We start from the raw sequence: 275383 nt of genomic DNA, 5'->3' as shown, positions 1-275383 counted from the left end.
GGCTGCCTGTTGCCTGGCCCAGACCCCGGCTGGCTCATGGCGCCGTTCACATCTCACCGCTGCTTGCCGCCCAGTGTAGCCCTGGGCCGGCTTAGGGCGCCCTTTGCGCTGCGGCCTACTGCCTAGCCCAGCCCAGCTCAGGGCGCCATTCACGCCGCAGGGCCGCCTACTGCCAAGCACAGCCTCCTGGCTCCAGGAGACTACAACTTCCAGGAGGCAAAGTGGGCCAGGAACGGAATCCCCATTCATAACATTGCCCCATGGGCAATAAGGGTTCGAGTTACGATGGCCCGACTTACAACTGTTCTCCAGGAACCAATCAGGTCGTAAGTGCGGGGTTCAACTGTACTTAACTTCCTTACTCAGAAACAGGCAGAATAGAGAGCTTGAACCTGAGTCTTTTATATCCCTGATGAGTGATTACACCAGCAGAATACAAGTCATTTTGCTCTCTTAATCTCTCCTGCTGAAGCTGTTCCACTCTGTATAACTAATTAGTTGTTGGACAAGAAACATTTTATAGACCAGCTGTCGGGCCACTGACCCAAGATATAGGAGCCTCAATCAAGTTCCTACTCCGGTACAATATTTAATTTATACAAAGTAGAATAGCTCCAATAGGAAAGAAACTAGGATAGTCAAGAACCTGACTGATGGAGGACTCACATGGGTTCTGAGAGTCCCAAATTCAAATCAATGGATTGAATCAGCTAGGCTCTCGAATCCAGGGCTTCGCCATCCTAGTCATAGCCCTTACCAGCTAGCTATTTGGGGCTGGGGTAATAGTTCTTTTAGCCAGAAATGTTATCCTGGACTTGAGAAGCAATTTTCTAAAAGACTATGCCAAAACTATATATAACTCAGTGGTGTCCAACCAGTAGATCAGGATCTACGAGTAGAACTTGGAGCCTCTGACAGGTGATCTTGACTGGTTTGGCCAAGAAGCTGTCAAGGGCTGGCACGTCCGCTGCCCCTTCCTCCACTGCTGTGCATCTCCTGCCCTTTGCCTTCAAGCTGTTCCCCTCTCCCACTCTGTATTCTATAGCCACAGAACAGAGGAGGGGGGCACAATGGAGTTTGGGATGGCGGGAGTTACTGGCTGCTTTTGGTAGTGGTGCAGGGCCAGGGCAGGGGTGAGCCTGCCACAGCCACACTATACCACCCCACAGGAGCCATCTGTGGTAAGTAATATCCAGCTGGAGCCTGAACCCCTGTCCCAGTCATAAACCCCCTCCTGTACTCCAAGCCCCTGCCTTAGTTCTGAGCCCACCAGAACCTAGATTTCCTTACCAAGCCTTACCCTGAACCACCTATGGCACCCCAACCCGTGCCCCAGGCTCAGCTCAGAGCCCTACCCACACTCCAAATCCTTAGCCCAAAACCAAAGCCTATGCCCCAACTCTCTGCCCCGTCTGATGAAAGGGAGGAAGGAAGGATGGAGTGAGCAGGGGCAGGGCTTTGGATAAGGGGCACGTAGGAGGTGGGGCAAAGGTATTTGGGTTTGAGGTAGATCCTAGATTGCACTTAAATTCAAAAAGCGATCTCACACTTTAAAAGGTTGGAGACCACTGCTGTAACTCATATGCAACAGCTATTCTGCTCAATTTTTAAAATCAAAGTGCAGAATTAAACCAGATTTGCAAATACTGCTACTTTTAAAAATGATACTTTAAGCGTGACATTCATATATTCACAGAAATATCTCCACTGATTTCAATGGCTTAGAAACTGAAATCCCTTATATTAAACTCCTGTCAGGAATCTTATTAGAACACTGCCAAGAGCATGAGAGGGCTACCCACACTAGCCTTTCACAGAGCAGACCACGGATGAAGGCTCTTTATTTTTCTGACTTGCTCTCCCATCACCTGCAACACTAGAAATTTCTGTTGAAGAGAACATAACTGGTGTAACTAGGGAGAACTGCAGGTATGTGATAAAATGATGGGTGGCGAGGAATTAGCTGAGCTCATGCCTGGATAATGCCTTACTCTAGCCAGTACTGACATTACCTTGGTAATTCAGAAGCCAAACTAGCACAAAATCTCCTAATGGCACTGAATCCCACAACATAATTAGGACTAGTCTATGAGCCCTAATTATGAACTGATTGACACGAGTATGAATTTCAATCAACATAAATCAGTACAAGGAATTAACACCAATATAAAGCTGATGTGAAATCATTAAGCTTACTATCTCAACTATCTGAGCATAGCCAAATTAGGTCAGTAATTAATTTCTGGTCATTCTCTAAATGAAAACCTATAAATATGTAAATGAACTATATATTTCTAATCATTTTTGTGTCCAAAGAGAAAGTGACAGCTTGATGTAAAACTACTTGAAAAGAAAAAAATACTTATATGGGTTCCTCTCACTCTTAATTTTATTTGGCAAAGTAGCAATTCAGAGAGTTTACACCACATTTATTCAAGCTCTTCAAATCCTATGCATTACAACTTCTCTTCTCCAAGAAGCCCTTAGACAAGAATCATTGCTTCAATCCCCACAGAGGAATCTCAACTTTCAGACTCTTAATATTATGCTTATATTTATATGAAAGTAATGTTGAAAGCATCAACCCTTCCTGTCCAACAGGCATATTACTCCAACAGCCTTAGTCCAAGAAATTTTGTAGCTCCTGCCATGTGCATGTCATACACAGAAAATTTCAGATCATATCTACCACATCATCCAACATAGGCTACCTTGTTACATTTCATCTGGAGAGAAGAATTTGGATACATTTCAGATCTTACTCTTCATTTAACAGATTAAATTAGTAAGAGACAAAGTTGAGAACTTAATTAAGAATGACAGTGACCAAAATGTTAAATATTAGGGTTAAGCTCGTGTTATGTTGAGCTATTTTATCCTTCTGCATGTATCATTTCAAATATCACTTTAACACTAAGAATAGAATCACAGTTGATTGTCAACTAGCACAAATTTGGCATTTAATGCAAAACAATTTTTTTCATTGTAGTTGCTACAACAAGTACCCAGTAATTAACTGACTTCCTTAATTTGACATTAGTCTGCTTACGGAATGATTGTTGAGTATGTGCTTCCAAACATCAATTCAATTATCAAGGGGAGGTGATATTAACCTCCTAAGTTTTTAAATAAATGATACAACAAATATATTTTACCAAGGAATAGAATGGGACTGACGTTTGCATGAAGGTAATTTACTTGTTCTTTCGTATTTCAGAAGCCTTTCAACAATACCCTTCATACGTTTAATGATTAATTCCATCACAGAAAAAAGTCTGTTTTAACACAAGCAGGCTGAATACTTTTCAAAAAGAAACAATGGCCCCTTTGAACCAAATCACACAGGTTCTTATTCATCTCACTCTGCTTTTTTGTAATAAAGGCAAAAGAGCTCAATATATATTTTATCACTCAGGCGCTAGTGATCAGGAGTTGCAGGAAGAACACATGCACCCTAAAGCAATCCAAGAGCTATATAGTTTTTAAACTTACTTTGGATTTTCCTGATGTTATTAACTGCAGTAAACAGAAGATAAAACCTGGGCCTCAAGAATGTTAATAAAAGTCTTTCAATTACTCTAAAATGGATATTTGTAGTGTAGTGTACACACTACATATTTATTTGGCCATTGTTTTGGGATTTATCAGCTTTCTCGTCTATAAAAATTTAAGTTAATCTAAAATTTTAACCCAACATTTTTCCATCACTGCCTGTATTCGGAAGTAGTTTATAAAACCATAAAGATTTTGTGTAAAGCAACTAATTTTTAAACTAAATGGATGTTACTTTTATTGGAGTACAGTGTTCTGCATTCCAAGCAGTTATACTTGACATACTTATTCTGATATTCCATACAAGAAGCACACAAAAACTTTTTTGCTTTTAACTTTATTTGGCAAAGCAGCACTGCATAAACTGTTCAGTGATTAGGACATAGCTTACACAGTATGTGTTATGTTAAATTATATAATCAGCAGTGAGCTACAAAATAACACAGCTACAAGTTTCTTATCAGATGGAAAAAAAACTATGTCAGTTATGTCCAACCTGAACAACAGAGTTTATAACAAGAGCTGTCACCTCTGATGTCTTGAAGTTTAAGTTCACAAATGCCCACTTAAGGTAATAAAGCAGCTGATTGTATCTACTACATGCTAGTCTGTGACACCGTGTCAAAAGCTTTAAAAAGGAACTTCATCTCATTTTCTTAGTAACATCTAGCAGACATCTGAACATAGAGAACCTGCCATTGTGCATGTAGTGTTATAAGGTGCACAGAAGCAATTTTACCAAGAAACAATGGAGCTGAAATAAAGTGTTCAAAAAGTACCCGCTATCAAAATTAAAGAGTTCACAAACAGTAGGTCTTTGCATTTTTGCAGAAATTCATTTCTTTAACCAGATGAAAGTAAAAAAAAAGGCATGTTAAAAAGAAACAGCCCAAATTTAAACTTTCCATCATTTCTTTACCAGATTTGCCACAAGCCTCTAAGAAAGTAAAATAAAGACACCACGCTTTTCCATGCTGATAACAGTAAAACAAAATCCAAAACAAGCTGCAATGCTGTTGGTTTTCAAAAAGCTATTAGAACTGGAGATGGGCAGTCCACTGTAACACTATGTTTGGATCAAGATGATGTAGCTTTTACAATTCATCCCTGCAGAAAGAAAATAAATGTAGTTATATTCTTCTCCCCAAGGAGTTTGCTCTTGCAATTTAGCTATTAAAATCAATGAATATGCAGCAGTGCTCAAATACAGCAGCAAAACTTCAGAAATCTCAAGCATTTATGCCACAAGGAAAATCAACAGCCATCCAACAGTACCTCATACTACTACGGATGTATTGTGCAATATGGATCCTTTTTCCTTCACTTTAAAGTATATCATTTGCTTGCATGATAAGTCAATAAAATTATCAACAGCTTAAAAAAAATACATGACTACCTTTTGTCTGAAGAAGTGACTGTCTTACACTCTGGGTCATTTACTGGAGAGAGACTTGTTTGAAACTATGGTCCAATTATTCTCGGTACCTGCACAAAAGGCTGCAAAATGTGAAACCTGAGTTCAAAGTTAAACTTTAGTTGTAGTGTCTGGTCAGTGCTGGGCACATCTCACGCTGATGAAAAAAATTGGAAAAAATATGGCACTATCTATATGTTTTGTCTACTTATTTCACAAAGCAACAATCAATTCCTGAAGAAACTACTTAGGCCACGGCTACAAATAATGAATGCCTCCATCTTCTGAGTGAGAAATTAAAAGCAGGGAGGAATAAAGATTCAGACTAAAATAAAAGTAACAAAACAGTTTCTCTCATCATGTTTTGACCAATAGGATGACCCCAAAATACCAAGGTTTCAATTATTAATTTTGGTTTAAAAACAGTGAAATACAGAACTCATTCCAACCATGAAATGAAGATCACTAGATCCCAAATATTCTTTTTTTTTTTTTAATTAAGAAGCACTTATTTCAATTCAGAATTTTCCTACTAGTCAAAGCTGATAGAACTGTCCATAACTATACTGTCCATAACTATCATCACAAGGAAGTTTTATTACTATAACAAAATAGTAGGTTTGCCTTTACCTTCAGAGAATAAAATACTTGCCCAGTTTATTTTAGTGTACTCTACCTCAATAATATTAGAAAAGGCACAAGACAAGAATACAACAGTATTTCAATCTATTAACGCAAGCCAGCCCACAAAACATATAGCTACATGCATATAAGTAAAAAAGTGTTCAGATCCCAAAGAGGATGCATTCTGATTCATAGCATGGAACAACAGCATATGCAACTTCTTAAAGTCAGCTGATGAAAGGCTTTACCTTAGCAAGACTAGAGTTTAAAGTTTGAGTTTTCTTCTGAAGTTGATACTAATTCCTAAAGCAGTCAGACATCTGCAACCCTTACAGTAACTGGCTGTTTAATTTTGGATCTGAGAAGTAAATTTTAAGGGCAAGGAGAGGGATTTAGTGGTGCAATTATAGGCAGTTTTGAACATATGGCTAAACTATTTACAGCTTTTAGTGCCACAGCTTGTAGTATTCTCCCCATCAAAAAAGTTTGACTATTTCACCCTAGATATTGCATTTTTCGTAGTTGCAGGTTACTGTTTTCCGCCCCGCTACCCCTTTGCATTTGTGTTCTCAATGATGGTTACAGCACCTTCCAATTCAATATCTTCAGCAAGTTTCATTAAGATGTAATTACCTGCCCCTTCTTGATTGATAAATACTAGACCGAACACATATACTTGCAACATCCTAGTAGAAGCATACAAAACCTGAAACATTGCCTTTTTCACTGTCCTTTGTAAGCTCATTAACTAGTGTTCTGACAGTGTTCATATGCAAGCCAATTGGAATTGGCACAAGTGGAGTGTTTTATAAAAATCAGTTTTCATCTACTAGAACAGTCAAAATGTAGTACGTGTATGTTTCTTAATCCACGGATTTTTATTAAACTGAAAAATCTATACATTTTCTGGGGAGATTGCCCTTCCTCTCTATTGAGTGAAAAACCTAGTCTTAGTAGTGTAAGGAGCTTAAAGGAAATCCCACACACACCTCATTGAATTTGAATGGAAACTGGGCACCTAAATTCCTTAAGGTCATCTGAAGTACAGTAGACTTCCGATAATCCGGAACCTATGGGACCTAGGTGGTGCTGGATTATCAGATATGCCAGAGTATCAGGAGGTACTGTAAGCTGGTTATGTATATACAGTATATACTGTATATAAAGTGTCAACCCTTTTTATTGTACATACTGTATACAGTATACTGTAATGTTTTAGTTTAACCCTTTTTACTCTTTTCGCTCAGTTCAGCTGCTGCCGCTGTTACCTTGTGACTCATTCTTTGCCGAAGCTCACTCACTAGGCTCTTGCCATTTTGATGCCAGACTATCAGACGTGCCGGATTATTGGATGCTGGACTATTGGAGTTTTACTGTACTGACAATCAACTTATTTCTCTAACCAGAGACAGATGTAAAATTATTAACCTTTTCTGAAAAGGTAATTAAACATATTACACAACTGGGGTGAAATCCTGAGTCCCCCAAAGTCACTTTTGCTGTCACTCAGCAAGAAATTAAACTCATGGGTTTCTCCTTTATGGGTTACTTCATTTTGAATCTCAGAAGGGTAGCCGTTTTATTCTATATGTGCAAGAACGAGGAGTCCTGTAGCAACTTAGAGACTAGGTGCCACAGGACTCCTCATTGTGAATTTTGAATAGGATTTCTTAAAAATCTCAGTTAATGCAAAAACAAGAAATATATTAAATAAAACACAAAGTCAAATCTGCTATATAAACATTTAGTGCTTATGACTTATTATCCCCTTCTAAATCTGCTCTTCATATTAATGTAACTATTACTAATAACTGAAGTCTTCTGAAGATAAAACAAAAGGGAGATCCTAATTTAAATAGATGGTAATTTAAAATTACAATCAGCCAAATTTTAAATTCCAACACTGGGAGCTGTCAAAAAAGGAAGCTTCCAAATTACAGGACAAAAGCAGGAAATCCATCAGTACAGTGCAAACAGAGCACTGGGTACTTGCTATGACAAGGAATTAATGTTAAATTAGCTTTAGAAGCTATTTGCTAGATAGTAACTCATTAAACTCACTCTACAGTGCTTTACTGTAAGTGGCAACTATGGAATAATCAGTCAAAAATTGAAGTAGGCTTCAATAAATAAACTGTATTCAGATTAAACTAATTGCTTTATTATTATTGACATTTCTATAAAGTAAATGCTAGATGTCAAAGCACTCAGTACATGCTATAGATAACTGATAGTAACGAGAAAAAATATTTATCGAACAATTAATGTCAAAACTTGCAACCTATTTGGAAAGCTCAGTGTGCACGTGTGTACTTCAGTTAATGAAGCTAATGTGTTCACAAATATATTCACAAATATTTCTACTCAGGAGGCAAAAGGGGACTTTTAGCTTATTCATTTGCATACTAATGCCTGGTATGATCCCCCACCCCCACCCCAAGTGACAGTTGTGTTGTATCTTTTCTGGATTAGGGAGCCAATAAAATTAATTCCACTACTCCTAAAAGTGACTTATTTAGAACTGATGGACACTTGCAGCTTGCTGTATCAGAAAATACAATATGCCCAAATGACATGACAAACTTTAGCAAGGCATGAATAAGACAGGATCTTTTGAACATTTATAAAACCACCATCTGTCTTATGTTTGGGAAAGAAAGGGCATATAGTCTCTTCACTATTATTTTTAGGGCCAGGAAGTTAAGTATAATTTAGAAGACTAGCTATACCAACTCAATAAGGATCCTGAATGACTTTCCTTAATCATCAAGTCTTCAATAAATGTACTGTAATTGATACATTTTCTTTTTCCCCCATTACCTATTACAAGTAGATCTACTTGATAAAAACATAGCAGCTCTATGAAGATCAGTGCAAACTCATATTTCATCTCAAGTATCCTTTTATATTTTATCTTTGCTATCTGTGTAAATATAGCAAAAACAGCTACATTAGATGAGATGTTTAAATTCAGGAACTACTGCGTTCAAAACAATGGAGATAACACTTCAGCACCAAAACAAAACCTCAAGAAGCCATGAGTTCAAATGAAAAAGCACAACCCATGCAATATTTTATCTGCCTTTAACTTTACTCAAAAAAATTGGCAGAACCTCCTCATAATGATGTAACTATACAGAGAAGGTCACTTTCAATGGTATGGAAGAGCAGAAAGCAGTGACAGTAGCAAAGGCAGCCCATCTGCTTAAAATCCACACCTTTCACCTTGTATGCGTGTATGTGTGGAAGAAGAAAGTGGAACAGAAAAATCACTTCCACCTGGACCATTGCTTCTCTTTATCTGTTAAAGGCACGTATATCACTCCCATCAGAGGCTTCATTTTGACACTGCCATCTTCTAGTTTATCATATTGTTCCAGCATCTGGTTTCCACCTGCTGGGCCGACTGGTAATATCAATCTTCCACCAGGTTTTAATTGGTCTATGAGCTAGAATGCAACATACAAAAATAATTAGAATATATATGTATGAAGTCCACTTCGGAGAATTTGAACTTCATTCACTGCACAAAAGTAAACAGTTCTACAATATTTTATCATTGCTAAAACTGCATAAAAATACTATTTCAACTGTTATAAGATATTGGCCTGTTACAAAGCCAAAATCTATTTTTCTAATTTAAGTGTATTTGACCTGTTGGTACAGCCACTGGTATTTAGAGAATTTATTATAAGTGTCTGAAATGTAATAACTCATGATCATTTATCTAAGCTGTAAATAGAATAGTCACTTGTTAGCAGTGATATAAAAAATAGTTTAAAAACATAACTATGTAACTGCTAAAAATCCTAATGGTTACAGTTACACGCGATGCGGGCTCTTAAGTATAAAGTTTAAAATAGAGCCCTCAGGGAAGCTGCATAAGGGGGCCGGGCAGGCCTGCCTTGGACAGGGGCTGCTCCAATTGGCCAGTCAGAGCAGCCCCTGCCTGCAATGGACTCTGTAGGACTGAAGCAGCCCCCTTGCCTGGGGTGGGCAAGGAGCTTCTCCAGCCTCCTATCGGTTAACAGGAACCACTAAGCCTCATCTGTTAAGGCTTACTGGTTAACCAGTTAACCATTTTCATCCCAAATAGTTACATAATAATGGCCATACTGTGTTAGATCATAGGTCCATCTAATCCAGCCCAGTATCCTGTCTTCTCACAGTGGCCAATGCCAGGTGCCCCAGCAGGAACGAACAGAACACGTAATCATCAAGTGATCCCTCCCTTATCACTCACTCCCAGCCTCTGACAGAGGCTAAGGACACCATTCCTACCCATCCTCACTAAGAAGCATTGATGGACCGATCATGAATGTATCTAGTTCTTTTTTGAACCCTGTTGGAAGTCCTGGTCTTTACATCCTCTGGCAAGGAGTTCCACAGGTTGACTGTGCATTGTGTGAAGAAATACTTTCTTTTGTTTGTTTTAAACCTACTACCTCTATTTAATTTGCTGACTCCCTAGTTTGTATGTTATGGGAACAAGCAAATAAGTTTTCCTTATTCACTTTCCCCAAACCAGTCATGATTTAGTAGCTATGTTTTTGTAATTCTGGTTTCTCCATAAGAGCAGAAATTTTACCTGAACATGGTTACAATTGACTTTAGTGTAGACATGGTCTTAGTCTGCTACAGATTACCATTAGAGAGCTTACTGCACTGCAGCACAGCTGTACCAAAGCAGCTGTGCAACTGTAAGATCTCCCATATAGCAATTTTATGCTAATGGGTCAGTGCTCTCTCATTAATATAAATTAAATCACCCCCAACAAGGAGCAATAGCTATGTGGTGGGACAGCATCTCCCACCAACATAGTGCTTTTCCACACTGGTATGTCTGTCAGTTGTAACTTCTGTTACTCTGGTTTTTTTCCACATCCCAAGCTCAATTTCTGTCGAGTCAGAACAAGGTACAGTCTAAGACTATGCACGTACTACAAAAGTTGATATAATTTAGGTCACTCAGGGATGTGATTAAGCTTCCCCCTTATGATATGCAAGTTATGCCAACCTAAGCACTGGTACGGATAGCACTATGTCATCAGGAAAGACCCTTCTGCCAACACAACTACTGCTGCTCACAGGCACTGCATCAATATCACTGAAGGTCTATAATCTAGCAACAGCCTACCAATATAGGGCTGCTGATCTCCTTGAACATCGTGATCATTTGATCTTGACTTGAAAAGCTATTTAGGGACCAAAATCTTTAAATAAAACATTATGTTAGAGAAGGATAGTCTCACTATTTAACTACAGGCAGTCCCCGAATTACGCGGATCCGACTTATGTCGGACCCGCAGTTACGAACGGGGTTTTTCTCGCCCTGGAGGATGGGAGCGGCGGGACGCCCAGGTGCGCCGCAGTCCCACCGCCCGCGTCCTCTGGGGCGAGAAAAGCTGCTCTGCGTCTCCCTGGTCTGCTGACCCCCGCCCCCCCAGCAGACCAGGGAGACGCTGAGCAAAGCCGCGGAGCACGCGGGCAGAGGGACAGCCCAGACGCGGCGCGGCTGTCCCGCTGCCGGCGTCCTCCGAGGCTTTGCTCCCCGTCTCCCTGGTCTGCTGGAGAGGAGCAAAGCCTCAGAGGACGCCGGCAGCGGGACAGCCGCGGTGCGTCTGGGCTGTCCCGCTGCCCGCGTGCTCCGTGGCTTTACTCAGCGTCTCCCTGGTCTACTGGAGACCAGGGAGATGCGGAGCAAAGCCGCGGAGGACCCGGGCGGCGGGACCGCGGTGCGTCTCGGTCCGCCGCCCGCGTCTCCCTGGTCCACTGGGGGGGGGGGAGGACGCAGCTAGTGTGCCCCCCCTCCCCCAGCAGACCAGGCTTTTCTCCCGACGCCTGTGGTAGAGTAGCTGGGGCGCTGCCGGTTGGTCCCGCAGCGCCGCTCTGGGCACTACTGGACCAACCCGGCAGCACCCCAGCTGCTCTGCCTCGGGCTTCCTGTAGTCAGCCGCTGGTCAGTTTCAGCAGCGGCTGAATCTGGACGCCAGTTCCGACTTACATACAGATTCAACTTAAGAACAAACCTACAGTCCCTATCTTGTATGTAACCCGGGGACTGCCTGTACTTGGCAAGTCTTGCCTTTTCCCATAAAAAGCCACCTCTTTCAATGCTGAGGGAATGTGTTATGGTCACTAATGAAACATCTAACCAAAGATACAATTTATCTGATGGTAGGTAAGAAAGGGAATTGCCTGGAGTAGGAATAACTTTTCCTAGGTTTTCAGTCTCTTTTATGAGGAAAACAGGTTTCTAGCAGAAACGGCAATAGGGATCAAGTGTCTAAGTTACATTGTGACATTATGGAAAGAAAAGGTTTTTTACAAAGTTGAAAGGAAGCATTTTACTAACCTGTTAAGACTATGTATTTTTTGTTATAGTTTCACTGTTGAGTAAGGTTAAAAAAAATTAAGATTTTTACCTGCCAACACCTATTGCTTTCCATTGCAAAAGTAACTGGTGACAGCTAATCACCCCACAACATCCTAAAATGCAGTCACAGTTCCACAACATCATTTACTGAAGTTTACAGGGATTTTCAATTATAATTTACCATGCCACTACCTTTCTGAAGGTCACATTAGATCAGTGTTTAACTGTGCCACATCTCACCACTCTCTTGGAGGAAAGGGAGAAAAAGAAGTTTCCCTTTCAGAACCCTAATTCCCACCATTTATACTTGCTTAAGTCTGTGCATTGTCCACCATCATTTCTTGCAAGAACTAATGAGACTTGTTTTTAAGATAATAAATTTTACTCAGTCACTCTCTTTTACCAACAATGGCAAAAGCACATTACTCTGCATAACACTTCCAATCCTTTCCAACCCAAGAAGCAAGGAATGAGGAAAGTATTTATACTTTATTTACTAACAGTTGATAAAAAACAAGGGATTCTATTAGTTTATTTAGCCAAAGAGTTCCAAACAAAAACAACAACAACAAAACAATATGTGTAAACCATTGTTAAATATTCTTATTTAGGGAAAAAGTGTAACATCAGGCAACAATTTCATACGGACTGGAAGTCTAATGAAAGGTTGTTTTTTTTTAAAAGAGTCTGTGCCTATGGATATCCCAACTGTATACAGTAAAACCTGTGTTATCCAGCACGCTTGAGGGTTAGGGCGTTCCAGTTATCTGAGGGTACCATCAATCTAGGAAAAACCAATGGACAGTAATAGTAAAACTCAGGTTTTTAATATTGGTAGTTTTGTAGTGTGAGGCAATTGGTCTCACATTTCTATATTGAGTTAAAGATGATTAATGCTTCTTAAATAAAAATTGTTAAGCCAATCATGGTAAACCACACCAGGCCTGTGCACCTGAAGATGTGACAGTGTTGTGGCGGAGGGAAATGCCAGTTAAAGTTTTCTGTTTTACAGAAAGCCGGATAACAAAGATTTCATTGTAAAACTGCCAGCATTTTAATTACGAAGCTAACTAATCAATGACACACTCAAAAACATAAAAAGGCTTACTGCTTGGGGCACAACTGGTGCTGCAGCTCCTACATGAATAGCATCATAGGGAGCTTCTTCTGGATAGCCCATTCTTCCATCTCCCACTGCAAGAAAGAAAAACCTTTTAACTCTTACTAGGGATGTGCAACAGCTGGTTAACATTTTTCAACTTATACTAAGCTTCAAATAAGCGGCTAACTTCCATTTTAACTGAACTGTGATAAGAATATGTGACAAGTCACTTTAATATGAAGCATTTAACTGTAGTTACACATGTAGTAAGCAGGGATGTAAAATTCTGTTTAATCAGTTAACCGGTTACACGTTATGTTTAGTCAGTTAACTGTTTAAAATGGGGTAAGCTGGGTAGGAGCAGTTCCTCCCCTCACCCTGTCATAGGCAGAGGCCTGCCAATGGACTAGAGCAGACCTTCCCTGCTGCGCTGGAGCTGGCCTCTTCTGGCTAGGATGGAGTTCCTTGCCCACACTCACCTGTGGCAGTTCCCATTTACAGCAGGAGCCCCTCCAGCTGGGCAGGGGGATGCTCCAGCCACCGCTGGTTAACCATAACCAGTTAACCATTCACATCCCTAATAGTAACTTCAATCAATGAAGAAAATATACATAACAGTAACTGAAGAACTGTTTTTAAACACCTGAAACCATGAGAGGTTAATTTTAAGAAAGTAATCCATTTGCTCAAGGAAGTTAACTGGTTGTGATACAATACAAAATAAGCAGCATTCAGGCTACAGAGAATATGATACAAGTTTTTTATTTTCTACTATTTTTGTGTACCATCATTTTATTAATCATGTTTCTCCTTCTATTCAAAAGGAATGACATTTTCCTTAGGAACAACTAATGTTTCAAATATGGATATTTGGATTTGCAACTGGTATTTTAAATACAGTTTTTTATTTAAGCAGCAAAATAGAACATCTATAAATGTTACTTCCCCAAAAAAATTTAGAAACATTTGGACTTTTGCAGTCAACATCTACAAGTATTCAATATGAGTACAGAAATTAACCAGGATTTGCCTGACTCCCTAATTCAATGGGAAACACAAGTTCCTGTCTGTGCTCAGTCTCTGGGCTGGAGCACCTGAAAACTCTGCAGAAGAAATGTGCTCGGTTTGCTTGGAGGAAAAGAAAATGACCCTCATGTCACTTAGCAACTTCTATCAGGCAATCTAGACCTCTGATAATGCGAAGCCTCCTAGAAGAATATTAAAGGTTTTTGAAGGATGAAACATGCCTTTCAACTACAAACATTTTACAGAAAAAAATATTACCCTCACACCAACCTCCACTTCACCCAGGCTCCTACTTGAATATTCAATTTAGGTTAGCTATTTGGGGTCTTGTCTATACTAAAGACTTCAACTGCTATAAGTAACTACATCATCTCTACACTAGCTGTTCCGTTTTAGGTACATGAAAGTAGAAATTCTGCCTTGTTTCTACACTAAAACTATATGCAGTTGTGATGCTCCCTGGGTGCCTATCCTGTGATTCACAGCACAGACCTTAAGAGATTTCAAAAAGGCCTTCTGAAAGTCCTGTGGAAATTGTGGTGAGTCAAGGTCAAATTCAAAATGTGAGAATCTTAAAAGTCCCCTGGCAATACTGGCATCATTTCTAAGTCTTTCTGTAGCCAAGTTAAACACTTAGCTCTTGTTCCTTGCTCAGCAAGAAGCATTTCTTTTGGAGCTTTTGATGAGCATTCATGAGGTACCTAAGGTAGTTGTGAAGAAGAGTGCAAGATAGTCCACAAGTCCTAACTATCCAGTTTTCTGAGCTCATGACAATGTAACCAAATGTCATCTTTTCTACTGTATCCATGACCTTCTCAGGGTCCTGACTCCCACCCAAAGAGATTCCAAAATTCGAGTGTTTGATACACTATTTCCTGACCTGGCACTTTTTTTAGTTCATCCAGTTCACAGAATCACTGTTTCCCCATATCCCTAACAATCTAACTGTCAAGACTTGCTGTACTTGTTCTATCTGTAACAAAATGGACTAATGGACTAGCTAGTTGGCAAAAGCCAAAATAGTGGGGCCAGATTATCATGCAATGGGCACATTTTCTACCGTGAGTTATTACTGTCGTCTTGGGGTTCATTATAGGCCATCAGTACTTTTACTGTCTCATGGCACTATCCATCACAGCCAGCCATTTGATCACTAATTATGCACTTACATATGACAGTTCCGATGGCCTTATATTTTAAGAGATGGCCCCTAGATCCTGCCAATGGCTTTGGCATACCTAGCAGCACATTAGTAGGATAGTTGCCTTACGATATATTCTGGTGACAGAACAAAAGTGCAGAAACAAAAGATACTGGATGCTGTGAAAACACACAGCTGAGCTGCACCAGGTAGTATACTGCTATACTCAGTTGTAAGAGTTTCAGGGACCACGACACCTGTGCAATGGAGTGCAGAAAACAGACCAGATAAGCCGCCTACACAGCAACTAATGCACTGTATGATAGTAATGGGAAAACTATTTGCACTCTGAAGGCTATTACAAAAATGATATCTGTGCACTCTGGCATTGACCAGATTAAGATGGTGAAGGTTAACACCACAACGAACCTTGGTCAAAGAATATCTAAATGAAGTGGTAGTGCACCATGGGAAGTACTTGTACATGGAAGCAACGTGTATTCATAGGCACGCGGTCACAGGGCAACCATATTGTGATGAGCACATAATTTCTCTAGTTTAGAAAAGATCTGGAATATCCACACTTTTTGGAGAAGAGAAACAAAAGTCAGAATTTTTGGAGAGCACCTCAACCATTGGAACCAAGTATAAGACGGAATAGTTTGCTAGCAAAATTTTATAATTATTATTATTATTTTCACAGAAGCACCTAGTGATCCAGCACCAAACCACTTAAAATACACCAACAAATTGCATTTTAGTTTAGTAATTATTATGACGGAGCATTCTTCCCTCACCAACACTGATTTAATTATACTGCCTTGGTTTCCATTTATACTACCAAAATATAGACACTGGTAGTACATTTTAAGAACTAGGTAAGCTGATTAATTCAATTAGTGCACTTTACTATTTTAGTAATTTTCACTTTTGCAACTTCATGCCAGTAAGACTTTCAACTATTAATGTACACGCACAGAGTGCCGATACTATAAAGCTCTAATTTTGTAACCAAGTTCATTCTCACAAATATAAGAAAGCTGTCAATGCAGGTCTGATTTTAAAAAGCATTAACATTTTAATTAATTCTTGTTCAGTTATGTTTTACTACATACACTATTATGTCAGAGAAGTGCATTCAGTCTTTTTTTAAAATGCTAGAAAATAAAGGTCATAAAAAGGGAAGGGAGAGATTTTCAAAGGCCTAAAGGGTGAATCAGATCTTCAGCTGTTGTTGGGTACCTAATTCTTTGTATCTTTGAAAATCCTCCTCAAAGAAACGAAACCAATTAGGTTTCCAAATTGAGGTCATTTGCAGTCAGCTTTTAATATCAAAGTCGTTGATACTCACCAATTAGTTTCACTCTTCCTGAAGACAGCAATGTAGGATCATCCTTTTTGACATTATTTATCGAGTCATCTACTAACTCTTTGATATGATCAATTCCTACAACTTGTCCTTGGGGACCGACCTGGAAAAAAATTACATAGTTGAATAGTTTGCTAGATTTTTTTTTTTTAAATGTCACTATTTCCATTTTCTAAGCTAGTTTGTTTCAAATAAGTTTACTAAGCTAGTAAAGCAATATATTACCCCAGCGGTTCCCAAGAGCTGGTCTGTGGACCGGCAGCAGGCTGTTAACCCCCTGCCTGACAGGCTGCAGCACACTGCCACGCCACGCCCCCAGCTGCTAATGAGACCCGTCCACTGGGTTCCCCGTAAGCTGCTGCCTTCACACGCACAAAAAATTCTCTGACTGCCCTCTTCCCCATTCTGCAGCAGTGTGAGTGGCACAGCAGGCAGCCAAGGCTGCAGTGAGGCTGTGCCTACTGTCCCTACTGAGTTAGCCTCACCATCACCCAGGTTCCAGCTTTGGCAGCTGCTACACAGCCCAGCTGGATGGCCACGTGACCGGCAGCGGAGCCGCTATGCAGCCCAGCTGGCGGGGCCACATGATGGGTAGTTGAGGCGCTCAGCCAGGGCCAAGTACCATGTGGAGGGCAGCTGTCCCAGAGAGCCTATTCTCCTTCCCCCTGCGCTGGCACTGTCAGGCAGTTCCCTCCTCCCTCCCCACTCATTGGGAACCTCCCCCTGGCCTTCAGATGCTCCCTGCCAGCATGCACATGAAGGAACCTGCCGCCGCCCAGCTGAGCTGAGCCCTGGGAGTTTAATCCTTCTTGGGGGCTTCTCATGCATAGAAAGCCAGGGAAATCAGGGTTCCAGGAATCCAAAAAGCAAGTCACTTCCTTGATTTTGACATGCACTATACATTTACTTTTCTTATCCCAACATGTGCATTTTATATATTTGAAGAGCTCCTTATTATATTGGCATTACAATTCAAGAATTCATCATCTTTATTCCTCTGATAAAGTCCACGACAACCCCAGCCCTGTTAGCCAAGGATCCACAAAGCTGTCACTCATTTATGCATGCCACAGTTTCATTTTTTCCCTGGCTGAATGCTGCTGACATGAGGGTTAAAAGCCTACTGCCCCATCCTGCGCTGTCATTAATGTTTTATGAAAAGAAAGCATTGTCCATATTTTTAGTGATGTTTTGTAATTCTTGAATACTACTTTGGGGGGGAAGAATAATACTTTTAAAAAACTGTTACAAGATATATATTGTTAGTGTACAGATGCAAGGTAGAACAACACAACTCCTTAAAATGAGTTACCACAATAAATATGCAAATAAATTACCATGGTGAATCTGAAAAAGTTTCAGTGCCTGTCTGCCAAATATTTTTCAATGAGTTTGCCAGTCCACAGTATGAAACAGTTTGGGAACCATTGTATTATCCCAATCCTAATACAGCTAATAAGGATGTTAAATATCAAGTAATTGACTAGTCAACAAGCACTTCCACATTCCGGCTTTGAAATGAACACGAGCCTCCACTGACATTTCAAAGGAGGAATGAGGAACTCCACGCGCAGCCCAGGGCCAGCTGGAAGTCCCACTGGCTCTGGGCTGCACGCGGTGTGCCAGCTTTGAAATGTACACGAGTCCCCAGTGGGGGCTCTTGTGCATTTCAAAGTAGAAGCTGACCACAGGCTCCATGCTGCACTGCCGCTTTGAAATACCATATGGAGCCTGGGATCAGCTCCATGCATTGATTGCCAGGTTTGGGAGGTATCAGGTTGCACACATGCAGAATAATGAGTGCACTATTATAATGTTGAAATTCAGCACTGGAGGAACATGCTTGAGAGGGTGATCTCAATTACCCTCTTATTATTCTTTGCATGGAAGACTTTTCAGGATTTAATAGATAAGTTAATGGAACAATGATAATTTCCTCAGTTCAGTAGAGCTCCTTGGGAAATACAATGTCATGTGTGATCACCTACGTTGAGTAATTTGTAAAAAAGCTATGGCCCATTATTGCAGTGATAATTCAAAATGAACTGATTGACCTTATGCAAGGAAGGTACTTGGTAAAATATTGATGTGACTTAGCAAAGCCAAGTACTACTCCGTAATAATGGAGTGCACTCCGGACATTAATTACAAGGAGGAAAAGTCATTTACAGTAAGATTTGCTGGCAATGAGAATGCCTGTATCCAAGTAAACAAATACTGTTTCCAATTTATGCATCCAATTTTCAGGATTAACTATCGGGTGGAAGATCTTCATGGACAATGTACAATGTTACAAATCTGACTAAAGCCACTAGGTCAGGGGTGGCCAACCCATTAAATGAAACAGCAGTGGAAAAAAATGCGAAGAGCCAAAGGTCCATCTACCCCAGTAGCCCGTCTGCCGACAGTGGCCAGCGCCAGGTGCCCCAGAGGGGGTGGACCAAAGACAATGATCAAGCGATTTGTCTCATGCCATCCATCTCCAGCCTCTGACAGAGGCCAGGGACACCATTCCTACCCCCTGGCTAATAGCCTTTTATGGACTTAACCTCCATGAATGTATCTAGCTTCTCTTTAAACTCTGTTAGAGTTCTAGCCTTCACAGCCTCCTCTAGCAGGGAGTTCCACAGGTTGACTATGCACTGTGTGAAGAACTTTAGTTTATTAGTTTTAAACCTGCTACCCATTAATTTCATTTGGTGTCAATCTAGTCCTTATATTATGGGAACTAATGAATAACTTTTCTTTATTCACTCTCTCTACACCACTCATGATTTTATATATCTCTATCAGATCCCCCCTTAGTCTCCTCTTTTCCAAACTGAAAAGTCCCAGTCGCTTTAGCCTCTCCTCATATGGGTCCTGTTCCAAACCCCTGATCATTTTAGTTGCCCTTTTCTGAACCCTTTCCAAGGCCAAAATATCTTTTTTGGGGTTAGGAGACCACATCTGTACACAGTATTCAAGATGTGAGCATACCATAGTTTTATACAGGGGCAGTAAGATATTCTGTCTCTTATTTTCTATCCCTTTCTTAATAATTCCTAACATTCTATTTGCCTTTTTGACCACTGCAGCACACTGTGTGGAAGTTTTCAGAGAACTATCCACGATAACTCCAAGATCTCTTTCCCGATTTGTCATAGCCAAATTAGCCCCCATCATATTATATGTATAGTTGGGGTTATTTTTTCCAACATGCATTACACTTATCCACATTAAACTTCATTTGCCATTTTGTTGCCCAGTCACTCAGTTTTGTGAGATCTTTTTGAAGTTCTTCACTGTCTGCTTCTGTCTTGACTACCTTGAACAGTTTAGTATCATCCACAAACTTTACTACCTCACTGTTTGCCCCTTTCTCTAGATCATTTATGAATAAGTTGAATAGGACTGGTCCTAGGACTGACCTTTAGGGGACATCACTAGTTACCCCTCTCCATTCTGAAAATTTACCATTTATTTCTACCCTTTGTTTCCTGTCTTTTAACCAGTTCTCAATCCATGAAAGGACCTTTCCTCTTATCCCATGACAATGTAATTTACACAAGAGCCTTTGGTGAGGGACTTTGTCAAAGGCTTTCTGAAAATCTAAGTATACTAGGGTATGTCTACACTACAAAGTTAGTTCGAACTAAGTTTCATAGGCGCTACACTAGCGCTGTTAGTTCGAATTAAATTCGAACTAACGGAGCGCTTAGTTCGAACTAGGTAATCCTCATTCCACGAGGATTAAGCCTAGTTCGAACTTACTAGTTCGAATTAAGGGCTGTGTAGACCCTTAATTCGAACTAGTGGGAAGCTAGCCCTCCCCAGGTTTCCCTGGTGGCCACTCTGGCCAACACCAGGGAAACTCTATTGCCCGCCTCCCAGCCCCGGATCCCTTAAAGGGGCACGGGCTGGCTACGGTGCCCGTGCCAGGTGCAAGCCTGCCAGCACCCAGCCAGCAGACCCTGCACCTGGCACGGATCGAGCCACCCACCCGATGCCCCCCAGCCCTCCCCCTGTTCCCGGGACCAGGCTGGCAGCTCCCGGGAGCTTGCCCGGGACCTCAAGAGACGGGCACCCGCCTGGGCTAGTGCGGACATCGTGGACCTCGTCCCCATCTCCGCACTAGGCACAGGAAAGTGGCCGTCTAGGGCAGGAGAGCTTCCAGCCTGGACACCCAGGAGCAGGAGTGCATGAAAATCAGAGTGGTCCAGTGAGACCCCTGAGCCCTGAGCTTAGAATGGCCGTACTGGGTCAGACCAAAGGTCCATCTAGCCCAGTAGCCTGTCTGCCGACAGCGGCCAACCCTAGGGACCCTGGAGGGGATGGACCGAAGACAATGACCAAGCCATTTGTCTCGTGCCATCCCTCTCCAGCCTTCCACAAACCTTGGGCAGGGACACCACTCCTACCCCCTGGCTAACAGCACTCCATGGACCCAACCTCCATGACTTGATCTCACTTCCCTTTAAACTCTGTTCTAGTTCTAGCCTTCACAGCCTCCTGCAGCAAGGAGTTCCACAGGTTGACTCTTTGCTTTGTGAAGAACAACTTTCTCTTACTAGTTTGAAGCCTGCTACCCATTCCTTTTCTTTGGTGTCCTCTAGTCCTTCTTTATGGGAACTAATGAAGAACTTTTCTGTATGCACCCTCTCCACCCAACTCCTGCTTTTAGAGACCTCTATCCTGTCACCCCTCTGTCTCCTCTTTTCTAAGCTGAAAAGTCCCAGTCTCTTTAGCCTCTCTTCATATGGGACCTGTTCCCAACCCCATATCATTTTAGTTGCCCTCCCCTCTCCCACCTCCTTTTCCCCCAGTTTTGTTCAATAAAGACAGATTCCATTTTTGAACACAATTGTCCTTTATTTTGTACATCAAGAAAAGGGGCTAGGGAAGGGTAAGTGGAAGGAGGTGAGGGAGGAATGGGGCACGAGCCCCCGATGGGGAGGACTGGGCTGGCTCTGCGGGCTTTTGGGGTGGAAGCTCTCCTGCAGCCGCCCCCCGATTGCTCCCTCTCCCCAGATGGCAGCCTGCGGCAAGTGCAGTCGGGCTGATGGTCGAGTGCTGTGATGTGCCCAGTGTGGGTACTCTGGGCACTCCAAGCCAGGACTGCTTTGCAAGCGGGGCACCCCTGAGAACTGTCTGTCCGGGGTGGGGGTCGGGACCCTTTAAGCACAGCCCTCGGCTAGCCTGAGACAGCATCTCCACGCTCTAAGTCCTCCTCTGATGCCCTGCTGGCACTGCTTCCGGCCATCCTTAAGCCTGGTTCAGGGTCCACTTAATGTGGACATGCTAGTTCGAATTAGCAAAACGCTAATTCGAACTAGTTTTTTAGTCTGGATCCGTTAGTTCGAATTAGCTTAGTTCGAATTAACTAATTCGAACTAAGTTAGTTCGAATTAACGTTGTAGTGTAGACGTACCCCTATATCCACTGGTTCCCCCTTGTCCACGTGTTTGTTAACCCCTTTAAAGAACTCTAATAGATTAGTAAGATATGATTTCCCTTTACAGAAACCATGTTGACTTTTGTCCAACAAATTACGTTCTTCTACGTGCCTCAAAATTTTATTCTTCACTATTGTTTCGACTCATTTTCCCGGTACTGACGTTAGACTTAACAGTCTGTAATTGCCGGGACCACCTCTAGAGCCCTTTTAAAATATTGGTGTCACATTAGCTATCCTCCAGTCAGTAGGTACAAAAGCCGATTTAAGGGATAGATTACAAAACACAGTTAACAGTTCTGCAGTTTCCCATTTGAGTTCTTTTAGAACCCTTGGGTGAATGCCATCCGGTCCTGGTGATTTGTTCACGTTAAGTTTTTCTATTTGTTCCAAAACCTCCTCTAATGACACTTCAATCCAGGACAGTTCCTCAGATTCATTTCCCACAAAGGACAGTGCAGGTTTGGGAATCTCCCCAACATCCTCAGCCATGAAGACTGATGCAAAGAAATCATTTAGCTTCTCCGCAATGGCTTTATCATCCTTGATTGCTCCTTTTGTATCTCGATTGTCTAGGGGACCCACAGGCTTTTTAGCAGGCTTCCTGCTTCTAACGTACTTAAACATTTTGCTATTGTTTTTTGAGTTTTTGGCTAGCTGTTCCTCAAAATCTTTTTTTGCTTTTTTTATTATAGTTTTACACTTAATTTGACAGTGTTTATGTTCCTTTCTATTTATCTCACTGGGATTAGACTTCCATTTCTTGAAAGATGCCCTTTTGTCCCTCACTGCTTCTTTTACATGGTGGTTAAGCCACGGTGACTCTCTTTTAGATCTCTTACTATGTTTTTTAATTTGGGGTATACATTTAAGTTGGGGTATACATCTAATTTGGGGTGTACATTTAACTTTTCTAAAGAAAAGTTAGATAAATAAAGCACCATACTTTTTTGTATGACCTTTGTAAGCTCCCAGCAGACAGGGAAACACTCTTGAACAACTGGATGGACCATCACTGGACACTGACACCTGGGGAATATTTGCCCATCAAAGATAAAGACCTCTATATCAAATTGGACAACACCACCCATACCATTTTGCCACACAGGAAACACTCTCCACTCGAAGATCCCCCAATTCATTCATGATGCAGACCTGAAGGACACTTTTCCTAATGTGTGGATAGCTTTAAAGATTCTGCTCACGCTTCCAGCCATAGTGACCAGTGAGTGCAGCTTTTCGAAGTTCTAGATCATTAAAAACATCATTTATACAAACTGTGCAAAGATATGGGCTACAGCTGCAATAAAAGTAAGGTATCTAACATTTTAACAGCTGGAGGGAGGGTGTCGAAAACACTCCTTACCTCGGGTAGCATTTGCTCTAGGTCTGACCCTACCCAGCAGGATCCAAATGTAGAGGGGATCTAGGTGTGTGGTGAGAGCATTCTGCATTGGGCAATCTGTATACAAACAGCTCAGCAGAGATTCCAGGTGCACATAGTTGGGGCTCAGTGGGGATGGCGGGGGATGGAGCTTAACAGGGAGGTCTGGGTGGCTCGGTGGAGGGATTCAGGTGCAGCTGAGAGGGGCTCAGTGGGGGCTGTACGTAGGGGATTTGTGGTGGGCCTATTGTATGGGGATGGAGGAAGTACGGGTATAAGGGGAACGATCTTAGCATAGGGTCTAGGGAGGGAGTCTGGATGAATGGGGGTTTGGCAGAAGGAGGGGACAGCTCCCCTTAGGATCCCCTATGGCTGAGAAGCACTGGGAGAAGGGAGAGCAAAACTGGAGGAAGTTTCTGGGAGTGAGTCTGATTTGACCCTGACCGCTCTATGCAGGGGAGGTACACTCAGACCTAACCTGGACTAACTGTTGAGACTAAGGATGTTAAGTATCAACCAACTGACTAATCGAATAGTCAATGCATTTTGCATCAACTATTCGCCTCTGCCTTTGAAGTGTAGCAACAGCCTTAGGGGTCAGCTGGGGACTCCCTGCTGACCCTGGGCTCCGTGAGGCACTGTCACTTTGAAATGCCACGTGCAGCCTGGGGACACCCCAGCTGGCCCAGGGCTGCACGCAGAATTTCAAAGTGGCAGCACCATGTGGAGTCCAGGGTCTGGCCCCAAGCTTCAAGCAGCGCTGTCACTTTGAAGTACCCTCTCCTTCCCCCCCCACCACGCTGCCTCTATGTGACAGAGGCAGCAAGGAGAGGAGGAAGCAACTAATCGGCTAGTCCTTCACATCCCTAGTTGAGACTGGTGCAGGGTAGGGACCATTGGCCAGCATGGGGCTGGAGATATTTAGGTGTGGAAGGATGGGGCTTGGGAAGAAGGGTCTGAGTGGTATGGGATTCCAGATGCAGTGAGAGAGACTCAGTGGTGGGGTAAGGTAGAAAAGATGGGCAGTTTTGTGGGCAGCAGTGTGAAGCTTGGCAGCAGTCCAGATGCATAGGGGTTTGATGGATGGGACATCCGCAACACAATTCCCTCCCCAGTGATTTACATCTCCACCAGCTGCTCTGGACACCCAAACAATGCACCTATGCTTCTGAGGAGGGGCATGGAATGCTCTTATGGTTTCTCTTTGCTTCCCACTCAGAAAGTCTGTACATGCACAGTGGCCAGAATTCCCCCAGGAGTAATAAATCCTCATGCTTCAGAATGAGGAAACTGCTGACTGAGGTTACGAAGAAACTTCTCTTTAACTTTTTCCCGAGTTGTCCATTATGAGATTTACTGCACCTTTTTCTGAAATATTTGGTGTTAGCCATTATCAGAACAGAATATTAATCTAGATGTTCAGCTGTCTGACATGGTAGGTAAATTTCAATAGTTCTTAGAAAAACTAATCCAGTTTACTATAAGATAAGGATGCTAGAAATTTAGAGATTATACATTCATGTTGCTATTTTTTCTTTTAAATTTAACCAGAAAAACATTGAAAAGTTTCTTCTCGTTCAAGTGGTAAAACAGGTTGCTCACCATTCGTGAAAAACAAGCTGTAAGAATACCACTTCCAGATCCTACATCAAGGGCTTTGGCTCCTTCATGTAACTGTTCGTATAGTAGTTCTAGAGCATATGCATGCTGGGGAAAAAAAGAGAAAGAGCACATACAGTTTTAAAACTTCATTTTAACCAGTACATAGTCACCTTTTCAGAGATTTCAGGTAATACAGGAAAAAAATCAATGTTACTACAGGAAACCAACAGAGTTCTTCTGTACCACAGCAAGATAATTATTTTCATGCTTTTCCATGCAACTTTAACACGTTGTTCTCAACTATTTCCTCTAATAGCCATTTCAGTATCTTTAGGTCTGTCGCACATGGTCATTTTTAAAATGAAGTAATTGGTAAAGAATCTACACTGCATCCAAGATCCTTTGAAACACTCCATGAAAGATGTAGCCAATTGAGAATTCTGCAACATCCAAAGGAGTAGTGCTGGCACAGGATATGGTTTAAGTACTATGTTCCAGCTATCCTCAGCTTGCAGTCTCTTGGAAACTATTTGACAATTGGAATACAAAAAAGCATCCCATAGGTTGCTCTAACCTATATAGCACCAACACAAAGCTAGCATGAGGAAGCCACGAAGAGCTCCCTGATGGCTGCCTCCCAACTAACGCCCCACCTTGTATCAACCAAGGCCTCATATGGCAAAGAATCTGGGACCAAACAAAAAAAAAAAAAAATCAATCATCTTTGGAAAATTCATCATGAACATTACCCTACAATTTGGTTTTAAGTTCATAATTAAAAGGTTCATATAATGACCCATTTATGAGCTGAGTTTTCTGCTGCATCCACAGCTCAGGTACAGCAGAGAAGGAGCTTGCAGGAAGCCAAATGCTGCTCCCCGAATTTGTTCAGATTAGCTCTAATTAAATCTGTAGGGTGCAGCTTTATATATATATATATGGCATAATGTTCCTAATGTTAACAGCAGCAAACTGGAGAAAGTGGAGCCTTGTTCTGCCACCCTTCTTCCCCTTTATACTAAGTAGCTCAGCCCAGTGGAAGAAGGCAGAAGCACAGCAGGCGGAGAAGACAGCATAGCCAGCTTGTCCTGTATTATACTAACCCGAGTCTCACACAGGGCAATTCTCCAATCAGTTTCAGTTCACTTTGTACCTGAACTGAGCGGCCACTAGACTCTGGGGCACATGAAGTTCCATTAAGCCATATTTTTAAGTTGGCCACATGCAATTCAATCAAATACAAGAAAAAAAATCTGAAATCTACCAATTTTTTAAAATTAAGCCAAAAAGTAATCACAACCTGAAAAGCTCCAGAAGAGACTATGATTCTACTGAAGCAATCATTAACACGACCAAGATGTCCTGCATTTAGGTACTTATACTACAATTGGTATAGAATAGGCCTTCAATATCGTAAGAATTTTATTCAAGATTACATCATCATGGAGTGTAAAAACCTTATTGCTGAAGTATTATCATCACAATTACAAAACAACAGATATTTAGAATTTCAGATTTCTCCAGATACCGATAATTTTTATATTTATAGTAGCATGTTCTCAGTTTAAATTATGGTCTGAATGCATCAGAAAAATGGTGGAATAGTCCCCATGCATAAGTTTCTTTCAAAATTAATCAGTTTTTTTTCACAGGCCAATTTTCTGTTTGGGGCACTAAGGGCAAGCTCTGCTGCTTCCTCCATGTTTGTAAAAAGCCTTCTTAAAGAATAACTACAGTGGTTTTTGCCCTCATGCAGAAGGTTTTTGGGAGACTACAGATTTACCCCCTGAGAGTTGAGATTCCATGTACAGGACAGGAGGATCCGCTGTTTCTTAGTCCTTTCCCTTCTCTACTCCATTATAGAAATACTGATAGTGAACAAATACTCCTCCTCATTCCCCGCCTAAATTTCTGGACGATAATATGTAACACAACTCTGAATTTAGTCTTAGCAATTGCTGCATCTCACCTAGACTATCAGACTCCCAGGAAAATTATGCAACTAGTTTTAGAGGTTGGTTAAATAGCAAAGTTAGTTTTCTTCAATGAAAAAAACAGTCTAAATAGTAAACTGATGACCCAAAACAAAAGCAGCATTTATTTAAAAGGTAGAACAAAAAATGGGAAATTAAGGAACATGGTGGGGGGGGGGGGGAATCAAGTGCTCTGTTATTCTATACCTGTAAGTAGCTTCATGATTCTGTTGACTTTGTATCAGGAATCAACAGCAATACAGCTTAGAGTACAGGTTGCTAAAACCTACACTCCTTTCCCAAAGGGCTGAAGTTCCTTACTTACTTAGAACAGAAATCCAGGATTTAGGTGTGTGGACTAGACATGTAAGAATTTAACCATTTAACCAATAAGCATCAGCTTATCAGTTTCCATTGCAGTTAAACTCTTGTGCCCTGCAGTCACATGCCAGCTCGCAGCTGCTAGTCCCACTCTTGGGGTTGAGCTCTGGGACTAAGCATGAGCTGGAACTGAGCTGGGCTGCCTGCCCGCCTGGCTCCTAAAACTCTTTAAATGCAGAGCTGCAGTGGAGGTAGGAGCCACACTGCTGGCCAGCCTGGTAAAAAATTTACTGGCAGGGAAGGAGGAAATGCATATAGCCCATAGCATTAACCTATAAGCTTTGCTTATCGGTTAATTGATTAATCAACTACACTATTACATTCCTAGCTCCCAGCCCAGTTCCCACAGAACCGGCTCACGCTGTGGGCTCTGATACTGCAGATTTCGCAGCATGGGGCAGCAGCTGGCTCCCTAGGAGCAGGACTGACAGACAGTGCACAGCAAGAGCCAGCTGATAAGTCGGCTCCTAGCTCTGCTCCTGGGCAGCTGGCTGCATTGCGGGCTCTGCAGTATAAGCCTTCCACTGAAGAGCTCAGAGGGGGTACCCCTGCAGTATCCTTCCCTCTCTAGACCCACCCAGCCAAAAACGGTTAACCATGTAACCACTAGGATTTTTAGCAGTTACACGATTACTTTTTAAAAGTCCTTTTTGCGTCCCTAGTGTGGACAAAGAAAGAATGTACCAGAGTACTACCATCCTTGATGGATATAACTTGATTTTCTACTATTGATTGCCCTAATAGAATCATTCTTCTTAGAGCAAATCTAACTCTTCGTTGGGAAATAGCCTATTTAAGGTTGCAAAACTTTCACATTAATGAATTTTCCTTTTTCTATCACCTTTGAGAAGAGCCTTCATTTTTTAGAACAAAATCCGAACAATCTATTGACTTAGACAAGAACAAAGTATTTTAATCACAACTTAATATTACAACACTGGAAATGGCTGAAGCTTATAATTGCAACTCAAATATTTGAGTAGCAACTTTGGTAAGTTTGGAAAAAAGTTAGTTTAATAAATTTTATCAATGAATGTGTAACTGATAAAAAACCTGTATACAAAGCACATTATATTGGGTTTTTTCACCCAACACAGGTCTTCAGTTTCACTAACCTAAAAGGAATAGGCTACATAAACTATTTATGCATATTTTTCTTTCTAACTTGCTTATGTGATGGACTAGAGTAATAATATGCACTCAGTGAATTTACACTGATCACTAAGGGCAATTACTGATACAGGTTGGACCTCCCTGGTCCAGGATCCTCAGGACCTGACTGATCCCCAAATGAGGGATTTTTCTGGACCAGGGGAGGTCAACTCCAGCCACTCTGCTGATGGACTCTAGGGTCCATCAGCAGACCCCACCAGGTGGCCCCCTTATCAGCTCCACTGCTGGCTGATTTGGCTCCACTCCTCTCCCAGGGCTTCACTGCCCCACAGCTGTTGGGGCTTCACATCTCTGGGGCCTCCAGATCTCCACTCCTGAGAGGAGGGGGAAAGTGTTCTGGGGCCACTGGAGAGCTGCTGTTCCAGGGCTGACAGGGCCACTGGAGCTCCCCCACCCTGGGGCGTCCAGGACTTCACTGCTCTGGGGCTGCCAGAACTCAGTGACTCCTGGGCTGCGGGGGATCCACTGACCCAGGGTTGCCAAGTCCGTCAGTATTCCACTGCCCCGGGCCTGCTGGGATTGAGGGCCGCTGGAGCACCGCTGCTCACAAGTTGCTTGAGTTCTGCAGTTCCAGGGCTGCCGGGGTTCTACAATCCCGGGGCTGCCATAGCTCTGCTGCCCTTTGCTGCTACTCTGTGGGCAGCCCTGAGACACAGGGCTTCTGGCTCTACCTGTCTCTGGGCTTCCTGGTCCAACATCATCTGTGGTCCTATTGGAATATTGCCAGAGAGTGTCCCAGACCACAGAGGTTCAACCTGTACTGATTTACTGTAATGCAGGCTAGCTTAATGTTCCACTAAGAATTCAGAAATACCTGATACACATCTTAAATAACGGTAATCAATATAGTTATAGTAGATTCTTATTCTGAACTCTACTTACTGTTCTATTTAAAGAATCTTGTATACCCTCTGTGCGTGTGACATGTGTAATCAGTGGTAAGTTTAGTAGTGTGAGAAACACATATCTACATTAAGATTCTATAACAACTACTATTGTTGTCATTTCTCTGAAAGCCATGTTAACTTGTTTAAGATATAAAAAGCCAATCTTTCAAAATGGATAGTTTAATTTAGTCCCTATCCTTTTGAATTCTAAAAAATAATTTTATGACAAGACAAATTCAAAATGATTTGGACAAACTGGAGAAATGGTCTAAGGTAAATAGCATGAAGTTTAATAAGGACAAATACAAAGTACTCTACTTAGGAAGGAACTATCAGTTTCATACATACAGAATTGGTCTTGACTATCTAGGAAGGAATACTGCAGAAAGGGATCTAGGGGTCATAGTGAAACTGTTACAAAAAAACCAAACATGATTCTGGGATGCATTAACAGGAGTGTTGTGAGCAAGACACAAGTCGTCATTCTTCCACTCTACTCTGTGCTGATTAGGCCTCAATTGGAGTACTGTGTCCAGTTCTGGGCACCACATTTCAAGAAAGATTTGGAGAAGGGCCAGAGAAGAGCAACAAGAATCATTAAAGGTCTAGAGAACATGAGGTAGGAGAGAAGACTTAAAGAACTGGGCTTGTTTAGTTTAGAAAAGAGAAGACTGAGAGGCAACATGATAGAAGTTTTCAAGAACCTAAGAGTGCTACAAGGAGCAGGGAGAAAAATTGTTCTCCTTAGTCTGAGGATAAGACAACAAGCAATGGGCTTAAACTGCAGCAAGGGAAGTTTAGGTTGGACATTAGGGAAAACCTCCTGTCAGGATAGTTAAACACTGAAATAAATTGCTTAGGGAGGTTGTGGAATCTCCATCTCTGGAGATATTTAAGAGCAGGTTAGATAAACTTCTATCAGGGATAGTCTTGGTCCTTGGTCCTGCCATGAGAGCAGGGGATTGGAATGATGACCTCTCAAGGTCCCTTTCAGTTCTAGTGTTCTATGAAATAGAGCATAAGCTATAAAAATGTTGCCCTTCTTTCCCACAAACTCTGATTCTCAAAATACTAAAAGGGCAAAATATGACCAATTAATTCTTAATTTCAAATACATGAAAACACTGATATGGAAATAGTTTAGTATCTGTGATATTTCAGTGCACTGAAATATCTCCCAATGTTCACTTATTAAGCCTCATCCATGAACTGTCTGGGTCTCATTTAGCAGAGAGCTCATCTCTCAATATAATTTCATTCTTAATATTGAATTTCAAAAAGGGGAACTACACATAAATGAGGAAGCTAGTTAAACAGAAATTAAAAGGTTCAGTGGCAAAAGTAAAATCTCTGCAATTTGCATAGAAACTATTAAAAAAGACCATAATAGAGGCCCAACTTAAATGAATACCCCAAATTAAAAAACACAGTAAGAGAATCAAAAAAGTGCCACCGTGGCTTGGCTTAACCAGGTAAAAGAAGTAGTGACAGATAAAAAGATACATCGGAAGTTATTCAAATCCTAGTAAGGAAAATAGAAAGGATCGTAAACTTTGTCAAATTAAGTGTAAATATATCATTAGAAAAGCCAAAAAGGAGTTTGAAGAACAAAAACTCAAGAAGTAATGACAAAATGTTTTTTCAGTAGATCAGAAGCAAGAAGCCGGCTAAACAACCAATGGAGCCCTTGGATGATAGAGATGCGAAAGGAGAACTCAAAGATGATAAAGTCATAGTGGAGAAGCTAAATGAATTCTTTGCTTCAGTCTTCACGGCTGAGGATATTGGGGAGATTCCCAAACCTGAGCCATTCTTTTTAGATGACAAATCTGAGGAACTGTGCCAGACTGAGGTGTCATTAGAGGAGGTTGTGGAACAAACTGATAAACTGAACAGTAACAAGTCACCAGTACCAGATGGCATTCATCCAAGAGTTCTGAAAGAACTCAAATGGGAAATTGCAGAACTTTTAACTGTGGTTTGTAACCTATCCTTTAAATCAGCTTCCTTATCTAATTATTGGAAGATAGCTAACATGACACCAATATTTAAAACGAGCTCTCCAGGTGATCCTGGAAATTACAGACTGATAAATCTAACGTCAGTACCAGGCAAATTAGTTGAAACTACAGGCAGTCCCCGAGTTACGCGGATCCGACTTATGCCATAGTTACCATCGGGGTTTTTCTCGCCCCGGAGGACGGGAGCGGCGGGACGCCCAGATGCACCGCGGTCCCGCCACCCGCGTCCTCCGGGGCGAGAAGTAAAACCCCCCCAGCAGACCAGGAAGACGTGGAGCAAAGCCGCGGAGCACGTGGGCAGCGGGATAGCCCAAACGCGCCGCGGCTGTCCCGCTGCCGGCGTCCTCCAAGGCTTTGCTCCCCGTCTCCCTGGTCTGCTGGTCTCCAGCAGACCAGGCAGATGGGGAGCAAAGCCGCGGAGGACCCGGGCGGCGGGACCGCGGTGCGTCTCTGTCCGCCGCCCGCGTCTCCCTGGTCTGCTGGGGGGGGGGGGGGGGGAGCCGCAGCTAGTGCGCCCCCCCCCGCCCCTCCAGCAGACCAGGCTTTTCTCCGGACGCCTGTGGTAGGGCAACTGGGGCGCTGGCGGTTGGTCCCGCAGCGCCACTCTGGGCGCTACTGGACCAACCTGGCAGCACCCCAGCTGCTCTGCCCCAGGCGTCCTGATTCAGCCGCTGCTGGTCAGTTTCAGCAGCGGCTTAATCAGGACCCCTGGGGCAGAGCAGCTTGGGTGCTGCTCTGCCCCAGGCGTCCCCAAGTCAGTCGCTGCTGAAACTGACCAGCGCTGACTACAGGAAGCCCGAGGCAGAGTTGCTCTGCCCCGGGCTTCCTGGAATCAGCTGCTGATCAGTTTCAGCAGCGGCTGAATCTGGACGCCAGTTCCGACTTACATACAGATTCAACTTAAGAACAAACCTACAGTCCCTATCTTGTACGTAACCCGGGGACTGCCTTTATAGTAAAGAATAAAATTGTCTGACACATGGATGAATATAATTTGTTAGGGGAAGTCAACATGGTTTCTGTAAAGAGAAATCGTGCCTTACTAATCTGCTAGAATTCTTTGGGGGAGGGGGGTCAAACAAACATGTGGACAAGGGGGATCCAGTGGATATAGTATACTTAAAATTTCCAGAAAGCCTTTGACAAGGTCCCTCACCAAAGGTTCTTAAGTAAAGTAAGTTGTCATAGGATAAGAGGGAAGGTCCTTTCATGCATTGATAACTGGTTAACAGAGAGGAAACAAAAGGTAGGAATAAATGGTAAGTTTTCCAAGTGCAGAGAAATAACTAGCAGGGTCCCCCAAGGGTCTGTCTTGGAACCCATACTATTCAACTAATTTATAAATGATCTAGAGAAAGGGGTAAACAGTGAGGTGGCAAAATTTTCAGACACTAAGATAGTTAAGACCAAAGCAGACTGCGAAGAGCTTCAAAAAGATCTCACCAAACTAAGTGACTGGGCAACAAAACAGCAAATGAAATTTAATGTTGATAAATGTAAAGTAATACACATAGAAAAAAAATAACCCCAACTATATATACACAGACAATATGATGGGGACTAATTTAGTTACAACTACTCAGGAGGAGAGATCTTGGAGTCATTGTGCATAGTTCTCTGAGAACATGCACTCAGTGTGCAGTGGCAGTCAAAAAAGCAAATAGTATGTTAAGAGTCATTAAAAAAGGGATAGAGAGTAAAATAGAAAATATCATATTGCCTCTATATAAAACTATGGTATGCCCACATCTTGATTACTTTGTATAGATGTGGTCGCCTCAACTGAAAAAAGGTATATTGGCATTGGAAAAGGTTCAGAAAAGGGCAACAAAAATTATTAGGAGTTTGGAACAGGTCCCGTATGAAGACAGATTAAAAAGACTCGGACTTTTCATCTTAGAAAAGAGGAAACTAAGGGGGGATATGATAGAGGTCTAGAAAATCATGACTGGTATGATAAAAGTGAATAAGGAAAATGTATTTACTTATTCCCACAACATAAGAACTAGGGGGGTCACCAAATTAAATTAGTAGACAGCAGGGTTAAAACAAACAAAAGGAAGTTTTTCTTCACTCAGCACAGTGTCAACCTGTGGAACTCCTTGCCAGAGGATGCAGTGAAGGCTAGAACTTTAATAGGGTTCAAAAGAGAGCTAGATAGATTCATGGAGGTTAGGACCATCAATGGCTATTAGTCAGGATGAGTAGGAAACAGTAGCCTCTGTTACTCTAGAGGTACGTGTCAGGGGAGGGATCACGTGAGGATTACCTGTTGTGATCCCTCCGTCTGGGGCATCTGGTATTGGACACTGTCCGCAGACAGGATACTGGGCTAGATGGACCTTTGGTCTGACCCACTATGGCTGTTCTTATGTAAAAGATTAAATATATCACAATAACTCCACTTGGTTGAATTCACATATTATAGACAAAAGGACAGGCAAGATTACCAGAAATTGCTACCACCAATAGATACAGTGAAAGTTGTTAAGAATGAGTGACTAGATTATTAGTAATCTTCACTAAACCTTCTGTGTTATAAATCTAATGCTTACCATGTGTGGAGCACTGATAGTTGCTTGGAAACCTGTAAAACAAGGAAGAGGTAAACCTACTGATGATACAAGTTAGTATTGTAACATTCCTATCCAACTTATGTATGAAACATTGCATTCCTAGTATAAACCTTTAGTTTTGTAAAGCTATACTGCATGAAAGCTGCCTATGTAACTTTTACATCCCACAAGTAATGTTTCCCCTTTCCACTGTTATTTCCCACATTCCAATCTTGGCTCATAATTGTCATGTTTTTGCACTAGATTATGACCTCTCTAATGTAGGGACCATGTCTGTAAATCAAAATATATTAGTGATGGGCAACCTAGATTAATGAGTGGGCCACATGAGAGGCCCTCCATCTTAGTGGGCCACAAGATTGCTGTAAACCAAGATGATCTCCCAAGATAGATAGTTTGTGCTAACTGCACTTGCATACCTAAAATTAGCAGGGCGTGCAGATTAAATCATAGCAGTGCTATAATTGGATGTAGAGGAAGTACATGGCTCTCACAATGTTGTGAGCAATCAGCACGCACCTCACTTCACGTGCATGTCACTGCAGTAATTCCGATAGAGGAAAAAAACATACGTGGACAAAGACCAGTGTAATCTGGCTACCCTGCACATGGAACGTGGTAAAGAAAATGTCTTGCAGGCCACATACAGAACCCCAATGAGCTGCATGTGGGCTGCAGATTACCCACCACTGGCATACATATACATCAGTTTTTCTCAAAAGTGGTACACAAAACCACTCTGAGAACAAAACGGTTACTTACCTCGTAACTGTTGTTCGAGATGTGTTGCTCATGTCCATTCCAGTTAGGTGTGCACAGATTCCAGAGCTTTTTCACTTAGCAGTATCCATTGGACCAGCCAGGGAGCCCCCTGAAGTGGTGCCAGCATATCGGCAGCTGGCCGTCTACCCCCTCAGTGCCTTCTTGCCAGAGTCTTCCGACAAAGGGAAGGTAGGTGGAATTTGGAATGGACATGAGCAACACATCTCAAAGAACAATTACAAGGTAAATAATCGTTTGTTCTTCTTGGAGTGCTTGCTCATGTCTATTCCAGTTAGGTGATTCCTTAGCAGTACCACAGGAGGTGGGGTCGGAACCCTATTCTGCAACAGACTGCAAAATAGCCCTACTAAAGGCTGCATCATCCCAAGCTTGCTGTGCAATGGCGTAATGGGCTGTAAACATATGGATGGAGGATCACATGGCTGCCCTACAGATCTCTAGGATCAGCAGTTGTGTGATAAATGTTGTTGATGAGGCCTGTGCCCTCAGGGAATGTGCCATAAGCAGGGGCACCATCCATCCCAAGCACGTAACATGCTCAGACACAGGAAGTGATCCACAAGGACAAGCTTTGGGCCAACACTGGGAAACCCCTCATTCTTTCTACCATAGAAAGAACAAGTTGTGGTGACCTCCTAAACTCTCATGTCCTATCAATGTAGAAAGCTAGGGCCCTCCTCACATCCAGGGACTAAACTCTCTCAGTGTTGCGTGGGGCTTAGGGAAGACAATAGGGATGACCTGGAACATGTGAAAATATGACATGACCTGTGGCAGGAATGACATAGCCTAACCCTGTCTGCAAAAAAAACTGTATAAGGGGGTTCTGATGTGAGGGTCCTCAGCTCTGACACTCTCCTGATGTAATGGCAACGAGGAACACTACCTTCCATGAGGCCCCATCATAGTCGGTACCAGAGCCTGTGGTACCATGGGGGATGGTGCTGATGATACGGTCGGTGCCCAGGTTTCCGTATTAGTCGGTGCTGATGGTATCAGCGGTACCGAAGCGAGTACTGGTACAGAGTGCTGCTGTTGCTGCACTGTCGGTGCTGGTATTGGAGCCAGGATAGGCACCGGGAATGGTGCTTGTACCGGAGCCCGCAACTACACCAGCAGTCCGGTGCCAATGAAGATGCCTGGTGTTCATCATCATCGATCATAACTGGTCCCAGAGATTAAGTGAACTCTATGAGCTTGTGTGCCGCACTTAATGCTTCCAGAGCCAATGGCTGCTAGACCTCTTCAATCACCACATCCAGTGACGGACTCTCTGTGCACACTGAACTCAACCAGTGCCGATGTGACACATGAGCCTGACGTGCTGTTGAGCTAAAATCCCATCTCCATGGCACACTTTAAGACCATGCTTCGTAGAGGATCTTCCCCAGTGCTGTCTCTTCCTGGATGGTGTTGGAGACTGCAACTAACGTTTTGATGTCAAAGGTTTTGCCAGTGCCATCTGTTTCAGTGCCGAGGAAGGTTCACAGAAACCAGAGTGCTGCATACACCTGGTACCACTTCCGGCACTACTGGCTGAAGCAGGGACTCCATTAAAATGAGCTTCAGGCAGGAATCATGTTCCCACTTCGTTCTCGGCCTGAAGCTCTTGCAAATTTGACAGCTGTCTGTGCAATGGCCCTCTCCTAAGCACTTCACACAGGAGTCATACAGATCACCACAGGGCATAGGTTTAGAGCCCTTCACACATGGTTTAAAACTATGTGATTCTGGCATCCCCTCCCGGGGGGGGAGGAGGGAGAGAGAATGTGGGGAAAACTCCCCGATAAAAACGGTCAACTTTAAACTGTTTACACTACTAAACTAATCTAATCTACAAAACTAAGAACTGTATATACTCTAAAGCATAGACTAACTAGTTGAGCACTCCAGCTACCATCAAGGGTGGTAAGAAGGAACTGAGGGGATGGAGGGTCAGCAGGGGGTATATATGCATCGATATGCCAGCATCACTCCAGGGAGTTTCCTGGCTGGCCAAACGGATACTGCTAAGGGAAAAAGCTCTGGAATCCATGCATGTGGTGCACGCACACCCTAACTGGAATGGACATGAGCAAGCACTCCAAGAAAAAACGGCTAACTGGCTGCTCCGGTGTGTTTACTGGCTCCTCAGCCACAGATCCTTGCAGCTCCCAATGGCTCTGGTTCGCCGTTTGCAGGCAAGGGAAGCCACAGGAAGCAGTGTATGTTGTATATATGCAAATATACATATGTGTATGTATACAAATATACAAGCAGTTCAATATGAATTAATCAACAATAAGTACTACTATCTTTCACCATCAACCAATATGAAAGCTTCAGAAATGAAAAATAAATAAGCTTTGACTTCTCAAAAAGAAAAAAAATAAGGGTCTAGATGGGAGCAAGCAAATTCCAGAATTCATGATCCTTCATTGAAAAATGCCCTACCAGCTATGGATGTTAAAAAACTAATAATAAGTCAACTGTGTAACTGCTGAAAATCTCAGAAGTTACACTGTTACTCACGCTGTGGGCTCTGCAGTATAAAGCTTAATTTTATACTGCAGAGCCCACAGTGAAGCCTTCTGGGAAGTGAGGCTACCAGTTCCTGCCAGCCTAAAACCCGGCAACTCTTGCCCGCCCGGCTCTCCTACTTCAGTGAAGCCTACTCCCAGGGAGCACAGAGGGCAGCCTTTTGTCCACCTGGCTCCCAAGAAGGAGGCTTCACTGAGTGTAACCAACACTGCTAACCAATAAGCGGTTAGTCATTTACAGTCAAACATCCCTACTGCCAGCAGCCCCATCTTATTTAACCTCTTAGGTCAGTGATCACCAACCAGCAGATTGGGATCTACTGGTAGATCTTCAAACCTTTGACAGGTAATCCTGACAGGCGTGGCTGGGAGGCTATCAAGTGCTGGCACTTCATCTGCCCCTCTCAGCACTGCCGTGCTGCTCCTGCCCTGGAGGTGCTCCCCACCCTTAGGAGAATTCTGCTTGCTGTGCAGTGCACAGGAAGAAGAGAGGGGTGCTCATGTCAGGGTGCCCCTCCCCTCATCCTATACCCCATCTCCACAGAGCAGAGGTGGGGCAGGGATGGAGGGAATTTGCTGGCTGCTGCCAGGAGTGGTGGAGGACTAGGGTTGGGGTGAGCATGCCTTAGCTCCCTACATCACCACCCAGAAACCACCTGTGGTAAGCAGTGCCCAGCTGGAGCCTGCATTCCAAACCCCAGCCCCAGTCCCGAAACCCCCCTTCACCTTAAAACCCCACCCTAGCCCTAAATCCCCCTGCACCCAAACTCCCTCCCAAGCATCCACAATGAACCCCCTCCCACACTCCAAATCCTTTAACCCAAGATCAGTGTCTGCATTCCCCCTCCCCCACAGTCCAAACCTCTGCCTCCAGCCTGATATATGTGAGTGAGGATGGGAGAGGAAGAGAGAATGGAGAAAGCAGGGGCAGGGCCTTGGAGAAGGAGCAGGAAGGAGGTGGGGCAACAGTGTTTGGGTTTGAGGTACATCCTGGATTGCACTTAAATAAAAAAAAAAAAGTAATCTCATGTTTAAAAAGACTGGAGACCATTGTTTTAGGTCAAGTACCCACAACAGCTGATAAACAGCACTATTATACAAACAGAAAGAACATCTCTAATGTAACTAGAGCCAAATTGTTTAAGGTTTTATACAGTAAAGCCATCATGTCAAACTGGTAACACAATGAAAAACAATAATAATTAGAGCACTACAATATATTCTGCACAAGCCAAATTTTCAAATTAAAAAAGGCTGGATCAGCTCATTGTAAGGAATTAAAAAGGCTCCTATATACATTTTTAAACGTTTCTTTAAAATATAAACACTTTCATATTCTTATCACACACGCCAAACTCACATTCTGTTAAGAACAGATGTTTTAGATAGATGGTCTCTTACCTATTGCTTGAGGAGAGTCCATATAAGGGTTGCATTTTGCATAGTGGCAACGGTCTGTAGCCAACATTACTTCAAATACTTTATCTGATTTGATTATTCCATTTTCTGAAGAAGAAGAAAAATAGATTTGTTTACAAGAAACATGAAAGCAACTCCTTTTTTACAATATATCTGTTCAAGAACATAAATTGTAAAATAAATGAATTCATAAATTAAAAAAAATCATGTTACATATACTTTGGCTTGTACTTAGCTTCATTTTAAGCTTCGACTAATATGCAATACATAGAATTTTGAGTTACACCCCAAGATTTTCTAAAATTAAATGCTTTCAATTCTATAATATGTTGAAGATTTTATATTCCTTTTTAATATTTTATATTCCTTGTTAGAACCCTAAAGCCCCCTCAGGAAAATGGATTTTTTGCATACTTTTGCCACTCATTAAAGAAATACTGTCAAATTGGTTTAGCATTTAATATTCAACATAATGTGCATTGTTCTGCTAACAAACAGTTGATGGTTCCTCTATATATAAAGGAAGGAACAAAGCCACAATTGAGAAACTAGAATATATTTGCTTATTTGATAAAGTGATTTGTTTTCAAGTGCTGTTTCACTATGTCTTAACAAATCTGTTCCTCTTATAAAGAAACTCCTATATCGTCAGGCTTCTGACTTCTGACACTTGGTCTTAACCAGCCCACAAGTGTTCACATCAGAATGGTTACATCTCTCCCAACCAAATTATAAACTGCTTTTATCATTTTTACATTCATGCGCATTACCAGTTCAGTCACTAAAAATGTTTAACTTGTGATTGAGTTCTTTGTTTCTAAAATGATTTAGCCTCATTTTCCTTAGTGCTCTGAAAAGTCATACACGCAATCACAAAAGTAAACTAAAGTAACTGAAGTAAACAGCATACTTCACAGCTAGTCACTTATGTAACAAAAAGGTTTGCAGTTTAACCTAAAAACAAAATTTTAAAAAAATGAAATGCTCTGTGAAGCAATATACATTATATAAGGAGTAAAAAATTTAAAAGCATCTAAGCCATTTTTTAAAGTGGGACTTAGGCTCAGACATTAGGCACTTTTGAAAACTATGCCCAAGATCTAATAATTGAAACCTAACTCTTAAGCTTATAATGGGGCTATTTTTATTAAAATTACTTCAATGCCTTTTCAAATCAAAAGCAAAAATATCTAAGGAAGCACCTAATAAGCAAAACCAAAGAAGCTTCTGTAGATGTAAAGCAACTGAGGCAGCAAGCAGGAAATATACCATCAAAAAGCATGGTGGCAAACATCCCAACAGCAATATCATATATAAAGTTATTCTTTACTTAGAATCCTTCTGTGTCAAATGTCTTCCTAGCTAAAAATCTTTCCTCCATCACATTACACACATAATATGCTCCGGTTTCATTAAGAACTGAATACTTCCATTGATTCTGTATTGAAGAATCAAAGTGCTACCAAACCTGCACAGAACTTTTCATTCCGGAAATAGTACTGCAAAATATCCATAAGAACATGGAAATTTCATAAATTTGCTGAGCTGCTATTATACTGCTATCACAACAAAATGGTTAGTTCCACAGATCAATTATAATTAAACATACAACAAGAAACACTGGTGTACTACAAAAAAGGAAGGGGTGAGAAATATCCATACACCCATTGAATTAGACATTTGAAATCTGGTAAATATTTACGTACTACCAAGTAGGAAAAAACTCCTAAATTTGTTCTCTGACCTTTCCATTAGAGGTCACCAAGAGGCCTCCACCATTCAAGTGCCTTTCTGAGATCCAGTCTTGAAATCTCAGTAACTCTTTTGTTATTGGCAGCAAAGGAAAGTAAAATAATGAATGAGTGCCATGGCAGGTGACTACAGTATTACTGTATGCATACAGAGGGGCTTCTGAGATGTAAATAAGGTACATGAGTGTTCAGGAAAAATATTTCTTCATTGAGATTGTAATGTTGAACATGAAGCCTCCAATTTAGAGAAAGTAGGGCTAAGGTTAAATAAAACTATTTCAACTAAAAAAAGATTAAATGTTAACAAGTTGCTGCAGTCACCAACACTGATATGTACATGCACTCAAGGGATAAACTGTTAATCATCTAATATACTAAATTTCTTCAGGGCCTTCCATTCAGGGGATCTTGAAATGCTTTGTGAACATTAAACTTTGCTCCAATTATCTTATTCTCATTTTATAAATGGAAAATTTGAGCAAGAGAGGTTGCCTAAATTCAGACAGCATGAAGTAGAACCAGGAATGGCGATCTGATTTCCTTGACTCGTGCTGTTCAACTACAAGATAATGCTCCCTCTTGAAAAGTATTTAGATCTATATTACAAAAAAGGAACAATGATTTACATAATGGTCTACAATTTCTCAGATTGCTGCTCCATTTTTCAAATAGTGACCATTGTACAATAAATATTACAATAGTCCAGGCAAACATGTCAAATGATTTTATTAATCCCAAAGTAATGGTAGCAGGAAGTTTGGGGAGGAACTTCCACAATGTTAATTATAAAACCAAAACTTCCTTCTTAATAACAATGAGGGATGCCAACATGTAGTTGACTACATGATTAACTAATAAGCTTGGGTTTATTGGTTAATCTTGTGGACTACACACCCCCACGCCTGCTGCCTCTGTATCAGAGGTATACGGGATAAGACATGAGCTGTATCAGAGGCAGCCAGGGAGGAGGTGGGGGGGGGCGGTGAAGCAGGAGCCAATGCCCATGAGGAGCTGGCTTTAAGCACCCCACAAGCACCAGATCCACCTCCCTCCTCACCCACCCGTTGCTGCCTCTCATAGAGGCAACAGCGCAGAGGGTGAGGAGTTACAGGCTGGAGGGGATACACGCAGAAAGCTGGCTTTCAAGCAGGCTTCCCATGCATGCCAGCTCCGCAGACCTATCTGCTCCCCTCCCCGCTCGCTGCGTCCTACAGAGGCAGTGGGGGATGGACAAACAGGAGCTGGTGCTGGCAGGACCTGGCTTTTAAGTTTTACGGTGCCACTTCCCTGCCCCTCCCCACGCTGCTGTCTCTACCAGTGTCTATCCGTGGGAAGTTTGGACCCCCACAGATAGAGGGCACCTGACTGCCCTGGTGGACCTGCTCCCGCCTACCACCGGCAGGAGGTTCCCCAGAGTGGGGCCAGGAGTGTACTGGCTGCCGGCCCCACGTGCAGGGTCTATTGAATAGTCATGTAACCACTAAGATTTCATGTGGTTACATGACTATTCAATCACACAATATCAAACATCCCTAATAACAATTCTGAGTCTCAATGTATCTCAGAGTCTCAGGCTGACTAAGAGAAATAAGATGCTCTAAATTTTTGGCCCTGTCAGAGTATGCTGACACTTCTGTAAGGAGAATGCCTCCCAATCCTGGAAGACAGATTTGTGCCAGCTTTGATCTAGTCTAGGTCATGAACTAAAAATACCAGTGAGGACATGGCAATCCTGACCACAACTTGAACTAGCCATCAGAGTTCAAGCCTACTACTGACATTCTTCTTCTATATATTGGGGGACCACTCTGTTACCCCTATTTTCATCATTTATATATAATTGTGATATTATGCAAAGAAAAAGGTTGTGATCTGCTGAAAGCCAATCTAAATTATATATAAAATCAATAAATACGAAATTATAAAAACTGTGTTGTATGGTTGTCACTGAAACATGCTGTACATTGGGGAATTGGCCAAATATTACTCTTCAGAGACAATAGCAAGGAAATAACCATCAACAGCCATTGTTCAGCAAGGGAGCTACAATTCAACCCATCAACTCCATATGGCCACACTAGGGGAATTGCTCAACCTTTGTTGGGGACTAAGCCATGTCCACCAGACATGTCTGAACTTATGTTCTCCAGGCACATGAACTAAAGGTATAAACTATAAGTATGTTAAAAATCATGTAATATGGTAACCATGTAATTGTTAAGAACTCTGTCAGTTGTACAGTTCATTGCTACTTTTACAAAGGGAATTTACTACAGCCTGCTGCAGGCTCTACAGTAGGAGCTGGCAGCCTCAGCCCTAGCACATGTTGGTCCCAGCAGCTGCCCCCACTCCGAGGCTGCCCCTGCTGCGGTTCTACATTTAAAAATTTGGAGCCAGCTGGCAGGCTGGCTCAGTCGTGGCATGCATTTCACTGGAATTTGGCAAATATTCATTAAACTATATTCAACGAACTAAAGAATCAGACAAATAAAACTACTTAAATAAAAAACTGAAGCAAAGCCAAGAAGTGAGAAGATATAATAAGAGCATGAGCTGCATGAGTAGTTTATTTGATTAATATATTTAATTAATGTCATAGGTATCCTATGAAGATACTCACCTTTTCTTTTTCTTTCTATTAGGCCATGCCAAGTAATAAGTTACATATTTTTAGACTGTATTAAAAAGATGTTAAATTCAGAACAACTTTTTCAAATTAAATTTCATGAGTATAGTTGGTAGTGCATCTGGCAGAAGAAACAGTTTGGTGGCTGTTCATAGTAGGTGGCTTAGTCCCTGGGCTGGATGTCAGATTAATTTTTCAAATCTCCAGAACTGGTTTTCAGTTAAAATAACAAACAATATATAGCAACTCTACTATAGAAGCAATTTAAGGAACAACCATAGCATCTGATCAACAGTGAATATAGGCAAGTGAACTAAACATCTATTTAAGATATTCTGATGCAATACAGTCCACTTAAAAGTATTAGAAAATTGAACAGACAATAATTCAAATAGGACTTTGTTAAATCATAACACAGGTCTTACATTTACATTAAAATGTTCATCTTTTCCACAAAAGACAGTGAATTTACTCATTTGCCATCACTAGATATCTATTTTGAAGGATGTAGCTGTTTCGAGAAAAATATTTACTTTGGATTTCAATTAAAATAATTAACTCCTAAGACAAAAATGTTCTGATTTTCAATTGACCTGCTGTTAACTTTAATATGGACTCTGAATCTAACTACAAAAAAGACATTTATTTCATACTAGTTTAGTGACAGTTTGAGCTGGTAATTTTCACTTCAGGGAACTAACAAATGGAAAAAAATAGGTTTATTTTAACTTGAATGGTGTACAAATAAGGGTTGTTAAAAACAAGGGTTATTGGTAAATGTGTAACCACTCCTACAGAGCCTCCAGGTCTCCCCTTCCTACCTCTCCCTACTGCCTCTGTATCAGAGGCAGCAGAGGGGGAGATGGTAGTTCCCCAGCAGCCAGTGCTCACTGGGAGCTTGCTTAAAAGCTGGCTCCATGCAAGCACCAGCTCCCATGTGCTTACCCCCGCCCCCACTACCTCTGATACCGCTTAAACAGAAGCAGTTGGGGGAGCCCAGCCAGGCTGGTACACCCCCACCAACACCACAGCAGGCTCTTCCAGCCAGGCAAGGCCAGCTGCAGTCAAGGACTGCTCCCCATCCGTGGCATAGTGGAGAATCTGAGGTGGAGCACCTCCAGCCCACACCACAGGCTGGGGGCTGCTTCAGCCTAGCCAGGCCCTCCACACTGTTCTGAAAGCTGCTCCAGCCAGACTGGGACCACTATGCCGCACCGCAGATAAGCAAGGGCAGCTCAAGCCCAATTAGTTAACCAATTAACCACTGGCATCCCTAGTGTAGACGTGCTCTAACGTATTAAAAATATCCAATTAATTAATAAGACTCTGAAAATACTAAGCTAGATATAATCACTTAAATACGTTTATATAATTTCTGGTGGGTCCTGTTAGGCAGCAAAAAGATGCATCAAATCAAGTATCAAGGTTCTACCTGAAAATCAAATAGAACAGCTAAATCAACTGAAACAAATGCACCTTTCTTCAGAAAATAAAGTACAAATTGAAAAGCTTTAGCAAATTTTAATCTTAAGTTTCAGCAAATTTAGTTAAACTTTCTATTTGGTGGCTTACATAATGATTTAAATCAAGCCACCCTGTGACGTATTTATTAATACTCCCCAGAATATTATTAGCCATTTGTGACAGGTCGGAAGTGACCCGCACTGAAGTTGGCTCCCGAAGCACCGCGGGAAGCAGCTGTGACAGGTCGGAAGCAACCCGCACTGAAACCGACTCCCAAAGTGCCATGGGAAGCAGCAAGGCAGCCGGCGGAGGCTCCGACGCGTTCCAGAATGGTGAGGGGAGCAGTGCCGGAAGCGTGAGCCCCAGCGCATGCCAGAGCCAGGGGGTGGGCCTTCGAGGTGACGTCTGCCCCAGCAGGGAGATTCAAAAGGACCCGCCAGCAGGCCGGAGGGGGAGACTATACCTCTGGAGGGCAGTGGGAGGACAGCCAAGGTGGACCACAGGCGGACGTGGGAATCCAGATGGAGACAAGTATGCCAGGAATCACGGTAGGACTCCTGGCCAAGAGGAGGGGCACCATGGACGCAAGGAGGGGAAGGAAGCAGCCCGGAACAGGGCTGTTCTGGCACCCGTGGGCTGGCGCGTTTCGAGGGTGTGCCCCGCCAGCCATGCAGGGGAGCATCTATCCCGCACTACAGGGCCCCAGGCTGGGACCCGGTGGAGAGGGAGGGCCTGTCTCGGTGAGCTTCGAGTAATATAATGGTGCAGAGCCCTGCGGAGGAAACCGAGGGCCCCAAAGAGGTAGTTGGGGGAAGTTCAAGCCCCGAAAGGGGCAAGCACTATTTGAGAAGGTGACTCAAGCTCTTCGAGACCGCTGTCAGTTATTAGGCATTGCGCTTGCAGGGCCACCCGCCCAGACTCGGGCGGGAGCGGCTTGCGCCCTTAAAGGGTGCGACACGGACCATTAGACGGTGGGCTCGCAGGGCCACCTGCCTGGGCTCAGGTGAGAGCGGCTCGCACCCGTAGAGGCCGCATCTAGATTAGTAGGCAGTGGGCTAGTGAGGTTGCCCGCTCAGACCTGGGTGGGTGTGACCGTGGCCGTGGACCGCCACACCACTGTTGGTTCCTATTTAGTTTGCGATCCACTATAACCTCCAGATTCTTTTCAGCAGTATGACTGCCTTGCCAGTTAATTCCCATTTTGTAATTGCGCATTTTCTACGTGTAATACTTAGCACTCTTACTACATTTAATCTCACTGATTTCAGACCAATTCATTTAATGTGTCATCCTTGGTTTGAATTCTAATCCATCATTCAACATGCTAGTAACTCTTCCCATGTTATCTGCATGTTCTATAAGCATACTCTCCACTCCGAAATCCCAAATCATATCAGATGTACAGACTCTTCAAATGCCCCCACTAGATATCTCTCTCAAGTTGGATAGCATTATTGAGTATGTTTTCTGAAATAGCTAAACCACCTTACAATAGTTTCATCCAGATCACAAGTCTCTGGTTTGCTTATAAGACTGTCATATGGGACAGTGTCAAAAGCCTAATTAAAAATCAAGATATCTGATGTCTACTGATTCAGACAGGAAATAATCTTAAAATATGCCTCACAATAGGCTAAACGGATGACCAAAGAGGTCAAGAAATATGTTCAGAAATCTGTCAGCAACTAACATGGAAGATTCTTTGCTAACAAGGATGCTATTGCCACTCTCAAAAGACACAATACTGATTTAAGTAGTTTAATAAATGAGACACAAAATCTATAAATAAGTATATTTAGCTTCCCTGAGAGCAGAATGACAAATATCTGTGAACAGCCTGCCTATCTTACTCAAGTAAAAGCATGAGTTAAAAAAAAATCCACTCATCCAGGCAAAGAATCACCTCAAGTGAGTATCTGAGCTATTTAAAATAAGTTTAATTTTTTAATTTAAAAGTTCATATCCCATATATGTTATAAAAAAAAAACATTCTGAAGGTGAACCATGAGGGAAAGCAACAGGAAGCAAGCAAAGATAGACACAAATTATTAGGCAGAACCTTGAAGGCAAAGATGAGGTAGCTTGATGAGAGATCAGAGAAGAAGCTAGTGGTGGGGATCTGAGAATGTATGAGGTGGGTTATGGCATAGCTGTGACATGACTAGAGAGGTAAATAAGGAAAATTATGTTTGGAGAAGATAGAAGAGAAATAAAGTTGAAGAGGAAATTGCAATAACCTAAGTGAGACATGAGTAGCCCAACATTTTAGCTGTGGAAATTGTGAAAAAGTATCAGATTCTGAAAGTGTTCTAGAGCATGAAGCAATATGATTTGGCAAGATCCTGGGCATGAAAGACAGGAAGAAAATTCAGATGACCCAAGTGAAGGTTATAAGCTTGAGGAATTGAGACGATAGCACACTTGTCAACAGATTAAGAAAAGTGGAAGAGAACCAGTTTAAAATCCTACACTGAGAGCTTCAGCCAAGAAGTAATCAATGATAAACTATTATACAATAGTACCAACTCCCGCCTACCTCCCTGAGCTGCTGCCTATGATACAGATCAGCGTTTCCCAAACTATGGGCCGTGGCCCGGTACTGGGACACGGAAAAAAATACTGGGCCGCAGCATGGCTGATGGCTGCCGGAAGGCTGGCCTTAGGCCGATTCGGGCCCTGAACCCCCCGGAAGTGCCGGCGAGTTACAGAGCCAGGGGCCCTGTTCCATCAGTATGTGGAGCTGGGTCTCTCCCCTGGCTCTGCCTGGAGCTGGCCCGGGCCCAGGCCCCGCCCTCCCCATGCGTCCTCCCATCCCGCCCCCAGAGCGTCCCCGCCGTGCGCAGCTCCTTCTCACCGCTTGCTGCTGCCCACGTGCGGCGTTGCATGTGGGCGGGGAGGACGCCCGGGTGTGACATGTCGTCACGACCCGGGATTTTAAAACTCTTCGAAGCCACGTGGAGGGGTCACGCTGGCTCCGGGGCCGGCCTCTGGGGCCTGAGCACCGCCTCCGGCCCCGCAATATGGAAGGCAGAAGGTAGGGAACAGGCTTGGGCGGCGAGGAGGCGGCGGCGGCGGGAGGGGAAGGCACCAAGGGACAGGGTGCAAGAGAGAGACACAAATGCCAGGGGGCTAAGTGCAGACAATGAGGAAAAGGGCAGGAGGGGAGGTGTCAGTGGGAGGGGGGGACAGGGTGATAGTGGGAGAGGAGAGGAAAGGGGAAGGGCATTGGGGGCTGGCGGAGGAGGTGCTGGGAGAAGGCTTGAAAGAAGGGGTGGGCATGAGGAAGGCCAGGATGGAGCAAGTCATGTGTGAGGGCACAGAGCGGCAGGAGGGGAATGGGGCAGAGAGTGGTGAGGGGGTGGGTATTAGGGAAAAAGAGGGCAAAGGGGGCCAGGGCAGTAAGGGAAGGGGGAGGCACCAGGAGGGTGCAGGGCTAAGGGAAGGTGCAGGTGCCAGGGGATTCTGGGGTGAGGAGGAGGGGAGAGCTGGCCACTGGAAGCAGCACTGGATGGTGGAATCGGGGCAGGCTGTGGAAACTGGTAGGCCGGTGGAAACAGGGCTGCCCCGGGGGGTGTGAGGTTGGGGGCAGGGAGCTGGCCGGGGAAGATGGGGCGGGGGAGGGAGAGAAGTGGCCACCAGAAGGAGGGCTGGACGGGGGCAGCGGGGCTGGCCAAGGAAGATTGGGAGGAGAAGCGGGGGAGAACTGGCTGCCCGGGAGGGGGTTGGGGGAAGTGGGGCTGGCCAGAGGCGCAGCGGGGGGAGCAGGTGGGGAGGAATTAATCGGCCTGCAGGGAGTGGGACTGACCCGGCCATATGTAGATCTTGGGGTGCTGCCCCCGTTCTCTCCTCCCACCGCAAAGCACGAGTTAGTCCGGCCCAGGGATTCTATTGTCCCCCCCCCCCCACACACACACCCTTGAATAGTTGCGAACTAGCTGGCTGGTAGACACACTCACGCAGCCTGAGCACATTTATCAGCCAGCCAGTTCGAAACTACAAACTGATACATCTAGTAATAATACAACTTACCTAATGAGAAAATACCAGACATGTTATATGTCTGGTATTTTCTGAGTTTGTTTTTTGTGTGTTTATATTTTTGGGCTGCGAAAAGCAGTATTGAAGAAGAAAAAAAAAGGGTGGGGGTTCCAACTAAAGTAAAATGTTTAGGAAACCCTGGTCTAACCAGCTTTCTGTCTGTCTTACAGTCCATTTATCCAATCCATATTCCTGGCAAGAATATTGCGGGTGACCATATCAAAAGCTTTGCTAAAGCTGGCACTGGGGGTTTTGGGAGGACCAGAAACAACTTATTTGAATATTCATCATTTTATTAATGAATATGCAAATATGCAAATGAACATTACCAGTCCTTCAAAAGTTTGTGAATGGATTTACTGGTCCCCGTGTCAAAAAGTTTGGGAACCCCTGATTCAGAAGGAGCAGCATGGATGGGGGGCAGCTCCCCAAGAAACTGGTGCATGTGGGGAGCCGGCTTTTAAGCCAGCTCCTCGCACATAGCAGACGTCTTCATATAACCATGACTATTAACTGATGAACCCAGGCTCGTCAGGTAACCGTGGACATTTAACAGGCAGAGGTGTAATGGGAGGGAGGGGCAGGGGAAAGCCCGGAATCAGCTCCCCCCAGCACCAGCTCCCCCCTCGGTGCCTATCTCTGATAGAGGCAGCAGGGAGAGGAAAGTAGAAGCGACTAGACGAGTTCCTACTCGCCTACCTGATAAGCATATGCTTATCAGGTACAGGGCTGGACGGAGGCATGGGCAAGCCGGCCAGCTGCCCAGGACGCCAACTGATGGGGGGTACCTGATAGCAGCTGTAAGGGGCACGCAGCGTCCCTTACAGCTGCCATCAGGCGCCGCGCGCCCGGCTCCCGCAGCACCGGCCTGCCCACATCCCCACGGCACCGGCCAGCAATGCCCTTTCCCCCATGGCTGCGGGGTCCTACACGGCCTGGCATGCGCACCAGCAGCAACAGCCGGGCCGGACTGGGCTGCGCTTGCACAGTGCGCCCTAGGGGCGGGCATGGGCTGCACGTCAGCAGCTGTAGCCGGGCCGCGCATGCGCCATGGGGGCGGGCCTGCGCATCTTCGAGGGGTGGGTCCGCTCCCCACGGGCGGGCCCACGCATGCATCATGCACCCGGGGGCGGTGCCGCGCGCCTGTGCCCGGGACGCCAGAATACCTCGGGCCGGCCCTGATCAGGTAGCCAACTAGTTGCTTACATCCTTAGACTACAGGCCCTGTGTTTGATGGCCTCCTAGCTGTGCAGCCCTCTCCAATGCCAGTATGTCCGTCACAAGGATTAAGATGGGCTGGAAGTTACTGAAAGGGACTTCCTGGCACACTGTAGTGGGTCTAAACATTAATGGAGAGACAGTACTTACGCTCCCATAAGAAGTTCTAAAAGTCCAGCCTTTCATGTTGGGGTAAACGGAGGTAGATCAAAGCTAGGCATGTTTGGAGCCTTCTATGTCTGGTGTGCTTGACCAAGCTGTCATGTGGCTGAAAAGTGCCATACTATCCCTTACCATTGTAGTCAGACATAGCATGAGGCTTTGAATGATGCCTACTATGGCCTGAAATCACATCTCTTGAAGGAATGCTTTGGCTTGTGCCGAGTCCAACACTGCCTCTATGAACTCTATTCTCCGAGTCAAAGATAGAGTGGACCTGCACACATTGAAGAGAAATCCCAGTCTCTGAAATGTGGATTTGACTAGTTAGACATGAAAATCCACCTTCTCTCTGAAATGGCCTTGTATTACCCATTTGTCTAGGTAGGAGAATATCTGCACACATCCGTCCCACCAAGCCACTGGATCTGAAGGAAGGCTACCACCACAAACATACACTTGCTAAATACCCGAGGTGCAGTGGATAGGCCAAACTAGGAAACTGTGAACTTGTAACATTCCCTGTTGATAACAAAACACAGGAAGCGTCTGTGCTGAGGAAGAATGAATATATGTATCTTTCATGTTGAGAGCAGCGTAGCAGTCCTCCTGGATCCAGGGAAGGGATAACTGTGCTCAGGAAGACCATGCCAAACTTCAGCTTTTGCATGACTATGTTGAGTCTGCATAGGTCAGGCCCATGCAAAATACAGCCCGCAGGCAGAATCTGGCCCACCAAGCCTCTGGATCTGACCCGCGGAGGCAGCGGAGAGCCCCAGGCAGGCTCCCCACCTTGCTCCGCACGCCGTGCAGAAACATGGCTGCAGGGCTCCATTTCTGTTTTAAAACTGGGGGGGGGAGGGGAATTTTAGCAGCTGCCCACCCCCAGCACATTCCCATCAATAGGAACTGCTTGTTAGAATAACAGGCAGCTAAGAAGAATCACTTCCTCTCTCCTGGGCTGTTATTCATCCAGCACATGGCCAGGCAAGCAAGCTGGCTGGGAAGCATTTTAAGCTCATCAGACAGGCTAGTTTGGCAGCTGACAAGTAAGTCTCTTGGCCAGAGCCTGCTTCTGGCACGCCAGCCCTTTCCTGCCACAACTCTTTGCCTTCCCCCACCCTCCACTCCACATATCCAAACCCTCTGTTCCCCTCTTACAACCATACCCCCTCCTAGATCTGGCACCTCAATCTCCTGCCCCACATCACAATCCCCTCCTACCTTAGGTCACATCCCAAACCCCTGCACTCCAGTCCCCTGCCCTAGGTCACAACCGCCTGCTTCATCCCAATTCCCTCCCAGATTCCAGTCTCCCTCCTGCACCCCAGTCCCTTACCCCACACTCCCTTCTGCACCCAATTTCCATTCTAGACCCCTCATCTTCATTAATATCATGAAAGAGTGTGGCCCTCGACCACTTTCTAAAATCTTGGGAGTGGCCCCCCATCAAAAGTTATTGCCCACCCCGGCACAGGTCCAAAATAGGTGTGAGACTACCCTTTGCCTTGGGGATTAGGAAATAGTAGAATTCCTTGCCTCTTTGCTCTTAAGGAATCACCACCATTGCCCCTACATTGAGGGGCAATTGCACCCCCTGAATAAGGAGTTGCTCAGGAGAAGGGCTCCTGAAGTAGGATGGGGAAAGGGATGAAAGAGACAGAGGGAAAAAGCAAAAATTGAGAGAATAGCCTACTTTTACCATGCAAACAACCAAGCAGTCTGATGTTATTTGGGACCACACACAGCTGAAGCAGGATAGACAGTTCAGGATAGTCAGAGGAGGATCTGACATTAGAGGTGTACCTGCCACAAACCCTTGTTCAGGTCCAGAGAAAGGGCTGCCTTTGTCCTAACTGGGAGTATGGCAGTTTCTGTATGGTAGCAGAGGTCAAGGACATGGCAGGTAAGATCGTTTATATTGAGGCTGGGTCTTAAAATTGTTTTCTCTGATGAGTTAGAATAGGTTTCCAAGTGATTTCATAGTTGCACAGAGTCCTTCAAACTGTTAAGTCAATCTGGTCTGAATAAAGGCCTGTACCCTCAATTGGGAGGTCCTGCAATGTTGCTTCACCTCCAGGTGCAGGCCAGTGTTCCCTGTAAGCTGTGCACTTGTACAGCCGCTCAGGAGAGATTCAATGAAGATGATTAACAAAGTGTCCACAGCTAAGTTTATTTCTACGGGTGGATTCACACAAGCCACAGTGCACACAACTACATTTACATTATCAATCTGCACACGGATGGAAAAGATTAGAGTGAACATTGGTACAGACCAGACAATTTTAACAATGCCACTCTTCTCTGGGCTATGCCTGACAAGTGTGTCTGGGCAGCTGAATTTACCACATCCACCAGAGCTTGAAGGGAGGTTCTTGCTACTGTTTTGCCTTCTTCAACAACAACCACAAATTTGACTTTGGAGTTTGATGGGATGAAATCTTTGAACTTCAACATAGAGGCCCACAAACTGACATTATTCCTGTAGAGAACAGGATGGTCTGATATTGCTATCCTTTGATATAGAGTATAACTATAAGGTTGAATAGACCTTTGTCCAAAAAGGTCTACTTTCTTGGATTTCTTCAACTTCTGAGTCCATCCCTGTTGTCCCCGCTTCCTTCCCCCCCTCCATTAGCGGAAGTGACCACCAATGAGCACAGGTGAGGATGTGAGAATCAGTACTTATATCCCTTTGAACGGCTAATGTATTTATGTTCTAGCCCCCTTGTGATAGGGAAGATGGATGTAGGGGTCTGCCAGAGCCTTTTAATGTTGCTCTGAATAGGTTTTTATCAGAGAGTTAGGGCTATCCTAAACAGAACCTCTGGTGTGAGAATGTCTATCATTCAGTCCTTAGGGTCAGTCAACTCCTCTTCCTACAGCCCCATATTGTGGGCAACCCTGCAGAGATGGTCTTGGTAGGACCTATGATCTATTGGAAGCAGGGCCCTGAAGGCAACGGGATGATCCTCTACGTGGAGCAAGGTTCTCTTGACCTTTGAGCTTTCTGGTGTCCTGGGGTTCGCCATTGCCTGTGAGCTATCTGCTGTTGTGGCAGTGACCGTTTGGGTTGGCTACAGAGGATACCTCCATGACTGTGCAGGATGGTGCTGCCTCAGATCCCTTAAAGTCCCATCTTCCTGTGTGTGGGCCTCTGGGGCATGGCCTTTGGGTCTAATGGTACACCCAACACGTCCAAAAGGGCCACTGGGGCTCAGATTTCCATTGAGGTTGTCCAAGACACAAGCATCTCACTTCTGTGCCTGTGACAAAAGTGCTCACTGTGGTGAGAGAAAATGGATGCTGCCTCTGATCCCAATGATCTCAATCTGGATTTGGAAGACCACAGAGGTGCTGACCCCTGCTGAAGGGGTGAACAGTTGCACCAATGCTTAGTCCATGCTGGAGATACTGGCACCAATGCTTGGCCTGTGCCAGGGATACCAGCTGTAATTGGGAACGTAACTGCAAGCAGGAGTGGCACCCAGGAGAATAGTGATGGACAGATGAGGGAGAACAGTGGAATCACTCTGGGAATCAAAATCAACAACTCTAGTCCCCGAGTATAGGGTGTTGAGTGCTTCTGCTGGGGATGAACTACTGTTGGCCAGAAAGGATGAAGTGCCCTGGTTGGTGAATAGACCTTCAGCTCCTTCTTCCTCCTATGCAGCACAGGTGAATGAAAGCAGTGCTGACAACTCTGTGGTCCGAGAATCCCTAGACTGCTTCTTCAGTGAAGTGTTGCACACAAATGTCGAGGTTCTCTGCACTGATTCACTCAGACCCAGAATTGGCAGTCAGTGAGCAGACTCCATTAAGATTTTATTTTGGTCTAACTTTTACTTTAATCTAAACCACTCATGTGGGTAACTCATTGGCATAGACTTACTACAAATCTCAAATGGCTTAAACCCCTGGCCATGAGGCATGTCCTGGAGCCAAGGGGAGGAAAGGGAAAAGGTAGAATCCAGTCCCTAACCAAAACAGATATTCTAATAGAAACTTCAACAACTATGGAACTAGCTAACTAACAAGCTAAGGGAGAGCAAAGGGAGCATTTGCTAGGCAAGTCAAACACTGTTCCAATGACCATCACAGGCGGTAAGAACGAACTGAAATGGGGAAGAGTCAGCTGGGTAACATCAAGCACCACTGCAGGAAGCACCACAGCCAACTCAACGGGCACGGCTAAAGTAAACATTTTCCAATGATCAGGCATGCAGAACCCACACACCTGATTGGAATCAACATGAACAAGCACTTGAAGATGAAATTACACTTACTGTCCTTAAGTTGTCCAGAACTGATCTCTGCTCAAAGAGGAAATTGAGAAGAAAAACAATTGAAATTTTTTTTAATAATTGTTAAAAAGTGTATTTCTTAACTGGATTCAAACAATGAGGAAAAACAGCCTTCAATGAGCCTTTGAATATTCCAGCAAAAATTATTCTCATTTACTAGAGTTGAGAGCCTCTGGAAAAGTCAGTTTGTCCATGACCAACATTTTTGTTACATTTTTAAAGAAAATCTTCCTCACATTTTAAGAAAAGTTACAGCAAGTTATGCATGAATTAATGACACCGTAATAACTTCACTGGGCAAAAATTACTGAAGGTTTGTAGTGCATTAGCAGGGGTCTGTGCAAAGTCCTTTGCTTCAATCGGTGAGCATCTTTAAGAGTACTGTTGTGCACCGAATATGAAACAGAAATCTGGAGCCCTCCTCATTCAGTCTGTACCATCTAAAGTATTAAACTACTGGATAGGTCTACAAACCAGCTGGGAAGTGTGATTTGCATATGAAGCTAACCACCCATGTATGATCCTGCCCAACACCTTGGGTATATATTTGGAAAACCAGCACAAACCACCATGATCACATTGCTGGTTTTAGTATGCTAGCTCAAGCAGAGCTAGCAAATGAATGTTTACCTGTGCTACAAATAACACCTGCAAGCTACTGTGAAGACACATATTCAGTGTGACAGACCTCAGAAGAAATTCTAGCCAGATTCAGTGTGCAAGAACACAAAGCAAAAATCTAAGGACTGATTTACTAAAATAAATGATTAATACCATTATGAAACAATGACAGTTCTATAGTTAAGGTTACAATTGAGCATACAAGCTCATAAGTGAATAAAATTACACAAATGTCATATTTACTCATGCTAACAGCATCTTCTAACATTTAACTCTAAAAAAGCAATTAAGAACTAACTCAGCTACTACACACTAGCCTGGCAGAATTTTTTTTCTCTTTTTATTTATCCTAAGATTATATACATACACAAACACACACAATTGACTCATAAAATATATTGTTTCATTTGTGTTTTGCCATTCTGTCCCTTAACAGATAGGTGAGTATTGGTTACAAATTTATAAAAATAAAATAATACAATTTAAAAACATACAATGCACAGCTGATTTCCTTCCCAAATGTTGATTTTGAAGCAAAGTCTAGAACCCTTTCTTGCATGCAGGATGCACATTTTCCTGTACTGCAAATCAGAAAAATAAACCTAAGTGATTTCTATTAATAAAATGTGTATAACGGAATTAAACTCTACATGACTCTGCAGATTTTTAAATCTTTTTTTTCTATGCTAGGTCAAAATATTAAGAATTATTTTAATTCTTATTCAGAATTTCTGACCCCAGACCTGAAGTTGGCTCCACTCTGATATCTGCAAGAGCACAGAAACACTTAAGTCAATGGCACAATCCTCACAGAAGATAATAGCTTTGAATAAATTAACAACTATATAATTCAGATTTTCTATAAATATATTTAACACCACTTAAATAGTGTCTTAATAAAAGCACTGAAAATAAAAGTACAATTTTAATTTCTTTACAGCATGTGTATTTTTATATTACTACTAGCAGGCTGTGCCCCCTGATCACTACCCTTGCCTAACCCCTTTCCCCCCACCCCCAGACGCATTCATTTCACAGACAAAGCCTGTTGATGCTGACGACATCACTCTGTCACCCGGCAGGAACATTCTGTTGTCCAGCAAGAAAAACTTTTTTATATACAGGCAGTCCCCGACTTACGCGGATCCGACTTACGTTGGATCCGCACTTACGAACGGGGCTCTCTCGCCCCGGAGCTCGCAGGCAGCGGTCAGCCACCTCGACCTCCGGGGAGAGAAAAGCTGCTCCCGGTGCCCCTGGTCTGCTGGGGACCGTCTCCAGCAGACCAGGGGCACCGGGAGCAAAGCCGCAGTGGCGGCGGGTCCCGCGCCAGAGCAAAGCCTCAGAGGCGCGGCACCCCGCCGCTGCGGCTTTGCTCCCTCTGTCCCTGGTCTTTTGGGGGGAGGGGCGCAGCTAGTGTGCCCCCCCCAGCAGACCAGGCTTTTGTTGTGGACCCTGGGGCAGAGCAGCTGGGGCGCTGCCGGTTGGTCCTGCACCGCCGCTCTGGGCACTACTGGACCAACATGGCAGCACCCCAGCTGCTCTGCCCCAGGCGTCCTGATTCAGCCGCTGCTGGTCAGTTTCAGCAGCGGCTGAATCAGGACGCCTGGGGCAGAGCAGCTGGGGTGCTGCTGGGTTGGTCCAGTAGCGCCGAGGAGCGGCGCTACTGGAGCAACCCAGCAGCACCCCAGTTGCTCTGCCCCAGGCGTCCCCAAGTCAGCCGCTGCTGAAACTGACCAGCGCTGACTACAGGAAGCCCGAGGCACAGTTGCTCTGCCCCGGGATTCCTGGAATCAGCCGCTGATCAGTTTCAGCAGCAGCTGACTTGGGGTTCTTAAGTTGAATCTGTATGTAAGTCAGAACTGGCGGTCAGTTTCAGCAGCGGCTGAATCTGGACGCCAATTCCAACTTACATACAGATTCAACTTAAGAACAAACCTACAGTCCCTATCTTGTACGTAACCCGGGGACTGCCTGTATAGGAAGAGATTTAAACTTCTTCAAATCAGAAGTTTAAAAATTCATTTTAACTTTTTATGCTGTTTGACATTTTTGCATTTCTCTCATCTTAGACCAAGCAAAGCAATGAAAGCAATTTCACTTTCAGATTCTCAGAGCAGTAAACCCTAAAGAAGCATACACGTTTTTAAATTGTTTTAAGGCTTGAAAAAGTCCACATTTCTCTCTGAAAGCCTTCCCAGACAAGTGAGGAGCATTATACAATCAGCACTTGAAGATCCAAAATTCATTTTAAAACATTTTAAGCAATTATTATTGAAGAGCGTCTTCCAAATGTTAATGAACTGAATACTAGCTTCCTGCATCAGTGGAAGAGACAGCTCCAGTGCCTCGACAACTTGGTGCCTCATCTTCTTAATTCAGCTAGTTTCACAGGCTTTATCCAGAGTTCAGAAATCAGTATCAAACTGAAAATAATCACAGCATATGCTGTGCTGCAGCATGGGTAAGGTATGAGTGGGTTTGGAAGGATTAGATTTTTATCAGTAAATGTCAGTTTGTGTATGGTAAAATGATGCTTACTAAAATCAGCAATAATAATTAAAGTTTCCAATGACGGAAACTAAGAGAAATACTGCTTGACATCTTATTAGAGTTTGATTTAAGAATATTTACTTTGCATATTTTTTACTTTGGATTTTGCTTTAATGGTTACCAAACTAACCTTTTAAATCTAAACTTCTACTGTCATTAAATATTTATAGTCTGACAACCCCCATAATTTCCCATAACCGAATATTTACTTTTTTTAAAACTTCAATGTTTTTATCAAAGGTATTAGTTATCTATGAAAAATATAAATTCTGCCTAGCTGTGAACAATGACAAAGGTAAACACTGAGATACCCATAGGAAAAAGCTTTCAAATAAAGGAGCTAGGAAAGATTGCCAAAAAAAAAAAAAAAACATTATTCCCTCCCCAAGAAACAAGTAGAGTGATTAAGAAACATCAGCCCTTACAGAACTCAGAATTGCAATTTGTGAGGTAAAAATACTGGAGGTAAACTATTAATGCAGTTCACAGAAAAGGTAAGTCCTTCTTGCAAGCTGCACCTTGCCTCCTCCAAATGTTATGGGGACACTGGGAGAAAAGAGATTATTTATCCTTCCAGCAGTGGGACGCTACAAATGATCCGACCAGCCAAAGACTAATATGAAAGATGGTGGAACTTAATCCTACCCCTCTCAATTTGGATCACACGCGCAAACCAGTCCTCGTTTCCCTCCGGGCTGCAGGCCATAGCAGAACACTGCTAGCTGTGGGCATCAGGCCCAAGCCGCACCCAACACAGAAACAGGGCAAGCCCTGGGAAAAGGGGGAGGGAAAACTGCACTTCAGCCGGGCTGTGGAAGGCGGGGTGACATCAGCCGCCACACAGCACTTTCCACAGGAGCCGGTAACCTGGACGAGCTTCTCCAGCCCGAGACACCAGCCGAGCCGAGCGCCCCGTGGGGAGGAAGGAGCTGGAGTCCTCCCAGCACGTTGCCCTGGATGTCACTTGCGCATCGCGGCCACCTCCCCCGCTTCTCCCCAGCCCGGCCCGTGCCCACGGGATTCCAGCAACGGCCGCTGCAAGCCACGCGCCAGAAAGCGGCCGGCGACACTGATACAAAGAGGCCGCGACACGCTCAAGTGCCGCCCCCCGCAACGGCCTCGGGCCGTTCAACGCTCCCAGCCGCGCTCACCAACGGCTCGCGCCGCCGGGGCTCGGTCGGGAGCCGCAGCCTCGCCGGGGCCGGGACCCCCGACCCGCTGTGGGCTCTCACCGGGCTCCCAGCCCCGGCCACGCGTCGCCCCACGCAAGGGGCGGAGAGGAGGGGACGCGGGGCAGGCGGGTGACAACAGCCGCCGCACGGCAGCAGCTCGGGTCGAGCCTGAGCCACCGCCGCATCGCCAACAGCAGCGGCGGGCCCCCAGGGCGGGGCAGGTCCCTCCCTTCCCCCTTCAACACACAGACGCGGCTGCGGCCCCGCGCCCACAACGGACCAGCCTCCCCAAGAGCCGGGTCCCTCGCCAGCGCGCCCCGCCCCGCCCGCTCAATGACAGTTGGTCTCTTCCCAGCCCAGGAGGCAACGTGACGTGCTTGGGGCCGGTAACGGCAGAGGAGGGGGGTTCGAGCTGTACACGCCGCGGCCCCTCCCTCGCCTGGCCAGCCGCAGACTCACTGCGTAAGTTGTGGATGAGCTCGGAGTGGCTGGAGCCTCCCGACTTCCAGGCCATGGCCAGACACACTCTGCGGAGCAGGTACAGAGCCGCCTTCAGCGCCGCGACTGCGCACAAGAGCTTGCCTAGGAACGACACAACCTCTAGCGCCGACCCAGGCGCCGCCTCCTCTCCTCCAGCCGCGCGCCCGCCAGGGGGAGGGGCCGCGCGCCCACCGCCCCGCGCGCCCGACATTCTCAACGGCCGCCACCCGCTTGTTCTGCGCATGCGCACCCGTAGAAGGGCAAGGGAACGCCATGGGGAGGGGGTTGAATAGCTTCGCTGAGGGGGGCGTCGGGAGGAGGTGTCGCAGCGTTCTCGCTGCCTCGTGACTTTAGCTGCTGCTCACGTATTCCCTGCACGGGAGGATGTGTGAGGCCTGCATAGGGAGAGGCTGGGACAGGCAGTCGGGGTTAGGGGGGAGCAGCGGGTACAACCCCACTCTTCACTCCAGCAAAGACTGGAGTGTTTGACATTTGGGGCTTTGTTCAGGCCAATCTGTTATACAGGCAAGGGCAGAGATGTGAAGTTTGAACCTAATGCCAGGCTCCTCCAGAATGTGCAGAAGTGCTGTGGTTCTGGGGCTGGCCCATAGTTATTAAATGGACTGTGACAGCGAAGGTGGAGTTTACAGCTTTTTCTGTGACTTCCATCCTGGCAGTAGATGAGTGACAAACATGATCATTTTCTGCAGTGTCCTTGAAAAAACCGGATAAAACTAAGTCTCGGTGGAGTCCAAGAATGCAAAAGTTATATATGCTTGTAGGTCAGTATTATATGTACCATGCCTAGGGGGCAAATGTGTACCTTGGGACATTATTGATTGCTGTGTAATTACTATGATTATATAGCAGGAACTGGCAAGATATGGCCTGCAGGCTGGATAAAACCACAAAACCTTTTAATGTGGCCTGTGGCCCACCCCGTGATACGGAACACCTCTGCTCAATGCAGCTGATTGCTCCCTGTGGCTCTCTGCACTGCAGGAGTAGGAAAGGGAGAAGGAGGCTTCTCATGTTGCCTCTGCCTCCAGCAACATTTCTCTGCTCCGATTGGCTGGAAACTGATTTGCTGGGGGGCAGCACATGAAGCTTCCCTCTGCAGCGCATAGAGCCACATGGAGCTTTGAGTGGTCAGGGGCTGTATCCCTGCCTGAAAGTGCTGCTGGCTGGGAGCTGCATAGGCACCCCACCTCCATCCACGTTCCAATTCCCTCCCGGATTCTGCACCCTTTCCTACACTTGTCCTTCAGGCCAGAATCCTGCACCAGGTCACCAAATGCTCTACACCCTCCTGTCTCTCACCCCAGGTTACAATTCCTTCCCAGAACCTGCACCCTCTCTGCTGCCGGCTTCCCCGAGGCTTTGCATAGCCGTGGGGGGGGGGGGAGGGGGCTCGGCCAGCAGGGCATCCCAGGCGTGCCTGGGCTGCTCCGCTGCCGGCTTCCCCATGGCTTTGCAAAGCCGAGGGGGGGGAGGGGTGGAGGGCAGCGGGGCAGCCCAGGCATGCCTGGGCTGCCCCGCTGCCCGAGCCCCTCCGCGGCTTTGCTCTGCGTCTTCCTGGTCTGCAGACCAGGGAGACGCAGAGAAAGCCCCAGAGTACACGGGCGGCAGGACCGCGAGGTCCCGCAGTCCGTGTACTCGGGGCAGCCTCGTTCGTAACTGCGGATCCGACGTAAGTCGGGGACTGCCTGTATCTCATTGCTAGACTACTTGGTCCACTTGTCACTGACCTTTAAAGATTCTATGGCTGCATGCTAGCTTAGATATCAGTACTTGAAAGACTTCACATGGCATTGCTATCTTGTCTGCACAACAACTGAGGCAGGTGCATTCGGGACATCTTAAAGTGCACACACATACAATGGGCCTCAAGGAATAGGCTCTCCCTTTACATAACATAGATGTCACTAACACAGACCTCTAAGCAAGTACAGTGAAAGCTTTGTTATCCAGCACATGTGGAGAATGCGGGTTGCCAGTGTGAATATGCCGGATAACAAAATGTATCACCCTGCCCCACTGACACATCTAGCTCCTGACAGCTTGAGGCAGGCTGAGAGGGAAGGAGGCACCTGCTGATGATGTCAGTTGGCAGCGCAGGTTGTCAGAAGCCCTGCAACGGCTGGCTGGACAGGCAGGAGTCAGGTGCACGTGCCTGAAGTGGTATTGTTGCTGGGGGCAGTTAAAGTTTTCCAGTTAGCATAGTGCCAGATAACACATTTTTCATTGTAATTCAATTGTAAATTATGTATTAGAGTAACCAGTATTACTTGTCAATAGAAAGTTTAGTGTTTATATATGATTAAAAAAAACTAAGGAAATTTTCAGAAAAGAACTTTAAGGCTGTTTTGTAGTGATACCACAAGGGGGAAAATATGTAAAAGAAAACAAATTAAGGTTTCAACAGAAGTTAATTTAATCTCGTCTGGGACATCAGACATTCAAATACCATCATAACTATATGATTATTGCATGCTGTCATTACAGGGCCGAGTAAAGGTTGGTTGGGTGCCTACATTGCATTTTTGTATTTTAACATGTTTGGGTTTCTCTGAATTTCAAGAGTTTATAATGCTTGTTTTTGTGATTATTACAGGTCTTCTAATTTTTTTTCTTCTCTTAAGTTACCAATGCATGTTCCCAGCCTTTACTGCATCTTAACGTACTTTTTGTCTGAGAATTTATACTGGTTTGACATTTAATTAAGGCTTATAGCCCTTGTTCCAAGCAGTTAAATTCGCCCCCAAAATGACAACAGACTCCCTAAATTGGGAACTGGGAAAGTGACAACGGTGAACTGTGGAGTGGAAATGTGGGGGCTATGAGAGTGATTGCATCTAGCAACATATCAACTCATTCCTTTAAGATATTTAATTTAGATAACATTAGGGAGTATAGTTTAAAACTCCATCCAACCCTAGGGCAACATAGGATTTCTGCTTTTAAATGGCCTACAAAAATCTACATTAAATTAACTGCAAAATTAGGAAATACCAAATTAACATTAGACTGAGCTATGAGTCAGGGCTATGGATATGCTACAGACCTAACAGTGGTGCAGCTGCACCAAACTAAAGGTTCTAAAAATAGATTTAATCATTAAAGGAAAAAGAAAGAAGAGAAATACAAGTGATTAGAAGATCAATATACAGACAAGTGACTTCCAAAGTTCATCATTCAGGATCAGAGCAGTGATGGAATGAACTGCTAGCTTGCAAAATAGTATCTACAAGCTAATTTGTTTATATTGTTAAACTTCTGACAAGATATACATGTAAATACAGATGAATGCCCTACCTTTGATTTCTGTTACTATAAATAAATGAATTGATTGTCGAATACATCTATTTGACACTAGTGTCTTCTGTTAAGTTCTTACGGGTCGTAAACAGACTGACTGGTCTGTCAGTGTCACAAAATAAAGTATAATTCAAGGCAGAGTGGCCTGTTAACTGCTCTGCAGTTATAGGACAAAAAGAGGGGAGTACATGTTGTTGACATATCTCCACTGCTACAGTGACCAATACCTACCACCTCACCTTGGAACCCATACCTGGTATCTTCAGACAATTACAACCCATACTCAATGGGGGACCTCCATCCTAAAAGCTATATTTCCAGAACTTCCACTCCTGGCCTTCAAACAACTTCCCAACCTTTCTGAGATCATCATAAAAAATAAGCTCCCCCTACACTAGGACACACCAACTTAAAATCAATAAGAAGTCTGGTGGCATCTTAAAGATTAACAGATTTATTTGGGCAGAGTGTTTTTGCCCATAAAAGCTTATGCCCAAATAAATCTGTTTGTCTTTAAAGTGCCACAGGATTTCTCATTGTTTTTGTAAATATCAGCTCAAAGTGGCACCAGAGCCTGCCAGAATTACAGCTGCAAAACCTAGACACATATCTCTACTACTACAGTGATCAACTTTCCACACAACACATCTTTCAAGATATAGGGATCCTACATATGCCTATTACAACATACGATATACCTCATCCAGTGAATGAACTATGTGACTCAAAACATACAAACATTATGCTCTCAAACTCACACAGGAAAATGATAAAATACAAAAATGCCTTATCACCTCTGGTTGAACACTTCAGTGATCGCTCTATTTCTGACCTCTCAATTCTCATCCTCAAAGGACACCTGGCCCTTTTAAATTTCTGGGCTCTAGGGTAGTAATAGAAATGTAGCCATATTAGTCTGGTGTAGCTGAAGCAAAATACAGGACTATGTAGCACTTTAAAGACCATCTTGTTAGTCTTTAAAGTGCTACATAGTCCTGTATTTTGCTTGGGCTCTAGGGTAGTTGCCTTTTTTTGCTCCCACCATCTCATCTCCCCCCTCCCTACTATGTCAGTAATAGACCTAAAAGCATCAATGTCAGCTAAGTACAAATCCCAACAGGTGGTTACTTTCTTAGTAGTATACGGTACTAGTCCACTTTCACCTGTGGTATTAATGGCTAATCTGCAGGTCCAGAGTTGGCATGCTACACCGTAAATGTGGTCAGCAGGATCCTGTTTGAGATTTTTGTGAAGCTCTGTTAGGCTGTGTCTACATTGGCATGATCTTGCAGAAATACTCTTTAATGCAAGAGTTCTTGCGTTAAAAGCATTTGTGCAAGAGAGCGTCTACACTGGCATGTGCCTTTGCGCAAGAGATGTGCTTTTGCGCAAAAGCATCCGTGCCAGCGTAGACGCTCTCTTGTTCAAGAAAGCTCTGATGGCCATTTTAACCATAGGGCTTTCTTGCGCAAGAAATTCATGTTGCCTGTCTACACGGGCCTCTTGCGCAAGAACAGTTGCACAAGAGGGCTTATTCCTGAGCAAGAGCATCATAGTTCTTGCACAAGAAGCACTGAGTTCACACATTAGAACTCAGTGTTCTAGCACAAGAACTCCCCACCAGTGTAGACAGGCAGCATGTATTTATGCAAAAGTGTGTGCTTTGGTGCAAGATCATGCCACTGTAGACACAGCCTTAGGGTTTGGAGGAACCATATGGGTTAAATGCAAAATGACCTATGAGCACGAAGCTGGCCTAGGAAACAGGCAGGCGTACAGTGCAGTCCCCGCCCCAGGCAAGGTTCCATTTACTCCCGTCATGTCCCGCCCACCTCTGAGCGTAGTTGCTGCCACAGAGATTTGTACCTCCTCTCTTGCCGTCTGCCGGGAGGCTTCAGCCAATCCGGGAGAGCTTGGGCGGAAGAGGCGGGGTGACGGCAGCGGGAGCCTATCGGGGCTGCGGACGAAGTTTGTGCTTCTCGGTGGCGCTTGTCCCTTTCGTTGCCGCCGCCAGCATGGAGGATTTTTCCGCCAAATTCGTGTCCCAGAAGATCAGTAAGACGCGCTGGCGGCCGGTGCCCGCTTCCGCCCTGCAGCCCCCCGAGCTCTTCGCTACCGGCTCCTGGGACAACGAGGTACCGGCCCGTGGAGCCTCTAAATCCGCCCCCGCGCTGCTGTCGCGCCCCTGCCCGTGGGCTCGAGCCGTTATTAGAGCGCGTCTCGCTCCGCGCTGCCAGGGGCTCCCGGGTGGGCCGCTGCTCAGCGTTTGTGGGGGGCGGCGCGTTTGTAACAAGTGTCATCAGCGGGGGGTGCCGGGCGAGGCCGCGTTTGCCCCTTGCTGCGCCTCGTGTTGCAGCGGGGCCCCGGACCCCTCTTCTCTGAGCGGTGCCCGGAGCCGCCTCCCTTCTCCCTGCCACGGGGTTGGCGTGGTTTTCTGTATTTTCATATCCTACCGGTGGTACACGGGCTTTCAGCTTTCTCAGTTAAATAAGCTGAGCGCTATGTAGCTAATTGTGTGAGATCTTAACAGCTAAGCTCCTAGTTTCTCATCGTGAAGGCTGAAGCTCCTTGCTGCACAGTCTCTGTGTGTGTTTCGTTTGCCTGGCTTAATGACCAAAATTTCCTCCTCTTCCGTGTGTGGTGTGGACTGGCTCTCTCCTCCTTGGAACTGGCTGCATTTGGTGATGTAGATTTTATTAATGCTTAGCATTTTTCGAGATTAATATGCTGTGTAAATACACACCAAATATGGAATATTAATTTTCTTGTATATTTAATCTATCTCTATCAAAATGTAATAGTTTGTTAGTCTCTTTAGGAAGAGAGAAAATTGAGTTGACTTATTGTTTCTATTGTAGCTGTAGCTTTGTTGGTCTCAGGCTATTAGACATGAATGAAGTAATATATTTTATTGGACCAGCTTTTCTTTCTGACAATATTTTTGTAGCACAACATTCTACCTCTGCCATCTTGTCTCAACTGACTTTTATGGCAAGTGTGTCTTAAAATAAGCTTGTTTCACTACTCTTGTCATACAGGAAAACAAGATCTCAATTTGGTCTGTTGGAGACTTTGGAAATGTGGGCACCAGTGGGGAGTATCAAGGAGAACCACAGTTGCTGTGCGATATCAGACACCATGGTGATGTTATGGACATGCAGGTAAAATAGTTATATCCAGTAGCTGTTTTTTTTTTTCCTTTCACTTTGTTAGAAAATGTATCAGTAGGATATCAGAATATTGAGAATCAACTAATGTCTGCTAGGGGGATATTGTCTAAATACAAAAAAATTATGTTTGGAAATTTATATGTACATTCTGAAATTATCTAGCAACCAGTAAGACTGCTTGCAGATTCACATAGTAATGCTTCTGTGATAATGTGCTCAAACTGTGTAACAAGCTTAAGATATTTCTCTTTAGTTTTTTGACCAGGAGAGAATTGTAGTTGCTTCATCAACAGGAAGTGTAACAATTTTCCGTCACCATCAAAATAATCAGGTAAATAATTTGTTGTGGACATAACTTTCTCTTGGTTTCAGTTACTGTTGCTTCTAGTACAAGTTTTTTTGGGGCTCTCAAATGCATGACTTTTCAGAACTATCAAAACATAACGCAGCTGAACTCAATTAGGGATATAAGTGACTAGTCAACTACCCGATATACATAAGCTTATCAGATAGTCAAGTAGTCACTCGACTAGTTGCTTCTCCCCCCTCCTAAAGCCAGATGGCCCCAGCACTGTCCCCACGGAGTAGCAGGGGAGGCAGAGGCATCCCTACTGTTGCATGCCTCTCTGAAATGTACAAGAGCCACTTGCGGCTCTTGTACATTTAAAGGGAGAGGCGCAGCGGGATTGCAAGTGCCCCCTGTTATCGACTAATTGAGCAGTTGATGGGAACTCCATCAGCTACTTGATTAGTTGATTAATCAACATTTAATATCTCTAAACTCAATAAGTTCTAAATTCAGTAAATCAGGAATTAGGTTATTTTTTAAAAAATGTGTAGAATAGTCTGATATAGGGATGTAACTGTATAATTGTTTACATGGTTAACTGATAGGCCTGGACTATCGATTACCATTAATGATTACACGCAGACTCCTGCCTTGCTCCCGGGGAGCTAGCTGTCACTCCACACTGATGGCTCTGTATCAACAGTTACACAATTACCCAGTTACCCCTTTTTAACACTCCTAGTAACAATTTGTCTTACAAACTTTCCTAAATGGTGAACTTTATTATAAACAGTATATAGAAGTTCATGAGGTGTATTAAGTCTAATTAATAAACAAAATAATGAGGGCATGGGGTATTCCACCCTTCATTCCTTTTTTGGGGGCATTTAAGAGAGAACTGTGTGGGGGGACGGGACGGGGGAGGGAGAGACAAACAAAGTTGACTGGAGCAAGACCTCATGGCTTCTACCCTACCCCCATTGTCTTCTGTACCCTGATGCATGTTTTTTTGGGGGGGAGGGGGTGTTTGTGGGATGTGGGTTTTTTGGGGGGGTTTTTTGTTTGTTTTCCTAAACCCGATGGTGGTTCTGATTGAGGAATGTGCATTGGTAGAGCCCTGCATGGATAGACATTACTATCTGCAGATGCAGATATTTGTGGCTAGACATTGTGATCCACAGGGCTATATTACCAAGAGCCACTGTGGCCAGTGGAGAGAAGTGTTACATGGTTGCACGCTCTGAGACAGCAGCTTCTCCCAGGAGCACAGCTGCATCAGCTCTGCTCCCGGCCGTTCCTATCTAAGGTTGAACAATCCTTCTGGGCACGGTATAATTGTTCTGCTGGCGCAGGATGCTGACTCCCAGGTGCTGTGAGATAATGTTCCTGTCTATTGGTCACACTGACTCTTAAGAATAGAGCACTGAAAGATCACTGTGTCTGTCCATGGATATTCACATCTGCTGATAGAAATGTCTATCTGCACAGGACTCTATGCATTGGTGATTAAAAAGGAAAGCTATCCTCTGATCTGTAATGATGTGAATGGCTCTTGAAATAATGCAGTGTGCTTTGTTTATTTCAGAACTAGTTTCTGATCTAACTTCTTTACATATTTCAAAAGCTTTGGTTTCTAACGCTGTTGCAGGATTGTTAATTAGCACTGTTGATACAGTCTCTTTATTTACTGCTTAGACTTTATCTATTAATCAACGATGGGAGAGGGCTCATTATCATGTGGATCCGGATATCCCTTTCTGTGGTGGAGCTTCATGTACAGGGGTCATCTGCAACAATCCAGAAATTGTCACTGTTGGAGAAGATGGTCGAATAAATCTTTTCAGAGCTGACCACAAGGAGGCTGTGAGAACTATAGGTAAGGCTAATAACCACTTTTTAACAAATGGGGTCTAAAGAATTTATCTGTACTCACAAAATGACCAACAAAAAAAGAAATAGCTAGTAACTTCAGAATTGTTCTGAATGTCTCAATAGAATCTGTAATGAGCAATACACTGGATCTAGAATATTTGCTATTTTACACTGCATTTAATCAATGCAAAAAATTCAGGCTTAGAACTACCTGCACGCATGCTTTTTTCCCAGCTTCTGCAGTCTTGCATTATTTGTCAGTTCTTTAAAATATATTTAAAAATATTTCCTTTTGAAACATAATTATCAAGATCTTGACCATAAGTGGTCAGTATGAACCCATTCTTCTTTCAGAGATGGTTTTTCTTTGTTCTGGACAAATTCCAATTTTTGTAATTTTGTTTTGTTAGCTTCTGGTATTACATTGGTCCTTGAGTTCTCTTGCAATTGTTTTGTGGTTCTGCGGTTTTCTCTGTTTGTGGGACACCCTTATTTGTACAGAAGAAACAATCCTCATAAGAGGTGAAATATATGAAGTAAACTGAAAAATATTTTTTCTCTAATTTTTCTGTAATAATAATACTGGATCAGTCCCTCACTTAAATATCTAACAGATTTTCAGATACATGTGTGTAGGAAGAGGTTAGGTAACTTTTCTTTACTTCTCAGGCAATGTTCCTTCTAATGTTTTATGGTCCGTGTACGGAATGCATTTTGTGTTCTCCAATACAGAAATGATGTGTGACACAACATGTCCATATTGGTGCATATAAATTCCGTGCACATTCTGCCTACTTAATAATCTTACTGTTAAAAAGCAGCTGCAATATAGGATTATTTACCATTCCATTCCTAATCGGGGGAGGGTGGAGGATTTTCTGTTTAGCTGATATGTTCAACATATGCTAAGCAGTCAGAGTGCTATACTCTCTCTCTCTCTCTCTCTCTCTCTCTCTCTCAAAAAACAAAAACAAAAGCTTTTCCTGCCACATGACAGGATGATGTCATCAGGCTCTCTGGCCATGAAAGTGGGGGATTGGCGAGCATAGCAAGCGGGGTTTTCATGACCAGAGAGCAAGGAGTTGGTGAGCTGAGTAAGCAGGGAGCATCCCCTAGTGTGACAATATTTGTATTAAAATCTACTGCACAACAGGGGATCTTAAAAAAAATATTTCCCTGGCCTTTTTAATGAAGGGACAGAATATGTGTTAAAAAGAAAAGATGTGCTAGGAAGGATTTTCTTTAAAGGAAATTTGTGCGTATGAGCTAGTCTGTGAAACTTGTCTTAAGTGACACTCTGTGAACCAGCATCATATGCTTCTTTGGTATGGACAAAGGAGATGTGGATGTGGGGAAGTGAGAGGATATTTTGGAATGGTCTCAAGATGGGGTTCTTTATAGAAAAAGGCCTTCAATGTGTATTTCGCTTTGAAATTTCACTAAATAATATGGACTAGAAGTTGAGCTTATTAAAACTGTAATTGGGCAACTGAGCTAACTGCTATTATAAGTTAATTATAAATAAGGACATTGAATTTTACGTAGCATTTTGCTCAAGTAGGTATTGCATCTCTACTTCTGATTAAATAGACTACGAAGTTACTATCTTCAAAAGCAAAGCTAGAAGGGGAAGTCCATGTAAATACTTGAGACCAATATTCAGTAATGCTAAAAAGGTGCAAGCGTTCTAAATTCTTCTAGTAGTTCAGTATTTGCTGAAGTTTTAATGGAATTGGGTTTTCCTGGGTTTGTGCAGTATGCATAATGTCATCTAGTTCACTTTTTTTAAAGAACATTCTTTCTATTTTCAGTTGAACACATAAGCAGAAAAATACAAATATTTCTTGGATTTTTGTTTAATCTTATCGAGCTTACCTGAACCAAATAGCTATCGTGTTTAAGTACTCATTTAAATGAAGGTGTTCTTAAGTATGAATTACCAAGCACTATGCAAAAGCATCTAAAAAGGAGACCAGCATGCTTTTCATATATATTATTTCACCACAGTGTAAAACAAAGTATGTGCAATATAGAAAATAAGTTAATGAGACCAAGTAGCATATGTCTAAATTAGAGCACTTTATTTAAAAAAAAAAAAAAAAAACACCCTATTGCAAAGCAATGGAGCAGGCCACAGACACTGACTTCCTTTTGTCAATCACTTGTAGTAAACCTTTGCAAGAAAAAAAAATCACTTCTGATTCTTCTAAAAAAACTCAAATTAGGGATGTAAGTGACTAGTCAACTAGTGATGGCGAGTATGGCGATAAGCATAAGCTTATCGGATAGTCGACTAGTGATGGCAACTAGTTGCTTCCCCACCTTGCTACCTCTATGAGAGAGAGGCAGCAAAGGTGGAGAGCAGGAGCCAGTGCTGGAGGGAGCCACTTTAAAAGCTGTTTTTTTTCCCCCCAGCACCGTCTCTGCGAGAGGCATGGGAGATAAAACCACAGCGGGGACTGAAGCAGTCTCCACTTTAGCCAGTTCTGCTGTGATTCTGCTTTTGAAAAGTACAAGAACCCCAGTGGAATGTTGCTATGCTTCAAAGGCAGAGGCACCCATCTCAGCTAATCGAATAGTCGATGAAAATAGACTGTTCGATAAGTTAATCTAAATTGAACATCCCTAACTCAATTTAGAAAGCACAGACTAACCACCTCACTGTCAGAGAACTGTACGTTCTGTAGAGCATCTATATTTTTTCCTATGTATATTCAGGTATAACTTAATTTTTATAAACCACAAATAAAGTCAGTAACAATAAAATTTTACATTTAATTTTACAATCCTTCAATAACTTTTGTTTTGAACAAACTCGTAGGAGGGAATTCAATTTAGGGAAATGACTCTCTTGATAGTCTTAGGGAGAAAGTATAACACTACAAACAAATTGTGAACATAGAGGATATAGCTAGAGCATATTGGAAAAATAATTAAAAATAAAAGGAGACAATGTTCTTAGCAGTGAGTTTCAAGAACAAACTCTTTGAAAACTAGTTAAGTTAAATCTGCAGGTCGGTGAGTTTTTAACAGGCAAAAAGAGAATAGATAATAATAGTGCAAACACTTTGCTTAAAACTATGTGACTAATCAATCTTTTCTTATTCCCTTCCTCTTGCAGAAAATGCAGACAGCAGTACACTCCATGCTGTGACCTTCCTTCGCACAACTGAGATTTTGACAGTAAATTCAATTGGACAGTTAAAAATATGGGACTTCAGACAGCAAAGAAATGAGCCATCTCAGATATTTTCCTTGTAAGCTTTCTATTTTCAGCTTTGATTTTCCAGGAAATGAGTTTTAAACAAGAAAACAAAGTCTATTGCTTATAAATGTCTTGAACTATACTTTCTTGATAACAGACGGTACACAAATGAATTCAGATATTGTAATGGAACTTAGAAGATGGCAGTGTTTACATTTAGAGAATTTTTCTTGCATGTCTGAATTGGGCATGTAATCAAGTAGTCAACTAGGTTTATCTGTTAATCATGTTGACTACTTGTTTCCTCCACCCCTTGCTCTGTATCGGAGGCAGGAAGCGGAAGCAGGGGAAGGGAAGCAGGAGCTGGCTTAAAAGCTGGTTTCCCCCCAGCACCATTTCCGTGGTGCTACCTGTCCTACTCCACTTCTGTTAGAGGCAGCAGCATCGGGGATGGGGGCACAGGAGGCTTGGAGCATGCTGGGACCCCTTGGAGACAGGGGCTGCTGCTACAAAGCAGCTCAGCTCTTACTACATTTAAAATTTAGAGCCGTGGCGAAGGTAGGTCCCAGACCTGGCATGATCTGGGACTGAGCTGTGCTGTTTTCCCATATCAACTAATTGAGTAGTCAATAGAATTTTTGATTGCTTGAGTAGCAAGTTAACCACATCTTAACATCCCTATTTTGAATAAACTGTATTTCTGGTTATCACTGTCTAAAATTTGGCACATTTAGCCTTCAGAGTGCTTTATGAACATTAATTTTCTGTGTTTCATGAGGTAGGTAAGAAATTTAGATTTAGGCCTAATGAAAATTCCACTGATGTCAGTGGGGAATCAGGCTTACCAAGTGTGTGAGTGAGTGACTCTCTTTGCAACCTGTGTTAAACTTGCATTCCTAATTTTAGTTGTAACATCCCATTGTAAATATAAGTGTACCTATATTTTTTTACCCCCAAGCACCCTTACACTTCTAATGAAGTCCTTATTAAACTTTTGTAGGTGATCAGTAATAAGCCACAAGTTACAAACCTGGTGCTTGTCTAATTAGAAGTACAATAAGTAAGTTGGAGTGTGTGTCAAATTGTTCTAAACTTAGTAAGTTACTTGAAATTATACAACCCACATAATTTATTGTGATCCGAGAGTGTTGTGTTTTGGAAGTAAAAAATTGTTTAATGGAAAATTACTTTTATTTTTCCCCGCTCACAGGACAGGTGACAGAATTCCACTACACTGTGTTGACAGACATCCCAACCAGCAGCATATTGTAGCTACAGGTGGCCAAGATGGAATGTTGAGTATCTGGGATGTTAGACAAGGCAGCATGCCAGTGTCCCTGCTCAATGCTCATGAAGCTGAAAGTAAGCATCTAAAGAGAAACAGATACTGGGTCTCTAAGTTTTTGTATATTTTTGGACAAGATTTTAACATTGCTTTTTTTATATTGTACCTACTACATTTTTGTTCATCCAAACTGTTTGCTTCTAGGCTTATTTTTTGTCTAACAGCAGCTAGTTATTACAGTCTGTTGTGGCTAACTAAAAGCCTAGTCCAACAAAAAAAAGAATTGAGAAAGTGATGATTGTGGTTTTGATTTTTTGTCAAAATGGATTTTATAACTTCTTTGAACGTACGTTGCTCTGTGTTTCTATAAGAATTACTTATTTGTGGTCCTTCTAGCTTGTCTAACACCTATTCGTAGTTGATAGGAATCACATGAGAACAGAGCAGGATTATAGTACAGGTTTCACCCCTATAAACTGTGACTCTCTGGTCTGGCAGCGTCTGTAGTCCTGCTGTTCCAGGATCAGAGAGTACCAGCTCACTGCAGCGGTTGAGGGGGTTGGGAGCCCAGTGTGCTGCAAGGGGGCAGGAAGAGCCCAGCATGCTACAAAGGGGGAACAGGGCCCAGGAGCCCGCGTGATGCAGGGGCGAGAACAGCATATCTTCAGATATGGGTACATTTTTTTCAAAAACACCTACATCATTTATGAGTGTAAATCCTTTGACTTTCAGTGGACTGAAGTGTGTTTGTTTTTTTTTTTTTGTTTGGTTTTTTACTTTTTATGACTGTCAACTTAGTTTATGGAGAAAATATACATTTGTTATACTGCTTAATTTGTATGGGGTGAGAGGCCAGGAAAAATGCTACAAGTTCCCTTTATATCCATTATATTGAATATACAACTAGGCTGTTAGTACAATACTATGCTTCAGATTTTACCATAGTAAGGTATGGTTCTTTCAGGAAGGAACCCAAAAGTTGTATGTCTTTCACAACCCTACCTGAGCTATAGTGAGTACCGTCTAGATAACATGGCTCTGGTGGTCTTTCTCTTTCCATTGATCCCAATAATGATAAAAGATTATGCAAGTATTGTAATGTTATTTCTTGCTTACATCTGTCCTATCCTGTCTTTCATTAATTTGCCCTGGGTTTCCCCCATTAGCGCAAACTGAGGTCCTACTATATCTTGCATTTGTTTTCCAACACTTCTTGTGTGACGCTTCATAAAAGTTCATAATGTGGTCTGTTCTGATAAAACTGGGTTTTTAAATGTATTGCTCTTTAAGCAAACTAAATTTTGGTCTGGCTGGTCACAGGTAACTTCAACATTAAAGTAAACAGAGGAAAGCATTTAATCTTAAGGAAGTACATGTAGCTGAGTTAATGCATTCATTCTAATTTTCTTGTCCTTTTTCCTTTCTTGGGTTTTGTGTGGGGTGTGGTTGATTTGTGGGGTTTTTTGTTTGTACTGTCTACACTTTTAGATAGTATCTTTCTAGGAGCTTTGTAGATCAACTTCAGAGGAGAGAAGAGACGCAGTGAAACAGGAGAAGCAGTGAAACTAGATATACATAATGCACGATATAAACCAGGGAGAAACTTTTTTAGTCTTTCAACTAAAGTACTCAGAAGTGATATTTAGAACAGTGACAGTTAAACTCCATGACTGATTCAACTTTTAAGGTCGGGAGGGACCTCAGATCATTTTGCCTAACCTCCAGTATCTGTCATGGTATCAACACAACCCTCTACCTACACATTAAATCCAACAGTCAAAATGAGACCAAAGTATTATAGCTCACAGGAGACTAAGCTGCCAATGTGCCACTGAGAGGAAGAGGGACTAAGGTGAACATGCACCCAAAGTTCAAGACCTCCACAATGACAGAGAAATGATTGCAAAAGAAGTGAGGGTTTGTGGGCTTTTTATTACAAATATTTTATTGTTTGTGTTTTGGTTTGGAGGACTTTTTTTTTTTTTAAGTTAAGACTGAAAAGCTCTAGAGATCGTTCATCTCCAGTACATTGAATGAGGAATTGCACTGAATACCTTGATTTGTAGTTTGTTTCTCAGAAAATTAAACTCTGTGATATCATTGTAATATAGATTGTTTTTTATATAATCATGGGTAATAAACTTGAATTTCTTGACTTTTGTAGTGTGGGAAGTGCACTTCCATCCGTCCAACCCAGATCACCTATTTACATGTTCTGAAGATGGCTCTCTTTGGCATTGGGATACCTCTACAGATGTGTCAGAAAAGCCATCTTTTTTCCATCAAGGTAAGGATTTTTGAAGTAAGGAAAGCTAAGATCTTAGGCTGAGATTATGCAGACTAGTTATAGTTCATTAAGTAATTGGCTTGAGGACACTACTCCATGCTCTGTTCATTTATATCAAAGGCTGTTGAAGATGGAAATATGATCTCCTATTAGAAAGAAAAGAGTGTACAGGTTCTCTTGAGGAGAATTTCAGTGGTTTCACTTGTTTCCCTAAATACTACCTCCTATCTGATGTGACTGTGCTCATCAACAGATATTCAAGGGGTGCACCTAGAATTTTCACAGCTAAATCCAGATGACTTTAAAAAAATAATAGAATTATTGATTTGGAAGGGCAATAAATGCCATATAACTGTGTATCTTTGAGGGAGACTTCAAGAATGACATACATAAGGAAACCAAAATATGACTAAGGGAACTCTTAATTGCGCAAATACTTTAGAGCAGGGGTTCCCAACCTTTTTGATACGGGGACCAGTACATCCATTCGCAAGCTTTTGGAGGACTGGTAATATTCATGTGGCATATTCATTAAGCAAATGATGAATAGTCAAGTACAGGCAGTCCCCGGGTTACGTACAAGATAGGGACTATAGGTTTGTTCTTAAGTTGAATTTGTATGTAAGTCGGAACTGGCTCCAGATTCAGCCACTGCTGCTGAAACTGACCAGGGACTGACTACAGGAAGCTGGAGGCAGAATTGCTCTGCCCCCAGCTTCCTGGAATCAGCCACTGGTCAGTTTCAACAGCGGCTGAATCTCGAGCCTGGGACAGAACAGCTGGGCTGCCAGGTAGGTCCCTGCAGGACCAACCTGGCAGCACCCCAGCTGCTCTACCCCAGGGTCCACAACAAAAGCCTGGTCTGCTGTGGGGGGGGGGGGGGGGGGGGCGGCGCACTTTGCTCTGGCAAAGCCTCAGAGGTGCAGGACCCTGCCGCCGCTGCGGCTTTGCTCCGGGTGTCCCTGGTCTGCTGGAGACGGTCCCCAGCAGACCAGAGGCACCGGGAGCAAAGCGGCAGGACCGTCTCCAGCAGACCAGGGACACCGGGAGCAAAGCCGCAGTGGTGGTGGAGTCCCGCGCTTCTGAGGCTTGTCCTAATTTTTTGAGTGGAAAATTTTACTTCCATGAAAAAAATATACTTACAACATGGAAACTTGTAGAAACAACACATTAGAGTAGCTAAACATAGGGAATATATTCAGATTTACTTGTGACATAACCTCACTCCCCTTGCTCAAAGTGTCGATTGATGTCTTTATAGGGTAAAGCTGATGTAACTAGGAGACTAAAATAATAAATCTAGTTGCACTTGGCTTGTCAGTTTATCAGGTTTGCCAATTACATACCCTGAGTTTCAAACAACTATTTTTTTCTCAGTCCATGACTTCCTTCATTTTTAATCTTGTAATGAAATTATAATTCCAGTGTGTGAAACTTGTTGACTCTGGTTTTGGTATGGAGAGAAGTAGTCCAAAACCTGATATTTATTATTTGTAAAGAATGAACAGGATTGGAGGGATGATTTGGATCACTGTCTTAAAGACAAACCTAAAGCAGTAATAAAGAAAAATGCTGTCTAAGCAAACTACTTGCACAGGTCCAGCTTGCATGTGGTGTGAATGTTAGTGTATCTAATACATGGTATAGTCATTTCTCATTGTAGACTAACTACTATACATTACTTAACTGACAGAAGTAATGCAAAATATTTTTGGTCTCCTGGGCTGTGTCCAGACTCAGGGGTTTTTTCGGGAAAAGTAGCCTTTTTCCGAAAAAACTTCACCTGCGTCTAGACTGCAGCCGCGTTCTTTCGAAATTAATTCGAAAGAACGCGGCTTTTCTTTCGACGGCGGTAAACCTCATTTCACGAGGAAGAACGCCTTCTTTCGAAAGTGCTTCTTTCGAAAGAAGGCGTTCTTGAATGTAAATAGGGCTTCTTCGAAAGAGAGCATCCAGACTCACTGGGTGCTTTCTTTCGAAAAAGCGGCTTGCTCTTTCGAAAGTTCCGCGTGCAGTCTAGACGCTCTCTTTCGAAAGAGGCTCTTTCGAAAGTATCTTTCGAAAGAGGTATCAGAGGGGTAGCCGTGTTAGTCTGAATCTGCAAAAGTGACGAGGAGTCCTGTGGCACCTTATAGACTAACTGAAGTGTAGGAGCATAAGCTTTCGTGGGCAAAGACCCACTTCGTCAGATGCATGTGACATGCATCTGACAAAGTGGGTCTTTGCCCACGAAAGCTTATGCTCCTACACTTCAGTTAGTCTATAAGGTGCCACAGGACTCCTCGTCGCTTTCGAAAGAGGCTCTTTCGAAAGAGGCTTGCAGTCTAGACATAGCCCTGGAGACTCAACTAAACCCATCAAATCAATTCAATCTGGAACTTAGCCTTAGATTGGTATTCCCAATATTTTGGTTGGATGCTTAATATGCTACCTCAATACAGAGACTAAATAAATCAAAATTAAAGCTAACCTATTTTGTTTGTGTGGTTTTGTTTTGTTTTTAAGGTGGAAGAAGTATTACAGTTCTGTCTCACACGGCTAACCAGTCTGTAATAAGTGCCTGGCTAAACAACAATCCTACCAAAGACCGCATGGAGATCACCAATTTAGTTCCAAATCAGACGTTATCCGTGAATACTTTGGATGTTTTAGGACCCTGTCTAGTATGTGGTACTGATTCAGAAGCCATTTATGTTAATAGGCACCTCTTTTCTTGAATATACTTTAAAGGACACTCTTGAGTTTAACCACCTCAAAAACTAGTAGGAAAGGTCCTAAGTATTCCAGGTTTTTTTTAAAAAATAAAGCCTGGTAACACAAGGGCCTATAACGTAGTCCTAGTAGTTCAGAGGGACAACCTACATAAGGCTCTTGAGAACTTTTCCATCACCATAGATGCTTATGCATCCAGTGAATGAAACAACAGTTAGCATACATTATTAAGTACAACGTTCTTTATTCCCAACTGCCTTTTGCACTTCTTACTTGGCAAGCATAAAAACAATCAGTAGTGAAATAAATGGTATTTTAAATATAGTGTTATAAGGGTGTTACAGTAGCTTAAAAGTGTGAAATACTTGAACTCTGTTAATGTTCATGCTATTGTAATAATACTCAAGTATTTTGTTCAGGGCCAAAACTTAGGTTCTTTTAAAGACAACCTAATAGAAATATTATTACTTTTAACTTGACATTTTTATATCTAAACATTCCCATGCAATTGTTATGCTGCTGCATGTCAACTAGAAGGGGAAATTGAATTTAATGGAATGCAGAAAAGATTGTTTAAATGGTGGATAGTTAAGTCCCATAAATCTAAAAATCTTGGAGCTGTAATAATCTAAGACAATGCTAATAGCACTGGTAAGGGCAGGTTAACGTTTGATATAGACATTATGCCTATACACTTTTGATCTGTAGAAAAATTATGTTTATAAGTTAGTCTTTATTGGTGCTAGACAGACATCTGACAAGCATTATCCTGTTATGGTCAAGTTCAGATAATAAAGCATTCTTGACAAAGCTTCAGTCATGAGTTTTCTCAAAATTGATGGATTACTAAATCTAAGTGTTGCCAAACAAAACTCTCATAAAAGTGCCTAACACATGAATAACTTATGTCTAGCTTTTATAACAAGGAACCCTTTCTGCAATGTTTTTAATAAATGTGTGTTTTTCCACCAGAATTCTATTTACTCATTCTTATTGTTTATCTTTGACTTTTTATAATAAGCTAAATTTGGCCATTTTATAGGTTTAGTTCAGTGTCATTGCAGTTAACTGATAGATTATGTTCCCATTACACTTCTGGCCCTTAGGACAGCAATGAAGCTCCTCCATTCTTGTTTATTTCTGGCAAGTCTTGTAATATTTTCCCTGCCTGTGCCCAAGTTTTTTAGCTTTGCTTCCACAACTCTTCATAATGCTTCTCTCAAGCAACCTTGTTTTCACTTGCCTTCAGAGGTTTCTCGTTGCTACTCTGGTAATGGAATTAGTTTCCATCTGAAGTTGATCTTAATATGCAGCATGTGCACTTTAAGGCCCCACAATATGGTTCTACACTGGAACAAGGGTCCACTGGTACAGATTAGCATGTGTGATTGGGCCTGAATAGCTTGAGTTCTCAGGGGTGTAAAGCCACCTCCTAATTCTGTTGTCCTATCAGTCCATAGGTATATTGGAATATCTTCATCCGGGCAAATGATGAATAGCTAGCTTTTCAGCAACACAATTCACCGTTTGAGTGATTACATAGCTGTAAAGTTATAAAGCCTATGATATTGTCCAGAGGTAAAACTATAGGACAGTCATACATTCTGACTTCTATTCTGCTGATTTGCCTTGTGGCTCTGGGACAGTCACCCTTCTATGCAACTTTATTTCTAAAAAGAGTAATTTTATAAATCAAGGTGAACTGCTTGACAGGATAAAACTAAGAATTAGAAGACCGTACTTCATAGTTCTGCCTGTGATTTGGTATGGGCAAGTAATATCTCTGTTTGTTTTATTATTTATAAAATAAGGCCAATCGATTTTATTTACCTTTTGTAACATAGTTTGAGCTCTATGAAGAAAGATGACTGTGTGGAATACAAGTGTTAGACAGTAAAACATTAGCTCTTTCTAGCATTCAGGCTCACTGTATATCATGACGGTTGATTTGTCAACTGATACTTCTATGTGTGACTCATTACATGCACTTGTTAGGAACAGCTACCTCGAAGTGGTGAAAATTCTTGAAGGTTGGGTTCCATCTATACTCTGTATTTCTTTTTGTACCAGTATATGTACATCATTGTAGCTATATACTTGTGCAAACCCCTAATTTATACATTCTCCCGTATTGTAAAGGATAATATGTACTATTGTAGTTTACCTATAAAAGATGCACTTGTACACGTTGAAATGATTTGTAGATAGACTATGTCTGCTATCAGTCTTTGTAAATCCCAACTGGGGACATGACTACAGATCTAGGATCAAGATAGAGATCATAGTGTAAGCATAAGCTTCTCTGCCACCAAATAACCACAGGAAAACTGGAGAGTATTCTGCATAATAGAAGAGAGAGTGCACCACTTAAATAAAATGCCTCAATTATAATTAAAACAGCTGTCCTTTTGACCATTTGCAGGTTTTGACAGGAAACTTTAAAACACTTTAAAACATGTTTATATTAAATAATTGGACATTTGTAGAATGCATAGGAAAGATTGACTTTCAGAACTGTACGGCACGTTATTTTTCTGTTCTTTAAAGGTAACCTACAGAAAAGCGGGTGGAGGAAGATATGTTTTGTTTTTCTGTTTCACGTAAGAAGTGCTGAAAGATGGGGTTAGGGATGGAGATGGAGAGATGTCTTAATTTTGCTAGCTTCGGGGGTAGCCAAGTTAATCTGTACAGGAAAGAACAACAAATGGTCTGGTAGCACTTTATAGACTAACAAAACATGTCGATGGTATCATGAGCTTTCGTGGGCACAGCCCATTTCTTCAAACTCTGGTCATCTGAAGAAGTGGGCTGTGCCCACGAAAGCTCATGATACCATCGACATGTTTTGTTAGTCTATAAAGTGCTACCAGACCATTTTGTTGTTTGTTTTTTAAATTTTGCTAGGTTTTCTTAAAATGGGAATTCAAGTCTTGTCTAAGCTGGAATGCTCTGATACCTGGAGAAATAGTGAAAAGAATATCAGCAAAAAAGGAGAAGAATTTTCTAATTGCCTTTCAGAACTCTTAAACAAGTTTTACACAAGAGAAAAAATGAACTTAAATGAGTTTGAATAGAAGTCTTAGACTTAACACCCTAGGCCCTTCAATTAAGATGGTCAGTGCTCATAGTAATTTAACGCTTCCTGCTGGTCCTCTAAAAACCAGATTTCACGTTTCAGGTATTTCTAAGGTTAAGAAGGCCAAACTGCTTTTTTTTTTAAACTTGTCATAGTTCCTTTTTCATGTATTTTTGAATTATTAGATACTTCATAATTATTTTGCAGATTACTGTAAAAAAAAAAAATGCCTAATAGCAACTTAAAAGGCTGCTCTCTTCCTGTGCATTGCAGTGATGAAGTTCATTTTCTATGGTTCAACCTATTTTCCACCAGTAGTAGACTGAACCATCAACACCTCTGCTTTCTCCCCTTCCCTCCCCCCCCCAAAAAATAATTCTCACCTAAATAGTCTTACCATTCATAATAAAGGGAAGTATCACTGTGCAGGGAAAGAGGGGCTAAAGGAGAATTCTCACGGGTTTTGGGAGGTGAGATTTAGATTACTGTCAGGGAGGGGAGAAATGGATTTTTTTGTAACTTGGGCCCAGAAAGTGGTCATTGCAGTGGTAGCCAGAGGTCAGCTGTAGTTGCATGTCACCAAAATTAGAACCTATGGATATTACTGACTTGGTACAGCCACTTTTCCAAGGATCTTTACATCTGTTTCCCTTTCTGAATACAGTAAAGTGAAAGTGACTGAATGATCTATGATAAATGTATTTTGAGTGTCTTATTTAATATTATACATTAAATGTTAAGTTACATACACCATTAACTTACAAGGCTACTCTAACTTCGTAGCAGATAACATTTAGTGAATTGCAAATAATTCTATTGAAGGGTTTTTGCAAGAAAACAAACTTCACAAGCTAAGCTCAAATTTGTGTTCAAAATCACTACTTTGTATTTGTACAAAATGATGCAACATGCTCATTTTTCTTCAGAAGTTAGATAAAATATGCCACTACTATGCCAAATGAGGTGATGCAGCTTTTTGAAGATCTAGGCAGCTTGCTCTTGGATATATTTTTTTTTGTGATAAGGCCTTATTTCCTATATCTTTATTTGTATTCAGAGTTTTTAACCTCTTGGGAGACCTTGATTTTATTTTTTGTACACGGTTATGAAGATTCTTGCGCCTTCAAAAGTCTCTCCCGTCTGAGCTAGGTTGAAAAGGGAACAACCTATCTCCAAGAGGCAGTGGTAGGGAGGAGGAAATGAGTAGTCAATATTTCCCTCGAGTGCATGAAACCATAAGTTTATTGGGTAGTTGACTAGCTGACTACTTGCTAATGTTCCCAGGGCAGGAGTGTTATGATGCTGTGGCCAAATGGGGGCTGGACCCCAATTGGAGGCTTTTTGGCCAGGCTTCATTTTTAAATGAAGGAAAATATTATGTCCAACAAAATGGTTTCAACATTGTCTATAATTATGGCTGCTAAGTACAAGCTTATTGGGTAGTTGAGTGGAGTATTGACTACTTACTCCCTCTCTGTAGAGGCAGCAAGGGAGGGACCAAGAGCTGGTGCTGGGTGAGCCAGCTGGCTTAAAGGCTGATTTTTCCCCAGCACCATCTCTAGGGTGCTGCCTGCCCCCTCCCCTGCCTCTATTAGAAGCAGAGGGGGGAGATAGGGGAGGCTGTTCTGGTAGCAGCCTCTGTCCATGGTGGTCCCAGCTGTGAGCTGGGCCCCCTCATCGATAGGGGCTGCTGGACTTGTGTTGGTCTGGGACACTGCCTCTGCATTTTAAATGTAGTAAGAGCCCAGTGGTCCTGCTTACGTTTAAAATGCAAAGCCGCAGGGTGGGTGGCTTCTGGAGTTGGCATGACCTGGGACTGCTCAGTGCTGGCTCCTGGAGCTACCCCTGCTGTGGCTCTGTAGACTGCCCCTTATTAACTAATCATGTAATTGATATAAATTGTATGAATTACACGATTAGCTACAACTGCAATTTAACATCCTCATCTCCCTCCCCTTCCCCCACACATCCCAACCCTCACAGCCCATCATACACATGAACTTCTTCCCCTGAGCCCCTTATTCCCTGTACATCCCCAAACTCCTGCACCTTCCCAACCCCTGCCATAAGGTTGACAGATGACAGCCTGAATGCATGCATAAAGCTGGATTTGACCAATTTCGATAAAAACATCAGAGAAATGTGCACAAAAATGCAGCAAAAAGTCCCATTAAAGTCTGTGAGTACAATATTTAATTTATGCTACTGTTAATCATGTCAATATTAAGTTGCATATTTTCAGTCATGCAAATGGGCATTCTTATACAGCTGTTTGTTGACTCTGTGTTTTGAATTTTGATGTAGTTTGGCTTTTGGTTTTGAAAATGTTGCCGACCCCTGATCTAAGGCATCCAATTAATAGATGCTGTGCTGCTAGTATATTATATCACATCCCATGAAATTCACTGTTAAATGCAAGGATCTGTATATTACAGGTCATGGTTGCTATGAATTTTTTATTACAGTCCTGGGTCCTGTCCATGCCTTTTTCTAATAAATAACCCAGATAACATTTTACCTGACCATATTTAACAGTTCTGTACAATGCTGCCGCGGTCAGTATTGGCAGTTAGGAAAGTAGAGCAAGCTTGTGACAAAATTGCATAGTATTTCACATCTCATTAATTAAAGACTTGTTGAATCCACCACATGCCGGTCTGCCTTCATGCTGCCAGTGGCAGATAAATTAACCAGGTGAGGGATGTACAGATGCATGGCGAATTTCATACTCCCTGGAACAAGTGACATAGAATTAGCTTGGGTCGGAGCCCGCTCCCTGCCAGCCCTGGGCCGATAGAAGCGAAGGCAAAGGAACCGCGCGGGGCCTGGCCCGTAGCGGGATGTCAGTGTTGTGTGGCAATGGCAGGCAGCTGCCGGAGCCGGGGAGCCCATTGCTGAGAAGGCTGCAGCGCGGCTGGAACTTGCGAGCTCCCGGTGACTGAGACTCGCGTAGGGAGTCTGGGAGGGCATCAGCCACCCAACCAATCCTACAGGCGGATTAGTCCATAGGTTCCTGGTTGGGGGGGGGGGAGGGTGCACTACTCGCCGCTGCCACAGCAGGAGGGAGGGGGGCGCGGCCCATTGCCTGCTGCCCCCCCCCCCCCCTCCCTCCCTCCCTCCCTCCCGCGTAGAGCCGGGCCCGGCACGCTGACTCGGAGATGCTCACATTCCAATCCGGAGGGGCGGGGGGAGCCGCAGGGGATACGCGCAAAGGATGCCGGGAACGGCCCATATCCGGGAAGCCCTCTGCGCCAGACCCACCGAGAACATGGCGGCCCGGAACTGAGCCCCACGGGGGGTGGGGGAGGGGACGAGCTGCTACCAGCCCCGGGGACCCGAACGGCCCAGCCGCCGCCCCGCGGGCGGAGCCCAGCGCCACACGCAGCGCGCCGCTCCCCGCCACACGCGTGGGCCCGGGGCGACGCCGCCGCCGCTGCCTTGTCCCCGCAGGTAGGTCCGGCTGCCGCGGGAGGGGAGCGCGGCCTGGGGCACCCCGTGCCCGGCGGAGGCGAGGCCCTACTGGGCTGCGCAGATTGACGCGACTTCGCCGCCTCTGGGCCCGGGGCGGGTGTGGGGGGAGGTGAGCGGCGCTGCCCCCGAGTGAGCGGAGACAATACCAGCCCTTCCCCGCCCTCCACTCTCCCCGCGGAAGCCAGGCCCCGCCGCTGTGCGACCCCGCCTCCCGCAAGGGGGTTCCCTGTCTGCAGCTCCGTGCCCAGCTGTGCCTCCCTGCCCAGCCCGCTTCCCTCGCCCCGGCACAGCGCTTTGCCCCGGGGGGGGGGGATTCCTCTCGCCGCGGATTCCCCGTGTGCTGCCCCAGCGCCTCGCCTTAGCTGGGCAGGGGCTGGGCAGCACCGACGAGAATCCACTTTGTTTCCTGGGGTGGGTGCAGGGGTCTGCAGTCGGTCTCTGCAGCTGGATTTGTTATATATTTGAACCCTGGATTAAATTTTGAAGCGTTTCTCCTTGTTCACCCAAAATAAATATGGGGAGGAGGGAGCGGAGTAATTGAAATCGTGTGTGTGAGTGATTCGAGACCCAGATCTATTCACTGTTGAGGACTGTAGGGATGGGATGGCAACATACTGAGGAGACTACCCTGGATGAGAGATCATTCCCTGAACATAATGCTCCCTTATGGCCTATTTAGCTGTTATCGGCACTAACATCTGCAGTCAAATAGTTATAAGAAACTAGGTTGGTTAGCATACTTTCATTTAAGTGAAACCTAGTTTAATTTGTCTGTGGGTATCTCATGAGCATCTCACCATTTTAATGATTTAAATTTGATTAATGTTCACACATCAGTCTAATTTCCATCTCTAAGCATCTAGATGTCACAGATAAGGGAGAATCTAATACTTGAGCAGATGGTATTCATGCTGCTCTGAATTTTTGTATATAGGTTGAAAAATAAAGTACAACGCTGAGCTGCAGGATCAGTGACTGTCTTGTACCAAGTACAACGCTGAGCTGCAGGATCAGTGACTGTCTTGTACCAATATTTTAGAGCATAAGAAAGGCTATATAGATTCAGCTTAATGTTTCATCTAGCCCAGTATCCTGCCTTCTGGTACCAGCAACTATTAGATGTTTCAGAGGAAATGAACAGAACAACTACCAATTGATCCCTTATCATCCAGGCCCAGATTCTGGCAGTCAAAGGCATAGGGAGACAGAGTGTGGGGATTGTCCCTGATTGCTAAAAGCAAATGACAAACTTAATCTCCATGAATTTATGTAATTATTTTTTTAATTCAGTTATGTTTTTGATCAACTCAACATCCCTGGCAATGAGTTCCATAGGTTGATTGCATGGTGTGAAGAAGTACTTTCTTATGATTGTTTAAAACCTGGTGCCTATTACTTTCATTGGGTGACCACTGGTTCTAGTGTTATGTGAAGGGATAAATAATGCTACTTCGCTTTCTCTATACAGATTGTGTTTTTTCCATTATCATATGACTTCTAAGCTAAACAGATGCAGTTTCTTTAATCTTTCCTCATATGTAAGCTGTTCCATACCCATCTTAATTGTTGTTACTCTAAGCTATACTTTTTCCAATTGTAATACTACTGTTTTGAGATGGAGCAACAAGAATTGCATGCCGTGTCAAAGGACTGGGTATATAATGGCATTATAATATTTTCTGTCTTATTTTCTGACTCTTCCCTTATGTTTCCTAAGATGGTTAGATTTTTTGACTGCTGCTGCCCTAATTGGCCTGGGGGCGGGGGGAGCATCAGGTCCTCTGCGGGCCTGATCCACCCACTTGGCAGCTGGATCTGGCCCGTGGAGGCCTTTTTGCCCACCACTGTTCTACTGGTACAATCTCAGTTGAGGAACCAGTTCAATTTGGTTTCAAAGCAATGCAGTTTTCAAGCTCATTGGTCTTTAGTCTGTCTTGCTAAGACCACCAAGAAAACATTAAATTGTATGCAACATTTAGTACATAGCATTTGTCTTCTGAGGATCTCAAAACAGTTTACAGAGTAAGTATAATTATCTCCATTTTATAGATAGGGGAAAATTGACACTGAAAATTATTATAGGAAAATTCCTCAAGGGGGGAAATTCCTGGGAAAACACTTAAATCAGTAATGAATTTGTAGTGATTTTCTATCACAGTGTAAATTGACAAATGGGATTTTAAGTAGCTTACATAGTAGTGATCTGATAGTAATTATTTCTGGGTGCTATAAATTTCAACTTTGAATTAATAACCTAAATGTTCTCTTATTACTAGCCCTCCTGAGCCATCAGATAATTTTGTTCAGGGTCTTGGATAAGTTTACACTCCCAAATACCTTATTCCTGGATGATAGTGAGTTATTTTTTAGTACCTTAAAATGTAACTACATGTTCACTTTTGTAGCCAATTATTCTTTAGAGCTTTTACTGTAATCACTTGGATGCAGAAAAACTTGTTTTCCATTATGTTGGTAAGCAAAAAAAAGTCAAGCTTAGAACTGGCAGTAAGTTACCTTTGCCTTCACTTTTCTTTGGGATGTGTGTGTATTCAAACACTGCAGTCACATTTCATACATTAAAAGCAATAAGTAATAAAACTAAAGAACAAAAATCTGTTTGCTTAAGAATAATTTTAAACAGTTGTTTTAATAACTCATGGCACACTTGCTGCATTATCATATTTTAAACTATTTATTAAACTTTTGCATTTTTGAAGTATTTTTAATGTTAAAGTTGCAGTGAAGATTTACATTTCCCAAATTAAGAGTTAAGGTTACAAAGGGAAGCTAGTTAGGTACCCTTATCTCTATATGCATTACAATTTAAATGAGATAATCCTATACTATTTTTCTAATAGATATTTTACAGGGATGGATTTTTTTTTAACAATTTATATTCAGACATGTAGCACCTTGTAATATATTATATATACTCAACACTCCCTGGAATTATATACCTGAAGATTTCTGCCATGTTTACTGAAAAACATAAGAGCACACTACACCATTGCATGAAAAAGGATTATATATTAAAAATGTGAACAACTAGAGGTCTGAGACTAGAGAGAACAGACATAAGAATGAAAATGGATTGAGAGAAAGTAATTATGTAGACTGTTTAAAAATACTTAAACAAGTTTAACTCAAATGTCTGATAAGACCAGGCTATTATCTACATCTTGTCCCTTATCAGGGATAAGAGAGTATCCTTTCCAGTGTCTGGGTCTTCCAAGGAAAGAATCTGGCAAAACTAGACAAAGAAGATTTGACATTAATATTTCTAAGCTGGTAAAAAAGCAGAAAAACTTTTTTGGGTGGTCACGGTGGAACATTTTAGGCCACTTTTATATTCAACTAGAAGACTTACCCAGCAGGGCAGGGGCCTGGTGGTGTGTTGGCAGGTGGGGCAGGGAGGGGTATAGAAGTGAAGGGCTGAAGGTGTGTGTGGGGGGGTGAGAGTGAGATTTGTGCGGTAGGGAAGGGGGGCAGTAGGTTTGAAGGCAGGCAAGATGGCGGAGCCCAGCATTTTGTGCTGTAGCTGCCCTTAGTGTCTCTGAAGTACAGCTCTCCGCTGCAGACTTGCTGCCCCTAGTGGCTATTCTCAGTATTATGCCCCTCCCTTTCCATGTTATGGAAAAGAATCCCATTCCCAGCACTTCTGTTTTCTTGATGCAACCAAATCCTGACCTTGCTTTAAGTTAGGATAAGAGTGAGCTGCATACCAAATTTGGTGGTCCTAGCTCTTACCAATTAGGAGGAGTTTTTGAACAGATGGACTCAGAGACAGAAAAAAGGAAGATATCACAACTACTCTATTCCTTGCACCTTACGTTGTTGGTAGGAAGGAGTTCCTTTCCTGGGGGAGTCTTAGGAACTGCGCAACTTTTATCTTATAAGATACATTCTGTGTGAAGCAGGGGTCCATTGTTTTTCTGCATACTTTTAAATTTTTTCTTGTTCCATCTTAAACTTTTTACAACATAAATTAACAACTATGGTCTTCCTGAGCTGTGTACACCTTTTGAGGTGTGTTTAAAAGCTTACTCTGGGTATACAGTGTCATGTGTTCCCTTAATGAGTCAAAATTTCATCAAACCAAAATCAGCTTTTACAATAACATTCAAAGGCATCTCTCATTGAGCATTATTTCCATGCCATATTTCTTCATTTTACCCACAGTGGCTGTGATGTTAGAGTTAACTTAGTCTTTAAAATTTATACAGTATGACCTTTTTTGAATCGATTTATTCTGCCTCTCCCCACCCCCACATTCTCCTTATCCTCAAAATGGTTGAATCTTTTGGCAATGATCAGGCTCAGGAGAACTTAATCTAAGAGATGATGAGAACTGTGGAAATTTAAGAACATCTGGAAGTGAGGGTGGAATGGAAATGACAGGAAACTACAGTAGCTCCCACTAGCAGGAAAAATGCAGGCAAATGTTTGGTTTTATGTGCAAAGAGGGTAAAAACAATGGTTAAAAACCTACTGCAGAACTAAAAACTAGTTGGCCTGTTTTAAAAGTTGGTAAGCATCCACAGCAGTAGGATTTGCAAGTGTTAGGAACTTCTAATACATACTTCTAGCATACACCAGAAGTGAGAGAGGAAACATGCCTACTTCCGTAATTATGGCCCTACCAAATTCACCACCATGAAAAATGTCACAGATTGTGATATTTGCTCTTTTGTGTGCGTTTTCCCTATACTATATAGATTTCATGGTAGAAACCAAAGTTTTTCATATTGGAGATCCTGACCCAAAAGCGATTTGCAGGAATATCGCAAGGTTATTTTAGAGGGGGTTGTGTTTATTGCCACCCTTACTTCTATACTACCTTCATTGCTAGCTGCCTAGAGAATTGTCTAGGCATGCAGCTCTAAAGGCCGCAGGAGCACAGAAGTAAGAGTGGCAGTACCATAACATGCCATCCTAATTTTTTTGCTTCTGCTGGTACTGACTCTGCCTTCAGAGCTGGAATTCTGGCCAGAAGCAGCTGTTCCCTGGCCACCTGGGTCTGAAGGTAGTGCTGTCCCCAGCAGCAGTGAAGAAGTGAGGGAGCAGTACTGTTACCCTGTTGACAATAGTCTTTCAGTTCCTCCACATGTCCTCCTTGGATAAGGACACATACAGTGCCATCAAATTTCAGATTTAAATAGCTGAAATCATGACACGTGATTTTTAAAGTTGTATGATCCTGAAATTGACCCATGAATTTGGTATGGCCGTACTCATAATTGGTTTTATAATCTGAATTACATTGGTGGGTGGGTGGTGTGTGTGTGTGTGTAGTCATTTTATTGTTCATTACTCCTTATGAACTTCTAAAAGTAGTGGGCTGTGTGGCGAAATACAAGTGAATACATCCTGAAGCAAATACAACCTAGGTGATGGAGCAACAAAATGGCAAATGAATTTTAATGTTGATAAATGCAAGTAATGCACTTTTGAAAAAATAATCCAAACTATACATAAAAAATGATGGAAACTAATTTAGCTATCATCACTTGAGAGAGATCTTGGAGTCACTATGGATAGTTCTCTGAAAACATCCACTCAGTATTCAGCAGTAACAGTGGAAAACAAACAAACAAAATGTTAGGAATCATTAAAAAAGGGATAGAGAATAGGGTAGAGAATATTTTACTGCCTCTTTATAAATCCATGGTATGCCCACATCTTGAACTCTGTGTACAGATGTGGTTGCCTCATCTCAAGAAAGATATCTTGGATTTGGAAAGGTTCAGAAAAGGGCAATGAAAATAATTAGTGATTTGGAACAGGTGCTATGTGAAGAGAGATTTAAAAAAGGGGATTTTTCATCTTAGAAAAGAGGAGACTAAGGGGGATATGATAGAGGTCTATAAAATCATTTCAGATAGGTAGTGAATAAGGAGAGTAGGAGGGATAGCTCAGTGGTTTGAGTGTTGGCCTGCTAAACCTAGGATTGTGAGTTCAATCCTTGAGGAGGCCATTTAAGGATTTGGGGCAAAAAATCTGTCAGGGATAGTACTTGGTTCTGCTGTGAAGGCAGGGGATTGGACCTGGCTCCGTTCTAGGAGATATGCAATCTCCATTAATTTTATTTTATTTGTTCCCATAACATAAGAACCAGGGGTCAACAAATGAAATTAAGAGATAGCAGGTTTAAAACAAAAGGGAGTGTTTCTTAGAATCACAGAGTTAGAAGAGACCTCAGGAGGTTCTCGAGTCCAGCTGCCTGCCCAAAGCAGGAGCAACCCCAACTAAATCATCCCAGCCAGGACTTTGTCAACCCTGGACTTAAAAACCTCTAGGTGGTGATTCTACCACCTCTCTAGGTAACCTATTCCAGTGCGTCACCATCCTCCTAGTAAAATAGTTTTTCCTAATATCCAACCTAGACCTCCCCCACTGCAACTTGAGACCATTGTTCCTTGTTTTGTCATCTGTCACTACTGACAGTAGTCTCTCTCCATTCGCTTTGGAACCCTCCCTTCAGGTAGTTAAAGGAATCTATCAAATCCCTCCTCAGGGTGTGTCTAGACTACATTCCTCTTTCGACAGAGGGATATAAATTAGACACGTAAATTGCAAATTAAACTGGGATTTGAATTTCCCATACTTTATTTGCATAATCGTGTTATGGCGCTCTTTTGAAAAAGTGCTATTTTGAAAGTGAAACCGCAGTCCAGATGCCTTTTTTTTAGAAAATAGATGCTTTTTTCGAAAGATCCTATAAACCTGAGGACTAGACTGTGGTTTCACTTTCAAAATAGCGCTTTGTCAAAAGAGCGCCACGATGTGATTATGCAAATGATGTGCAGGAAATTCAAATCCCAGCTTCATTTGCTATTTCGAAGTGTCTAATTTACATCCCTCTGTCAAAAGAGGGATGTAGTCTAGAGACACCCTCAGTCTTCTCTTGTGTAGACTAAATAAACTCAGTTCACTCAGCCTCTCCTCATAATTCATGCACTTCAGCCCCCAAATCATTCTTCATGCAGCATACAGTCAACCTGTGGAAATCCTTGCCAGAAGATGCTGTGAAGACCAGGACTTTAACAGGGTTCAAAAAAGAACTAGATAAATTCATAGAGGTTAGATCCATCAATACTTATTAGCAGGGCTCGACAAACCGCTGTTTCTACTCGCCTGGGGTGAGTAGATTTCAGCTGGTTGCTCCATTCACCGGCGCTGTACACATGCTTATTAGCCAGGAGAGGTAGGAATGGTGCTCTGTCAGAGACTGGAAACAGCTGACAGGAGAGGGATCACTTGATAATTACCAGTTCTGTTCACTCCCTCTGGGGCATCTAGTACTGGCCTCTGTCAGAAGATAGGATACTGAACTAAATGGACCTTTGGTCTGACCCAGCATGGCCATTCTTATGTTATTAAATCCTTTCCACCAACCACATGTCACACCACAGACAGGCTTACACAGGAGCTTATCCCTACAACAAACCCTGTTGCCAACTCTTTCCACATATTTATTTTAAGCTACAGTATACAGGACCTAACCAAATAAGCCCCCTTATCGGGGGCTCATACAGTTGCATATCCTTTTGTGATATATGCCAGCAATATCCCTCTGCCATATATATTGTAAAAACTATAGAGTCTCTAGAACAAAGGATAAATAGACACAAATCAGATATCAGGAATGGTAACACACATAAAACTGTAGAATAACATTTTAACCTGCCTAGTCATTGAGCCATGGATTTAAAAGTAGCCATTCTTCTATAATGGAGTTGCACTAACCAATTACAGAGAGAGTCAGCAGAACTGGAGTTCATCTGTATATTTCACACCATTGTGCTGGTCTTGAACAAAAACATTAACAGGGTGGTGCATTACAAAGCTAATTTCTCCTACATTTCCACATTAAAAAATCTGTATGGGCCACATCCAGCCCACTTAAATAGCCTCATTTACACAGGTCCTTACAGTTGACAGACTTCTGTTGTTACATATATGTCTTGATTTCTGTTGTTTCCACTCCAGCTTACCTGATGTCAGTTTTACCCACAAAAGCTCACGATTCTATATATTTTGATTAATCTCTAAGGTGTCACAGGACTACTTGTTTTTAAAGAAGCGAAAGGAAAAGGAAGCAAAAGGAAGATTATAATACTCAGAACAATTTAGGGACGTAGTAGATTCTCCATTGCATGCAATGTTAAATCAGTACTCTGTCTTTCTAAAAGGAGATCCTGTAGCTCTAACAGAAGTTATGGAGCAAGGATGCCCAGTAAGAAAGTTAACTGGTTAAATTATATAATTTAACTGTGGAGGGATGGTGGGCTCCAGTGGCTGGGGTCTTATGGCCAGCCAGTCACAGGCAGTGGGGCTGATCCAGCTCACCAGTTATCTGGTAAGCATGCTGGTAAGTTTAATGCTTACTGGGTAACTGTTTAACCTTTTATATCCCTATCACAGACTGGATATTGAATTTATTGGTTGAGATTTTGGCCTCAGTTTGTCATCCTGTATAACAAAGTGATCCTAATGGTCCTGCTGACCTTAAAATTTACAACTAACATAATAAAATATGCATAAATAAATAAGCATTAAAGTTTGTGTATATAAGTTGTTTTTAATTCAAAACCTTATTAATGCCACCATCCTTTCTTCCCCCAACTTATTAGTTTGATAGATACCTATTTTTATCATGTTGGACTTGTACACAGCAGACTATTTTTACTTGGTTTTGTAAGACATTAATTAGTATTTTAAAAATGACTTATTTACATTTTTCTCTTATACGCAGGCATATTTTGTGTAATATAAAGAGTATAAGAAAGGTGGTATCAGAAACAACTTGAGTGGTGAGCTTTGGCAGGAAGTACAATTCTTCACGTTAACTCAAACCAACATACAAACAATTGTTAAAATTAGTATTGGAAAAATATTTAATGAGAAGTAGTGGCTTTATCGTTTTGAACAAAACACTGAGGAAAATGTTTCTTTTGTAACATTTTACCTTAGTAAGGTCACTTTTGCTAATTTAAATGCTTTTCAGTTTTTCTGATAGATGCAAAAGACTGTGTGATTTTACAGTAAGTTTTTACAGTATCATCCTCTTGCCAGACAATTTGAAATTGTTTGCAGAATTGTTGCTGTGTTGGGTCCTAGGATATTATACTAACAAAGTGGGCGAGGTAATACCTTTTTATTGGACCAAATTCTGTTGATGAGGGAGACAAGCTCTCGATCTTACACAGAGCTCTGTGTGTCCCAAACCTGAAGAAGAGATCTGTGTATGTTTGAAAGCTTGTTTCACTCACCAATAGAAGCTGGTCCAATAAAAAGTTGGTCATTTCAGATATATTTTCTCTGTCTCTCTAAATATATAGAAAAGTTTTTCCTGACGGGCAACAGAATGATGTCATCATACTCTTGTGCTCTCTGGCTGTGAAAGCCACTAGAGAAAGAGTGGTTGGTGAGTGTAGTGAGCACTGGGTGCAGCCCGCTATTAAAACAAAAAGTTACTTACTGCAGTTTTAGCCAAATTCAATGATTTTAGTAGAGAGGAACAAGTGGTTTTTTTTGTTTGTATGTTTGTTTTTAAATACGCGTTTTTCTGTTTTAATCTGAGACCCACTTCATGCAAAGTTAATATCAGTCATAATGTTTAGCTTGTACATTTGAAACAGATATTTACAGTGTGTAATAATAAAAAGGCTTTTTTTTGTAGTGTTCTTCATTTTCATTAAAAATGCAGTGAAAGGTGGAAGAACGGTGGGGAACAAACTCCAGTGTGTTGATGTGATGGCAAGCTACATGACTTGACCCAAGGTATCACAGTGAGAAGGAAACAGGATCAAGGAGTCCAGATTCTTACTCTCCATTCTTTGTCCTTGAGATTGCATTCTTTTTGATATGTAGATCTTTGATTATCTTTCAGTTGTGCTAATATGATGTGCTTCAAAGAGTAGCATAGAAAAGCAACCTGTTAAGACTGCTACTGTCAAGAGAAAAATAATAAATTCAAGCAAGTTTCAGGACTTAAACATTTAAGCCATAGTTTAAACTAACTCAAGCGTGCAGTTAATTTTTGTAGCAGGTACTCAGGCGTCTTTCGAATACTATAACTCTGTTTTCAGTTTACTGATGGCTGTACTCTCCCTGCTTGAAAAAAAATCAGAAGTGTTTATTGCAATCAATAATTGTAAGACAAGTTTACTCTCTACATTTGATAAGTCTAAAGATCCCAAAATTGGATTGAAATTCCATTTGAGAGGCAACTAAATCATTGTTTACTAATTAAATGTTGTCAGGCCAGAATAGTTTTTAATTTAGAATGGTTGTTTAAAGACAGCATAAATGTTACATATGATGAATTTAGTAAATATGGAGGAAATTATATATTTATTCCCTGAGCATTGCAAACTTTTTACTCTTAACAATATGTGTAACTGGAATGTTCTTTTGTTACAGAGTGGCTGACTTTGTGGTTCCAACAGTGCTGAAATTCTTGAGAACCAACAGCAGTGAATGTTTTCACTCTTGCTTTAGAGTGAATACTAAAACTACCAACCAGCCTTTCTTGAAATTTTTGTGGCCGAATCCTTGGTGGAGGTTACATAGATACATGTTTTCATGAAGAGAAGTGAGAAGCCAGAAGGATATAGACAAATGAGGCCTAAGACTTTTCCTGCTAGTAACTACACTGGCAGCAGCCGGCAAATGTTACAAGAAATACGGGAGAGCCTTAGGAATTTGCCTAAGCCCTCCGATGCTGCTAAGGCTGAGCACAATATGGGTAAAATGTCAGCTGAAGATCCCAGACAAGGCCGTAATCCCCCCAAATTTGTAACATACCATAAAGCTTTGCAAGAAATTCGAAACTCTCTGCAGCCTTTTGCAAATGAAACCAGCTCCTCAGCAAGGGGAACGTCAGAAATCAATCGACAAATGCTGCAAGACTTACAAGCTGCTGGATTTGATGAGGTAAATATTTTCGTTGAATATTAACTAACCATACATATTTTTGTTGTATGTTACCTTTTTGTAATTAAAGAGTATAAGTAGCATGAGTGTCACAATGTTGAAATATAAATTAATTTTTAACTGTGACCTGGCCAAAAGGAAGAATGGTAATGCTAAAATAAACCCATGTTTTCCCCCCTATATCTCTTATAACGTATTCTTTCTATAAGAATGGGTTATTATAAGAAAGAAACATGGGTTATTATAAGAATACGTTATAAGAGATATAGTGGGGGGGGAAACATGGGTTATTTTAGCATTACCATTCTTCCTTTTGGCCGGTCACAGTTTGATTAGTCATTTACATTCCTGAGTTTGGAAAAATTGAAATACTTATTTTTTTTTTCAAAACCCTTGATAGTAACTTAAATTTATTCAGAGAAATGGCTCATTATCTGAGCTGAATATTAATATATAACTGATAGGGATGCTTGAAAGCAGTTAGTTAACCAATGAAAATCTCAGCAGTTACATGCTGCGGGCTCTGCAATATGAAGCTTATACTGCAGAGCCTGCAGCACAGCCGGATCCCCAGTAGGAGAGCTGGCTGTACTACAGGCTCTGCAGTATAAGCTTCATACTGCAGACCCTGCAGCGTGGGTCAATAGCTGGCTCCTGCCTGCAGCCTTGTTCTTAGGGAGCCAGTTGCCACCCTGCGTTAGAGGCTCTGATACAGAGCCAGAAGCACAGGGTGGCAGCCAGCTCACTGGGAGGCTGTATGTAACCGTTAATGATACCCGATGAGACAAGGCTTATCTGTTAACCGTTTAAATTGTTATGCTATTACATCCCTAATAACTGAACACTTGAATCTTAGATATATTCAGATGATGTGCATTATCCTAAATCAGATAAAATAGAATATACCATGATAGTACAATAGAGTACACTGCAAAAATGAAGAATACCTTCAACAGTGTAATGTCTCCTAGGAAAACATGGAGACGTTATGTTACCAGAGTCCTAAAATGATGTTTTGAACAATACTACTACAACATAGTAGAGTTATTTAGGATAAATACATGAATGAGGTTATGGTAGGTATCAGTCTGAGATCCTGTCATCTCTTTCACTACCAGCTGAACATGTTTTCAATTTAGTATGGGAAAGTGTGTTGGAAACTTAGGCACCCAAATCCCACTGAAATTCAGTGGGGACTTAAGTGTTTAACACTTTATCTTTAAAAATCCCACTCTAGTGCCTGATACTACTGTCACTGTGGTCAGTGGCAAAATATATCCCCTTTGTATCAGTAAAGCTACATCTACGCAGCGGAGCTATTTTGGGATACTGAAAGTATCCTGAAATCGCTTTTCTGCATCTTTTGAGCAAACCTGTTATTTCAAAATATAATGGGCTCACTCTTCCAACATCTGTGTAAACCTTGTTCCACAAGGATTAAGGAATGTTTTGGAATAGCACTCTATTTCGAAAGTAACTCAAAATAAGTAACACAATTTGCCTAGCTCAAATTGCGTAACTTATTTTGAGATAAGGGTGCAGTATAGACACACCCTAAGAGAACAGGGCTCAAATCTGTTCACAGCAAAAGTAATTAAGAACCTAATGGCCATATTTGATCAGACCAATTGTCAATCTAGCTCAGGGGTCCTTAAACTATGGGTCTGGACCCCAAAGTGGGTTGCATTCCCATTATAATGGGCTCACCAAGGTTGGTGTTGGCCCTGGACCCCAGCTAACCTGAATCCCAATCCCCACTTCTAGGGCTGAAGCTCAAGCCCCAACAACCAGTGCTGATGTTACATTCCACCCATCCAGGGAAGAAGCTCTTGGGCTTAATCTTTGGCCTACATACATTGGCTGGGATTGTGGCTCAGACAGGCTCAGTCTTTGATTTCCTCCCAAGGGTTGAGTAGTAATTTTCATTCTCAGAAGGGAATGTTGGAACAGTTAAGTTTGAGAACTGCTGATTGAGGCCAATTACCTGTCCTCTGACTGTGGTCAATGCCAGGTGTTTCAGAGGGAATAAGCAGAATAGAAATTATCCAGTGATCCGTTCCTTGTGGTCCACTCCTAGCCTTTGGCAGTCAGAATCTAGAGACATCCAGATCATGGGGCCGTATCCCTGACCATCTTGGCCAATAGCCAATTTGCCATATAGACCTATCCTCCATGAGCTAGCTTACTTGCTTTTTTTTGAACCCTGTTAGTTTTGGCATACGCAACATCTGGCAACGAGTTTCATAAGACTGTGCTGTGTATATAGAAGTACTCCCTTCTTGTTTGGTTTTAAAACTGCTGCCTGTTAATTTCACTAGATTACTCCCAGTTTCTCCATACCATTCATGATTTTATAGACCTCTATCATATCCCCCCTTAGTCATCTCTTTTCCAAGCTGAAATGTCCCAGTCTTATTAATCTCTCCCTCAAATGGAAGTTTATGTACCCTTATTAATGTTTGTTGCCCTTCAGTGTATCTTTTCCAACTAATGCAGATGAGGCGACCAGAATTGCATGCAAGCATTCCAAGTTCTGGCATACCATGAGTGCATTTTTTTTGTCTTGATGTCTATCTCTTTTTTAATGGTTCCTAATGTTTTTTATTTGACTGCTACTGAATCTAGAGCAGATGCTTTCAGAAAACTATACTCAATGACTCCAAGATCTTTCTTGAGTGGTAACAGCAAATTTCAATTCCATTATTTTATGTATATATTTAATTGGGATTCTGTTTTCCAATGTGTATTATTTTGCATTTATCAATTCTGAATATTATCTGCTATTTTGTTGCCTAGTCACCTAGTTTTGTGAGATTCCTTTGTAACTCTTTGCAGTCTGCTTTGGACTTAACTATCCTGAGTAATTTTCTATCATCTGGAAACTTTGCCACCTCACTGTTTACCCGTTTCCAGATGATATATGAATGTTAAACAGCACAGGACTTAGTACAGGTCCCTGGAAGCCATCAGTATTTAACTCCTTCCACTCTGAAAACTGACCATCAGTCCTCTACACCAGTGGTTCCCTATCTTTTCAAGTATACGGACTCAGACCCCTTTTCATTCTATTAAAATTTCACAGACCCCTCTCCCAGGGAGAGAAAAAGAAAAGTAAGGATTGGGACCACCATGGTGGGTCCAATACTTATTTTTAAACTTTCCATGGACCCCTGGCATTTCTGTTGTGGACCACCAAGGGTCCACAGACCACAGGTTGAGAACCACTACTCTACACTTGGTTTTCTGGAAAAACTTAAACGGCAACAAATAGTCTAGTTGCACGTTCATCTGAAGAAGAAATGGGTTGTGCCCATGAAAGTTCATGATACCATCTTTATGTTTTGTTAGTCTTTAAGGTGCTGCTAGACTATTTGTTGGTTTTTTAAGTTTTTCCTGTTACAGACTAACTCAGCTACCCCTCTGAAACTTTGTTTTCTGTCTTTTAACAAGTTACAAGCTGTGAGAGAACCTTCTCTTTTATCCCATGACCATTTACTTAAGAGCCTTTGGTGAGAGACCTTGCCAAAGGATCTTAATGTTGTTTGATGTCCGCCTATTTTGTTCCAATAAAATCGATTTAATTTACAAGGAGATTTATCTTTCATACTGAAGTAATATTAAAAACCCAAAATTCAGAATTGCAAATCAGAGTACTGTTTTGTGATTTGTAATTCATTATCCCCTTTGCCTTCACAATAAATCAGTTGATTCTGAGCCGTACAGTTTTTAGCAATTGTAAAACTTTCAATAGGAGCAAAAAACAGAGCCTTTTATTGGAAACTGGTTGCAACCTTCATGGAAAAAATTGTAACAGTACTTCTGAGGTTCAAACAGTGCAGTAAATGCACTAAAATGACTCTTTAATACATTAAGCTTTTCTGGGCTTTTTAGTAGTGAGAGATGTAATTGCAGTTTTTCTGACAGAGGGAGATGCTCTGAGATTTTACAAATCTGTCAGTGAAATTTAGCCATGCATTTTCTATAAAAAAAAATTAATGAAAGGTAGATAACATTTTCCAAGTGCTGTAGTGAGATTTAGCTAACACTTGGTACTTTTGACAACATTTCTTCTGTTAATTTTGAAAAAAAAATCTTTTACATTTAATTTTCCTTTTAGGATATGGTTGTACGAGCTCTTAGGCAAACTAACAGCCGTAGTATAGAAGCAGCAATTGAATTCATTAGTAAAATGAGCTACCAAGATGCTCGTCGGGAGCAGATGGCTGCAGCAGCAGCCAGACCTATTAATTCAGGTATGAAACCACCAGGTATGTGTGTCCAATATGTATTTTTCTTGTAGAAAGAAATAATAAATTAGCTAAACTTTTCAGTTAATGCACTCACAACTGGAAGATGGTGAGGAAGCAGCAAATGAACTTTAACAATATAGGTGATTGAATTTTCACCATTTTCAAGAAAAATGGTGAAATGTGTTAGTATAATTTGTAAAGTAATCCACTTTAAAATATCAGTACCTGACATCAGTTTCTAACAAGTTTTTAGGTTATGTTTTCAACGAGGGATGTTTTAAAATCCCATTTCATCAGTTAAATGGTTAAACGTGAGGTTTAACCAGTTAATTGATTAAGTGAGATCGTGGGCTGGGGATCACTCCAATCTGGCTGGAGCAGCACCTAGGCCACAGCGAGGTGCTGGTTCCTCACAGGGTGTGGGACTGGCAGATCTGCAGCAGCCCTCTGCCTCATGGCAAGCTGCTCTCAGGTGCCAATTAACCATTACCTGGTAAAAATCACCTGATAAGGGTGATGTTAACTGGTTATCCATTCACATCCCTAATTTCAATGTCATACGTAAGTAATTGTATTCAGATGTCTAATTTTGGTGTTCATTTCCTGTGTTGAATATTTTCATTCATTTCTTAAATTTGGGGGTAATATCACTTAATTTCTGTGGAATTGCAGTTAACTATGTAACATAATAAACAACTAAATAACATAGTAAACAATGCTAACATATTCTGTGAATGGGACGTATCCAGCCTGACTTAATTAGCTTCATTAACACTGGTCCTGCGATTGATAGTTACATCTTTTGCTGTATTATACTCTGAATTCTGTAATTTCTACTCCCCGCTCATCTGATGAAATGGGTTTTACCACAGAAGCTCACAATCTAATATATTTGTTAGTCTCTAAGGTACCACCAGACTGCTTGTTTTAAACACCAGCAAAGTATGACAACAGGTTTTACATTTTTAGTCCACTATCTTTCAGACTGTTAAATTGAATTAACTAGAATTTGTACAAAACTTTCAGTGGAATGCTGGAATTTAGCCATGAATTTCATTCTTACTTGCATAATTTAGCACAATTTACTCATGTTTTTGCGTGTTGAAAAAATGTTGATTTTTTTCAGCAGTGGAAAATCATAACAATTTTCAAAAATAAAGACAAAGATGCCCTGTTAATATGATAAATTATGACCTCTGTCTTTTCATTACTTTCTGGTACTTCCAATAAAAGATTACTGTTTAATTCTTAGTGGAGTTAAATTTTAAGAATTCAGTGGAGAGAGAATTGTAGGTTTTGCATCTATGCAGTCTTATCTTCCACTTACAAACATATAAATATCTCAGGGTTGCCTATTTTCCTGACTGGATGCTATTGCCATGAATGTGTCTGGTCTGTCTAGGTGGAAAGGTTGACAGCCCTATGTTTGAAATGGATTTAAAATAGAACCTTTCGATGAACAGAACTTTTCATACAAGGAATATAATACACTTAGATTAAACTGTGTTAAATGCATGATCTCTTAATTTAGTGTCCCTGTTCAGAGGTGTACAAGTACAGGTTGAATCTCTCTAGTCCAGTGCACTCTAGTCTGGCAACATCCATGGTCTGGCATAACTTTAGTTGGCCAAATGTCCAGTATCATGGGTGTAGCCCAACTGTCCTGTGGTCCAGTGAAGTTTGCTTACTGCCACCTGTTCTAGCTTTCAGTGTTCTGTGCTGTTGTTCAGCTCTCATTTACCCCTAAATGTCTTTTAAGAACCCATTAAGCAGTGGAAGAGTTGGTAATGCTGATAAATAATATTAACCTCCTGTGGTTCTGCAAATTTTCTGGTTCAGCACCAGTCCAGGTCTCAAGCATGCCAGACTGGAGAGGTTCAACCTGTACTGGCAGTCTTTCAGCTGACTAATTCACTCAAAGAATATGAACTTCTCAAGTACTGTACATCAGACATAAGATTGATTTGATGTAATGTTTAAGATATCTATGTTATGCGAAATGTAGGTCTACACATTTTTTCATCGGTTCAACTTTTCCATGCTAGAAATAGTACTGTGGCTTCCTTTCTGATTAGTCAAAATAAACCATTATGTGACTTACTATGGCTTAAATTAAAATGTATTATCTACTTCATAGCAGTAAGGTAACTGCCAAAAATGAAAAGAACTGAGTTTGAGTAGTAGTAAAATATTACAAACTGCAAATAGTATTTCACATATATAAAATGCTGTGTTTTTTTTTCCCTTTTATAAAAGCAGGTGGTGTGCAGCAATCAATTAACCGCAAACAGAGCTGGAAAGGTTCTAAAGAGTCCTTGGTACCTCAGAGACATGGCCCTCCATTGGGAGATAGTGTAGTTTATCGTTCAGAAAGTCCTAGTTCTCAGTCAGATGTAGGAAGGCCTTTATCTGGCTCTGGATTAGCAGCGTTTTCTCAGGCTCATCCTGGCAATGGACAAAGAGTGAATCCACCACCTCCACCACAAGTAAGAAGTGTTACTCCCCCTCCTCCACCTCCAAGAGGGCAGACTCCTCCGCCAAGAGGAACAACGCCTCCACCTCCTTCTTGGGAACCAAATGCTCAAACAAAACGTTATTCTGGAAGCATGGAATATATGATCTCTCGCATTTCTCCAGTACCACCAGGAGCATGGCAGGATGGCTATCCTCCCCCACCAATGAATCCATCACCCATAAGTTCTTCTACACAGGGACAAAGAAGCATTAATTCTGTTCCACTTGGCAGGCAACCAATAATCATGCAGAGTTCTACCAATAGCAAGTTTAGTTTTCCATCAGGAAGAGCTGGAATACAAAATGGCAACTGTCAGGCTGATTTCATGGTTCATCAAAATGTTGTATCTGGGAACTCGGTCAATCGTCAGCCACCCCCTCCATACCCTATATCCCCAACTAACAGGCAAAGTCCTACAGCTTTGCAGATGCAAGCAGGAGGAGCTATTCCCCCTTCAGGATACACTAATGGAAACATTCCTCAGTCCATGATGGTGCCAAATAGAAACAGCCACAACATGGAACTTTATAACATAAATCTACCTGGCATGCCAATGTCCTGGTCACAGTCTTCAGCTGCTCCACCCCAATCACCACCTGGCAGTGGACATGAAATTACTACATGGCAACCCAATATTCCAGTAAGATCAAATTCTTTCAATAACGCTCATGGGAATAGACAGAGTCACTCTAGCAGTTCTCAGCCTTCAGCCACCACAGTGACAGCTATAACTCCAGCTCCCATTCAGCAACCAGTAAAAAGTATGCGAGTATTAAAGCCAGAGGTGCAGACTGCCTTAGCACCAACTCACCCTTCTTGGATGCCACAGCCAATGCAAGCTGTCCAACCAGTCTCCTTTTCTGAGAATCCATCTAACAATGTGGCAATTATGCCTGTTGCAGAAGCTCCAAATTACCAGGGTCCTCCACCTCCTTACCCAAAACACTTGCTACATCAGAATCCATCCATCAGTCCATATGAGACAGGAACCAAACCTAGCAAAGAAGATCAGCCTAGTTTAACTAAAGAAGAAGAGATTGAAAAGAATAATGAATGTGGTGATGGGACAGATAAAGAAAAAAAACAAATAACAACCTCTCCTGTTCCTGTCAGGAAAAATAAGAGAGATGAAGAGCGAAGGGAGTCTCGCATTCAAAGCTATTCTCCTCAGGCCTTTAAATTCTTCATGGAGCAACATGTGGAAAACATACTCAAATCTCATCAGCAACGGTTGCATCGTAAGAAACAACTAGAGAATGAAATGATGCGGGTAAAAGCTTTATTTTCTTTAATGTTTCAGTGAAACTACTTTAATTTTTATATACATTTTTAAAAACTGTATATAAAGACAGTGTTTTTAATTATTCTTCAGTTTTTTGTGCAGTTGTAATATTTTTTGGTATTGAAATTCATTTTTAGTTTGCCCAAAAGAAGCAGCCAGCCTTTCTGTATTTGTTTAGGTAATCCCATTCTCTCTTTAGAAAGTACATTTTTAAATTAATCTAAACAAAAATATTATTCTTGTATTCTAAGTGCTAATGTTCTGGGTAATTTATAAAAACACAGAAGTCAATTTATTGAAGCTTGCATTGGGCTTGCTGCATGGCTTCTTGGTTTTGATCATTGTCTTAATGCTGATTTGGGGAAAACTAGTTGTTAAACTGTCACAGTTAATATTAAAGATTTTTTACGAGGAAATGGTGATAGGGCTGGCTAAAGTCCCAAAGAATGATTACACCCTTTATTTTCATGAGTTTGACTCCATTATGTGAAGTTACTTTCTAAAAGATATTTCATTCTAAAATATACTTTGTATTATTCAACATTAAAAAATGTTTAAAAGACCTCTTCTTCTGCAATATGCATCTGATCGCTGAGCTGTTATTTCTTCCCAAGTAAGGAATTTGAAAGTAGAGAATGAATTATACTTCTAAATATTCTACTCTGCTTTTGCTAAATATACTCAGGATTTGATTCTCTATTCCATGGTCCTTCCATATTCTGCAAAATTCCCATTCGTATCAATGCGAGTTCTAGATATACAAGGGAATGCAGGTTGGGCCACCATATTATATTAACTGAATCTTGACTAGGTCATTTAAAACTCAGTTTAATCTTTGCTTTAAAACACTGCAGCAAGCAACAAAAATGACACAGTTTTGTAAAGCATAAACAGGTTGAACCTCTATAGTCTGTCATTGTGATCTGGCAACATCCATGGTCCGGCATGATTTTAGTTAGCTGGTTGTCCACTTATCATGGGTGTTGCCAAGTTTCCTATGGCCCTGTAAAGTTTGTTTACAACCACCAGACCTGGCTTTCAGTGCTCTGTGCTTTTGTTTAGCTCTAATTTACCCCAAATGTCTTCTAAGAGCCCAGTAAACAATGGAAGTGTTGGTAATGCTGCTAGACAATACTAACCTCTTGCGGTTTGGCAAATTCTCTGGTTTGGTACTGGTCAGGTCCTGAGGGTGCTGTACTACAGATGTTTAACTTTCACTCCTTCATCAAGCACTGGCCCAAGAGTACATATTCTATCATTTGAGGGTTTAAAAAAAAGCCCTTTTAGTGTAAAAACTGGCTTTAGAGGTTACACCTGATGACCCTTGCCAACTTGTTTTCAGTCATGTTTTATGCTAAAACAGGGAAAAGGTGAAATTGATTTTATAGAACACACTGAAAAATACTGAAATTAAGACAAGAAAATATAGATAATTTAGCTATGATTTTTATAATAATTTTAGGTTTTATTGTAATCTTAGTTTTTCTGGGAATAATAGTAGGTAACAATTTTAGACAAGTCATTTTTTTAAGTTGATACCTTTTTGATACCTTTTAACTGATTTTTTTTTTTTGCTTGACTGAACTGTCATTTCTAATTCCACATTCTCCTGCTCTTATAAAAATCTTGCTTTATACTGTACTGTGTTATGTAAGTGTCTACTTAATCACAACATAGTTGCATGTTAGCAAATAAGATTTATTCCTGGAAGTGTCTAGATGTTTATTCTTAGTCTTTTTTTTTTTTTTTTTCCTTTTCACTTTCAATAACAGCTGGTTTAAACTCTTAAGGTGTTGGAAGCTTTGCTGACTTCTATAGCCTCCATTACTGTGTGGGCAAGTAAGAGTTTGGAGCAACAGTATTATTAAGACTAGCATGATCCTTTTCCAAAGGACTCTGCATGTGTACCTGCATCAAAACTAAAGCATGAAGTTGATGTATTTTTTTAAAGTACATTTGGGTACTTAAGTGCAAGGTCATAACTAACTTTGATTTGGAAACCTCACTTTCATTTCTTATTTGAAGCATTTGATTGTGTGTGCGTTGCCATGGTGTAAGCACAGTTACTTATGTTAACACTTGAATCCTCTTGGTGGCAACTTTTTTTCCCCTGCATGCTTAATATAATCAATTTAAAATAAAAAAATATTTTGTTATTTACGCTAAATATATTTTATTGTAACTGTGCTCAATTCACATAAAATGTGTTTAATTCAGAACTTGGGGGGGTCTTTATTTGGGGTTGGATGATGAAAAATGGGGTGTCATGGAGAGAGAAGCTGCTCCCTTTAGTACACAATGGGAGATAAATCTGACAGGAGTAGGTCAACTCACCTTTCATTTTGAATGGGAAGAGAAGAAGTGAACTTGATGGCCATTTATCTCCCCTAGTACTTTTTCATCTTTATTTGCAGAAGAGTTAAGAAGACTAAACCAGGAGTGGATTTCCTCCTTTCTCTCCTTCTACAGAAAATTGAGAGGAAAGGGTCACTAGCATGTTTCAGCAGGTGCATATTTCCTGGTGGGAAGATAACTGTCTAAAGCAAGGATGGGGAATCTATGGCCTGCAGGCTGGATCTGGCCCTCCCCTGGCTTCCCTGGATCTGGTCTAATGAGGCTCAGGACTCTCCCCTCCCCTGCAGTGAGGCAAACTAGTGCTCCAGCCCCACTGACACTCTTTGCCTCTGCACCCCCCATGAGACTGGAGCACTAGTACTGGCTTGGCCCACTGTGAGAAGGAAGGGAAGGCCCAGAGCCTTGCCATAGGCCAGATCAAGGGAAGAAAGAGGCCAGATCCTGGCACCATGGGGTTGGAACACAAGGGAGCCCTGATGCCCCAAGTGTGTCTGTGTCTTTTGTTTGTTTTTCGGGGCCATGCTAGTCGGGGGGGTGGGTTTGGCTTCTCACTGGTGTGTGGCTCCTGAATTATTTTTCTTTGCATCAGTGGCCCCTAACCAAAAAAAGATTCCATATACCTAGTCTAAAGGAAGGTGCTTACTGGGCATGGAGTAGCTGTCTCGCAGGTGGACTAAGTAATACATTTTGGAGGTATGCACTTGCTTTTATCTTTATTATATCTAATGGTACTAGAAATGGTACAGTGAACCCAAAAGACTCATACAATTCCTGCCCTGAAGAGTGTGAAAACAAAATTAGTCATTGTTGGGACAGAGTCAGGTGCTGAGCAGAATCAAGGGTCTTCAATTCAATTCAACGAGACTTTATTCAATGTGCACAAAGGGCGAGCTCCTGGTACTAAAATCAGCCAGAGCCCCTCGAGCAAGGAACCCCTCCCCTTGCTGTTTTATAGCACATGGCAGTTACAGGTAACATAACACAAACTTCTAAACCAATCCGATTCAACCTTTCTATATATGGCTTCGTTTGTCACATGCTTGTACTTCTCCACTCCACATGTTGAGTTCACCCCCCTCCCCTTGGCCTTTTCTAGGCTGTTGCTAGGGTGGTGAGCCACAGCATGCTTGTTTATGCATACCTACTTTCCAAATCACATTTTGTTCAAAATGAACACATGCATACCCTTCAGTCATGATTTAGGGAGTAACAAGATCATAAGGAAGAAAAATAGAGGTGGTGTCAGTGAGTTCACATAACTATTCAGCAAGGGTTAGTGCATGGCAAGAGTAAAGAGAATGTGTATCTCTTTGTGTGTCTGTTTCATTTAAAATTAATAGGTTTCTAAGTTAATTTATTGTAGCCATCATAGAAGTGGGTCCTAAAGAGCAATATTAATAAGGAAGGGACTTTTCAAGTCACTTCAGGAAGGGTGTTTGAGGTTCAGTGTGGGTAGCAGGGAGGAAAGTATGTAGATATTTTTTTGAGAGGTGGAAAGAAGATATTGATGCTCAGATTTTTGATGGAGGAAAGGGGTTGAGAAGCAACATAGAGATAAGGCTAGTAGGGAGTAGAGGCTTGGAGGTTCTTGAGGATGAGGACAAAACACTTGCACTTGATGTCATGGACGAGGGAGAGTTAATATACCGACATTAGAAGGGATGGAATGGTCTGACTGAGGGGCAGTGTTTTGATGTAACAAAGGAAAGCATTGTGGGTGTTCAGGGGCCACCGTATAGGAGGCTGCAATAGTTAAGACTGGAGATTGATAAGGACTACACCACATTTTGTTGTTGTTGTCGTGACCTTGTCTGTCTATACAACAACATTTTCAAATCTCTGAGACCCTGTTCCACTGTGGTGCCTGTAAGAAATCCTCTGTGGACTGGTTGTATGCCAATTGGATAGTTGATTTTTTTTTTTTTTAAACAAAAACGCATTCAGGTACCATTAAATTGTATAATAGATACCTTTATAATCATGGGATTGAATGTCTATTCTTGTTCTCCTTCATTTCTTCTTTTTTTGTTTACCTATCTTGACTCATATTTGACTGGAAGATAGTCAGAATAGCATTTGTCTCTTACAGTATGTTCATACAATGCTTAAAATAGTGGTTCCCTAATACAGATTGCAGTTTCTGGATGCTACTACAATATAGACTTTAACATTGTAAGATGTTATGGAGGTAGAAATAGCAAGATTTGGGCACCACCTTAATTAGGGTTGCCAGGTGTTTGGTTTTGAACCAGACAGTCCAGTATTTGAGCTTTCTGTTCGGGAAACAAATTGAGAAAATATAAATGAGAAAATATAAATGTCCGGTATTTTCTAAATAAGATGTAATGTAGATTGTGATGTAATGTCAAGTGTGTCTGGTCTTTTTGTTGAAACCATCTGGCAACCCTAACCTTAATGCATGGGTGGTGGAAATTGGAGGAGTGGAAGACCTTTTGTGATGGACGTGAATGCTGGTCCTGCTTTCACTGGTAACGTTATGGAGGGTGTCCAAAAAAGATTGGGAGATAAGATAAATTCAGTTTAAACAGATGAAAACGCCAGAGAGAAACTAAAATGCAGAATTGAATTGCAAGTCATTTCTACAAATATTATTGAAGTCACAGTATTTCAGATGAAATCATCAAAAGAAAAGAGAGATCTTGAAAAGAAGTCAGGACAGAAGATGGAGAGATCAAGGACTAATAATCCTTGTTTAGTGCTTTTTATCAGCATTCACTCCCATTTTACAGATGATGAGGCTGAGGCAGAGACAGAGAAAGTGACTGGGCAGCAGGCCAGTGTCAGAGCCCAGAACAGAAACCCAAGTTTGCCTAACCCCTGTCCGTGATTCACCCACCAGGGCACACTACTTACTTGAGTTAGGAATTAAGGCAGTAGAACAATGAATTAAGTAAACAAATACGACCTGAAAAAGTGTATTGGCTTATGTCCTATTCTGCTATTCTGAATCTAAAGGTGACCTGAATGTTTTGAAAAGTTGTTTTTGTCTGAGAAATATCAGGAGTGTTTAAATTTGGCGTTTTATATCTTTACGTGGGAACTATTTAGGGTTCCAGAGCATGTTTATTAGGAAGTGTAATTGTGAAGTATAATACTTGAAAAGATGGTGTAGAATCTTCAACCAAATGACCCTTTATTGAAATACTAGTCATTTGCATTATACAATAATTAACACAAACAAGTATTAAACATCCTGCCTGAAAAATCTTCTCTCGGTTGCTCAATTTTTACTCTTGTCTTCTATTACTTGATAGTTTTGTTAGTTCTTCCATGATAGAATTGGATTTTTAGTGTAAAAACACCGGTGAAACATAAAGGCACCTTTCTTTGTGACTTTGTTTCATAAGAAGCAAAATAGGGAAGAAACCTTGGAAGGACACATCTAATTAAGAGAATCAAATGGAAATAGTTTTGATCAAACCGTGGATAATTGGAAAATCTACAGAGCAGATGTAAAATTCCATTTAGTTGCTTAACTGGTTAAAGGGGGTGGGAGGCAGGGGCCTGCTCCATCCTGACTGGAGCAACTTGCCTCCCCCACCTGCTGCTGGGCTGAAGGCTTCTCCCAGCCCCCACCAGTTAAACATTCACATCCCTAATTAGAGATGTTGGCATGTAGTCATTTACACAATTAACTGAAAAGCCTGGGCTCGTTGGTTAATCCTAATGTTTACACGCACACCCTCTCCTTTGAGCAAAGAAGGGGTGAGAGTCAGTTCCCATGGGGGGCCAGCTTTTAAGCTGCCCTCCCGCACCTGCTGCCTCGCATAGAGGCAGCAGTGCATGGTGTGCGACAAGTGGGAGCCAGTGCTTGCGGGGAACTGGCTCAAAAGCTGCCGCCCTCCCTCCCTCCCCCCCCCCTACATTTAAGCATATAACAGCTAAAAAAATCCAGCAGTTACACCCATGGTGTCCAACATGCTAGTCACTGGTCACATGGCTATTTGGCTGGTTGAGTGTGACTAGTTGGCTTGAACAGTGTGGTTATTCAGCAGGTTGAGTCTGGCTAGTTAGCTATATCTGTAGTCACTATGCTGGCTATTGTCTTGGAACTGGTTGGACAGCACGGGGTTACATGTTTACACACATGCACATTTGTTAACATCCCTATCCCTCATATGTTCAGTTTAATTGCATCAGGAATCAAGCAAGTAATGACTCCATTAATGCAAGGAATCAATTAAAAGTTGAGTATGCAAAGTCATGAACAAACATGTATACTTATTAATATATAAGGGGAGTATTCACATGAGGGAACAGCTCTGTGAGGGATAGTGTGTTACCAATGACTTCCCTCCTACCCTATTATCCTGGGTTTTTTTCCTACAGAGGGCACCATCAGCTTGTTTTTTTTTTTTTCTTCCATCCTATTCCCTCCCCAAAAAATGGCTCCCGTAATCAAGAGCATGGTGGTGCATGGCACCTTGTGTGTATTGTTGTTATAACCATCCCTTAGTTGCACATTTTGTGGGCTGGGGGCTTTTTGGTTTTGTTTTAACCTTAAGTGTTTTTATAGAGACCTAATGTATGTTAGGCAAAAAAATTGTTTTATTCTCATTTTTACATTGAAGTTTTTACTTTACTTTGCCCAAACCTTCTAAATGTATGCTAATAACCACAAAGAGAGAAGGTGGGTTTTTTTTTTTTCAATTGTGAAATTTAATTTTCTTTCATAGGTTGGATTGTCCCAAGATGCCCAGGATCAAATGAGAAAAATGCTGTGCCAGAAGGAGTCTAACTACATTCGTCTCAAAAGGGCTAAAATGGACAAATCAATGTTTATAAAAATTAAGACTCTTGGGATTGGGGCATTTGGAGAGGTTTGCTTAGCAAGGAAAGTGGACACTAATGCTTTATATGCAACAAAAACCCTGCGGAAGAAAGATGTGCTGCTTCGGAACCAAGTTGCCCATGTTAAAGCTGAGCGGGATATCCTTGCAGAGGCTGACAATGAGTGGGTTGTTCGCCTGTATTATTCATTCCAAGATAAGGACAATTTGTACTTTGTAATGGATTATATTCCAGGAGGTGATATGATGAGCCTGTTAATTAGAATGGGTGTCTTCCCAGAAAATCTGGCACGATTCTATATAGCAGAGCTGACCTGCGCAGTTGAAAGCGTTCACAAGATGGGTTTCATTCACAGAGACATTAAACCTGATAACATTTTGATTGATCGCGATGGCCATATTAAATTGACTGACTTCGGACTTTGTACAGGTTTTCGATGGACTCATGATTCGAAATACTATCAAAGTGGTAAGCTGTTTTTGTTATCTGAACTGATGTAGTATTTCATGCTAATTCTAAGCGTGAGTAAAAAGATGAACATGACATGAACAGAGGTAGAATTTAATACCGTAAGGGAAAGGGAATAAACTAAAACAGTATAACAGCATGCGTTTTTGAAGTAGTAAAAAAAATCACATCTTATTGAAATAGTTATATCAGTACAAAAACTGTGTTGACCAGGATTAAATCACTTTTGAAAATGGTATGGAGGAATCTAAGTGTCAAGTTTTGACAATTTTACCCGAGATCTACAATCTTGATACCTTTTTTGCACTTACATGGAAATTCACTAATTAAGCTTTTTAAAGGAAATCAAGCATTTTTAATGCCATCATGATAGTTGTAGGAAGTTTATAGCAAAGATCATTTTGCATTTTGTTCTGCAAGTGGCAGTATCTTAATCTTTTCTTTATTTTACAGTATTTTTCCTATAGATAACCTGCAAATGAAAATTGGGCTTGTGCCTTTTTTTTTTTTTTTTTCTTCAATAGATTTTTCAAAATCCTTTTTTTCTGGCTTATTTTTACACTAGGAATTCAGTGCCTCTTTAAAGTGTTGGTGGTGATTTTTATGGTTATTGGAGAAGTAGCAAGCAGGGTGACATTATAAAAGAAGGGTAGTATGTGAAAGTTGAACATTTGTGATAGGTAAGATTTTTTTAATGACTGTTTCAAACGTTTTATTTTTTAAACTATTTAATTTCAGTGATATTTTGGAGATGGCCTTTCTTTACTTCAGATGACAGAAATAACAGTATATATCCTATATCTCCAACAAATTTTGCAGCAAAACTAAGGAAGATCAGAATTTACATTTAGGCAAAAAATCAATTTTTAAGACAAAAGAGAGAACTCAACTTTCAGACATTCTTTTACATCATAAGCGGGGGGGAGCATACAAGCTTAATACTCTAAAGTATATTTTTTAAATAATTTTAATTTTAAAGTACTTGAATTCATCAGAATGGAAAGCATTCTTCATAATAGGAATGTTGAAAAATTTGGAGAGAAAATACAGTTAGTTAAGAACCAAGTTTAAAAACTATAGTATTAGTACCTTCATTTTTATATTATAGGTGACCATTCACGTCAAGACAGCATGGATTTCAGTAATGAATGGGGTGATCCAGCAAACTGCAGATGTGGAGACAGGCTTAAGCCACTTGAGCGTAGAGCAGCACGTCAGCATCAACGCTGTCTGGCACATTCACTTGTTGGCACGCCTAACTATATTGCACCAGAAGTACTGTTACGAACAGGTAAAGCTTTTTAGTTTGATCCCTTTGCAAAATGACTGTCTAAAACTGGTGGATTTGCAGCACCCCTAGCTGGCCAGGCCCCTGCCTCTCTTTGATCCAGCCCAGCTGGAGCGTGGTGAAACCTCGGTGGGCTGAACGCCACAGCCAGCTGGGCTGGGTCAAAGAGGGGCAGCCACCCAGCCAGCTAGCCACGGGTTCAACCCACTGAGGTTACACCACACTCCAGTTGGGCTGGATCAAAGAGGCAGCCATCTGGCCAGTAGTCATGCCACCAGCTGGAGTGGAGAAAAGAAGGGCAGCTGCCTGGGCAGCTAGCCACAGGTTCAGCCCGCCGAGGCTGCACTGCACTCCAGCTGGGCTACATCAAAGAGAGGAGACTGTCCCTCATTGTTAACTTGTTGGCTGGGATGCTGGGGGGGAGAAGAGGTGTTTGGCTTTTGTCTTCTGCCCCTGGAGGGGGTGGAGCTGGGCCTGCTCCACAGAGCCATGGCTTGGTGGCCGCCACATGTGGTGCGCTGGGGACCAGGCTATGCTGCACTGTTCCCTGTGGGCTGTGCGCAGGGTCAGGGAGCCCCTTCTCCAGCACCCTGCTGCACCAGGCTGGGCTAGAGCCAGCCCTGGACACTGCCTGCCCCAGCCCTGGAGCTGTTGCCTGCAGGCAAAGGGCTGGGCCAGGCAGGGAAGTGACTTTGCACCCCCATTTCCGTGCCTCAGCGCTGCTTTTAGGAGTCTGCAAGTCCCAGCGCTGCCGCCCTGCTAGTGAGTGCGCTAGGGGCACAGGGATGTGAAGGCTGGATGGGAGGGGGCAGGGGTTGCATTGAGGGGTATGGGGTGATGCAGGGGATCAGGCTGGGGGGAATCATGGGGCTGAGAGAAGTAAGGCTGGAACAGAGGGTAGATGGGGGGGGGGGGGATACAGTTGTAGAAGCTGCATTTCCCTTTACTCCCCACTTCTTTGCCTCCCTTCCCAGATAGCTATTTGACTGCATTCTCACCCTTTCACCTTTTCTGTGTTATTGCCCCCAACCCCTTCTGCTCCCAAACTCCATCTTGTACCCACACCCTCTCCTACCACCAAACTCCTTTCCGGACCCTGCCCTCATCACCCCATCCTGCAGCCCACCTCCCACCCAGATCCTGCATCCCTATCCCACTCGATGGCAGTGTTGTCTTGCACATTGAGCCCCTAATTTTTGTTCTCATCCCAGATCCGAAGGGGGTCCACAAAATCTAACAACTCTGGAACCCCAGAAAAGTAAATCTGGCCTATGGGAAGCCCTGAATCTCAGTCCTCCCCCTCACCCTGTGGGGGCTGGAGTGCGAGAAGAGTGAGGTGTCTCAGCTGGGGGCCACATCAGCGAGGGTTGGGGGTTTTGGGAGGAGTTTTTTTTGTTTCTCACTTCTGTGGTCCCCAACTGATTTTTTTTTCCTGTGGATCAGTGGCCCCCGACCCAAAAAGGTTGCCCACCTCTGCCATAAATAACGAAAACATTGAAACCTTTTCTGTTGGACATAATGTTTTACTTTATTTAAAATGAAGTTTGATAAACTAACATGAGAAAGTTAAAACGCTTAATCTGGTTTAATTTAAATTATTAAACATTCTCCCCAGCTGCAGCCGTAGCAAAATGACTCGGGTGTAATTATATAATTAACGGTGAGTTTCCATTAGCAACGGGTAGTCTGTGGAAAGGTTTGGAGAGGTGGGGCCTCAAGAAAGGGAAGGGGTCTTGGGCAAGGGATAGGGTAGATCCTGGATTGCCATGACATTTTAAAAGTGATCTTGGGTGTAAAAAGGTTGGAGACGACTGGTCTAAAGGCTCCGGCCCTTTCTAAAACCAGCACTTGTATAGATTGATTAATAATAGAGTTGGTAACTGGTAAGTTAAATGAATTCTTTGCTTCAGTCTTCACTCTAGAGCCGTGGTCACCAACCAGTAGCTCGTGAGCTACCGGTAGATTTCAGGGGCTCTAAGAGTAGCTCTTGAGCCCTCTCTGAACTGCGCGCCTGCGCAGTACATTTACATTAGATTTCCTCATTTGAGGAGCAGCTACTCACTGAGCAATAACACAGGTGAGTAGCTGCGAGGAATGGTGGGAGCTGGGAGGTCGGGAGGGCTGAAACACCCCAGCTATCTGACTATGGCTTTCACAGCTGGAGTTAGGTGCAGCCTCCCTGGGCTGAGCGCAGGGCTGGAGGGAAGAGAAGCAGCTGCCCAGCCCGCTGGCCATGGCGCTCAGCCAGGATGCACCACACTCCACGTGGGCTGGCGCAGAGGAGAAGCTGCCTGGCCTGCTGGCTGTGGCATTCAGCCCAGAGGAGGCTGAACCGCGCTCCAGCTGATTGGGCAGCTTCCTTTCTGCGCCTGCCCACGTGGAGCTTGGTGGCACCCTGGGTGAGCACCATGGCCAGCTGGCCAGGCAGCCGCTTTTCTCCGCTCCAGCCCAGCTGCCCTGCGGTCAGTCCGGAGGGAGCGCGGGTCAGAGGCTTCCCTCCGTGGCTGGTGTAGGGAACTCCCTGTCCCCAACCTTGTTCCCTCTCCTCTGCCCCAAACTTGTCCCCCGCCCTCCTGTTCCCTCTCCCTTGCCCCCCCAACCCCACTGCAGAAACCTGCTCCCCCAGCCCCGCTGCAGAAACTTGTCCCTCAGCACCCTGCCCTCCCTGCAGAAACCAGTTCCTTCTGGCCCCCTGTCTCCTACTACAGAAACCTGTCCCCTTGCTCCCCTCTGCAGAAACCTGTCCCCCCCAGCACCCTGTCCCCTACTGCAGAAACCTGTCCTGGCACCCTGCCCCCTCTCCCCTACCCCCACTGGCACTCTGTTCCCTGCTCCAGAACCCACTAGCACGCCTCCCCAGTACTGTGTCCCCTGCTCCCAAATGACTTTTCTATGGGTCAGTGACACCTGACTCAAGGCAGGTTCCCTGCCATTCTCATAAATAAAGACAATGCAGAAACTTTGTGTGTTTAACATAGTATTCTATTTAAAAATGAAGCCTGGCCAACAAACCCCCAATTGGGGTCAAGCCCCCATCTGGCCACAACCACTCCCGCATTCCCCCTTCCCCAGACCCTAGATCTGAGCCTATGAAACACTGGAACCTCATGCCCTCAGCCCCTCACACACCCCAACCCAAATTCCTGCACCCTCACATCCTCAAGCCTATGGCTTGCTTAGTATCCCAACACTGCCCAGCCTGGAGTCCCCTCCCCGAGCCAGTGTCCCCTCCTCCACCTCCTCCTACATCCAGATTTCCTCCCAGAGCTTGCACCTCTCATCCCTTCCCACACCCAAATCCCTCATTCCCACCCCAGAGCCTACACATCCTGTCTCAACACAGCAAGGGTCCAGCTAGACTGCAGGAGTTTTTCAGGATTCTGGAGATATCCCAGAAAAACTCTTCTGCATCCAGGGTTGAGTTTGTTCTTCCGCTTTTTTAGTGGAAGAGAAAACAGGCTCTTTTGGTCACCCCTATATTCCGCTTTCCACAAGGAATAAGGTGGCTTCCAAAAGAAGGGTTTTTTTCTGACATTTGGTCCAGTGTAGACAGGCCAAATGTTGGAAAAACCTCTTCCTACAGAAGAATAAAAAAAAATAATCAGCAGTATAAGGATTGGGGATAGCAAGTGATGGAGAGGAGGAGAATAGAGAGGGTGGGGCTTCAAGGAAGGGGCGGGGCTTCAAGGAAGGAGCAGGGCGGTAGATCTTGGCTTGGTCTGTTATTTAAAAAGTGATCTTGGGTGTAAAAAGGTTGGAGACCACTGCTCTAGAGGATGTAAAGGATATTCTCACTCCATAGCCATTAAAAACGGTTCCAGAGGTGATTCCAGCAATTTTAGGCCAGTAAGCCTAACTTCAGTACTAGGCAGATGAGTTGAAACCAGTGTTCCCGCTAAGATTTTTTCCATCCATGAGAGGAATGAGTTTTGTCATATTAGTGAGGTCATGTGTGCCACCCTGGCACACAAGTTATTAACAAATATATACTGTCATAAAAGAAAGAATATTAGTTGGCTTTAATTATAATTAAGTCCAAACTCCTGGCCCCTTTGAAGTTAATGGGATTTTTGCCATTCTGTAGGACCAGGATTTTACTCTGTGTGTAGCACAGAAGACTTTAAAGACAGAATAAAATTGATAATTTTTCTCGCTAAAGGTTAGAAATTGTTACAGCCTTTTAACAGTTGTCTTTTACGTTATCTGACATTTCTTGTCTCCAAACATGAGTAAGTGCAATTCAACAAATCTAAAACTTAACTTGTGGTTCTCTGGCACAGTTCCATCCGTTACTATCATGAGCAAATAGTCTTTCCGGACAGACGCACTGAAAAGTAAGAGACATGAGTATAAGCAGAGTGGCAATAAGGATTTTACTGCTGCCCCACACACTGTTGCTGAGAAGTTATTTGAGTAGGTAGTGCAATGTATATAAGCAGCACCAGTTACATATTAATGGGTCTCTGAAGTGAGTCTATGAATTGGCACATGGAGTTTTGCTTCAGCTGACAGCCCTAAGGATAAACTTTTTTGGGAGGCTGGATAGCCCCCAAGGTACTAATTACCAGAAATGCACATTCTTCAAACCTGGTTTTTTTTAGAAGTTTTTAAATTATCTGGCCCCAAGTATTTAAATGAACCCTTGACTTCTTACACTAAACCAGGATCTTAGGACCTGCATCATATTGTCCATCACCCAAGGCTTAAATCTGCTGTGCTCCATGCATTTGAAACCATGTCCCAAGTTTACCTTAAATATTTCCTTACTCAACTAGTAGGAGTTCTGCATTGGAGAGATGGACTAGCATGGATTCTAAAAGCAACTTGAAAAGTATAGAGGGTATTATTTAGAAGTGTATAGTGTATCAATACACAGGATTACAGTGTCTTACAGCAGAGGTGAGAACAGTATGGCTGAGTTAAATTGGACTTTGTGTTCTTTTTACAATGAACAGTGTATCCACAATACACAAGTTTCTGAGACATACACTCCCCCAGCTCCCCAAACAGGTCCTAGGGCAAATTCAGGAAAGACTAGACTTGACATTGCTGAGGTTTCTAAGGGAAAGAGAAAAACAAGCAGGGGGGAAAAAACTTTTTGGAGGAGAGGATGGGGGGATGCAGCCCCAGGAGCCTATGGAAGGCTTAGAGTTGGGGGCAGAGCCACGTGGTGATTGCCCAGCTGCTCCTGGTGCGGGGCCATGTGGCGGCCGGCTGTCCCATGTGCCAGATATGGAGCCAGGGCTGTGGTGTGGCTGTCTGCCCCCCAGCTGCGGCCCCAGAGCAGCTGCACTGCACCTCAATTGCAGCCCCCAAACACTAGGCAGCCGCCTGCTATGCGGCTCTGCTCAGGAGCAGCTGGGCAGCCATCACGCGGCCCTGGTCTCAGCTCCATCCCTTCCTTGGAACTGGAGCTTGGGCTACATGATGGATGCCTAGCTGCTCGCAGGGTGGGATGTGTGGTGGCTGCCAGAGCTGGAGCCAGGGCCGTGAGGCAGCTGTCCCAGGTGCATGGGGCAGCTGCCCACCATGCAGCCCCACCCTGGAAGCAGCTGGGCAGGCACGTGGCCCTAGCCTTAGCTCTAGCTCTTTGCTGGAACTGGGGCCAGGGCTGCGTGGTGGCCACCTGGTTGCTTCTGGTGCAGGCTGCGTAATAACTGCTGGAGCGTGAACCAGGGCCATGGTGCAGCTGTCCCAGTAGGGGCAGCTGCACTGTGGTCTGGCTCCAGTTCCAGCACACAAGGCAGCAGCCCGCCATGTCCCAGCTCTGCAGGGCTGCGTGGTGGCCACTGAGCTGGAGCTGGGATGCAGCTGTCCCAGGCATATAAGGCAGCAAACCACCATGCACCCCACTGGGCCACATGGCAGCTGCTGGACCCCACCACTACTTACCTTCCAGGTTTAGAAGGAAGGTGAGTGCTGCTGCACAGCTCTGTGAAGGAAGTGGGTGGGCTTAGAATTCTTTGTGCACACCCCCCTAGAGGGAACATCAGTTGAAACTGTAGTAAAAAACAATTCTCAGCCAAACAGGTGAATACATTATAGCGGGGGGCGGGGGGGACTCTGAAGGGCATTGGTAAAGCGAAATCATGTCTCACTAATCTGTTAGAATGCTCTGAGTGTGACTCTGAAAGCTTTTGGTAAGATGCCTCACAATAGGCTCTTGAGCAAAGGAAGCAGTCTAGGAATGAGAGGGACGATTATTTCAAATCAATAACTAGTTAAATGATAGGAAACAAAGGGTGGGAATAAACAGTCAGTTTTTACAAAGGGGGGAGGCAAATAATATGATCCCTCTAGGATCTGTGCTGTTTAACATATTTACAGAGTATCTGGAAAAAGGGTTAAACAGTGAGATTGCTTAAAATATACTAAATCCAAAGCAGACTATAATGAGTTGAATGAATCTCTCTCAAAACTGGGTGACTCAACAAAATGGCAGATGAATTTCAGTGTTGATACATGCAAAGTAATACTCAGTGGAAAACCCAGTCCCAACTATACATACAAAATGTGATCTAAATTAGTTGTCACCACTCAAAGAGATTTTTGCAGTCATCAGGAATAGTTCTCTGAAAACGTTTGCTCAGTAACAGTCAAAAAAGTTAATAGAATCGTAGGAGTCATTACGAGATGAAATTAGTAGGCAGCAGGTTTAAAGCAAACATAAGGAAATATTTCAAACACCACACAGTCAACCTATGGAACTTGTTGCCAGGGGTTGTTATGAAGGCCAAAAGTGTAAATTGGTGAAAAAAAAAAATGAGAGAAGTTCATTTTGGTCCAGCAATGGCTATTAGACAAGATGGTCAGGGACACAACTCCATGTGATGGGTTTCCCTCAGCCTCTGGCTGCCAGAAACAGTCTAGACAACTGTTCATTCCTTCTGAAGCATCTGACACTGGCCATTGTCAAAAGATAGGATGCTGAACTAAATAGGCTATTAGTCTGACCCAGTATAGCTGTTCTTGAGCTTTTCTGGGTCAAAAATAAATATTAAATTATTATTAATCTGGAAAAGAATGCAATAAATATTTACTTGATCATTGTTACCCATTGAAATGTAAATCTAAGTAACCAAAGCAGTGGCTTCACTTTCATAGTTTGCTTTTGTTTCAGGATATACCCAACTGTGTGATTGGTGGAGTGTTGGAGTAATTCTTTTTGAAATGTTGGTGGGGCAGCCTCCCTTCCTGGCGCAAACACCACTGGAAACCCAAATGAAGGTAATTAAGAAAATTAGGTGTTAAAATTATGTAATAGTAATGTGCAAAAGTAGCAGTATGTATAATCCTACAAGAATTGCCTTTCTGAAAAAGCAGAGTTAGAATTTGTGTAATGCTTTCTTATATAAAGTAAGAGGAGATATTTTTAAGTGAATAAGCGCTGTACCACACTAGGTGATTAAACTAACTGTATCTACAAGTCAAAGGGTATCTTTCAGAGGGTAAATATTGTAAGATCTGATGTTTCAGTTTCACACAATAATCCAAGCTTGTCATTAGTTCATGTTTTATCAAGAACTAATCATTTTTGCCCTCTTACACTATAATATGTTTGGGAAACTTCCAGCATGCTGGCCAGATCTGGCCACTTGCTTAATTTCATCCAGCCCACAGTTGCAGAATCACTGAGCCTTGACTCCCCTGCAGGATTGGAACTGCAAGTGCTCGCTCGCCCTACTGCAGGGGGAAGCCAAAGTGCCAGGCTGCTCACCTGTGCTCACCCGTTTCTGTGGAGAGGCAAATGATCAGGGAATCTGAGAGTCCATGTATGCTTAACCCTGCAGCTCCCATTGACCAGTAACTGTGGTCAATGGGAGCTGTGTAGGTGGCATCTGCGGGAAAGGGCAACACGTTGTAGCACTTCCAGGAGTGGTGCGGGACCAGGGAAGAGAAGGGAATCTGTCTTAACCCCACTGTGCTGCCAAGTGCCAACTGCCTGAGGAGATAAGCAATTTCTGGCCAGAGTTCTACTACCCTTCCACACCCTAAACCCCTGCTCTAGCCCTGAGACCCCTCCCTCATTTTGAGCAGGAGCCGGCGCTGTGGGGAGCTATCAGTGGCTTTTGAGCTGGCTCCCCATGAGCACCAGACCTGTGGAGCGCGCCCCCCCCCCCTCACCTTTTACCTCATCACTGGTGCCTCTGACAGACAGGCAGTAGCACGGGGCGAGGGGGTGGGGGAAGAGGCGGGAGCTAGTATGTACAGGAAGCAGGCTTTCAAGCCAGCTCCCCATGCATATCGGCTCACATGAGCTGCTTCCGCCACCCCTCCCCTGCCTCCACGTTGCTGCCTTTGTCCCCAATGGGCCCAGGCTCACCGCGAACAGAGGTTGTGCCATGGGATGCTGGCACAGCTTCTGTCCGCGGGGACCTTGGACCTCCTGTGGTCAGGGGCTGCTTCTTGGGATGCTGGCATAGCTTCTGTGCATGGGGAGATGTTTTTTAAACTGACTCCCCTCAAAAACCGGCTCCTACCTGCCACCCCATGCTGCTGCCACTGATACAGAGGCAGCAGTGTGAGATGGCATGGAGCTCCGCCCCATCCCCATGTCTCTACCCCAGATGCCGGGTGTGGAGGAGCCCCCAGATGCCGGGTGTGGAGGAGTGCGTCCCTTCTATTCCTCCGCTTCCTTCCTCTGCCCTACTCCCAATACTCCTCCACCCCGCTCTCTCTCCTGCTCTGTCTCTCCCTCTTCCCCGCCCCCCCCCCCGTGGCTGTACCCCTTTTGAACCGCCCACCTGGTCCCACCCTATTAGCCCCTCCCCCTGATGCACGTTTCCCGTAACATCTCCCGACTCAGCACACCCTCCCTGCCCCCCGACGTACCATCTGGCACGTTGCTGCCACCGCTGAATTCAGCGTTCTTCTGGCCGCAGTGCGACTCAGGAGCAGGTGGCACAAGCGGCTCACCACCCACCGTGCACCCCATAAATTGCGGAAGTCAGCGCGGGCTGAATGCGGGGTGAATCGGTTCTACTCTGTGACGGGGCGGACCCGCTCCCCCGATCTCCAAGAAATATGTCCATATAACTCTTGATTCTAAACAATTTTAATTGGTTACCCATAGAACATTGGATTGACATACTGTATATTGCTCTTACGGGGTTTGACTGTTTATTTTGGAATGACATACTGCTAACTTGGACTGCTACTCACCAGATTCATCTTTCCTTTGTTAATAGCAGCACATATTTTCATCATTGCTCATCTGGTGGAATTAGATGCCTTCCTCTGCCAGGATCTATAAATCCTAGAGCTAATCTAATTCTTCTTTCCAAATATTTTCCTCTCCCCCACCTCCCCTCCGAACAGTTATATACATACCGTGTATTAACATTAACTCTGCTGGTCCTGCCCCTAGGTACTATCGAATAGTTGTGTAACCAATAATATTTTGTGTGGTTATATAACTATTCAGTTAATCACAGTCTAATATCCCTGTTTTCAGCATGCTTTCAAAACAGGAGATCTCTGTACTCGCAGCCTTCTGACTTTTACCAGCCTTGGTTATGTTGTAGGGGGATCCAAAACACCCCTGCCATGAATTTTCTTCCAGAAATGTATTTCCTAGCCTTCTCCAGGACAGTACAAATATATGAAGACTGTTAGATCATTATTTCCTTAATGGCAAAGAGCTGTGGAAACTGAGCTGAAAAACCTGGGGCACAGCTAGGGAATCATTGAAAGACTTGCCAGAAATGGATAGGAGTGGTGGAACTTAGTTGCTGCCTTCAGTGCCAGAGGCATTATGGGAACATTGTGACAATGAGTATGAGGAAGTCTGTGGTGATTCATATCATTTTGTCAACTAAGCTTCTGGTGATACTCCATAAATCAGTTGTGTACTTCCATTTTCATGATTCTCTTACCTTTTGTCCAGAAGTTTAGATTTAATAGTTTAATCCTTAGATTTATAGCTGCTTCCAAAGTGGCTGTTCGCAGCATATGATGTTATTTTTCCAGTAGTTCCTAGTTTTTTAGAGTATGTCTACACTTGCACCCTAGTTCGAACTAGGGATGCAAATGCAGGCATTTGAAATAGTCAATGAAGCGGGGATTTAAATATCCCGTGCTTCATTAGCATGATCTCGCCGGCACGCTAATTTGAATCACAGCTGATTTGAACCAGGAAGTGCACGCCGGGACGTGTTAGTTGGAACCAAACTCCTTGGTTTGAACTAACGTTACTCATTTTTTGAGGAGTAACGTTAGTTCGAACCAAGGGGGTTGGTTCGAACTAACGCGTCCCAACGCATGTATTTCCTGGTTCAAATCAGCTGTGATTCGAACTAGCACACCAGTGAGATCATGCTAATAAAGCGCAGGATATTTAAATCCCCGTTTCATTGACTACTTCGAATGCCTGCATTTGCATCCCTAGCTCGAACTAGGGTGCAAGTGTAGACATACATTAAGAGTTGTTTCTGAGGCTGAACAAAAAACGTAGCATCTGTAGTCTAACACTGATCTTCATCAGTGCTCAGTACATCATCAGCATCATCTTATCTGCAACCCATTGTTTCCAGCAATGCTTTTAAGTAAGCATTTTTAAGTCATCCTACTTTTACATTTTGGTATGATTATCTACATGAATTTTCCAAATTAATTTAACATCAAATACTATTCCTAGGAACATAAGCTTTTGACTAGGTCTACGCTAAGTGAGGCTGTGTCTAGACTACATGCCTTTGTCATCAGAGGCATGTAGATTAGACACACAGGCAAGGCAAATGAAGCCGCGATTTAAATGATCGCGGCTTCATTTAAATGTACATGGCTGCCGCGGTGAGCCGACAATTAGCTGATCAGCTGTTTGTCCACTCAGCGCGCTAGTCTGGACGCTCCCCTAACGACATCAAAGCCCTTTGTCGGCAGCCCCGTTACTCCTCGTGGGACGAGGTTTACCGGGGCTGTCGACAAAGGGCTTTGATGTTGGCAGGGGAGCGTCCAGACTAGCGCGCTGAGCGGACAAACAGCTGATCAGCTGTTTGTCGGCTCAGCGCGGCAGCCATGTACATTTAAATGAAGCCGTGATCATTTAAATCGCGGCTTCATTTGCCTTTGCCAAAACAACAAATCTACATGGCTCCGTCGACGGAGCCATGTAGTTTAGACGTACCCTGAGAGTCAACTTAAGATATGCAATTCCAGCTACAAGCACAGTATAATTGGAGTCAATATACCTTAGGTTGAATTTCTGTGGTGTCCCTAATGTGGGAATTTTAAGGGAAAAGTTCTCCCAGTGATTTCCCTTAGTCCTTGCGACCCCATGAAGTACCGGGGTTGATAGGGGAGTCCTCAGCGGTCAATTTAGCAGGTCCTAACTAGACCTAAATCAAACCACAGAATATCGATCTCTGGACCCTCAATCTCAGAAAACACAGACCCGGCCATAGTTTTTGCAAGCAAAAATTTAAATCCCCAATTACTTCTCCTCTTGGAAATTCTCTGGAGTACCTAATTTGTCTTTTACATGATTACTTTTATTCTTTAGACCTAGTCTGTTTAGCACAGTCATCTGTGAAAAGGAATATACCTAGTCCTGTCTTCACAAATTCTGGGAAGTTATTTATCATAATGGAAAATAGAGTTGATAATACTCCCTTGTGGAGTTCCATCTGTAAGCATATGGGTTTTTGATAAAGCTGTTCCCATTTCGACTTATATAGTTTCATTCCTTGAAAAAGTCACTCCAAAACCATTCTCTTTTATTTCAGCATTGGCTAATTTATATTGTTTTTTCAACATCCAGGGAGATTGATATAAAAGTTCTTACTATTTTATGCTTTTTTTTGTACCTCCATTTCTAGTAGTCTCACTATATATGTTCAACCTTGCATTTTCCTTTTATGAAACCACTTAGTACTGTTATAATATCATTTTTCTTCTATGTACTCCCCTAGTCTTATATGAATAGTTTTTACCATGATTTTCCCCATGCTTGATGTGAGGGCAAACGGAACTGGTAAGGCCCTGCAGCACCTGATGCTGCTGAGCTGTGATTGGCTGTCACTAACCTACCAGCCCTTGAAGGACTTAGTTTTTTACCTTTGTTGCTCTTTTTCTTACACCTTGCTGCTTCCTGGGGCAGGGTATAGCAGAGATGTGCAGCCTCTAGAGGGGCCATGAAGGCCTGGTACACCCCATCATAACTAAATAGTTATATTTTTCTTTTACTTTTTTCCAGAATGTAAGAGAAGTAAAAAGAGCATATTCCTCAAGAATGGGAACAGTGACATAGTACAATTAGATTCAATCCAGAATGATTAAAACAAATTATGTATTTTTATTTTTATGTCCATTAGAGGAAAATATCGGTAAGAAGATTCAAAAGAACACATGTAATTTTCAGTCCTGGTTTTAGGCCCTGGTGAAACCCTTAGAAGCCTTAATATTGGATGACATTAGAAAATTTAGGAAGATATTACCCAATTGAATCTTCCAGTCTTTCCAGATTCTGTCTCTTGCTTCCTGAAGGAAAATACATTCATAAATTTTTAAGAGTAATCATCTAATCATAACTACTCAACCTCCCTGAATTTCAGTAGCTATGTCAACCAGAGGACTTCTCCCTCTGTGGATAGTGCCACTTGAGGAGGAGGATTTATGCATGCAGGAGACCTTTCTACCCTTGGGACAGAGCTACTGCATTAACAATACAGCTACATCTATACATCTGCATCACTGCAGCAATTCTGGTATAGACTAGACCTAGTCAGTACAGATTTCCTATTTGTACAATGAGGATAATAATGCTTTAGAATCATAGAATCCTAGGGTTGGAAGAGAGCTTAGGAGGTCATCGAGTCTAGCTCCCTGACCAAAGCAAAACCAATTCCAACTAAATCATCCCAGCCAGGGCTGTGTCAAACCAGGACTTAAAAACCTCTAGGGATGGAGATTCTACCACCTCCCTAGGTAACTCATTCCAGTACTTCACCATCCTCCTAGTTAAAGTAGGTTTTCCTAATATCCAATCTAGACCTTCCCCTCACTTTAAGTTGAGACCATTACTTCTTGCTCTGCTGCCCCTCACTATTGAGAACAGCCTCTCTCTCCATCCTCTTTGGAACCTCCCTTCAGGAAGTTGAAGGCTGCTATCAAATCCCCTGTCACTCTTCTATTCTGCAGACTAAATAAGCCAAAATCCCTCAGCCTCTCCTCCATAGGTCCTATGCTCCAGCTCCCTAATCATTTTGGTTGTCCTCTGCTGGACCCTCTCCAATGCGTCCACATCCTTTCTGTAATGGGAGGGGAGGCAGAATTGGATACAATTCTCCAGTTGTGGCCTCACCAGTGCCTAGTAAAGGGGCACTCCTCATGGGGATGTTGTGAGCTAAATACATTACACATTTTGAGGCAACTTGGATGTTCTGATAAAGGAGGATCATATAAGTACTGGAGATAGTTTCACTTATTTTGCCATCCTCTCTATCAAGTGTGGGCTTTGGGAATTTTAGTGTAAAACTCTTACCAGTGTTAAATGATAACTTTAAAAATATATATATATATTCATTGTGCATTTCATTCTTGGGTTTTTTTTAAGAAATTACAAACAGAAAATGAAACATCTTAAGTTTTATTATTTTATCTTTTCACACTTCCTTTTTAAAGGTTATCAATTGGCAAACAACTCTTCACATCCCGCCTCAAGCTAAACTGTCTCCAGAGGCCTCTGACCTTATTATCAAACTCTGTCGAGGGCCAGAAGACCGTTTAGGCAAGAATGGTACAGATGAAATAAAAGCTCATCCATTTTTTAAAGCTATTGATTTTTCAAGTGATCTACGACAGCAGGCTGCTTCATATATTCCTAAAATTACACATCCTACAGACACATCCAATTTTGACCCAGTTGATCCAGATAAATTGTGGAGCGATGATAAGGAAGGGAATGTAAATGACACACTTAATGGGTGGTACAAGAATGGGAAACATCCTGAACATGCTTTTTATGAGTTCACATTTCGAAGGTTTTTTGATGACAATGGCTACCCTTACAACTATCCAAAACCCATTGAATATGAATATAATAATCCACAAAACCTGGAGCAGGAATCAGATGACGATGAGGAGCAGGCAGGCAAAGGGATTCAAAATCGTGATCTAGTTTATGTTTAGTAGAGAAGTTGAAGTAGTTGAACCGTGTGTTTTGATGTTGGGATTTTTTAAAAATCTCTTGTTATAAAAGAAATAACATAAGATTGCTTAGGTAACTATATGCACACTTTATTAAAAATTATCATTATCTCAGAGTTCTGTATCTTTGCTTTCTGTACATTTTGTTTCCCCAAAATGCAGGGAAAACCTTTTAAAATGTTAACTTATTCCAGCATTATTAATCATTAATTTAGAAAGGAATTGATGTTAGGAAGAACTGTGGTTTATGATGATTTCTTCGTACTTTAAGTACTCAATATAGGAAATAGTGAATTCTTAAAAGGAGATGCCTGTTATCTATTTGTAAATAGGTTAAATAATTTAAAAATAAAAATCTTTTTCAGAATTTGTGAATGATAGTTCTGCCTTGCTTTGACCAAATATAAATCTTATCGTACACTTACAAAAGTATCTGATACCTCTCTGATACAAGCTGCTGTATTGTGGCTTTTCACAATATCACGCTTGATTGTTAGCAAAATTAAGCCTGTCTGATAGGTAATTCCCAGTCAGTATGGTAACTGCACAGTTCACAGCTTTGAAACTAGGAAGCATCAGTCTCTCTGTAATGTGACTATAAATGGTTTGAAAAAAGCTTAGCGTTTTTATTTATATTTAACTTATATTGAAAGTATAATTAGATTTAGAGCACTGTGATACCTAAAACCAGTAATAGTATTTACTTATTAGCAATTAGCTCTCTCCCTGTTAGTCTGTCTTGCAGATGGGGGAGGAATAACCCTTTAGAAAAAAATAGCCTGAAATCTGACTGAAGCCAAACTGTAAAGTCTTAAATTGCTCCAATCAGAAAATGTATAGCTTGAAAATTGTTTTGAAAATAGACATTTTTAAGGTCAATGCCTCTTGTTTACTACAGTCATCTAGGCCATTGTACTGGAATTCTTGCTCCCTGAGCATCTTGAAACCATGCTCAGAGCTGATATCACAACAGTGTAAGGAGTATGTGCAGTACCACTATGGTGCTATCATGATAAATGATTTTAAAATAATTTTAAGAAAAGAAACCTGGTTTTTATGAATATTTGCTTATATTTCTATTCTGAAGCACCTATCATGATGAAAGTATATTTATATAAACTATGCATTACTTTTAATAAAACTATTTTTCTATAGTCTGAATAAGGTGTGAATCAGCAAAACACAACTCAAGTCCTGTTTGCCTGTCTGAAAGAAAGCTGTTCTGTCTCTACATTTTGAGAGTCATAATGTTTAGCTTCAATATTATAAAATGGATGCAATATATTAATCAGCTTTTTATTTTTGTTTGTAAAAAAAGGGTTTATTTCAAAGTAAATAATCTTTTAAAGGACTGTCTTCATAATGTTGGTAAGTGTCCCAGTAAAACTGGCAGTTTTAATCTCCTTTACATATCGTTCAGTAAAGTGTAATATATTACTGGTTAAAACCAATTTTATCTGAGCATATTTCTCCTGTTTCCAGTCCATTGAGATCTAGATTTGTGATTGGTCATAGCCAAAAAGTGATGGATTTAGCTGAAAAAAGATGTCTTTTCTAAGGCTCTTTCATAAGTTTAACTACAAAGAGAATTTCTGTTAAACCAGCAATTGAGTGTTTTAAACTAAAATCCATGGCACTGAAATAAGAGATACTGCTCTGTCATTTTGGAAAAAAATACATCAACTGGTATTTCCAGTTTTTTTTCTTATTCTCTACCATTGTATTTCTGATGCTCCTAATTTAAGTTTGCAATCTAGATGCTGCAATATGTACTCCATACATATTTCTCTGCTGGATCTCCTAGTGCATTACAGTGCGCTAAGTATTGCTCTGGGAGAAGAAATATCCTCATGAGCAATCAATTGTGTTGCCTCAACTCTCCAGTATATTACCCTGTGCCCATGTGTGAAACTCCCGTTGACTACAGAAGTAGTTCCAAACATGGATCCAGGATATGTTGTGACCTTTAGTGTCTTCTGTTATACTATTGATATTTTGGTCCTTCATAAATTTTGCTGTAGAATCTTCTGGGGCATTGATATTTGTTCAGGCTAGTTTATATTGACAACAGAGGAGAGATGCTTATAACCAGCAGCTGTGAGATTGTATAATCATAATTTTAGTTCAGATGTCTTGAAAATATTTTCAATTGTAAAGAATTAAAATAAGTCATTGTCTTTTATTGCCTCATGTATACATATAAATTGTATTTATAAAATGTTCTGTAATCATGTAACTATTGTAAATACTGTTCTGATGTATTGTTCAATGATATTCTATCCTAGGGCAGGCCCTCTTGCTGTATCTTTTCTATCTTCATATTTCTAATAGAATCAATAGAATGTATGACTGGAAAGTCATTGTGAGACTGACTTAAAAAATCTTCTGCTGTTGCTAATTGCAAAGCTGAGAATGGGTATGATTTATTTGGACTTAATTATATTAGCTAATGCAGTTGGTGGGTTCTTAGATGCTGCTGCTGTTACCCCACATACCATAAGACTGTTCCAAATATTGTTGGTATTTAAAAACATATATTTAATCTCTCTGCTTTAATTCCACCAAAGTAAAGAGATAACAAATTTCAGTCAGCATAGTAGTAAAAATGGTATGAGTGCCTTAACATGCTTTTGATAAAAGGCACTATTCAAGTTTACGTACGTGTGTGTGTGTGTGTGTGTGTGTGTGTGTGTCTTTTGTATAATAAATTTTTTGTTGATAAAACACTACAATTTTATAAAATTACATTAGATTGAGAAGGAATTGCAGCCTTCATAGACAATATAACTAAATCATCTTTGCATATTTCTGAATGCTACAACTGTTGGTAATCAGTGACATTCCCTACAACTGTTTTATGAATCTGTTCATCTTTCTCAAAATTTGTTTCTCTAGTGTAATATCTGTTGGGATTAAAAAAAAATAAAATTAAGTAAATCTTTTTCCTTGTAAATGGCAAATAAATTCTGGTTCTACTAATCAAATACAAGTTGAAATTTGAAACTGTTTGAAAGTTGTTGGTCTTCTGTTGTCTTAAATCTGTGCAAATGGCATAACTTGGAACTGGTAAATCCAATGCATCATCATGCAGTTAACTAATACTGCTGTATTACGTATAATTAGACAGAGTTTCTGACCTCTTTCTAGAAGTTCTAATAACTGAAGTCACAATAATTATAATTTGTCACACTTGTTTCTCACCCCCTTACTCAAATGATAAAAATGGCCCTGCTTAGCATCTGCTTATTCAGTGGATAATGAATCTCTCTATAGACTGTACATAATGAACAACTGACTTCATAAATAACTGCATTTCCTGGCATTTAGAGCAAATGCAGCTCTCAAATTAGGAAATCAATTTCTAGCATAAGAATGCTGTCCACATATAGAACATTATTTCTTCTTTGATAATCTTCATCTTAAAGTGCGTATCTAAAAATGAAAATAGATGCACAAGTTTTTGCTTTATTAAAGAGGTACATCACATGCCAGCACTTCTACCAGACTTAGACCTCTCTGACTTAAAATAATTTTTTAGTGTTTTGAGATTCATGGCTGGCTAGTGAACAAATGGGAAGTGATCCTTCACTTACAGGTTAAACAGAGTTCAAAACCAGCAGAGTTTCTGAAATCAAATTATGAATTTAACTTTAAACCCCTTCTGGGGTTTTGCCCACAAAAGCTTATGCTCACATAAATCTGTTAGTCTTTCAGGTGCTACAGGACTCATCGTAGTCGATCCACAAAAACACAGCTACCCTTCTTATAGTTTTCACTCTCTTTTAGTCAGATAAACTCTATAGGTGGGTGTATATCCTGTCTGACACTTGGCATAGGATCCTCTTGTCCTTCCACCTAAACTCTAGAACCGCTGCCTCAGCCTTCTCATAGGCACTCCAGTTTATAGTTTAACTCTTTGGGGACCAAGTGACAGTTAAAACAAAAAGCACATAGGCTTTCCAAAGGAACTCTTTACACGTACACGTTTTACTCCCAGAAGTATAAAAGATTTATGGATCTATGGAAAAACATCTAACTCCAAATCCTTACTTAGGCTCACCCCCATCCCTCTGCTTTGGTCAGAGGTCTATCAGCATTGAGGGTACATGGAGACTCCCAAGTATCAAATGCAACCAGTCCTTGCTGCTGGTGACAGTATGCCCCCTCTGCACATAAATAAATAGAGATTACCTATCTCCTAGATCTGGAAGGGCCCTTCGAAGGTCATGGAGTCCAGTCCCCTGCCTTCACAGCAGGACCAAGTACCATCCCTGACAAACTTTTGCCCCAAATGGTCTCTGCAAGGATTGAACTCACAGCCCTGGGCTTAGCAGGCCAATGCTCAAACCACTGAGCTATCCCTCTTACATATGTTGACTTGGTTATAAGCTCTGCTGTGAGACCCCTCTATTCTAGCTAAGCTGGCGTTCATATATTTATGCCCTCCTGTTTCACAGGAAGGACCTGGTAAAACAAGACACGGCCGTAGCATATCCGTATAGAACCCTTATGTTCTGTCTGGAGGGTTCATCCTATGTAAGATCTCCAAGATGAGGACTGCGTCGTCCTACAGCTTTCTATGCATCACCTTTGACTATGCATAAATCAGTTTAAACTGGCTCTCAATATAGGTTCCTACACAAAGTAGAGGTTCTATTCCATAATGCAGGTTTACAATAAATGATACAAAATAAAATGGCATTTATAAAATTACATTCCCAACTCCTCTCACAGGTTCCTTCCATTGATTTCAGAGGTGCTTTGTGCTGGCTATACATATCTGAGGGTATATCTACACTTGCACCCTCTTTTGAGAGAGGGATGCAAATAAGACATTCGAAATTGCAAATGAAGCCGGGATTTAACTATCCTTTGCTTCATTTGCATCATCACATTATGGCACTATTTCAAAATAACAGACGCTGTTAAGACACGGTTATTTTGAGAGAGAACCTTTCTCTCGAAATAACTGGCAAACTTCATTGTACACGGAGCCAAATTTTGGGGAAAACGAGGTTTACAGGGATGTTGACAAAACGCGTCCACTTTTTTTTCGAAAAAGTGGGCGTGTTCCTTGGACATGGAAGAACTTTCCCACAATACCTCCAGTATCCCAGAAAAGCTCTGCAGTCTAGATGTACTCTGAGATTGCATCTGATGTAGATAAAGACCTGCTGCAGTAGCGTATAGCAAGTTGCATGCAAGTTGCAGACCCAATGATGTATATTAGATGCTTCAAACACCTGATTCAGCTGTCTGGCCCAGCTTTTCACAAATCAGATTTAAGAAGATACTTCCTGCTTTCTTCAGACTGAAGCTGGCTGCAATACAATGGTCTTTACACTGTGTTTTCATTCAACATTTCACAATACATAGCTGCCTACCCTTATTACCAAACATATTCTCCATGGAAAGTGGCTAACAGAAGAAACTTCGGCTTCTAACAATCCAAATGAGCTGGAACAAATGAGCAAAATGTCATGACAAGAAAAGGAGAACAATATTAGCCTTTTGGGACTGAAAAATCAAAGTGAGCTGTTGAAGAGGAAACCACTTTCATCCACCAAATTAGCAGCATGCAACAAGAAATACAAGTATGATGAGCATTTTGTCTTCTGATCTTACTTGCATTGGAAATAAAGATGCTCCCGATGCACAGTTCAACAAAGTACTTTTCAATAGTTCTCTGACACCTGTAAAACTATGAAGGTATTTAGAAACAAATCATTCTGAACATAAAGACAAAGGCATACGTTTTTTCAAGTGAAAGCTTGACACACTTTCAAATAGTAAACTCTCACTGCTGAAAATTGCTAAAGTGGAGAACAAAAACACAACAGAAGCACCCTACAAAGTGAGCTATTATATTGTACTCACTGGAGAAGCACATAGAATTGCAGAAAAAATCATCAAGCTTTATGCAAAAGATATTGTGATGTGTATGCTTGATGAGCAATCTAGTAAAAAGGTGGAAGCAAAGTCACTTTCAAACAATTTTGTTGCACATTGCATTCAAGATCTTGCTGCTGATGTTGAGAAAAAAACAGTAAGGGCTCCACCAACTTTTCTGCACCCACTATGGGCTCTGCAGCTGAAATAATTCGGTAAACCACAAAAAATAAAGATTATTATACTGGGTCTTTAATTTCAGGGAGCCCAAGAAAAAATCCTAATACTAGGGATAAATGGAGCTTGACACAGCATTTTCAGATGTAGTTCCTGACCTAATGTGCAAAGCAGGCACAGTTGCTATGAAATACCTTGAGTGGCAAGCACAGTGCACCACTAGATTCCACACATACACCCTCAACAACAAGAGAAAAGGTAAAAAGGATACATCATGCATATAGAATCATACTGTGTCATAGACTTGTAAGGGTTTTTTTTTCAAATTTTCTTCTTAAATAAGAATATATTTCAGTGATTTAACAATTTCAACCAGGGGTGGAGAACCTGAAGCCCAGGGGCTGAATGTAGCCCCAGCTTCATTGGATCTAGCTCCTGAGGCTTGGGGCTCCCCGCTCAGCCCACTCGGGAACTCTTCCTCTCGCCCACACCCAATACCCCAAGCCTACTTCCCAGCAGAACCCTCCCTCCCCCTGAAATCCTCATTTTGGCCTCATCCGAGAGCCTAGAGGTCCCACAAAAAATCTACTAGTCTGTCCCCCACCACCAACTGTGGAGTGCGAGGGGAATGTGAGGAGTGTCTTTCTCCTCAGTTGAGGGCACATCAGTGAGGTTGTGGGTGGTTTTTTGTTTTGGATTTCTTTGCATCTCAGTTTTATGCAGCCCCCGACTGATTTTTCTGTGGGTAAGCTGCCTCCAACACCAAAAAGGTTCTTCAGCCCTGAACCATTAGTATGAATATGCAGAGGCTGAATGAACTCAATTAATTTTCCCAATAGCTAGCTGGGAGTGAGAGAGACATCAGAAGCAAACTGTATTTACGTGAACGCACTAGGGACGTAAGCAAGTAGTCAAGTACTCGACTACCTGATAAGCCTAAGCTTATCAGATAGTCAAGTCCAGTACTTGACTACAGGCAGTCCCTGGGTTACGCAGATCCAACTTATGTCGGATCCATATTTATGAACGGGGCTTTTCTCGCCCCGGAAGACGCGGGCGGCGGGACCGCCCAGACGCACCCCGGTCCCGCCGCCCGTGTCCTCCGGGGCGAGAAAAGCTGCTCCGCGTCTCCCTGGTCTGCTGGGGGTGGGGAGCGTGGCCTCCAGCAGACCAGGGAGATGCGGAGCAAAACCACGGAGGACCCGGGCGGCGGGACCGCCCAGACGCGCCGCTGATTCCAGAGGCCCCCCCCCCCAGCGGGTCCCGCCGCCCGTGTCTCCCTGGTCTGCTGGGGGAGGGGGCGCAGGTAGTGCGCTCCCCCCCCCCAGAAGACCAGGCTTTTCTCGCGGACGCCTGGGGCAGAGCAGCTGGGGCGCTGCCAGTTGGTCCCGTAGCACCGCTCCTCAGCGCTACTGGACCAACCCGGCAGCACCCCAGCTGCTCTGCCCCAAGCGTCCCAAAGTCAGCCGCTGCTGAAACTGACCAGCGGCTGACTACACAAGCCCGAGGCAGAGTTGCTCTGCCCCGGGGCTTCCTGGAATCAGCCGCTGATCAGTTTCAGCAGCAGCTGACTTGGGGACACCTGGAGTAGAGCAGCTGGGGTGCTGCCGGGTTGGTCCAGCTGCTCTGTCCCAGACGTCCAGATCAGGTGCTGTTGAAACTGATCAGCGGCTGATTCCAGGAAGCCCAGGGCAGAGAAACTCTGCCTTGGGCTTCCTGTAGTCAGCCGCTGGTCAGTTTCAGCAGCAGCTGAATCTGGACGCCAGTTCTGACTTACGTACAAATTCAACTTAAGAACAAACCTACAGTCCCTATCTTGTACGTAACCCTCCCCTGTATCAGAGGCAGCAGGGAGAGGGGCAGGAAACTATGGATGTTAAGGACTAGTCGACTAGTTGATTCCCTTCCTCTCCTCTCCCCTCCCACTGCCTTTATTATATAGAGGCAGCAAAGGGTGGGGGGAAGCGGGTACTTCAGAGTGGCAGCACCACACAGCTGAGCCCAGGATCAGCTGTGTGGCACTGTCCCTTTCAAACACTCCCTCGGCATTTGAAAGGGACTGTGCCACACAGCTGAGCTGGAGATCAGCTGTGTGGCTGCCCCTTTGAAACACCAATGCAGTGTTCAAAGGGGCAGTGCCGCACAGCTGAGCCCAGAATCAGCTGTGCAGCACTGCCGAGCCCAGGCTCCCCAGCTGATCCCAGGCTCCAGTGTGGCATTTTGTAGAACCCAGGATCAGCTGGCGAGTCCCCAGCTAACCCAGATTCTGGGGAAATGCTGCGCGGAACCCGCAGTGAGCTGGGGAGTCACCAACTGATCCCGGGTTCCACTGAAATGCCACGCAGAACCCAAGATCAGCTGTGGAGTCTATAACTGACCCTGGCTCCACATGGCATTTCGAATCAGCAGTGCAGCATGGAGCCCGGGATCAGCGGGGGACTCTGAGTCCCCCGCTGACCCTGGACTCCATGCTGCTCTGCTGCTTTGAAATGCACAAGAGCCCCTGCTGGGGACTCTTGTACATTTTAACGCAGCAGCCCGACTTCAGCAGGACTTCCCGCTGGCCCCAGGCTGCATGTGGCATTCCATATTCCTCCTTTGAAATGTACAAACGCCCCAGCGGGGATTTTACAACATTTCAAGGAGGAATGAGAAGGTTCCTATCAACTAGTTAAGTAGTCAATGGAAATTCCAACTAGTAAATTAACCGTTACCTAACGGTTTCCTTAGAGGAAACAGAAGCAGGTTCCCCCCAGCATCACCTCTGAAGTGCTGCCTCCCCCCTCTCACTGGTAGAGGCAGCAGCGGGGAGGGCTGCTATAAAGCAGGGAGCTGGGACCCCCACAGCAGGGACTTCTGCCATGAAGCAGCTCCTGTTCAAGGCCAGCTCTTTTTGCTGTGGACAGGGGCTGCTCTGGCAGTAGTCCCTGTCCGTGACAACCCGATCTGGCCGCAGGTAGGAGTTGCTGCCGGAGTAGCCTCTGCCCGCAGCCAGCATGGGCCGCAGTGCATGGGGGCTGCTGCACCCTGAGGCTCTGTCTAGACTGCAAGCTTCTTTTAGAAGAAGCTTTTTCCAAAGAGATCTTCCAGAAAAGCTTATTTCGAAAGAGAACGTCCATAGAGCAAAAGCGCAATGAAAAAGCAACATGCTTTTTCGAAAGATAGTGTCCACGTTGATTAGATGCTATTTTGCATTTAAGTTGTGATTAGTATGGACGGAGTGGCCACCAGGGCACCTGTGTTATTTCCTAGAGGCCTCTTCTTTTGAAAGAACTTCCTCTTCTACGCCCACACATGCCTTTTTCTGAAAAAGCTTTTCAGAAAAGCTTCTTCCTCATAGAAATAGGTTTACCACTGTTAGAAAAACCCCTCCATACTTTTGACTTTCTGTTGAAAGAGCGCAATAGTAGAGTTTTTCTGGAAAAACGAATGATTTTCCAGAAAAACGCTGCAGTGTAGACATACCCTGACCAGTGAGGTTTTATAATATTTAAAATGTAACAGCTATCTGGGGCTCATCACCTAATAAAGAAGTGGGTCTACCCCAGGAAAGCTCATCACCTAATAAACCATCTTGTTAGTCTTTAAAGTGCTACATGACTGCTTTTTACATTTAAAAGGGAGAGCCACAGTATTACTCAAAATAATCACCTTTGGCTGATTTTGGATTACATATCATTTTAATGAAATGCTATCAATTTGTTGTCATTGGTGTATGAATGAAGGGGAGCAGAACTGTGCTTAACTGGTACCAAATAAGGGGGTTTCCCCTCAGCCAAAAGGACCTTGTGAAGTTAGGGGCTCAAATACTTAAGCCCTGTGAACGTAAGGCTGTATGTCTTATACAGAGGAAGCAGGACGTGTAGGTGGGATAGGTAGTTTCATGGGCTTTGATACCTGCAGGGACTTGGCTATGTCAGAAACAGCAGCATTGGCTTTTCAAACCTGGGAGCTGGGTTTTAAACTGGTTTTCACACATATCCAAAACCTGTCTGAAACCATTAGTGTTAACTGATGAGCCCAGGCTTATTAGTTACATATTTACACTGTTACATTTTCATATCCCTGGTGCTAGTTATGTGCATGTTAATATTTAGCCAAATGCTAACCTTTACCAACTTGGTTAAGGCTGTGATGTAGGACACAATAAGAACAACACAACTGACTGGAGGAAATTCCAATAATGTTACATGTTCGCATTGGTGGTTCAGTGGTAGAATTCTCGCCTGCCACGCGGGAGGCCCGGGTTCGATTCCCGGCCAATGCAACACTTATTACCTTTTGGTTCCCATTCCCCAAAAGTACTAGCAGGCAGGGCACAAAGCTCCTTCCCGGCAAGACGCAGACCGCGGCAGCGCGCCGCCCAGTCAGCCCCCTGTACCGGGCGACTTGCTTGCGCAGCTTCTAGGAAGTGACGTAGTCAGCTTAGGCGTGGGGCCCACAAATACAGGAAGCGGGCGCAAGGGGGCGGAGCTAGCGCCTAGGGGGCGGGGCCGGCGAGGCGCGAGTGGCGGGCGCCGCCGTTACGGAGCGTGCTGGAGGCGGGTGAGTGTCAGCGCGTTTGTCGCCCCTATTGACCCTGCCAGGCAGGGCGGGGCTCCCGGCTCTGTGAGCTCCCCCGCCCGCCCCCCTTCCCCCTACGGGGTCTCTTCACCCCGCCCCCCCCAACTGCTGTTGGACCCTCAGGGGCTCGCCTCGCGCTCCCCCCTCCCGCGCCGAAGTGATGGGGGGGGGGGGGGCCTGGGAAGCGGCCGGGCTGCCCGGCGGGGCGGGGCTGTGCGCGCGAGGCCGGGCTCGCGGCGGGGGGGCGCTTCCCGGAGCCGCGGGAGGCAGGCGGCCTGGGCGAGTCGGGTGCTTGGCGCCGCCCCTGACTGCAGTGACCTGGGCTGGGTCGGCTTTGGGGGCGAGGGGCGCTGCGGGGGCGCCACCCGCCTCTCCTGCGGCTCGGGCTGCGTGTCCCCTTGGCCTCTAGACGCGATTTCTCCCCTCCGGCTCCCGTGGGGGGCAGGGCACGGCCGAGAAACCCAGGGCAGCGAGACACACTTAGGGAATCCTTTTTCGGTAGGAATTGGAAATCTCTTGAAAAACAACAGCAGCAGCAGCAACAAAAGTAAGTCTCTTACTTCCTCTGCCAAGTCTTTTTGAGGCTGTCTTGGCTACAGGGTGTTTCTAACCCGCCTCCTCGTTTTGTATCTTAAGGCTTTTTGGTAAGTAAGCCTTCGTTTATCGTGGTAGCCTTTAGCCTTAGTTAATGAGGTCTCTGCAAATAAAAAGGCTCATGAGGAAGGAAAGGCTCCTTCAATACGCCACCTGATCACTAGTTGCTATTAAAATATCTGCTAACTTACCTTTTTCCCAAAAATTATCCACCATAGCAAAACTGTAGTTAGGTTGATAATTAATGTTATGCCATGTTGTTCTCATCAGAAGAAACTGATGCTTAATTTTATTCTAATGATAGTGCTTACTAACAAATACCAAGACATTCAGCTGATTGCAATTTTCATGACATTGTCATTCCTGAAATCATTAAAACTATTTTAAAGACTCTGATCAAACTGCATTTTCTATGTACTTTCATCTGATACAGTCAGAGGCAGATTAAAGTTTATTGGAAGCCTGGGCTAGAGCAAGTTGGGACTCCTTCAAACTGCAGTTTTCCCTTTGTTCACGCTCTGTTGCTCTTGAGAGGGAAATGGGATCAGAGTGTTGGCACCTGGTGCTCCTGCCTGGAAGCAGCATTGGGATGCAGGGGCTTCCCTTGACAGGAGTGGCAGGTGGGCAGAACAGGTGGGCAGAACGAGGCAAGCACCTAATCCTACTCCTTGGCAGGAGTGGCAAGTGGGTGGAGTGTGGGGGGGCAAGACCCTGATCCTGCTCAAGCCTGCATGCCCCAATTAAGGATGTTAAAGACTAGTCAACTGTTCTATAAGTATTTGCTTATTGGATAGTTTTTTGATTAGTCTATAGGCACTTCTGCATTCCTTCTTTGAAATGTACAAAAAAAAAGTATAGACTAGTTAATCAAATAGAACAGGCTTCTGTGAAAATTTCAGATACTTTGTAAGTTTGAGATTTTGCATAAACATATAATATTCATGCAATTGCAAAAAATCGACATTTATTGATATAAAATTAATATACATTTTGTGATTTAATTTGGGAATAAATAAATAAAAACCAAAATGTAAACAAAATATCCCCCACCTCTCCCAGAGCCAGGCACTCCCATACCCCCCCATTCTAACCCAATCCCCCTCCGCTCCCTCAGACCTTCCCCTACTTTAACACAGTACCTTCTTCCTCCCCAAGAGCCAGGTCCCCCCCAGGGTCTCCTAACCTAATGCCTCCCCCAGAGCCAGCACTCCCAGTCCCTTCCCTCCCCCCCCCCCCCCTAATGCCTGGGTCCTGGAGCCGCCACCACATTTCTTCCTCAGGCGCTGGGGTGGTATGAGCACAGCGGCTGGCCATGAGCACATCCTGGAGCACCCAGCTCAGAACAGCCGGCCAGCCATGAGCAGTCACTGCAGTGCTGTGTGCAGAGCAGCCGGTCGGCTGGCTGTGATCTGCACTCGGCCACATGCTCAGAGTGGCCAGCAGGCCACACTTTATTCTTTTATAATAATGAAGTGGCAGGCTGCAAAAAAATTTGATCGGGCCCCATGCAGGGGGGCCCACTCCCTGCTCCGAAGCCTGTTTGACATGCCTAGTGTAAATGATTACACTGTCACATCCCTAACAGTTATATCTCTTGGCTGCCAAGATGTAATGCTAGATGAGCATGTTCTTGCTGTCAGAACTCCATGTGTTCTGTATTCTGTTTTGTGCTTCCAATTCTGTTTTTTTTCCCCCTCGCTATGTATGGTTCTCTGAAAAGTGCCAGTGATTTATTTCCTAATAGACTGAAGTAGTGTGCCTCTTTTAAAAAACGGTGTACAGGCAGTCCCCGGGTTACGTACAAGATAGGGACTGTAGGTTTGTTCTTAAGTTGAATCTGTATGTAAGTCGGAACTGGCGTTTGTAAACAGTATTACAAAAGCATTGTCCCATTTTATTCACTTCATAGAGACCACCTTGCTTCAATATTGACTTCTCATGGTTTGGCAAATTCTATGTTTCGGCACCCATCAGGTCCTGAGGGTGCTGGACTAGAGAGGTTAAACCTGTATTAATTCATAATTACTGTATTTTTATCAGAAAGCTCTGTAAAGTGAGAGCCAATTCATTTGTGGGTATCATATGACTATTTACAATTATACAGATGTCAGACTTAACAAATCCATTTGCTGGTATTGAGTCAAAAGATTGCTAGGAGACCCTTCATTGGTTTCTGGAGAACTTAAACCAGTCTTAAAATTATTTCTAGCTCTTATGAGTGATACAAGTGTCAGTGAGTTGATTTTTCTTATGCATTGATAACTAACTGAAATACAGGTTGATACTCTCTGAACTGGGACTTTCTGGTTCAGCAACATCTGTGATCCAGCAGGGACCCCTGTGCAGCCAGCAGAGTAGTGGGCTGCCCATAGTGAGCTGACAGCCGGGCTGCCCAGCAGGGCTGGGAGACCCAGCGCATGGCTACTTGGTGGCACTGGGAGCTGTGGTAGCAGCTGCCTGGTGGGTTCTGGGGGTCTCAGCAGCATCATGCAGATGCCCAATGGGTCCTGGAGGAGGTGGGGAGCCAGCCAAGAGGCCAGCAGGCTGGATCAGGGAGGCCGGTGGCATGAGGCCAGTAATTACCTTCCCAGGTTCAGCAAAATCCTCATCCGGGACTGATCAGGTACTGAGGGTACCGGACCAGGGAGGCCCAGCCTGTAATAAAAACTGCCTGAGGCCCAAGCTCATGTGATCGGGGGAGGGGGGGATCCTAGCATTAGAACTCTTCCATTAAGGTTACTCTGGCCCTAGCACTATCTTTAGCCCACTCGTGGCCCACAGTTTGTGCACAGTAGCTGGTGGATCCATGTAGTAGCTGATCCAGCAATCAGGCCCCAACATGTAATATGTTTAAAAATGCATCTAGGGATGTAAAATCCCATTTAATTGGTTAACCAATTAAACATTATGTTTAAACAGGGTAGGCGGGGGACGTTGCCATGGGCAAGGGCTGATTCAGCTGGCAGGTCAGAGCAGCCCCTGCCTGTGGTGGGTTGGGAGCTGTTTCAGCCTCTACTGATTAACTGGAATTGGTAAGCCTTACTTCTTAAGGGTGGGATTTATTGAATAACCATTCACATCCCAAGCAACCAGAGGCACTATGGAACAGGAGCGTTTAACAGTAATTTTGTGAGGGAGTTTAGAGGGGAAGTGGAGTGTGTGTGGGGGGAGAGGCTGATTAGCTATATGCTTAGAGCCCAAAAAACCCCCAGAAAAAGCAAGACCTCAACAAAGAAATGAGTTGCAGGTGTAAAGAGAGAAAGCAGATAGAGCCCCCACTCTGTTGCTGAACTTATCCAGTTTATTGCTCCCGATGTGGCATGCAACTTGTTCTATGGCTGATGGCAGATATGTGTGAATTTGGTGCAAAGAGCTCTGGGCCCTTAGACAGTGTACGGGCTTTAGAGACCAGAGTGGCTGAACTGGAGGAACTAAGAGAGAGAGAGAGGTACATTCTTCATTCACCTGAAGAATTTGGCTTGTGCCCATGAAAGCTCAAGATAGTATTCACAGTTTTTTGTTAGTCTTTAAAGTGCTGCAGGACCATTTCTTGTGTTTAAGGTTTTTTTAGAGGTACATAGATGAGACTTTTCAGGACACAATAGACTGGACCCAACTTGATTTGACAGCCTCTGTGCTGTAATAGATGAAAGTATCAGGAAAGGAGAACATCTACGTGGAGCAAAACGAAACGATCTCACAGTAGGGACAAGGGATGTTAGCCTGTAGTTGTTTACATGATTAACCCATGAGCCCAGGCTTATTGGTTAATCCTAGTAACTGTACACACCACCCACCTTGCTGCCTCTACATCAGAGGCAGCAAGGGAGTGAAGGTGGGAGCTGGTGTCTGTTGGGAGCTGGCTTTTAAACTGGCTTCCCGTGTGTGCCCATTCCCACAGAGCTATGTGTTCCCCTTGCTGCCTCCCGCAGAGACAGCCATTCATGGGGGCAGGCTCCCCACAAGTACTAGCTCCCACAAAGCTCCTGCCCCCCACGCTGCTTCCTCTGATAGAGAGGCAGCAGGGTGCGGGGGAGACAGGTGACAAATGGTACATGGGGGTGGGGAGGTGGGAGAGAAGCTGGCTTGCTGTGCATAACAGCTCCTGCAGAGCTGCCTGCCCTCCCTACCTCCCATCCCGGTGCTGCTGCCTCTAATATAGAGGCAGCAGAGTGGACAGGCAGGGAGCCAGTGCTTGTGAAGAGTTGGCTTAAAAGCTGGCTCCCCATGAGTACTGGCTTCCACCTGTTCCCTCTTTATGTAAATGTGTAACTGAGAAAATTCTTGCACTGAGGATACCTCTTTGGGGCAGGGATCTCCAAGTATTGGTAGACACAGTTATGGGGGATTTGATAATTAGAAACATAATAATGTTTGCAATGATCAGGAGAACCACATCTTGACTTGCCTGTCTAGTGGGTAGGTTGTGAGTCTCTTGAGAGTTCTAAATACAAGTGTGTAGTTCTGGGTGGAGCTAGTGGTCATGGTACATGTAGGTACTAACGATATAGGGAAGCATAGGTGGTCAGTGAAGGTCGGGGAGGCAATCCCAGCACTATGGGGAAGGCGGGCGGGTGTGCACCATGGCTTTGGAGGATGCAGGCAGCAGAACTCCACCTCCAGAACACCTACGGTAGGCATTGTGTGGCAGGGGCCGAGCTGGCAGTTTGGGAAGGCAGTGCCTTCTCCCACCTATCTTGCTAGCCGCCCATATCCAGGATAGCAAAGAGATCCTGGAGGCCAAATTTAGGAAACTGAAGTTCGGGGCCTTGGTTGGTAGCACTCTTTGGCATGTTTCCAGTTCTGTGCACAGGGGGCGACTATAAGGAAAGGATTCGTTCCACCTAAAACAAAATGGAATAAGTTTGCTGATATTTAAAATGACTAATATTTAAAAAAAAAATCTCTGGGAAGTCCTATGCATTACATTATTCTAACTCTGAAACCTTTTGGGATTCAGCATAGCATTACATTTAAGAAGGCAAAATTCTATTTTGACTGAATTGTTTCCTGCCTAGGGGTGATTTTTACAAACTCATTTTCACCTTAGAGACTGTTTGTCTACTGATAATTTCGTAGAGTACAATTCAAGGGAATGATTCTAATTGATAAGAATACTATATAGAATATCTGCTTTGTGTGCATAGTGGTTCTAGATATTTTAAGTTAAAATACTTTGTGTAGTACAAGAACCGGGTTTTTTTTTCTTCTAGTGTAGTTTTGCATATGCTTGTTTGTATACAGCACCTGGTTCTATAACAGTAATGGTAAAGAGGAAATAGTACTACGTAGTCCATGTAACTTGCATAATTTATTCTTATTCTTTAAAAGATAGTGTTGGTGTAGATTATAGTGCTCACCTGAAATAGCAACAGAAACATTTTAAATATTTAGAATCCATGTTATCCAACAATATAAATGAAGAAAAACCGATAGTACAAACTGATGCAAATATGAAGGCATTAAGTGTTATGAAAATTATCACTCCCAAAATAGCATGTCACATTCTGGGACTCAAAATTTGGAAGAAATTATCTGCTGCTTTGGCATTGTAAGGTATTTGCCTGGCTAAGGTAGGCCTTGCTCAAGTAGGTTGTGCCCACACTGCAATTCATGGTGTGATTCCAGCATACCATACCTCTGCTGTTCCCTCTAAGTTGTGCAGCAGCACAACTTCACAGATGATTAATCTGCCCCACTCAGTCAGCTCCATCCACAGAGCCCTGAGCCTCTGACTGGGCAGGGCTGATCAATCGCCTTTCAAGCTGTGCTGCCATACAGTTTAGGGAACACTGCATACCTGTATTACCTTTATCTATGCTAGTACAGATGAAATTAACAGTGTAAATGAAATAGCATGGGCTTCAGTGCAGGCTAGCAAAGTGTGTATATTTGTAGCTGTTTACCCATGCTGTAGTCCAATGGTGGGCAATAATTTTTAATGGGAGGCTACTCCAAGATTTTTGGCAAGTGGTCAAGGGCTGCATTTCTACTGAGAGGGTCTGGGACCAATTGGATTCAGAAGGGAGCTTGGGGTAGGGGATTATTGTGCTGGAGGGGGTGTAGAGCCTGAGGAAGTTTGCCCCAGATCACAACCCCCTCTTTCACCCAGAGGTTTGGGGTGAAGGAAAGGATTCTGGCTTTGGGGAGGGGCTGTAGAAGGGGGTATGTGGGAGGGAGTTGTGATCTGGGAGAAGGGGATGCAAAGGATTTGGGTGGTGGCCTGGGGCAGGTATTTGTGAAGTGGGGGGTTACTGCTAGAGGCAGGCTCTGGCTTGGAGGTGCTTATCTAGGCAGCACCTTGCAGGAACTTGAGCTGCAGTTGCAGGCTGCTCCATGTGGCTTTGCTCTGGGTCAGGCCGGGTGTGGGGAGGAGGCATCATTAGCTGCCCCTGCCTTTAGCAAAAATTTTCAGCTCCTATTGGCTAGAAACTGTCCAGTGGGAGCTGAGAGATTTTGCTGGGGATGGGGCAGGAGCAGAATAGAGCACAAAGCCTCCCTCCTTGCTCCCGAGCATAGAGCAGCCACCTTTTAAAATGGCTGCAGCTACATTGTGCTTAAAGATCTCAGCGAGGCAGCTGCAGGCCAGATCCAGTGGCTTGGCAGGCTGGATCCGGCCCGCTAGCCACCTCTTGCCCACCCCTGCTGTAGTCACACTTTGAATTGCAGTGTAGACAGTGTAAATTAAAATTGGGGCAGCAAAAAGACTTAAGTTTCGTTAGTGTTGCCTCTTTAGCAGCCACATCTAAACTGAAGCCCTCAGATAACTTTTTGAGAAACAACTGGTGGAAACACAAAAATTCACTGATATAACTTTCTTCTTAATCATTCTCTGCCTATTTTCTTCCTTTGCATGTTTACTACTTTTTTTTTTTTTTTTTTTTTAAAGCTGGAAAAGTCATTGAGGCATCAACCCCTCATGTTCTCACCCTTGTATTTCTTGCTAGGCATTCCATGCCTTTACTTTATATTCAGGGATCATTCGTTTCCTTTGTTTCCTCTGTTCTTTGCGATGTCACACATTTGTGAGGAAAAACATGCATATGGTTGTGCTGTGTGTTCCCCTGCATAGATTTATAAAGAATGCCAGCTCAGAGTTCTGCACTGTATTTATTGAATATGACTATACTCTGGTTTTCTTACTCTTTATTTTGAAAGCTTAGTTGTACACAAGTAACATGCCATTACTTGATTTAAAATTAGCATCTTGCTTAACTTGTTGTTTTAACAGCTTTATTCATCAGTTAAGTCATAGGACAGACAAACGGGTGTATCTGGTAAGATGAATATACTTGAAATGCTTGAACTTGAATATTTCATATGGTAATATCTCCTACATAACCAGAAACCATTATATAGATCTCTTCTGATAAATAATTTGTAGGTTGGGAAAAGGCTTTAATTTTAACTATTCCATGAACGGAAACTAGTCATCACTTGGTACATCTATAAAGCCTGCAGCTGCCAGCCTGGGTCGTCAGACTCAGGTGTGTGATGCTGGTGCTAGTGCTCCTCTGACCCCATCTGCTGCTGCTCCTTACCCTGCTATGCTTCTTGTGACGGACCGGGACGAGTCTGGGCACCGCTGAGGGCGTCTGCTCAGGGTGAATTGCTCAAAACCAGGGCTACTTTCAGTCCTCAACTAGAGACCTTTCCCAAATAGGCTGCAAACCAGTCACACAGAGTGCTTCAGCTGCCAAGCCGCCCAGCAGGAAGCCTCAAAAGCAAAACCCCTCTGACATCCCAGCTCTCCCTGTGCCACAATCAGTCCTGGGCCTACACATAGGTGAGAGGTTGTAGAACCCAATCTCACCTACTCCGAACAGATCCTCCCGGTCCCAAAGAACCAGCCACAGTTCCTAGTCAGTTTATACTTTGGGTCTTACCCACAAGAGCACACTGAACCAATCCTTTAGCATCTAAAATCTAAAGGTTTATTAATAAAAGGAAGAAAAGGTTGAGAGTAAGGTTAAGGCAAATACATTACATACATCAATCACCAAGTTCTTGATGTAGGCTGTTAGCAGAGATGTTACAAACTGCTAGCTTAAAAGCCTTGGGTGTACATCCTATGTCAGGATGGGTCAGCAATTCTTCCTGTCTCCCTGTCCCTACCAAGGCTGCATCTGGGATCAATAACAAGATGGAGGCCGCCTTATGGCATTTTATATTCATTCCTGGTGTCTCCCAAGCTGGAGCTGGTCACATGGTCCAAGTGACCTATCTGTGTTTCACATGCTAGCAGCCATTGTTTCCTGGCTGGTTTCCAGATGCATTCCTCAGGTGTGTATTGGCCACTCTGAGAGTCCTTGTCCCTGGAGCCGTGCTAATTAGCATAGTCATTCACTGGACGTTCCTTCTTTACAACAGGCAGTCCAGGTCCATTGCTCTGTCTCAGAATGTTCACAGTACCAGCAGAGAGCCCATGTTCATAACGCCATATACAAATATCATACAAGTGCAAGAGTAACATACATAGAATCAGTAGATCATAAGCTTTCATTTGACACCTCATGTGGCCCACTTTGTACCGAATTTGGGGCAAACATCCCCATGGGCGCAGCAGTGATCTGTCTGCTCACTTTAAAATTCAGTAACATGACACTTCTACCCATCTCCCCAGGTGTGAGGGCTGAGTAAATCTGCAATGACAAGTGGCATTTGTAAGTTTAACATCCCTTTTCACTGCCTCTCAACTCCACACAAATTGTTGCTTTAGTTCAGCGAATCTCTGATGGAGGTACACATACCCATGGGGGTACTCATTGGTCTTCCAGGAGTAGTACATCAGTTCAATTAGAATACATATTTGTGAAGTTTTAAGACAGGCCACATGTAAACTAGTCTGTAAACTAGGACTCTGGTCCAGCAACACCTGTGGTCTGACAGGGCCAGGGATGTTCCAGGGTCAGAGTCCCAGCATGCTGCAGGGTTGCAAGGGAGGCCCAGGAGTTGGGTGCAGTGGAGGGGAGGAGGAGGAGCCCAGTGTGTTGCCCAGCTAGGCTCAGGGTGTGGGGGGGCATCATGTGGCCGGGGGTGTGGGGAGAGAGGAGCCACCTCGCAGCTCAGCTGTGCTTTAGCGGGGGGAGGGTTAGGAAGCCTGGTGCGTACAGCCCAGCTGGGCTGGAGGTGGTGGGGAGCTAGGAAGGCCAGCATGCGATCCAGCTGATCTGCAAAGGGAGCCAAGAAGTCTGGTGAAGCAACAGGACAGGGGGTGGAGCTGGCAGCAGAGGAGGGCCAGAAATTACTTCCCTTGGTACGGCAAAATCCCTCATCTGGAACCAGTCATATCCTGAGGATGTCAGACCAGGGAAGTCCAACCTGACTATGCAAAAATGTAAGTACAATATTTATATTCCAACTTATTTTATAAGATGGTAACACTGAAATTGCTTGCTTTCTGGTTGTATTTATGCCATACATAAATACAAGCAAGTAGTTAAGTGAGGTGAGACTTGGGGGTACACAAGACAAATCAGACCCCTGAAAGGAGTACTGTAGTCTAGAAAGGTTGAGAGCCACTACTTTAGTGGGGGGGGGGGGGACTTAAATTAAATAGAAACATTAAGGTTACGAAGCCAAGTGTTTGAAAGTTAGGAAATAATAGAATTAAATGTTATATATTTTTTCTCCCTGTGTGTGTGTGTGTGTGTGTGTGTGTGTGTGTGTGTGTGTATTATAGTATTTAATTATATAGTAATGTACTATTTCTGTGGGACCTCTGCCTCATTCAAAGTAGTTGCCTGTGGGACACCTACCTTACCGAGAATTTAGAAAGTGTGTGTGAGAGAAAGATGGTCACATGACTACAGAAATTAAATGCTATACCAGAGGAAATTGGTTCTAGCCTGTAATTGCCACAGTTTCTAGATAAGATAGAAACTTAATTAAGAGTTTCACAGTAGAAAGTAAAGAACATAGGAATACTGCTCTAGATTTCCAGCATGAGACACTGGACCCAAATTTACAAATTGCTGAGTGTTCACAACTGCAACTGAAGTGAATGGCAGTAGTACTTTGATTATGTGTATAGTGTTGTAAATATGCAAAATACTGTGAAAAGTCAGCTCATAAGGTGTCTCAAACTGGGTACCCAATTTTAATTGTAATCTCTGTACCTCAGTTTGTCCTCTGTAAAATATGCCTCACCTAATTTCACAGTAGCACTAAAAAAAAATTGTCAACCTCAAATACTATGAGTATATATCATGAAGAAATTAATAATCTAGTATTCATGCAGAGTTTGGATGGTGTGTCCTCTATGTATTAAACTCCTAATTGAGTTGGGCTCTTGTGGAAAAATAGCTTGTGATCTGTGGGAAAATAGCATGTGATCATGTAATTAAAGACTGCCATAACTTATATGTACAAGTGGACAAATCAAAGTTGTATGGGAAACCTTAATTCTGGCATTTCCTAACTCTCAAGTATTTTTTAATATAATATATAAAATAATGAATGGCTGAGGAGATTGCTCCTGTGTTATGACGACACCAATGAGATATTTAATGAATGTAGTAGGGATGTAAGTGACTAGTCTACTACTTGATAAGCAAATGCTTATCGGATAGTTGAGTGGGAACTTGACTAGTTGCTCCTCCCCTTGCTGCATATATCAGAGGCGCAGCAAGCAGGGGGAGCTAGTGCTGGGGGGGAGGAGGGAGCTGGTGCGGGGGGGGGAGGAAACTGGCTTAAAAGTCAGTTTTTCCCCCAGCACCATCTCCATGGGGGCATGGGAGGCAAGGGCAGCGGGGAAATGAGGCGAGTGGGGATTGAAACAGCCCTGCTCGTGCTGGTCCCAACTGCTGCTCCTCTCCCATTGAAATGTAAAAGAGCCCCTTGCGGCTCTTGTACATTTCGAAGGGAAAGAGGCAGCACGATAGCGAGCGCCGCCACCACCACCCCCATCAACAAATCGAGTAGCCGATGGAATTTCCATTGACTACTCTATTCGCAGATTAATCAAAATTAACATCCCTAGAATATAGCAAACTGAAACCTTTTTAACATAATTGGGTTTGGCAGCCTCCATGTCACAGGATATTAAGGCCAGGGACTTAGCAAAACTCAGATGGAATATTTGTATATAAAATAAGAATATCCATGGTTCTTGTAGTTAATGCTAATAATAGGAGTATTGGAACTGAAATAAAACCTTGCATTTCAGGATTTAGATAAAATTTTCATGGGGAGCAGATTATCCCAGGTCTGCCTATTGTGTGGTCTTTTCTGCATTGTTCCTGAGCATCTAGTTTTGGCTACTGATGAAGTCAGAATACTGAACTAGATGGGTCGGGGTCTGATCCAGTATAAATGTTTTACTTTAAATTTCAATATAAGCTGTCTTTAAAACTCAGATTTGGAGATGGTAAAAATGTATTGCCACTTATGACGCACTTTCTAAATAGATGATATAATCTTATCTGCTTTTAGAAAAATAACTTTAGAAATGGGATGGTGTTCAGATGTCAGAGGAGTCTGTCTTGTATATGGTTCATTTCAAATGAGACAGTTGTTCTCTTCTGAGGAAAAAGGCCAGTCCTGGTATTGGGGACGATTCTGTGTGGTACCTATTTGTGTGCTTCTCATATTGAGGCTTTCAGAGAAATCCGGACATGCTTGGGACCTAGCTCAGTGACTTCTAACACTTTATGTAAATCAGTGCTTGTTCTCATGTTATGAGAGTAGGATATAAGGAGATGAGTTTGACAATTTTTATTTTGTTTAAATTATTCTATACCAGTGAAATGAGTGGTCAGAATTTTTGGAATGAAAATATTTCCTATCAAAGTGTGCTCTGAACTGTTTGCTGCTGACATTGCTGGGAGATAGTAACCAATATAAATTGTGAGTTTGATTTCTCAGCCCTCACTTGCTCATCAGTTTCTTCTGATGTAACACTGAACATATGGCTGCATATGTTTGACTAAAAATAAAATGTCAAACCTAGCTATATTGCTATTAGTCAGTGGTTTGGGGATTTCCTTCAGTACTCTGCACTCCCATTCTCCATCTATAGTATTGTAGTTTAAATAAATTACCAAACTAATTGAAACCTGTGTGATATTGTTTTGAGAAACAAAATATTGAGAATTTTTCAGAATTTTAATATATTCTGTGCATAACTTTTAATTTTTTGGTGCTGAATTTATAATATTTTGGTGCTGAATTCCTCCCAGAGTATTATCTCCTGTTCCTAAACTGACAGGCATTGCCTTGCTCATTATATGTTCCAGTTCTGCTGGTAGGTTCCTAACAAAAAGCTATAGAAAGTGGGAGAGCCCTTTTTCTCATGGCTCAAGTCACCAGGTGTGGAAGGAGCCCTTATTTGACTCTCTTTAATAATAAATTCAGTGCTACATGAGATCTATAGGTTTTGGGTTTTTTTAATGATGCTGGAGTATGAGCAAATACTTTGACCCTATTCTGTGTATTTGCACCCTACACAGTGCAATAATATTTGTATAAAATATGCCTTGAAATATCATATGAAAGCTGCTAAAACACTATTTGTTAATGTTTACATGTGTACTTTACAGTATATGTGAAGTTAAGAATTTCACTGTGTGATGAAACTAGAACATGTTTAACGCCAGCCAGCCTAGCCTAGATGCAATAAAAAGGTCTTTCCTAGACAAAGGAGTGTTTTAAATAACAGTAGACAAAAGAACTACACCATTGGGAGTTGCTCTGATTTTGAATGTGAAAGACCAAGAATTAGCATGGCTCCTACACCTCAGCAAGAGAGAGGAAACGATCTCCAGCAGACCTTGCTGATTTGTAAGACGAAGGCCTTCTGTCTTTTGGGATATAAGGAACAGAGCGTACTAAGATCAGCATACAAAACATCCTCTGGTTGGGCAAAATCAGGATGAGGTGTTGTCAAGGCTGTTCCCCACTCTTGCGTGACGAATGCCGGAGTTGGGAGGGCGCTCCAAAACCTTGCCTCTACAGGCTCTGGTACAAAAACTCCCCCCCCCTCCAACCCCAGATTTTGGGGGATCTGCTGCCACCATCAAGTGCTTTGAACCTACAAACAGGGGTGGACACTAGAAACTAACCCTAGGGATACCCCAAGCTTGTTTTGCCCAAAAGAGCTTGAAAAAGAAAAGAGGAAAAACCAGCTGCAGTCTGTGGTAGTTGACCCCTCAATCATGCATGCAGATACAGACAGACCTTCCAGGACACACAAATCAATCAATACTAGCTAATTAGAAAAAAACCCAAACTTTTATTATCAAAATAAAGCTACAGTTGCAAGCATAGTAAGTTGGTTGAATGGAAAGAGCCACCATTTGACAGATTCTCAGGGAAAATCTCTAGGCTGAAGACTTAGTTTAAAAAAAAGGGGGGGGGACCACTTAACAAGCTCAGACACTATTTCCATGTCCCCAAACAATAAATCCTGACTGACTAGCTAAACTTTTCCCTACTTACACATTGTAAGAGATCCATTCTTGGAGAGAGGAGTGTGTCTCATCTCTCTTAGTACTTGGAAGAAACTTCTCTGCCCCTCAAACAAAGAACAGAGAGAGAGAACCCTTCTCTTCCAGTCTGAAATTCCTACCTGCATTGTTGTTGACTGACCACCCAGTACCTGGCTAGGTACAGGAGACATTAGTTAACCCCTTAGTCACTGGGTGCTTGTCAACACTCCTGATTATGACTGGTGTGTAGGCGGTTGGGTCCGAGATCTGGACCAAAGCTGCACTGCCACGAGACCCCACCAGGGTTACAAGGCAGATGGTGACCTGAATCTCAGACCATCTTGCTCGTAACACCACTTTTTTTTTTTTTAAACCTGAAGTGATGGGAAAGAAAGGAGGGGAGGAGTGTGTGACCGGTGCACGTCTTTCTCTTCTCTCCCCCCCCCATGCTTTATGAAATGGACTTATGGACATGAATATACATAACTCAAAGGTGTTTTGAGCAAATTATTTTGTATAACCCCTCAATCTGCATGTCACAATCTGCTGGTTCGCTTTATCTTTCTTTGTATGTATCATTTTTGGCATAAAATTAGACACATGGAGTGGGGAATGCTTTGTGGGTTTCAGATGTGTGAATGAGAGACATGGGGGGTATTACCCTCAGCTGTTAAACTATCGCTTTTGTCGTGCAGTGTGAGCAGTGGTTGGTAGAGAGTGGCCTCAATTTTTTAACAAAAAGAATAGGAAATTAGAGGGCTTGAGTCTTTTGGCTGGGCTGCACCTGAAGGAAAGGAGCCAAAGACCCCAGAGTGGGAAGACAGCCCTGGTTTAGAGTGGCAGCTGGAAAAGAGGTTTTAGGGTGAGTTTGAAGCTTGTACTGAGGTTTTAGTGTAGAACTAGCCAAGCGTTTTAGTTTTATTTTGTAACCTACTTTGCTCTGCCTTTTCTTACTTATTGCTTCTTAAATCCTACTGCTTCTACTTAATAAACTGATTTTATTTTCTGTCAAACCCAGTGTAAATAATTGTTACCTGGGGGGCAACCAGTGTGCACATTGCCCCTTTCATTGTTAAAGGTGGCTTACCTAATTCTTTGGGGTTTGATCCCATCTGAGGAGTGCTATCTCAGGAGGCTGGGTCCTAAACTACACTCTCGGACCTGAAAAAGTTCAGTGTCTATACTGCTTCTCGGTGGGGGCGGGAGCCTTGGCTGGGGAAGACCAGCAGAGTTGGCCCAGCAGGACCAGGCAGTGAGGAGCCCCACAGAGCAGAAAGGCGAGTGGCTGTCAGCACCCTGGGAGGCACCCCCGAGGGGTCATCTGTGACTGCACCCCGTCACAGAGCATATTCAGTCATGACTCCCAGCGTCCTGTAATCTTGGTACACTTGCATATATGTTTTTACAGTAAGTATAAAACTGCATGACAGCACAACTTGTGAAATAAAAAGGTTTCACGTATATCTGTGGCTATGGACAAGTATAACTCATTTGTATTTTTATATTGACCGCATAACCCCACTGTGATTCCTCTTAATGAATCTACTCTTGGCATCCTTGTTAATTGATTAGGCTAATGTTTGCTAATTTGGAAGTTATTTCAAATATATGCTTCGATTTGATTTCTCATACTGAATTTTAAGCAAAACTGTCTATTTTTTTTTCCAGCTTATGTTGAGTATGAGTCTTGTTATGATTAGCGAGAATGTAAAACTGGCCCGTGAATATGCTTTGCTGGGAAACTATGATTCTGCAATGGTCTACTATCAAGGAGTACTTGATCAAATGAACAAATACCTCTACTCTGTCAAAGATGCGTACCTGCAACAGAAATGGCAACAGGTGAGCAGTTTTGTTTTGCCAGTGAACATTTAATTACAAAGTATATAGTTAATATAAATTATTTAGTTTAATGTTGCATAAGAAATGTAAAAATATCTAAACTATTCCCTGGTAAGCTGTAATACAACTGTATAGGCTTAAGGTTTCATTAACTAACTACTTTGCCAGGGGCAAAAAAAGAAAGAAAAGAGTGGAGAATAGGGATGCTTAGTAAACTACCCAATAAGCCTAAGCTTATCTGTATCACAGGCAGAAATGGAGAGTGGGGAACAGGAGCCAGTGCTGGGTGGAGCTGGCTTAAAAGCCATTCTCTCCCCCCTCCCCTCCCCAAGTACCATCTCAGAGGCAGCAGGGAAGGATGGCTAGGGGAGGCTGCCACAAAACAGCCTCTGCCTGCAGCAGGCCCAGGTTTGCTGCAGACGGAGGCTGCTCTGACAGCAGCCCCTGTCCATGGGGGTGGGTTCCAACAGGGAGCTGGGACCCCCTGTGGACAAGGGCTGCTACTTCAAAGTAGCCCCTGTCCATGGTGACCTGGACTGGCCGCTGACAGAGGCTGCTACCATAGCAGCCTGTTTGTGGTGGCTGGGGCTAGCTGTGGACAATGGCTTCTGGACGAGGTGTGAGCTGGGACTGAACAAGCCCAACTCAGTCCTAGCTCATGCCAGTCCAGGAGCTTTGTATTTAAGTGTAGTAAGACTCACCAGTTCTGTGGGACCTACCCCTGCTGAGACACTGCAATTTAAATGTAGTAGGAGCCAGGCTGCCTGCATGCCTGGTTCCTACATTAAATATGCAGAGCCTTATCGAGTAATTGTGTAGTCGATACAAATTGTATTGACTACACGATTAGTCAATTACCTGCTTCCTGACATCCTTAGTGGAGAACAATACTGAGTTAGTATTATTCTAACTTGCCAATTTGAGTGCCCTGGGTATGCTTCAGTTTATTAAATTATCACTCAGTTTAACATCTGTCCCAGGGAAGATAATGGAGCAGGTAATTAAGGAAATCCTATGCAAACACTTGGAAGGTAATAAAGTGATAGGGAATAGCCAGCATGGGTTTGTGAAGAACAAGTCATGCCAAACTAATCTGATAGCTTTCTTTGATAGGATAACGAGCCTTGTGGATAAGGGAGAAGCGGTGGATGTCATATACCTAGACTTTAGTAAGGCATTTGATACGGTCTCGCACGATATTCTTATTGATAAACTAGGCAAATATAACTTAGGGCCACAATAAGGTGGGTGCATAATTAGCTGGATAACCATAGTCAGAAAGTTGTTGTTAACGGTGCTAAATCCTGCTGGAAAGGGATAACAAGTGGAGTTCCTCAAGGGTCTGTTTTGGGACCTGTACTGTTCAATATCTTCATCAATGATGTAGATATTGGGATAGAGAGTACGCTTATTAAGTTTGCAGATGATACCAAACTGGGTGGGGTTGCAACTTCTTTGGAGGATAGGGACATAATTCAAAATGACCTTAGCAAGTTAGAGAAATGGTCAGAGGTAAACAGGATGAAGTTTAATAAAGAGAAATGCAAAGTGCTCCACTTAGGAAGGAACAATCAGTTCCATACATACGGGATGGAAAGCGACTGTCTAGGAAGGAGCATGGCGGAAAGGGATCTAGGGGTCATAGTGGACCACAAGTTGACTGAGTCAACAGTGTGATGCTGTTGCAAAAAAAGCAAATATGATTCTAGGTTGTATCAACAGGTGTGTTGTAAGCAAAACTCGTGAAGTCATTCTGCTGCTCTACTCTGCACTAGTTAGGCCTCAGCTGGAGTACTGTGTCCAGTTCTGGGCGCCACATTTCAAGAAAGATGTGGAGAAATTGGAAAGGGTACAGAGAAGAGCGACAAGAATGATTTAAGGTCTAGAGAACATGACCTATGAAGCCAGGCTTCATGAACTGGGCTTGTTTAGTTTGGAAAAAAGAAGATTAAGGGGGGACATGATAGCGGTTTTCAAATATCTAAAAGGGTGTCACGAGGAAGGAGAAAATTTGTTCCTCTTGGTTACTGAGGACAGGACAAGGAGTAATGGGCTTAAAGTGCAGCAAGGGAGGTTTAGATTGGACATTAGGAAAAAATTCCTAACTGTCAGGGTGGTCAAATATTGGAATAAATTGCCAAGGGAGGTGGTGGAATCTCCCTCTCTGGAGATATTTAAGAACAGGTTAGATAGACATCTGTCAGGGATGGTGTAGACGGAGCTTGGTCCTGCCTTGAGGGCGGGGGGCTGGACTCGATGACCTCTCGAGGTTCCTTCCAGTCCTATGATTCTATCACTCTTATTTCCAGGGCTTGCCGAATTGCGGCGAGCCCCGCTCGCCAGCCGTGCTGTCTGGTGATCTGCGCATGCGCAGATCACCCGAACCCGGCTCTTCCACAGGCGAGTAGATTACATTATTTGTTGAGCCCTGCTTATTTCAGTGGTGTGGCTTTGGCTATCTAATACAGCAATTTTTGTTTGTTTGTTTGTTTTTTTTTGTTTTTTTTTTAAATCCGACATATTCATGTCTCCTTGATGTAACTTTTTATCCTCCGAAGAGTAACCTTTTTTTTAAGACTGAAATGAAAATGAACAGCTGCTTTTATGGAGTTGGTATTAAATAAGGATGTTAAATAGTGACTAATTGACTAATCAAATAGTCGATGCATTTTGCATTGCCTCTTCAATTAGTCGATAGGATGATTCCGCCTTTGAAATGTAGCAACAGCCCTAAGGCAAAAGCGCTGCGTGGATTCTGGGATCAGCTGGGGATTCCGGGATCAGCTGGAGTCCCCAGCTGATCCTGGACTCCACACAGTGCTGCCGCTTTGAAACGCCACATGCAGCCTGGGGACACCCCAGCTGGCCTCAGGCTGCATGAGGTGTTCCAAAGTGTCAGTGCCGCGTGGAACCTGGGGTCTGACCCCAGGTTTTAAGCGGCGTTGCCACTTTGAAGTACCCCTTCTTATCCTTCCTCTTTCTGATAGAAGCAGCAAGGGGGATGGGGAAGCGGCTAGTCAACTAGCATGTCTACAGTCCAATAAGCATTTGCTTATTGTATAGTCGACTTGTCCTTCACATCCCTAGTATCAAACCTATCTCTGTTAATTTATATGACTGGTTCTTCATTGTGTAATATGTGTTAAGACAAAAAAAACCCACAAATTTGATGTACAGTATATTGTTTAGCAACATCAATATTTTAAATGTACTGGACTAATTTTAAAGCATCAGGATTCAGATCATTAGTGAAATCTTGTGTAACCCAGCAGAGTGCATTCATACTGGTTTTAGCAGGACTCTGTTACAAATTGAATAGTAATACGCTTTAATATTCATATTTTTTGCGTTAGGTTTGGCAGGAGATAAGTGTGGAAGCTAAGCATGTGAAGGATATAATGAAAACACTGGAAAGCTTTAAATTAGATTGCACTCCCTTGAAAGCCGCACAGCAAGAATTACCAGCTCGTGATGGAGAAGTGTGGTCCTTGCCTGTGCCAGCTGAACGTAGGTAAGAAGAAAATTGAGAAGTTAACATGGAAGAAACATTCTCCAACTTCAGTGGGAATCTGCACTTGGAGAACACCTCCCTTTTTTAGGACCAAGGTGCAGGATGTTGAAACTCATGACCTCTAAATAACCAAATTCTGGGAATGGCGTGAGATTTCTGGATTCTAGGATGTATTTTTCTTTTTGTCTTTAATAGTCTGATAAATGTGAACTGTTAGTCAACCTCTAGCTGTAGGAGGAAAGTACAATGTGAAGATTCTGTAGTTTACAAGGAAGCTAATTTTCCATTGCTGTATTTATCTTCCCTTCTTCTCCTTCCTATAATGAATTGCGGCTGGTCTGAAGGAGAGGGGGAAGTATCTGTTACTCTAGCAGTTTCTATGGCTCTTTTCTATAGAGTCCTCCTCTAGTGCATAACTCCAGAGCTTGCCTGTGCTGCTACTTGTTGCTTTCCCAAGCACCAGCTTGAAATGGCATGGTTTTTGACAATTATTGTTACGCAGTGTGTTCTGAGTGGTCAGTTTCACTGTTACTAATCTTGGTCAATTTGAATTTGAACAGTTTTGTCAAGGAGCAGAGGCATTGGATCTGTGTGCAAATTAAAGAAAATATTTCAGTTGACAGTTTTATTTGGAAAGTTGCCTTTGTAACCAAAAAGGCTTGGAATATAATTTGATTTTTTTTTAAATGAAAGTTTAATTTCTATAAAAATTGAAGACTTGCATCCTGATTCCACAAGATGTTTTGTCATTGATCCCTGTGCCCAGGCAAAAGCCTGCTGATTTCATTTGTACTTCTTTTGGGAAGAACAGCTTGAAAGTTTAGCATCAGTCTAATAGTTTTGTTTGTGGTTTTTGACTAAGCTTAATTCTTATAGAGGTTTCTGTGGTCTTAAAGATGAAATGGGTGTTAGTGTTGAATGTTGGTTAAAAAGCTTAAACTATATTTATGTAGAAGTGAATATTTTAGTGGCTTTAATGTTGGTTTGTGATAGTACTGAAAATCCCCAATGAGAATTTGGGCCCTGTTGTGGTTAGGGATGTAATAGTATAGTCGATTAATGGATAAGCAAAAGCTTATAGGTTAATGCTGTAGAGTACGTGCATTCTCTCTTCTCTCCTCCCCCCCCCCCCCCCATGAGAGGCAGCAGCACAGGGTGACAGGCAGATGGTCTGTGAGGGGGAGCTGGTTTTTAAACTAGCTCCGCTCATGTACTAGCTCTCACCTGACACCCTGCGCTGCTGGGTCTGATAGAGAAGCAGCAGCGTGGAGTTGCAGGGGCTCCCTCAGGAGTGGGGCCAGAGCGCACTGGCTGGCAGCTCCACCCATGGGCACTACAGGATAGTTGAGTAACAGGTAAGAATTCATGAGGTTAATTGAATAGTTGATTTAGCCAATATTTAATATCCCTAGTTGTGGAAGGACAGTCCCTGTATTGAAGAACTTGTTTTCTAAAAAGGCAGTATAGTCAAATAGACAGTTGAAATGGAATCAGTCAGCCAGAAGATGACAGTTCTTCATCTTGATTGATTGTTATATTTTATTTTAAAAGGAGGGAAGGGTAATAAACTAAAGCAGAGATTTCTGTTTTTAAGTATTTAACCCTGTCTAATCCATATCAAAATGAACTCTACATTTGATATTTATAACTTCTCTATTTTGTTGCCTGGCCTAAGATTGCTTATAAATTCCCAGTTACCACCTTTAGGGTTGACAGGTTCTTTGTCCCAGGATCAGGCCCAGTAATCAATTCATTCTATCGTTGTGCACAGGTGTAACTCTCACTGTAGGAACGCTTGTGTAATTGCAAGTATAGTTTATTAATACATTCAGCAGTCAGATATCCTAATTTTATAAGATAAATAGGGAATATACATCTATATTTCCATACCAGATACTCGCACCATTCCTTCTAGAACAATCCGAGGTGTTAGCCATCATGTTCTCCATCACCAGAGGCCATCATTCTGGCACCTCCCAAAGACTACATCTCTTTTTTCCTACCATTGCTAGGCTGGAATGCCACTTTTATAATATGTCATGCTGATATTATATTTGATACATATTCAGTAGGGGATGTTTCCTTTCCTCCTTATTTGTACTTCCTCACCTTACCAGTGGTGGGTTGTGTTTTTTCCAATAGCTCAGTATATCATTGATCTCAACATATTCTCATACGCGTCAATTACCATGGGCTTTTTATGGTTTTGTATCATTATTATTTCTGTCCTTCCCAGTTACTCAGTCTGGTCTTAACTGGTTATTTATGATCTTACTAAGTAAAGATGTACCTGCTAAGTTGGAGGGCATTCTTGGAAGCCCCTAAACCATGATATGTCACTACTGTGCCACCATCTGTCTAGGTGAAAGGTCCCAAAGACATGTGAGTTCACTGTGCTATCTGGAGTGAAAAGTTCCAGACAAAAATACTAACTTTGCCTTAGTTCATACAGGATATGACCAAAATTTCTTGGGTCACAGCCCAACTGGCAATATAAACCTACCATAACTTCTTATAATAAACAATCAAAACCATAAGGAAATAAGACATTTATATATCTATAAACAAGCAGGTTAGCTGTATTGGCTACAACTTAAGTCTGCAATTTTTAATCTGATCATTTTTTGCTTGTATTTAATCTCCCCCGTCCTTTAAACACTTAAATATGTTTCATTATTTTGCCCTCAAAATGCTGCACTTAGACTGCAACATTAACAATTGTCTTTGATCAGAGGCCAGAAGTCTACCCTTCTGTCTCCTGGCAAGCTTTAGTAAAAACAAGCAGAAATACCCAGCATCCCCTATGGAAAATATAGTAAAAGGTGTGATGAATGAACTATGTCAATGACATTAACATCATATATTTTATTGGAAATACTTTTCTCTTATCTATTACTTTACATGCATGGGGAGCGCTGACCCCAAATGGCCGCTGGCCGCCGCTTGCTCCCTCTCCGCGGCCCAGCTGAGCGGCACAGCGCTCAGCGGAGCGCCATGGCAGGAGGGGAAGGAGGTGGGGCACTAACATACACGGCCAGGCGGTGTGGCCATGTACGTCACCGCCCCGCCCCCACTTCTCCTCCTGCCGTGGCACTCAGCTGAGTGCTGCGCCCCTCAGCTGGGCCGCTGCTGGGGAGTGTTTGGGCTCCTCCGCAGCGGCCCGGCCGAGCATGCAACACTCAGCCGAACCTCCAGGGAGGGAGGGGAAGGGGGTGGTGACATATATGGACAGGGGGCGGGGCCATGTATGTCACTGCCCCCTCCTTCCCCTCCCGCTGTGGCGCTCAGCTGAGTGTTGCGCCCCTCAGCTGGGCTGTCGCGGGGGAGCCAGCGGCGCAAGGGGCCATTTGGGCTCCCCCGCGGTGGGAGGAGAAGGGGAGGGCAGGCAGTGACATACACAGCTCTGCCCCCTGGCTGTGTACATCACTGACCCGCACCCCTTCTTCACGGCGGCCCGTCTGAGCAGGCAGCACTCATCCGAGCACCACGGCGGGAGGGGAAGAGGAAGGGAAACGGGGCGGGGAGAGAGGGAGGAGGAGAAGAGAATGGGAGAGTGAGTGGCAGGAGGGGGAGGCAGGAGGCGGAGAAGAGCTGAGAGAGAGAGGGGGGAGACAGTAGGAGGAGAGAGAGACGGAACGAGAGACCACAGGCTCAGGAGAGAAGACCAAGGTGGAGGAGAGACCTGAAAATCCTGTCTTATGATGGGCTAATTGGCTAGTTTATAAGATGAGCAGATCTCACTTTTCAGCAGAAGAGAAAGTTCTATTTGTCACCATACTACTAGGGAGCAGGAAGGTTAGGTGCTGCTTACCATTGACCATATTGGCATTAATGTAGGTTCTTTCATTTCTTGTCTACCACAAAAAGTAGGAACCATATTGGAAAATGTGTTCTGAAAGCAGAGAGCTGTTAAGCTTTATTAAGTCACAATCACCACACAGATCTCCTAGAATACTCACAAATTTTGTGTATTAGAGATCTCCTGCACATAACTTTCAACAGGTCATTCAAGTCAAATCTCATGGAGTTTCCTTTTTCTTATTTTTCAGAAATAACCTGTAAGCAATTTGTCTCATAGGATTGTAAATTGGATTTTTTTTTTTGCAAGATCGTGTGCAAAAATATTTGCATCAATAGGAATAATAGTCTTGCTGGTGCCAAAGAATAAAACACATACTAATGCCAATGTGTACTAAGTGTAGTTAAAGGGAGCATCAAATGTGTTTATAGGGAGAGACCTTGAATTAAGAAAAAAAATCAGTGATTCCCTCCATACTTATTTCATGCATACATCTAAAAGTTGTCCAGGAGTCTCAGGAAGAGTAGGAGAGCCATCACATTTCAGTGAGTTCTTGAGGTGGGAAATGCATTTTTTTTCCTAAAATTATAGTCTCTTGGGTTAAACTAGTCATATTGAGATTTGGGTAGGGAGTACAGGGTTAGAAAATGAAAACTTTGGTGACACTGCTGCCTTTTTGGAGGCTTGAGACACAGACTTGGATTTTGGTAAGGCAACTTTTGTATTAAGAAACCCTACTTTTTCTGTTAGTAGCAAAAGTTCCTTAATATTTTGCTTTTAGGAAATCTTCTCCATTAGTGCATTAGCATTCATCTCTGAGCACTAACATCTCTGGAGTCAGCATCTGATGTTTCCTGTGGTATTTAAAAAAAATTGCAGTTGTACTTGTTGCTTTTTGTTGATAAAGAGCCTTTAATGGAGTCCCCAAAACTCCTCTCTCCTTTTTTTGCAAAATATATGTAAGTCTTCTGTAGGGAATGAAATGGTCCAGTGGATTTTTGACTCGTACTAACCAGTGACCTAGCATTCATGAGAAGCCTTTTCATTTTGTGCCAGTGATAAGGCAGAATAATACTCTGATAAAGGGATTTCAATTTCTTTTGGTGCATAAGCATCTCTAGGAAGGCTATTTTTATCTAAATGGTGTACAGCACCGAGAACATGAGTACTTAGCACATTATAAATGTATTAAGCTTCTGTTGTCTAGAGGCTAAGTATAGACAGAGGGTGAAGGGCGTTTAAGAAGTATGAAGTCTTAGTAACCTTTATTTTTTAACTTTGATAACTTTTATATTGGCAACTTGTAATATTGGTGGCATCTTAAGTAATCATCCTTGCCTATTTAATTAACAGATGTACATTTTATCTTGGGTAATTCATAGCTAATACTTTAGGTTTGATTAAAGCTCATCATAGACTTTAAATTTTCAACTTTTTGTACACATGATGACAAATCAGGCCTTCTCCAGGAGCCAGAAAACGTCAGTCTGCGCAGTGCAATGATTGCAGAGGTCACAATAACCGTGTAAGTGCAGCCATCAGAGGCCCTCATCGGCCCTCCTCTCGAAATACTAACGATAAAGGGAAAGCCGTACGTGGCCGGGAAAAGAAGGATCAGCAGAATAAAGGAAAAGAGGAAAAGGTAAACTTGTGGACAATTTCATGAAGTCTAGATATTTGATTTCATTGCAGCCGTACTTTGGAGACTAGAGGGAAGCAAAGAAATTATTTGACCAAATTAACACTTGTATAGTGCTTTTCACGTTTAAAACACATTACAAACATGAAACCTCAGAACATGTCTGTAAAATGAATGAAGATGAACACTGAAGAGCAATAGTCTTAGAGAGGTAGCTGTTAGTCCATATCTGCAAAAAAAAATTCCTCGTTGTTAAAGGACAGTGTAAGACCACATGGATTAATAGCAGAGACAGAGCTTAGAACTTGCCAGCTGCTGATCTTGAATCCTGTACACATTCCTTTAGTTCATATTGACTCTTCATAAAGCCCTTCTTCTCGTGTAACTCAGACCTTATATAAGAGTTAATTGGAACTTCTGAGGCACATGTTTACAAGAAATATAAAATTGTATTCCTGGTTTTTTAGTAGCCAATTCAAATTGAGCCTGTGGGACTTATTTTTTTTATATACAACTCTCTTGCAGGCAGCAGTGTGAGGCTGTTGCCTTGTATCTTTCAAATCATCTGGATGTAAAATTTCTCAGGATTCAATTAACTCTTAAAGGAGCTCTGAAACCTCTCATTGCGATGGTCAGCCTGATCTCCTCTACTTACATTTCTCTTTATATAAACAAACTAGTGATATCTAGATTCAGTCTAAGAACTGATCTATCCTTGCAGTCAGAACTACAAATCAATAATGGGCAAACTGTACCATTCCCAGAAGGACAGTGTCATATAGTAACATGATAATGGCTGAAAAAGATCACATTTCACAAGTACAGTCCATCTTTGACACAAACCAAAATCCACAAAATTGATGGATAGAATCCAATGTTTTGTAATCACTAAGGGTACATCTACACAACAGGGCTAAAGCCTAATTCAGCTATGCAACTTCAGCTATGTCAATTGCATTAAAGTCAAAATAGCTTATTTGGGCTTTTGGCACTGTCTACACAGCAAGAAGTCTGAGAGCACTCTTCCTTCAACTTCCCTTACTCCTATTAAAATGAGGGTTACAGGAGTCAGAGTTCGCCATTATTTTGATACTGTCAGAATAACTGCTTGTAGTATAGGTGCAGACTGTTGTTTTGCAATAGTGTCAGTTATTCCTAAATAACACAGCTGTGTAGATGTACCTTGAATGCGCTTGGATATAGTGGTGTTAGGCATAATATAAACGGCTTACTTAGAAGTAGGCACTTGGAAATGAAACCGCATGTACAACATATAGTAGACATTTGTCAATTTTAGACTAGTAGGCAGGATTCCGTGCTTTTATAGAAGTGATAGTACCAAATCCTACCAAGGATATTGAAGCATTTATTCATGTACATGTGTAACCATTGAAAAAAATTCAGCAGTTACAAGTTTACACTGTTGGGTTCTCCCGGAAACAGTGTGTGTGGGGAGCCAACTTTTAAGCAGGCTCCCCGCAAGCACCGGTTCCCGCCTCCCTGTTTTCCCATGTAGCAGCCTCTCCACGTAACTGAAGGTTAACTGATAATCCCAGGCTTATAGGTTAACTATTTACACGAATGCACTGTCACATCCCTAAGTCATATACCCATTGATTTCAAGTCTTGCAGTTGCATTTAATTTTAGTAAGAGCAGGATTAACTCTTCAGTAAAATGCTATACTGAATAATTAGAAAGGAAAAATATATTTAAAATATTTACTTTACTTTCAGTGGGCTTTGCTGATGGTGAAATGTTAGTGAAAAGCTTTTTTCTTAATGGAAAAAATCAAGCTGACTTGGTTTATTAATATTTGAAAGCATCACAGGGGCAGAATCTTTATACCAGGCTCCAGAACTTGTTGGGATCCCATTTATCCCCAAAATCCATTGTTGCTACTGTTGGAGCTACTCTGGAGAAGGCAATATATAATACTACAGTACAGCCTTCCATGTACTCAGACTGTCACATGTATCAATTTTGTGTTTTAACATAGAACAAGTCCTCATCTGATGTTTCAGAGTCTGAGCCAAAGAAATTTGATGGTACTGGGTATGATAAAGACTTAGTAGAGGCTTTGGAAAGAGATATAATTTCTCAAAATCCCAATATTCGATGGTAAGTGTGAGTAAGATTTAAGTTTATGTCCAGGTTGTTTTTCTGTTCATAAAGTAGAGGCTTTCTTTTGGGGGTTAAGTTTTTAATACACTAAATAATTGCAGTTACATTTGCTTTTGTATAATAAAGCTCCTACGTTGGCTTGCCTGAATGTTTCTAGCACTCTACTTCTAATTACAGGAAATTTTAAGTGGCAGAAAACTCCTACAAATCATTACTATAGCCCAGTGTCTGAGCTGCTTATGCATGACGCACTGTTTCAGTATATGTAAGGCTATAATAGATCTGCCACTGTCTTTTGGCAAGGCTTTCTGCTGTAAAGGTCTGTGCTAATAAAAGGACTTGTCACTAAGGGGTCCATTTGAATTAGTGCTGAAAATAGTGTAACCTGTAGCACAGAAGACAGTCACTTTACAAAAAGGTGTCAACACCTAGTCTCATACAAGAAGGGCAGCATAGTTGCCCTGAATATGTTAATCAAAATATCACATGATTAGGTTTCTTGGACTGTCAAAAAGTCTTTAGTTAATGGGAGAGCTACAGCACAGGCAGTGGTAGCTTCATCTAAACTGCCTGAACAAGTGTTCTTCCTCTCTGACTGCCCAGAAAGGGTCAGGACACAAGTGCAAATGTAGTTTAATTTCAATGCCTTTTCAGTCCTTGGCAAATTGGTGGATATAGCTAGGTGTTGTAATGGCAGAATTGATGAGAGAACTTTCCCATTGATAATGTCTACAGCAGAGCTGGGAAGTTTACTTCCAACTTGAGCAGACACATCCATTCTTCTCTGAGCAAGCTAGTTCACTAAAAAAAAGTGTAGTACCACAAACGGCAGGGAGGGACTAATTGCCCTGATATGTGCTTACTGCAGCGATGGGCAATCTAGGCTAATGAGTAGGCCAAATGAGTGACCCTTTATTTCAGTGGGTCGCAAGACTATTTTAACCAAGACTATTTCCCAGGTTAGGGTAGACTTGCTAACTGTGCTTGTGTACTGGGGATTTGTGCTGATAGAGCCAAAGCAGCACTTTGGATGCAGAGGGAGTGCATGGTTCTTATAGTCAATGTTGAGTATAATTGTCACACCTCACTTTATGTGCATGTCACTTTAGTAATACTGGTAATAGTAAAATTGACATGGACAGAAACTAGCAGAATCTGGCAACCCTGTGTGTGAGCAATAATAAACAAAATGTCTAGCTCTCACATAGAACTTTGATGGGCTGCATGTGGCGCTTGATGGGCTGCATGTGCCCACTACTGACTCATGGTCTTGAATGGAATTGTGCATTTGGTTTGTAGTCCTTTTTATTCGTCAGGCAGCTGTGGCTACACTTATGTTTTAATATGCTGCAAGTTTATGTACCTGAGCTGAAAACTGCCTCTTTCCGTTTCAGTACAGATGTATCCTAGAAACCCAACAAGGCCAATTGATTTATACAGGCTACTAACTAGCTATTAATGGTAATGAAAGTGTTTTTGCATCTAGAATTTAACAGTGAGCAGGCATTTCCCTGTTATTCACTGTTAAACGAGTTTTCTTTTTTTCCCTTCTGTCAGGGATGATATAGCTGACTTAGTTGATGCCAAAAAATTGCTCAAAGAAGCAGTGGTCTTACCAATGTGGATGCCAGAATTCTTTAAGGGAATTAGAAGACCATGGAAGGTAAGAGACTGCTGATCCTTAGCATAGAGTGTAATTGTAAGACCTATCGTTAGAGGGGCACCTGAACACTCAAATGTTCTATATATAAGTACTGTATATCTCCCTGATTTGGGCAAGAGGCTAGAGTTGATGATCTCCTGAGGTCTCTTCCAGCCCTATGATTCTATGATACCTTAATTTTTAGCTTAAGATGGTAACGGTCTCATTTGAATATAAATGAAGTTGGTATCAGCTAAAACCTGTGCTAGCATGTGCTGCATTCTGTTAGTGTTCAAGGAAGTAAGTCATAGAAATGTATGCCTGGAAGAGACCTCAACAGGTCCTTTAGTCCAGTCCCCTGCACCAGGGCAGGACTGTATTATCTAGACCAGGAAGGGTGATCACTTTGATTGGGGGTGGGGAACACGCCAATATTTTGGTAAGTGTCATGGTCTGCACTTCTCTGTGGAGGAGTTGTAGGGTCTGGGATGGAGGTTGGTTGCAGAAAGGAGCTTTGGGGTGCAAGAAAAGGGGTGGTATCTGGGAGGGAGTTTGGGTGAAGGGGCAGCTATGACCTGGAGCAGTGAAATGGGGTAAGGGTCAGGGATGGGGTATGGGTGCAGGAAAGGATTCTGGCCTGGGGAGGGGTGTAGGAAGGGATGAGAGTCTGGGAGGGAGTTGTGACCTCAAAGAGAAGAACTGGTTGGGGATGCAGAGGGTTTGGGTGGTGACCTGGGGAAGGCAGTTGGAGAGAGGGGTTGGGATTCCAGAGGTAGGCTATGGCTGGGAGCTGCTTACTTAGGCAGCTCCCAGCCAGCAGCCCTGTAGGACCCTGCGGCAGGCTCCCTGCCTGCTGCTCCCTCAGGCTGTTCAAAATGGCTGGCTGCTCCCCGTGGCTTTCTGGGGTGGCGGGAAGGGGAGGAGGAGGTTTCACATGCTGTCCTCACTCAAAATCTCGCAGCTCCCATTGGTGATTTTCCAAGCTGAGGCTTTTTCTTTGGGAGTGTCAGGGTAGTAAGTGAAGCTTCCTCCTCCTCCCAGCACCCAGAACAGAGAGCTACAGGGAGCAGCCAGCTGCTTAAAAGGTTATGGGGATGCCCTGAAGTGTTTGGCTGATCTGTGCCTGGGGGTGCAGGAAAGGATTCTGGCCTTTTTGGGGCAGCCTGTGGGCTGGTTTGAGTGGGCTGTGGGCCAGATCCAACGGTTTCGTGGGCTGGATTGGGCCAACGGGTCACACCTTGCTCCCCTCTCATCTAGACCAGCTCTGACAAGTGTTTTGTCTTACATGTTCTTAAAGATATCAATTCCACAACTTCCCTAGAGAATTTGTTCTAGTGTTTAACTACCCTTAATGTTAAAATGTATTTTTTCTAATGTCTAACCTAAATTTCCTTTGCTTCACTTTAAGCCCATTCCTTCTTGTCCTGTCCTCGGTGTTTAAGGAGAGCAATCTATCACTCTCCTCTTTTATAGCAATCTTATGTACTTTGAAGACTTGTTATGTCTCCCTTGCTGCCTTTTCTCCAGATCATACAAACCATTTTTTTTCTTCCATTCTTCATAAGTTGTGGTTTTGATCATATTCGTTGCTTTTCTATGGACTTCCTGCAGTTTGTCCATCTTATTTGAAATGTGCTGCTCAGAACTGGACATGGTATTCCAGTTGAACTCTTATCAGTGCAATGTAGAATGAAAGAATTATTTTGTGTGTTGGATACAATACTCCACCTAATACATCTCAGAATGATGATCTCTTTTTGGCAGCAGTATTAAATTGTTGTGATCGACTAACTTCCAGATCTCTTTCTGCAGTACTCATTCCTTGGCAGTTGTTTCCCATTTTTATGTATGCAACTGGATTGTTCCTTCCTATGTGGAAAACTTTGCATTTGTCCTTATTGAACTTCATCCTATTTATTTTAGACAACTTCTCCAGTTGGCCATGATCACATTGAATTGTAATCTGGTCCTTCAAAGCCCTTGCAACCCCTTCCACCTTGGCATTATCTGTAAGCTTTGTGTACTCTGTGCTGATATCCCAATTATTTCTGAAGATACTAGAACCAGGACAGATCCCTGTTAAAAGCTGCATTAGATATGGTCTGTTAATTGTGCGCCATTGATAACTATGAGCTGTGGCTTTTCAGCCAGTTGTGCACCAACCTTATAGTAAGTTTGCCTTCTAGGCCAGGATTTTTTAAATGCAGCCATTGGGGAGGACGAAGTAGAGGCCCCTTGTTCCTACTAGGGATGTAATAGTGTCATTGACTAAATGGTTAACCTGTAAGTGGCTGCTTATTGGTTAATGATATCAGCTACACACATCACCCCCACACTTTCACCTTCAGCTCTGCAAATGCATTTTTTAGCAGGCTGGGCAACAGGCTGGCTCACTACCAGCTTTGTGCCAGGTCCCAGCATCAACCCCCACTGCAATAGAGCTGCAGCGGGGGTTGATGCCGGGACCCAGTGCAAGCCAGACTGAGTGGTAGCAGTGCTAACCCTTATCGATGAATTGTGTAGTTGACAATTTGTGTTGACTGCACAATTAACGAATTACATGCTTCTTAACAACCCTAGTTGCTCCTTTGTGACCACTTCGGTGTTGAACCCCTGCTGGTGGTCCCTGCCCTCTCTGGAGGTACCTGGGTACTCTGGAAGAGCAGACAGCTGGAGATAATACCTCACTTGCCCATGGTTGGTGGGACTCAGGATTTAGGCTTCAGCTCTGGGGTAGTGAGGCTGCAGCTTCTCAGCTTTGGCCCTGGTCCCATCTCTTGGCTGTGGGGCTTCAGATCCCCAATGCATCCCCCCTCCAAGGCTTAATTCTTTCTAGACTTGCTAGGGCTGTGTAAGTCTGCTGTGAACAGAGAAACTTTTCTCAACAGATTTACTATCTAGCATTAATTAAATTACAGTGATTTGGCTGTGTATATGTCTGTATTTGTTTTTCCTAAAACTAATTATTTTAAGAAAGTATGAATGGCCACCAGCAAAAGTTGGTGGCTTCAGGCTGAGGCTCTGTGCCCATTGCTTGCTTTGTCTCCAGAGATTGTTGCATTTGCCTTCTCCAGCCCTGAAAACCTGAGGGGTGCAAAGGGTCAGGTGTTGGCCTTGCCCTAGAGGTGCAGCTTGGCTTCAAGGTGGAAGCAGCCTGCTGCTTAGGAAGCTTTGGCTGTGCCTTTAGTAAGTGTCTGTGTTTGAAGCTCATAGATGTGGGTAGTTTAATTGAAGTTGTCTATGTTGTGCTTGATAGCCTATTTTGTGTGTGTATATTGTCTGTCTGAAGTTGCAAGGGTGCAACCAAAAACTCAGTGTGGGGAGGATGTTTGTCTACTCCAGTTTGTTTTGAGAAGGTCATATGAGACAACATCCAAAGCCTTCTCCTGATCTTTCCCTATCCATGAGGCTTTCTTAACTTGTTGAAGAAGGATGTTCGGTGGTTTGACATGTTGTCTTGAAACAAAAAAGGCCCTTTTAATAGCACTTTGGCCATTGCTGTGTTCTGTTTTTTCTTTTTCCCCTCATCATTTTTAGTAATGGGCCTACCCTGTCCCTCATTGTCTTGCTTCCCATGTATTTGTAAAATAGTTTGTTTACTCTTTATAGCTCTAGCTTGTTTTGTGCTAGTTTCTATACCTCTAATTTCATTTTGTGCCTTTGTCCTAATTTTGCCCTTAAGTGCCCTTGATTGTGTGTAGTCATACTTAACCTAATTTCCACTTCTTGTATGATTCTTTTTTTTTTTGTTTCAGATCCTTGTGAAACAAGGTGGCCTCTTACCATACTTCTGTATTTCCTAAACATTGGGGTAGTTTGCTCTTGCTGCCAGCTCTCCTGAACTTTCCCCTTACCTACCAAATCCCTGAGTTTGGTGAATTTTGCCTTTTTTGAATCCAATGTCCTTTTTTTCCCTGATGTTTTCCTAGCCATTCATTAGATCATGAACTCCATAATTTCATAATCACTTTCAATCAAGTTGCCTTCCACCTCCAGATTGTCAACTAGTTCTGCCCAGTTGGTTAGAATCAATCCGAGAATAGCCTCTCTACCATCTGCTTTTTTCCACCTTCTTTAATAAGTGGTCTCCAATGCACTTGGAAGAACTTCTTGGCTAATTTGTGTACTCTTGTAACTTTCCCAGCTGATATCTGGGTAATTTAAATCACCCCCAAACCCTGGTTTTTGCTTGATTGTTTAAAAAATATCTCAACCTCCTGTACGTGGTTCGGAAATGTAATTAAGCAAAAGTTTGTAGTAAATATTTTAACATGAGACTATCAATCAGTTTCTTAGACTGATTGTTGCAGTTGGTTTTCACTTGCCTTAACAGATGTTGGCATAATTTTGGACTGTCTCTTCTCAAATAGGGTGTGCTGATGGTTGGTCCACCGGGTACTGGAAAAACTCTCCTTGCAAAAGCAGTAGCTACTGAATGCAAAACAACATTTTTCAACATCTCTTCATCAACACTTACTTCAAAATACAGAGGAGAATCTGAGAAACTTGTCCGCCTGCTGTTTGAAATGGTGACTTGCAACTCTAAAAAGGAATAGTGTGTTGCAACTGTTTCCAGAGTAGTAACATCTGGGCAAGATACAATGTGGCAGAAAGCCTGGAAGTGAAAGGTTTATTAGTAGGGCTTTCACGTGATTAAAAAAAAAATCACAATCCTGCAATCAAAAATTAAATACTGTTAATCATGTTGTTAAACAATGGAATATCATGTAAATATTAGATGTTATTTTCAAATATCTTGATTTCAATTACAAATCAAAGTGCACAATGCTCACTTCATTTTTATTAGAATTTTTTGAACTGTATAGTAAATAGTATTTTTCAATTTACTTAATAAGAATAGTAGTGCAATCTCTTTATTGTGAAAATGCAACTTACAAATATAAATTGTTACATAACTGCAATGAAACCTTAGAGTTTGAGTCCACTCAGTCATACATCTTGTTCAGCCAGTTGCTAAGAGAAACAATTTTGTTTACATTTGCAGGAGATAATGCTGTCTGATTATTTACAATGTCACCTCAAAATCAGAAAAGGTGTTTCCATAGGACTTTCATAGCTGGCATTGCAAGGTATTTATGTATCAGATACGCTAAACCTTCATATGCCATTTGTGCTTTGGCCACCATCACCAAGGATTTGCTTCCATGCTAATGATGCTTGCTTTTTTTTTTTGCTTTTTTTTTTTTTTTTTTTTTTTTTTAAGTGGTAATGAAATTTGTGATTCAACTCCTTACAGGAGAATTGTATATTGCCTGTTCTGTACCTTACCTGCATTCTGCCCAGGGATGTAAAATTCCATTTAATTAGTTAACCGGGTAAACATAAGTTTACCCAGTTAACTGATTAAATGGGAGTGAGGGAGGCTGCTTCAGACCTGCACAGGGCTTCTGGCTAGTATGTTCATTTTAAGACTGCAGATTTGACAAAAAGGAAAGAAGGTACCAAGGTGAGATTTCTACAGATAGCTACAGCACTTGACCCAAGGTTTAAGAATCTGAAGTGCCTTCTAAAATCTGAAAGCACATTCCACCCTTTGTTCTTCAGAAGTCTTGAGAGAAGTATTCTGATGGAGAAACTATAGAACTTGAACCACTAAAAAATAAACCTTTTGCAGGTGGCATCATATCGGATCATGACAACGAACATGCTTTGATCCACACTGCTTTGGGTAGTTATTGAGCAGAACTCGTTAACAGTATGGACGCATGCCCTCTGGAATAGAGGTTGAAGAATGTTCAATGCATCTGGCATATAAATATTTAGCAATGCTGCTTACAACAACGCTATGCAAATACCTGTTACTTTCAGGTGACGTAAACTAGAAGCGGGCAGCATTATTTTCTGTAAATGTAATGCAGACTTGTTTGAGTGGACTTTTAGGCTCTCAAGGTTTTTATATTGTTTGAGTACAGTTATGTAACAAAAAAATTACATGTTATACTTTTGCAATAAAGAGATTGATTGTACTATAGTACTTGTATGGAGGTGAATTGAAAAATGCTATTTTTTACAGTGCAAATATTCATAATTAGAAAGTGAGCACTACACATATGGAACTGAAATTGAAGTAAATATATATGAAAATGTAGTTAAAAAAACTTAATTTGGTATTTTATTTAACAATGCAATTATTTTTTAATTGTAATTCATTTTTTAGTTAATTGCATGAGTTAACTGAGATCAATAGCCCTACTTAATAGTTATATTGAAGTTTGAGGCCCTCAGTTTTTGCTGTGTATAAATTTGCATGCAGATATTTATAGAAAATCATTTCTAAAAATTGACAGAAGGGTCCAAGTTGCTGCCTGCATATGTGCCTGTACCTAAGGTTGAATTCAAGCATAAGCACCACAGGCCATGATTATGGCCATTGTTCCTGGACTCAAGACTGCACCAGAATCTCCTGTTTCATTTTCATAAAAGGTTGCTATTCCTCAAGCTTTTTAAGAAGAGCCATGAATAGTTTTATCAATGTAGTGATGTCTGCCTGAGTCAGCAAGAAGCTTTGTGAATGTAAACTGTTATAGTTGTCTTGCTGTGCTCCCCATGTGGACACACTGATTATGATATTAGGTTTCTTTTTTTCTGATTTGGCTCGTATCTCTTTGAAAATGGTCTAAAGCAGGCTGAAAAAAGCCACTCTTATTCTAGAACAGTTGTCCACACAGGGAGGTATACTGGTAAAATTACATAATGGTGAAACTTCCCAACTAGACATAACCTAAGGCTCCAGATTTCCTTATGCAGACCTACTGATGATGTGATAAATTGAACATGTTCAATCTGACACACTATGTGGTCTATGCTTTCTACAAATAGACTTTGATATGAAATAACTGTGAAGCAAAATTACTAAATTCAAAACCTTGCTCTGCAACTTTAGATCATAATTAAGTAGATTAGATAAAGTCATATAATCATCCACTATACAAAATTTGTAGTGTTCTCTTGTAACGGATTAACATAATGTTAATCTTCAGTTCATATACTGCCATTAAGGATCAGTCTACAGAATATGACATTTGAAATTAATGGAATGGTGGACTCACTAAAGGCTTTCCTATGTGGCCAAATTCAAATGCAGTGCATTCTGGGGTATATAAGTCTTGCAAACTGTGGTGGTTATAGCCTAATTTCGCTAAACAAATCACATCTTGCTAGTATGGGAACTTCAGGTTTAAATTTATTGAAGCTGACCACATTTTACATGATAAAGGCATTGAAGTTAGTGCTATATAGAGCAACAGAAAATAGTCTGCATTAGGGTGTTAAATTTTGATTAATCAGCTAATCGAGTAGTTGATGGAATTTCCATCCTCTAACTCGACCAGTCGATAAGAGGGGATGGAGCTCTCGCTATCCCAGCTGTGCCTCTGCCTTTTAAATATAAGAGCCACCTGCAGCAGAGGCAGCAAGGGGAGAAGGGACTAATTGAGTAGTGACTTGACCACCTGAGAAATGTAGGCTTATCGATTAGTTGACTAGTCACTTACATCCCTAGTATGTATGCGCGAAGCAATATGTTACAATTGCTGTCGGACAATAGCTTTGAATTTCTTGGGTGTGTGTGTGTATCTACTTTTTAATTAATCTCAGAGTCTGGCTAATACTAGCGTGTCGTTGCTGTGCTTCTTGGATACATGTATTATATGAATTATTATGTATGAATCAGTCAGTGGCACTTGCCATTTACAGTAATACTGAACTGATTTATTCCAGCATGGTATTAGTGCTGACTTTTAGTGAGATTTGACCTAGGTACACGTTGTCTGTTTGAGCTTAATATGACACTAATTTCCATTAACTATTGTATACTGTTGATTAGATGTTACTGCACTTGACTAGGGTAATGTTCTGCTTTTACATCATTCCTATTGAAAACATACATGTTCATGGTTAAGGCCCTACCAAATTCACAGTACATTTTGATCAATTTTGCAGCTATAGGGTTTAAAAAATGGTAAATTTCATTACTTTTAGCTTTTTAAATCTGAAATTTCATAGTGTTGTAGTTGTAGGAGTCCTGACTAGGGATGTAAGCAACTAGTCAGTGAGTCGACTATCCAATAAACATATGCTTATTGGGTAGTCAAGTAGTGACTCAACTACTTGCTCTTCTCTGTTCCTTTCAGAGAGAGACAGCAAGGGGGGGGGAGGAGGAGAGCAGGAGTTATACAGGAGGTGTTAGAAGGTTGTTATAGGGGGTTGAGGTGGTGCCACCCTTACTGCCACTGGTGGGGGGGTCCTGCCTTCATAACTGGGCATATGGTCACATTATACCACCACTCTCTATTTGCCCAGTTCTGGAGACAGTGCAGAAGTAAGGGTGGAAATATGTGATCCTCTCCCTCCCCCACTCTTTTGGGTCACAACCCCCAATTTGAGAAGTGTTGGTCTCCCCTCTTCGCCCAAGAAATCCTTATACAGTAAAAGTACACAAGGTCAGATTTTACAGAAGGACAACAGATGTCACTGTTCGTGATGCCTTTTGCATGGCTGTGAATTTAGTAGGGCCCTACTCAGGGTATGTGTGGTTGAAAGGGTGGAAGTAAAAGAGAAGCTATTTATTCCTATTGTGTTGAATCACCAAAGCCAAGACAGAGCTGCCTCTAAGCACAGCAATGCTATGAGATGCCAGAGTTTCAAAGAAATAAGATTAAAGCATAAGAGAAACTGATGCAATTTCACTTTGATTTCTTTAGGCTCGATTTTATGCACCAACAACTATATTTATTGATGAGATAGACTCTATCTGTAGTCGCAGAGGAACCTCTGAGGAGCATGAAGCCAGCCGAAGGGTGAAATCTGAACTACTGGTTCAAATGGATGGTAAATTCACTTAATTATTGTTGATTGCTTTGGGTCACACATAATAAAAGGATTGAATTTTATTCTTTAGGCACAAGAACCTAATTGTGCTGTTTTTTAAAAAGGTAGATTAAAATGATAAAACACACAAACATTACTCATTCATTAGACACTACAGATACACTGATCTTATTTTCACTACTGTATCTGTTCTCTCAAACACTTCAGTATCTGAATCAAAACCTCATTTTGTAACACCAGAATAACTGAGCTTCCTCAAAGCTCAGAGAAGATTGAGCTCTTCCTCACTCTTGTGACTCTTTTTTGTATAGCCCTATACTTCCCATGAGTGATTTTTTTTTTCCTTTTTACCTAACCGTTTCCCTTTGGTAGTCCAATAAAGTAAAGCAATCAGATGTAACTATAGCTGCAGAGCAAGAGTGGGCAATAAGCAGGCCAGTGGACTTTGTATTGACCTATGTGACCATAGGTGTAGCCGCTTGCAGCTCCCATTGGCTGGGGAGCACCATTCCCAGCCAATGGAAGGTGCAGGAAGCAGTGTCCTGGTCTTCTGAATCTTACATCAATGTTAACCTCAGTTATCTGACCTAGAATTTGCAGTATTTACACCTTAAGGTATTCACGATTTTGTTTCCACATAGGATCCTCCCATGATAGCTGAATAGGTTTAACAATTTCCCCTCCTACCACAGGTGTTGGAGGGGCTGCTGAAAATGATGATCCTTCCAAAATGGTTATGGTACTTGCTGCTACTAATTTTCCTTGGGATATTGATGAGGCCCTAAGACGACGACTAGAGAAGAGAATTTACATTCCATTACCATCAGGTACAAAGATTTCCTTTGTATTTAAAAAAAAAAAACCCTGCTTGTTGCTCCTTTTATTTTGTGTTGAGTCTTAGGATTATTGTCAGTGTATTATTGATACTGCATGGGGCATCTGAGCTCAGGAGAGAACTTGGAAGGCACTTTCCTTTGGATGTATCGTGTGAACGCATTCATGGTCTGGGGATATGTAAGATGACAGCCAAGTGATAGACCAAGCATAAAGTTCTATAACACAAAGTATTAGAATGGCAGGTATGTGTGTATAAAGCTAATGGATATAGAGTGACTTAAATGGTGAAAAACCATGGTTAGGGACTATAATTTAGGGTCCAACTTAAAAAATTGGAATGCAAAGTTAACAGTCCTAAAAAGTGGCCTCTCAGAAATGCTGAGTGACAAGTTGCAACCTCTGAAGTTTAGGGAGGTTGTGGAAACTCCAGCTATCTCTCTTGGATGGTTTAGATACCACAAATCCTGCATTTTGGTAAGGAGTTACACTAAATTACTCCTGTGGTCCCTTCAGACACTATGATAATAAGTCAGTTTTCACTCAGCACTTCTGAAAATCAGACCATTTGTTAGGATCCTAAATATAGACTTTGGGCTTCTGCTTCTGAAAATATTTGCCCTCTGAATTGGGCTTTAGATTTAGATGCAGAATGGAGTAATGGAGGACTAACACAACCACCCTGTGTATTTGTATCTTTTTTTTTTTTTTTTTATCCGGGTTTCATAGACTTAAATGGCTTGTTTTTTTGTTTTTTTTGTAGCAAAAGGCAGAGAGGAGCTCTTACGAATAAACTTGCGAGAGTTAGAACTGTCTGATGATGTTAACCTTGCAAATATAGCTGAAAAAATGGAAGGTTATTCTGGTGCAGACATTACCAATGTATGCAGGTATGTCAAAATTGCAACCTTAGAGTCACTTGTTTAAGAATTAGGCAGCCATAACCATATCAAGCTGCAGTCCTGATTTGTTGACTAAAATGTCAGGTCTTTTGTACAGGTTGAATCTCTAAAATTCTGGACTCTCTGGTCTGGCAACAGTGGCTATTGCTGGACCGGAGAGCCCTGGCTGGCCAGGCTCACAATCCTAGCCTGAGCTGGGCTGGCAGTGAGGAGCCCAGCCACAGTGGGGCCAGCATGGGGGAAGAGCACATCCCAAGACAGGGCTGGAGGTAGCAGGCTGGCAGCCAGGAGTGCAGCCTATGTTGGGGCTGGCACTGTGGGAAGCACCGCCCCAGTTAGGGCTGGAGCAGTGCAGGAGCACAGTCCTAAGCGGGGGACAGCCCCAGTCAGGGCTGGCGGAAGCAGCGGGCAGCAGGGAGTGCAGCTCTACTTGGGAGCAGAGCCTACAGCCTAGTAGAGAGTATTGACCTCCCCTTGTCCAGCAAACTCCATTGTTTGGGTCCACTCAGGTACCGAGGCTTGCCAGACAAGGGAGGTCTGACCTATATGTTCTTTACAGCAGAACAGATGAATGATACCTGTCTATCCCATGTTTTACTTCCATACATTATAATGCTGAAAATAAATTGCTATGCATTGTTTTGATGAGACTATTATATATTTGAAACTTTACAATAGTCCATTTAGACCGTACCCCTTCCTTCTATAGGAAGGGTCCAAAGGGACTATAAACTAAATTTTTAACTTGCAGAACTTTGTGGACTCTTCCCATTGTAAGTATGTATGCACCTCCCCCTGGGATTATATGTCACAGAAAGGCCACATTAAATGCAATAAGAATGCATGAATGGTAATCTTTTAGTCAGTTTCTGGTAGTACCTCTGTTTGTTTTTTGAGACTGAACAGAAGCTAACTTTTAGTAAGCCCAACTGTGAGAAGCTAGGATTTGGGAACATAATAGAGATGGCAGTCAGAGCAATTGCATATTTGCCATGTTCATCACTGGGATCTTTGAGAAGGGGACTTTATTTTGGCAGAAGTAGAGTCAGGCTAGTTGTAAATGTGGCTGACTTGGTGGTGCTGCTGGGAAGAGCAAGCATGGAAGATGTTAATTGACAACACTGTAAGATGACAATAGAAGCTGGTAGGTGGAAGAAATTTAGATACAGGCAGTCCCCGGGTTACGTACAAGATAGGGACTGTAGGTTTGTTCTTAAGTTGAATTTGTATGTAAGTCGGAACTGGTACATATTGTAGGGGAAACTCTAGCCAAACATTTCTCCAGAGCTCAGTCCTTTATTCTCAAGGTGAGGTGTCTGCTGAGAAAAGCCACTCCGCGTCTCCCTGGTCTACTGGGGAGGAGGGGAGGGGGGCGCTAGCTTCGCGTCTCCCTGGTCTGCTGGGGGGGGAAGCAGCTAGTGCAGGGTTGCCTCACCCCGTTTGTAAGTAGGGATCCAATGTAAGTCGGATCCATGTAACCCGGGGACTGCCTGTACAGAAGTACTCTGATTTTGATCAGTTTCTGATAACATTTAAAAACATCAGAGAGATTTAAGAGCAGGTTAGTTAGGCATTTATCAGGGATAATCTAGATGGTGCTTGGCCCTGCCATGAGGGCAGGGGACTGGACTTGATTTCTCAAGGTCCTTCCAGTTCTAGTATTCTATGAAATCACTTTTATCAAATCATGGAGTAAACTGTGGAGTAAATAGTTGAGCATAAGTATAAATGTAAAAGGTTAAACGTAAAATTAGCAATACTCAGAAAATAAAAACCTTGCTGCTACATTAAGATGTAAATAGCCTTGATCTCAATATTCTCCACATTTTGTCTGCTTCTTGGCCTGAAATCTTTCAAGGGCAAAGACTATCTATCCCCCACTCTGTGCATCACCAATTACGAGGAGGACTTCCCCAACCTAATGGTAGCTTTGATGTGTTATCAGAACAAATACTGGTTGAACCTCTGTGGTCCGGCATGATTTTAGTTGACTACACCCATGAAAAGTGCACATCTGGCTAGGTTTCCCATAGTTACCAGTCCTGGCTCTGTGTTCTCTGCTGTTGTTTAGCTCTAATTTACCCTTAAATGTCTTGTAAGAGCCCAGTAAGCAGTGGAAGTGCTGCTAAACAATATTGACATCCTGTGGTCTGACACTGGTCACATTCCAAGGGAGCCAGATTAGAGTGGTTCCACCTGTAACAAGTAAACTGCTACTACAAAGGGAACAAAAGGAGCAGATGGTGAAAGGAGAAAAGTTTGCTTTAAATATTTGACCACTATAAACTGAGTTGAGGAAAATACAGTGTTGGATTTAGGTAAGTGCTGTGTGTGTGTGTGTGGACATGTAACTAATGGCTTTTATTTTAACTCTGATTATTGAAGGAGGCACGGGGCACTTAGTCAAAATGTTTTGTAGGCTACTGGATATAACTGTGCTACTAAACTTTCTTTAAAATAATCTGTATTGTCCATAAGTGTTTTCTGCTGGCTGATAATAGATTTACTACACAATCCAGTGAATACTGGTTCAAATATTGGTTGAATTGTCATATTGGGAAAACTGGAACATCCATTAACATAACTTTAAAAATAGAAGTTAATGGAAGGGAGTGTGCCATTTTTGATGTGAAGAAAAGCAAGCAACATTCTTCATAAATATTAAGGGAGACAAGTGGCTTGCCAGAAAATGGACAACTTCATGGTGCAGTTTCCCAAGAACTGCAAATTGAGATGAGGAATAAGTTCCATCTTCACCAGGTGGCTCATTTCAACATTCATCAATTGTAAAATGTATCTCTGCAAAGGGACCTATTCCAAACCAGAGTTTTTTAATTTTGTTCTCTGAACTACTTTGGAAATATGGTTGATATGTACAGGTTACTTCAATTATATTTAATGTTTTCTTAATTAAATGCATCAATTTGAGAGGTAGAATTCCCTAAAAGCAAGATTTACTTTTCTAGTAAGTTTAGTGTTTTACACACACAGCAGGTATTGCTAATTTCTGATCATCCTGCTATCCAGACCCAGCAGAGCAGAGATTTTATTTCCTATGGTATCTGTCACAAGCTCTCCCCTCTGAAGGATTCTGAGACCTCTTAGATTTTTCTGGGCCTGATAATCCTACATTCATTTTCTTTGTATTTTCTATCCCTGTTTCCCTCTTTTTTCCCTACACGATATAGATAAATCTCCAGGCTATGTTCTAATATTCATGGTAGAGAGTTAAGTTAAAGAAGATCCTGCTGTGGAAAGTAAGTGCCAGGCTTTTGCTGAAGTGTCATTAGTTAAAGCCCTCAGTAGTTCTCTAAAAGAAAACTGCCTGTCCCTGAAGCAGTAGCTACTGTTGCAGCAACTGTACTTGGAAAGACAAAGGGAATGAGAAGCTCTTCTTAAGGACTTTTTTTTTTTTTTTGGTCCCATTCTCAGCCAGTTAAAGAACTATTAGTAGTACAGCATAAAAAATGTTTCTAAATCAGCAGTGTATCTGTCTTTTTTTTGACAGCCAAGCCCCATGGTATTATCTTTCTTGAGGTCCAGAGTAATGTGTGTTCTTCACTGAAGGTGAATAATAGAAGAAAAAATGAGGTTGCTTAGTCCTTGGGAGTTTTGAAATTAAATTCTGTTAGAACAGTCACTTGGGCCCCTCCTGACAATGACTTTAATTGCTGTTCTTGGTCTGTTGGGTTTCTTTCCATCCTCAGTGTGGACAAAATCCTGATTATCAGCATCTGGTCTAGTTTATCCTTCATATTTGTTAGTGCAAAAGACGAAACAGTAGCTGAAGCAAAATGAAATACTGTTTTCGGTTTAGTTCTCAATATGCAAAAACTTTTCTTTTTGGTTAAATTATAGCTTGTAACTTGATTTCAAAAATACTTCAAACAGTGCAAGCTGAGAACTGCAGACTTTTCAGTCATTGTCCAACCCTGCACTATGTACATGTATACAGACACCCACTACATGTTAATTGTATTAACTTACCCAGCACACGAAATACAAATGCAGTAGGAAAATAGGTGTATTATAGGGACAGTTTTTATAAAGACTTATTGTGGCCAGCAGTTTAAGATGCCTAAGGATGAATAGGCTTGGGGGTGAGAAGTGTTGAGTAATCATTCAGTTCTTAGTTCAGATTGGTCATTTTAAGTAATGTACAGGCTGGAAATACTACAGATCTTCTGTAGTAAACTGCTTTTTCAAAATCCCTTCCCTTAAAATGTGTACATTCCATTTGAGACAGATTGGGATATAGTGAATCAACTCTAAATTGTGGAATGTCCAATTCTCTGGACAATGGGCACAGTCCAAAGAGGAAGATCAGTATATGATTTAACACAGATGCCTGCCCCTAAAAGTATGTCTAGTGGTGGTGGATACTTGTACTTCTCAAAGAATAGGGGCAGTGTAAGTTCTGCTCAGTAGCACTGTGAAATATTAACAAAGTGAAGTTTCAATGTGTAGTTGTCTTGTATCCTTAGGCCAAATTCTGTGGGCCAGGAATCAGAACAGTCAAGGAGAAAAAAGTAATTCATGTCCCTTCTGGAATTTCAGTTCTGGCTGGCTGCTTTAGAATGATGCAAGAGGAAGTTGTGTAGAGTATTTGGGCCTAGTAAGAGATTTAAGGAGCAAAACTTGATGAAGTTTGGCTATGTATCTGCAAATCGTGAATTTTCCAGGCTTTATCTGGTCAAAACTGAACAGACTTTAAGATAGTTCCAAGTTCATAGAAGTTGCTTTTATCTCTTTGCCTGAAGCGCCTGTTCCAAATTATACAGATTGAGATGCTCAGAACAGTAACTCCATATATCTTACCCAAACTGCAGCTGGCTGTGAAAATGAATATTTAAGGACTTAGTCCCATGGTCAGTCTTAAGTTGAACCTATGGCAGACTGATACTGTAAGATATAACAAGACAAGGCTTGCCCTCAGCACCAAAAGAAACAAAGTAAGGATGTTAAATATCAGTTAATTGAATAGTCGATTAACCTCATGAATTCTTATCAGTCCCACGTTTCTCAGCTGTGGGTCCCGACCCCCCGGGGGATCATGAGCAACTTAGAGGGTGGTCGTGGTATCACAAAGTTTGAGAAATAGTTGATTATTCTATAGCCCTTAAGGGTGGGGACGGCAGCCAGTGTGCTCTGGCCCCGCTCCCAAGCAGTCCCCTGCCTCTCTGTGCAGAGGCAGCAGCACAGGGTGCCAGGTGGGAGCTGGTATGTGAGGGAAGACAATTTAAAAGCCAGCTCCCCTCATGGACTGGCTGGCTGTCATCCCGCGCGGCAGCCCCTGCTACAGAGGCAGCAGTGTGGGCTGACAGCAGCCCCTGGCTGGTGGGGAGGAGCTGAGTTCCTGGACCCAGCATGAGCAGGAACCAAGCCATGCTGTCTGCCCACCTGGCTCCTAATACACTTTAAATGCAGAGCCACAGTGGGAGTACGTTCCAGACCCAGTGTGAGCCAGGACTGAGCTGTGCTGCTGGCCTGCCCACTTAATTTATTGGCAAGGAGGGAGGGGGAAGTATGTGTAGTCTATAGCATTAACCTATAAGCCTTTGCTTATTAGTTATTCAACTACACTATTAAATCCCTAGAACAAAGTGCACATGTATTCTGGTTCTCTACTCCGAGTCATATTTTGAATAAAGATAATACAGCCTCATATGTTCCAATTCATTTAAAATTGGTTTACTAAACTGACAGTTTAGCTGGTGGTGGTGCAAATTTGAAATCTGAAATAGTATATTTTAAAAAGTGCAAATAGATCTTGAAATAGTTTCTAGCACTAGTGCCCTATTATTCCACAAACCTGCACTTGTTCATCGTCTTATCTACATTTAAAATGCTACAGCAGCACAGCTTTGTTTTAATTCTTCAGTTAGATACTATGCTGATGAGAGGTGGGTCTAAACCAGGGTCTGCAAACTTTCTGAAATGTGCCAAGATTTTACCCTTCTGCCTTGAGCTGCACCGCTCTCCCAGGAGGTGGGCAGAGGACTCTCTCCACTGCATGCCTCACTTGGTCTCCTGCCCTAGGCTCCGCTCCAGCTTTTCCTATGGGGAGTGGAGGACCAGTGCATACACACTTCCCCGCACTTGGGTGCAGGATCTGGATGGGATGCAGGGTGAAGGAGCAGGCTGGGAGGAGGTTGTCTGACAAGGGGGGAGGGGGCAGGAGCCAGAGGGGTGCAGTGTCTGTAACAGAATTTATTTTAACAGTCCCTTCCATGTGGCAGCCAGATGCTGTTCTACACATCGAATAAGTTAGTGGCCCATGGGCAGAGCATGGAATGGAGGTCGTGCTTCACCAGGAGTGCAGGGAATCTGGCCAGCAGGTCCGGGCAGGCTGGCCAGGAGCCAGCACCTGGAAGACTAACTCCAGTGGCCTCACAGGCTTTCTGGTGCATGTGCGTCCATTGCGCATGCAGGAGGTGGCAGAGCAGTAGGGACATGGCCATGGCAGCAGCAGGTCCTTCATGGGAAAGGTGGTAGTCTGGTCTGCTTTTGCCCTCTCCCTGCTGCTCTGAGGCACCTGTCCCAGGCATGGCTTCTTGCTGTTCCACTGGCTGGATTCTGGCCAATGGAGAAGTGGGAAAAGCCTGTTGGCAGTGCGGTGCTTTGTTCTTTGCATGTATGCCAGCCTTTGCTGATCCCTTGGTATAGGCAGTTGTCTGCTGAGGGGCAGCAAAGTTGATGGAAGAATTCAAAAGTCTCGGCGGGGTAGCCGTGTTCGTCTACAACTAAAGAAACTTAAACAACAATGGCCCTGTACTTTAGAGACTAACAAAAATATAGTTAAGTTCTGGGATGTTGCTTGTGTAGATGTGTGGACAGAGTTGGCACTGGGATTTACTGCAGAGTTGAGTTCCTGGGTGAGTATGTCTGACCTGTGATGTGTTGCTGCAGAAAAGAATTTAGTTCAGGTTAGGGGGTTGTCTGTAGGTGAGGATTCATGTATATGGATTGACTGAAACTGATCTGTCTAGTGGAGAATAGGCCTTAGTTTTCTTCAGCCAAATACAGGAGTTTTCATTAGCTGAAAGTGCTGTACCAAGGTAGAATTTGACTCCTGCAAATTATAACAGGTGCAAGGTAAATGTATTTTCAGTAGTATTGTTGATAGGAAGGGCAACTGAAGTTCTGTGGTTATAATGGTGCAATTTCAAAGATTCTGCTGCGCAAGTGGAGGATAGAGTATTAAACCAGTCTGGGAGTTGGGAACCAAACACATCTCCATTCTCTACTACATAATTCCTATGTGACCTTGGTATGATTTTTAACCTTTGTCTCAGTTCCCCCCTGTAAAACTGGAATTAAGAGCGCTTCACTATCTTATGAATATAGCGAGGATAAATACATGAAATATTGAAGTTGTTAGATAACATAGTAATCAAAGACCATCATAGTATTAAGAACAGTAGCTAGCTTTTTTTGGTTCTCCCAACTGGAATGTGGTGACTTAAGACTGCCAAGAAAAGGTTAAGCAAGTACATTTCCATATTGAGTGGTTTCTTCTTATTGTACAGGGATGCATCACTGATGGCTATGAGAAGGCGTATTGAAGGTTTGACCCCAGAAGAAATTAGAAATCTCTCCAAAGATGAAATGCACATGCCTACAACCATGGAGGATTTTGAAATGGCTTTAAAAAAGGTTTCTAAATCGGTATCTGCTGTGGACATTGAGAAATATGAAAAATGGATTGTTGAATTTGGATCATGCTAAGTCTTCCTAACCAGACTTCCCCCTGAGAAATCTGTCTTAAAACAGCTTCAGAAGTAATGAAAGGTAGTGTTCAAGTGCACTAAGTGCTATTTTTTTAACTTTCTTAAACTTAAGAGAAACACGAATAAACTCATTTTTAAATTGCAAGTCACTTTTGCCTCTTACTTGAATTAACTCAAGTCTCACAATCTATTTCTGATTCAAAAATATGAAGCACAGAGATCACATGTGCTTTTGGTTTTGTGTGTTTAAAATACTAGGGTCTGTTACTGGTGGCTTTCCGTGTGTGTGCTCTTTCACTGCCACAGAAACTGGTTTCATGATGCTTGCTAGATCTTGTGGATCTCAACATAGCAAGAGTTAGATTCACTGGATAGTAGTGGCATTTTTTTAACCATCTTGCCTTTTTAAATGTTCCTGCATCTGTTAAAGAAATGTACCCAGGCTAAGCTGCAAACCCTCTGAAATTTGTAACCACTTACTTCAGTCAGACTTAAGTTTATTAGGATTTCATTTAAGATGAATTGGGGGGGAAAAGCATATCCTTAGATATGCTGTACAATTCTGACTAGTGCCAGAAAGTCCAGTTTAAACTCTTAGGCATTACTGCCCCATTTTAGGAGAGGACAACTTCCCTTGTCTGTGCATGTTCCATGTCACTGTATTCAGGAATTTTACTTAGGGTCAAAGATAACTATAAGGCCCACTGTTCTCAAGTTTAAAGAAAGAGGCTATTTTTGCTTGTACAGTAAAACCTGTGTTATCCAGCATGCTGGGGGATTAGGGCGTTCTGGTTATGTAAAAATTCCAGTTATGAAGGTCCCATCAACCTAGGAAAAAACAATGGACAATAATAGTAAAACTTGTTTTTAATATTGGTAGTTTTGTAATGTGAGACCAACTGCCTCACATTTCCGTTTTGAGTTAAGGATGACTAGTACTACTAAATTTTTTATTTAGGCCAATCATGGTAAATCAAGCCAGGCCTGTGCCCCTGAAGATGTGACAGTGGGCAATGCTGGTTAAAGTTTTCTGATTAGAGTGATGGATAACAAAGGTTTCACTGTAACTAATATTCCTGCTATTTACAGAATAAGTAAAAAGTTAAACTCTTAGCTTTTTTTCTTCAGGTAATGGCAACCACTTTACTACAGTTTGATTTCCTTCCAGAGTGTTTATATATACACAGTGAGTCTAGTAAATTTAAATGTTAGTTTGCAAAAATTTGTGGAAAAAAAGATGCTTCCTAAACTCAAGATAGTAAATCAGTGTTAGACATATGTTCTTGTTTGAGACACTTTACATAATACCACAAGCTACCCAAAAATTATAGTGAACAAGTCATTTTATAAGTGGCTTAATATATTAAATGTTGAATAAAGTGCTTGAAATATGAAAAATTGCCTTAATACCTTTTTACATATGCAGTAACCACTTTTTAGTAGTAAACATTTGTTTATACAAGGCACAGTCACTGGTAATAGGTCTAAAACCAGGTTGACCAACTTGGTTTTGGATTGTAGGCACATGTGCAGTCTCTTCCTTTTAGTTTTGTCCCATGCTTGAGAGGACTGAAGATTATCACATTCTGTGTTTATGAAGGCCATTTCCTGTTGTAGGTATTGGGAGAGTATTTTAAATAAATTAAAATTCATCACAACCCTTGTAGTAGGAAGCTGCTGTTCTTTGAGAAAGAGGCTATGGGGAAGAAGGGAAACATTTTTGGCTTGAACCTTGAAATGTCCCTTCTTAAACCTAAGTCAGCTGATGATCAATTTTCAGAATAGAAAGCAAGTAACATATTTAAGTTCAAGTACCAAATTTCAGGTCAACTGAAGATTTGTACAAAGATTCAGATGTGAACGTGGTACTGAGTACGTCATTTCTCCAGTAGATTATCTGTCTTCTCTGGAATATCTGGAGAGGGATTTATCACAACCACAGGTGCAGCACGGATATCCTCCATGCGAAGAATTCCTCTGAAAAACACATTACTTTATCTTTAGAACAGGAGTACTTCTGTTTTGAGAATACAAGGTTTTTTGCATGTTATCAACCTTTCATTGTAATTCAACACATGAAATCAGTACAGACTGAGTTTTCGTTAAATGAAGAGGCAGCACCGGTATTGAAGCTTGAGGAAAGCTGCTTTGATACTTAAGCTTTGTTACCCCATGGCTACGTCTAGACTGGCATAATTTTCAGCAAATGCTTTTAACGGAAAAGTTTTCTCTTAAAAGCATTTGCAGAAAAGAGTGTCTAGATTGGCACGGACGCTTTTCCGCAAAAAGCACTTTTTGCGGAAAAGCGTCCGTGCCAATCTAGATGCGCTTTTGTGCAAAAAAGCCCTGATTGCCATTTTCGCCATCGGGGATTTTTTGCGCAAAACAAATCTGAGCTGTCTACACTGGCCATTTTGCACAAAAGGGACTTTTGCCCGAACGGGAGCAGCATAGTATTTCTGCAAGAAGCACTGATTTCTTACAGTAGGAAGTCAGTGTTCTTGCAGAAATTCAAGTGGCCAGTGTAGACAGCTGGCAAGTTTTTCCGCAAAAGCAGCTGCTTTTGTGGAAAAACTTGCCAGTCTAGACACAGCCCTTAAGTTTAAAGTGATGCCACAGCAATGCTTTAATGCAGCAGTGTAGTCACAGCACAGCCTCGGGAGCACATTTACACTGGTGCTGGGTAGAGCTGTAACTTGCTATGTTCAGGTTGTGTATGTGTGTTTTCATACCCGTGTGTGAGCATTAGCACCATTAAATTGGCAGTGTAATCAAACCCTTAGTGACTTTTGGCACATCATCCAAAATATCAGCATACAATTTTGTTCCTACCTCACAAGTATTTAAATTTGATTTCAATACAGTTTCAACAATTATCTGCCAAAAGCTGCTACATTAGGGCTAAGCCTAAGAGCTTGTCAATGATTTAACACGTTTACAAGACAGAGAGCTCTGAAGATTACCTCTTTATAGAAGAGGTCATCTTAAGTCCACTTCAGCTCAGATGTGAGACATTTTAACTTCAAACTCCATCTTAATGTTGGCTTGGCATTTTATTTATAGTATTAAAACCTTGAGGAATGTGTCTTAACTTTGGCAGTAAGCATAAACTCAACAACTTTCCCACTGAGGTAATGCATTGGTTATTCAGGCAGCACAGCTAGCACATCGGGATTCGTGACTGCACTATATTCAGCCAAGATAGAATTCCTGCTTTCCATTGTTGCATCACTACACATGCCTATTCTCTCTCCTTCCCCCTTCCCCCATGAAAAAGGGAGGTAAATTGTCCCCAGAGGGGAAACAAGTGAAGTGGCTTCTGTAAAACAAGGTGTGTAACTGATTTAGTGTTTTTTCAGAGCACATGGTTGACAGTGCAGCCTTGTTAACTCCAGGATGTGTGGCAATGTTGGAACAAACATATTCTAGCCTTGTTTGACTACACTATCAGGGCAGAGCTGTGGATAGTTTGGCTTCTTGTTTGAGATGACTAATGCTGTAGAAAAAAGCCCTACCCCTCACAGGATATCTTCAGAGAGCTGCTGTTATACATGTGAAATAATGCATGATTTTTTTTTTTCAAAAACTACTTAAATCACTGGAAAGCGGACTTTCCATCATTACTGTCTCCATTCATTGACTGGTCTTATGACTACAAATGTTGCTTTTTGGGAGTATGCAAAAATTACTCACTTGTGTTCGAAGGATGGGAAAAGCACTTTTAAGATTCCTAAGACTAGAGCCGCTCCTATGACTCCAGTCCCAATGACCTCCATCAGCTTAAAGATCACAGGAAAAAATTTAAGCCAGAACCCACACAGTTCTTTTCTCAAGTATTCCACCCACTGGCACATCACCTGAAATCAATAAACATGTTAAAAGAAAAAGTTTCTGAAATGTCAAATGCAGCCTAGCTACTGGAGAATCAATACTGGAGGTAATAGCTCTGTTTTAAATGTATAATCAAGAACAAACTGCTTTATAATCACATTTTCTAATTGTCGCCCTGTTCAGGATGATCTGATGTGTAAATCTGAAATAGTTATATAAGAAGCTCCAATATTTTGGGGTAGGGAATTGAGAACCACAGAAGCAGCTGACAGCAAGGCATAATGAAGCTTAGGTGTAGATTACACATGCTGCTTGGGACCAGAATAGCAATTCCCATTGCAGCATGTAGCAGGGAAAGAGTTGCTGGTGGTGCAGCCACAACATTGACTATGAAGAACTTGGACTGTGTGATGGATCATAGAGAAGGCAGAATGTTTGGAAGACAACTCTAATATTTTTTAACTAATACTTGATTTTGTTTCCATTGTGCTCAGTTGGTGCCTGACTGCAACAGTTTCTTTATCTGGGAACATAAATTATTGCAACAGTGCTCCAGTTTTAGAGTTCTGACTAGAATCTTTCCTTTCTGTGTGATTGTTCCTCAGAGGCTATGTCTACACTACAAGGTTTTTGTGCAAAAACCAGCAGAGCATCCACACCTCAAGCACACTTTTGCGCACACAAAAAATACAGTAAATCAACCGGACAAGAGGGCCTTTGCTGGTAGAATTATTCCTCTCCCCATGAGGAATAACTCCTTTTTGTGCTACTGCTCTTGCACAAAAAGACAGATGTGGATGGACAACAATGGTTTCTTGTGCACAAGAAACCTATCAGAAAAAGGACAGGTGCTCTGATGGCCATTCTGTTAACAGCAATCAGAGCTTTCTTGTGCAAAAGCACATCACTTTTGCGATGCACTTTTGAGGTTGACGTGCTTTTGCGCAAGAAGTTTTCCACAAAAAGCTTCTTGCGCAAAAACCCTGCAGTGTAGACAAAGCCTAAGAGTATGTCTACACAGCAAAGAGAAAAATCTACGGCTGGCCCCCGACAGTCCTTTCAACCTCAGACTATGGCGCTGTTTCATTGTTGCATACTTGTCGATAGAAAGCTCACCTACTCTTACGTCAGCAAGAAACCAAGCCGAAAATTAGGAAGAAATTTCTGCTATAGATTGGTTATTCTTCAATTACACGAGAGGTTTCTCGCACTTTCCGTTTGAAGCATTTGGTATTGGCCATTCTCAATAACAGAAGCTCCATCTGGTTCATACAACAGCAATTACAATATTTCTACAAATGAGACAATGTACTCCCCAACAAAATGGAAACTGGAAAAAATTGCAATTTCAGATAAGCAGGGCTGAGAATTGAAACTGCCTTTCCAACACAATCATAATATGTTGCTTTTATCCACATTTTAAAAAAAACCACACTAAAAGATGGCAGCCCAAGTACAAAACTAAGTTACATGCTAGTCTAGAAACTTTTTTAAAAAAAATCTGTCATGGTCTCTAGACAGGCACTGTATGTTTGCTGACCAGTATGTGGGTGGCCTTCATGTTGCAATGCACAACTTAATTTTTTTAGGGGGGAGATGGAGATGCCTGGCTTGGCTTTTCTCAGCCATGGATTCATGTGGAAAATTTTACTTTTCTGCTTGATTCCAAAGGAGGAGAGACTACAAGACTTTATCAGCACTATATTGAACAATACTGAAACTTTATTATTCAGTCTTCCTAACTGCAGTTATTTTCTTCTAGATTTCTCTCACCCATTTCCACTATAAACACACAACTAGCACTTACAATAGTGAATAATATGGCTCTCCCAGTCATTGTGGTGTTTCAGGCCAATTCCACAAGCCAAATACACAGGGCAAGGTTGGAACTTAACTTCATTTACAAGTTTAATTCTTAGCCGAATGGAATGAAGAAAGAGATGTGCTGGCTCGCACACTACCTTCCACTTCCTAATGACTGACTTACCCCACCAACCAAACAATGCAGGTGCTAATTGTTTTTACCAGCCTCTTGTCACTTGAACAAATCTGTTCACTGGTTTTTTTTTCTCTTCTCTTTCCCTTCTCCCCCCCTCCCCTTATTTATTCTTGGATCTGGACTATTTAATACTCCAGTCATCTGAAGTGGGTTTTACCCAAAAAAGCTGATACACCATCTACTGTCATTCATGCTAAAATTCGACACTCTCCGGGGGGGGATTGAACAAAGACCCCCAACTACCTTACCCATTACAAAGATAGCTTCCCCAATTATCACCTCTAATACCATTAGCTCACAGACCTCTACCTTTCCCCACCTCTAATATCATTAACACAGACACTTACCTTCCTTCCCCCCCTCCCCCCCCGCCCTGCATCCCCCTTCTGTTATGAAATGTGATTTGTCCTTTTCATATGTGTTCATTTTTTTTTAATTGTATCCTTTGGTATATATGGTTGTGACTATTTTCTTCCACTGTTTGAGCTGAGGAAGTGGGTCTGGCCCATGAAAGCTCATCATCTAATAAACCATCTTGTTAGTCTTTAAAGTGCTACATAGTCTGGTGTAGCTGAAGCAAAATGCAGGACTAACACGGCTACATTTCTATTACTAATCTACATGTTTTGTTAGTCTTTAAGGTGCTACTAAACTCTAAGTTTTTTTCAGTTACAGACTAACTCAGCTACCCCTCTGAAGCTAATAGACATTAAGTATTTTAAAAAGTTACCTTATAAGATGATGGAGGTTCTGTCCTGAGAGGAGGCTCTGGTAATTTGCCAGGTAACGTCTCTTCATCTACTGTAGTTTCTACTTGCCTGAGGAGGTAGTGGCTCGTTGTTTGCAGTGGGCTTTGAATATCTATTAAAGAGGTTTAGTTTTAGTTTCTCCATTTTACTTACACAACTTTTGCTGGAGCAACATATGATATAACAATGCACACAGGAACCAAAAGTGATGCTGCATTTGTGTGTGCACTGCATTATGACCTAAGGCTATAATGAAGACACCATTTGAAACTTGACACTAATTTGACTTTCACAATAAAGTTTGAGAGAAGCTGAGAGCATTACTAGGTCTATTCAACTGAATTTTGGCTGTTATCTGCTAAAAGATGAGAAATTAAGTTTGTCAAGACCCTACATAATACGTAAGAGAATCTGTTTAACAAACTGAATTCTGGCCCCATTTTCAAAGGAAAATTTAGTAACTCAAACTATTCCCTGTAAAGTAAGTTCTATATAGGAACTTACTTTACAGAACTCAACTCTTGCCTTGAGAGTGCTTCAATAGTAATCTTTATTGTAGGACTAGCTTAGAAATAGCAAATACAACTCAGCTACGAGAACTACAGTGATATTGGATCCCCATCATCTTAAGTGCCATTTCAGAAACATCTCTGAAGGGAAAAACAAGTTTGAAAAGAGAACAAAAGAAACAGCACATAGAATATTCAAGTGCTAAAATAAGGCATAACTAAATATCTGAACAAGAGACTATATCTTGGGCAAATTGTTCACCTCTATACGCCTCAGCCTCCCTCTCAGTGAAATGTGCCTGCTTTTTATCAAATGCTTTGATCAATGCATTAAAAAAGTTAGGTAAATGCTATCAAATTACATACCTTTTCCTGAGAGATTGGGAAGTGTAAATAATAGGTCATGGTCCTTAGGGATGGAATACAGCATGCTTTCTTTCAGTGGAACAGTATGGTTTGAATGTTTAAGTATTCTCAGGCCCTTAATTAATATGTTAATTTCAGTAACCTCCTCTTGCTGAACCTACAAATGAGAGAAATACTAAATTTGTATCTTTGTTTTAAACTGAGTAAGGCAGGCCACTGGTTTAAAAACAAGCACCAATAAAATACCATTTTGGATGCACAATTATTACTAAGAATTTCTTCCTTCTTTCTTAGACATTAGCACAAGTGCATTAATAGTTGGGAAGGTGCCTGTTCTGCAAGGTGTGTTAATGTGATCAGCTTGATTTTCAAAAGTTGTACCTTACTCATCATGACCGTGATTCAGCAAGGTACTTGAGCATCTGCCTCACTTCTAGTATGTGAGTAGTCCCAATAAACAGGATCTTGCACATGCTTTAGTGTACTATTTAACTGAAACCTTCACGATTGGCTTTTCACTAGACACTACTGCTACCCTTTCCCGCATTACCAAGTTTGACATCAAAGGATAAATGCATTTTTTTTAACACACATTTCTGCTCAGAACCAGGCAAATTATTTCTAATATAACCTGCAGCAGTACAAAAAAAGTTCTCCCAATATCATTGTCTTAATTTGTCCTTCCAGTAGCTTTTGCTTATCTACTCTCTTTAAATTAAAGTTACAACATTCAGAGTACGGATTGGCAAACTGATTATGCATATTTTGTAACCATATTTGTAAAAAGGCTGACCTAAAACTAACAATGATCTCATTTTTCCCTCCACAAAAATATTAAGGATGTGAATAGTTAACCAGTTAGCAATTCTTCCCAGTTACAGCTAACCTGCAGGGTGCCTCATGTGCCCACAAGCATGAGCACTCCATCCCAGCTGGTACAGGGGACTGCTCCAACCTGGCCCTGTTTAAGCAGTTAACCAGGTAACCCGTTGACTGATTAAACAGCATTTTACATCATTAAAAATATTAGGTGATGTATTTTTACTTATTCTTTATTTAAAAATTACCACTACAAGCACTGACTTTAAGGAAAAAATGTCACTGTGAAGAGTAATAGAACAGCTGTCCAAAATATCAGGCCAGAAACTGACAAATCCAGTATGTGCCTTAAGTCTAGAATGAAGACTGCAACATGGAAGTTTGTCAACAAAAAGGAATGCAGTAGAATGCAAGCTATTAGTTAGATCCTATCCTTATGCAATACATAGTATTGCATAGCTTCGAATTAAAACTACTGTGTAATATGAATCATCTGTTCACTCAACTGATAATCAATGAGTAAGATTGCCTGCACTGTTGTCTCAGAAAACTAATGACACAAGATGGGTGAGGTAAGATCTTTCATTGGGCCAACTTCTGTTGGTGAGACCCTTTCAAAGCTGAAAAGAATGAGTCTTAAGTAGAAAATGCAGTTTAATATGCTAGTATTAACTCCCTGCTAAGATCTGAAGTATTTTGCACAGAATAATGAGGTCTGAAACAAAACTATACTGTAATTTATGTACAAACCAGTAGAAAACTTGCTTAGGCTAATCTTATAAAAAGTGTAATTTATACTTTCTAAAACATTTGATATAATGAATTAAATTAATAAGCTCGAGTACATTTGTCAAAATTCTGACTCTAATGTCTGTGCGTTCAGTGAAAAACTAAGCCATTTTGATAATTCCTTATTAATAATCACTGCTACACTGTAGTAGTAAATTTAATAGTAAATTCTCACTAATAAACAACTTAGACCATGTATAAGACAAATGTATGCTAAACAGAAACCTAGAAATTCCAACAACTTATATCATTAAGTATGCCCAGTGCGGAACTTCTTGCATATAGAATCAGAGAGGTAGCTGTGTTAGTCTGTATCTATAAAAACAACAAGGAGTCCTGTGGCACTTTAAAGACTGACAGATTTATTTGGGCATAAGCTTTCATGGGTAAAAACTACTTTCTGAATGTACATGGTTTTTATCCAAAAAAGCTTATGCCCAAATAAATCTTTAAAGTGCCACAGGACTCCTTGCTGGGGTGTGTGGTTTTTGTTTTTGTTTTAAAGAGTGAATAGATATCTATATATATCTTCAAGATTGGTGGTCCTAGCTCTTACCGTTTAAGAGGAGTTCATGAACAAACCAATTTTCAGACAGACACATTACTCTCTAAAATAATTCTATTTCCTGAATCCCTATTTCAACTATATTGGAGAAACATCTTTTCAGAGCAAATTAGATTACTTTTTCTTAAGAGTTCATCTCCCATTAGTGTGTGTCTCTAAAATCCTGTCTGTGATTATTTTCATGGCAACTACCAAGGTTTCAGGGATGGGAATAGGGATGTTAAATATCAATTAATTGAGTAGTCAAGTAACCTCATGAATTCTTGTTTGTCAGTCATCTATTCTATAATACCTGGGGGTAGAGCTGGCAGCCAGTAGGCTCCAGCTCCACTCCGGAGGAGCCCCCTGCTGTGTCACACTGCTGCTTCTGTATCAGAGGCAGCAGCATGAGGTACCAGGCAGGAGCTGGTTTGCAAGTGGTGCCAGTTTAAAAATCAGCTCCTCTGATACAAAGGCAGCAGCTCCTGTCCAAGGAGGTATCTGAGCTCCCAGGCCTGACGCAAGCTGGAACTAAGCAGGGCTGGCTGGCTCCTAATACACTTTAAATGCAGAGCTGCAGGCAGAATAGGTCCCAGAACCATCACAAGCCAGGACTGAATGAGGCTGCTGGCCAGCCTGCTAAAAACCGTACTGATGCTGGGGTGGGGAAATACACGTAGTCTATAGCATCAACCTTATAAGCTTTTGCTTATTAATCAATACACTCTTACATGCCTAGATAGAGTATCTCTTAAAATTCACATATAAAATATTGTAAGGAGACAAAATAACTTAGGCCTTGATCCTGCCAGGTGCGAAGCAATTTATCCCCCATTCACAAAAGCACTTCAGCACGGAGAGTTAAAATGTCCATTCTAAATTAGGATGGTAAACAAGTATGGTCAGTGTTACCTCTTTTCCATCAATTTCTGTCACCTCTTCCTGTATGACAATCAAGTGGAAGTTCCACCTGGATCCGAAGGGCCCCTCATGAAACATGATGCGAACGCTGACAATTCCCCAACGCCTCTGACCAAATAGGTTATCAGAGTTTCCAGGTTCAACTGTCAATAGATAATTATGCAGTGAACAAGGTCACAATGAGAAACAGAAGCCACACACAAATCGACTCTCAAGGGTGCACTAAAGTAACTTTGACAAAGACTCCGTACCCAGCAAATAAACCATCACCCTAATATCAAAACACACTAGAGGAGATGTGCACTAGATGTGCAAAGAACAGAGATATTCTAACTCTGCATTGAAGCCTACCCTTCACTTATCCTCCCCTACAACGTTGGTGGCCAACCCACATGTGGCTCTTTACTCATGAAGCCACCCCATGCACCCCTACAAACGGCCTCTGGCTCCCTGTGCTCACCAGTTGCAGGGGAGCTGTCCAGCACAGCAAAATGGTGCAACAAGATGGTGGCAGCAGCCTAATATGGCCAAAAAGCCTAACCCGTGGTTTTTAAAGGGGCAGCATTTTTTTTTTTTTTTGCTCAACAATTCTGGTGCAGCTCTTCGCCTTTTTTTCTGCCGCTGTTTCGGCTTGTTTCGTTTAATGGGTTGGCCACCCCTGCCCTACAATGTTGTATCATTGCTAGCCTTGCTGAGTATTCTAGGGCAGAACAGCCCCATCTGCACTTTCACTGCTGTGCTCTTTAATCCCATTCAAAGCAGATCTAAGACGATACACTGTTGACAAGTCGAGCAGGCCCCTCAACCTGTTTAAATTGATGCGTTCACTGACTGACCTGATTAAATAGCTTTGGGAAATTGAGAGGAAAGGTGTAGCATAGTAAGGCTGTGTGTGCTCATTTTTAAGTTGCAATATCACACCAAGGACTAAAAGATGCAATGATTTGTCTTTCCAAACATGGATTCATCCAGTCCAACTCTCCATTTACACCTCAGTTGTCTTTCCATCTTAGATATCTAGAAAAACACACAGGAATGATGCTGCATCCATTCAACAGCTTAGAAAAAATATCCACGGGAATGCGTGTAACTTTCTATAGGGAGATCAACCCGTGTTCTAACTTTTTATGTCCATGTGCAGAATTAATTGTGATACATCACCTCCATATTGGTGCACATAACCAAATTAATTCTGCACGCAGACAACTTGTGGCAGGGGTGGAGCTGAGAGTGTGGGAGGGGACTCAGGCTTAGGGGAGTAAGGCTCTGGGGTAGGGCTGGGGATGAAGTGTTTGGGGTGCAGAGGGTGCTCCAAGCTGGGACTAAGGGATTTGGAGTGTGAGAATGGGCTCAGGGCAGGAGGCTGGGGCAAGGTTGTGGGGTCTGGGTGGGAGTTAGGGTGCAGTACAGGGTTCAGTTTAAGGGTGTGGAGTCTAGGAAGGATCTAGGTTGGAGGGAGCTCAGGGCTGTGGACTGGGGTGTAGGGCACTTACCTGGGGCAGCTCCTATGTGGTGGCTGGGGGGGGAGAGGAAAGAGGCACTAGGGAAAGTGGGCACAGGATTCTCCACACTGCCAACACTCACCTGCAGGCATTACCCCTCACAGCTCCCATTGGTTGTGATTCCTGGCCAATGGGAACTGTGAGGAAAGATCTTCCCAGCACTTGTGGTAACACAGCTCCAACTGGGAGGAGGGGGAGAAGCAATAGTGTGTGGAGCTGCCTCCCCCACTCCACCAGGAAGGGCTGGCCCAGAACTCAGTGGCTTTACAGACTGCATCCCAAGGTCCTGAACTAAGGGAGCTCCCCTTAGCCCAGATCCCTGAAGCCCCTTTCTTAATCCAGACCTGTTGCTGAGTCTAGAGCGTAATGCCTTTCCCCTGGCTATGGCAGCTCCCTACTGCTGGGGCCAAAGGAAAGACATGCAACTCCGGCCTCAGCAGGAAGCTGCCAGAAGGGAGGGGCCCTCTCCCTCTGCCATGGCAACTCCGTGCTCAACAGTCCTGAGCCTCTGTGCAGGGTTTATTAGGCAGCAGCTTAGAGCAGGGCTACTCAACTTTGGAAGCCCCAGTGGGGTGGGGGGAAAACAATGATACAGCACATGCTGAGGGCTGCAACTTAAGTGTGGTCACATATACATGCAAATATATATGCAAATAGCTTCTTTCACAAGGAATGAATGTAAAGATTAAGGGTACATCTAGACTACATGCTTCTGTCGCCAGAGGCATGTAGATTAGGCTACCTGACACAGTAAAACGAAGCGGCGATTTAAATAATCGCCGCTTCATTTCAATTTACATGGCTGCCGCGCTGAGCTGACAAACAGCTGAGTGTTGAGTAGCCCTGGCTTAGAGGGAACCTTGAGGTCAATCCTCTCCGCCTGAGGATACCTGTTTGGTTCACACCCTTTTCCTTTTCAGGTGGCCACCAAAAGAGCACTCACCAATGCTTTCAGAAGAATGTCCACTACCCTTCCCCCCACTTGGCATATGCTGGGCCCAAAAGCATGGAAGGGATTTGCCAGTCTATTAGGAAATGGGGTATCCTTGGCCCAAACTACATCTCACCCCTCTCTGTTCACACACCACCACTCCTGCCTCCTTATACCTCCCTGCCAACCTCATGCTCTTAAAAAGTCTACCATGAGCACACACTCAGTAGTCCTCCCACTCTCAATCTGCTGTTCTCCTCTTCAAACACCATGTTCCCACCACTAGGGAGCGTGTGTTAGATGTAAAATAGTTTTGTAGAAATGAGGAGTCTAAGTTTGTGTTGATATTTCGATAGGCAGGCAGGCACATGATCTGCAACTGGTCTTGGTTTCCTGTTCAGGCCATTTATGCACCATACAGCTTGTAGGTGGTGGGCGGCACAAGGTGATTGGCCTCATGTCATAATCACCCAATAACACCTTGAACTGTTCATTGCTTTTACAATCAAGCCCCTTAATAGCAAAGATTACTTTTAATTAATTTTTGTTTATGCACCAATGTGTTGTGTTATGAAAATATTGTGGATGGATAAGCAAGTATTAAGATAAATTTCTATAGGTATCTGCTGGCATACCCACAAGCTTGTTGAATGTTGCCTGAATTACAGTGCTGAATATGCAGTGTAGAGCCAGATCCTAAGTGATGCTAAGCACCTGCCATTTCTAGTCCTCCTACCCTAATTGCTAATTCCCCTGAACTCTGATTAAGCTTAATGAGTAGCTGAAGACATTCAGTATTCAACAAGATAGAACCCATTGATCTCAATGGGAGTTACAAGTGCAAAAGAGATGCTGAGCAAGATTTAGCAAAGTTTTTAACACAGAACTAGTCAGTAAGAACTCTAAGGCTTAAGTTTAAAGTGCAGCTGAGGCACGGGTTAGGCTTTTTGGCCATATTAGGCTCCTGCCAGCTGCCACCATCTTGTTGCACCATTTTGCTGTGCTGGACAGCTCCCCTGCAACTGGTGAGCACAGGGAGCCAGAGGCCGTTTGTAGGGGTGCATAGGGGTGAACATGGCAGCATGGTCACTATCATGATGTTAGCTATCGTGTAATCAAGTCACAAACTGCATGAAATCTTAGCAATTACACAACTATTCAAAAGTTCCTGGGGGTGGGGATGACAGCCAGTGCACTCCCGGGGAACCACTTCCCTCCCCATGCAGCTGCCTCTATATCAGAGATAGCAGTGCAAGATGGCAGGCGGGAGCCGGTCTGCAACAGGAGCCAGACAGGCTTGCCACAGACAGAGGCTGCTCCATGAGATGTGAGTCCAGAACCCTGCAGACAAAGGTTGCTTCGCAGCAGCTTCTACCCCCACCCCCACCCCAGAGGGAAAAGAGGGAGGTGCAGGCGGTCTGCAGGAGCCTATACATGCAGAGAGCTGGCTTGAAAGCCAGCTCCCCACATGTATTGACTCCAGCCTACCCCCCTCACCCTTGGTGCTGTTGCCTATCAGAGGTTGCAGGGTGGGGAAAGGGAGGCAGATCCACTGCTCACAGAGAGCCTGCTTTTAAGATAGCTCCTCCCAGGCACCGGCTACCACTCCCCCACCCTCCGCCCCTTGCTGCCTACTCCCCTCACCCTCTGTGCTGCCTCTCAGTAGTATCAGCATGGTGGGGGAAGGGGGGGGGACAGGCAGATCCAGTGCTTATGGGGATCCAACTCCTCCTGGGGCCCAGCTCCTGCTCCCCCCATTGCTGCCTCTGATACAGAGGTAGCAAAGGGGGGGAGAATGCATGTAGTCAACAAGATTAATTGATAAGCCCAGGCTTATCGGTTAATCACATAGTTGTCTACATGATGATGTTCCTAGTGGTCATGGCACCAGCATGAAGTGAGAGCTCTCCCAGTGCTGTAGGTAAACAACCTCCAGGAAGGGTGTTCTGACAGCTAAGCTTGTTTGCACTAGCACTTTTCAGCACTGTAACTTACTGCGCTTGAGTGTGTGTGTTATTTCACACCCTTGAGTGAGAAAGTTACAGCATAGTAAAATGTCAATGTAGACTTCTGTCCAGCATAAGAACTTATATTTAGGGCCTGATTCAGATCTCAGATAAATTCAGTGTAGTTACCCTGCTTTTACAATAGCATAAGAGACATCAACGTTTGGGAGTCCAATAGCACTTTAGATCTTCAAAGCACTTTACAACTGTTATCTAATTAAACCTCCCAACAACCCTGTAGAGATGTTGTAAGTCTTGTGCCAAGGTTATAGAGCTTCAGAGCAGAACACTAGAGATCCTGATTCCTAAGACTCAGATCAAATAATTGTTTTTCACATTGTTTCTGATTACATAGCACATTTGTAAAATTTCAAAAGTATTGTAGTGGGTTGGACAATTAGAAAGAAAATGGATTCAAACATGCTCCCAGAATTAGGCATTATATTAGACAATAACTGCATTATTCTTGCATTTGTCTTGAGTCATTTACCTCTGACTTAAGTGACACTTTGAAATATTTTTAAATCTATACTAAAAATGAAAGATGCTAACGTTGCTATTTGTCTTGTACTGTAAAAATATGAGTGACTGCCTACCCCAGAGAGAGACTGTATTAATATGTCATCTTTTGGATTTTTGAATACAAGGTCGCAGCTTAGAATCAATTTAAAATACCATTAATCCATCCTCAGTAAAGGTCTGATCCCCAAGGGCAGATGATTTCAGAATCCAACTTTCAGACTGCCCATAACTAGCAGTTAAACTGAAACAGTCATGTTCATTTAATTAATTATGCAATACTCTGTGCATATCCAAGTATCAAAACACTTGATTGGCAGTTCTTGCACAAGACTACAATGCTGAACTAGTGGGGAAAACAACAATTCTTCCTCCAATGGTTGTATGTCTGTTCCATTTTGGATGCATGTGCACCTAGTACATCAGAGCTGGAGACTCTTCCCCTGGAATTGCCCTTTGGGACAGCACAACCATTCTCTGCTGCCATGCAATAGTACAAAAGGCAGTTACGCCCCGATCCCCTCAGTTCCTTCTTATAGGACAGATACGGATACAGAGGGGAAGGGACTGAGTCATGGAACAGACATGGGCAACACATCTTGAAGAACATTTACAGAACAGGTTAGTAATTATCCCTTCTTTGAGTAACTGATTGTACATGTCCATTCCCCCTCAAGTGACTCTCAAGCCGTTCAAACTGGAGGTGGGTTTCAGCCTTCACCTGAACAATAACTGAAGGACTGCTAGTCAGAACGTAGCATCATCCCTAGTATGCCGAGAAGTGGTGTAAGAAGTAGAAAAGATGAGTATACTCAAGACCACACTGCAGCCCTACAAATGTCTGACAGACCCGAAAACTAAAAACACTGCAGAAGTTGCTTAAGATCCTGTCAAGTGTGCTATCACCCTGCCTGGCAACACGACGTTGGCCATGTTGTAGCACAAGTGTAAACAGGAGGAAATCTGGAACAAGTTGCGGGGGGAAGGGCCTTCATGTGGTCCGCAATTGCCACCAAACACCTGAGAAGATTATCTAAACGGTCTAGTTCTAAGTAAAAAGCCAACATCCATGGTATGAAATCTAAATGCTTCTCAGTGACAATCCTTACAAAAAAGGGACACCACTGGAACAGTGGGGAAAACAACAGCATCCCCCATTACAGGCAGGACTGTAATAGCTGTGCAACAATGCCTTTCATGTGAGAACCCTGCCACCCCAATGTATACGGAATGATGATATAATGGCAAAATATACTTAAAGCTCCACATGTCAAACCTGTCAAGTTGTTAAATAATGGAATAAACACTGCCTAGCGAGGTTACAGAATCTCTGTCATTGGAGACATTTAACAACAGGTTAGACAAACATTGGGGACTAGACTTGACCTCTCAAGGTCCCTTCCAGTTCTAGGATTCTATAATTATCCTAGTCCTTGTTTCTCCTGCTGACACTCTTTGGATGCGCACCACCCAACACAGGAAAGACAGCCATTATCAAGTGTGGAATTACATTGCTATATTCTCATGATTATGACATGGAAACAAATTTTGTTTCATGTTGATTCTAAATGTATCCTAACTCTGTAAACGTGTTTCCAAATAGTGCTGACCTTCATAGAACACTGCAGCAATGAATTATTTGTTATGTCCTTCTCTAATTACATGGAAGCAGATATCCCAGATAAAGAATTGAGCAGTACTCACATATTAAAGCCTGACACTTAATCCGGGTAACACCTCTCTCCATAGGAAAATCATTTACATATATCTGTCCATAATTGTAGGTGATATTAAAGACAACCTGAAAAATAAAAAACAATTGGCAAAATATTTTCATATATGCAGTCAGATTTTCAGTTTCAGAAATCAATAATGTAAAGAACAGATTCACTATTGTATAAAATACTAAAGAAATAAATCAACAGAAACACTGAATATTTGACTGATTCATGTGGTCAAATTTGGACAGACCTCAAATGCATGCATGAACCATATCCTCAAGTTTGTTAATGTGTGGCTTTCACTTCCACAGGTAAAGTTTGGCTCATAACCTCCCAATATACTGAGTAAACAAAAACAAACCTGTACTTCTTGAGATTCCTCACTGTTTTTTGGCACAGTAACATTAACTCTGATGTTCTCCTGAGGGGGGGGGGAAAGAAAGTAAGGAGACAATAAATTAAGTCCTGTAAAATGGAACTGTCCTGCAGTGCAAGAGACATTGAATCTATGAACTATTTCCACATATGTTTTTAAGGATAAATGGCATGTAGTACAAGTGAGCACATTCCCCACACTCACTGTCTGGCAAAGGACAGCAAGAGGAATATGCTTACTTGTACCACATATCAATTTTTAAAGAGCGATAATTGCAAAAGAATGATCACCACTCACTGCTAAGTGAAAAAGTGATTTTTTTAAAAATTTACATCTAGAAAACTTTACCATGTTTTTCACATATCAACATGCTTGAATGGAGTCAATTATAGCAGAGGAAGATAGTAGAGAATTATTATAGAAGAATTTCTCCATCTGTGCGTCATGACCCAAAATGCATCAAAAAGTGTTGTATAGAAGACAAGGCTAGGGTAGGAGTTTTCCATCTAGGGTGAGACAGTTGCAAAGCCCCCTCCACACTCACCCTGCTGAGGTGGCTCCAGTCCTGTGGGGATGTCTGGGCTCAGTTCCTTATTTTGTGCATTGTGACTTGTTGGTGGGAGCCATGGCAGTGCTCGGGTTTGGACGAGCCACCCCTCTGTCATGATGACAGGGAGCTGACAGGGCCAAATTTGAGCGAGTGGCACTGTAATCCCACAAGCCCACTGGCAACACCACTCAGACCAAAAAAGGCTGGCGAACCCTCCGTCACAGGGCCCGAGCCAAACCTGAGCATCGTTGCAACCCTAAAGGTCATAATCCCTGGAGCAGGGAGATAACTGAGCCAGCCCCCCAGGACAGGAGCCACACTGTGATATGCATGGTGTACATATTGAGTACTTATTACATTAATATGTATAGTATTGGAAGTGAGAAGTATTTAGTTGGCAGATGTTTTTGTGCTAGAGCTATTTACTGGTTTGCAATAGTACCTGGATACGTTACAGCAAAGCTTTTAGAACAGGAGTTCTCAAACTTTGGGCCGCAGCTCATCAAGGAACGCCACTAGCGGGCACCAAGACACTTTGTTTACCTGAGCATCTGCAGGCATGGCTGCTCGCAGCTCCCAGTGGTCATGGTTTTCTGTTTCCCAGTCAACAGAAGCTGCAGGAAATGGTGGTTGGAAATGGCAAACCATGGACACTATGAGCTGCATGTGTCCATACCTGCAGACTCTCAGGGAAACAGAATCTTGCAGCCCACCAGCAATTTTTCCTGATGAGCTGCTATCCAAAGTTTGAAAACCCCTGATCTACGGAGAGCTTGCATTACTGAATCTCCAATATATTTATTATTATTCTAAGTAGTATAGTATTAGCCTAATTAAAACTAAGTTATTTTTGTCAAATAAATGACATCATGCTACTGTGCATTAGCTTTGGTTTTCTTTTTGCATGCTTACTTCTTACTTTGCAAAATTTATGAATTCACAATGGTGTCCCAGTCACTAGGATGAATTTCTAAGGTTGTTTGGGTAACACCACTCATTCTCTCCTTTTCCTTACTTCTGCTTTTTCACTACTAAATCATTATATACTATATTATGATTTTACCGAGCATTGTAAAATCAAAAACTTAATTCCAAAACATCAGATCATTACATCATGCTGCACTCAATTAATAAAATATGCACAGAAAGATATGAAATTGTACAATTCTCTAAGTTCAGAACACACATCAAATTATCACTACAAGATACTTGCAAATACTATTTCTTTTATTGGTTTAAATAAGTCATTAATATGCCTTATCTCCTCCTCTGAAGTATAACAGTACATGATGCCTGAAGCATACATTAATACTGTGTACATGATCTACATAGTGGAGAATATCTGAACCACTCACCAATGCAAAATTATTTTTCTGTCTTGAAAAAGTTTCTTTTGTTTTTACTATTCTACAATATAGATATAATCAGCAGGAAAAATAATGGTATGCACAGTAAGTATATGTGCCACATTTCTGACAGTTGAGTAGGCCACTTAAAAAAAATCAACAGGCAAAAAATCATATCCAAAAACTAGAAAAATCCATTTAGATAAACCCAGTTACTGCTGATGTAAATTAGAACAATCATAAACTTGTAGGATCCAACCCACTGTGCTTTCAGCCATCTCCTTTACACTTCATGTATTCTTCTCATCAGAACCATATTATTAAAAAAACGGACACAAACACAACCTTGACTTAATCTAACTCTTGACCTAGCATTAAGAACTGTATTGTATTACTTTTTCATTCAAGTCTGACACAGCAGAGATTAATAACTTTGTCTTCCAATTTCCTAGCTGCTTTTGCTTTGTCAAGAAACTGAGGGACCTGAAGGATGTTTATTTCAGACAGCTGTGATCTTCCCTGCTTTAAGCTTCCAATACAGTTAGAGCCAATCTTTGAAAGAAGAATTTAACAAAAGATAACTCTGAAATATCTCTTCAACCTCTATAGAATGATGCAGAATGATTCACTCAAATTATAAGGAAAAACCTGTGCTACTGTCCAAAAATAATTACGAAAAGGAGGAAAAGTCCATGTTGCATAAGTGCTTGTTTGGGAAATGACAGGCACTGAGCAACAAGTGACAAATATTGAAATATGAGAACTAAAGCGGAGCATTTCAAACCTACAAATGATTCATACTCAAGTTGTGTTAGAATGTCAAGTTTTACAATCCTTCCATGTTGTACTTTCCCATAGCAACTTTTTAATATTAATAACATATGTTCTTAACCTACACTAAAGGGGAACTTTACCACTATGTTTAAAAAGTCAAGCAATTAGTGGTATTCTGTCCACATATGGTCTACAGTTACAGAATGTACATACAGTCCAGATCTAGCTAAAAGTGATAGTGACTTTGAGCTGGGAAACACTCACAAGTCTGCAGATTCAAAACTATTCGAAATATCTAGATCCAAGGACAAGGGGAGAACTCATGCTTTTCTGATTCTTGGGACCTTCAATTTCAAATCTGCAGGGACAGGCAGCTAATAGTGACAAGTCCATATCTAATCAAGAGTAATTCTGCTCAGCAATGAAGGGTTTGTTCCTTCTACATCTTTATACATGCTTTAGAAACGTATTAGTCAAAGAAGCATTTGTTCCTATTCAATCATTTGTTTCTCTTCCCTCCCACTTCAATCTTCACAGGAGTCCTTCAAACAATTATCAACTATTGTAAGGAACATTCCCAACACAGAGTAACTTTTCGACACTAAAGAACAATTGAAACTCAGTTATTTTTGCCTCACTTGTTTCTGGGCCAGTGTAGATACATCTCAATGGCATAGAAAGAGAGTTGTCAATGCTGACAGCTGTTATATCTTCTACAGACTAAAAGCTCCATAACGCCCCAATCTTACCACTAGTATTTGCAACATCAGGGCCATAGTTTCCCTTCTGAAAGTGCCCAACTAGCAAACTAAGGCTTTGTCAACACTGGGAAGGTTTGGCAACAAAAATGCTGTCGATGTGCGAAAGTTGCCAAAAGTGAAAACCAGTCTAACCGTTTTTTCTGCCTCCCTCTGTGGGCATTTCCTGGCCACCTTCAACACTGGGAAGGTTGACAGAGCAAAGCACTGTGGGTAAATGTCCCAAAGTGCAATATTGTGGGAAGGCAGAACTGATACCTACACTTCTTGGGATTCCCTTATAGCTCTGAAAGCTCTCCTCTCTCTGCTAAGAAATGTCAAAGCAGCACAGCAGTCTCCCAAGCCCTCCCCCTACAGCATTTTTGGTGGCAAAATGTACCAGTGAGGATAAGGCCTTTTAGCAACAAAACAGAGAGAGGGTTTACACTGCAATGGGAGTTTTATGAGGAAAAACACCCAGTTTTGGAGACAAAAAACTTTCACCTTTGGGACTTTTGTATTTTCCCCTTCCTTATCTTTGACAAAGAGCCAGTGTGGACTCTGTTGTTTGTTTTGTTGAGAACTGGCTTCCACCAGCATCCCATAATGCCTACCCTGGTGGCGGTGCTCAGTGTTTTCCAATCTTTGCTCCCCGGCAAGCATGGGCTCCTCCCCTTTCAAAGCTCTGGGAAGTACCTGACAGCTGAGTGAGCTGCTCCACTGGGGAACAAACAAAGAACAAATCATTGGAATGCTCCTGTTCTGCCCTACTAGGAATGTAGCAGCAGGCAGACTGCTGCTGCAGTGGGAGGGCTGGAGAGACTGCTGCACTGCTTTGACATTCCTCACTACAGAGATCTCACAGGGCTATGAGGGAATCTCAAGAAGTGCAGGGATCAGCTCTGCCTTTCCACAACAGTGCACTATGGGATGCTTACCCACAATGCTTTGCTCTCTGTCCACAGGATGCAGCCATGAAATGTCTACAATGGGCAGCAGAAAAACTGGTTTGACCAGTTTTCACTTTTGCATGTTGACAATACTTTTGTTTCCAAACCTTCCCAGCGTTGACATAGCCTAAGGCAGTGGTGCTCAACCTTCTTTAATTTGCAACTCCCAGGGCCGGGAAAATTTTTGTTGAGGGGAAAAAAAAGTGCCAGGAACATTTTGTTGCAGCCCCTTTAATTTAAAGCACCAGTCTGCTCCCCTGCCACTCCCCCCGCACGTCGCGCGCCAAGCCGGGAGAACAAAATAGCAGCCGGCCAGCAACTCCCTTGGTGGTCGCGACCGTTGGCCTAAGGCTCTGAAGAAAAGCAGACACCAGGAAGTAAACTCAGGTTTTCTACCACATAGTACAGAATGTATCACTAATAGGATTGCTTCTAGATTTTTTTAAGTACACGCATGCGCGCACACACACACACAGTTATCTTGAGAGCTTTATAACAAAGTTCATGTTATCAGTAGGGTTATACAACAGACCAATTGATTAACACACAACAAACATTTCCCATTTGGTATTTCTGTGCACTTCCCAGCATCATATTCCAACTACAGGCAGTCCCCGGGTTACATGGATCCGACTTACATCAGATCCCTACTTACAAACGGGGTGAGGCAACCCCACACTAGCTGCTTCCCCCCAGCAGACCAGGGAGACACGAAGCTAGCACCTCCCCCAGCAGACCAGGGAGACGCGGAGCGGCTTTTCTCAGCAGACACCTCAGCTTGAGAATAAAGGACTGAGGGAAGTGAGGTGTGGGAGAATAAAACTGAGCTCTGGAGAAATGTTTGGCTAGAGTTTCCCCTACAATATGTACCAGTTCCGACTTACATACAAATTCAACTTAAGAACAAACCTACAGTCCCTATCTTGTACGTAACCCGGGGACTGCCTGTACTGTAATTAGAGATTGCTTTATTCACAGTTTCAGTAACAATACTAGAACAAGATGTTGGGTTGGTTTATCATTTCTTTTGGGGGGTGTTAATTCTGGAGGTCATAGTTCACAAGTCTCATGAAGTATCCCCCAATTCCAAAAATAGTAACTTTTAAATGGTACCAAAATAAACCATTAACTCACAAAAAAGATTTACTTCATAGTCAATCTTATGAATATATTTCAGAACAAACGCCCACCCCTCAATTTACTCTATATACCACAACATTTTCTTGGCTCATGCTGTAGCATGGAAATCACCAAAAGCAAGATTTGGGCTGATAGTGTGGGAGAAAAATCAAATAACTCCAATTGTGTCTAAGGGGAGACTGTGCAGAAATCATAACTTTCTAAAAGAAAACTGCTGTAAGGGTTAAAAAGTTTTCCAGGCCTCTCTCCCTGTAACAGAGAGAAATCAAATTAGCTCTAATCAAAGACCCTTACAAATGACTATCTCAAATTCATGGATACTCCTAGTCTGTCACAATTTGTCATGTAAACCCTTATCTTTGTCACAGTTTGCCTTGTAGACTCCTCCACTCAAGTTCTCATGTGGCTTTGTGTACTGTAAAAACTTACTTCTAGCACTCCTGGGGTGAACAGAAGTCTCAAAGTACTTCTGCTGAGACTCTGATATGTTAAAGAAGAACAATCCACAACTGAGCTGTCTAAGCATTCTGTATAAAGGATACCTGAATCTGTCTGTCAGGGCTGCTGCTTCACTCTTGGAAGTGACAGCCTGCATGCATGCATCATAAAGTTTTCTCTTCTAAGTTTCTCTCCTGCCTCACTGATTTGACCTCCGGCCTCGGACCCTTCTGGGGTCTCTGTACCCCAGGGGAGCGAGATTTCCCCCTCAATTGCATCATATCGACAGCAGAGAGCTGTCAAGATGTCAGTGTCCATGAGTTAAGAATACCAAGAAAATACAGCACACATCTGTCCAATCCTTAATTTTTAATACCTTTATTTTCTCTTCTCCCCCAACAAGTTTTTTCTTTAAATGATTAGTTTGCATAAATGCTCAATATGCAGTATTCCACTCCATAGAAAAGTTAAGAGTCAAAACAAAGAAGAGTTGCATTCATGGCCAATTCATTTTGGGGCAGTCTGATAACTTGGAAGTCTCAGAGAGGTAGCCATGTAAATCTGTAACTGACAAAAAAATTTAAAACGGTCCTGCAGCACCTTAGGGTTCATCTACACAGCACCCTAAACTCAAAATAAGATACTTACTAGCTTATTTTGAAATTAGGCACGTCTTCACATTGCCAAATTTTGAAACAACACACTATTTCGAGGCATGATGGTTACAGGGATGCCGAAATAGCATGCCCATTATTTTGAAAAATATTTTGAAATAACGGGTGGCTTGTTAAGACACCTCTGGTATCCTCAAATAGCTGCACTGGGTAGAGTACCCTCAGGGTGCATCTCCACAACAGGGCTTACCTTGAAATAAGCTACGCAAATTGAGCTATGTCAATTGCATAGCTTATTTCGAAATTGGGAGCATCTACATAGCACTTATTTTGAAACAAAGCACTCTTCCTTTGACTTCCCTTACTTTTTGTACAATGAAGGTTACAGGACACAGAGTAAGAAGTCCTCCAGCTTGACAGTATTTCGACATTATTTCGAAATAACTACCTGCTGTGTAGATGCTGACTAAGTTATTTCACAATAACACTAATTATTTTGAAATAATGGTATAGCCCTTAGAGACTAACACAAAATACAGTACCCTAAACTTTCCTGGGCACAATGCTCTTCTTCAGCTGTATGAAGCAAGGGGGTCCAGAGATACCAATAAATAGCTTGGAAGCAACCAAGTATGTACATTTTCATCTGTTTTAATAAAGCGCCCTAAGGAAACCCCGACCAGCAATGTCAAGTTTCCCAGCAAACGACTGACAAAAATCTGATTCTAGCCACGTACGCTCATCTTCCCTCCCCTCACTGCGCGCACACACGCAGCACACAGCTGCTGCCCCTCACCCCGCTGCGTGCCCTGTGCCCCACTGCCCCGAGCCGCACCAACCCTGCTTTCCGCACAGCAACCCGCCGCAAGCCCAGCACCTGCGGCAGCGCCCCCGCGGCGGTACCTGGCTGCGGAACTGTGCGGGGCCGGCGACCGGCTGCGGGGCCGCCGGGCCGAGGAGGAGCAGGAGCAGCAGCAGCAGCAGGAGCCCACCAGGTCCCGGCGCAGCCTCCATCTTGGGCCCCGGGAATTCAAAGCAAGCAGCGAAGCATCCCCGCGGGGCGGGCGCGGCGCGTTGCACCAGGCGGCTGGCGGCGCGGCTCGGGGGGGGCCGAAGCGGGCGGCCTGGGGTGCGACTGGAGCGAGACGCGGGAGGGCGGATTTGCGGCTCCCGGGCAGACGCACGGACGGGAGAGGCAATAAGGCGGATTGGCTCCTTCCGGCCCTTGCGCCACACTTCTCCCCCCGCCCCCTGCAGTCCGGGAAAAGTCCCTTCCCCGGCTCCTCCTCTACCAGGACAGCCTGCCGGGAGGCGCCCAGCCACTCCCCTGCGGGAAAGAGAGGAAGCCACCCGTTTTGCGTGGGGCAGGGGTGCTCTCCTCGCTCAGCTTTTTAGCTCTGCTCCCAACCGCGGGAAGGCTGCAGAGCCACGAAGTGGGATAGCCACATGCCGGCCGGTCTTCGTGCTCGCCCATCTGCCCGCGCTGAATGGGATCCCAAAGCGCAGGATTGCCCGTCCGCGCTGACAGTAACGCTGAGTATGTTGGGGGTTGGCTGTCTTTCGAGGAAAACTGTGCAAAGGTTCATAAACATTCACTCATCAAAACACTGTATGAAGAGCAGTTAAGGTTGCCAAGAGCAAGAAATAATAATGGAAAACTCAAAACCACAGAACCCAGAATATAAGGTTCTGTACCTACAGCCTTCTTACCTATGCACTGACTATCTATTCCCCTAGCAAATCAACCTTATTCAATCCGTCACCAAGGTCACTGCCAGACAACCTCTTACCCTCTGCTTTAAAAAAAAAAAGGATTAATCTTTGTTTCCCATTGTTTATCATTTTCAACCCTTAAGAAACTTCACTACTGAAGCTATGATGTTCTGAGTATGGACTTTGTAAATAAATCATACTTAAAACGTACTAACAGCAAGATAATTATTTATAACACTAAATGAATCTACAACCATGTAGCAAAAGAAGGATCCCCTTTAGACTTGTATTTTCAGCAGAACCTAAGGGATTCAGCCACTCAACTTCTCTTGAAATTAAATGGGAATTGGGTGTCTAATTCCCTCCGCCTGCTCTGAAAAATCCCAGTTTTGATGGTTCCTGCAAGGGCTTATCTAACTGTTGACTTCCTTTTGCTCTCTCCTCCCTTCCACTATCTCTTACCCCATAAAATCATTCTCTTCTCACCTCCTTTTGATCTTTTCTTCTTCACTCTCTCTCTCACTTTTCCTCATTCAACATTACACTGAATATATATGACACTTTTTGATGAACCCAGGACTGAGAATAACCCTGTTACCCCAGGTCTCCAATGAGAGTGAGTCTTTTTTGTGGTACAGAAGACAGGCTATCATATCAGTCTCCTGACACCACCATACTTTCAGCCACTCAGGCACTTTGCCCTGACTCAGTCACAGTCCCCCACTCTTTATAAAAATTGGTATATGACTATGCATAACTTGAAGACGCTTTGGGCAAAATGCATCATGTAACATTTTAAATGTTATGATCTGTTGAGTATGTATGGTCTATTTCTGTGCATGTATTACTCTTGTATGTGAAATTAGGAATATTAAATATGAATCTGTTTGTACATTCTAAATGTGCTAATGTGGGCCATTAGTGATACTCCAGAAACATAATGGTTCAGTGTTCAAACCAACAATCTGTGTGAATGGCTTTGTTTTTCCTGCAAGCCCAAATTGTGGTTGGTCATGCCAGGAATGTAACCAGACCATCTGATGCTGGAACCCATTTAGGATCTTGTGCTTTTCCATTCAAGGTGAGAAAAGTCTGAACAGAACACAAAGAATTCCCACTTTGGGCAAAGGTGGGAAACCAAACAAGAGGTTTACTTTTATACAGAGTAAGATGTCCCTTTTGATGGTTGTGTTCGTGGCTGCTGTCAAGGCCCTATAGCTCAGCTGGTACAGCATCTGTGTTGCTCTGCTCAGGAGCTGTTACCGCCAACTCTCTGTCTTCACTGGGGGAGACCAGAGCTTCTGGCCCAGCAGGACACCCCAGAGAGCAGGCAGGTGGTCTCAGTGGCATGATCAGCACACCAGGTGACAGTCACAAGGGGACCTTTGTGAGTGAACCCATTACACTTGCCTTGTAGGCTAGCCATAGGTGCACCCTCAAACCCCCATAAATCATTCCACCATGATATCCAGCGCCTAACCTGGTTACTTACAGAAATTCCAGATGCTCTGCACTCAAATGTGTAGTTTTATTTCCATGTATCAGTTTTACTTTAAGCCACCACTCCCATAAAACCACACAGCACTTACTATTAATAAACCTGATTTTTTGTTTTAAGTAAATATACAAAGATTTAACTAAAAATAAGACAAAATAATGGAAAGAAGTGGTTACAATACAAAACATAATTTGTGAAAGTAGGTCTACACTTACTAGTTACCTTTCCTTCAAAAAAAAAAGCCCCAACCCCCCCCCCCCAAAAAAAACCCAGTCTCCTGCAAAGTTGGCGTGCTTCCTACTAATCAGAACCCGCTTCCTCCAAGAGTTTTCCTCAGCGAATGGATCCAGGGTGTTTCTCTTTCCTCTGTGGTATACTGAAAAAAACTTTTGTTTCTATTCACTGCCACGGAAAGCTTACTAAAGGTGCCTCTGCTCATTTTCTGAGAAGACCCTGTGTACTTCAATCTAGCCCCATAGACTACAAATCCCATGAGCCCTGGGGGAAAACAGGAAGGAGGGTCTTTCGTTTTGGAGATCTGGAGTCTCTCCACTTGTGTGGAGGAAGACTCAGCGGACTCTTCCCTCTGTTTTTGGAGCAGAAAGGGAGCCAGGCTGCTGTGGAGGAGTTTGATCCAGTTCAGGAGCTGTTATGTTGCAGTTACAGACTGGGACAGCGAGCCTTTGAGACTGTAATCTAGCAGGCTGCTTCCGATTGCCCGAGTGGGGAGGCCCTTTGGCTGTACTTGTGAGTAGAAGCTACTCTGCATCCAGCACACAGAAGGAGACTGTGAGTAACTAGGCATCTTTGGGAAAATGCTGTCTGGGACAGACCTCAGAGCTACAGACTAACTCTAGGTTCAAAGAGAGGCAGAGAAGCGAGTCCAGTGAACCAGTGCTGCTGCATAGCTGGGACCTACATACACACTATCTACAGAGAATCTCCATTGGAGCTGCAGTTATTCAAGCGTGCCATGCAAGCAAGAGTCTGGCTAAGTCCAGGGGTGTGCACACTCTGGGGGTGGGATAAATATTGGCAGTGCAAATGGCAGCTAGATAAGTTCCTTTTACCTCCGTGTACTTTGTTAATTGATGTTATTCACTGTTAATTTGTTAAATCCTGTTTTTTAAAGTTAAGTAAAAGTTTTTCATTCTAATGCCATCTGTTAGATGTATATTATTTATGATTTGTAATTGTTGTTCTGGAGTTAGATCCAGTTTATTGCTGGAATAAGTCATTCCTGGAGGTTCTCAAGACACACCAGTAAGTATGCACAGGGCCAGCCAGAGCCAGGTGGAGGCACCACCATTGTACATTCTTTATGAGCAAGGGACTGCAGCAAGGGAGTGGATAGGTTTTCCCCAACCAAACATCACCACCACTGAGGTACTCAGGATCTCCTTTTATGTCAAAACCATCGGCTCCCAGGCACACTTGTGAGTGTGACCTGCTCCCAAGTAACCCAGGGAGGAAAAATGGGGTTACACATATATTGGAGATTACTTCAGAGAATAGCAATTGGAAAAATGGCATGAAAGGAAGACACAGGACACAAATCAATGGCTGACAGGACATTTTGCATGGTCCCAAGATGCACTGCACTGGGTTCCCACAACATCTAGCAACAAAGTGCATGAATGAGGCAGTACTTTTTAATTGTACCAACTTCTATTGGTGAGAGAGGCAAGCCTTTGAGGTTACACCAAGAGTGGGCAAACTTTTAGGGCCACATCTGGCACAAAAATTGTATGAAGGGCCAGGTAGGGAAGCCTGGTGGAGGCTGTGTGCCTCCCCAAACAGCCCATCATGGTCCCTGCCTCCTATCCAACTTCCCCAGTCCCTAACACCCCCAGGATTCCAGCCCCCTAATCCAGCCTTCCTTGTCCCCACCCCGACCAGCCCCCACTTCCTATGCAATTCCGTGTCCCCTAACCATATGACCCAGAGCATGAAGGCTGGTGGCTGCTGGGGGAGCAGAAGCTGGCAAGGGTGGGGACAAAAGGGGAGGCCAGGCCACCCTTGCCTGGCACACTTCCTGGGAGTTGGTCTGGCTCCTCCTGGCAAGCTTGTCCCGACCCTAGGACTCGGGGGCTGGACAGACGGAGCAGATGTGGCCCACGGGCCATAGTTTGTCCCCCTCTGGCTTACACAGAGTTCTTCTTCAAGCTGGCCTCTTTCACCAGCAAGCACCGATCCAATTACAGGTAGTTAGTGCCTCAGCCACCCTGTCTCGCCAATAGTCTGTGCCCGACACGGCTACAACCACCCCACACGTCGGAGGAAGTCACCCAGCGCCGCGCAGGGCAGCACTAAGGAAAATGCCCCGTTAGCAGGTGCCACGCGCAGGTGAGCACCGCAGGGCACTTGGCAGCGCGCGACAAGAACAAGGGAGCGCGACCAGCTGGCGAAGGCAGGTCCAGGGGGCTTCCCACAGACACACGCAGCACCGGCCCCTATCTGCGCCTGCGCCCGGCTTAGCCCCGCCCTTCGGCTCTTCGCCTCTGCGCAGCCAGCGCTTCCGCTCTCCCCGCTCGCCTTCCGCCCTTCCGCCTCTGGAGTCTAAGGCACAGGAGGCGGCGTCAGGCGGTATCACTGCGCATGCTCCGTTCGCACGGGCGCGCTCCGTGACAGCGAAGTGGCAAATCGCGGCATCTCCCTGCCGAGTGCCCTGAGCGGCGGGGAGGGGCGGGGCCGGGGCGTTATTGTGCTTCCGGCGCGCGCGCGGCCATGGCCGTGCTGCTGGAGACCACGGTGGGCGACCTGGTGATCGACCTGTACGCGGAGGAGCGGCCCAGAGGTGGGTGGGGCCGGGGACCGCCCCCCCCCCCCCGCGCTAATGTCCCTCTGCCCGGGCGCGGGTTCGGACTGGGGCGCTTGCAAGCGGCGGGGGGGGGCCTTAGTTTCCACGCGTCGTAATATTTTTCTAAGTTAAAAGCGACAGTTGCGGCCGGGAGCTCCTTTTCCTCCCCCGCAGACAGTATCTCCTCCTTCCGTGTCTCTGAAGCATCCACAAGCCGGCTCTTGATTTCTTCCTTTGGTAGACATTTAGGGATGGCCGGGAGAGGGGAATGTGTCTTGATCTTTGTTATGCAGCTGTTCCTATTGAGGAGCCTAAATATTGCTGCATGTAGCGTCTAGGAAGGGAAATTTGCGGTAATTCATCTTTTTCATAGATGGGCAGCGGGGTTTAGAGTCCAATGTTAAAAAAGTCCCAGAGCCAAAGAGAAAAGATCAATGTGCAAATAAATTAACGTTTTTTAGTAAATTTCAGTGTAATTTTTTGCAGCTTGTCAGAATTTTCTGAAGCTTTGCAAAATCAAGTACTACAACTACTGCCTCATTCACAATGTACAGGTTAGTGTTTTTAATATAGTTTATATTTCCTTTTTTTCTCTGCATCCATACATGGACTAATACCTTGTGTTATTTTACATTATTCCAGAGGGATTTTATTATACAAACTGGTGACCCCTTGGGTACAGGCCGTGGAGGGGAATCTATCTTTTGGTGAGTAAAACATACTTAATATAAAATAGTCCTAATTTGGGAGTGTAGTTGATTCTGTTTGGACTTACTGAATGTCCTACTTAAACACTGTTGGGAGGAGAGAGCTTCTTTTGCTCATACACCTTTATTTCTGTTGTCCTTCCTCATACTGTCTTTTGATCCTAGACACTTAGGGGGTTTTTTTTAGGACAGCATGCTGCTTCTATTCTTAAATCAATAATGTGTAATTGTAAAGAGGTCACTGTAGGTTTGTCTGCAGCACTGCATGCCTTAAATAGCTGCTCTGGAGAAGTCAACAATTTTTCTACTGCAATGCTAAGGACTACAATCCCATACTCTTATATTTTGCTTATGATTGAGGGGAAGTGGGAGATTAGAGTAAAAATTCCCCCGAGTCCCTTGTCAAAATCAATAAAACTTGCCTGGACTCGCATTTTAACTTCCCTAAATACATTGTGTTCTTTTTGGTACCAGGTTATTGGAGTGTGTGTGTGTGTGTGCACGCGTGTGTTTAAAGAGGTATGCAAAGGGTGTTAGGGAGAAAATCGCATTTCTTATAGAAATCAATTTTCTCTACTTGTAAAAAGGTAAAATAGAATTTTAGCTGATTGCATAATCTTCCAGATACTCTTTTTTTTTTTTTTTTTTTTTTAACTGACGCTCTTGAGGAAAAATGATGTTCAAGTTACGGGGGGAACAGCCCTCTGTATTTAGTGCTTAGTTGATGAATAGTGCTCGTGCAATTCTATTGGCTGGATAGAATTACAATTATTTGCCCTTGCACTACTCTAGACCTCACTATTATGGATCTTTGAGGCACACCAAATAAATTTACATCTGTTCTGCTATTCTATAATGGAGTTAGGGAGACTTTGTTACAACATGGTTACAAAGTTCTACCCACACTGTAAGATAGGAACATGAAAGTGTAAATGTACACATGGTTAACTGGTGAGCTTGGGCTCATTGAATAAACTTCATGGTTACACATAGCCCCTCTTCCTCTCCCTGTATTGCTGCCTCTGTATTGCAGAAAATTTCAGCAGTTACATGTTTACTTAAATAAACACATTTTAACATCCCTACTGTAAGGTAGATGGGGACAAAATTGTGTCTCTGTTAGGGATGTAATAGTGTAGTTGAGTAACGGATTTATCGATAAGCAAAAGCTTATAGGTTAAAGCTATAGACTACACGCAGTTCCCCCTCTCCCCCAACGATACATTTTTTGGCAGACTGGCCAGCAGCCTGGCTCAGTTCTGGCTCACGCCAGGTATGGGACCTATCCCCACTGCAGCTCTGCACTTAAAGCGTATTAGGAGCCAGGTGGGCAGGCAGCCCAGCTCAGTTCTGGCTGGTGCCATGTCTAGGAGCTCAGCCCTGCGTTTGGACAGGCAGCCGGTCTGTGAGGGGAGCTGGTTTTTAAACTGCCTCCCCTTGTGGACCAGCTCCCGCCTGGCATCCTGCACTGCTGCTTCTAATACAGAGGCAGGGGGCTCCTTCGGAGTGGGACCGAAGCACACTGGCTGCCAGCCCCACCTGCAGGGACTATTGAATAGTTGAGTAACCTATAAGAATTCATGAGGTTAATCTACTACTCAATTAACTGATATTGAACATCCCTAGTCTCTGTAAGTGGGTCAAAACTTTTGACAATCCAGGATTCTAATGTATTATTGTTCTGATCATTCATCGATCATTCCTGGTCTTCTCTTTGCCCTTTTCTATATTATATACTGATTTTTTTTCTTTCCATACCTGGTTCTTTGTTGTGCTGTGTCTCAAATACAGGTTATACGTCCCTTGTCCTACATCGTTAAGCTCTGACCCATCCTGAATGAGGGAATTTGCCAGATCAGGGAGGTCCCCTGCCACCAGCCTCCCAGGATGCTCCCCTTCCCTGTGGCTGGCTCTGCTCCAGCCCCACTGCCACTGAACACCAGCATACAGGGCTTGGACTTGGGCTCTGGCCTGTTGGGGCTCCCCGGGAGTAGAGCTCCCCAGCTGCCATGGTGCTGCTTCTCCCCCTGCCCGACCAGGGATCCCCGGGAATGGGGCTTGTTTGCTCCTGCCACGCTCTGCTGGGGATCCCTGGGAATGGGGCTTGCCAGCTGCCCCGCTTCTGCTGCTCTCTGCTGGGGATCCCTGGAGAGGGGGCTTGATGGCTTCCCTGCTTCTGCTGTGCTCTGCCAGGGATCCCTGGGAAAGGAGCTTGCCGGCTGCCCTGCTTTTGCCGCTGGCTGTTCCACCCAGCAAGGACTCCCCAGGGATGGGACTTGCTGGTTCCTCTTCTGTCCTGCCCAACCAGGGCTTCCCAGGGACAGGGCTCGCTGGTCCCACTGGCTGGGGCTCCCAGCCGGTTTGTACTCCTAGGTGCTGGGGCTCTCTGATCCAGCAACATCTGTGATCCTGCCAGATCACGGATGTTGCCAGACCAGAGTTTTCAGAGGTTCAACCTGAAGAATCTTCCAAAAGAGTGGCAGGGCTGACTTGCTTCTGCCTTCTGTTGCTGGTCTCTGAGATTACAGATCCATCCTGAGGGTGTTACCTTTTTCTTATTGCTGAACGGTACAGAAATGTGAGGTTATAGTTCTTGGTGCAATCTAAACTGATATAAACCATGTTTAAATGATTTGAGTGCATATATAGATTCACAATCCTGTGTATAGGTCTGATCTCTCACCCCTGGGGAGAACAATGTGAGATCAGGATCAGACACGGAGACTCTAAAATTTCTGCATGCAATCCTTTATGCTTTGAAAGCTAATATGTAAAATGAAGTTTGCAGCTTTTTTTTTTTTTTTTTGGTCAGAGGATAAAGTTTAGTCAATGCATAAATTATTTAATGGTTTTCACTGTTTATTTTATAAGTAGAATTTAGTGCACAAGTCCCACTTATGTTTTGGTAAACTGAATTATGCTTTTACTTCCCTGCACGCTGTACTGACAGTAGCTTTTAGCAAATTACGTGCTAATATCTATCACAGTTGTCAGAGTTTTCTGGCATGTTTCAAAAATCCTCATGCTGTAGAATGCCTCAATGAAAGAGCTTTTAACAATACCTGCAATATGGGTGGAGTAGTTATAAATGATCATTTTATTTAAGCACTGTAACATTTTTGTAAATTTGTCTTGTTCACTGTTGTATAACGCTTGTTTCACTGTCAGCCATTTTTAATCTTGCTGCCTCATAACATATTTATTGTATATATTTTCAGTAAACTCTATGGTGATCAAGCTAGATTTTTTGAGGCAGAAAAAGTGCCAAGAATTAAGCACAAGAAAAAGGGAACCGTGTCAATGGTGAACAATGGCAATGATCAGCATGGATCTCAGGTCAGCGCACAGTGTTTGTAGGGTTTCCTTTCCCTCTGGAATAGCAAAGAGGGATACTCCACAGGTTTAAAAAAATGTGCATAACAATGAAAACAACACGTAACTGCTGGCTTATAAATAATTAAAGGATACCGATGAGGTATTCATATTTTTACAAATGATTCCAGCATTTCCTAGTTATAACAACTCATTGGGAAACTGAAATCATACTTTAAATTACATGTTTTCTTCTTCATCATGTGCACTTATTGGTTCATTATTGTAGAGCATTTCAAAGGTGATAGGTTAATAGAACTGCATTATTGTTTAATGATTATTTTAGGTAGAAGAGGACTGAGACGGACAGTGTGGAAGTAAACTGGTCTAATGTGTAGTATCACCTATAAATATTTTTAAGGGTTTTTTGTATAACTGCTATTGTGATTCTGGACAAATATGTTCGTTCAACCTACCTAGAGTTGCAGTATCAGTAAAATACCATCTTCTCTGGTTAGCAACAGTTGTAAAAAAATTGTGAGATACCTTATCACTTGGTGACCATGGGCATACATGCTTAAATGTTAAAATATAGCTAGCAAGTGTAACTGTAGGTGTGTGATCCTTGATGGTGTTCAGCATCCTGAAATGCTCCTTTTGAGTAAGAAAATTGCAGATAAAAATTATATGGACTTAGCAAACAGACATATAATAACTGAGACTAGAGTAACATACATGTAATATTGCCAATACTAATCGTAGCTGTGTCCAGATAAATATAGCAGTAAGCAAGACTATTCCAACTGATGGTAAAGAATGAGTTCCAAATATCATTCATTATTGTGCTGTTTAACCATGTGAGCTGTTATAAATTAAGGGTGGATGGTTAGATGTGCCGCTGGTATAAACTATCCTACTTCCATTAAAGCCAATGGAACTTGATCAGTTTACACTGCTTGAAGCTCTGGTCCAGTACTTTCCCAATAGCGGCGAGAAGTCGTATGGCACCTTATAGACTAACAGAAGTGTTGGAGCATAAGCTTTCATGGGCAAAGACCCACTTCGTCAGATGCATCTGTTAGTCTATAAGGTGCCACACAACTCCTCGCCGCTTTTGCAGATTCAAACTAACACAGCTACCCCTCTGATTCTTTCCCAATGAAATCAGTGGTAAAACTTCCACTGATGTCAGTGGGTGCAATGTCAGGCCCAAAATAATGTGGAGATTCTCAAAATGTAACGGTTTACTATAACTTTTTAAATTTTGTCTTTGTAGTTTCTTATTACTACAGGGGAAAACCTAGATTACCTTGATGGCGTGCACACAGTGTTTGGAGAAGTAACAGAAGGCATGGATGTATTAAAGAAAATTAACGAGACCTTCGTTGACAAGGAATTTGTTCCTTACCAAGACATAAGGTACAACTAGGTTTAACTTCCTAGCTTCTAGTAAATAAATAACTGAAGTGCTACTCACTCAAAAGTCTGGGCATCAGAAAGTGAGACTGGAGCCTGCCCTCTTCCAAAGGGTATGCTGTGATTGCAATTATGGCATTATTGTTTCCTGCCCCTTGTACTCCTCACCCAGAGTGAAGAATGCAGCAAGCTGTGCACTTTCCCCTCGCTCTGTATGAATTAGGTGGTGGGGGAGATTAATTAGGGGGACAGGAGCAGGCTGGAGTGCCAGCCTCACACTGTGGATGGGGGACTGCTCCATCAGGGTTGGAGTGCCCCTTCTTGCAGTGGGCCCCGTGGGGGTGGAGCAGCCCCCTGCCTGTGGCGGGAGAGGATCTGCTCTGTCCCTTATTGAGTAATCATAACCAGTAAGCCTCGTTGGTTAAGAGTGAGGTTTACCAGTTAACCATTAACATCCCTAATTTTTTTTGATACACTTAACTCGTCTATGGGGTCCAATATAGATTGTAGGTGACAATTTGCAGCAGGAGTCAGAGGAGACTTTATTTCCATTTTGAAGCTAGTTCTCTTGAGATATTTCGGTGATCTGTTCCATGATGCAATCTATTTCTTTGGAGTGTCATCATATGCTGAAGGTGATTTTAAGTGTGTTAAGGTGAAAATCCAGGATTTTCTCTGTGGAACATATTCTGTGGTATCTGGCTGCAGATAACAGATTTCTTGGTGTGCTTGAGTTGGTTACTAGATCTGTGAACATGGCTTTGGTGGTCTAAATGTTTCTTGTATATTAATCTGTGTACTACTTTAGGAGAGTTCAACTATATTTTGTTTTGATTCATTGTAGCCAAAAATCTGTAGGGTGCACTAATACAAAGTAGGAAGTTAAGAGGGCAACAGAAGTTGAAATGAAGATTTTACTCTCAAACTAGATTTACTGTTGGTCTGGAAATAACGACTATGTTAAAAGATCAGCAACTAGTTATTAATAAAAACACTCAGTTTATTCTTAGTATCCTAACAGTCTTTGTACACATCCGAACTGGCTTTATTTTAGCATTATATATTAGTACATAGTATTTAGTAGTGTAGGTTTACAGAATATTTATCTAGCCCTGTTTTTAATACAGGCAGTCCCCGAGTTACACAGATCCGACTTATGTCGGATCCGCAGTTACGAACGGGGCTTTTCTCGCCCCGGAGGACGGGAGCAGCGGGACGCCCAAATGAGCCGCGGTCCCGCCGCCCGCGTTCTCTGGGGCGAGAAAAGCTGTTCCCCGTCTCCTTGGTCTGCTGGTCAGACCAGGGAGATGGGGAGCAAAGCCTCGGAGGACACCCGCAGCGGGACAGCCGCGGCGCGCCTGGACTGTCCCGCTGCGGGTGTCCTCTGCGGCTTTGCTCTGCGGCTTTGCTCCTCTGCGTCTCCCTGGTCTGCTGGGGGGGGGGGGGGGCGCAGCTACTGCCCCTTCTCCCCCCCAGCAGATCAGGCTTTTCTGCCCACGACGCCTGGGGTAGAGCAGCTGGGGCGCTGCTGGGTTGGTCCCGCAGCGCCGCTCCTCGGCACTACTGGACCAACCCGGCAGCACCCCAGCTGCTCTGCCCCAGGCGTTCTGATTCAGCCGCTGCTGAAACTGACCAGCGGCGGCTGAATCAGGACGCCTGGGGCAGAGCAGCTTGGGTGCTGCTGGGTTGCTCCAGTAGCGCTGAGGGGCGGCGCTACTGGAGCAACCCAGCAGCACCCCAGCTGTTCTGCCCCAGACGTCCCCAAGTCAGCCGCTGCTGAAACTGACCAGCGGCTGACTACAGTAAGCCCAAGGCAGAGTTGCTCTGCCCCCGGCTTCCTGGAATCAGCCGCTGATCAGTTTCAGCAGCAGCTGACTTGGGGATGCCTGGGGTTCTTAAGTTGAATCTGTATGTAAGTCAGAACTGGCATCCAGATTCAGCCGCTGTTGAAACTGATCAGTTTCAGCAGCGGCTGAATCTGAACGCCAGTTCCGACTTACATACAGATTCAACTTAGGGACTGTAGGTTTGTTCTTATCTTGTACGTAACCCGGGGACTGCCTGTATATAATGTACACTAGTATTGCTAAAATTGATTCCATGTTTCTCAATTAAAGTAAGAGCTAGTTTTAAACAAATTGAAAGGCTAACTCTTAGAATTGATTTTTACTTTAAATTTCTCATTAGGATAAATCATACAGTGATATTAGATGATCCATTTGATGACCCGCCTGGTCTGATAATACCTGACAGCTCCCCAGAGCCCACTAAGGAACAACTAGATGTAAGTACTGCTGATGGCTTCTTAGAAAGGTGTTGGAAATGAGTAAATGGGCTAACTAGTTGAGTTTTACCAATGGCCTGATCCAGCAAAGCAAGTGAGTAGTCCCACTGAAGTCAAAGAGACTACTCATGCTTAAATATGTGGTCAAGTGTTTTGCAAAATAAGGGCTTCCAGTACGCAATTACACATTTCTTTAATGGGGGAAGATTTCTGAAAAGGCATTTTTATTGTAATAGCTTCCCCATTTATCCATGTGGTCAAATCTACCAAAGACCCTAAATATATTCAGAATCATACTTTGGATAATACATGTACATTATTTTGATTTCTTTTTCTAACACATGAAATGCTTATGCTTGCAAAGCGCGTAACTATTTCTCTTTTGAAGAAGAGAAGATAAAAAGATCAGCAGGTTGTTTCTAGTTGCAGATAGGTGGATGCAGTGCAAATATGTATTTGTTAATTGATGCTACAAAAAGAAAAGCTATAATGTTGTTATAACAGTAATGAACTAGGGATGTAAGCGACTATACGACTAGTTGACAAGCAAAAGATTATCGGACAGTCTACACACTAGTCAACTAGTCGCTTCCCCCCTCCTTGCTGTCTCTATCAGAAAGAGGCAGCAAGGTGAGGGAAGAGGAGGAGCTGTTGGGGGGGGAGCTGGCTTAAAAGCCAGTTCACCCCAGCTCCAGCTCTGTGGGAGAGGACAGTGGCACATCAGTGGCGTTCCAACTTTGAAATGTACAAGAATCCCCGCTCTGTGCCCCGTTTCAGTCTTTAATCTAACCCCGGGCTCCATGCTGCATTTCAATCTTTAAAATAAACAAAAGCCTCTGCTGGGACCCTTGTACGTTTTAAAGTGAAAGCACCTGCATGGAGTCCAGAGTCAGTGTGTGACTTGCCCTGGGCTCCACGCGTTTCAGTCTTTGAAATGTATTTCAAAGGTGGAACACCACACTAGTCCTTATCAACTGATCGAATAGTTGATGGAAATCCCGTTGTCTATTTGATTAATCAAAATGTAACACCTCTGTAATGATCCTGTTGTTGGAAATGCCCAGCTATGGAATTACTGACAAGTTTCAGAGGGGTAGCCATTGTTAGTCTTTTTCGTTCATGCATGTTGTTCCAGCCCCATGAGAGCTTTTGTCCGAATTAATTTGTTAGTCTTTAAGGTGCCACAGGACTCCTCATTGGTATAGCATTATAGGTTCCTCAATACTTTCGATTCGCCCCAAAAAATGTATCGCTGCTAACTTATTTTCTTTTTACAATATAAAGTGAAGTTTATCCTTGTATTCCCTTTTTTCAATAAGCAACATTATCGGCTCTTTCACTCAAGATAACTTTTGTGAACTGGAAAATATTACTTCACTACCCATGCTTCACATAGAAGCAGACACACTGGTTTGTCTGTGTTCTAGGCAGAAGGGATTTGCTAAGAATAGTTCAGCTTTTAATTGTTGTATTTTCTTACCTTGCAGTTATTGGCACTGCTGAAAGCAAATATATTCATTTGTGTGAGAGCAATGTTTCAAACAATAAATTGACTACAGAAGTTGAAATTAAAAAAAAAAAAAAAGATGTAACAGATAATCATGGTGACGAGTTTAATGTTAGAACTTAATTCCAATAGAGGTATACCAAAATTAGCCTAACATCCACAAATCTAAACTCTGGATAAGGTTTGATAGCTCAGTGTAAGTTAGATAAATACTTGGCAGTTTTATAATCAGACATTTGCAGAGGATAAACAGGGATATACTATTTAGCTCTAATGAAATGTTTTGAACTGAGAGCGCTTTTTGGAAGAGAAGATTTTAAAATGGCCAATATTTTGTTGCAGAAATGTTTATACTTGGAATGCTTGATTAGATATAACTGTATAATATATATACAGTTCCTTTAATTGTACTCTGTGAAATTGAAGTCCTGCTAGATGAGGCAGGGTATGTCTACACTACCACCCTAGTTCGAACAAGGGTGGTAATGTAGGCAACCGGAGTTGCAAATGAAGCCCGGGATTTGAATTTCCCGGGCTTCATTTGCATCTCGCCGGGCGCCACCATTTTTCAATGTCCGCTAGTGCATTGTCCGCTAGTGCAACTAGGTAGTTGGGACTAGGCTTCCTATTCCGAACTACCGTTACTCCTCGTGAAACACGGAGTAACGGTAGTTCGGAATAGGAAGCCTAGTCCCAACTACCTAGTCCGTGCCGCGTGTAACTGCGCGGCACGGAGTCCGCACTAGCGGACATTGAAAAATGGTGGCGCCCGGCGAGATGCAAATGAAGCCCGGGAAATTCAAATCCCGGGCTTCATTTGCAACTCCGGTTGCCTACATTACCACTCTAGTTCGAACTAGGGTGGTAGTATAGACATACTCGCAGAAATCTCTAATAGTACTTATATACTTATTTCAATAAAAACAATTTTCTTTTAAAAAATAGGAACATGTTCTTCTAAATAGAAATAACCTGGCAAGTATGTTGTGGGATAGGTTTGGGATAATAGAGGTGAAAAACTCCATATTGTGTAATTCTGTCCCCCAACACAGATACTTGCTGTGGGCCAGAAGCCCTGACCATCAGTGCCTTCCCCCATGGGGGTGCAACTGTGGGCGCTGGCTCACCCTGCTGTGGGGTGAAGCTAGGTTGGCCCCGAGGCACAAGGATGCCGATGGATGATCAGGGAGGAAACGGAAGCTCAGAGGCCGCATGCACTGACCTGACCTACAGATCCCATTGTCTGGGAAATGTGACCTATGGGAGCTGCAGGGGCAGGGCGGTGCATGCGGGAAGTGCACAGGGCCACTGTGGTAGCTTTCTGGAGCAGCAGGGGATCAGGGCATTAGGGGGGCCCTGCTTTAGCACTGCTGTGCCAGTGTCTGAGGTAAGTGGCACCTGGCCATAGCTAGCACCTCTTATCTCCCACAACTTCACCATAGGTCCCATCTCTGAGCCTCCTTCCACAGTCTGCATCCCTTCCCCAAAACCCTGCCCAAGATCAGAACCCCCTACTGTATCCCAACTCCCTTCTAGACCCCAAAGCCTCACCCTACTGCCCCAGCCATGAGCCCGCTCCCACACTCCAAACTCCTTAGCTCTAGTCCAGAGTACCCTCTGCCATTCTGAATTCTTCATTTCTGGTCCCATCCTGGAGCATAGGAAAAGTCCCAAACCTCCATGCTTTCTTACAGGCCTGTGTATGGACTGTGACTGGTTTTATTTTTTTGTTTGTGGGTCAGTGACCTCCGATAGGAAAAAAAAGTTCTGTACCTCTGGTGTAATCTAGCCCAGGTTGGCTGTGACTGAAACTCGTTACCATGTGAAACTACTTAGTTGTCTGTTTGACCAGAATGAATGGTCTTAGCCTAATATTTCAGGAATTATAGTTCTTAGTCTCACAACACTTACTACTCCAGTCTGAGGTAGGGTTTTAGTATTAAGAAAAATGAAGGCTAACTCGGGTTAGTATTAAAATGCTTTTTTGTTTTGTATCTTTTTTCCAATTTTTCATAGAGTGGCAGAATAAGAGCAGATGAAGAAATTGATGATTTCAAAGGAAAGTCTGTGGATGAAGTGGAAGAAATTCAGGCAGAGAAAGAAGCAAAAACTCAGGCCATTCTTTTGGAAATGGTAAACATCTTTTTTTTTTTTCTCAATTGTACTTTCTTTATGTATTATATACATAATATACATTATGCCTGGGTGAGTGAGTGCTTAAGACAGGGGCTTGCTTTTTGAGTTGCATGTCAGAAATGTCAGCCTTGTGGATCAGAGTGCATGGTATCAAAGGCTGCTGGTAGAGCTAAAAGAGTGAACATGGATGAAGGTCAAGTGTCCATTTACAGGAGGAGATTTCCCAGGAAGATCAGTACCATCTTTGTTCCAAACCCAGGATTGGCCCTGGTCTGACAAGATTTCTAACAAGCTTTTTAGAAATGCTTTTTAAATGATAAAATCTCATTAATCCTATATGGTACCATTATCCCTGCAGTGTGTCTCATTTTTGTCTATCAACTTTGTATTATTCATCTACCCACATTTGATTAATACCAGCACCTGTAATAGTAATCTTGCATAACATCTTTTATCTAAAGAGTGTTTTAAAAAAAAAAAAGTGTTTTACACACAAATTGAAGTCTCCGCTTTCCTGTAAAAGAGAAGAATATTAGTCTCTTTTTACTGACGGAAACACTAAAGCAGAGAATATTAATCATGTGTTCGTTGACAGTTTTGGGAAGAAGAGCACTGCAGATTCCTAGTTATCTATTTTAATCACTAATCATACTTTTTTTTGGCAGAGAATAAAGTTCTCTTTTTTTGAGACCTCACAGTAATTATAGATCTTTCCCAGGTTTCCACTGGCTGAATTGTGAAGAAAAGAATATTTATCATCCCCACCCCCTCCTTTTCCAGGATAGTAACACATCCAAAATGTTACTTAAATTATTTTTTTGTTATGAATATAGTGCACTGAAATTCAGGTTTTGTATAAAACAAATTGAAAAACTTTTCCTTTTCTGCATGCTGTAGGTGGGAGATTTACCAGATGCAGATATCAAACCACCAGAAAATGTGCTGTTTGTCTGTAAGCTGAATCCTGTGACCACAGATGAAGACCTGGAGATAATATTTTCACGATTTGGGCCCATTAAAAGGTAACTTCTGCAGAATAGTGATTAAAAAAAGCCCACCAAAAGAGAACCAAAATCAGTTTAAGCAGTCCCTTAGGCTTTACCACTCTACTCTCACTCTAGATCTTTTTCTTTTTGGAGATCCACTTTTACTGCCCTTGGCTACGTCTACAGTGGCCCCTTTTCCGAAAGGGGCATGCTAATTTGACAGGTCGTAATAGGGAAATCCGCGGGGGATTTAAATATCCCCCACGACATTTAAATAAAAATGTCCGCTGCTTTTTTCCGGCTTTTAGAAAAGCCGGAAAAGAGCGTCTACACTGGCCCCGATCCTCCGGAAAAAAGCCCTTTTCCGCAGATCTCTTATTCCTACTTCCGGAGGATCGGGGCCAGTGTAGACGCTCTTTTCCGGCTTTTCTAAAAGCAGGAAAAAATCGGCGGACATTTTTATTTAAATGCCGCGGGGGATATTTAAATCCCCCGCGGATTTCCTTATTACAACCTGTCAAATTAGCATGCCCCTTTTGGAAAAGGGGCCAGTGTAGACGTAGCCAACGTGTGTGAGTATTGTAGTGGGGACCTACTGACAAGGTGGGGTATTTCAGAGAGACACTGCCATCTTGTTACATAGTTCTTTTTCAAACATTCCTCAGTATTAATTGCAATCCCCAAAGTTAAACCAACAAACAAATGTTTGGTCTAGCTTAGTAAAAGTTAAAAAAAAAAAAAGCATTGATGGAAAATAGAATCTGATTCAGTAAGCCTTTGTTTAGGACTAATTCTAAAGCCCCCACTTATCACACTAATTGCTGCTTACCTAAAATTAGCTTCAGTTGCTTGGTGTATCCAGTGACTTCAGTGTGCATGTAGATTACTTACGTGCAGGGGTGACTGCTGAGAAGGGATGTAGAGAGGGCACCAGCCTTGTAACCACCTCCTGTCATGTGATTCCTTCCTGTCTTTTTCCCCACAAGCTCCCTCCCCTGAGTGATGCAGCCTTGGGGACTACTGAGGGTCTGACACTGGCAGCAGGGGTTGTGGCTTGCCATTTTTATGGGCAGAGGGAAGCAGAGCAATGTAGTCCCAGCCTGCTCTGCTCTGCTTCCCTGGTTCCCAGCTGTATCACTTTGCTTAACACTACCAGTGAATGAGGGAAGCAGTCCCTCTTCCTTCCCTAAGTGATGTGTCCAGGAGCTGGGGGAGCAGGGTGGGCTATGGCCATGTTGCTCCGCTTCTTGCCATTATGCCAGTGTGTGGGGGGGGAACCTCTGCTGCAGGCGCCAGGCATCCCCCCTGCCCCCTCCCCGAGTCCTCTGGGCCATCCAGAGGCTCTGGGCTCACTGGCTGCTGGCCCCTTGTCCATCTTGCCCATGGTGTGTGGGGGGGAGCATGTTCCCCCTGCCCCCACTCCTGCTTATGTGAATGAGCTTTGATCCTACTATTGTCAAAGGCCTTATAGCACAGGTTAAAATTTCTTACTTGGTAACGTCCCTTTAAAATGGTGATAATCGTCAGACATTTTCAAACCAGAAGGCATTGACACTTTCATTTCATGCTATTTTTTTCAGCTGTGAAGTGATTAGAGACTGGAAGACAGGGGAATCTCTTTGTTATGCTTTCATTGAATTTGAAAAGGTATGTTCTTGTGGAGATATTACACTGTTTTTAGAAGCAACATTTCTATAATAGACTTGGGTCATCTCTCCTTGCAAACGCAGCTCTGTGCTGGATGGAATGAGAACATGTGATCTGCTCAAGTGTTGGTTAATATCCTCATCTATTGACTGCAACTTACAGAGGATGTAGGTCTCCATGCAGGAAAACATTTAAACATACTTAAGTTCATCCCTATGTAGCAAATTGTAAGTATGTACTTCAGTCCTTCTGAAGTCAGTAATTGGAATGTCATCAGACTGTAAGAGTTGTTCTCATTATATAAAATGTATAGCTTGTGTTTGATTTGTTGGCTGTTACTGTTCTGTATTCTGAGAGAGTTGTCTGAATGAAGTTCAAGAGTATTCCAGGACACTTACTTTAGCTTGCTCAGGTACTTTAATTAAGTGATAGAGATGTAGCCGTGTTAGTCTGGTGTAGCTGAAACAAAATACAGGACTATGTAGCACTTTAAAGACTAACAAGATGGTTTATTAGATGATGAGCTTTCGTGGGCCAGACCCACTTCCTCAGAGGAAGTGGGTCTGGCCCACGAAAGCTCATCATCTAATAAACCATCTTGTTAGTCTTTAAAGTGCTACATAGTCCTGTAGTTTGTTTAAGATTTTTAACAAAGCCATTGTCTTTCTTTGTAATTTTCTCTACATGTATTATTCCAAACATAATACACATACAAATGCTCTGTTTTGGTATAGATTTATGTAATCTCAAATCTTACATGCTTGCATTAGGTCAAACTGTAATTTTACAATTTATTTTAAAAAATTTGACATGGGTAACATGATGTGATTTAATCAATTTTAGAAACTTTAAATATATATTTGCTCATTTGTAGCATATTCACTAGGAATCTCTATACCAGGAGCAATTCATGTTGGATTTCAATGGTGACTTCATAAGAATATTTGTATATGATTTGTTAATTAATCTTGACTTAAGTTTTCTGGAAATATTGCTACCAGGAGGAAGACTGTGAGAAAGCCTACTTCAAAATGGATAATGTGCTGATAGATGACCGGAGAATACATGTGGATTTTAGCCAGTCTGTTGCAAAAGTTAAATGGAGAGGAAAAGGTAGTTTTATTTGTCATCCTTTGATTCTATACCAATTTCAAACCTTAAATTAGTAATTATTGCTCTCTCAAACTAGAACTGTTGTGTAGGACAAGCATCTTTGTTATAAGGTTGATCAACTCCTTTTCGGTGACATAATGGCCATAATTTGGCATTCCTGTCTGCTTGAGCGAAGGTTACTAAATCTGTGTCTATCTGTTTACTGCATATTAGGGGGCAAGAGGTTTACTGGTAACGATCATGTTTCCAAATGTATTTTTTGCCAGTAAAAGTAAACTAGTGGCATTCTTTATTAATATCAAAGTTTCAAAAAGTACAGGTTGGAGTTCCCTCATCCAGCACCCTCGGGACCTGACCAGTCCCAAACAAGGGGATTTGCCAGACCAGGGGAGGTCCTTCCCAGCATGGCCCATTCTGTCCTGCTGCCCCCCAGCTAGGACTCCAGCCTAGCCCTGCTGCTGCCTGCCCAGCCATGACTGCCCCTGTGGTCAGAGCTCCGCAGCTGCGGATAGAGCTCCCTCGTTGCTGCCAGGGTTGGAGCTCCATGGTCGGGAATGGAGCTCCGCAGTTGAGGGCTCTGCCCCTGCTGGAACTCTGTAGCTGAGGCCAGAGTTCCAAGGCTGCCGCTGCCATCCCCAGGCTCCATGGCCAGGGCCAGAGTTCCACGGCTGCCATTGCTAGGTCTCTGCTTACCCCCTGGTTGCAGGGGCCAGATCTTCTTGCTGTGCCACCCATCTCTCTGCACCCTGCTCCCTGGCTCCCAGCTGAGTCACCATGCCCCACTGCCGCTCCTGCCCTGTGTGCCTGATCTCCCTATACCTGGGCTCTGTAGTTCAGGAACATCTACTGGGCCACGGATGTTGCAGGACCAGAGAATTCCAGTTAAGGGAGGTAAAACCTGTATAATTTTGGATATTATTTATGAACATAAAACTGCAATAATCAGCATTTTCTTTCTGTTTATCATCCATCACTTCATGAAGGATTGCATTACAAGACAAACTGAGTATCTAATTTTTATCTAATCTTTATATTGCTGTTGCAGTATAAGCCTTCACCATAAGGTGGCAGCACTTAACTCACAGTGCTATTAACTAGTTTTCAAAAACTTCAAGTTATAGAAATATGGAAAATAAAATCCAATAGGCCTCTTTAAAACATTAACCTGTGAGAGAATATTTTTCAAAATGTGTATTAAAAATTGTATAATTTTTGTAGTGAGATTTCCTCTCTTCCTCCAAGTTTTGGTAGACAGCAAAATTTCATTGCTTTGATTTTGAAAGAAGAGGGTTGTAACAGAAATGCCAACAGAACCTTAAACTGAGAGATGAAGGACCAGCTTTTAAGCACAAACAGAATAATTGCCACTTGACGCCTTGTGTCCCTATCCAGCTCTGTATTCTTTAAGCATGAAGTGGGTAGCCAGGTCTTCTCAAACAGAAGGACTAGAGATTAAAAGGAAAGTCATGGCCTGATCCCCTCCTCTCTTTTTTTCTGGGTCAGACATGCTGTAAGACCATTCCTGGAGTTGCTACTGGGTACTTCTGTAAAAGTGATTACAGTAATGATGGAGGTAACTGATGAGAATTGTGTGCTGTACTGCTGTGTCTTATTCGATTTGTAAATTGTAGATGAAAGCTCAGTTGATTGTTTTTGTATGAACAGGTGGGAAGTATACCAAGGATGATTTCAAAGAGTATGAAAAGGAACATGATAAACCTTCCAAATTAATTTTGAAGGAGGAAGTAAAGCCAAATCAAGAGTATCCTTAACAGTTGAATAATGTGTGACCCATGGGCTTATAATGTAGTGGACTTGCAACCTGAATTTTGTGACCACCATTTTTAGTTCTCTAAGCTTTTGTAGGGCAGATGTTATGTTAGGCAGCAGCCAAACCATTAGGCATTGCTTTTAGAATTACACATTTATTTTTAATTTGCTTTTTTATGTCAACAAGGTGTAACCCCACTGTCAGATCAGAAAGTGTTAATTTTATGCCAGCTTTGCACCAGTATAAATAAGTATCCTACTGCAAAGCAGTGGAGGAGTAGGATGTTTTGTTTCCCCAGAGCAGATTTCAGTCAGTCTTACTGTTACCTACCCTGTAACTTTTCATTGTACATTATTTATGTTTGCATAAAGTACTGGCTGTCTCAGCGTTACACCCATGTATACATGGGTTCATTTGCTTTGTGAGCTTTTATATTCTGAATTCATCAGTGACTGGTACCAAGTCTGCCCTTAATCAATTGATATAGCGCAAAATATAACCTTGTGCTGGATGAAGAGGTAGAGGAGTCTAGTGCAAGTCATGTTCGCTTGGGTAAAAAACACAAGAAGAAAAAGCGCCATCACTCTGATGATGAAGAGGATGACAAGAAGACTAAAAAATTCAAGGTACTGAACTGCCATCATTTCACTGGTGATTTAATCCTATGTCTCTATGGGTATGTCTACATTACAGAGGTTTTATTTGGAAAAATGGTAGTTTTTTTCAAAAAAACCCGTCAATTACATCCGCACTGCAATCACGTTCTTTTGAAAAAAAAAATCGAAAGAACTGAGGGGTTTTTCCAACATTGGTAAACCCCTTTCTACACAGAAGAAGCCTTTTTGCAAATGAGTTCTTTTGGAAAAAGGCATGTGTGGACAGGAAGAAGGAGTTCTTTCTCAAGAAGAGGAAAAAGCACAGGTGGCCACTCCCTCCATAGTGATCACAGCTTACATGCGAAGTAGTGTCTATTCACTGTGGACACTATCTGCTGAAAAAGCAGATTATTTTTTTCAATGCACTTGGCAGTGTGGGTGATCTCTTTCGAAAGTTATTTTGGAAGATCTCTTCCAGAAAAGCTTCTTCCGAGAGAAGCCTGCAGTCTAGACATAGCCTATATGACCATGTCTCTTGTAACTGCTAAAAAAGAAAAGGGTTTTTCTGGGAACCTTGCATGTGAATACCTTAAATGAGTGAAGGGCTTGTTGCAATGTACAGGTGGGCTGTCAAAGATGTTCTTGAACTTCTGGGGATAGCTGTTTCTAATTGACCTTCTGCTGAAATGTCCTGAAAAGGGAGCATATGAGTTTCACAAAAGTAGGAGTTTCAATACTGAGTCTGTTTTTTTACATTTCCCATCACAGACCAGCTATAACGTAATCATATTTTATGCGTGCAAGGTATTTTTCGTGTACTTCCGGGAATTGTGCACATGAGCGTATTTTAATGTGCAGTCAAAACCAGCCTCTTGATGGCTTTACTTATCTTTCAGCTGACTCAGAAGTATCAACGTGAAATCTGTGTTTGTGTTGTATAGGTTAGTAATGCTGGAGGATTTTGGCTTGGTTGACACTAAAAATGAACAGCTGTGGATAATGATTTTCAGTAGTGGGCCCCCGCCCTGCATCCTTTGTCTTTATTCTTGGGATAATATTGATCTTCATTTAATATCCCGAAATTGAATTTATTAAGTTGGTTATTTTATCATTCTGTTTTCTCACCATGTATGAGAGAATACAGTTGGAGGTTTTTAATAGCAATTTCCATTGAGTGACACTTGGCAAACAGTGTTCATAGACCTTGTTGGCATTAACCTTTGAACCCCCCAGCGCTGCAATCTCTGAGAGGCTCCAGGACGGCAGCCAGCACATCCTTAAGCCCACATTGCTTCCCCAGCAGGAGGAGGGGTGCCTCTCAGGAAGCAGCGTGGGCTGAAGGATGTGCAGGCTGTGGGCACAGCTATATTGTGTGTGGGGGGTTCTGTAAAATTTTAATAGATTGAAAAGGTGTTTGTGGTATTGAAAAGGCTGGGAGCAACTGAGCTAAGTGTATGCTCCCAGACCTTATTTACTACATACCATCTGAACCCTGCACCAAATACAAAATTACTAATTTCTCTTAGGTGAATCTATCGTGCTCATCGCTACTATATCTGTGTCTAGCATGAACAGCCTTAATTTTTACATTTCTTAAGTCTTGACTGGTTGACATTTCAATCTTAATGTTTCCTTAACTAAGTGTTGTTGGGGATTTTTAAATGTAATTTCCTAATTTAAAAGTTTAGCCTGAAATAGTCACCTGGTATGGACATTTTGAAACTGAATGGTTAAAGTTTTAATCAATTGAAAACCAGATCTTATAATAAAACGCACTGGCCAACCTTAACTCTGGGTAGTGCTGTCAGCTCCGTCAATAATGATGTGAAGAAGAGGATTTTTTTGCCCTGATCAGTTTCCGTGATGCTGAGATGTTTTTTTTGCTTTCTGGTGCTGTTTTTTCTTCTTCTTCAGTGAGTTTTGACTCATCCTCTTTCATAGTCTGGTGCTTGTTTTCTGATTGTTCAGTTTGTGTCTTCAGGTATAAAAATTATTTTTGACTCTTCCACTACGTCGGGCTGTTAGGGAATTGTGGTTTTCTTTAATTAAGTAGCAGGATGTGGATCTTGAGCAGGTAGGTACACTGGCAGAGAAGAGATTTGGATAAGAGATGGTGGGGTGTGCTCAATAATGTTTGTACTTCTGCTTGTGAACTTTATTTTCATTTGTGGCCTCCTTTTCCAGTTTTCTCTGCTGGCAGCGTAGACTTCTTTGAATTTGTTTTCTTATCTTTTTCTTGTGAGTGAGTTTGTGGGTATGTCTACACTTGCACCCTCTTTCGAGAGAGGGATGCAAATGCAGCTGAGTGAAATTGCAAATGAAGTGCGGATTTGAATTTCCCGTGCTTCATTTGCATAACTGCAGACAGCCGCTATTTCGAAATATCAAACGCTGTCTAGACGTGGTTATTTCGGGAGAAAACCCTTCTTCTGAAATAACCTTTATTCCTCATACAACATTGTTTACCGGTTATTTCGGAAGAAGGGTTTTCTCCCGAAATAACTGCGTCTAGACAGCGTTTCTTTTTTGAAATAGCGCTATTTCAAAATAGCGCTGTAAAGCAAATATGTAAATGAAGCACTGGATATTTAAATCCCAGCTTCATTTACAATTTCAAATGTCTACATTTGTATCCCTCTCTCGAAAGCAGGTGCAAGTGTAGACATACTCTGTGAGAGGACTTTAGTGGACTTCTGTTGACATATATGTAAGACCTCACTGACTTTTCCTCTTGTTATAATTTGTCAGGGTTTTTAAGCATAGCGAGTCATGGTGTTGATTTTTATGGTTGGTTACAAGTGTTCGATTAGTAAGTCAGCTATTCTTTCTGTTGGACTTTGTTCTGTTATATGGTTATAATACTTTAATAAAAATATTGACAGTTAAGTTTGATCTTAAGTTGCCAATTTGAAAAGGCAATCTTATTTGTTTGCTGTTCTGCTGGTGTAGATGCCTGTTTTGAGCTTTGCAGTGGTGAGATGTTTGCCTATTTGCAGAAAATGTGTATTATTTCTATGGTGCTGATGTCATCTGTGATAAATAGCAATTTGCATGATCCTTCAGTTGCTTTACTAGCTTTTTGACAAATATTGCCCAGCCTCGAGTCCTCTAAGGAGCTTGCAGAAAAATGCCATTGGGGTGCGGGAGAAACAGCCAAATGCCACTGATTGCCATCCCCTATTTCAGTGTTTCTTAAACTTTTTAAGACCGAGGAACACCAAACAATATATCTTTTTTTCATGAGGAACACCAAGGATTTTTTGTTGAGCAAAATAAAAGAGGGGGGAGGGGGAAATGTTATTGACCAAAAAAAGGTGGTTGGGGACAGAAAGTTATTGAGAAGAAAAAAAGGTTGCCTGCCCCTTTAAGGGCAGCCATTTTGAACTGTGTTGTCCATGGCACACCTCCGACTGCCTCGCAGAACACAATTTAAGAAACACTGCCCTATTTCCTCCTTTCCACACCCCCTGCAACTTAGTGTTGAATTCTTCTACCCCAACACTTAACTGGGCAAAGAAGATGAGCAATGTTTAATGCTGGCCCAATGACGGGCCTGATGTCCAGCATGCGAGAACTTAAAGGAAGTTAGCAATTTGCATATCAGGAACACTCTCACTCCCTTTGTCATGGTGTATGACATGTTTCTAGCTCTGATATGCCACAAGACATTGGATCTTAAAATCCATTGTCATTTTAGTAACTGTGGAGCTTCCTAAAAGATTTTTCTTTCTCTATGCCAATGCATGTTGTTTTTACATGCAAAGAAATAATTAAAGGAAAAAAAATAAAATAGATTAAAATCTGTAAAATATTAAGATAGAGATTACACATATGGAGGAGATTATTAAAATATGGCCTTGCCTGTCCAGCCACACAGCTGAAACTCTCATGCAGGCTTCTGTTGTCTCACATGTTGATTTGGCAAAATCCTTCTCTCTGGTTTTGAGGAACGCAGTGGTACTCTGCTCATATCCATTCTAAAGGATGCTGAAAATATCATTTGCCTCGCCTGTAATTCTGATCACATTACCCTTCTCTTTGCATGCCTCCTTTGCCTCCCCCTTTTCTATCACATCAAACATAAGCTGTTCTTCTTCACTTTCAAAATCCTTCTCTGCTTATTCTCCCACTACCTCTCATCTCATTCACTATGGAGATTTCAACTCCCACATCTGACTTCTATGATTTCCCCTTCATCGCATACTTGTTTAAATTTTTGAACCATGCTTGTCCCTATGCTGCCCTTCATGCTTGTGGATGCTATGCATAAATATCTACAAAGCTACCTCAACATCTCTCTTCACATCCCTTCTTAAGTCTCCTTTGCCATGACGCCTTCAAAAAACGACAACAGTTAGGTTATTGGTGTGTTGAGATTACTGGCTGTCATGCAGACCATTATGCACTTATTTTTTCCTTGTATGCCATCTGCCTGTATATATCCATTGCCTTTTGATCGTGGACTGAACCTATGTCTACATTACCGCAGAAAGCTGACCTGAGCTACACAACTCCAGCTCCGTGAGTAATGTACCTGGAGTCAGTGTACCTTGGATTGAGTTACTGTGGGTCTACACACCATGAATGGGAGAAACTCTCCTGTCAATTTACTTTACTCTTCTCATCACGAGTAGAGTATAGGAGTCTACCGCAGAGCAATCTGTGGTTGATTTAGTGGGTTTTTACTGGATTGGCTAAATCCACTGCTGGTGGATAGATATAGCTTATTTATGCCTCTCCCCATGGCATAACATAATCTGTAAAAATATGACAGAGAAGAACATTTAAAAAAAATATCCCTTTTCATATCCTTCCTATAAAGCGAGGGTGGGGAATCTTTTTTGTGTAGGGGGCTGCTAACCCACAGAAAAATCAGTCAGGGGCAGCACACAAGTGAGAAGCCCCTGACTGAGAAGGAGAGAGACACTCCCCACGTTTCCCTTGCACACCAGAGCCACGGGGGGCGGGGGGGGAGATAGTAGATTTTGTGTGCTCCAGCCCTGCAGGTGGGGGGCTGGAGCGCCAGCGCAGGCTCCCCAGTGCTGAGCTTTGTGGGCCATATCCAGGTAAGCTGGGGACCAGGCCTGAGGTTCCCCACCCCTGCTATAAAGCCAGGTTCTCTTTGTACTATAGGTTTATCTAATACAGGTCTGAGGGAATTTAGATGGAATGTGAGTATGAGACCTCCTGCCTTTCAGCTAATGGCTGCTGCTCTTTCAATGTGGCAAATGAAGGCCTTAGGCTTTAGACCTTCCAGTATGGCTATAGAATAAGGTTTTATTTTTACAGGTTTGGGGTTTCTTTTGTCTGAAGAGGTTTCTGCTTAAAGATGTGGGGTTTTGTTGGTAGTGGTTTTTTGAAGTCTAGAAATTTCGCCATTGATGTCCAGTGGGACATCAGTGGGGGCATGCTTGGGGATTTACCATGAATCTAAGTCTTGGTTACACACACAGCTACACAAGTTATGTTAAATTAGTGTTTAAATCTTTTCAGTTTTAACTTGTAAATGAACTCATGCATTGGTGCTGTTCGTTAGCAAAATTAACTGTGCTTTAGGCCAGGTGTGCTTTGGTAAACATATAGTTCAATATAGAACAGTGAAATGGGTTTGGGAATACAAGGTGGCCTATTTGCTGTGATGTCCATATAAATACTTGTTTGATTTGTGTACTATTGATTATAAATGTTGACATTTGTATTTTATACCAGCAGTACATGTGAACTGCTTAAAATTTGTCATAGTTATAAGCTATCCCATATCATAGGGCAAGTATAAATGTGCCCTGTAAATAAAGGACATGTATACTCTGGTTTCTCTTCAGATCATATACGTGTCCTTTATTTAAAAGGCACATTTATACTTGCCTTATGATATGGGATGGCTTATAACTATGACTGAATACATTTTAAGTAGATTCTTTCCTCTTTGACAATGACTACGTTGATTATTTTTCTCGTATTTGCATATTGGTGAAGTATTCTCCATTCCCAAGCAAGCTACAACACCGGTTTGAAGAGTACACAAAAATGTGGTGCCAAGAACAGATTAGGTAGAATTTCACGGAGGGAGGGGGGGGAAGAGAGAGTCTGTGTCTGTGTCTGTTGGGAGCTGAAGGAAAAAAAGTGTAAAACATCCATTCCAGATCTTGAAATAAGAGAAATCTGACATTGGATTGTTTAATGATTATACAAACAGTAAATATTCTGTTTTTAAATGAAAGTAACCAGAACATCTACTGGAAGACCTTGGGGTTTGAAATGATGTGGTCTCCATCCTCTTAATCCTTCCAGGAATGTTAAAAGGCCAATTATGTCCGTTGGACAGCCCTTTCAGAGTTTTAGTGATCTTCTAAAAATGCAGCTTCTCAAAGTACTCTTGTGATGAAAGCTTTGATGTGTTAGAGCTTGTAGGTAAGTGCCACAGGCTGCTCAATTGTAATACCAAATGACGTTTTGAAAAATGTTAGTTATGAGCTTTTGAATAGTAGTTGTTCTCTGAAGATTTGTAGTATCTGAAATTTCACTAGTTCAGTCTGGTTTCCCTAGTTCAACTAGGTTACATGAGTACAGAACATTGCATCATCAGTGTTGTGCTGATACAAAATAGAGATGCACCTGAACCAAAATCCTGGAGCCAAACACTCCACTATTAGTCAAAAATCAAACCCAGATCTGAATTTTGCAAATAACTCTGTTTGTGATAACAGGTCAAATAAAAGCTCTGGACTTGATCCCCTAAATTATATCAAGTTACCAGTTGGCTTTGGTTCATGATATTACCTGTAAGAACTAGCCCCATTATCTAATATTCTTTCAGCTAAGACAGGCTGAAGGTAGAAGGCTTTAGAGCAGCATTGGTCTTTTACTAGTCCACAGGCCAGATCTGGCCCACAAAAGCCTTCTATTTGACCTTCTGGGCATCTGTTGTTCAGTCCTGATCCATGCTGGTGACTCTGCTTTAGAGTAGCCCTTCTACTTGGCTCCATCTCCACCCAAGGCTCTTTGGAGAGCCGTGGCTCTCCACTCCCTGCTGGTCCTGGTTGCTGCATCCCCATGGTAACGTGCCTTTGAGCTGGGTAGGAGAAGGGTCAGCCTTGCAGAGGGTGGTGCTGTGTGGAGATTTGGACATTGCTTCCCAGGCAGCTCCCCTGCTAGGTAGCCCCTTTCTCTCCATGGTTGCAGTTTGTCCTTTGAGCCAACATATGCTGGCTTTGGAGGCATGCTAAGAAGTTGTAGCTGGGACCAGGAACAGAGTGAAGGAACTAAAGCTGAGTAGCAGGACCATCCTTGGTCAGAACTGTTAAGAGCCTGGGATGGACCTGGAGCCAATTAGAAAGCCAAAGAGCTGGTCTGTCTTACTTTCTTGTTCTGTTGTATACCCTTTAATATTAATATCCTCCCTTCACTGCATGTCACCAAACTGCCTTGACAGGACTCTGACCGAAGATACAAAGAAGAATGCTGCAAAGAGAAAAGAAAGACTGAAAAGAGAGACAAACAACAAAGCCGCAGTCGCAGCCAGTCTCGGGATCGAGACAGCCACTATAGCTCCAGCAAATCTAAAGACAAACACCGAGAAGAGCTTTGGGAAAGAGAGCGGGATAAAAAGAGAGACAGAAGTAGAAGTCCTAAGAAATCCAAAGATAAGGAGCGGTCCAGACATAGATGATGTATCCTTCTCCTCCTATATTTGCATAATGCCTTGTATACAACTGTGCAGGTACTCCAGCAAATCTGCGTTTGCCACTGCTTGTTGGTGTCTCAGTTTCAGGAGTGATGAGTGTACCTATTTTAACCTTTAATTTTGTAGAATACTGCTTGATTCTGGAAGACTGTCTCAATAAAAGAATTTGTATTTTATGTCCATTTTTTTGCTGTTTCACCACATGGCTAAAAGTTGCAGTAGAGAGGTTTGGGCTCTGAAACCCACTCCCATCACCGGCCCATGTCCAAACCTCTCTATTGCAATTTCTAGCCCTGCAGCCCAGGCGGGATCAGTTGATCCAGGCTCTTAGACTCAGTATGGTGGTAGTGGTTCGAGGCGGGGGTGGTGTTTTTCATTGTTGCAGTGTTAGACATACCCTGAGAGACCCAGACCTAGGAACAGTGCTCTGTCAGCATGAGATTCAGCACATGGCATTCACTGGGTGGATTGTATTACAGCAGACTATTCAGAGTGGGACTGATTGGGACAGTATGGCTGTCTCATAGCCCTAAGAAATGCAAGGCAATTTGGTTTTGTCTGTCACTTTGTATTTTGCTGTAAGAAAATCCAGCCTTTGGACAGTACTCTTGTCTGTCTGAAATGGCTGTATTTTAACTGTCAAACACATAAAACTATTAACACATCTTAGTGCTTGCTGCATCTGAAGTTAATGCTGTTTGAAGGGAGATAATGTTCAGCATCAATCCATCTGAAGCACAGGTCATATCAGTGCAAACTTTCCACACTGCCTTGCCAGTGTGCATAAGTCACTGTACTCCATACAGGGGTAACCAAGTAATTATTTGAGTGCAGGGGACTGGACTAGATGACTGAAGTCCCTCCCAGTCCTACACTTCTGTGATTTAAATACCAATGTAGGTACCTAATTTAGGAGAGATGCCAAATGGAGCTGAGAAATTCTGGCACACCTACCCTCATTTCATAGCATGTCTCTCTCTGTGAGGGCTGCTATTCTGGAAAATGCCCAGACTCTTCTGATACAAGCATGAAGTTCCAAGCATTATGAGATAAATGGAATCCAATCCTACGCATAATCATGTTGTCTGGTGCTTTAAGAAGTAATGTTACTGTGCAGATGAATGATCTCTATTGCAAGGTCAGCCGAGACAACCAGCCATTTCATATCATTGCAATGGTTCTGTGGCTTAGTATAGTGAGATAGGTCTCTTTAGTAATAGGCTGTAATCATGCCCTGTATGATTCCTACACAGCTTCCTAAGAAAGGTGACTCATTCCACTCACGTTGAGTTCTTACTTCCTTACTGGTCATTCACTTTTCACAGCTATGGTAGCTTTAACCTCAGGATTAATACTGACACCAAGGAGCAGGGTATTGAAATAATAAAACAGTTCTCTGGTAATGTTGATTTGTAAAACTGAAAACCTCAGAGCAGAAACCTCAGCTTCTATACCTTCACTTTGGCTGTGACGTCTTTTCAAGGGGAAATTTTCTGACACTGCAGGGCATCAGTGCAGTTTTTTGAGCTCAAGAGTTTGGGGGGAGGGGGTCTTTTTTTTCTTTATAGAATTCCCTTTTTCTTTAATAGCTGTACATGTAGCACCCTCTTATGTCTCTTATTTCCCATGGCAGGGGGAAAAAAGTTATGGATCTATATTTCAATGAAACTTCAACCTCTGCTCTTATAGACACCTCTCTACATACTTAGGCTACATTTTAACAGCTGTACACATAGGTGAGGGAATTGTTGTTGTGTTTGAACCGCACATCACCTGTCAGTGCTGATGCACTAAAAATGTTTGCAAGAGGCCAGGTTCTTAAAATAAAGATCTATGGTAGGGAATATGGCAGCCTGATTTTTAGCCGCCTTCTGGGGCTATTGGTGCACTATTGTGGATGACCTGTTAGGGAGGATCCACCAGTAATCCTATGCTGTTCCATGTACATTCTTTACTTGATAATTTCAGTTAAATCATCTTGTTGATGGCTTCCTGTTTCTACCTTCACGGGTAAATATTTAGTATTTTATGAATTTGTTGCTCTAGTATGATCGGACCTGGCAGTTCATATTTTGGCAGCGTCACTAGCTCCCAGTTCAGGTCAGTTTTCTATAACCAAAATGCTGACTTCTAAGTGCTATACATTGACTGAGGCATTTGCCACAGTTGTTTCTCCACACTGCCCCCCTGTGCATGAGACAGCCTCCCAGTTCTGCTCTCAAGTCACTTAACCCTCTCCCTTCCCCTCCTTTCAAATGGATCTTTATGACTCACTCCCTTTTTGTCTGATGTCCATAAAAATGAATTGTAATTATTCTGATAAATATGTTGGAAGTGCACCACCAAAATGTGTATGTTCTTTGAGTAACTAGCTGATCTTATTTTTCCTCACCCCATGGTTTCCACGTGCTTTGTTGCTCGGTTTATGTCAGGTCTGAAATTAGTCTCTAACCCTGCAATTGAGAGCATATTGTCAAGTGTAAGATCAAAGCCAAAGATTGTAAGCTCTTCGGTGGCAGGTGGAAAGAACCTATTATCTGATAGCTAAAAACAATCTAAAAATGTTAAATAACAGTAGCTTGCGCAAGTGCTTGTTGTATATATTGCCTGAACACCTTTGCTCAAGTTACCGTCAATTTTTTTTTGTTTGAAGTGATGGTCTTAATGTAATGCATTGTGCTTGCATTAAAAAAGTAATCCTGAACTTTGTAGGTGTTATGACAGTTCTTTAAAGGTAAAGCATTTTTTCAGGTGCACTTAAGAAATCTCTGGTTGAATAGCAATAAACTTTTCAACTTGATGCTTGTTTGTGACTTTTTAGTTGAGAATGAGGTGCTTAAGTTAATATGATAGAAAATTGTGGGGAATAAGAACAACTCAGCTTTCAGAACAGATTTTAGGTCTGTTTTTATAGCTCTTTAAAGCATTGATGCAACAACAATTTGTGTGTGTTTTTAATTCTTCTCATGTTGTGATAGAACTTGCAATGGGATCATAGCATTTTTCAAGAAGCCAAAGAATGTTGGAAGGGAGCTAGGCAATGTGCATGCTGATGGCATAAGACTACCTTTTAAAAACCTCCTGCTCTTGTGTAGTGCAGATGTTAGCAAGAGTTTGGGGCTGAAATAGTAACATTCTGGTTATGAGTTTAGTGGCTTTCTCTCATTCATGTTTGTAGTTTTGCTGAGTGCAGGCCAACTTGTAGCCAGCCTGGCCAGGTCTTTCCTCTCTCCTTTGACCAATCACCACTTTCTATAGCCTTTTCTGTTCTCCTTGTTTAACTTTTTTTTTTCTTTGAGTGAGGCAGCCTACTTCCAAGGCTGTTGGTGTCCCTGCTCCATAAATTGGTTGAGAGAGCTAAGTGTGCTTGTCATGCAGTCTCTTAGACTGCATCAGATTTATGGCAAAGTATTCTCTCTTGAAACCGGTGGCATGGATCGACACAGGGTTTTTTGTAGCTATAACATTGATTACTAATCAAAGGAGATATCTAATAGAAATACTATTTTGCTGCATCAGCAATGGAAGACAATGATTTTCTTGGATTCTGGAGGTGCATTTTGCAATTTAGGAAGCCAAACAATTTTACCAAGTAATAGTATTGTCAGCAGAAATTCCACCGTCACTTCCTGTCATCAGTATGTGGCTTGAATCAATGTATATCTATCGAAACTCTGTCCTGCTTTGAGAAGTATTTTAGATTTGCCATAATCCAAAGCTCAGATATACTCTCATTGACTTCAGTGAGCTTTTAGGTCAGGCCCTAATATTACAGCCTGCTATTTAAAATCTCTTTGCTCAGAACCCAGTCTGGTAATATTGTATATTTCATACACTTATGTTTGACCATCCTGACTTTGTAATATGCTTCAAGTGAGTAGATAAAGCCAGGTCATTTTAATTCAAATCCAAGAGTGAAATTCTTTCCCTATATGTGTTGATGGTAATTTTACCATTGACTTCAGTTCGGGAATCTACACAGAAAATGTTGAGGAAGTCACACACAAACCTGTCAGCTACTCAACAGCAGTGTCAAGCATGAGCTACTTTGGGTTCAGGTTGATAAAATGTGGTGGAGGGTATTGACCATATCTCAAAGCAGTAAATTCCTAAATAAAAAACCATCAGCCTCAACAGAGGAATGTTTTCTAGAATTTGTCTCTTAAAAAATACTGGCAAAATTAGGAACTGTAAAGCCACAGTGATCAGCTCAGAATAATGTTTACCTACATTATTGTACAAAAGGGATTGCTTGTATTTTTATGTAAAAGTGTTCTTGTATTTTTCTATCCAAAATCCATTTCTGACTCAATCTAGTAAATGCCTCGGTCAAGGGATGTTCTTAGCTGAGGTAAGAAAGGAGGAGCTAAAATAGGAACAGTTAAAATTATATAATAGTGTATGGGGGGAAAGGGTTAAAATTCTGTGTGGGGGCATATTTGTTCAAAACACAATGTGAGTTTTCTTCATTTTCATTACTAATGAACACTGAGTACAGGAAAAAACAACAAATGGTCTGGTAGCACTTTATAGACTAACAAAACATGTAAATGGTATTATCATGAACTTCCACAAAAGCTCATAATACCATCTACATGTTTGGTTAGTCTATAAAGTGCTACCAGACCATTTGTTTTTTCTGTACAGACTAACTCGGCTACCCCCTGAAGCTACTGAGTACAGAGTTAGAGCTGATCTATACAACCAAGTTGGATGGGCTTAACTACATTGCTTAGGGCTGTGAAAAATTTCATGCTTTGTGTGATGTAATAAAGTTGACCAAAGCCCTGCTGTAGACAACTCTAGGGTGATGGCAGAACCCTTTGTATCACTTAAGGGACTACGCTATAGCAGCTCAGCTGTAGCATTTCTAATGTAGCCATAACCTTATTTGCCTCCCTATCCCCTAAAGTCTGATGTATCTTACAGTTTTTAGTCAAAGAAATGCACTACTTTAGATAACTGAGGTAAGCTTCATGTTATTTCTGCAGTATCGGAGATGCAGGGGGAGAGCCAGTAGCAACAGAGCGAACATGAGTGTTTGATATACTGTAATAATGAATGAGAAAACACACTGTCATCATGAATTATAAATAATATCATGGTCTGTTTATTTAATTACAGTTAAATTTCTCCCTAGAAGGCTTGTCGTGGGACAATAGGTGGTGTTTTGAAAGTTTAGAATTGCAAAAAGGAAAAAGTCAATTTCCTCTGTGAGGTATAAGGCACTGAATGTGCTGCAGCAACAGCTATTTATAGTAATACTGTTTTTTAAACCTCAGGCATGGTTTCACTTACTTCATCACAGTGATAATTTGATCATTCTTCTAAAAAAATAAAATGCTGCAGTCACTGTGTACTGGAATGAGTTTGATGTGTTTTACAGTAACAGAAAGGCAAGGCAAGGCTATGTCAAAAGGTCCCTATCAAGCCTAAGCCCTGTTGTGCTAGGTGCTGTATCCACAAAGAAGAGAGAGGCTTACAGGCTGACTTTAAGACTAGCTTTAACACGTAGGTATGAACAACAATAGGAGGGCGTTGAGAGGAGACCATGCAAGCTAATGGCATAGGGCCATGTGGCTGTGCACAGCTTGTTGGGCCCGAGTCAAAGCTGAAATGTTATAAATAACATATCTACACTGGCCATGAATTGGAGGCTAGCATGGAGATGTTATTGGGTGACAGTGATACAACCTTACCAAATTCACAGTCCTTTTTGGTCAATTTCACAGTCATAGGATTTTAAAAATAATAAATTTCATTATTTCAGCAATTTAAATCTGAAATTTTGCAGTGCTGTTACGGTAGGGGCCCTGATCCAAAGAGTAGTTGAGGGTCAGGGGTTGCAAGATTATTTTGTGCAAAATAGTTACCCTTCTGTGCTGCTGCTGGGATACTACCTTCAGAGCTGGGTGCCTGGCCAACAGGTGCAGTTCTGTGGCTGCCCAGCTCTGAAGGCAGTGCAGCAGTAAGGGTGGTAATGTCATGATAGCTCCCCGCCCTTCCCTCCTGCCACCAAAAAAAAACCAAAAACAAATAAACCTGATGATTCCTATAACTCCCTTTTGGGTCAAGACCTCCAATCTGAGAGCTGTTGATCTTCTCTGGGAAATCTGTAGCAGGAGAAACCATGAAATCTGGTCTTTTGTGTGCTACATGACGACATGTTTTTCGTAGCCATGAAAGTGGTAGGACCCTAATAATAATGACATAGCAGGCGACCTTCTTGATTCTTTCACCCCCTTCCTCTGCAGCAGAACCCATGCTCCAGGAGGAGCCATCTTACAGCAACTTCAGTGTTCTAGAGATTCACACCTTCTTTGATAAATCCCTCCCTTCCTTCTGTCTCCCCTCCGCTACCATACATCCCAGAAGATTTCTCCCCTAGGTCCCTGCCACTGAAATTTCAGGCACAGTAGGTAGGTTATGGCAGCAGCATTTGGCATGAGATGAAAGAACTCCACATTTATAGTGGGAAGGCAGCTCCCATCAAAACTGAGGAGAAAGTAGTATGTCTACATGAATGTCTTAGTTCAGCAATCTGTTGTTTTTGTTGGCTATTTTATTGTCATCCTGCTGAGCAGGTCCTCTCCAGCATTGATGCACTTGAATAAGGGCTTGCAGGATTTGGATCAAAATGGTGCCTGTTATGAAGAATGTGGGAGGTAGTGAGTTGGACAAATCATTCTTTACTGCCTCCCCTCCCCCCCATCATGCTGATAAAACACTCTCCTTGGTAAACAGGTAAGACATTCCCATGTCTGAGAATGTAGATGAACTTACATTTCTCTTTCTTACCAGCTAAGTGCTGTTGGGTTCTCCATGTGTGACAAATGGCTGAACTTCACAGGGGTGAGTCATAAACTATTGTTTCAAACCTTTAGTTTCCTCTTCTTTTTTTTTTTTTTTTTTTCTGCAAAACAAATGAAAGTCTAAGGACTCATGTAGTTAAATGATATTAGCCAACCATTTAAGGAAGTAAAACGGTCACATGAAAAGGGGTGTGGCCTGCTTAGTGTTCTTGTTTGCATTTGGTTGACATCAGAGTTATAATGCCTCTAACTGCAGCAGTGACTTCCTTGTGGGGACAGTATTGTTCAGACATCAGCCAGGTGCACTAACAGTGGGGCAAGGCAGCTGGTGATTCAAAACAATATTGGACAGGACACAGCACACTCTGTGAGTACAACTCTTTGCTTTTAATCATTTCAGCCAATGCAGGGATGCATAAGGTGGTAAAAGAGAAATTGAGTTTTCACCCACATGATCTTTCAGCACAATCAAATGCTTTAGCTTCATGGCAAACATTCTTTCTGTAAGGCTGTTTTTCTTGACTGGCATTTTTATTTTAATAGACGAGCTCTTAAAATTTCCTGCAGTGAAACTGTCCAAAGGTAAGAGTCAAATTAGTGGTAGCTGGTACGTTTCAAGAGCTGTACGGATAATTTTTTGGCTGCAGTTGATGAGCAATCAGCACAAATTAGGGATGGAGAAGAGTGCTAAGGCAGCATAAAGGTGTCTACACATTTGTGGTGCTGCAGCATGCAAGTTAAGGAGACTGACACCGCTAGCTTAATGCCAATTACCAACAACCCTGAGTACAAATCTGTAGCTTGAGATGGACACAGCCTAGGAGCAACTCAGCAACATTCCTTTCCTCTGGCTATAGTCCCTAGGTCAGCAAGATGAACAGAGACCTGGCTGGGCATCTTTATGCTGGCTCTAAGACATTTGAAATTGTCCCCTTGTATGAGGGCTATTCTCCAATTATTCTGGCTCTATGGCTTTAATCTGTCAGCAGTGTGGTTCAAGATACCTGCACCATAATAGAGGATCTGGCCCACAAAGTCGGACCAACTTCTGGAGCTGAGATAAGCTTTTGAACTACACAGCGCTCTAATCACACCCCTGGCACCATGAGGTCTTCTAAGCCCTCAATCCTGCAAAGAGACCAAGTGACTCTGGGACAGCTCATTTACGCTAAGAGTCTTGGCCCATTGTCTGGTATAAGTCTTTGTCCATTGACTATATTCAGTTGGCCATGTCCAGTGTCAGTGTTGCACAAGAAGTAACTCTGGAGAGAAGAATGAAGGAGTAAGCCAGTGGCCTTACAGAACTGTTCAGGGAGGACAATCAGTGTGTGTTCCCTGGCAAGGATCCCTTGGCCCATCCACTTCTGCTACTCATTTAAAAGTTGTGGGGAAAGACAATCTATTCAGTAACTTTCCCAGGCCAAAGTATAATCTGCTGGGGCTTGAAACCAGGAACTTAGGAACTAAAAGCCTAAGCTTTTCTTCTAGTGCCTGAGCTTCAAGACGCAGGTTACACAGCTAACAGGCAAAAACAGACTCCAAACTGCTGTATGTGGCCAGATCACTAGACAGAGCCACAGAGTAGATGTGTGTGTTACAGATGTTACCTGGCCAGGAAAGCTCAGCCCATGTTCCAGAAAGCCACAACAGCTCCAATATCCACACAGGTCACGTGTGTGGTGGTGCCCTGGGTGGAGTGGCTGTTGGATTGAACCCAATACCCATGGAGTTCAAGAACCATTCTCCACTGCCCTGGGTAAGGAACCTGACTCCTTAATACAAAGCCTGCAACAAACTCATAAGTCTGTACCTGGGACATGGCCCTGGTAAGGCCAGAGCCACATGGTGGGCACTATTCTATAATTATTTATATTATTGTTTCACCTAGAAGCACTAGGGATGGACCAGGACTGCAGTATGCCGGATGCTATAAAAACAGAACAAAAAAGTTGGTCCTTGCCACAGTTCACAATGTGAGTCTAGAATGACACAACACATGGATACATACAGCTGGGGCGTACAAGGAAACAATGACACAGCGCTGATCAGCATCCTAGCCAGTGGTCTCAAAACACTAGCAGTGTTTACTCTTTTTCTCTCAGTTCTCCTATACACTTTGTCCTATTGTCTTTGTTCATTGTGCTGTCTAATGACCATACTTTAAGGGGCAAATTCATCAGGAAAGCTTCTGAAAAGCCCAGTTTAGGCTGCCTCTATCAGCCTGAAAGCCTGTTCCTCCCCAGCACCGTCTCCACAGGCGGCAAAGGGTTAGTGGAAACCAGGCACAAGCCGGGCATCAGCTGATTCCCAGCTTTCACGCCGTCCCAGATGCTGCAGATCTGCTTTTTAAATGTACTAAGAGCCTGCTGGCTCTTTATACATTTAAAAATCCAGAAGCACAGCACGGGAGACCTGGTATGAGCCAGGATAGCTGATTCCCGGCTCAGGCCCGGTCCCCCCACTGCACTTGAGTCTTTTTACATTTAAGGCTGGTTCACAGCAGGGGGATCCGGCGTGAGCCAGAAATCAGCTGGCCCAGCTCACACCTAGGGTCTGTCTGCTGTGCTCCAGTCTTTTAAATATTTTAAGAGCCTGCTGACTCGTAATACATTTTAAAAGAAAGAGCCGCATGTGGGTTAACTCCTGGGGCTGGAAGCTAACCCCTCAGCGGCTCCCTGCTTATTGACTGATCGACTAGTTGATGGAAAATCTATTGACTAGTTGATTAATTGAATAAACTAAATGTAATATCCCTAGTACAGGCCAATGGTGGGAGATAAATAGCAAACAAGCTTTTTTTACTTTTTCGGCATCCTCAGATGGTGACCTGAAAGGAAACTGATGGCATCTTTCACTTCTTCATATTATAAATACACATGTGCTGCGGTAGTGAGGATCTCAAGACTTGGGCTAGGTCCCATTGTGCCAGATGCTATACAGATGCTGAGGAGAAAGAAGATCCCTGCTCCAAAGGCTTTGTTCAGTGTGAAAAATTAAATAGAAAAGAGAGAGGTTCAGCAAAACTAACAGAATTTCATTGAAAATGTAGTTGCACCAGTTTAGAGTGCAACAGATCTCTGTTGGAGCATAAATATGTTTCTCTAAAAATAGTAGTACAGGTGAGCCCTGATTAATTGAAGCTCCAAGTTAAATAACATCCGCTTTTGTCCCTGGGAAAGCGTCCTGTGGCAAAATACCTCAGCTTGTCGGGAAGGAAACTTCAGCCTTCACTCCTGCAGAGGTTGGGCCTGGTTAAAATACCAGCAACCACTGTCCATTAGTGCTTCTATCATGCAGTTGCAGTGGCAGGAGGCTTTCAGAAAAATGCCACTGGCAAGACTGAGGACAAAATGCCTAGTGAAGGCCAGAGAAAGTTGCTACCCTCGCTTATACTCACTGCCCCTCTCTTCCATATTCTCAACAATGAATCCAATTGAAATTAAAACTGCTCAAATAGGTTTAGGCTCAAACTGCTACACCTAGGCTACATGTACACTGATCAGTCTTGTGCAAGAACATATGAAATATCGCTGCGCCTCATTTGCATACTTAATGAGCTTCTATTTTTGCACAAGATGCTTTTATGCAAGAAGGAGCAATCTACACTGTTTCTTGCACAAGAGCCATTCTGCCTGAAAATAAGCGGCAGAACAGCTCTTGCGCAAGAGAGGGTTTTTGCGGAAGGAGGAGCAGAGTAGACTGCTCCTTCTTGCACAAAAGCCCGTTGTGCAAAAATGGCAGCTCATTAAGTATGCAAATGAGGCGTGGCAATATTCATCACTGTGCCTCATTTGCAGGGCTGGACAAATCACTGTTTCTACTTGCCACAGGCAAGTAGATTTCAGCTGGTCACCCCGTTCACCAGCGCTGCGCGCTTGCGCAGTGCGGGGCTGGTGAGTAGATCTCGCCATGGTTTGTTGAGCCCTGCTCATTTGCATATGTTCTTGCACAAGACTGGCCAGTGTAGACATACACTGTAAAAGGAAACTGTTTTTGTTCATGTAAAAAACACCCTAAAAGAGAAGGTAGTACTGGGAAAACAAGGTAAGCCATGCATCAGCGGAACTTCTGAATGATTTCACCTCAGTGGAGTTTCACAAGATTAGAATTTTTCATGAGCGTTAAGACGTTTGTTTTCAAAGTTCCAAGTAAGGCTGCAAATAACAATTCCCTCTTTGCTACTAGATGAAGTTTGCCATATTTGTTGAGTTGCTATGACAGCTGAGATCACTCCATTGAAATCAGAAAGATGTTATCTGTCGTTCATTAACCACACTGAGCAATTTGAAAATCCCCAGTTATGTTGTAGTTGAAGTGATTTCCTGTGAGATGGGGTTGGAGAGCAAGCATGTGTGTCTGTATGTACGCACACACACTTCATACACGTGGAGCACTGTGATGCCTATCTTCAACCACTCCCCCCCCAAGAAACTGACAAAAACTGGATGCTCTACAGAGGTGCTTTTCTAATAAGAGCGTAGCAGAAGACTGTTCATTGTGTCTGAAGAAAAACCGGGGGCACTCTCTTAAGTTAGAATGGACCTTTTAAGATTTGTCTCGTGTACAAGTATGACCGTGTACTGAATGTGGGAGGGGGGCTAGGGACAGCCGTTCCTTGGCTACTACATTAAATTGTTTATTTAAAATCTTTTCCCTCTCTAAAGCTGATGCCAGCTGAAAGCTGCCAATAGCACAAAAGCTTTAAGTAAAAGGAAGAGAGAAGCCTGCTGAGACTGGCCTCGGCAGGTTCCCATCCTGCACGCTGGTAACAGCCCAGGCCCAGAGGGAGGGCCTGCTGCACAGATGGAGGCACACCTGGGCAAGATGGAGTTTTTCTGCAAGCTGGGGTATGGCAAGCAGGACATCTGCAAAGTGCTGGAGAATCTGGGTCAAGGGGCCCTGGAGGACGATGTGCTGAAAGAGTTGATTCAGATTGGTAGCAGGCCTGCAGTTCAGGAGAGGCAGTCCCAGCAGCCTCTCCCCAGACTTGTTCCCCGTGGGTCATGTAGCAGTCCTGCAGTGCCCAAAGGCCCTGAAGAGGCGCCAGCTGATCCGTCCAGTCACTTGAGACCTATTGTGATCGATGGCAGCAACATTGCAATGAGGTACGTGCCTTCCCATTTTCATACCTAAAAGGGACCTAAATACAGGCAGTCCCCGGGTTACATGGATCCGACTTATATCAGATCCCTACTTACAAACGGGGTGAGGCAACCCCGCACTAGCTGCTTCCCCCCAGCAGACCAGGGAGATGCGAAGCTAGCGCCCCCCCCCAGCAGACCAGGGAGACACGAAGCTAGCGCCCCCCCCACAGCAGACCAGGAAGACGCGGAACGGCTTTTCTCAGCAGACACCTCAGCTTGAGAATAAAGGACTGAGGGAAGTGAGGTGTGGGAGAATAAAACTGAGCTCTGGAGAAATGTTTGGCTAGAGTTTCCCCTACAATATGTACCAGTTCCGACTTACATACAAATTCAACTTAAGAACAAACCTACAATCCCTATCTTGTACGTAACCCGGGGACTGCCTGTATCTCAGTAACTTTGCTTTTTAATGCTGCATGAAGTTGTCCTCTTCTTTGTGGGTGAAATCTCCGATACAGTGCTGCAGCTTGTATTGTGGTCTCATTCTCAGTATCAAGCACTGATTTTTAAAATAATGATGACTTCTGATGAATATTTTGAAACTATCTCCTAACCTCTGACTGTAGCAATATGTTTCACCAGTCCTCTCTCCACTTCTAGTTCATAAATGAAGTCATGCTCTCTCTACCCACAGCTGTCCAAGAAATCTAAATCAATACATTGAGGCATTGGCACGGCAAGCTGACTAACCAGTAATTGAAGTGTTTATTGTAATACTGTACTTGGAAAAAATATCTGATTCAATTGTATAAGTCCCTATAAAGAGCAGAACAGAATTGTAGTTCACCACATGATTTGTTCCTGTACCTTTTTGCATATTTTGTCTGTGTTTGTACATCAGGTGATCATGACTCATGAAAGAGAAGGAACAGTCCAACTGACCTGAGAAGCAGAAGTAGTTTAAATGGGGAAATTTGGGGTTTGGTTTTGTCAAAACCTCAGTCACTATTATTTTGCTTCAGAGGGGTAGCCGAGTTAGTCTGTAACTGGAAAAACTTGAAAAAACAACGAATCATCCAGCAGCACCTTAAAGACTAACAAAACATGTAGATGGTTATTTTGGTTTTGCAAGCACAACCCCAAACTGCCTTGGCCTGTGCATTTTGGTTTTAATTTGTGGTTTGTAGGAATGTGGACTGTATTACCTTTTCCAAATGTTTATCAGCTCAGTTGTGACTTTCATATAATTTTCTTTCCCCCTTTAAATAGTTTGTGCTCTACTTCTCTGATGAGGAATAGCGTTTTAAAAAATATACTAACTACAGCATTACTGAGGCAAAAATACATATAAGCATGCAGACAACCATTGCAAAAATACATGAGAACACACAACTCGCACCTACCTCACATTATACATCCATGAAAAGCTTGTGATGAAAACTCCAGGGGTTCAGAGTTAGTTTTGTAGAAACATTCAGATGTTTCAGTGTTTATGTGAGTGATCAAGCTGAGCCACAATCATTTTCTAAACACACACTGTGCTGGTCAGTTATTCCTATCCCATTTCCCTACTTGATGAGAGTGTTCCTTTCTTGTCTTTTTAGAGGCAGGAGGAGACAAAAGAAATTCCCAGTCAACCTTTGCAGTCCGAGCAGAGGTGTGTATGTTGGGGAGGGGAGGGTGTTTCCCCACATATAAGGACCCTGATCGTTGGGAATCCAGAGTTAGAAGGGAGAAAACCTATCCAGGGAGCTTGACCCTTGGGGAAGGAAAGAGAACCCTGCCTGGTAATTTCTTCCTCTGGATGGAGGGAGAAGCACCAAAGATTTATCTCCCAGGCAGAATGGTGGGAATAACCAGACATAGGAGGGAGAAGGCTTGGTACAAGCATGGGAGACCCAACCCTGAGGCAAGTAGAGAGGGAGCAACACATCCTTTTGCTTCAGCTCTCACTCTCCGACCCAAAACTGGAATTTTATACCTTCTTGTTTTTTCTCCCACTTAGCCTAGAAACTACTAAATCTGTCCCTCTCAACCTACAGACCCCTTTACCGCTCCTGTCTTTGCCAGATACTCCTGAGCTATGTCTACACTGCCAGCTTCTTGTGCAAGAACTGTTTTGTGGAATAGTTTTTGTGCAAAAAGTCTTCCACGAGAGAGCGTCTACACTGGCATGTGCTTTTGCGCAAGAGCATCGATGGCAGTGTGGATGCTCTCTTGAGCAAGAAAGCTCGGATGGCCATTTTAACCATAGGGGCTTCTTGCGCAAGAAATTAATGTTGCCTGTCTACACTGTCCTCTTGTGGAAGAGCTCTTGCGCAAGAGGACTTATTCCTCATAGGGAGAGGAATAACTCTTCCAGAAGAAGTCCTGTTTTCTGATGCTATGCTGTAAATTTACTTGCACAAGAACGCGCGTGCAGTGTAGACAGCAGGCAAGTTTTTCTGCAAGAACGGCTGTTCCTGTGCAAGAAGCTGCTAGTGTATACAAAGCCCTGCAGAATTTTCATTGGAGCTGAATCTCCACTTACCCCAGACTGTGTGCAGAGCCTCTGCCCTTGCAGATCCCTGAAGATTTTCAGGGCAATAAGGGAATGCCAACAACCTGTTCCTCACCTGTTGGGCAGTTGTCATGAGGATGCCCCAGAGAAGGGCTGTGTCATAGTGCAACTTCAGGAAAATTCGGACCCACTGATGATGTTGTTTAACAGTGACAGGGCTTTGATACTGACATGTGGCTCCACTGCAGTACTAATGAGGTGGAAAATACTGTTTTAAATGATGTCCAAAAGAGCTTGGGAGAATTTTTTATGATCTTTGGAGAATAGGTGAAAATTAAACACTGTAGTCCAGGGAATTTAATCACCGTCTTCTGGGCTAAACAGAGTAAAACAACAGAGGACTTGTACAACAGGTACTACGTTCTATAAAGCAAAAAACAAACAAACAAACCCCCAAAACCCTTGAATTAGGGGTTGGAACACCATACTCAAAGGTTCCAGTGAATTCACAAATTGCTTGAATTTCACCCATGTTACAATGCTTAGCACTTTTCGTGTTGAGTCCATTACTGGTATTAACTACCGAGTCCCCACAAGCTCTCTCCAAGGTGGCTGAGTACATATTACTCTCCGCTAAGTAGTTAACTGGGTTGCTGAAGGTCAAACAAGGAGTCACTGTCACAGCTGGAATTACAACACAAGTGTGTGTAGGCCCACCTGCAAACCACAAGGCCATTCTTCACAAGATGCTATGATGGAATGAGCTCCGTAATTCAGAGCTCTCCACAGTCGATTGTGGCTATGTCTACACTGGCAGGTTCTTGCGCAAGAACCTCTTGCGCAAGGGTTCTTGTGCAAGAAGTCTTGCGCAAGAACACGTCCACACTGCCATGTGCGAGATGTGCTTTTGCGTAAGAGCATCCATGGCAGTGTGGACGCTCTCTTGCGCAAGAAAGCTCGGGTAGCCATTTTAGCCATATGGCTTTCTTGCGCAAGAGGGCTTACACTTGTTAGAAAAGAGTATAGCTCTTGCGCAAGAAGCCCTCTCTTACCACGCTTTACTGTAAATCTTCTTGTGCAAGAGTGGGCGGACAGTGTGGATGCTCTGTGGAAGAACAGCCATTCTTCCGCAAGAACCTGCCAGTATAGACATAGTCTGTGTGTATAATCTCTTACATGGGAGGCCACCAAACAGGGCATGTTCAAAACCAGATGGTGCTATGCTGTAGGTGCAGTAGATGGTTTTGGCTGCCATGTCGCTACTGCTTTGAGCTTTTACATTATATATCCAAAATGGGATTCCAAGAAGCCATTTGTGCTTCAGACACTTCAAAGGAAAGTCTCCAGGGTATTTTCATAAAGGAAGGAATAACAGCAAGACAACGAGACACAATAGATCAGGCTACCTGGTTATTATAGGGACTGGCCTTGGCATTCTAAACCTTTCATATAAAGGAACTGTAAATTGTTTTCAATTTCCCCATTTTCATGCTTGTAGTGTAGGCCAGGCATCATACATTCTCTTTTCTTCCGCTTGTATTTTAATTGTCTTAATGACGAGACCAAAACTTTGCAGTTCCTCCATCACACTCTGGCTTTGGAGCTATCACCAGGAAATTTGTGATAACAGTACAAGTAGTTGGCAGTCGCATAACTGAAAGAGTTATTGCTTTCCCGAGAATGTAATTTCATATTGAACAAGGGGAGAGCAAGAGTGGCTTTCCTTTGGGGAAAGCTTTTTTGTATTGCAGGTAAATGGAGTTTAACATTATGGCCTGCGTGAAGTATAATGGGTGCTGGAGGTTCTCACGTTATTCTAATGCAGGAGAGGCTGTGTTTCACAATTGCTCCAGATTCAAGCAGGAATGGCTGTTTCTTTCAATACAAGAAACACATACTCAGACCTCCCTACTGTAAAAACGTTGGGGTTAGGGGGAGAGAAGATGCAGGAAAGTCATAACGTGGAAGAAACTGGCAAAAGGCAGCATTCTGGAAATGTGGCAATCCACATGGAGAAGAGCACCTTAATCATTTCTGTTTTTGCTTTGGGACTAATGCCTGTTGAATATTTCATAGTCTGTATGGGAGAGCCATTGGTGGAGGGCAGATTTTTAAAAGACATTTGCAAAATAAAAATAATGCTTATTTCCTCACCCTAGAATTTTTCCTGGAATTGCATAAGCTTTCTGCAAAAGGACTGTGAGCTTCTCTGGGGATGCAAGCATCTGTCTTCAGTAGACAAAGGCTACTGAAGGATCTTTCATCTAACAAAGACGTAACAAAATCCGGTGACTGGAAGTTGAAAATAGATGCATTCAGACTAGAAATAGGATGAAAATGTTAATAGAGAAGGTATTTAGCCACCAAGGGTTGTGTAGAGCAGGGCTCGGGGACTTTTTTTGTGTTGCGGGCCACTGATCCATAGAAAAATCAATCAGGGGCTGCACACAAGTAAGTGAGAAACAAAAAACCCACCCCTCCCCAACATGGGCTCCCCAATGCTGGGGGGCGCCCAGAGTCTGAGGGGCCGGATCCAGGCAAGCTGGGGGCCTTAGGTTCCCCACGCTGTGGTAAATCCTCCATCAATGGCAATTCTAAATCAAGATTAGATGTGTAACTAAAATAAATGGTCTAGTTCAAATAGGATTTAATTGAGGGAAATTTGGCTTGTATTTTATATAGCAGGTCAGTCTAGATTAGTGGTTCACATTTTGCTGGGGGTATACAGAGGTCATTCAGGGGGAACATTCATTCACCTAGATATCTGCCTTGTTTTACAACAATCTACATAAAAAGTACACGCAAAGGCAGTACGAACTCAAATTTCATACACTGACTTGCCTATATACTAGACACTGAAATGTAAGTACAATAATTATATTCCAATGGATTTATTTTATAATTATATGGTGAAAATGAGAAAGTAAGCAGTATTTCAGTAATAGTGTACTGTGACACTCTTGTATTTTTATGTTTGCTTTTGTAAGCAAGTAGTTTGAGGTTTAACTTGGGGTATGCAAGACAAGCAGACTCCTGAAAGGGATACAGTACTCTGGAAAGATTGAGAGCCATTAATCTCATGTTCCCAAGTAGTCCCGTCTGTCCTTAAATATCTATGAAAATTAATTGGACCACTAGATGGCTCTAGAAGGCGCATTTAACTGAAACAGCACCTAATGACACTGGGGAAAAGGGGCTTTGAAGTCTTGGCATATCGGTGACTAACTTCACTGTTACATGGTATAGAAAGACTGTGTGGTCTAATGGATAGGGCACTACACTGTAGTCAAGAATTCTGAAAAGTACAGCCCTAACTTTTGGCTGACTTGTTTTACTTCATTTCACTCTAATAACAACATTGCTTATTCAGTACGAATCCTTCGAGCACTTTATCCACAGAGCCTCAAGCACTTTACAAAGGAAGCTAAGTATTATTACTACACTCACTGTTCTAAATATAAACTCCTAGGCTACGTCTAGATTGCATCCCTTTTTGGTAAAAGGGATGCAAATTAGACGTATCGCAATTGCTAATGAAGTGGGGATTTAAATCTCCCCTACTTCATTAGCATAAAAATGGCTGCTGCTTTTTTTTGGCACGGAGCTTTGCCGGAAAAAAGCGCCAGTCTAGACGCGGATCTTTCGGAAAATAAAGCCTTTTCCCTCTAGGGATAAGGGATCTTTCGGAAAAGGCTTTATTTTCCGAAAGATCTGTGTCTAGACTGGTGCTTTTTTCCGGCAAAGCTCTGTGCCGAAAAAAAGCGGCAGCCATTTTTATTCTAATGAAGCAGGGGAGATTTAAATCCTCGCTTCATTAGCAATTGCAATACGTCTAATTTGCATCCCTTTTAGAAGTAAAGTAGATTTAGTAGTGGAGTTACATGGCTATAGCACTAGTATAAGTGATTGAGGAGGCATGCTTCTGGTTTCGTGAACTTGTTTGTAATCCCTGGTCTTAGAGGCATGTACCTAGAGCCATCTAACTGCCTGTAAAGGAGCTTTCTTAAATTCCATTCCATCATTTGGGATAATCATTTCACCACTGCTCTTATGTTTAGGCCTAAAATGACACTTTCCAATTTCTTTTTCATGATAAACATACACTATCTGTGAAAGTCATATAAAGGTTTCTGACCTATGTATTCTGTAACTATAGATAAGTGCAGATGTAGAAATATAATGCCATTCAAAATAATCAGTGTGTGGCTTCCGCAGTGTTGAAAGCACTAGAAGGGTTGTAGAGATTTTATCTAGAGAGTTCAAAGTACACAAGTGCAGCTTCTGTAGATAATAGGGGTGTGGGCATGTTTTCCATTTCAGGACTCTGGAGTAGGATTCAGTCTCTGTGTGGTGATCACTATGTATGAGACCAATATATTTATTTCCTTGTGCTGAGATGGTTAAGAGCAAGGCAAATACCTTCCTCAATGTACGGTTTGTAGCCAAATTTAGAGAAGCAAAATGACAAGAAATAAGAACTTGATGGCTCAGGGTAAAGAAACTGAACAAGAATATAGCTTCTTTGGCAGGGCTAGTCAAAATACGGCCTGGGAGCCAGATCCAGCCCACCAAGCTGCAGGATCCAGCCCATGGACCACCCTGCCAGGACACTCAGGCAAACAGCTGCTGCAGTTTAAAGCACAATCCTGTGGCTCTTTGCTCTGCAGGGAGCAGGAGGCTTTGTTTGATCTCCCCACCCCCAGCCCAATCCTCAGCTCCTGTTGGCTGGAACCAACTAGCCAATAGGAGCTGAGAGACCAGCCTGAGTGATGGGGGCAAAGGAAACCTCTTCCCCACTCTGGGAGCTGAGCCATGTGGAGGGAACAGCCTGGATTTTCAAGCCATCTAGAGCTGCAGCAGGCAGGAAGTCCAGCCTGCCTTGGGGGTGTTACAGGGCTGCTGGCTGAGAGATTCTTATGTAAGCACCTCCCAGGCAAAGCCTGCCTCTGGCACCCCTGCCACTCCTGCACCTCAACTCCCTCCCCCAGGTCACCATCCAAACCCTCTGCAGTCTGCACCCCCTTCTCCCCTGTCACAATTCCCTCCAAGACTTTGCACCCTGTCCAGAGCCCATCCCCCCGGCTAGAATCCTCTCTTGCACCCATACTTCCTTACCTTACACCCCAATCCCCTGACCCAGGTCATAACCCCCTCCTCCATCCCAACTCCCTCTGAGACCTCACACTGTCTCCTGCACCCCAGTCCCTTACCCCATGTGCCCTTCTGCACCCAACCTCCATCCTAGACTCTACATCTCCTCCACAGAAAAGTGGAGCCCTGGACCACTTTCCAAAATCTTGGTGTCCCCCCACCACACCACACACCAAAAATTATTGCCCACCCCTGCTCTTAGGGGTTTTCTAAGACATTATTTCTCTAAAATTCAGCATTAGTCAGGATGTTCTAGTCCATCCTGATTTTCATAACTGGGTTTGCTACAACACAGGTCCTACATTTTCCCCTTGCCTTGGGTCTGGACAGGCAAAATACAACAACCTAGCCCAGATTAAGGTGGTCTTGGCACAGGGTCTCCTAATTCCCCTTCCCCCAATGTGGTGCTGCCTCCTCCTGGGGTGTCATTGGCAGGCAACACCTATACTTTACTCTCTGGTGGGGTGGTGATGGCCACACCCCAGTTTGACTCCTGCCTCTTTCAGCAGGAGGCGAGTGACCTGCAGCCATCCCGGTCACCATTTTAACATAGCACAGCAAAAGAAAAGGGCCTAACACATTTTGTTTGAGGAGAAAATGCCACTTTCAGTATTTCCTGCAGCAGTGCTCTGAGAGTTCTGCATTCAGCTCCCACTGGGAGCATTTTCTGTTCAGCACACCTCTCTATACAGTCCAGTGCACTGTAAGGTGGGCTCAGGTGAATCCAACTTTTATATTCCAGGTCCATTTCTACATCGTGTGAGGGGTATCTTCCCAATTACATAGGACCTTGAAGTCTAGTGCCATGAAAACTTCCCAGTTTTGATGCAAATAAAAAGTCATTTCATTGGGGAATATATTTGAATATATTTGCAATTGTCCATCTTGAGCTTTCAGCTCAATATGTAAAGGTGGCTTCCTTGGCTATCATTAAGTTACTAGCCAATAGCCTGTCATAAGACAGGATTTACTGGTCTGTCCTCTACTTCCTATTCCCTTTCTATCTCACACTTCTCTCCTGAGCCTCCTGTCTCTCTCCCCCCCCCTCTCTCTCAGCTCTCCTCCACCTTCTGCCTCTCTCTGTGTCTCTCCCTTTCTCTCCTCCCCCTCCTGCCTCTCTTTCTCTTCTCCTCCTCATACACGGAGAGTGCGGAGCCCAAACGGCCGCTTGCGCCACTTGCTCCCCGTGGCAGCCTGGCTGAGCAGCGCAGAAGTCAGCCCAGTGCCAAGGCGGGAGGTGAAGGACATGACTCAGGCAACAGCACCACCCAGAGGCAACAGCCAGCCTTTCAGCGTTACAGAGTCACAGACATTGGGCTACTATATATATGATGCCGGAGCTGATAATGTAATTACTTTGTATTGCTAATTCAGTTTTTGAGAGCTCATGAATCTTAACCTATTTCCCTCTCACTTTTCTGCTTGTAGCCATGGGAACAAAGAAGTGTTCTCATGCCGGGGGATTCAGCTGGCAGTGGACTGGTTCAGGGAAAGAGGCCACAAAGATATCAAGGTCTTTGTCCCATCATGGAGAAAGGAACCACCACGGTTTGATAGCCCCATTACAGGTAGGCAAGGGATTCAAAGAGTAATCGTAACTACAAGCAGCACTGTCCGTCCATCATGTCATGTAAGAAGTAGACTTCAGGAACTTTAAGTAGCTCATGCTATTCTTTCCTGGAGAGAAAGCAGCACAGTAGGAGCAGTGCATGTGTTGCAGGATATATCAGTAACAAATCTGTGGCCACATATATGCTGTTGCTATCTCTATAGCATGTGTGACAGAAATCAGAATCTTTTTACTTCAAAAGCATAGACCTCTGCCAATTGAGCTAAAGAAGAATGAATCTCTGTTAGCTTTTAACTGTATTGTACAGCTGTATTACTGGAGGGTGACTGACATTCCTCTGCCAGAAGGTACCCAAATGACAGCCAATCTACAACCATTATCTGTTCTGTCATTACCTGTATAGGCACTTACTGTGTAAAATATGTCAGCCAACCTACATCTGTGTGGGGGGCTGAAAGGGGAGAAGAAATGGATCTGCAAGAGCACTGAGCTCACTAATGTGCTGCTGCTTCTAGATAAGGAATAACAGCCATTTGGGAAGAGAGATAAAATTGCTGTTACAGGTGAACTGCTTGTGTGTGCATAGCCCTAATGTTTACAGAGCCAACAGCAGGAATAACTGAAAATAAGCCATGTAGCCTGTTCTCTGTTAAGAACTGTTTTTGAACCACCCGTATGTTTTCTGTTTGCAATTCAGTAATATAGTATCCAGGCTGAGATATGTAAATTGGCTATCTCCCAAAGAGGCTTGTTCCATAACGATCATCCAAGGGGATGATTTTGATAGTGCCTTAGCTCCCATGCAGTCAATGGGTGTTGCAGTTGCTCAGGATCTTTTATGTTGAAAAAATAATTATCTTAAGGCAGGGCTCCTGAGTCCATATTTAAAAACCTTTGTAAATTGTTGACTCATCAGCTCTAGCTAATGGTTCAGTGCCCCTGAAACTCTCCCCTCCCCCCACCATTTACTTAATCTCCTGCATAGGTATTGAGGCACCCAACTTGAAGGTGTTTTTAGATTCTTATTAAAGGATCCCCCACACGTGCTGAATACCCTTTGATCACTAATTTTCCTCCTCCTTGTTTTTGTTTTCAGATCAGCACATTCTTGAGGAGCTTGTAAAGCAAACCATTCTTGTGTACACCCCCTCCCGCAAGGTGAAAGGCAGGCGGGTGGTCTGCTATGACGATCGATATATAATTAAAGTGGCCCAGGAGAAAGATGGGGTGATTGTTTCCAATGACAACTACCGTGATCTCCAGAGTGAGAATCCTGAATGGAAGTGGTTCATCGAGCAGCGGTTACTCATGTTCTCCTTTGTCAGTGACAAGTAGGGGACAATTCTCTTTAAACATTCTTTGCTTTGGTTTATATACCTGAATTTTATGGGCCAAATTCAACCCAGTCAGAAGTGCAACTTTAATTGATGTTAAAGGGAGAAAGAGAGCACGGGGGGGGGGGGGAGAGAGATGGGGTCTGTCTTTAGTTCATTTTTCTCCACCTTTCACCTCAAAGGTCCTGTGTGGCTCCTCAAGGAACTATGTCAGGTTAACTGAAAGGTGATTTAGGAACCACATAGCTCCTAGCCCCTGCACATAAAGAGTAAGAAAGAGGAGACAAAGTTAGGCCTGTGTCTCCATGTTGCAGCACTGTAACATTTATTTTGGACACAGTCACCATGAAATTGATGTGTGAGAACAAGGAGGCATTTGGCTGCTTGACAATATGTCTAATATCCCTGGTGGGGATGGGGTGAGTTAAGCCTTCCCCACCCTCTGTAAGTAATTCTTTCCCCTTAATTTGCTAATCCTCCCATATAGTACTCATCCGTGTAGCTGAAGCAGAGAGAAGCCAGGATCTGCAATTAAAGCTTTAGTGTCCCACGGGCCTGATCCTTTCACTTTCTCTTGGAGGACACTACTAACATTCATTCATAGGGTGCCTATGATGAATGCAAAAGTGAGTGATGTGTAGATCATTCCCAATGTTATGTCTGTCTTTGCCCCTGAAAAGGATATTACTTAATTGACCCAAGCCTTTATTTAGCTAGATAAAGGGCACTGGGAACACATTTTCATTCACACCGAGGGCCTAGCTCAATAGATTACCTGCATCAGAGCAGAGTAAGTGTTGGTAGTTTTCCAGCCACCCAAAATGCACCAAAATATTTGGCAGTGTATTTTATGTAATGGGACTCAAGTCAGGTATTTTCTCTAACAACAAAGTTACTCCTCTTACTAATCTGTATTAAACATTTACATATATTTCTCCTTTTCCATGGTGCTTTCTTTCTCATTCTTAAAGCTGTCAGAACGTTTTCACAACCCTCACTGCAAACAAACAAACAAACAAAACCACTAGCTCTTTTTGCCAAGCACATTTGCAGAATTTTTCTTTAAAACAAGCTGGTCTGTAGAGACTCTCTAAACCTCAGACTTGGTTTCAGCTTCTGGTTCCATTACACACACAGATCGGGAATTAAATTTCCTCACTCACTCACATGTCCCTATACCATAGCCACTAACAGGCCAGAAAGATGTATGTCCAATCAGCATTTATTGAGAAAGGGGTGGGCTAATTATTTGATTCCAGGATGACAGGAGTTCTTCACTTTCTAGTCCACTTCTGGGTTCTAAACTGGTCAGTTAGAGCCTCTCCCTAGTATTTTACCAGCCAGCTAATCCCTCACAGAGGTATTGAGGATTAATGTGTTTATGGCTGAAAAGTGCTCGTTATTATTGACATTGATGCTGTAGTGGCAGAGTTGGAGAAAGAGACTATCTACTATATGTTTTAGAGTTTGTCTATCTGTCCTCCAAACGGGGACATGTACCCCTGCTGCAGCAGCCAAAGACTGCATTTCTTACCTGGCCCCAGGCTTTCATCAGGCCCCGGAGCAGCCTGCATATTGAACCTCTCATCCCTAGACCAATGCTAGAGCAATGATTTAGTGAAGAAAAACAAATATTTTAGTGTAAAAGCGCAAGTAACACTGGGTGGGGGTGGGTAGAGATGCAGATCACTCTGCTGCAAACACCTACTTGCACATGGAATTTGGGCAGACACCAACATGACATTTTCTGTTTCAAAAGTATCATCCAGGGCCTGATACTGCAAAATTCAAAGCTGCCGACTGGCCAGTGTAATACCAAGCCTCCCTCTCTGCAACTTGAGATTCCAACACTGATACCAAATCCTTTGGGGAGGGGAAGCTCTACAGATTTGCAGTAAAATAAAATACACTTTTGGGTGGCTTGTATAGCTCTTACAAGGCTTTTCCCTGTTGTAACTGTGCATAATACAGCAGAGTAGGCAATAATTTGTAATGGGGGGGGGGGGCACTCCAAAATTTTGGCAAGTGCTCAAGGGCTGTATTTCTTCCAAGGGGGTTTGGGATCTGGGACAGAGGTTGGGTGCAGAAGGGAGGTTGGAGTAGAAAGGTGCAGGAGGGAGTGTAGGGAGTGTGAGAGAATTTTGTGAAGGAGGGGGTTGTGATTTATGGCAGAGGCTTGGGGTTTCAGAGTCCAGGAAGGCATATGGGTGCAAGAGAGGATTCTGGCCTAGGGGAAGGGTGTAGGAGAGGGTGCAGGGTCTGGGAGGGAGTTGTGACCTGGGGGAAAGGGGTACAAAGTTTGAGTGGTGGCCTGGGGCAGGTAGTTTGGGGGGCCAAGGGTGGGGTGCCAGAGGCAGGCTCTGGCTGGGAGGTGCTTACCTAGGCAGCTCCCAGTTAGCAGCCCTGCAGGAACCTGAAGGCTGCAGTGGTAAGCTGCTCCATGTGGCTCTGCTACCAGCCGAGTGAAGGAGTGCAGGGAGGAAGGGAGGAGACTTTATTGGCTGCCCCTGCTGCAGCAAAATCTCTCAGCTGCTATTGGTCAGAAACTGGCCAGTGGGAGCTGAGAGATTTTGCTGAGGGGCGGGACAGGGTTCCAGTGAGGCAGCCGCAGGCTGGATGGGGTGGCTTGGTGGACTGGCAGCCTCTTGGCCACCTCTGCAATACATAACGACACATATTAAAACCCCCAAAGTAGAATTTAAATGAAATACAACACACTCAGGGGGATGGCTATTGCATAACTCATGCTCTGTTTGATTTTCAGGTTTATGCCGCCTGATGACCCGCTAGGCCGTCATGGACCTACTCTTACCAATTTCCTCAGCAAAAAGCCAGTGCTTCCTTTCACTAGATGGCAGCCTTGTCCCTATGGTAGGTTTTCTTTAACGCCACCCAGTGCTGCCTGGCTGGATTTCTTCTGGGGCTCTTTCAGTCACAAGAGGTGGGCACAACCCCAGCTCTGGCTGCAGGTTGAACCCTTCCCTGCCCCCACCACTGAAGCAAGGTCATGGAGGTCATATGCGACTTCCCTGACCGCTGTGACTATATTGTATCCTTAATAGGTGCCAATTCCATGGGAATTCCAGGGCTGGAGAACACATGGGAAGAAATGGTGGATGCTCAGCATTCACCAACAGTCCCACTGATTGGCTCTTGCCCTTACCCGCTAGTGGGCCCACCACTCAGTGCCTTCACCTTCCTCTCCAGTGTCTCTTGCCTGCTGCATGCACAGGTGGGGAGCAGAGTGCTCAGTGGAAGGGGTAGGAAGAGTTTGGATCTTAGATAAGGGGTGGAATGTGGGTGGGGCTTGGGGCAGAGCAGGCATCAAGCACCCCAGGGAAAGTGGACAGGCTGTGCCTCTGGTATCCTTAGCAATAGCAAATTGTACTTCCTTACCTCACAGCAGTGTTGAGGAGAAACACATTAAAGACTGAGGTACTCAAATACTGTGGTAAGGGGTTGCCTTATGAGCCCCCTCACCATAGTATTTGAGTACCTCACTGTAGGGATGTTAAATTGCGTGTAATCAGCTAATTGAGTAGTCAATGGAATTTCCATCGCCTACTCAATTAGTCAATAAGGGGGGAAACTGCAGAGCCACAGCAGGGTTAGCTCCTGGCCCTGGGAGCTAACTCTGCTGCAGCTCTGCCTTTTAAATGTATTAAGAGCATAATCAGCTTTTAAGCCAGCTCCCCCCCCCCCACTGGCTTCTGCTCCCCTTTTTTTCTCCCCCTCCCCCCACGCCACTGTCTGATAGAGGCAGCAAGGGAGTGGGGGGAAATTACTAGTTGCTTACATCCCTACTTCAGAGTCTTTAATGTACTGATGTCTGATACTTAATGCCCCATTACTAGCGCTCAGCCTATAAACATTTTTTTCTTTCAGGCAAAAAATGCACATATGGCAGCAAGTGCAAATTTTATCACCCAGAACGCTTGTCTCAAGCTCAGCTGTCAGTGGCTGATGAGCTCAGAGCCAAAACCAAGGCCTCCTCTCGAAGCTTAGGGTCAAAGGATGAAAAGTTGAAGGCCCTGACTACAACCCAAAGAGAGAATGCGTCCCACGGAGCTTGCATAGAGATGCCGCAGGAATCTAGTGGTGCTACAGGCAGCAGCAGAAGCAGCTCCACTCAGAACTTTGCAAGAGATTGGTTCCATTCCGTGCAACAGGAAAAGAGCTACCCTGAGCATTCAGCTGGAGCCTGGGGAGACAGGCCCTTGTGTAAGCTGGAACCTGAAAATGACTTATTAGAGCAAGACTTACAGAGAGATCAAAGGTTCCTGGCAAAGCAGCTCTCTGCATTATCACTCAGGGATCAGATACGTAGTGCAAGTAGACCAACAGACACCTCTGAAAGAGGGGATGCAATGGACACTCCCTATCACTGCTGTAATCTTAGAAACAATCACTGTCACAATCTGCACGTAACTCATCACAACCATAGTTTGGACTGCATGTGCTTACAACAGTGTGAGTTCCAAGAGCCGGTACTGGTGCCTTCTCATTTTTATGGGCGCTCAGATCATTTTAGGTCTCAGCACTGTTGCAACCTGCAAGTACCAGCAATGCAGAGTCAGAGAATCCCATTCGGTGATGATGGATCTCAGGCCAAACAAGGCCCAAAAGCCCAGCAAGTAACACTCTCTTTCAGGTCTCCTTTGAATGACCTATTTCCTTACAGCAACCATGAAGATGCACAATACCAGACGCATATTCAGACTCAGCCTCCCATTCAGCCACTTTTGTTACACCCCGGCAAGGTACCTGAGGCTTTCAGCTATTCACCCCCTTCTCACAGCGAGCATCTCCCAACAAATCACGCTTCAGAACCACTTTCTAGCGAGCGAACCCACATCCGTAGAGTGCTCTGCTCTGTCTTCCCATATGCCGACGTGGATCGCATTATGTTCTTGTACCCTGATCTCAAGGACATGACTAGTTTAATTTTACTAATTCAAAGACACAGGCATGTATGAAGCAGTGGAGAGTCTTTGCTGCAATGACCCAAAAGAAAAACACAAAACCAAGAGCCTTTGCCAGCTGGGGCCAGGGGAGCAGAGCATCCAAGATTGTTTGTTTTCAGCTCTGCCAATGACTTACTGTGAAGCCTTGAACAAGTCAATTAGACCCAAATGGTGACAGGTAGCCACTTGCCCAATAGGTGACTGTATGAAGCTGTGCTACGCATGGAGGAATTCTGGGGAGGGATTGTGTCAGAGTGATTTCTTCCTAAGGGCACAATCCTTACTGAGTTCCTTAGTGCACAGGAAGTGCACAGGATCCCCTGGGAATGGATGGCCCACTATAATTCCTGGGGAATGGACTGAGATTTATTACCCTATCTGTCTCCCCAGCTCCTATTAGATGCCTGCGATCTCTGGCATCCGGGTGCTCTTTGCAAACCTTCAATCCGGCCACAGAAGGGTCAGTCATAATCAGGGCCTTTACCCTGCCTGTTCTTTATTTGCTAACTTTTCCTCCACTCAAAGAGCAGTTGTTGTGAAGCTTAATGTATGATTTAACAAGTACTTTAAGATGCTATTACAACAGTTTTCAACCTGTGCTCGGTAACCCCCCTGCAACACCACAAACTGTCTAAAATTTCCAAAAGGGTCCCTCTCTGTTTCAGTTGCAGGCCCCATAAATATTTCCGATTGAAAACCACTCTGCTGTTGTAACACGAGAAACAACTCTGTGGAGGTGAGGACGCTCCGCAGGGATTTCTTGCGCAAAATGGCCATCAGAGAGTTCTTGTGCAAGAGAGCGTCCACACTGCCATGGATGCTCTTGCGTAAAAGCGCAGGTCGCACATGGCGGTGTGGACATTTTCTTGCGCAAGACTTCTTGCACAAGAACCCTTGCACAAGATGTTCTTGTGCAAGAAGCTGCCAGTGTAGACATAGCCTTATAGTTTAACTTCATTTAGTGAATTTATCTTGGACTTAAACCATGGGTAGGGACCCTTTCTTGGGTTGGGGACTGTTAATTCACAGAAAAATTAGAGGCTGTACACAAGTGACCCTCAACTGAGAAGCAGAAAGACACTCCCCATATTCTCCTCCCCATCAGAGCTGGGGGAGGGGGGACAGGCTGGTAGATTTTGTGTGCTCCTGCCCTACAGTAGAGTGGGGGGATGGCTGGAGTGCCAGCATGGGCTCTCCCATGCAAGGGTGGGGGCCTTGAGCCTCAGAGGCTGGATCCAGGGCCTGAGGTTCCCCACCCCGACTTAAACTCTGAACTCATCTGAATTTGCTTCTTTCTGGACAAACAGGGATGATAATGAGAAGAGAAGCTGTTTTCTTTATGAACAAACAAACTTAACAGTTAAACTGACCTTTAGTTACCCACTATGGTCCCATAACAAAATCATTTGTACAGCTGATTTATGATGCAAACTTTTAAACTGTTCCTTTGGGACATGTTTGATTTTGGTAAGCTGTAAAGCTGTTAGCCTGTACAATGTGTCATTTAATTATCCAGGTTACAAAACATGGAATTTTAAAGTTGACCCTTTCTTGGAGACTTTTTGAAAATTTCCCAAAGTCTAAGTATGTCACTGTGACACACTGTAATATTGTAACATCTTAAATGTTCATTATTTGGATGACATTGTATTAAACTGAACAGCCCACATGTAAAAATATTTTTTTCTAATGCACGCACATTCACATGCTCATTTTCTCCTGCCACATTCTCCTGCAAATGCTTGTCTACTTCTAATCTCTGTAGATAAGGTAGATGATCTTTTTCTCTCTTTTTAGTCTGTGAGGGGAGGGTTGTTTTTAAGAGTAATATTGCCCAATTAGTGTAGTTTGATCACTTGAGTCTCTGAACATGCAGTGTTATCACTGATGTCCTGCAGCTCGTCTGAGCTCTTGATTTATCGCTATTTTTCCATAGTGGGTTTTCTGAGAGAGCAAACAAGCATCGCTCATAATCCTATTACATTGTCTGTTATATAACATCAGTGTGAAAGGGAGAAAAGCACTGGATACAAACAAGCTGCTATTTCCACCAGCTCTCCTGCATAATGCTCAGCCTCATTTAAGAGAGGATGAGAACTGTTACCAAATCAGAGCTCTTGACTTCCATGGCTGCCAGTGTTGTACATTATGCACAGAGAGCAAATACCACCCAAGCTGATGCTATTTATGGGGGAGATTTTCAAAGGCAAATGAAAGTTGAGTGCTTATCTGTCTAATTCTCTCTCGTGCCTTTGTAAATCTGCTATGACATTAGCTTTGGCATGGTATGTGCTATTGGAAATTGGGAGAACCGACATCATAGCTTTGACCTGTTCTCATGGCTTCATGTGAACCAAGAGTCCTTATGATACATCTAGTTGGCAGGAGGGCTGGGACACTGACTGCCAGATCTATAGCTTCTTCCTTACAATGAGGGAGAAGGAAGGTTTGGTGCTGTGGATGTGGAACTTACTGTCCCCACTCCACCCCAACTAGATGCACTGTTAAGTGGAAGAAGATGGGAAGTTACAGACCTATTTTTCCTTGTGATGTGGAAATTACTATAGTTGATTGGAAAAGTGAAGGTTACATTAAAGGAATTTAACTGTTTATATTGGGGACAGTTCAGTAAAGGTAACTTTTAAACATTCATTGCATTTCATGTAGCTTCAGCAGGTATATTTGGATTAATTTATTACGCAGCCAGAAACACAGGGCAGATTAGATGTTTTTCCTTCTACTCATGCTCATTGTTTCCTCTGCTCTTTTCCCAGCCATGTGTGAAATAAGTTGTTTTATGTGCACTATATATAACAGGGTTCAAAAAAGAACTAGATAAATTCATGGAGGCTAGGTTCACCACTGGCTATTAGCCAGGAGGGGTAGGAATGGTGGCCCTAGCCCTTCTTTGCCAGAAGCTGGGAATGGGTGATGGGGATGGATCACTTGATGGTTCCCTGTTCTGTTCATTCCCGCTGGGAATATGACATTGGCTATTGTTGCAAGACAGGATATTAGGCTGGATGGACCTTTAGTCTGACCCAGTATGGCCATTCTTATGGTCTTAGGTTTATTTTCTTAAACCAAATTCCTCATCCAATAACAATGGGAAAGCTGCAGAGGAAATGTGTTGCATGCAAGGATGGTTTTAAACAGAGAATCTTAAAAAAAAATCTATAACTTGCTTCTCATTCTAGATGTTGCTCTCCAATCACAGAAATGGCCTCTCACTGCATGTGATGGAGTTTCCAGACAAAAACAGGGCAGGGGCCTTGCACAGTTCCAAACCTTCTCAAATCCATAAAATAGCAATTATTCACCAACTCTTACTTTTCAAAAACTTGAAAGTTTTGATTCCAATTGCCTTTTTGTGCCAAGATTCAATCTAATACTACTTCCCTTCTACTTCTAGAGCAAGTATTTCCTTGAAACTATGCTGCATTAGCACTCCCAGGCATATAAATACTGTGCCTCTTTCTTTTGGGGTAGAGGGTAGGGGGAGACATGAAATTCTTCTGAAAGCAGCTCAGAAAAGCGTGTGGTCAGGCTGGTTATCAGTCTTGCCTCAGCTGATATAAATCAGGCAAGATTTTCACAGGTACTGAGGACCCACCACCGGCAGTGCTCAGCCACTCAGAAAGCCAAATGCATATTGTTGCAAACAAAACAGTCACACCTGACTTGCATTCAGGCCAAGAGAAGGTGGAGGAAAGCTGCTTACCCAATATTTGCCCTCACAGGAGTTCCTTTCACTCTTTTGTTCAGAAAAGGAAGATAAATGAACATAATTACAGTCCTTAGGAAAGGTCTAGGCAAGAATATTTTGTGGAAGCGACATAGCAATAAGTTTGGTTTTTATTGTGTCACAATTAATTCCATAGCACCCCATCCACAGGGAAAACTGCAAATTGATATCGTACTTAACTAGACCAGAGCATTTTAAATGATGTGCCAGAACAATGGAGGAAAATCCCCCCACTTACTAAACAGCGATCACACCAATGAGAAATGATCCTCTCTAAAGCTGCAGTGATGTTCGCTTTGGAAATCCTGATTTATTTCCTTGGAAAGTTGCTGAATCTCTTTCTTTTTGGTGAAGCTAGTCCATAAGTTCTTTCGTGAGCTTTGATGTAAAATTGTCACATTATCTTTTTAAAGATAATAAATTGTCATATACAGACATGGGTGCATAGCTGATTCATAAACACCCTAACATTTCAGGGATATTTCAACTATGAACCAAAAGTCAAATGTTTAAATCCTCCCCTTTCCAGGAAAGTAGACAGCGCCCTTGAAATTTGGTATGCTACATCTCATCCCAGAACATATTTTTTTCCTGGGAAACTTGGGGAGGGAGGAAAGAGAAAGGGAGGGAAAAAAAGAAAAAATGTGGGGTTCGTTCTTTTAAAATCCTGTTTTGTTAACTTTCAGAAAAATCTTTGAGTAGCTTTTTTGGCTTTTCATATCTTCAGAATGACTTGGCCTGCAAACTTTCCACAAGATTAAACTATGTAGATAAAGTATTTTATAAGGACCAAAATATTGTCTACAGGAATAAACTTATAAAAAGGAATGCAAAGATTAAAAGCTATGGAATGAGCTTCCTAGATTGGTACAGCAACAAAAACTAGGGCTCTCCAGCCATCTCTAGCTGCTCTAACACTGCACCTACTATGTACTGTTGATTTAAATCAGGGATGGGTAAAAGCCTCTCCACAGGCTGGATCTGATCTGCTTAAGGCTTTGATCTGGCCTGCATGGCGGTTCTATGCAAGCCCTTTCAACTGCTTTTATTTAAAGGGCTCGCGCCTGTCAGGCAACAGCCCCAGGGAAGGCTCAAGCCCTTTAAATAGAAGCAATTGCAAGGGTTCTAGTGTCCTTCGCTCCCAGGCAACATGCTAGCAGTGAGTAGCAAGCTGTTTAAATAGCAGGAATTGAACAGGCTTGCAGCCCCTGTCCCCTGCTAACGTGATGCCTGGGAGCCACAGAGCAGGCATGAGCCCTTTCGACTCAAGCCCCTTCTGCCTGAGACTCCGTCCCTTCTGGGGCAACCCACTACCACTTCGATTTTTTAAGTGACCCCCATTCAAAAATTATTGCCCACCCTTGATTTAAATGAACAATTCTCAAACTACTTAGAAAAGAGAAAGCCTCTTAGAACCAACTATTTATGTCAATGCTGCCTTCTTGAATACAATGGTAAAGGAGAGCAAAACATTCAAGTGTAAACTGCTGTATATCTGGCACTGTTCTACAGAATCAAGAGATACCACATATTCAGATGGAACAAACTATGATATTCAGTAACTGATATACATTATAGCAAAGCAGGTGAGCCTATATCTGAAGTAACCCTATATTTTAAAATAGGAAATACAGTAACTGAAACAGTCCCAAAAGTATGGTTTCAGGTATTTAAATCTGAAGTTTCATGGCGTTGTAACCATGGGAATCCCACCTCAACAAAAGGTCACCAGGGGTTGCAGTTATTGCCACTCTCACGTCAATGCTGCTGCTGGCACCAGCGCTGTCTTTAGAGCTGGCTGGCTGGAGAGTGTGGCTGCTGGTCGAGCAGCCAGCCCTGAGAGAAGTGCAGTTGCTAGCAGCGGTGCAGAAATGAGGGAGACATGGTGTGTTGTGGGGGGCAGAGCCAGTCTTATAGGTGGGCAACTATCGAGGGCACAGTGGTCCAGGGGGTACTGTGTCTCCCCCCCACAAAGCAAGGCCCTTTAAACACCTAATGCTAGATCTAGATTCAGGGAGAGGCAGAGCTGGGACACACTAACTAAGGACTCTGGTTGCTAGTCCCAGCTAATCTGGGGAGGGGCAGGACTTCCTCTTTTTCTGCACAGGCTTTTCCTGAGACCAGGTCATACCCACTTCCACAGGAACCTGCTCTGGCTGCAGAAAGTTTTGGTTCATTGCTGTACACTTCCACAAAAGAAAGAAGTTACACATATGGAAGGATATACATATTTTCTTAAATCGATATATTGTAACGATAACAACTGCCATATCTTAATTTACATGATAAAGACAAACTTTATAACATTTCCACAAGTTTCTCAGTTACAGCATGGAGGGGAAATGGGGCAAAAATTAAAATATCATTACAAATCAATAAGCACAAACCACCCAAGCAGGAATCAGATCACAGGACAGAGTAGAGGGGAGAATGAGTACAATTCAGGCACTAGGTTTTGACAAGAGATCTGGGTTCTTCTTCTGGTTCTATTAGAGACTTCCTATATGACTGTGGGCAAATCACAATCAAGTATAAAATGGAGTAGAGACATGGCACTTATTCTCAATACCCTGAGAGGAATTAGTCCATTAATGATGTGAAATGCTCAGATATACCCCAGTAAATGCCATAGGGAAGTCTATGAGTAACAGATAATCTTTCCCTGGTTTTGCATTTAACACAGCATGCTCGGTAAATGCCCTTTAAGAGATTCTGTTAATGTTCAAACTACTGTGACACAGAGTTTACAAAGAAGCATTTGAGCTTATCACCAATTTAAACAGAACAAACTAGACTTCATGACTTCCTTCCTGTCTACCAATTCTCTTGTTCCTAAGAGAATACAGACAAACACTACATTCCCCTTAAAGCATTAGAACGTCACTACAAATAAAAAGAAATTGTGGTGAAACTCAATGAATTCCTTGCTTCGGTCTTCATGGCTGAAGATGTTAGGGAGATTTCCAAACCAGGGCCATTCTTTTCAAGTGACAAATGTCAGGAATTGTCCCAAATTGAGGTGTCATTAGACGGGGTTTTGGAAAAAAATGGATAAACTTAACAGTAACAAGTCACTGGGACCCGATGACATTCACCCAAGAGTTCTGACAGAACTCAAATGTGAAACTCAGAACTACTAACTGTGGTTTATAATCTATCCTTTAAATCAGCTTGTACACCGAATGACTGGAAGATAGCTAATGTGATGCCATTATTTAAAAAGAGCTCTAGAGGTGATCCTGACAGTTACAGACCAGTAAGTCTAACATCAGTACCAGGCAAATTCGTTGAAACTATAGTAAAGAATAGAATTGTCAGACACATAGATGAACATAATTTGTTAGGGAAAAGTCAACATGGTTTCTGTAAAGGGAAATATGCCTTACTAATCTACTAGAGTTGTTCGAAGGGGTCAACAAACATGTGGACAAGGGGGATCCAGTGGATATAGTGTACTTATATTTCTAGAAAGTCTTTGGCAAGGACCCTCACCAAAGGCTCTTAAGTAAAGCAAGTTGTCATGGGATAAGAGGGAAGGTCCTCTCATGGATTGAGAACTGGCTAAAAGACATAAAACAAAGGGTAGGAATAAAGGATAAATTTTCCAATGGAGAGAGGTAACTAGTGGTGTTCCCCAAGGGTTCATACTAGGATCAATCCTATTCAACCTATCTACATATGATCTGGAGAAAGGGTTAAACAGTGAGGTGGCAAAATTTGAAAATGATATTAAACTGATAGTTTTGTGAGATCTTTTTGAAGCTCTTCACAGTCTGCTTTGGTCTTAACTAAGCGATTAGGCAATAAAATGACAAATGAAATGTAATGCTGGTACATGTAAAGTAATGCACATTGGAAAATATAATCCAAACTATACATACAAAATGATAGAGACTAATTGAGCTGTAACTAACTACTTGAGAGAGATCTTGGAATCATTGTGGATAGTTCTATGAAAACATCCACTCGATGTGCAGAGGCAGTCAAAAAAGAAAACAATGTTAGGATTAATTAAAAAAGGGATAGAGAATAAGACAGAGAATATCTTATTGCCTCTATATAAAACCATCTTGAATACCGTGTACCTATGTGGTTGTATCATCGCAAAGATATATTGACATTGGAAAAGGTTCAGAAAAGGACAACAAAAATAATTAGGGGTTTGGAACGGGTCACGTGAAGAGAATTTAAAAAGACTGGGACTTTTCAGGTTAGAAAAGGGGAGACAAAAGGGGGATATGATAAAGGTCAATACAATCATGACTAGTGTGGAAAAAGTGAATAAGGGAAAGTTATTTAATTGTTCCCATAAGACAAGAACTAGACGTCACCAAATGAAATTAATAGGTAGCAGATTTAAAACAAAAGGAAGTTTTTCTTCACACAGCGCACAGTCAATCAATGGAACTCCTTGCCAGAGGATGTTGAAGACCTGGACTTTAACAGGGTTCAAAAAAACTAAAACTCGTGGAGGTTAGGTCCATCAATGGCTATTAGCCAGGATGTGTAAGAATGGTGTCCCTAGCCTCTGTTTATCAGAGGCTGGAAATGGATGACAGGAAAGGGATCACGTGATGAATATCTGTTCAGTTCACTCCCTCTGAGGCATCTGGCATTGGCCACTGTTGGAAGACAGGATACTGGGCCAGATAGACCTTTGGTCTGACCCAGTATGGACATTCTTATGTTCTTATGAAATAAAACCAGTCTTGGTGAACACCTTTCAAAAATAGATTCCAGTCTTACATAACCAAGTGACCTGTGTTTGCTACAGAATGATTACATTTTATTTCAGTTGCTCATCACCTTTCTATATTAACTAAACTCTCAACGTGTCAGAGGTTCCCTTCTTAGCTATGCTACTAGTTCACAGGATGACCATTTGTAGATCACCACCTTCCTGCTCCTAGGTTTTGCTCACGTATAAAATGGGAGCAATATCTACCTCATAGGTATAGGCTTACTTGATTGTGAGTGGGGGCTATCCTGTTTATTGCATCGAGTGTAACATGTATGATTACCTGCCCTGTGGCATATGTGTGCAAGGAGCTCCTGACCCTCAGAGACCGAGTTCGGGCTTTGGAGGCCATGGTGGCTGATCTGGAGGAACTAAGGGAGGCAGAGAGGTATGCTGATGAGGCTTCCTGGGACACTATAGTACCGTCCCACCTCCAGTCTCACAGTCCCAGTGCTGTTAAGGAGGATGAAAGGCTCAGGGGAAGAGAGCAGTCAATGGGAGTAAAAGGAAACCATCCCATAGTTGGGACCCTTCTTCCAAAGGATGTTATGGTATCCTCTCGCACTGAGGATACCTCTCCAGGGAACATCAGTTGTTAGGAAGGGACAGGTGTTAGTAGTGGGTGATTTGATTGTTAGAAACATAGATAGTTGTGATGACCGGGAGAACCATATGGTGACTTGCCTGCCTGGTGCAAAGGTTGCAGATCTCTCGAGGCATCTAGATAGACTTATGTGTAGTGCTGGGGAGGAGCCGGTGGTCATGGTACATGTAGGTACCAAT

General features: G+C 42.8%; 7 protein-coding genes and 1 non-coding gene across 17 annotated transcripts; 6 read left to right on the top strand and 2 right to left on the bottom strand.

Annotated features, from left to right (window-relative positions):
- Positions 1-2371: 2371 nt before the first annotated feature.
- Positions 2372-59369, bottom strand: PCMT1 (protein-L-isoaspartate (D-aspartate) O-methyltransferase). 4 transcript variants are annotated; one of them, XR_012902720.2, is made up of 8 exons: positions 59122-59369; positions 38739-38843; positions 34015-34046; positions 25025-25129; positions 16587-16707; positions 13075-13160; positions 8809-9039; positions 2372-4659 (listed from the first exon to the last, which is right to left on the bottom strand). XR_012902720.2 is itself a non-coding variant. In XM_075924425.2 (8 exons), the coding sequence occupies exons 1-7, from the start codon at positions 59351-59353 to the stop codon at positions 8860-8862; spliced, it is 861 nt and encodes a 286-aa protein (XP_075780540.1). In that variant the 5' UTR covers positions 59354-59369; the 3' UTR covers positions 2372-4659; positions 8816-8859. The 4 variants fall into 4 exon arrangements, 3 of the variants coding, with proteins under 3 accessions (XP_075780540.1, XP_075780539.1, XP_075780541.1); XM_075924425.2 differs by having other exon boundaries at positions 8816-9039; XM_075924424.2 differs by having other exon boundaries at positions 8870-9039.
- Positions 59370-64366: 4997 nt separating this feature from the next.
- Positions 64367-78254, top strand: NUP43 (nucleoporin 43). The gene is made up of 8 exons (XM_075924420.2): positions 64367-64595; positions 65499-65621; positions 65884-65961; positions 67615-67795; positions 70913-71048; positions 72207-72358; positions 74446-74568; positions 77074-78254. The coding sequence occupies exons 1-8, from the start codon at positions 64476-64478 to the stop codon at positions 77283-77285; spliced, it is 1125 nt and encodes a 374-aa protein (XP_075780535.2). The 5' UTR covers positions 64367-64475; the 3' UTR covers positions 77286-78254.
- Positions 78255-83574: 5320 nt separating this feature from the next.
- Positions 83575-128886, top strand: LATS1 (large tumor suppressor kinase 1). 5 transcript variants are annotated; one of them, XM_075924416.2, is made up of 9 exons: positions 83575-83806; positions 93510-93610; positions 94253-94765; positions 98883-99033; positions 101272-102800; positions 109865-110447; positions 111556-111738; positions 118856-118962; positions 125356-128886. In XM_075924416.2, the coding sequence occupies exons 3-9, from the start codon at positions 94415-94417 to the stop codon at positions 125860-125862; spliced, it is 3411 nt and encodes a 1136-aa protein (XP_075780531.1). In that variant the 5' UTR covers positions 83575-83806; positions 93510-93610; positions 94253-94414; the 3' UTR covers positions 125863-128886. The 5 variants fall into 5 exon arrangements, with proteins under 5 accessions (XP_075780531.1, XP_075780534.1, XP_075780533.1 ...); XM_075924419.2 differs by lacking the exon at positions 93510-93610 and having other exon boundaries at positions 98883-99018; positions 101275-102800; XM_075924418.2 differs by lacking the exon at positions 93510-93610 and having other exon boundaries at positions 98883-99018.
- Positions 128887-136142: 7256 nt separating this feature from the next.
- Positions 136143-136213, top strand: TRNAG-GCC (transfer RNA glycine (anticodon GCC)). Its single transcript has one exon. It is a non-coding gene; the product is annotated as a tRNA-Gly (tRNA).
- A 191-nt stretch (positions 136214-136404) lies between these two features.
- KATNA1 (katanin catalytic subunit A1) lies at positions 136405-183546 on the top strand. 2 transcript variants are annotated; one of them, XM_006114953.3, is made up of 11 exons: positions 136405-136491; positions 152199-152372; positions 155726-155883; positions 161141-161324; positions 163319-163440; positions 165001-165106; positions 169456-169614; positions 173809-173935; positions 174628-174762; positions 175533-175659; positions 183201-183546. In XM_006114953.3, exons 2-11 carry the CDS (start codon positions 152202-152204, stop codon positions 183397-183399), a joined length of 1488 nt encoding a protein of 495 aa, XP_006115015.1. In that variant the 5' UTR covers positions 136405-136491; positions 152199-152201; the 3' UTR covers positions 183400-183546. The 2 variants fall into 2 exon arrangements, with proteins under 2 accessions (XP_006115015.1, XP_006115014.1); XM_006114952.3 differs by lacking the exon at positions 136405-136491 and adding an exon at positions 136687-137056.
- A 682-nt stretch (positions 183547-184228) lies between these two features.
- GINM1 (glycosylated integral membrane protein 1) lies at positions 184229-208878 on the bottom strand. The gene is made up of 8 exons (XM_075924414.2): positions 208436-208878; positions 200969-201028; positions 200591-200687; positions 193920-194071; positions 190856-191012; positions 189962-190092; positions 187095-187258; positions 184229-185378 (listed from the first exon to the last, which is right to left on the bottom strand). Exons 1-8 carry the CDS (start codon positions 208544-208546, stop codon positions 185279-185281), a joined length of 972 nt encoding a protein of 323 aa, XP_075780529.2. The 5' UTR covers positions 208547-208878; the 3' UTR covers positions 184229-185278.
- A 4423-nt stretch (positions 208879-213301) lies between these two features.
- Positions 213302-238878, top strand: PPIL4 (peptidylprolyl isomerase like 4). Of its 2 annotated transcripts, XR_012902718.2 has the most exons (14): positions 213302-213540; positions 214030-214097; positions 214186-214250; positions 217469-217586; positions 218839-218981; positions 221166-221262; positions 224786-224902; positions 225803-225927; positions 227472-227538; positions 228540-228651; positions 230317-230413; positions 230910-231048; positions 237310-237429; positions 238451-238590. XR_012902718.2 is itself a non-coding variant. In XM_075924413.2 (13 exons), the coding sequence occupies exons 1-13, from the start codon at positions 213471-213473 to the stop codon at positions 238685-238687; spliced, it is 1455 nt and encodes a 484-aa protein (XP_075780528.1). In that variant the 5' UTR covers positions 213304-213470; the 3' UTR covers positions 238688-238878. The 2 variants fall into 2 exon arrangements, 1 of the variants encoding a protein (XP_075780528.1); XM_075924413.2 differs by lacking the exon at positions 237310-237429 and having other exon boundaries at positions 213304-213540; positions 238451-238878.
- Positions 238879-239023: 145 nt separating this feature from the next.
- On the top strand, positions 239024-275091 carry ZC3H12D (zinc finger CCCH-type containing 12D). The gene is made up of 5 exons (XM_075924409.2): positions 239024-250619; positions 259678-259817; positions 260916-261150; positions 263918-264024; positions 265039-275091. Exons 1-5 carry the CDS (start codon positions 250318-250320, stop codon positions 266127-266129), a joined length of 1875 nt encoding a protein of 624 aa, XP_075780524.2. The 5' UTR covers positions 239024-250317; the 3' UTR covers positions 266130-275091.
- Positions 275092-275383: the final 292 nt, after the last annotated feature.

This window comes from Pelodiscus sinensis, chromosome 3 (assembly GCF_052426305.1).
Source record: "Pelodiscus sinensis isolate ZL-2025 chromosome 3, ASM5242630v1, whole genome shotgun sequence".
Lineage (NCBI taxonomy): Eukaryota > Metazoa > Chordata > Testudines > Trionychidae > Pelodiscus > Pelodiscus sinensis.
The sequence above is the reverse complement of the archived record's forward strand: the minus strand, read 5'-3'. Positions and strand labels throughout refer to the sequence as shown.

Bases quoted from the DNA above. Each gene is read 5' to 3' on its own strand.
- GINM1 (XM_075924414.2), bottom strand. From the start codon at position 208,546: ATGGAGGCTGCGCCGGGACCTGGTGGGCTCCTGCTGCTGCTGCTGCTC. The intron at 190,093-190,855 runs GTATGTAATTTG...CCTCTTTAATAG, and splicing joins TCCCAATCTCTCAGGAAAAG to ATATTCAAAGCCCACTGCAA. The intron at 185,379-187,094 runs GTGAGTAATTTT...TGTGTTTTTCAG, and splicing joins TTCCCATCCTTCGAACACAA to AGGAATTCTTCGCATGGAGG.
- LATS1 (XM_075924415.2), top strand. From the start codon at position 94,415: ATGAAGAGAAGTGAGAAGCCAGAAGGATATAGACAAATGAGGCCTAAG. The intron at 94,766-98,882 runs GTAAATATTTTC...TTTTCCTTTTAG, and splicing joins AAGCTGCTGGATTTGATGAG to GATATGGTTGTACGAGCTCT. The intron at 111,739-118,855 runs GTAAAGCTTTTT...CTTTTGTTTCAG, and splicing joins AGAAGTACTGTTACGAACAG to GATATACCCAACTGTGTGAT.
- PPIL4 (XM_075924413.2), top strand. From the start codon at position 213,471: ATGGCCGTGCTGCTGGAGACCACGGTGGGCGACCTGGTGATCGACCTG. The intron at 213,541-214,029 runs GTGGGTGGGGCC...AATTTTTTGCAG, and splicing joins CGCGGAGGAGCGGCCCAGAG to CTTGTCAGAATTTTCTGAAG. The intron at 214,098-214,185 runs GTTAGTGTTTTT...ACATTATTCCAG, and splicing joins GCCTCATTCACAATGTACAG to AGGGATTTTATTATACAAAC.
- PCMT1 (XM_075924424.2), bottom strand. From the start codon at position 59,353: ATGTCGGGCGCGCGGGGCGGTGGGCGCGCGGCCCCTCCCCCTGGCGGG. The intron at 34,047-38,738 runs GTAAGAGACCAT...CTTGTTTTACAG, and splicing joins GGACTCTCCTCAAGCAATAG to GTTTCCAAGCAACTATCAGT. The intron at 16,708-25,024 runs GTGAGCAACCTG...ATTTTTTTCCAG, and splicing joins CAGCTTGTTTTTCACGAATG to GTCGGTCCCCAAGGACAAGT.
- KATNA1 (XM_006114953.3), top strand. From the start codon at position 152,202: ATGTTGAGTATGAGTCTTGTTATGATTAGCGAGAATGTAAAACTGGCC. The intron at 165,107-169,455 runs GTAAGAGACTGC...CTTCTCAAATAG, and splicing joins GAATTAGAAGACCATGGAAG to GGTGTGCTGATGGTTGGTCC. The intron at 175,660-183,200 runs GTATGTCAAAAT...CTTATTGTACAG, and splicing joins GACATTACCAATGTATGCAG to GGATGCATCACTGATGGCTA.
- ZC3H12D (XM_075924409.2), top strand. From the start codon at position 250,318: ATGGAGGCACACCTGGGCAAGATGGAGTTTTTCTGCAAGCTGGGGTAT. The intron at 261,151-263,917 runs GTAGGGGACAAT...TTTGATTTTCAG, and splicing joins TTCTCCTTTGTCAGTGACAA to GTTTATGCCGCCTGATGACC. The intron at 264,025-265,038 runs GTAGGTTTTCTT...TTTTTCTTTCAG, and splicing joins ATGGCAGCCTTGTCCCTATG to GCAAAAAATGCACATATGGC.
- NUP43 (XM_075924420.2), top strand. From the start codon at position 64,476: ATGGAGGATTTTTCCGCCAAATTCGTGTCCCAGAAGATCAGTAAGACG. The intron at 65,962-67,614 runs GTAAATAATTTG...TTTACTGCTTAG, and splicing joins GTCACCATCAAAATAATCAG to ACTTTATCTATTAATCAACG. The intron at 67,796-70,912 runs GTAAGGCTAATA...TTCCTCTTGCAG, and splicing joins GGAGGCTGTGAGAACTATAG to AAAATGCAGACAGCAGTACA.